The sequence below is a fragment of the Aythya fuligula genome, chromosome 8, assembly GCF_009819795.1.
Source record: "Aythya fuligula isolate bAytFul2 chromosome 8, bAytFul2.pri, whole genome shotgun sequence".
Classification (NCBI taxonomy): domain Eukaryota; kingdom Metazoa; phylum Chordata; class Aves; order Anseriformes; family Anatidae; genus Aythya; species Aythya fuligula.
Window position 1 is genome coordinate 16,441,312 of NC_045566.1, and position 233,141 is coordinate 16,674,452.

A 233,141-nucleotide genomic window follows, 5' to 3' on the forward strand; every position below is an offset into this window, starting at 1 on the left:
TGGATGGGCAATGCATCTGGTGGTTTATTCCAGTCCTCACAGTGTTGATGACAACCTCATTAACTCCCTTATTGTATCTGATGCTTTCTGATATTCTTGCTGGCAGTGTTGCTAAAGAATTGCCATGAAGTTTGAACAGTCATCTCTAGCAAGGCAGTTTCAGGTAAGAGGTTATCTTTGGATGAAAGACTGTATGTTTAAATTCATACTTCAAGGATCCTGCAAAATGCCTGTAATGTGGAAAGCAGCTGTGGCTATAGCAAGACTGGCAAATTGCTTATGCAGTGCATATATCGCTCCCATTGTGGACAGCTATGCAGTAGCTATGCAGCCTTTGCAGAACAAGTTCCCCTAAATTCCAAGTCAGTGTTCATCTTATAACCCAAAGGGAAAGGATGTTGCATTTCATTGGCCTTTTTTGTTGTTTTCAGTGTTTTCTAATATAACTGCCTCATCTTTAGTTGTCTGTTCTAGGTTTTTATTTTCCAGTTGAGTTCATCTTCCTGAGCACAGTAACATATTGCACAATTAATTTGCCATTTGTAATACTCCCTTGAAAAGAGTACCTTCCATCCTGTTTACTGGTGTGTTTCCAGCTGATCTCTGGAGAACAGAACAGTTGGTTTGAACTTTTGTGTTACAGTCTTCAACCTCAGCCAAGTTTGAAGTTTTTCTTCTTTTTTTTTTATTTTTCTCCACAGGGAGAAAAAAAGAAAAGGGTGTTTGACTTCAACTGCGTCTTTGTCTATCTGAAAACTTCATACCTCATTTGTAATGTCATCCCAATACAACGGCTAGGGTTTGAGTTTGCTAAATAATGCTCCGCTGCCAATAAGCTGGGTGATTGTTTAGAACAGCACAAAACTTCCTGCAGTCTGGCTTGCTTGTTGGTTGACCTTCTTACCTTTTCTCTAATACAGCTGGCTTTTATGTTCATGTACTAATGATAGTAGTAGGCACATATAAACTGAAGTACCTTTCACATCTGACCCTGTGGTGGTCTCAGAAATGGGTTCGATCTGAGGCTTCATATACCTAAAACTTTTTTACTCTAAAAACACCAATGCTAAATATCCTGTTAATATATCCATCACAAAACACAGAATAGTTTTGTTTGTTTTTCGATTTATAATTTTACTTGGAGGCAGGCAGTGGGATTTCTCCTAGCGGAACATAGAGTCATTACGTGTCTTTTTACTGTTGTGATGCTGTTCAATTCCTCTATTTATATAGATATCTTTTTTCTAACATAATATTCTAGACCTGGATTCTCTCTAAATTTTTCCACTCTGCTGATATCTGAATGTAAGAGGATTTCCCCTTCACAGGGTTTTGTTTATATTTTTATTTTGCTTTTTGGACTTAGCAAAGATCATCTGTAACAGAAATGGGGGAACTTTCAAAACACAGGCTGTTTCCTCTCATTGTCTGGAGTCTTAAGCATTTTGGACTTCCATCTCCTTCCTGTCTTTTGTCTCTGGGTTGATAATGTTGTCTTTAAATAAGTTCAAATAAAAATAGATGTAATAGAGCTGCAAATAGAAACTAGTATCCCTAAATGCATGTCTTTGCTGTCTGAGCACAATGCTCCAATAATAACAAAACAGCGTAGTCCCAGAGAGTACTAAAGTGTTTACAGACTGTGGTTCTAGTCCTGTCACCTTTCCCTTGCAAGTAAATTCACCAACATCCCTATTAGCATTCATTCAAGGAAGTGTTGTAGATAGTACAGCAGCAGCCAACCAGCCAGAACGCAAGTAGGGGGGATTTCTCTTTAGCTGAGGAAGCTTCTCCCAAAAGTCTGAAGAACTTTTTGGTAGGCATTGGTAGGTATCCAAACTTGTTTCAGTGCATTGTGCTGTAATCTACACCAGAGTGGTATCAGACTGTTGAATATTGGTCTCTCTGGATCCAAGGTATATGTGGTATACATGGTATATATGGTTTTTGTGACCCAAAAGTCACAGCTAGCTGTATCACCTTTTCCTGGACCCTTTGCAAGTAGGTGAAAGTCTGTCTCGAAGAACATAATGAAAATGAAAAGGCAGCACAGGGGCAGAGCAAGCAATAGGAAAGATGTAGGGCAAAGTACAAAGGTACTTGCTGGCAAGAGCAAGTATTTGTAGATCACTAGTGATACGCATCAATTACAGGTTGCAGATCTTCTAATATTTGTTAATAAAAGGAAATATTGTTCCTGTCCCACTTTACATAAATTTTGTACTTTATGTAAAATCCCATGTACTTTGTCATTGTTTTGAAATGCAGATGCATATTTTGGCGTCAAAACAAAGGTGTGTCTTGTCTCAGAGGTGGTTTTATCGGTTTGAAATGGTTGCCAAGTGTATATTAGTAACATGCGAAAGATAATTGAAGTTTAAAAAAGCTTAGCAGTGAAATTGACCATTGGGAGCTTGTGGTAGGCATTGAACTGTGAGAAGCTTCTAAAAGGCAAAAATGAGGAGAGTCAGTTATCAAATTCTGAGGGATCTCAAAAGTGACTATCAAATAACTGAATGGGAAAGCTCCTTACACTGCATTTTGACTGATCTAGGGGGTAGGAATGTGAGCTGTGGAAAGCTGAGTTTGCAGTAGGTGGAAGAGAAATAACATCATAAAGTGAAAAAGGTTGAAGCTGAGATTTGCTGGTAAAACAGATCACTTTGAGAAGCATGTTTAGTACCTATTTTCTTAGTCTAGAGGTGTCCTGATCAAGGAAGTCTTAGCATATAGCATGTGCTAAGCACGGTAATCAAGAGGGAGAAGTAGAAGTGCTATGTAAGAGAGCCAGGAACGGGTGTTGGGTGTACATGACCATGCTAGCAGCTGTGGGAGGCTGGCGCTGTGTCTAATGAACAGGACTGAGCATCCTCTTTTATAGATAATGATCTAATTCAATTGTTGTGTTTCACAAGACAGAAACATAATGGACTTTGAAAGTAAATGCAGTTAAAAACTGCCTTTCCATTGTTTTCAAACAGGCACAGAGCTCTTCCTTCAAGTACCTGGTTCTTCACAGCTTAAGTAGAAGATAGTGCAAGAGCAACCCACTCGAGCAATGTCTGGGGCAGAAGTGTCTACTGACTGCAGAAGGCAAGTCACTGGCATATGGACTGTTGCATTTGACTATGAGATTTTAGACATGAAGGAGGTAAAAACATACAACAACAAAAAAGCAAAAGCCCCAAACTGGATTTTACTACACTGCATTATAAAGATACCCTTTCTGATTTAGGGATTTCTGTGGTAGCTAGTAAATCCATCACATCTGAGTTCTTGGGAAGTGGTATGTATGATGAAACAATGCTATGTGTTTGCCAAGGGATCAGTACATATATTTCTAACCTTAATCGTTCCGTATTTATTTACAGTTCTCTTGTTCCTTGCTTCTGCCTGCAAATCTACACAGTGCTTAAAAGAAAGCTGTGGAGTAGGAGTCAGATTTAATGGTGCCCACTTGTCTATGTTGTAGGGTTATAAGAGGGTAATAAAATCCTCACAGGGTTTGGTGAAATCTGATAGGATGAATGAAGCATTAAGGAAAACAAGGGACCCATAGATAAGCTGAATTCTTGCTTCACTTCAATTATTTCCTTTTTAATCTAATGAAGAGAAGAAAAAAGATGACAACTCTGTTTTTTGAGCATTAGGAAAAAGGTAGGGTCAGTAGCCTAAGCCAACTGGAAAATTAGATTGTTTCTCACGTCTTCACTACAAGCTGAATGGGAGCCTATATTCTGTTTTCTGTTATGCTAGAGGGAATCCTTTGTTGGATTGGATTACCAGCATTGTGATCTGAGAACAGAGAATTGCACAGAGTGCCTGTCTTACATGAAAGCTTGCAAGAATGTTTTAGATCTGGCTGAGAAACCTTTCCGTGATGTTCAGCAGCCTTCACCATCCAGAAAAGCTCTCTTAAATGGCAGGTATTCAGCAGGCTTCTTAAAATGGGGTCTGAGAAGTTCTGAGTATTTTGAAATATGTCCCACAATACAGGGGACCATAGTTTTTAAGTTTTATATGGGTCACTTAGATTGAAATGTAAAGTAAGATAAACTACGATAATACAAACACTATGATTATTGTTTTCTTGTTATTTTAATGACCTCTTAGAGGTTAGCAGTGTTGTGTTTATGCATAACTTTCGGAAACACCAAGCTTTGTTTTGGGGTTCACTACTCACAAGACAGTTTTGGTGATTTTTCTTCATGTTTTAATTCTAAACTATGGAGTTACTTTTCTGGGTTTCAGTTGTGATGTCTAGCATATATAATGCCTTTGGAAACCTGTAATTACTGGGATTTGCTGTAGGAACAGTATTTAAATTGAAATTCTTCATTTATTGTTTCTGGAAACTGTGTATGCATGAAATGAATGAGTCAAACTTAAGACATGCCATCTGATTATAACTCAATGGGTGGGAGGGACAAAGTCCTTGTGCTTTGAACTAGTTAGATATAAATACAGAGCTAGCTGGCAAAGGTCTGTTCAGAGGAATGGGAGGCCCCAGATAGAGTGGGAAGTACTCCCAGTATCCTAAATAATAGACACTCTAATACAATTATTAAGCCTAGTGTCCTCTGGGGAGTACTTGGATTAAAGGATACCAGAGTGATACAGACTCCTAGGGGAGGAAATATTTCTTTTTAAGAGGTAAAATGAGGGGGGAAAAAAAAAAGACTATAGAGTGAAAATTAAGGAGACAAATCCCAATAGTCAAAAGAGGTTTATACTGTTTAAACATACCGTTACAGGGCCATAAATGGCATATGTGCAGTATATCTATAATCAAAGCAAAAAGAAACAGCAGAAGGCAAAAAAGTTAGGTTTGTAAATGGGAAGTTCTGAGAGCTCATGTAATCAAATCGTTAGATTTCTTATTCTGGGAACTGAAGCTTCCTAGAAAAGAAGTACATGAAGTACAGCAAATAATTTGGGCATGAGGGGGAGGATTTATAACAACTAGCTAATAGTATAAATAATGAATTTGTAAATGTATCGAAAGTAAGAAGCTTCTTATGGAGAATCAGGCCATAGATGGAGATGAGTGCAGTTAGAAAAATAAGAATTTTGCTAAATCAACCCAATATGAGTTTGTACTATGACTAGCCAAATTAATTACTAAACCTTAGGTGAAAAAAAAAATAAATATGAAAGGCAGAGAAGGCAATCCTTTGAGTGATGCTTTGTATGAGCAGAGAAAGAGAAAAGTGTGTATGCAAATGTAAAAAAGATGTGAGAAACCATCTTTTCCCAAAAAAAAAAAAAAAAAAAAAAAGGATGAAATCAGTGAGCTCCCCCTTACTGTCTTCTCCTTTGCATGCACACTTACCTATTTCCCTTTGAAGCAATAAAGGAACAAGGTCCCATTATTTACAAACAGCGCAATCTCAACAGCATAAGCAACTTTTGCTTCTTAACGTGCCCTGGCAGCCAGGAGGGCCAACGATATCCTGGGATGTGTCAAGCACGGCATCGCTGGTCTGTCGAGGGAAGTGATTGTCCCGCTCTACTCTGCATTGGTGTGGCCTTACCTCAAGTACTGTCTGCAGTTCTTGGCACCACAGTACAAAAAGGATGTGAAACTGTTGGAGAGCCTCCAGAGGAGGACCGCGAAGATGGTGAAGGGCCTAGAGGGGAAGATGTATAAGGAGCAGCTGAGGTCACTTGCTCTGTTCAGCATGGAAAAGAGGAGGCTGAGGGGAGACCTCATCACAGTCTACAACTTCCTCATGAGGGGGAATGGAGGGGCAGGGGCTGCTGCATAATCCAGATCTCTGGCTGAAGTCACCAGCTTGTCCTGAAGCCCAGCTGCATGTCAAGGTCAGCCCTGTTTGACTGTGGCTTGGGAGGACTAGTGGGGAGCCATCGTCCTCTTGAACCTCAAATGCTTCTGGAATGTTCCCTTTCCACCATTTTTCATATACTTAGTGCCATGAAGATTTTGTTATGAAGCTTACAGGGTTAAACATTTTGGTCTGCTGTTTTATGGTGCAGTATATTTTGTCACTGTACGTACCCATATCTGATGTTTCCTGGATATATAGGCCTTCTTTCCTCAATCTTCCATAACTTTTTGTTGGACAAGGGAGTAATAATTTTTATTAGTTCTCTGTAGGCACTGGCATTGATTCTGGTCACAAGACAATGTAAATTGGGAGAAATGGAATTGACGTCAGGAGAATTATCCACAGTCAATTTTGTACTTGTGCAATGTCTTTTTATATGATTAAAATATTTATTCTTTACAGAAAGTTTTAAAATTGTTCAAATGTAGCCCTTGGACTCCACTCAAAGGTGAATTTTTTGGAAAGTTTGAGTGAAAACATTTCATCCATGTGTAAGTATGAGGAAAGTGGAAAACTATTTTTCCCTTTCATAAAGACTTTTTGCTGCTTTCTTTTGAACAGCTCTGCAGTAAGTGTGGCTAAGGCCCATATGCCAAAATTTGGCATTGAAATAGCCATAGCTGTGAAGTGTCTTAGTTTTGGCTTTTGATTTGACTGAGTTACGGGCTTTAGAAAATCATGTACTCAGCATGAAAATGAGGGTTTTGTTTCTTCCTGCAAAGGTTGTGAAGGGTGCAGTCAAGAAGATTGGCTGTGAACAAGCACCTGAGTGGCTGCACAGCACAAAGGCAGAGAAAGATAGTGCTTTGGAGCAGGAGGAACGTGCTGGACCTAAGAGAGGAGCAGAAGGACTCGTAAAGCGTTTACAGCCAAAAGTAAAGTTTTGGTGCGCTTTGTGATGTGTGTTACTGAGATTTGAGTGTTCCTGCTCCTACATGTCATTTCCAAAGAACCAGATAGGTTTCTGCACACTAAGTAGGGGGCAGGTTTGAGATCAGACTCAGAGATGTTGCAGCACTACTTACGCTCCTCTTGAATCAAAAGGTTCAGGATATGTGAAATATAATATGCCAGTGTTTCTCCATATGGTGTTGTAAGTGGTGTTTACTGGTGATGTGACGGTTTTGCAAGCACCATTGCTTTGCGTCTTAACAAGTGGAACTCTATGCACTCCTGCGTGGAACAGATATGCTACCAAGATCTAAGATTATACAAAAACATCCCATACCCTATTGGGCAGCATAGTTTGTGAAACAGTGCATGCTTATCTAATTGCAATCACGTGAAATGAGAGGTCAATGGAAGGCCGCATGTGCTTCCTTAACTACATAATTTTTTGACTTAGCATTGGTAATGAGGCAGCCTTATGAAACATTAATGTAGTTTTATATGGGAGCTGTGCTGTATTTCCTCTGGCATTTTACAATGAAGCTGGTTAATATTTCCAATTACTTGAAGGCCTCCATTCTAGTGTCAATGAAGACTGAGCACGATGAACTTGTATATCTGGTTCTTTACTGAGCTGCTACTACATTGTCACATCTTTTAACACTGTGCAGGGCGAGCATGGAACATTGTTTTTCCCTTTTTGCAGAGGAGTACGGATCACAAAGGTTGCAGCCAGTGAAAGATCAGGCATTTGGTGTGTAATATAACGTTTCTTTGATTAGTCAGTGGTTTGAAATTCAAATTTAATTTTTGATCCCAATAATTTTTCTTCCTGGTTGACACATAGTAACAGTGCATCTCATTCATTTAAATAATATAAGTATGCAAGTTAATTTATTTTCAAATGAGGAAGACAGAGGACCTGACTTACCTCTATTACCCTTTACATCAGCACACAGTATGCGCGAAGTACTACTGCTGTACTGATGGAAATGACTGCATGAGATGTGTGCCAGAGAGCTGCTTTGTGATGTAAAGGACCTTTAGTGTAGGTAGGATTGTAGCACGTGGGATGTTACGTGGATCCAAAGGATTCCCTGGCAAACTGTAATTGACAGGAAAGCAGGAACTCAGGTGTGCCCAGTGTAAAGGAATATTACCAGGTGATTTTCATATGGTAGCTGTAGTGAAGAGCTCTCTGCAGCCAAGCTACAGGTCAGAGACCACAGTCATTAAAACACAATATGAGACTGGTTTGTGTTCACATTTCTGTAGTCTCTGCATTGTGTAGCTTTTGTGGATCACCTGCATGTGAATTTTCTTACCTTTTAAAATAGCTTCAATCTTAAGAACTGTAGTCTGCAGCACCTGGTAGTTATCAAATTGAGGGTATGTGCCATAAACAGAAAGCATGGACTAAATGTGGTTATAAAGAAACCAGACCAATAATAATTAATGAAATAGCATTAATAGTATTAATAGAAGCAGTATTTCCTTTTGTAGGCATGCACTTCTAATGCACAATTCATCACAGGGGTGTCTCTTTGTACATGCTTTATTCTCTAGACTGCAATACTTTCTATAGGATGAGCACAAAGATTGTCTTGTGAAATCCTCTCCTCCGATTAACAGTTGCACATGTTTAGGTAGTGCCCTTGAAGTGGTAGCCATTGCTGCCTTTTTTTTTTTTTTTTAAGGTAATATCCGAACAGTGTTTAAGGGAAATTTCTGGCATATCCAACATGCAAACAGTTATGGCTCTGGCACAACTAAGCACCGGGGAGTGCAAACTGCTTGAGCTGGCAGTGCCACTAACAGGAACACAGTGAAACTTATGGTTTTGTAATGCAAGGGGTGTTTGCCCTTTTTTGGAGAAATACTAAGGAAACAGCTATGTGTTTTAACTTCCCCTCTCCCACTGATGATAATTTTCCAGTGACACTAATTTGCATGCAGGGCTCTGGTACCTGGCTTCTTTCCTTTTAGGCTACACGATGCATAGCTTTTCACGCAAAAGCTGCCTGGTGCGATTCTTACAGCACCTGATTACTTTGTCCTTTTCCTTTGCTCTCCTGAATGTTTTCCTTTTTTGGGTATCTCTGACTTGTGTTTCCTCTTCTCCTTCTGCTAGGCCCCTAGTAAAAGCAGTAAGACTAGCTGTTCTTTATTTCCAGCTGGTTTATAGGTCTTTTGTTTTGTCTTCTCATGAAAGCGCCTGCGTGCCAGCTGTAGGAACAGCTGAAAACAAGGAAAAATCATCACTGTGTGACTAACTTATTTCTCTGTGGACAGTCAGCAAGTTCTGGACTGTAAGTGGTCAATGATCTGCAGTTTGAGAGTTTTCCAAGCCCCAAAATATTTCCTTATATAACATTTCCCTGTGAGAAGCGTAAGGTTGCGTTTACAAGTGGATTTGTATTTCTTGTTGCAACGGGGAAGGAATATACGCTCAGATCTTTGAGAGGAACAACTCTGATTCAGTAGAAAGGGCAGACACAGGGCTTGATTATGACAGGAATGTAGCTATTGCATGCAAACATGATTTGGAAAGAACCAAATATTTAACACAATGTTGGCCATGAGTGTTTTTCATGAGTGTAGATCAGTTTCATGATTAAAGCCTGCTGAAAGAACAAAGCAGCAGTTCTAGTAACCTAAACTGCAGGCTGTTCTTCAACTTCTTCATGCGTCCTTCTGTCCTTGAAACCTTTACAGAACATCTTTTAGATTAATCAGATCCTGCTTTGTCTTCATGTTTTCCTGTGCATTCTGATCCCATCTCCTGGTCTAAAATAAGCTGTTGAACACTGCATAATGGCCTTAGAATGCAACTAATGAAAGTCAAGTACAATGTACACCTTTCTAGCAACGAATAATCAGTGTTTGGATGTAAGGTACATTTTTAGGAGTCTAGACTGAGCATACTCATTACTCTCTACAAAACCAAAATAAATACATATATATGCATACACAGACATGCATGTTTTGGTAAAAGCTAATGACAAAAGCTTCGTAGAGTATGGAGTCAAAATGGGCCCTTCCAAATTTATAGTCTGCCAGCACAGTATGCTTCATTTACTTTGAAAGACTACCAGTCTGAGAGAACTTTCTTATACTTCACATAAAAACATAGTTGGATCTGTGAGAGCTGATGATATAAATACAGACAAGATCTGTAAGAAGATGAAGTATATATACATATAATTAAAACATTGTATATAATATGTAGAATATATATTAACTTGACCTCCTTGTTTAGCTGGAAGGTAAGTAAATGCTGTGGCATAAGAAAGGTACACCACATTGGAAAACATTGTTCCATACCCTGGCAGTTGCTTTAAAGAAGATGCCACCCAAACCTACAAATATCCTTTTACTGAATGAGACAGTTATTAATAAAATGCAGACTTCCAAGAAACTAGAAAACTGCAAATATTACACTTGGCAGATGATTTGTATAACCAGTTTTTCACTGAAAATCTGCTGAAAAATTGATTTATGGGCTTTCTGCAGTGAAATGTTTGATGTAATTCTTGTGGGGAGAAAACTCAGTCCCATGGTGGATTGAACCTACAGCTCTTTTTGAGTTCAGGCTCTAGGCTCCAGTCCATCAAAGAATCTTAAAACTTTAGTTCCTTTGATGCAAACGTTTCAGGTTATGCTAAGGTAAAGCCAGCACTGACATGCTTTTCCGAGCTGATACATGCAATAGGGACTAAAGTAAGATGAAATGAATTTGTCAGGCTAAGTTGTGCTCTGTGATGTCCTGGTCCTTTGCTTGCAGTTTTACACTCTGAAATAAAGTAGTTAATGCAGTTTCCAGAAGCTTCATCATGCAGACTGACTTAGGGGGATAAGTAAACAAATAAAAAAAACTAGATTCCAATTTCAATCAAGCAAATACTGACAGCAGTTTCCACAAAAGACACACAATTTTAATACTATTGTTTTTTTTTCTTTGCCTCTTCCTCAAAGAGCAGTAACTCTTAATGTAGACAATGATTTTTTTTTTTTCCTCTAAGTCAATTCCGATATTTCTCTCCCTGATCAGCTGTCTGAGGACACGACAGAACCAAATATCCCACTGTATATGTATTATCTTAAAGGCTCACTCTGAAATTTGTTGAGCTGGGAAACAGCTGCTTCTAAGATGTTTCTACTTTTATGCCTGAGTTCACTGTCCGTGACAGCAAAGGGTGGATGATGCTGGAAAGACCCAGATAACAACACTCTGCCTTCTTTATGCATTTATTAGAAAGGTGTATCTGTGCTTAATGTTACAGAGTCTGGGTTGCTAAAACTTACTTGTTGCTAAAAATTATTTAGAAAATAGTCAACTCTAAGCATGACTAATGACAATCTAGTTAATAAAAAGGGTAGCTTTTTAGCTACTTGCTAGACTAGGTGAGTTAATCTGGTGCTCCATGCTAAAAGAGCCTCTGTCACTTGACAGTGACCAAGAGGATTTGGAAACATCATCCGTGAGAAGGCTTATGCCCTACCTCAAATTAAAAGTGCTGAGCTTGTCTCTCCATAAGACGGTGTTCCATAAGGACCCAGTCTGAGATTTTTAGTTCAGCAAAAGCTAAATTGGGTCAAATATGTGAGCTTATTCCAAGTGTATGAACTTGCTGCCATTTTCTTGCTTTTAGAGAAATAGTTAGAAATAGTAGCTGTTTTTTTTGTTTGTTTGTTTCTTTGTTTTTTATTGCCATCCAAAGTTATGGTTTTGCACTAGTGCACTTACTGTGGCACCTGAACATCATACCGTGAAAGAACTTTCATTTCAGTACTGGGTAATTATTTGGCTTTGCTGTTATATTCCTTGTAGCTGGATATCCACTTTCATATGCTAACATATGCTTGTCCTATTCAGCTGCAATTTGTTCTGAAATGGCTTGCATGCCTGCTGGGCTAGCTACATGAATTCAATGCAGACTCCCTTTTTTGCACCTAAAAATTATTATGTGGAAAACCATTTGCAAAGTCTAAAGCATTCTAAAGGCTGTGTGCAGTTTTACAAAAGCCAAGGGACTTTGGAAAATCTAGACTTCAATTTGTGTGCTACAGTGAATTTTAGATTACTAAGTTTGTATCTGCCTCAGCACATTCTGGATCACTTTAGTATTAGGCAAATAAACTAAATGCACAGCCTGTAGAATAATCAGATCCTTTCACCCGTAACAACGCAGCTCAAGCTTAGTTTCATAGCTTAAAATACTGTTTCTCACTTTCATATGCTTCCTCATGTTAGCAGCTGTAAGTGTCTCTGAACCAGCATAGTTCCTGAGATAACTGGTAGTAACACTTGTGTGTAAATGTTAATCTGCTGCTTGTTGTAGCTAATGTTGAGGAAATCTGAACTCTCTGGTTCAATTCTTACCTCTTTCACTGACTTGTACAATTTGTAAGTCTAAAAAAACAAAAAAAAAAAACAAAACAAACAAACAAACACCACCACCAACAACAACAAAACAAAGATGCCAGCTCAAGAGGCATTTTAAATTAGTGTTCTTAAGGTGTTCTGAGATCCTTCTGTTACCATGCTGATGTCTACAGCTATTGCTTGTACAGGGAAGACAGTCATGGTATATGCAGGCTGGTTTGTGAACAAGGGATGCCCTATTAGAAAAATAAGGATGTTTTGGTTTTAACCTTTATCAAGATGGGAAATAAATAGACAGTAGTCTGTAATTACAGAATCAAGATCAAAAGTTTTTCTTGTTGAGTAGCTGCCAGGTACGTCAGAGGGAGGCTGAATTGAAAGAACTGTTTTAGGTGGCTGTCTCTTCCTTGCACTAGTAGGTGATAGAAGCACCAAGGCCTGGGTCTCACGGGGCAGCACCCCAGTCAGTGCCTTTGTGCATATTCCTGCTGGTGTCCAGCGGACCTGGAGAATGTCCAGCCAGCAGCCTCTCAGAGGGCCATGGCTTGCTGTGATGGCAGGCCTCATGGCTGAGCAACGAGGAGAGGCTGCTACTGTGTGTTATTACTTTGCAGGAGTAGGAAAAGGTTTTTGTTTGTTTTTGGTTTGTTTTTATTTTTTTTTAAGGTGAGACAGGTGGAAAGAGTCAGGATTTGCTTCCTGATGTACAGGTCCAATGGGTAGGAATTCTTTCCCCCTTCTCATTTCCCATCACCCTCAACCTCATCTCCCCAGACAGGAGCTCAGCCCTACTCCCCTACATCGCTGACCACGATGCCCTCATCTGCTCCGTGTTCCTCACGACCCCGCAGTTTATTGCGCTCGTTACATCCCTCCTGCATGGCCCCCGGCCTCCCTGTCGCGGGGAGCGGCTGCAGGCTGGAGGGCTGCGGAGGGCAACACTCGAGCAGCTCCAACATCCCCCCGGGGGACTGAGGCATGGGCAGGGCCCGACCTCAGCCCTCGTGGTCCCCCGGTTGCCGCCCCGTGCCCCCCGCCCGCAGTCCCCTGTATCCTCCCCCCGCCCCGGGCCGTTCCTGTCAGGCGGCGACGGGCGGGCAGCGGCCGCCCCGCTCGCTTCGGACGCGGCTCCCAGCCCGGGAACGCGAAGCGGCCTCAACTTTCGGGCCGGGGCTGCCCGCCATAAACAGGAAGCCCCTCGGCGGGGCCGGGGCTGGGCTGAGGCGGGGCCTGGCGCTGCCACCTCCCTGCCTCCCTCCCTCCCGCGCCGCGGAGCCGAGGGGCCGCACGGCTCGGCCCGGCCCGCGGCGGCGGCGGCCGCTGACAGGGCGGAGCGGGGTTGGCGCCCGGCGGCAGCGGCAGCAGCAGCAGCAGCAGCAGCAGCAGCATGCCCCGTCGAGGCGCCCGGCGAGAAACTGAGAATGAGATTTCTGTGGAGAGCTAAAATGGTAACCGGGAGTCCTTCACCCCCCGCGGGGCGCCGCTGTCAGTCGGGGGAGCGGGGCCGGGAGGGAGCGGCCGCTGCGGGGCCCCTTTGTACGGCTGGTAGCCCGGGAGGCGAGCCGTCACCCCAGCGCATGGTAAACTTTGGAAGACGTTGGGCTTTTTTTTTTTTTTAATATTTATTTATTTATTTATTGCGAGTTTTAAAGCCTCGACTCCGTAAAGTTTTTGTAGCTTGAAATAATAGGTTTTGGGAAAGGAAACCGCGGGTGCTTTGGATCTCTCCTGTCAGAAGGAATAAAGGGTTGCTGTATTTTAGGTGCTTGTTAGCTTCAAAGTTTAAAGGCTGTCTGCGTAAGTAATTCAACAGTTTTAAAAAGCGCAATTTCTGCCGTAAATGAGAGGCCAAAGAGATTAATTGCTTTAGAAAAGAGGGGGTGGGAGGGAGAGGGAAGAGCGACTGCTAATCAAAACCAAACTATTTCCTTAGAAAAGACTTTGTACAACTATTTAAAATATGTGCTAGTCTAGGAAAAATAGCTAAATGGAAAGTCAGGGTATCTTGATACCACAGGAAAGGACAGCCTGCCAAGAATATCTCCAGCGTTCCCTCAGTCTAAAAGTATCCTGTGCTGCTTCGATTGTTGTACGTACTTTGTGCAGCCTGTCTGCTGCTCTGAGCTCTGTGTGAAGCAACGGAGCACCTGGTATAGATCGTGGTTAGCAGAAGAGGAGAAAACCTTCCTTTCTCTCTCTCACTCCATTTTTTCTTTTTCTTTTTCTGGCAGAGCTCAATTCAGGACTGGGGTGAAGAAGTAGAAGAGGGAGCTGTTTACCATGTCACCCTGAAAAGAGTGCAGATTCAGCAGGCTGCCAACAAAGGAGCAAGATGGCTAGGGGTAAGTAATGCTGGCGCAGTGGCATTTTGGCGTCGTGGACTTTGGAGCCTGCTCCAGGGAGCTGAATTCCACATGAATTGCTATGATTTTAAGTTTTTGCACTGACTGTTCTCAGCATGTAAAATGAAAAACAACACTGATGAAGTTGTCCATCGGGGTTATCTGAAGGAGCTCTCTCGTGTTGGCTTTTCCTTTTTTACTAACGTGTATAAAAACGATTTGACCAGTTGTGACCATGAATCAGATGATACTTAATGCAGAAATAAGGATTTTAGCTTATGGCTTGGTCTTAACAGTTCTTTCATAGTGGGCTGTGGCTTATTTCTGCTGCTAGAAATCCGGTGTGAATGCCCTGAACAGTCATGGTGTTTTAAATAATGAGAGTCTCTCAAAAATTAGCAGAAACTTCTTCAAAATTTAAGTGAATGTGTGTTTTGGTCTTATTTCAGTGTTGCGTCTTCAGGCAGATGAGATGTTTGTATTTCCTTTTACTGGTCAGCATTTCTGCAAGAAGTACAGATATGTGCTGGTTTTCAAAGGTATATTTTAAAGCACAAAGGTTTTGTGGAGAGTGAAATAAACTTACATGCAATTAACATGGCATGCTGCTGAGTGCCTTCCCCTTGTCAGGCCAAGTTCCTGGCCTCACTTCATTGGAATCAGTGCGGCTGTGGCAGTTTGAGCCAGATCATCAAGAGGTGGCTGTAACTTTGGTGCTATTTTATGTTAATAGATTTTCATCAGGGTCAAAGGCAGTAATGTAAAAGCTTGGTTTGTGCTAGCATCCAGGTTGGTATTGTAAAGACTTTTAAAACTACCCAGAGATTTATATCAAATAGTTTGCTCATGAAGTTCCATGACATAAAGTGATACGGAGATGCTGAAACCATGGTCAAGAAAGATAAGCAGATTTTGTCCCGCATACAGATAGAGCTTAGAATTTCCCTTTTCCATATTTGCAAGAAGTACACAGAGTTCTAATCAGAACAGATAATTTCAAATCTGCTTCCTTTGAGTGGCAGATTCCCCATCTCTGCCTTCTGTTTTTACCAGGAGGTGGGGGAAAATATTAGAAAGTATTTTTGAAGTCCTGTAAATTTTCCAGCAAGTGGTTTTGAAAGAATCGGAGATCATTGTGAGTAAACTTGTGTCTCATAAGCATACTTTAGAAAAGTAGTATTTTTTCCTGTTTCAGAGATGGTGTTCCTTCTGTGTGGCAGGAGGTTGTGAAGTCTTGGTCATAGTCACAAAGTGAGAGTGTGTATGTGTTCCTCAGACCAACACAGCTGATGATACTTATCTTACTAAGAGGACAAGGGACTGCAAGGTCACGGAGATGACTTTTGACTTCCTGTGTGTAGTGCTAGGTTCTTCAGGTCAGAATTGAGCCCCCTTTGTGGGGAATGGGCAGTGTGCCAGAAGTCTGCACCTGTTCTGGGCATAAATGGGTGACTTCAGCTTCTAAGCTGGCGTCTTTCATGAGCAATAATCTCATGCTCATTATTTAAAAATATTTTTAAACATATGGGCTTTTTGTTTCTCCTAAGCTCTTCAGAACATAAAATATTTTAAGCTATTTTTGTGATCTTGTTTTATTAATGGCTTTACTGTGATCCTGAGGTCAATAAATAGCCTATAACCCAGAACGTTATTTATGAATAGGCTTTCCTGCCTCCAGCAGTTTTCCCTTGAAAAGCATAATTGTCTCGTTTATAATTGTCATCAGGTGATTTTTTTATTTATTTTTTTAATCTGGAGTTTACAGGGTTTTATGATGTTAATTTTTTTCAATGGTTTGGAATTCATAGCACTTAATTAAAAAGCTGTTGGATGTATCAATGCTGGTCCTTTTTGATGTTGCTGTAAGTCAAGCTAAGGTTGAAGATTCAAGGTCAGCTGAAGAATATGGGAATAGTGTATTTGCAGATCGTCAAGTATGGAGCCTTAATGGTAGTGAATATAGTAACTCTGTTACTGATTATGTGTATGCATGGATTAACTTTAAAAAACAGTGACTTAGTGTCAGTTTGTATCCTGCAAAGGCCTACTTACTTTGACCTTCTTGAGTCGCTGAGGTTCTGGTGGTTTACCGTAGCAGGTCAAGTGCCCTGTGACTTGAAAAGCTGAAGTTCTTCAGAAATGTCAGTGTTGCATGCAGATATTAAATATTGTGTGGTATCAGAGCAGGGGTTTGATCCAGTGATTCCAGAGTGGATTGATCGTAGTGGTGCTGCATTTGTAAAGTGCTTGGGAGAGTTTTCAGCTGAAAAGCGTTAGATGGTAAATTACCTTACATGTCTGAAAATTTCATACAACAAGTGTTAAAGGGAATATAAAAGGCTTAATTTTTTCCAAGCGTGTTGGTGCTTATTTCCAATCTTTAATTGCATAAAGTCTTGAAATCTTCCATAAATACATTCTTGTAGAGGTTCCGGTAAGTGAGTGACCCTAAATTTCTTATGTTTCAAGAAGTCTAATAAATTTCTAAAATTTTCCATCCTAACAAACCATCCAGGGTTCTTGAAAGACAGGCCATATTTCGAGGGAACAGTCCGCTTAAAAGCCAAGCGTAAGGTTACAGTTTAAGTGCTGTGAACACTTGCCTATTTAAAGGCAAAAATGTCTATTCAAACTTCTATAATTAATAAAAAGAGGAAATGAACAGCTTGCGATTTACACAGTCATCAGCAGTTCCATAACTTTTGAAACTGTGAAGCTTTTGTATAAACACCAAATTTCTTAGCTTTAAATTTAATATTAGACATCAAAGGATGCCAATAACTACTATTTGTCACTAAATACCGAGTCACTAAACAGTTAGTGAAGGTTAGGATTTTAGGCACTACAGTATTAAAAGAGATTGGAAGCCCTAGTAATAGCTCAGGGCTGTGATAGATGCTGCCCAAAAGTACTAACCTGACCCAAAAGAACTTACTTAGTAAGTATCAAATGAGGCTTGTCTGTACACATATGTTATGTCATCTGATGGTTGGTATCCAAGGCAGAGCTATGAATTTCCCAGCAGTCTGATGATGTTTTTCAAGTTATTTGTAAACATCAAGGCAACACAGAGCCATAAGAAAATTTCCAAAGCCAAATGTGGAGATGTTTAAAGAGAATCCCTCCCAAGCATGAAAAGTTCAACAAGAGAAAGGACAAGGACATTTTTTTGAAAATGAAGTGGGTGTAGGTGTCTCCAGAATAGACCTGTGGTAGGAGGCAGGGTCTTCAGCAAGATGGCGTGGAGACTGGGAGCAGTGCATGAAGGCTGTGCAATCAGATTGATTTTTTTTAAATTTTTTTTGTGTGTGTGTGTGTGTGCAAGAGAAGGAAGTAGAAGAGGAAAGGGAAGAGAAGGGGAAGTAGAGAGTTACATAGGTGGACAGCATGGTCAGGGCAGGATGCGAATGCTTTCTGCAGCAGCCTTTTGAGTTGGTGTTTAGCATTGTTTTGAATGGGATTACATCAGACTAGAGAATAAGGCGTATCAGTAACTGGATTAGAAGGTTTGAGAGTGCAGTAAAGAATCTTAATGATATGGCTAGAAAGAGAAGGTTGTATTTTAAAACCATGACACAGAAAGAACCCAAAGCATGAGATCCGGCTGATGTCTGAGGTTGTAAAGACAGCTCACAGGGAGGCTAGCACTGTGCATGTCAAACAGAATGGTGCTCTTGTCCGTGAAGAAAAGGCAAGAAAGCAGAAAAGACAGGTGAAAAGTTTCAAATTGTGTAGGGCTTTTTGATCTTGAACTGGCAGCGATGTGCCTGTGAAACAAGTCTCAGAGACCAGCTGAGTCATACTGTAGCCAGTAGCAGATAAGAGGAGTAGAGCAGTGGCTCTACTGATCAGAGCCCTGGCTCTGTAGCGGTCTAAAAGTAGATCGGCTGCTGAACACCTGAATTTCTGTTGCCAAGTGCAGTATGCTGAGTATGAATGGTGTTGGAAGAGGTGAACTCCAGTCAACGAGTTCCTGTAAATCACAAACAGAAATGTAAACAGGGAGTTGAAAAGAAAGGAAAAAGCAGCAGGGAAAGAAGTAAGTGAAGAGTGTGAGGGAATTTTTAAGAGGTGAGAGTCTGTAAGAGATTTGGACTGGAAGAGGAGGGGGAGGGAATACAGGAGGCAAAAGGTATGAGAGAGAGAGAGGTACAAGGGAGTAGGATGGGATCTGTCAGAAAAGTGACAGGATCAGAGGAGGAGCAGAGGCAAGAAACTTCCATGCTTTTCACACAGCAGACATGGGAGTTGTTCAAGTGGTCCTTTGCAAAGAGGAACAAGGGCTGGAGAATTTGAGGGCCCAGGACTGCAGGCACTGCAGATGAGATTGAAATATTGAAGTTGCTTGACTATGGATTGGACAAAATTGAAGAAAAGGGAGAGGAAAAAAGGCTTTTCTAGTGAAGATAATAGGCCTGGTGGTTTTGTTTGTGCCAGAGGCCAGGGGATGCACACACTGAAGATGCACGAGGGCTAAACGAGAGCAGAATGGACCTACAGTGATGGAAAGAGAAAGGAATGAATGATGTAGGACAGTAAGGCAGGAAGAAAATGAATGACTATGTAAATAACAAAGACAGGGTGATTTAAGGCTACCTCAGTGGATGAACATTCTTGGCACCTGACAAGAATTGAAACAAAGCAGTACATATTATTACTACCTGATTCCTTCATGAAATATGAGTGATCCAGTAAGAGATGATGCTGTGTCAAAGGGCTTACCTTGCATCAGTTTTCAGGTAATTCTTAGATTCAATAGGAAGGTAAGTAGAGGAGGTAGGTCTATGAGATGCTTGGTTTTGCAGTGGCATGCTTAGAAAGTAGGGGAAGTATTCAGAGAAATCAGGTAGGAAGTTCAGGGAACTGAATGTGTGAGCTTGGAAGTTTGACAGGCAAAATTGCAAATGCTATGCTGACTTCGAGTTTCAATGGCAGGGGGAAGCCTTTCAGAGAAATATGTAAAAATAATCATCCAAAAGTTTTTTTTTGTTTTTTTTTTTTTTTTTTTTTTTTTTTTTTAATTAAGGAATTAGGTTTGGACAAACAGAGAAAAACTCATAAGCTGAGAAAGTGTTATCTAAGGGTTAAAATCAGAGTTGCCAAAGTCAAGCCTTGCAAGGCAAATGAAAACAAACAGGCATATAAAACCAGCAGCAATAACAAAAGTTATCTTCACAGAGAGAATGAGATGGGAATTACAATTAATCTACATATAACTCAAAAAACTAAATGTGTTTTTTGTTTGTTTGTTTGTTTTGTTTTTGCATATTTTCTGCAAGTATGCCAAAGGTGAACCCAAAGGTTGATGGTAATGATGGCACACGAGCCTTTCACATGTCTTTAAGTTTTCTTTTTGCCTAAGAGCTTGATATGCCTGCACTGGGCAGCTTCTGGTTTCCAGCCCAGAACTAGAAAGGAACTGACACACAAAATAATAGCTGAGCAGTAAGGAGTTTGAATTCATTTGTCAAGTCATAAATAACATTGTATGACTGGAGAATAGGAAATGTGGTAGCTGTATTTGGGGTGGGATGGGGGAGATGTGATGGGTAGGCAGAAGATATTTGTCTCACAAAATGATCTTCTGGATTCAGAAAAGGTTCTGGGTTTAATCTGTTTTTTGTTTGAAAATCTAGTATTGAAATGGCTCAAAAAAAAAGTCTCAGGAGAGACTAAGGAATTATAAGGTCAGTAAAGGAGCTGTTGAAGAGGAGGTGTTGCAGCTCAAGCTGAAAGAGGAACTGTTGGTCTGGAGACAGGTGCCTACGGGAGTTCTGCGAGTCAGTCCTGTGACCGAGCTGGTGTGTGTTCATTAAGGTCAGTGACATGAAAGCAGAAGCATGCTGATGAAATCTGGTGGTCTGGCAGAGGAAGAAAACACCTGGAGGATGGAAATATCCTACAAGGCTGACATTTGGGATTAGTGCAACAGAAGTGGGTTGAGATTAAGCAGCACAGAATGCAAAGGCATATTTGTGAAAGAATTCAAAGAACTTCTGTTATAGGCTGATTCTTTTCTCGTTTTTTATCCCTTCCAACTTGGGGTGTTTTAATCAAAGGACATAAGACCCGCCAGCATAACGTAAAACAGAAAAGGCAAATGAGATGCTTAAATGTTTTAGATTATTGCCAGTAGAGATGGGAAATGTAAGACCCTTTGTATGGTGTTATGGGTCACTGTATAATTCAGGTTGTTTTCAAGAAAAGTTGATTTAAACTGGGAGACAGTAGAGAACTTTTGAGATCATCAAGAAAATGATAAATGTGTCTGATTATTATCTGAGCAGTACAGCATTGTTAGATTAACAAAGTGAAGACAGTGATTAATACCTATAAAAATCATGAAATAAGCACAAGGGAGGGAAAAGAACCATTCACACCAGGTATAAATTTACACTGGCATAGACCTTGCTAGAAATTAGAAGAAAGTTTCAATTCATCATAGCAATGAGATAGTGGAGTGGCACTCCAGGAAGAGTGAAGGAAGTAAAGAACCCAGCAGCATCAACATTGGATTTGGATTAGTTGATGAAAAGGATTATAAGGTAATTTCCTTTGGTAGCAGAAGAACACGACATCCTCCAATTGTATGTTTCCAAGGGGAAATGTAAGAACAAGAAGGTGTGCAGCTAAGGGGAAGATTAGGGTAGATCATTGCTATGGAAATTTTGGGGGCAAAAGTGTGGGAGTTCATGAAAAGGGAAGAAAGGAGATCCAGGTTATGTGTAGAAGATGAAGGCTAGAGGAGAGTCCAGAGAAGAGAGACTGCAGAGGAGAAAAACTGGTACATCTGCCTTGTGGTAGAAGTCCCCGTTGTCTTATTCAGACTGGTGAAGAAAAGCCAGGGTTGTAAAGCCTTTCTTAATTCACGGCAGGCAGTGGTGCTAGGCTGTCCTGGTGCTGGAGAGACTGAGATGAGAAGAGGAGGTTTTACATTTACAAAACACCAACACAATTTTACTTTTGAGGTTGTTCTGGAAGCAGTGTGAGAGGAGTACTGGTGGGGAAGGCAGGAGGGGACAGCAGTGGAATGGATGGAGGGTGCCTTGTTGGTGCAGATGTCTGAATGTACTTTGGCAAGCAGAATATGGAGAAGCAGAGGCAGAAAAGTATCAGAGGGATGATAGAAAATGTTGGAAAATACTGGTGTGGAACTGCAGGAGTGGGATTGGTGGCATAAGAAGGATAGAGTGGATGCACTGCTGCAGAAAATGAGCGGTGAAAGGCGTGGGTGCGGCATGGGCAGATGGACAAGATTACAAAATGAAAACAACCAGTTTTTGAAGTCCTGGGAGCTCACTTTTGTAGACCTCCCTGTCAGGCAGCTGGAGTGCTTTATCTCACCCTTCCAGAGGTTAGGGAGGGGTGGGCGAACTGTGTCCAGCACTCAAGGAATCTGAGGGGAGCAGAGAGGAATGAGTTTGGGACAGGAGGGGCTCCCCAATGCTTGCAAGTGTTTTTCCTGCCGGAGTGTGTTACCGGGAAAGGAGAGAGGAGGAGACCTGCACTCTGCCTCTGGAGTTTTTACTGGGGCAGGTCACAGGAAATGCAGCCAGGAACTGGAGTTCCCCTGAGCCTCCTGTGCTGGAGGAGCCATACAGAGCCTGTATCTCCACATCTTAAATGGCTGCCAAGCTTTGTGAGCCAGTCCTCAAGTCTTAAGTTACTTGCTGTGCTAATGGATGCTGCAGACTGCTCTTCTTTTGTGTCTTAAATATCCGGATAAAGGTGAAATAATAAGCTCCCTCGTACCAGTGCCACCTGATTTAGGTAGCCCTTCATTATATTTCTAGAGCAGACTTTAGACATGCATTTATTTATTTATTTATTTATTTATTTTTCTGCTTATTTTTTTTGGCCACAGCTGGAGTTCTGGCTCTGGGGCTTATTCAGTCAGAGATTGATTCAAAAGATTACGTCTCAAGGTGTCTTTAATGCTATAGCATTGGGTGTACAGCTGAACATGTTCTTCAAAAACTACAAATGAACTTCTGTGAAAGGATGCTTTAAATGCTTTCACAATTCTGAGACGGGGAGAGGTGAGAAGTACCGATTCTGTCACTAAGTATTTTAATGTTTTCTTTGCACTGACAGTATTGGATAATAACCTTTTCTGAGAACTGCATGTTGTTTCAAAACTGACTTTTGCATAATTGTCTCATGTAGCACAATGCATATGACCACATGTTTGGCTTCTAAACACCTCTGCAGTCACATACATTCGCAGGAAGCTGCTTTTGGAGAGTTCAGTCAAAAAGTTAGTTCAAGAACTTCTAACTAATATGTTTCCCAGTTAGGACCTAGGGCATATTTTTCAAGTCAAAGAGAAGGCTATGTCAGAACTTCTAGCTTGGATTTCTTTTCTTTCCAACACTGACCTCCTAAATACAGGTTGCGATTTAAATGGTGCCTTGAACCATCAACGTTTTAGGAACATGCAAAACCTAACATTTTCTCTAAGCCTGCTCCTGCCCTCCTGTATGCCCTTCTGAGCCAGCTCAGTGATTTCTTTTTATCTTTTTTTTTTCCCCTCTTTTTATTCTTTTTATCTGGACCCTTAGGTCCCAGATGTTCTTGTCATGTGTAGTTTCCTGCGCAGCCAGTAGGCAAGGACTTACCGATCTTTGTCCTTGCTGCAGCTTGGTGTTTTGTCTCTTGATTTATAGCATATGTTGGTCCCTTTTGGCTAAATCGGACTCTTTGGAACCAGGTTCCTGCAGCCTGTCCTGACTACCCAGACCAAGGCCAAGGTTCACTTCTGGCCACGTGCTTGGTGGAGGTAGAAGAGCAGTTCCCAAGGAGCTGACAGGCACCCTGCAGAAACCAGATTGCTCTATTGTCCCACTCCAAATGCTGTATTCTGAGGAACTATCTTGGAGATGGTGAATGAAGAAAAATGGGCACTACTCATGGTGATTTTGTGGTGTAAGATACCTGCCAACTGCTGGAGACCCACAGGGAAGATGTATAGGAGACTTCAGAATCAAGTGATTTTACCTGTAGACAGCTACATAGTTTTCAAAAGAAAACCCTGGAATCTTCTTCAGCTTGCTTTTTGGTTCTGAGTAGGCTCTTTCCTCCTGCCCTTTCCTTCAGTTGTGGGCATAATCGTACCATAGCATCATGGCCCTTATTAATGACTGCTTACAGATTTTTCATTCTTTAATTCCTGGTTTGGGCACACTTCTGTGCTGTAGGGATATTCCAGGTAGAATTCTTAGATGCAGTCATCAGCTGGGTAATAGGTGCTGTCTTTGGAACAGACAATTGAAAATGAAACTTGAGCTGTTTATGAGTTTTAAAATTGAAGTCTGAAAAATTACCATCTTTTACTTTCCCAGTCCCAAATACAAGATGCATGAATTAGAAGGGTAACTAGCTTTACAGCATGATGTCATGCTCTCAGTTGAGTTTAAAACCTCACATTCCAAACTGTCAAAGGGTGACAGGCTTTCAGTGCTTTAATCTTGCATGTTATTAACACTGAGTGAGGCTACGGGACACTTGCTTGGCCACAGAGAACTAGGGAGAGACACACAAGAAGCCTCTCTTCCTACAGGGCTGTGCAGAGTGCATCTCCTGCTAATGATTGTTCTATTAAGTGGAATAATGAGAGGTAAGGGAGGTCTCAGAAGAGCAGATGTTGCTGTAGACTGCACTGTTCTGGCTCTTTTGCACTGATTGTATGTGACTGCATTTCGGAAATCTTTCAGCCAGTCTGCTTATGTATGAAAATTTGCTTTTGGCATGTTTCAGTTTACTGTGACATGTAGAATGTAACAATGCCCTATACTATTATTTCCCTTCACTGGGAATTCCTTTGATGGCCAGGATCCATGTCTTTTTAAACTGTGCTTCTTGGATGGTAAAGATTCTCCCTTAAATATAGGATCTTAACTGTCCTGCTGTTGATTTCGTTGAATTTTACTTTCCTTGCATTTCCAAGAAGAAATAAGTGAAAGGAATAACAAAAAATCAGCTTGCTCTGAAAAGAAACTGGCATTTTCTTTCTGAATGTTGGAAGATCTAGGTCACTTGTTGAGTTAAAGAAGTGTTGGCAACGAATGTGGCTATGTGTCATCGGAAAGCCTGGGAGAAATAGCATATGAGCTGGACTGAGATGCTGTAAAGAGAATAGCCCTGGAGAAACCATTAGTTTTACAGTTTGCGTTTTGATGTTTTCGTTTAAGAAACAGGCTGAAGCATTGCAAGCATGTTAGTCACGCTTGGATTTAAATTTAGCCTTGGTAAAGCTAATTAAAAATATGTTAAATGACAGTGTGTATATGCATGCTTTGAACTTGCATCTTTTACTACTGCTGTAGGAATCTGTTTTCTGAATATATTGCTTCCTGTAGCCAGTGTTGTAAGGGGGTGCAGCTGTGTACAGAAATGATCACAAAGCAATCAGCTCATGGCCTAGCTCCTAAAAGAAAAATGGGCTCACCTGGGGGAAAATGGGTAACTGAATGCTGATGCAGTGGGATTTGTATTCTTGCTGGGCTTTGTGCAACTGGTGTATGCTATCTTGCAGACCAGAGGCAAAATAAGTGTGATGTCTTAGTGTTGTTTATTACCCCAACAAGATAGTATCAGAGCTTGTAAAACATCTTTATGCATAAATTTTGGTGTTGTGGTTTGTTTACACCAGAAAAACAGAATATACCATTCAGTGCAAGACGTACATCCTTTGTGAGCTGCTCAGCCAGCAGTAAAGCTGCTCTTGCCCAGTGGATGTTGGCCAGGCTGACAGGCTGTTCTTTGTATGATGGAACGGTACTTCCATATGTGCCACTTACAAGTTTTTCTGTACACTTATCATGGATGCATCTAGACCTCATCCGTAAAGGATCCAGCGGTTGAACGGCAGTTATCTCCAGGGAGCTGTCAGTATTCTCACCTGTGTTCTACCAGAACTTCTGCCTTGATTCTCACCAAAATTCATTTTCTTTCACGCTCAAGTGGCCATATGAGCTCTTGAGATGTGACCTGTAGTTTTCCATAAGTGCTGCACCAACAGGTAGCACTACATTTAGGGCTGAAATATAAAGTCTGTTATCTTTTTTCCAGGTTTTTACACCTGGAATAAGAATTTTCTTGAAGTGTGAGTGGATTTTTTTTTATGGAAATCATTCTGTTTTGGACCAAAATGAATTCATGCTAGTACCTGAACACAGCTGCTTTGAAGTTCAGTACCATGTCACTGATAATTCACCAGAAGGAAAGTAAAAACGTATCCTCATGAAATGATAATGCCACATTCTTACAGCATCTTTCACCCAAATGACTTTCAAAGTGCAGCCACAGATTTTCACCAGACAGGCAATGTGAAGTATGTTGCAGTGTAACACAGTACAGAACTATGTGTCTGGGTGGGGCATACAACTCAGCAGCAGTGCTGTTGTTTGGATGTGGTATGGTTCTCCTTTATTTTGGGAGGTGGGGAAGAGAGGAGAAAAGAAGCATTACTGGGATGATCTGACTTAAAACTTTTTAAAGTGTTTTTTTTTTTTTTTTTTTTTTTTTTTGTAAGGTTGAAGAGTTTGAAGCATTAACTGTCAAAGTTGCATGGCAATATTTATTTAGTGGCTTCATAGCTTTATCAGTTGGATATCTTCTCCACATGTGGCATATATGCAGCAAGGAGCAGCTGGCTAACGATGCACAGCAGCACACTGAAACAATTCATGCCCAGAAGGGAATTAATTAGAACCACTTGGGGAGAAGACCTGGCCCTTTGAGAGTCCAGAGATCTGTGGAAGCATTCGCCCACCACCAGCTGTGAAAGCAACCTCAGATCTTTGGCTGTAGCAGGCAAGGAGGGAATGGAGTGGAGCTTAGAAATTACTGCTGGAGAGATTACAGTAGTATCTCTGCTGTCCTTTATTCTTGTTCCCTTATCTCTAAGCTGTGGGAAATAGAAAAGGGATCCACAGATGGGACACGACTGGAGGCATTTGGAGACACTGGGAAGGTGAGGGCTGTTAAATTTGGGTCTTGGTGCAACTCAGGCTGACATGCAGGTTTAACAGTAAGTGTGTTTGTTAAATGTTTACAGGCTTGGGACTTGATACTGGAAATGAATAGGAGGATATAGCAAAGACATTTCAAATAGTGAGTGGAGTAGGAACACTTTGTCTCCAAGGAGTTGAAAATGAGGGGGAAAAAGAAACTTCCTTTTAATTGTATGTAATTAACCTGAAGGACACTGCTGGTAGTAACCGAGTCCAGTGGCCTGGAAAGGCCCTTCAGAAAGGATTTGACATTTATGTAAACAATGAGAACAAATGCATGAAATTTAAAATAGAAGACAAGTAACTTGTTGCGATTTAGGTTTAAAACAAACACTTCCAGCAGTCGAGCAGAGTGTTTCCTTTTGGATTGGTTGTTCTTTATGCTGTGGGTGTTATTTCTTTACCTTTCTCTGTAGCATTGGTCGTTGTCAGAAGGAATATACTCTAGTTTAGTTTAAAATGACAATTATTATGTGTTGCTGTTTATAAAGTTCTGCTTTCAATTTGTTTGCAGCAAATATTTAACGAGGCAGAATAAAATTGAACACAGGCACTCATAAAAAGAATCATGAGAACTTTAATGTCCAGAAGAGAAGATGTCAGGGCCATATTGCAACATAATCTGTGCCTGTTTTCCAGCACTCCTACAGTTTCGTTCTGGTCAACAAGAACTTTGGGTGCTCAGATTCTGCCTTTTTTTGTGTGCATAAAACAAATGTCCACATCCTCAGTGTTTTAAACTCTGTGAAGGTAGGAATCATGTGGGTTGCCCTTTGCTTTACCCCATTCAACTTCATAATAGCTGCCTTAAAAATAAGGTATTAAGCTATTAAAAATAAGGCAGCCAGAACAGAGCATAGTACTCTACATGTGGTCTCATCAGACCTTTTATGCAGTGGAAGAATAATGTCCCTCGACTTAGTTCATTATCCTTTATTTATACTTTGCAGAATTGTTTGCTTTTTGTTGCTGCTTCCAAGTGTTGTGCTGAAAGATTTAATGTTCTGCCTACTCCAGCCCTTCAGATCTTTTCTCTGATCTGGGTGTCACAGTGTGACCTTTGAGGGTAGTACTTTCAACAGACTTTTTTTGCTGGGTTCTTACATTTCTCTCTGTTTAGTTGCACAAGCCATCTGTTGCCCATCGGAGTGTAGCTGCCCTTAGACAGCTCTGGCAACCAAAACGAAATCTGGCAGCCTCCACCTTAGGTGTGAAGCTTTCTGCCCCTTTGTATGGTAGCAGTTTCCAGCCTTTTCCTCTGTCACACTACTGGGTTGCAGCCTGATGGAGTTTTGACTTGTTCCTGTTTGCCACCAGCTTATGTCCAAATACCAGCTTGCGTCTGGATTTTTGCAACCACCTTTGTGTAGCTGAGCCCTGCATTAGTGCAGAAATTGTTATGTTCTTCAAACACCAGTGAAATTCGTGGTGTTCCCGGAGCTGCTGTTGCTTCACTTGGCTCCCATTACTTAAGAGTAACAAGAAATCGTTACAGAATGAACTTACTGCTGCCTATTATATTGAGCACATTAATGATTAGTAAGTTATCTGCACCATACATGATTAAGGACAAGTGTGATAGTGGATTTAAAAAGATACCACGGGTCCAGAGTCCGTAGCCCTGCATGGTCCTCCTGATGTGCGCTCTGGAGCCACATTTCAAGGAAAAGCGCCCTGCCGTGCTGCTTTTCCCTTGAAATTTGGAGAGCTGTACGTGTACTCTGCTGCCTACAGATCGGAGGCCTGACTCCTTGGACCTTCCTGTGCAGACAAGGGGCGGTGGCTGAGCCCCCTGTGCTTCTCCTCCTCCCTGAAGCCTTCCCACAGGACCCCAGCAGTGCAGCACGTGGAGGGGTGGGCAGCTTGTTGCTGTCTGCAGAAGCTTTCCGTGCTGCACGGGTCCCCAGCTTGTGCCCATGGGCTGCAGCTGGCAGCGCTGCCACGGGCAGCAATAATGCTAATAAGGTGTAGGCACTTAAACTGCTTTGTCTGAGTGATCCTGTTATTATATTCTGTTCTTTCATTTGTTTTCCTCTTATGTTCTTCCCCCCTTTTTTGTTCTGAAAGCAATTTAAAGGATTATTTTCCTTTCCCCTCCCACCCCTTCAGCTGCTTTTTATAGTTGCCTTGTTCCTTGCAGAGGTTCGAGCTTTATCCCAGTCAATAGCTGTTTCCTTCTTTCTTGGGGAGTCCACAGGGTCTTTGTGCAGGTAGAACAACATAATTTTTATTATAAAGTGGCATTTTCTATTCAAAGGCCTTGGAATGGTTAAACAATAGGAAGGGCTGAATGTGTTGTGACATGGTCAAATTGTCATAGCTTCAAACTGGAGACCTGTTGTATATGTTATGTATTAGCTTAGGCTCATAGTGTATCCTTTGTGGATACACTATGTTGTTCCTGACCTCAGTAGCTTCTTCTGACGCTGAAGAAGTCAGTGGGTTAAACTTCCAAGTATCTATATATCCAAAAGTAGAAATAGACCATCCCATATTAAAGAGTGGTGGAAGGGGTTATTTACCCCTAGACACAGGGGAAAACAGTTTATGCCCCACATCTTGGCTTGTGTGCGTTGAATCACACTGAGTTACTGTTTTGACTCAAATCTTTAAGTGCAGAATGTCCTTCAGCTGTTTACAGTACTCATGTGGATTGAATTCACTAGATGAGGTTGGTAACATTTCAAAGTTTCAGTGGTGTTGGATGCAAGTAGCAAGGCACTGCACCCTTCGGGATTAACCGTAGTCTTCAGTGCAAAAGAGATTACTTAACCAAATGCTCCTGAGGTGTGCTTGGAAGCCAGCTCATACATTACAAGCAAACAGAACAAGAAAATGGTTAGGAAGATATATCTACACATCCTTATTTTTTTTGGTTTGGTTGGTTTGCAGTGCACTTTGTATTTTTTAGAGTTGAGTCCCTTTAGGGCAGGAATGGTGACTTACATTTTGACATGGCAGCCGCTGTGGTGCTGCTGGAAATGTTTCATAAGTAACATCAATGTATTTCATTTGGAGGTCAGCTCTAACACTTCTGCATTCCTCCTGTTGAGTGCCACAGATTGATTCTGGCTGCGCGATCAGCCTGCTGGCTGCTCCCTGTAGCAGATGAAACATACTTGAACTCTTGCACACTTACTTGAACCACGAAGCTTGCATTCTTCTTCATGGAAAAATAGTCTTGTTCAGAAAACTTGAGGTGGTCGTAGAGTTAGAATAGGACAGAGAAGAAGAGAGAGGTGCTATTAACTCCTGATGCGTAATTGAACAACACACACAAAAGACAGACAATAACGTGGGGGACTTCTGTTTTATCTTACAGCCTGCTGTTTTTTGCTTGCTCTTTCTCCTTTACTTGTAAGCTATGCTTATTTGGTTCTGACTCAATACTTCCACATAATCTTGTGCGTGTGTTGGTTTGTGTCCGTTGCAGCAGCATTCTACAAACAAAGTACAAGCGGCTGCAGCAGGTTCCGCGCCAGCTCACGCAACCAGTGCTGCCTCCTGCTATGTCAGAAGAGGTGGGTTAAGAGGCAGATGTTGTAGCTACAAGAATGCAGTCATTTATGCATAATATGCTTCTTTACCGTAAGCTTATGCTGTTTACCTACAAAGTGCACAATTTGTCATAGAGAATAGAGCTATGGAAGTGGCACAAGGATGTTGCTGTCACAGGTGTGGTACAAATACATATGAGTACTCATAAATGTGTGCGTGCAAAAGAAGAAGCTTAACAGACTCCATAATCACATCCCCTGGGATATCTAGATAATGTAGCAAAAATGCAGTTTGGCCTGAACTACTGATTGAACTAATATTTTTGGGCTCTGTTAGTACTTCAATAAAAGTTGAAGCTAGTAACTTTCAGTATTAGGTAATGTTATCTTACTATTACTGCTTTTTCTGCTCAGGCCCCACCCTGAAGAGATCCCTTAGTTTCAAAACAAAGGGTAGTAAAAAGCACAGCCATTGAAATGAAATTTATCATACAGTTTAGGTATGTATTCATGCTGTGACCATAAAAATGGTTTACTGCTAACCTATTCCTGTTTTAAAATATTAAAAAAGCTTGGCAATCAAGATTGCACATAGTAATTATTACGAAACATGTAACAACATTTCCTTGATTTTTTTTTTCTTCCACAAAAATACTGTATGTTTCCAGTTCAATTTATTTTAAAATCTGAATCACTCTTTTGCTAAATGCTTTCTCCTCTGCCAGGATGCACTTAATCTTCCCACACCTAGAGTTTATTTTCCATCATACTGTTAAAATCTATCACTCTTGCCTTATTTTTTACAGAGTGCAGTAGCAGTTCACATTTATTTCCTGAGTCAGTATAATTTTAATTTCTGCACACTGTTTGAGCAAGCTTTATAGTGTAAAAGGAAAGCCAATGATACAATCAAGATGAATAAAACCATTTGGGGTTATGTAATGTTTATTCATGTTATTATTATGCAACAGAATTATTACTTCTGGCATCCTTAAATCCATTTTGAGTTCATCAGTGTTGCCTGCTGTCTCATACAAGACTTTCTTTGTTTCTACTGAGTCAGCAGAAAGCAAAGATGAGCTCCACAATTAAATTAAATTACATTCCTGGATGAGAAAAAAATGGTGCAGCTTTTCACAGGAAAAGCATCACAGTCTGACTACCAACAATGTAGGCACTGATGAAAAATGAGCTTTACATTTCTGAGTAGTCAAAATTCAGTTTGACTGAATTTTCATGTTGACCTGTAGTTTTCATCAAATGACATGACTTTTGCCATATTAAATGTCTGACTGTGTAAGCAGCAATGTGAAACATTCCTTCCCTTTGCTATATTTGGTGTTTATTAAAAAAAATCACAGCATGAAAGAATTGCGGCAAATTGCTTCACCGACAAGTATTTCACAAACAGAATTTGTATAATAGATTTTCTTAGGGTAAATTTAAAGTTGTTGTCATCTTTAACATCCAGGCAGTGTATAAATAAGGGGATAATTGAGAATTTTCAGTTGATGTTGGTGGTGATGTACTTGGGCTGACTCTGTAGCAACATCAAGTGGCGTCAAAATGCAGTTGTACTGGAAATAATACTGTGCTGCCTAGCCTTGTGCCAAAGTAGTCAGGGGTCATAAAACACTAAAATAGGGAAGCGGGGACCTGGGAGGGGACACGGCTTTGACAGTGCACTTATGCGGTAGAGCACAGGCACTGAGCTGGACAAGACCAGGAGCCAAGTTTGTGGAGACAGAGTTACGTGCACAGACTGGAAGGGCACACGAAGCTCTCAATCTCGAGGCAGGCTATCAGCTATTTACGGGCTTGGAAGATGATGTTAGCAGCAGTACCTTTTATATATATATATATATATATATATATATATATAAAAAGGAAGTGTGTTGGTATGGGTGGTATGGGGAAAAAGATCCAATGGTGTAGGCCTTTTAAATCTAGATTAGTTTAAACTAGCAGAAAGTATTTTGTGTAGAGGCCATGTTGTTGTGGCATGTCACTGAATAATGCAACCTGACTTCTAGTTTATGCAGCCTGCCACATACAAAATTCTTAATATTTGCTTTCGAAAGAAGTCCTGGAAGAACCAAAAGGGACTTTAGCTTTTAACTCGGAAATTCAGCATAAGCTGCTAGACTTGTTAAATTAAAGGTGGGTTATTATCTGTGCATGGTTGTTAAAAATGCTCTTAGAGTTGGGAAGTCGACATAGTGGTTCGTAACCATTTATGCAACACTTTTGCAGTTGGACTAGATGAGCTTTGAAATGACATTTCAGAGTTTATTTAGCTCCTCTGTAGGAGATTTACCCACTAAGAAATGACTGTCCTTGCCACATGCTGCAACTGTATCTGACCTGACAGCTTATAATGTGTATCGGTGTGTCATGTAGTTTGATAGAAGCATGGCAATTTTTTTTTACAGTGTTCTTTTTTCAAAGTGTTTGTCCATACCTGGGTTTGTACTGGTCTGCTTGCTGTGCCCTTAGTTGCCGGCTTGGGACGGTGTTCTGCAATCGCTCTGTAACAGTGCAAGGGTTACGGCCTTACAAAGGTCTCTTTGATTGAGCACTTGGGTGTCTCAGCCCTACATTAAGATCCAGACCGACTGGCATTGCATGGCACTGACAGGAGATTCCTCCAAAGCCAGGAAAATGGCCGAGGAGCTACTGGGGAGTAGTTTTCCTTACAGTAGGAGTCAGTTTGCTCTCAAGGAAACCTTACGAAGAAGTGAGCTGGAATTGAGTTGAGCTGAGCTGAGCGTATGGGTCTGTCACATTTTCAGTTGTTCCTAGCTTCTGCCATCCACTCACTGCAACAGCGTGAGGTGGGATTGGTGGTCTGCTACACCGGTTGTGTGGCCTCTGCATAGAAATGATACTGCTTAGCTCCACAGAGTGTGCCACCCACGGGCTTCAAAATACGTCCCAGAGCAGGTCAGTGTTGATGTGCCCGTCTGTGGCTGGAAGCACTGCAGCGTCTGGCAGGTACCAGCACCCTTGAAGTGGAAGGCACGGTGTCCCTGGCACTGCAGTCTGTAGTCAGGATTATTGGAAGCCATTTCCGAGTCAGAGCCAGGTGAAGTATCTGAGTTGGCTGCCACCTATTGTACTTTTTTTTTCCCTGCTCAACATCCCTTCCTTTCTCTTTTATGCACACTGGTAAGCAACTCAGCCTGGCATCTGTAAGCAGGCTTTGGCACCTACAGACTTCCAGGACAGGTTGGGAGCAGTGCGCGTGGAGAGGGAAGGGGAGGAAGAGGAGTGAAGACAGGGGATGTTAGCAGAAAAAATACTTACTGCTCCTGGGGCGCAGGTGAACTGCCCCAGCTGCCTGTTTCCCTCTCTCATGGACTCCCTATAACCCATGCCTGTGAAAACTTTTATTAGTTCTGACAGTTTTACACAAGTCCAAAGACTGTGCAGAGTTTTTCCTTTGTGGATACACTATGTAGCATTTCCTTCATCTACAGAAGTAAAAATATTTTACAGAATGGCCCAAGTTTACTGCCAAAATGAGGAATAAATCCTATTTCCTCACCTTCGTTCTGGTGCCCTATTCACTTAGCCATCCGTTATTTCTAGTATTTATTGCTCAGTTCGGTGACTGGATGTTTTGGTGTTCCTATGCACTGAGGAGAGGAGGATGACAGATTTTATAGAAGTAATGCTCCTCATAATATGGGACAGATTTGTTTGTTGGGTTAGAAAAATATTTCTAGCAAATGTCACTTGATGACAGCTACATCTCAAACAGTGTGAAACGCACGTGACTAAGAGTGCTTACCTGACTTACTGGTTTCTTTTTCTTGGTTTCCTATTGTAAAGTAGGAACTTATCAACTTCTATGTCCAATCAAAACCATCACAAGGAATACTTGTGCATTCTAACATATTTTGAGAGAACCTGACTGTGGCGAACTGCAGGTCTGTGAAATGTGTCAAAAGAAGGAAAAATAAATAAAAATAAAGAGTTGAACTAGTCTGATATGTCAGGTTCATTTAACTGAATGAAGACAGATATGAGGGTGGGAGGGCTTGTCTTGATTTTGTTAAAAGGCTTGGCAAGGTGGCTGAGAGCCAGAATGAGAAGGAGTTTTGTGAGTGTAGGAAGCAGTGAGAAGGTGAGTGTGTAAAGCATACAAGATAGCTGGAGATGAGGATTGGGATTCTACGCTATTGGGCCAATTTTTAAACTCTTTAAAAAGCATGTGTACTATGTAGTGAACCTGTCAGAGGACTTGATTCTCACTGAATAATGAAGCCACATTCCTTTGTGTAAGCACCTCTAAGAAGTGGACCAAATCGAGAGGAGGAATTATATCTTCCCTTGGCAGAGATTTTTTTTATGCTGTTGTTGGACAATACCATTTTAATATAGATCTCTTTGAAGATTCAACTGCTTTATGGGCTCGCTTAAGTTCCTTTATATGCATGCAGCAAGAGGTGATACGTAAATTAGGTTTCTGTACTTTTGCTTTGATTTATTTAGAGCTAGTTCTGCATCATTCTTGATAACCAAATGAGTCTAAATTTGCATAACTTCAGAAGGTGTGAGAAGCACTGCTCACTGCCTTGGTATGCACGTCGTTTATTATTTTCCCCTGAGTGGCTTTAAGTAGCCGCAAGGTGCTTGAGTGAAAGGGTTCTAACTGAGCAACAGCATTTGTGTAAGGCTTTTTTTTTTTTTTTTTTAACCTCTGAATATGACCCACAGCTTTTGTTACTGTTTGCCAGATCTTCAGACAGATACGTGCCAGACTCTGAGCTTTAAGGATATGAGAAAATGAGAATGCCTTTTGAACAATGATCATGGAATTAATTGGTCCTGGAAACTTGGGTTTGCTGCCAAGAAAGGTTATTTATGTGGTAAGAAAGGAAGGGAAAAGGGTGGAGCTTTGGAAATCCAGGAATACCCCTAGCTGTCAGATCATCGGAAAGAGCTCGAAGTTATTTTGGCTTCTGAGTTTGGTGCAGTCAACACACACAATTCTGATTTTCAGCAGCATCTAGAATGAGGAAATGGGAGTTAGCAAAGGGAGGGAGCTCTGCATTCATTTTATTTCCAACTGTGCAGCTTGGTAAAAGCAGCCACTCTTGCAAAGGAAAGCACCGTGCTGCCTGGAGCCTGCAGGCTGCAGGAGATCCTACCTCTGGCCTCCCCACTCCTGCATAACCAGCCGTGGTTTCCTAGAGTGGAAATTCAGCTTCAGATTCAGAGTCTTATCTCATGTGAGCTATTTTCCAGGCTGATGGTTCTGCAGTGCAGAGGCCAAGGGCAAAGAGGACAGTGGTGGGATGCAAGGCTCCTACATGCTGCCCGACCCACAGAATTGGTCGCAGGAGGAAGCACAGATGTTACACCCAGGGGCCTATCCTGACAGTGTGTGAAGCCTCGGGCCTCATTTGATAACCTTAGTCCAGTCACTGATCTTTGTAATGCACACTGCTACGTGGTATTGTTAGTGCAAAAATACCATTTTTCATAGTTTTTTTTAATGATCATGTGGTCTGGACAGGGGCAGTAAGCATAATGTGTGCAGGTTTGAGTCAGTTCAGCATGATTGTCAGCTGCTGTGGATTTTACCTCAATGCACACGTGGGAGAGTCTGGCTTCCTTCCTTTTCAGGGGAGCAGCTTCCATTAAAGTTCATTAGCACCAAATAAGTTCAAATAAGTTGTTAATATCTTTGAAGTTGTCTTTTATGAAAATACTTGGCCAAAGTGAACAGAAGTTCTACATAGCATCTTGAAGCCTTATTGCTGCTTAATTTCTATGGGACTTTTTGGCCAAGGAATATGGTTGTTCTTCAAACAACTCTGTTTTAGCTGAGTAATGTGTGATTGCCTGTTAAACGAAGGATGCCTCAGTATTTTCTGCTGTCAGACTGGTGCTATGGATGATTGTAGTTCTGGAACTTCTGAAGCTTAATCATTCCATGATTTAAAAAAGAAATAAGGATGAGTATGGATATTATAGGCTTAGGCTGTGTGTAAGAAGCATTATCAAAAAAATTAAGGTTCAAATTACAAAAAGCATTTTATTCCTCCTTTCAGAAGGTTTCAGAAGATTTATATTTAGGCAAACACTGAAATGAAAGAGTCATTCTTTAGATTAGAGACTTATTTTTGCCTAACATACAAATAACTGCAGTTATTTGTCCAGTGTAGGGTGTCTGTCCAGTAAGTTAATAATACTAACTAGGATGGAAAACTACCCATCTGGAAAAGCTGTACGCTTCATACAAAGTCGAAGGCATTTAAAAATCTAACTGTCAAAATCAATAAAAATGGAATTTAGGAGGCAGTAGTTAGTTATGTGCTCTTGAAAATCATTTTTGCAGAATTTTTAAATAAAACAAGTCTTTAGTAAAGTGGTAATGTTTTAAATGACTAAACCTCTAGTATTTGGTATCTGATGTATTTACTGTTCATGTCATTTGTTTTCTTTGGTATTTTTTTAGTCTGCTTAATGAAAAGGGATTACATTGATTTCATTCCATGATTCTCACTTTCAGAATCGTAGCAGACAACACTTGAGTTGAAAAAACCTGCAGATTGTGAGTTTTGGATAAAACAGATTTGTTTCCAATGACACTTCTGAGACCATGACTAGCAGTCTCTATGTCTATTTGGGCCACAGCTTATTTTTGCACTGTTCAGATTTTTAACTGTTCTTTACCTTGTTGTTCCTATTGACAGGAAATTTTATTAATTGAGGAGTTGGAGGAATTTAATTTATAATTCCATTGGAGATTAACAGCATCTGTACCTCTGACACATGAGGCTGCGGCACCAAGAGCTGCATTTTGTCTGTTAAGCTGAATGAAATACCTGGTGACTTTGGAGTGTGGGGAGGTGTTGCTTTATTTTTCTGCCCCCGGTAGACAAAATGGCAAGGAATTGGTGTATCACAGTCAGTCCTTGCAAAGGAGGCCTGACGGGAAAGACAGGCAGTTGGAAAGGCTGCTCCCAGTGTGTCACTGCGTTCAGGAAGGGCCCTTGTTTGTACACACCTGGTTGTGAGCCGTGTTGATTACAGGATGTCACAACCTCCGACCTGCTTACTCAAGCCCTGTATTGGGGCCTGCAACAGAGAGACCACATCTGTTGGCTGTTAAGATGCTGTGCATCTCTTCCTCATCCTGCAACTCTGTGTGCAGCTGCCCTGCACCTTCACAAAGCCTTGGTGAGTAGGACTGAGGGCAGGTTCAGGAGCCAGCCTGAAGGGGCAAGGGCAGGGCTGGAACTGTGGCCAGCTTGGAACCAAGAGGCAGCTCCTTCAGCACCAGGCCTCTGCAGCTGCCTTTGGAGGACCTTTTTAGCCTAAAGTGGCTTTCAGTTTGTGCAGAGCTCTCCTGTTTGAGCAGGAACTGTAAGCACGCGTTATGTTTCCTGCCCTACAGCTGTAGGACAGTGCCCTTAGCAGAGAGCTTCAAAGCCCTCTGAAGGCACAGTGCTGCAGAGGGTCAGTGGAAGTCTTGCAGTGATGCTAGGTCAGTACCCACACAGTCTGAAGAATGAGGAGGTGAAAGGACATACCTTAGTTCAACCTCTCTGTGCTTGCTCTTGAAAGATGTCCTCTATGTGGTGGGAAGTTATCTGCTCATCAGCTACTCTTGCAGATTATTGAGGCTGTAATTCTTTGCCTGAAAAGTCAAAGTGAGACAATTTAAATATATATGTGGCATTTTATATTTGTTTGTTGATTTTCAGCCAAGAAAACTTGCTGAATCTGTGAGATGTTGGGGTCTAGGACCTGTGTTAGGCTGCTGGATGTGTTGTTGATGGAGACAAAAGGAAGGAGAGGGAAACAGAGCAAACCTTCTGGTGGCTTCAAGTGGTACCACATCACAGTGATCACTGTTTGCCACTGTCAAAACTTGCAAAGGGCTTTAGGAAAATCTTTTAATAGCAATAGTTACAGTATGCCTCTGAGCAGGCAGTCAGTGCAAAAGCAAACACAAAAACTCTTGCCTTCGGGTAGCCTGCTTATGTCAGTGAAGAGATGGCCTCTTGATTAAATCCAGACTGAGCAGTTTCCTGTTAGCATGCTAGCTCAGCCCACAATGTCTTATTCTGAAAGTCTGCCAAGTCCTTTTTCCTTTTAAACTTACAGGCAAGCTTACTAAAGTAATACGAATACAAGCAATCCCTAAAAGCATCTTAAAATGATTTCTAGCAGTTTTGTGTCTTGCTGACAAACTTAGTTTTAGATTTTTAGGATTTGGAGGGTGTTTTGTTGTTTTGTGTGTGTGTGTATATATATATGTAAAAGAAATAACAAGCTTCTCCTAACATGATGTCTTGGGAAAGTTGCAGTGTTGCAATTAAAGGAGAATTTAAAGGAGCATGTATCAATCTTGGAAGCAGATCCTGTCCTTGCTTGAAACACATTCGCATCAGTGAACGAGAGGGGAGGAGGAGACTGCCTTCGTTCAGCCTGTCATGGAGTGGGGAAATCTGCTGGGTGAAAGACTAATGCCTAAGTGCTGTGGTGCAGGCTTTCTTCTGTGCTTTCAGCTGTGCTTCTTCTGTGCTTCTCTGCTTTCTTCAGCAGAGCTTTAGCCTCATTAAGGATGTCTATTGCCAAAGAGAAGAAGGGTTATCTATGATAATCAGTTGAAAAGCAATGGAAGTTAGTGCTATTAATGTGAAATAGACAGGCTATCCATACCTAATTACTCCTTTTTGTTTTGCCAGTATACCAATCCAGAGTCTTTAGCACCTGTATGTCATTAATGTGGTATCCTCAAGTCTTTAGTCTAGTACCAAGGTGTTGTTCTAACAGTTAGCCTCATTTCTAACTCTTCCCTTATTAGATAATTTCTGAAGCACAATCTCTGGTCAAAATGGCCTTGTGCCTGGACCTCATATTTAGTCTGGGAGGCAATTCTTCAGGGTGAATTTGAGACGTGTTGTCAAGGAGTCACATAGAAACACAAAATATGGCTTAAATTGTTACTTGTGGGAATATACGGCATTGATCAGTCTGCTCCCATTTGAACACGGACTCAATATTCAGAACCCAGAAGAGCTGTTAAATTGTAAAATGTTACTGTGAAGCTTCTCTGGGAAATCTGGCATGGTGATATGCCACGTCAGGATGCAGAAGGAGCTGTTACCTAGGTAAGGAAGGCTGTGATTCAGAAAAGTATCATCACAGCAGTCCTGGCTGAAAGCATGCACTCACAGCAAGTATGAGAAGGAAATCTGCAGAGCAATCATGCTATGCTGAAAGTGGGTTGAACTCTTTGGTTTTTGTTCTGAGACTGAAGGAGAACTGATGACACAAAGACTAAGCTTGGCTCTTGTCTGTTCTTGCCAAGTAAAAGGTTGTGTTGTAGTATTTTTCAACTGACATAATAAATCTAACCTAAACAGATTTAAGAATAGGTTTTCACAATCTTAAAATATTTCATGATTATATGATTTTTCCTTTTTTATACTCCTGTTAATCCTAGATACGTATGTATTTGCTTTGAACACAACGTTTTCTGAGCTCAGAAATGTGAACGAGTTCATGTACAAAAATCATGGTGATGTCTGGGGATCTTTTACAGGGTTTTTCTTTTTGTTTGTGATTGCAAACCCTCAGGTAGGATGAGGCCATCTTTCTCTAAAGAGAAACAGCTTTTTTTGTTCCAGTGTTGGTGCTGTGTGATTACAGTGATTAAGCAGTCATTATGCATGTAATTGCGATCAAGGTAGCAGAGCAGGTGCGTCACAGCATGCTCTCAAGCTGGGGACAGTTTGGTTCCTGTTAAATAACAGAAGTAGAAGGGAGGCTGTACTGTTCCTGATGCTGCCTCTGTAAGGCTCAGGGCTTACAGATCAGTGGTCTTGTTGCACATTCCTTCCCACAGGTAGCTTATTCAACCAGTAAAGAGAAATTTCACATTAGATTGCTCTTGGTTTTTTGTTTGTTTGTTTTGTTTGGTTGTATAATTTATAATCCTGCTTTTAAGACTTTTCGTCACAGATAAGTATTTAAACTAGTCACAAACATAATTTTTTGAATTGTTCTCTAAGTACGAATTTTAAGGGTGTGTTTCTTGTTCTTTCAGACGTGAAGCAGGCTGTAAGCAGTAAAAGTAAATGCTGACTTAAAATAAATAAATAAATAAAAAATCCACCCACCCCCTGCAACAAGCAACCAAACCAAAAAGCCCAAACATGTGATTAGTTGACAAGTACTGTGACAAACAAGAACTGTAGGAGATAACTGAAGTGTTATAATGGCATGTTTGCAAGATGTCTTTGATACTTTCTTTGCTGTCGTGAAAGGCTTTGTGTCTGAATGTGCTCATGACCTTAGGTTTTGTATAAGCCCCAAACTGGTATTTGCAGCAAAGGAATCACAAGTTCTGACGCTGGTTTAACTGTGGTCAGTTTTAGTGCTTATTCAGAAGTTAAGTGAGACTGTGAATCACCACTATTGTTTCCTCTAGCAATATTAATTTCTTTGTGGGATAATGAACTTTCTTTTACATAATATATATGGTGGGATCACAAGATAACTTGATAGCTGTCAAAATATTAAATATGCTGTAAATATTTCTCTGTCAATCAACTTACTAAATAACCTCTGTTATTTGATACAGTGTTTGGTGAGCCCAAATCTACAAAATACAGTAACTAAATCTACAAAAAATAGTAACTAAGATGGGTTACCAAATAACTGTTCCTGTGAAAAGATGAAACAATCTGTTTTAGTGTGATGACTATGTGAGGGATTTGGCTTCTGTCTGATTTTTGTGTTTTGTCTTCGCTTTAACTTTGTAGGTTGAAGGGGACCAGTTACCTCCAGGACATACTGTCAGCCAGTACGAAACATGTAAGATCAGGACAATAAAAGCTGGAACTTTGGAGAAACTTGTGGAGAACCTTCTGACAGCTTTTGGGGATAATGATTTTACCTACATCAGTATCTTTCTCTCAACATACAGGGGCTTTGCTTCTACTAAGGAAGTACTAGAGCTTCTCCTTGACAGGTAAGAGCCAGTGGATGGTGGAATCTGAGCTGTCATTTATGTGACAGGGAGACATTGTCAGAAATTTCTTCCATTATTTTCATTGGACATGAACTGAATAACCCAATGCACAGATGTCAAGAATACTGCAAGATTCAGAATTCCACTGTAGATATAAAATGTGTAAATGTATGCTGCTTATATTCTAATTCTCATCAAAGCCTAGTAGGAAAATATTCCCATGTCAGGAAAATGTGCCATGTCTGGCTGCTAGGGAACCAAACTGGGACCAGCACCAGAAAGTTAACCTAGATTTACCACCCCCCACCCCCACCCCCCAAAAAAAAAAAAAAAAGTGGGCTGCAAAGTCATACCTAGCATAGATTGCTATGTTTTGTTGAGCACTAGTGTTTTCATAAATAACTCTAATTTTTTTGAGGGCTACTGATTTGAAACAGGGATTGTACAAATGTAGACAAAAATGCACCATTCACTTCTGCTACTTTAGATGAACATGCAGTCATAATGTTTTGGAACTCCTTGTTCCAAAAAGGAACTCCTTGATGCCTCGATAGCTTTTATGACAAGGCTGTTAAATCGCGTCTGCTACATGTGTATAAAAGCTTAGAACATTTAGTGTTATTCTTCTCACCTGAAATTGTAATTGAGATGTGGCTAGGTCAGGGGTGATTTTTTTTTATTTTTATTTTTTGAAAGTATCATATTTAGTTCATTTTCAAAACTGAATGATGCACAGAAACAGTTATTTTGACATATAGCAGTTGGAGAACTGGCATTAGAGCTCCTAGGTTTTAATTCTCTCTCTCCCACTAGGCAGATAAGGAACAAAGCATGGATAAGTTGTGCTTTTCCTTTATGTCTGAAAAGGAGCATAATACCACTTGTTTCGTAGGAATGTTATATAGCTCAATTAATAATGTTATTGAAGTGCCTAACTGCCAGGCCTGCTGCGATTGTAATAATAACTGTGTTTGCTCAAATGCAGCAACTTCACAGCCAGGTGAGAAGTCAGATGAGGAAAGAGAAGCCATCCGTGGAAGGCTAACTGTACAGTTAGATTCACTACAGTCAGCTTTACTTCTCAGTCCATACAAATCGTGTTGTAGAACATAAAAGGCAACAAAAATTGATTATGCATATATGCAGAAATAAAGAGATGCTGAGGGATTCCTTCTTTTGAATGTGTAATTCTTTCTATGCCCTCAGTTTTGGATTTTATGTTTTGGACATACACATCTTTTGAAGAATAGCGTGTGAAAGGCACTGAGGTTGTGCAATTCCAGTAACATTAAAGCAGAGCTGGACAGCTGAATGACAATGTGTCATGAGAATCTCTTACTCCATAAGAATGTTAATTACCAAGGAGTCTCAGATTTGTCAGAGAAACCAATAGCTGTATGCATCTACATTGTCACTTTCAACCAGTAATGTTTCCTATATAATTTAAGTGAATTATTTTTTAAAGATATGTTTTTGACAGAAGATACTTTTTAAAATTTTGAATAAATAAAATAATAGCCTTTGCAATTATGCACTGCCCAAAATGGCTATTTTAAATACCATTCCCCTAACGATGCTTTTTTTTTCTCTGTGTTGGTGGATTGTCATACAGCTCTTTTGGGGTTCTTACGTATTGATTGATACGCATCTGGGGAAATTTTCTTTCTGTAATCAGTGAGAATTTGCAAGCAGTTTATATACTGTGAATTAGTCAGCAAAGGTGGCTTTAAACCCGAAGATGAACACTTATCTTTTCAATTAAAGTCTCTTGTGTAAAACTCAATTAACTTATTTTGTTTTAGAAGTGTGTTCATATATCATGTTCAAGTGCTCAGAAAGCATCTTTGTATGTGCTTTTTGCCATCCAGTTCAACAGAGGTGTGTTTTTTTTGTTTTTTTTTTTAGTGATTTTCTTACTTCTCTGTGAGGTATTTTGGTAAGGCAAATAAATATCCCACCTGAGACTGTGACTTCATTTTCCAAATCACTCTACAAACACGCCTAAAAGTGTTTGCAACAGCCCTGCCCTGAAGTCCCTCTGCTGTCAAAAGATTATAGAGACAAAGAGGGAGAGGAGTAGACTGTCAGGCAGATGTTTAGGAGCATACTGAGGCAAAAAGGGAAGAAGGGTTGTACCCCACATGACAGTTTTGGAGTTTGAGCTTGGTTATTCTGGATATTTTTCACTCTGTTCTGGAGGCAGCAGCCTGTTACACAAAGAGCAGTACAAGTATGGTTCTTACTTACTTGGCATAAATTATAAAAGGCCCCAAGTATCAGACAAGCAAATTCGGAATCTTTCATCAAGTCAGTTAAGCTGGATGACCACCGAAGTGATGGATTCAGGGAAACGTTCTTGGTCTGCGGAGCCCTTGCACACGACTAGGAAAGGGGTCTCACAGGTGCTGGCCCTGCTCAGTGTGCTGCTTGGCAGAGGACTTGGTGTGGGTAGCTCTCTTACGGGACAGGTGGTTGTTTCGTGCACAAGTGTTGTTTCTCTGCTGGAGGCCTGACCCTGCTGGGGTCGGTGGGCATTCTGGGTGGCTCTGCCAAAGGCCGAGCTGCTGGAGAGCTGGGCTAAGGGGTCGGTGTTGGGTCCATCCTCTGTAATATCCTTATTAATGACTTGGATGAGGGAATTGAGTGCACCCTCAGTAAGTTTGCAGACAACACCAAGTTGTGGGGAAGTATCAATCTGGCAGAGGGTAGGAAGGCCCTGCAGAGGGACCTGGCTTGTATTGGGAATAGTGCGGCCAGCAGGAGCAGGGAGGTGATCGTCCCCTTCTGCTCAGCTCTGGTGAGGCTGCACCTCGAGTGCTGTGTTCAGCTTTGGACCCCTCACTACAAGAAGGACATCGAGGCCCTGGAATGTGTCCAGAGAAGGACCTGGAGCACAAGTCCTGTGAGGAGCAGCTGAGGGAACTGGGGTTGTTTAGTCTGGGGAAGTGGAGGCTCAGGGGAGACCTCATTGCTCTCAACAAGTACCTGAAAGGAAGGTGTGGGGAGCTGGGGGTCGGCCTCTTCTCGCAGTTATCTAGTGATAGGACTAGAGGGAATGGCCTCAAGTTGTGCCAGGGGAGGTTCAGGTTGGAGATGAGGAGACATTTCTTCTCAGAAAGAGCAGTCAGGCATTGGGACGGGTTGCCCAGGGAGGTGGTGGAGTCATCGTCCCTGGGGGTGTTTAAGGAAGGGTGGGTGATAGTGGCAGGAGGATGACTGGACCAAATGATCTTGGAGGTCTTTTACAACCTTAACGATTTTGTGATTCCAAGGCACGGGAAGTGGCTATCAGCCGTGGTGCCTCTCCTCGAGCTTCTCTGCCTTTGATGTTTAATAGCATCACTCTCCAGAACTGTTGATTCAGCCCTTCAAAGAATACTGAAATAATTAAATAATCTCTCTGTAATTGAGGATTAAAAAAATTTTAAATTTGGGATTGGGGACAAAAGGGGGGCACTGAAACAACAGTCCATCCTACAGTCAGTTAGTCTTGTTATGCTTTTGGTTGTTTTGTGGTATTTCATCACTAGCCATTGAAATGTTCAAAATCTGCTAGGCTGCACTGCTGTAAGGATGATGAAAAAGTCTTTTGGGAATCCTGCTTTTGTACTGACATTAGTAAGTCCTCTAGATAAATGGCTCTGTTTTCTTTCTATTTTTTCCCCTAGAGAAAAGGATCATAGCAAACTAAAAATAGGAATGTACTAAATTAGTAAAACACCGAAGCCATAAAATCAGATACTCAAATATCAGGAATTTGAGCAAGAAAAGAAGTCAAGATCGTTATGAAGTTCATGCATCATGTGCTTTAGTTTCTACTTCTATGTAGTTTTTTTGGTTTTGTTCTTAAATGTAGGCATTAATGATAGGGTTTTAAAAGCAGCCTGAAGAAAGTACTTACTCATTCTCTGAGAATCACTGGTCATGAGACACCTAAACTCTTTGGGCTCCTGTGAAATGTAGTGAAGGCAGCTGTAAATTGTGTAGTTGGTGCAATTTAGCTCAGTTAACTCTGCAATTAAGTTCTTAATATTTTCATATCTGGGCATTACATCTGTAACGTTACAGTTAGATTGCAGCACAAAAGAAGTGGCATGTGTAACTTAAGAGCCTTTCTTTCATGTTCTCAGGCAGGCATCAGAGGAGCAAGAAAACCAGCACTGGTTAGGAAAGAAGTTGAGCAGACAGGACTAACTTCTTCAACAGAATTCTTAGCTTTGAAATCTGTGCATGGCTATTCTGTATTGGATGTAATTTGGGTGTTCAAGCAGAGAAACAGGAAAATAGGAGACTGCTTCTAAATACGAGGCTTCACTATTCATAGCCTTCTTGGCTGTTGATTGAAAGGAAAGATCCTGACACGATGCTGTGCACTTCTGTGTCCTCACGGTCTTCTGGATTTGAAGAGATTGAGCTCCTGTCCCTTTAGAGTTTTTGGTAACGCACTGCTGTGGCAGCAGCTCTGCTTTAAGAGAAGAACAACTCTGTGGGGTTGGCTTTGAGGGTATGAAGGGAGAATAGGGTAAGTTCAGGTTGTTTGGGCAGTCAGGTTGTTTAGAGCAGCAGCAAGTCAGGAGGATAGGTGTCTGCCCTCCTCTTCCAATGTGGATTTAAAGAGATGAAAATGTCATAAGAGGGAAAGAAAACAGGGAAAAAAATATCCACAGAACTTACTTTTCTGAGCCCTATTCTGATCTCTCTCTGGCTTATATACCTCTCAGAGCAAATCATAATGTAGCCATCAGAGGAAGGGCACGTAGCCTGCTTGACCTTGTCAATGTTATCCCCAGCTTTTTGTAATAAATGAAAGAATCCTCAGGAAATCCTAGGAGGTCACCACTTCCTTCCCCTCTCACAAATCTCAGGAGTATAGTGTTTAAGAGTCCATGGATGTTTCCCTTGGTTTTTCAAATATCATGGATAATCCAGACTTTTATGGGCTGGGACAAAAGATAGATTCAATTTAAACTATGAAAGTTAGAATGATTTACATGCAGCTGTGGAATATGAACCTGCGAAGAAAAACAGATGTTAAAAGGAAAAATAAAAAGAGAAATGGATAGTCACTGAATTTAACCAGCTCAGTTTTCATCTTTATATTAGCGTAGAATAAATATCAAAGAGTTTACATTTTTGCAACTTTCTTGTTAGTAATACTCTTAACAACAGTACAGAGACAAAGTTGGGTGTCAGTGCATAATCTTTGTTCTATAAATATTTGTATTTTCTTTTCCAGTGAAGTCAAAAGAGATAACAAAGGCTCTCAGCAAAAGCAAGTAATATTTTTGGCATTAGCTGTCAATTTGAGCTTCACGTGGAGAGTTTGAGCCTCATTTCTTATTCCTGGTGATAGAGCAGGCTTGTGGTGTAAGGGAACAACTGTGGATGGCAGTGCTGAGCCCTTGTTGTTTGTTGGCATTAGGAAGAACAGCAATGTGGCCAACTCCAAAAAGACCCAGCCACCTTTCTACAGGGGAGCAGCTCTGTGACATAGCGTGGGAGGGAGCAGCACCCGCATCTCCCAGCTGAGGGTGTACCGTCCATGGGAATATTTGCATTGACAGACTTGCCCAGAAATCGCTGTGGAAGCTGGGTAGCTCTCAGTGCAGTCAGCTCCCTTTGGATGTGCTACAGATGAACCCCTTGCTGCGAGTGCCGCAGGGGTGTCTGCACAAATTCTGATTAAACAGAGTCCTGGGGCTCTTGGACAGGTGTCCTGGGAAGGCTGGATGTTTTATACCCTAAGTGTGGGGAAAAATACTTGTTAACCTTTTGACGCAGTCTGTAGAGTGTCCTGTCCAAGCAGTGCAAGCGTTAACTGAATTTGGGGCATGAAACATTATTCTGTCCCATAAAGCTGAAATTCTCTTGTCTGAGTGATAGAGGTGAATAAGAAACCATGCTATATTTTAGAGAAACTTAAGTATTAGGACAGGAAAAAAAAAAAAAAGTTCCTTATAGGAGTGAATAATTCAGAATGATGTGCTTTCATTAAATAGGTTTGCGAAATCTGTTTTGTGAAATCTGGGCAAAACCTTTTATCCAGCTTGGGCCTTTCTGTGCTAAAGTAAGCAGTGGTCAGCTTGTAAGTATGTGAGGCTCCGCAGCCATTCATGCTTAGGAACCTTTCTGGGCTGCACACTGCTGGCTTCATTGCTGGCCTGGCTGTGAAGGACCTGGCGATTATCTCCCTCCCAGTACAGCAGGGTGAGGTAGAGGGACACGCATGTTGCTTCCACTTCTTAAGTCCTCTTCACATGACACAGGGGGCCAGCAGGAAGCCCTCCCAAAGCCAAAAACACATGGGTTCAGTTAGTGTGTGGCAGGGGTCACACAGTTGCATGGTGCTCCTGCTTGCAGTGTCTTGGGCTCTCACATCCTGTGCTGCTCATGTCATCACAGAAACGCACAAACCACCTGGGCAGAGAGAAACATTTCTAAAGGCAATGCATCCAGTGCAGTGAGTGGAGTCACAGAAAATGTCAAGCAAGGCATATGGAAAGGTTTAAAATCATTAAGAGAAAGTTCGCAGTGTTTTTAAGACAGATACAGTTCCCTCTGTATCGCTCAGAAGGGACTTACTGGATTCTCAGAGCTTGTGGTAGTGGCCTTTAGGTTGTGCTCTTCGGTAATTTCTGTTCTTTAATATAACCAGAGATGTGCAATTTGAATAAATCTGTTTGTTTTTTTTTTGTTGTTTGTTTTTTCTTTCCCCCTCCAGATGGCTTCAAATTAAGTTTTTGCTTTTTATTAGAAACTGGAGCTCTCTTCATTATTTTGGCTGTATTCAGTCTATAAAGGTGTGTTTTTTTAACATAGAATAGAGGTCAAACTACACAAAATCTTGGTCATTGGCTGGAATGTTGAAAAGTGTTGAATGTATTTTCAGACCTATTTAGGAGTAATTGGACATCCCCATCCCTTTAGTATGCATGGAGGTTTGGCATCTAAACACACTAGACAGCTTTGAAAACCTGCCAAGTGTTTAACACTATGCATTCTGATATGGTCTCTTTGGTAGGAGTTGGCAGTAAAGTTTAAAAAAAAATAAATACATCTTGTCAGCATTTGGATGTGGAAATGCAGGATGGAAGTTCCTGGAAAGAGACAAAGGGACTGGGGAGGCTGAACGAGGAGAAGATGAGCTCCTCCAGGTACCGGGTGTAGGAATATGGCCGGGTGCCCTTGCCCCAGCCTTCAGTCTCCCCCCTGCTACTGGCTGGACTGTGGAATCCAGTGCTCACAAGTGTGGTGAATGCCAAAGGGATTTTGCTGTCCAGATGAGAGCAGATGCAAGCCAAGTTCCTCCCTTGCGTATTTAATTTTGTCATGGTAATCGTGTTCCTTTGCAGCAGTGCTTAGAAGCAGGGCTGCACTGTGCTTGCGCAGTAGCATATCAAGTAGCCATCGGTCCCTGTCTCGAGGGGTTGGCAGAGAAGGGAATCGAGTTTGTTCGGTGGGGAGCTGGAGCTGGGTAAGCCCAGCAGTGCAATGCCAATAAGAAGTTAGTTTTACGTTTTCAGTTCAGTTCTTTTGCTAGAGGATGGCTTAATGAGAGGGTAAATAAAGAAGGTGAAGGTGGAGAGTGGGCATGGAGGAGATGGACTTGAGGAGGACCTGGTTGGCTAGGACGGAATAAGGAGGCAAGTGTAAACTGAGGGAACTGCACAGGCTGGGGAGAGTCCTTAGGCCACTCTGCACAAGGAGGGCGGAAATGGTCAGTCAAGAAAGTATGAAAAAGAGAACTCTCCCAAAGCACCTGCTTTTGCTGTTTGTTTTTCCAGGCTCTGACGTCTCTGGGTGGTTACTTTCCAGTTTGTACCCCCCAGCCCCTGGTCACAGGTAGGTTGAACTGATCCACTGTGCCCAGCTTTCCCTGAGGTGTCTGTGCCATGTCTCCTGCACGACTCTCCCAAGGAGGAACGGTCTGAGCAGCTCGCCTTTCCATTCCTTCCTCCAGCACAGTGGTCTCTGGCTACGTCCAGAGCTGCTTCCCTCCTCACAGTCACCTCACATCCACCATGGGTGAGGAGGCACGCGGGAACAGGTCCTTCAGTAGCAGATCCAGATATTTTAGGACAGTAGTTTCATATGGCATTAGACTCACTGCTGTTGTTGTAGCTTTTATTCTTTCCCCTATTGTTTTCCTGTATACCAGGTGGTTTGTACCAGCTAAAGAAGTGACCTCATTTCCACGATTCTGCATGTATAATTCAAAACACTTTACAACTCTTGCTGAGTATCTATGCTTCTGGTTATTTGCTGCTTGCTTTGATGCTTACAAGCATTATTTAGGGCTTTGTTGGGCACTTCTGCAGAGAATCACCTTTTCTTCTTATTTCCTAGTCGCTCAAAGAGCATTTTCCTCCCTCTTGTTCCCTTTCCTTCTTAGCAGAGATACAGGGGTGTGTTTTCTACTTTATTTTCCAGTACTTAAATATTCAGTACTGCCCATTACATTCTGGTCTCATTTGTTTAGTCAGTTCTTTTGAGTGGAGACTATAACTTCCCGAACACCAAGCAAGGCTGAAAAGTTCTGTAGGCTACAGGATCCTTTTGTTTCTCATGTCTCTTTTTGTATGCAAAGCATTCATACAAGACTGGGTAGTGAATAGCTCTTTGTCCAGGAACTGGTGAGAACGCGGCAGTGGAAGTCTGCAGAAATACTGTTCTTTGCATCAGATGTATCATTAACTCCTCCTAAGCCATATTTAATGGCCTGTTGTTCATGCAAAGCCCTTTTGCCCATAGATAAGCAGAGGTTTGCATTTGGCAAAGTGACAAGGTGTTATATACTTCTCAGATTTTGCACAGAAAATTGCATGCTTTCTCTTGCAGTGTTATAAATTTATGTTGCAAAAATCAGCATGGGTATCTCTAGTGGGATTTAAATGCAAATGCCTAATGTTCTGCAGATACATACTTAATATTTGACACAATGTTAGGACGGTGATACTCTGAGTCATCTCAATAAAGTTTGCTCAAAGAACTAATGACAAGTTTTGAAAAGAGAATATAAAAATGTAATTGCTATTCAAGAACTGGAGCTTTCCTTGCTCAGTAGGGGGGAAAAATGTCTTTTGTATTGGATAAGATCTATTTTGGTCATTTTACCTAGCAGACGGTAGTGGGGAGAGAAATCCTCTCCACTGAGCTATAGGAAAGAGCAGCTGCCGCAGCGTGTGATGCACGTGGTATCAGCAGCAAGTCTTGGTTCTGTCTAGGCAGTCATCACTGAGAAGGTGTCAGCAGAGTTCTCTAAATGTCCCCTGCCCCTTAGCCCCCATCTTTTTGTACCTTTTTGTTAAGATAGGTCACCCGGTATTAAAATATTTGGAAATGCAGGGCAGTCTACAGGCCTACAAGTGCAAATATTGAAGTCAATAGTTAAATCAAATAAAAATAGGCTGAACTTTACACTTCAGCATAGTGAATTAATGGACTTCATGGAGGTGTTTAGCAATATTGTTCTAAGGCTTCTCTGATTTATTTTGTCCTTGCAGTAAAGCAGTAGTACTTCAAGCAGTGAATTGCATTCACTTTGAATTGGAAAAAGGTGTGACTGGGACCTGGGAGAGGCCAGGTATGGTTTAGTGGTGAATTTGGGCACAGTAGAGTCAGAAAGAAGTGGTCTGTTCAATTTCACCTCTTCAAAAGTGCTGATCTCAATAGAAAGAGCATGGATAGGGTATGATAATGCTTGGGAAACACGGAAGAAAACAGAGAGGACATTGATGCACCAAAAAAAATCAGAACAAAATTGACATTTGTTCTTCCACCAAGTAGTGATTCCTCTGTGAATGCTCCTGCTAGGATTCGCTGTGATCCTGAGGAGATCAAGGGGTTAGTCAACATGTTTAGAAGTGGATTCTTACTCCATTGTCAGTTTGGCTAAGCCTATTTTTCTTCAGATGTTTGGATTAGATATGTGAAATCACAATGGTGAAATGGCTTGTCCTGTGTGTACCTCCATGGCCAAGGACCCTTTCAATTTTTGAAGTTCTTAAAGCCTTTTCTCATGCTGCTGCAGTCCTGTAGGATCAGCAGGATTGTTTCTTTATACTGGGAAGAATTTATGCCCTTCAGAACCTAAGATTTGCAAGTTTTTATGTGTGTAGTATGCTTTTTTACCTGGGCAGAAAAATGCTGTGATAACTGAAGTCTTCACCTCTGGTGTAGGATCTTGCACTGCGTGAGGGACGGTGTAGTGGTCAGAGGAAGCTACTGGGGACAAGCAGCCATGGTCTTGTTCTCAACTTCGCATGGTAACATGCATAGTTAACAACTTGAGCATATCCTTTTCTGTTATGGTGCGATATGTTATAATGACGCGAGTTGCCTTACTGCAATACCCTCAAGGTGAAGTAAGCCCAGGTTGACCTTCTTACAACTGCGGCCATGCTGCTGCTATCTGGGGGGTTACTTGTTTACGTTCATTAGTTTGGGTTTACTTTGTGACACGCTGGAGTGAGCACTGTATTCAGACCAGTGATCTCTGCCTCAGCTTTCCAGCCATAGTGGAATACTCCAGCCTTAAACCTTTGTCAGAAGATTGTTGAAACTTTACTAATTATTTTAAAGTATTGTGAAGTTTTGAGATTGAGAGCCATGACAGGGCAGAATATCAGTGAGGGTGAGAGATGGGGATGCAAAAACATGTTCTTCACAATCTTCCTGTACTGAGCTGCAGCTCTTACATGGGAAGCCTTAGACTGATACTTCAGAGAGCATAAAACTACCATCTCTTATTTCTGTCCTTCAAGACAAAACACCTTGGATGAATTCATTGCAGTTCTGCCATGAACCTTCCCTATACAAACTAACAGTCCCCTATATTTTCTTTGTCTGATGCTCCTAGAACGTTGTAGCACAAACAGTTAAAGATGCACTTGTTCTCCTAACTACTCAGATTAATTGTAGGTGCCTGACTAACAGTTATTCAAGCACAGGATGTTTAAAATCAGCTTGTCTTATTCTGAACTGGGAGTAATTGTGCCTCCGCTAAAGCTGGCTGTAAGGAGTCATTAAATTCTTTATGGTGCTGTATATCTGAAGCAGTCGGTACTCCCATTGAAAATGGAGTGCATAATCCTGCCCACAAGGCACACACATTACGTATGTACAGAAGAGGAGATTTTGCTTTATGCTGTTGGAGCTGCACCTCTGTTTTTTTCTTTTCCAGTGGCATTTGCACAGAGCTCTGGACCATTCCCCCTCATGGCAACTGTGTCAAGATTTTTGGCACAAGTAGGCAATTGCCACCTAGAAAAACTTGCGGGAAATCTCACGTAGAGTTGGAAGGAATGGCAAATACTAGAGAAACAGAAATTGAGTCAGAAAAAGTGGTTTGTACAGCCTTATTGCACACTGGCATATCACTATGGGAAAGGATGGTATGAAAACTGACAGAGAGGGTCTTGGAGCTTTGAGCAAATTGTTTCGTTTGCTTCCTCCCATGTACAGGCTACTTCATACAAATTAATAAGTTAGGTTTGAAGATATTGGTCGTCTCTTTAGGAAATTTCTGCTCCTTAATGAAACAAGCTCCATGAGTTTGCCAACTGTTATATCGCATGTTTGTAGTTCAAGCTAGAAACACTTTCTAGTTGTTTGTGATAATTGTGTAAGAACTATATTACTTGGGCTTTGTTTTTATTCAGTAGAAGTTCCTCTAAACACCTATCTCATTTTTTCAGGTATGGAAACCTGGAGACCTTAAGCTGTGAAGAAGTTGGGAGCCAGAATTCCTCCGGATCCAAAACAGTAGTCAGGAAGTAAGTGTGGTTTTGCACTGTACAGCAAGCCTCAGTCAGAAGTCAGTATTGGAGGAGGATGTGGGCAGCATAGCTGTTGTCTCATTTGAAAATTCACAGCACTGTTTGTTTGCTTAAACAAGCTTGTTTAAAAGCCAAATATCCAGAGTCATATTGAGACATATCCAGTGGTATAACCCAGAGATTTGTCAGTCAGGGAAATTGTCTTGTATTTGAACAAGAGAGGAACGCATCTAGGCCAACGTTTTGTTGATTAAACAAACAAGGAGTATTTGTTTTCCCTGCCTTATCTATAGCAGTAAATGGCTATCGCTTATGACTGATTTTATTGTGCATTACATCGCAGTAGTCTGCATCTGCAGACCAAAGCTGAGGTTGTTTCAGGCAACATGTGTATGCATGCGTCTTCTTCATTAGCTCCCCTATGATTTACAGGGTTGCTTTTTGAGTGAAATTTAAATTCTGATGTCACCCTATGTTGCAAGAAAAATACCAAAGCTCTTTTGAAATGTAGTTTAAATGGAAAAAGGTGGTTTGGTTATTATCCTCCTAGCATCATATAAAACTGCGTTTTATCTTAAGACATTGGGTGTTAAATTTTTACTTTGACGTCTGTATGATGTGTGGTTTGCATGCGCTATGGCAATAAAAAGTATCTAAGTGGTTATGTTTGATTACAGTATGTGGAGAAGCTTGATTCTTGTCAGCATTGCTCATGACTGTTTTTCTATAATTCTGTCTCATCTTCTATCGGTTTAAAAAAACTTAGTCTTTTCTCAGTGTACTGACTTGGCAAGGAGTAATTGAAGAGGCCTCAAGTTTATTTTCTGTTTGTTCTGAACTTGAAGAAAATGTTGATTTTTTTTTTTTTTTTTTTAATCATGTGAAATACACAGTCCTGTCAAGACTGAGAAATACAGTGTAGTATTTTCATTTCTACGATTCAGGCAGATTGTTGATTGAAATCACATCCTTTCCTAAAATACTGAGCCTGCCCTTCACACTGCTTACCTCTCTGCATTTCTGATGGCATATGTGTTTTGGACAGGGAGTTTTGAGTCTGGTGTAAAATGGTTCCAATGTCCCCAGTCCAGAAATTTTCCTTTAACATACCCAACACCTTCCTGTCCTTCACTGTCTGAATGCAGTGGTCAGATAGTAGGGTTGCTTTGCCTTCTGTCACCCATGTAGAAATTGTTTTGTTTAACCACCATGAATAAATTGGTGAAAGCCCCCTTGTCTGTGAGTGTTTCAATAACTTTCTCTGAAAACACAAGTAATTATGCTTGCTTGACTGCAGAAGAAATATAGAGCTTAATTAATGTTTATAAACAATAAAGGAATCTCAAAAAAGGCTTTAGTTAGTTTAATGCAAAGTATTAGTGCCTGTTACTTTATTTATATTTATTTATTTAGTATTTTTAACACTGCAGACACAAAGCTACAAGCTCTAATGGTTTGGGCTGCTCCTCTTGCCCCATGAGACTCAACACCAGAGCCCAATTCCCTGATTGTTTCCTGGTTGGCATAAGAGAGAGCTGTTAACACTTTCCTCACATTTTGCCATGAAGAACCCATCAAAGAACAGCTGATAGTTGAATCTTGGTCACAAGCACCAAGAAGGCAGAATAGTGCTGTAGGTGAAGGAAATAATAGCCAGCCAGCAAGTTCCTACACTGTCATCCAAAATAAACTCTTAAGAACTCTTCCTACTTTGGGCAGGCCATTTGACTTCCCCATATTTCAGCCAGTCCAACCATTAAATGAGCTAAAGCAGTACCTTTCTTGCAAAATAGATGAAGGATTTATACTGAAGATGTGGAAGATGCTTTCGCCAATATAAACCATGTCAGGATTAATCCCCCCACCTTTCCACAGACTTGAAGGAGCTTGATTATGAGATGGAGAGAAAATAGATGGGAGTAGTCTTGATGCTAGTGTCGCTCAGCCTGTGGGCAAAACACGTCAATTCAATGTTGTGTCTGAAGGTGAGGGTGCAACTGAAATACCATTTAGTAAGAACATATTGTCTGTGTTTTTTTTTTTTTTTTTTTTTTTTTTTTTGTGCTTTTATATTTTTCAAGCAAAATTGTTTTTCTACTGACATGCACATAGTCTGTTGTTCACCCTGGGCCTAGCTGCTTCCTGCTGCATCCCTGGTGCCTTCCCTTTGTCATGCACCATCTTCATGCAGTCAGCAAATGACAAAAGCATGGGGTATGTCTTCCAGTTCTCACAGTAGCACAACTTCTGATGAGTTTATCTGACCCAATTTTCATTAATATATTCAGCACGGCTGATGAATCCTTTGGTCCTCATGAAAAATCTGTATCTTTTATGTCTAATTTTGATACCCGTTACCCAACTACTTGTTTATAGAAAGCTCAATGAAGTTATTGACAAAGTAATTTACATGTCATGTGCACATTTTAACAGATCCTGAATAAATGTGAATTCACTTTCCTGACCTAAAAGTTTCCACACACACACACACACACACACACACACACACACAAAAGCTACAGAAATGAAAAAACAATGCTGGGAAGAGAATTCATGACTAAATATCTCATGGAGCTTTAAAAAACTATAGAGGTTTCTGCAAAATCTTAGGTATGTATGAGAGGATTTTTGTCATATTTGGTATACTGCAAGTCCACTGTTTACTACTTTCTGTGTTGAAACTCCCTGTTCGTTTTGTACTTGTGGCACAGAGTTATGACATATTTTGAGAAGGAAAGTGTCTGATGTACGTGAATTCGTTTTACCATTTTATTATTCCATCCAGTGCTAATATAGCTAAAAACCTGCAAGCCCTACACTATGGCTTGAGCACACTTGTGGCACAGTACCATTTGAGAGGCTTGTGGGAGCTATAAACCTACCCTTGCATTTCCAAATTCTGGGTCTGAGCCAGCAGTTACTTCTCACACTTGTTTCAGTGACACAGAGTTGTTACTGACCTGAGATGACTTCCGCTAGGCTTGAAACCTGCCTTCTAAGGATCCTTTCTGCCACGCAGATTTTCTCCTGCACACATAAGCATCATTCCTATCATTTTTGGGCCACAGGAGTGCTCAAAGATTTATTTTTTTGTTCAATGGAGATCTGACTTAATTATGTTTAACACAAAATGTCTTTTGGGATTTTTATTATTATTGCCATTTTCTTTAAAACTGTATTCAGTAGTATGCAGTTAAAACAAAGGTACAGTAATTCTGTAACTTTAAAAAGATCTAAACAATGTTAGGATGATGATCAAGCTTTGACCAGTGAAATATTTTGTGACCTTAATAAAACTGCCTTGCATGTATTTTTTTTTAGGATCGAGTCCCAGTGTAGATTTCATGTTCCGGAGCTTGCTTTCCGCAGTTCTCACTGCTCTTAGTCAGCCTGAAAGTTTATGATCTCAGTATGAAAGAATACAGTTCAGAAAGGTCACATACTCCAGTGCAGTGTATGAGTTAGATGGACTTCAGCCCGTGTTCCCAGAAATCTGATGCTATGCCTCTCTTAATTGTCTGATAAGGTAGTCGGGAGGAGTAACTTACTTGACCCTCTGTCTCCTGTTATTAGCAATCCTTGTTGTTACTCTTCCTTGCATCACGTAAACAAAACCTCCTGGGGCTGATTCTCAGATCAGGGTACCTTTGTGTCAAGGTAGGACGGAGTGGCTTCCTCGTCTTTGTTGGGTGGTCCCTCTCTTCGGAGTTCTCTGTCTTCATTGCTTGCTTTTTAGCTGAGGACTCCTGCCAACTTTCAAAAAATAAATAGGTTTAACAAATCACAACACAGATCTAATACCTAGATATAACACATTCAGAATAAAATCATACGTGTGCTAAGTATAAATGAAAATTTATCAGTATCATACTGATGGGAAATTTAAATGAGATAATCTAATCTGAAAGATTTCAAGCTCCTTGACGTACTCTGGGAAGGGAATCAGCTAGGCAAGCAATTAAGGCTGTTTGAGGACCTCAGTCTTCATGAAATTGTTGTGTGTGTTGCATGTGAGATAGTCAGAAACAATGCTTTTGGTGATATGGCCTGATCACTGTAATCTCTATTCCCCGTAGTAGGGGAGCTCCTCAGTTAACTTTTAACTCACTGCCAAAAGGTTGAGTTTTCTATGCAAAGTGTTCTATGAAAAAGTTGTGCCTTGTTTCCATCCCCATACTAAAAGATGGTGTTAAATTTGATTTCTGGGCAATCAGCGCTGGCAGACAATAACAATTCAAAGAGCTGATGTACTACAGGAGCAGAACACTTCTTTCCCATAAGATAGGTACTAAGACCTGGCTGGAGCTGGAGGAGGGCAGAGAAAGAACCCTAAAGCCTTTGAAGTATAATATACTGTAGCAGCCTGTACCTCTGGGGGCTTGCCTGTGCAACATTATACAATTTAAAGGGGAGGATTCTTAAAGAACTCAGAACAGCTGACTGGGAAGCAGGAACAGTAAAAGAGATTTAAGCCCTCAACCTCTCTTTCTTCTACAGTCCCAGTCCTGAGGTGGCTGGGTCCTGAGGCTTTTAAATCCTGAATGAGCTCAAGTAACAGTAAAAGGCCTTTCAAGCCTCCTCTTGAAGCATAAGGTTGTGGTTTCCGTTTGCTACTGGCTTCACTTGGCTTATCTGGAGTGCACTGGTTGTGAATGACAGGCCACAGAAATGAATCAGAATACTTGGGGCTTTTTTGTCTTGAATGTCATCTCCTAGTTGCATCTGCTTTATTATCAAAATGTGGGATTTATTTGTTATTAAAACTTGGAATGTGGCATGTGATTGGAAACTACAGACAAAGCAACTTGAAGCTGAACTGAAATCTCCTTGTTTTATTCCACAGCAATTGGACAAAACAGTTCAAATAAAAAAAAAATTAAGGAACTACTCAGTTACCACATGGCATGTCTTGCATGTTTACCCTTCTGCTTCTTCATTAACATAGCGAATACCAAAACTTATAATGTCATACTGCAATATTTGGAGTTTGTCAGAGGGAGAAACAAATACTGTCCCAGGGCTTCTTGTGCACTTAGTCTGTTCTGACAGAAAGCTCGTCTGTTGCTACCTACTGAGGTTAGCAGCCCTGTTGGAAGGCAGAACGCACAGTTAAAATCCTGCAGGAATAAAAATGGGCCTGAAACTTTGTGCTCCAGGAGAACAGACACCAAAGGAATGTGAGACAAATGGAACAAAAATTGCTGGAAGTTTCTGATGCCTTGGGAAATCCAGGGTGGGAAGCAGTTAAGACTCATTTGTGAGAGCACCAATCAGCATTCATTCCAGTAAAGCCAATTAAGCTAAAACAACAGCAGAAACCAATGCGGTCACATGAGAAGCAGTCAAACACAGGGCAGTATAAGCAGTGGAAGAGGGGGAGAGTTATGAAAACAACCAGAACCAAGCAAAAAGAATAATTAAAAGAGCAAAGAAAAATACTGATTGGCATCTCAGTTAAAACAGAGTAACTACAGAGCTGTTCCCTTAGTGACTTCATGCGTCCCACAGACAGACCCCGGCACGCTGTGCAGCCAGACATTCTCAAGTCAAGAGAAGAGCAGAGCATTTGCTACAAGCCACTAGCAAGTTATTTGTAAACAGGCTGGGGGTGAGAAGCTACCATTACAGCAGCCTTTGCACAGAGCTTACGTACATTTGACCCCTTATTCAGAGCTGAAACTTAATTCCTTGTGTCATTGTTTAACAAGCAAAACTGAGAAAATACAGGTGGCTTAATTTAATTTCTATGAGCAAGCCTGAAAGCCATTGTGCGGCAAGGGGAGGAAATCACCCTCTGTGAGGATGATTCCACTGCTGGGCTTCGCTGTGCATTTGGCAGATCAGGGGAAGCGTTGTCTGTGTTCCTGTCTGACTAACTTCATAAGGCACTCATTTAATCTCTTCTGCAGCTGAGGTTCTCTGTGTTCTCCTTAGTCATTGAGATTCCCTTGTACTCATTCTCTAGAAATAATTGTGGTGGAACAGAAAGCACTGGTGTTCCCTTCTTGCCAAAAAGTGTTCTGTTTAATTCTGATGCAGACCTCTTCAGCCCAGGGATACAGCTGTCTTCCCATCCGAGAAAGGGCTATGCCCACTTTCCGTGTAACCTATTGCATCCCTTGTGGCTGTGTGATAAGAAGGGCTCATTCTCCACCTCCTCCATGCCCTCCTGGCTCAGCTTAAGAGATGTTAGACCTGGAGCTGCTACAATCTCATCCCATTTCATGGCAGCTTGTGGGCAAATGTCAGTGGGTGAGTAGTTCTGTGTTTCCAGTTCATAAAGCGACAGAATCACATACGCATCTCCCAACCTCAGTAGATAGGTTTTAAAGGCTGAAATGTTCAGAGATGGATTCTAAGCAAAACTGATACGGAAACTGGAAGACTTTCTGACAGGTGCAAAATTTGAAGGTATCACTGAACAGAGCCCAGAGCCCATGGTTGGCAGGAGAGGAGTTAAACTTTTTTTTTTTTCTTTTTTTTTTGTGCTGCAAATATCAGAAAGGAAAAACGTGTATCTCATAATCGAACCATGAAAAATGTAGTCCGTGATGTTTCTTTTCTGTCTGAGATCTTGGAAGGCTCCCATTGTTATCTGTCTCTGGGGCTATTGAGTACAGGGCGTTTCTTCTCAAGGGCAGCAAATGTAAAGCTACTGCAAGATAGGGGCCATTTTCCAGCCTGTTTTCAGAAAGCTTCCTCCCCCTGACACACCAAGTAGGAAGTCAGGCGATAGGAGGTCAGTAGGCCATAGTGTACCTTTTTATTCTTTCCTATTTCCCCTCTTGCCTGAAATTATTTTGCTGCCAAAAATCAGCATCTGTAATGGCTGTGAACTCTTCACCCTGCTCTGGGAGACTGGATCTGTGTTAAACTCTGTTTATTCTTTGGCTTATGAAAGTGGCCAGCAACCAAGCCTCTGGAAATTGAGCTTAGTATGTGAACGATATCAGTACAAGAAAGTGTCCTGTGGAGAGGCTCCTCCTATGAAATTGTTGCTGAACTGGTAAATGCTCATAAGAAAAGAATTCCCAACGTATTTTTGGCAGTGGAGCCAGTAGGGGTGAGAGTGAGTTTGTGACGTGGGGAAAAGCGGTATGCAGCAGGAGAAAGCACACAGATAGGGCCTGCAATGAGGTAGAGTGTTTCCCTGCCTGCGGCAGAAAATAAATGAAGTTACTGCAGGCATAGGGCAGTGGTGTTTGTCATGGGCTTGTGCAGGGCGGGAAAGGACAATGGAAAAGCGTGGGCAGGCAGGAGAGTAGAGCAAGTGCTTGCGGATGTCTCTGTTGTGGCTGTGCTCCCACCTTGGGAACTGGAGCGTGACACCTGTCCCAGCTGAGAGGAGCGGACCTGGAGCCCCAGGCAGAAAGTTTTGCACCCACTGGCCTGAATAGCAAAGCCCTGACTAGTTGCATGCGCAGTGGAAGCTTGGCTGAGTGGAGTCATGAAAACCCAGTCCGAAATGGCTTTAAAATGTGAAGAGTCTTCAGAGCTGCACCATCTGTTCCATGTTTGCAGTGAAACCTGAAACCCAGGCTGTTTGAATGTTAATTTTTGGTTGTAAGTACTCTTTGTAGCTCTAAAATTGTAATTGCAGTTTCTCCTGTCAGCTAGCCTAACCAAACAGTATTACTGACAGCTTTCCAAATACTCTCAATAATTAGAAATTTGAAGTTGCCACAATACCAGAGAAGGAAATAGAAAAAAAACAACAGACTAAACTGGATGGGACTTGGAAAATGACATCTCTACGGGATTAAAAGTTAAACTGAGTTTTGAGGAAGGAACGATATGCTTGAGATGAGACCGGGAGAGGTGATCTTTACTCTTCCTTAACTATTAGCTTATTCTGAGTGTCACTGAGCAGCTGACTTAACCAGATGTTGTTGTAGTTCTCTGTCTGCAGAACAAATGTACCAGCATCTGTCTGTGGCTCTGCTGCGACAGCTTTCTTGGCTGGCTTTTGGGTTCTTCGTTGCACAGGAGTCTGAATGTGTAATCCATTTTCCTACTGAGCTCTTCTTACAGGCTCATAAATTGAGGAGAGATTGGTCCTCCTGGCAGGCTTGTCCCTGGGTATTTTGCAGCTGTTAACATGATAGACCCCAAGCCACTGCTTTGGTGTTCTGTGTTTGAGAATTTGAACTTCAGAAGCCAAGTGCCTGACTCATGAGCCCAGAGCCCAGGTGCTCGTTGGGCTGACACAGTGCTGGCTCAGACTGGATACCCTGAGACAGGGGGGTTTTGCTGAAAGCATAGCCCAGTGGAGCTCGTGAGGGCTGCTTCCCTAAAAAATGGCATTTATTCTCTCCTAAGCATCTTCACCTAATTTCCATGAAAGCAGGAACTGCTCACCTCTCTTCCCTGCTGCAGCCGTTACGGCTGCTGGCTAGAAGAGGTTTGAAATACAGGGATAGTTTCAGTGTCCTTGAGAAAATCTTCAGGGCTTCCTTTTCTCTGGAAGCTTGATGTTAATTGCACGTTTTCTTCTGGACCATGGTATTCTTCTCTTGTGTTATGTCCTGTTCTCAGTACTGCAGTAGGCGATCATAAAACAGTGGCCTTGGCTGGTGCGTCGCATTATGTGACTGCACCCAGCGGTTATGGTCCCTTAATCCCTGTCAGTTCAGCTAAACTAAATTCTCTTTAAGAAGTATTTTCATATGCCATCTGTGACTCCCCAGCTTGTGATTTGTGCTCTGGTCAGTCTAATTGGTGCAGCAAAATATCCTGATAGCTGATCTATTGACACAGTGCTATGAAGAATCCAAGATCTCAGACTCTTGTCTCTCTTAAAACACTCCTATCACTTTCAAGTATTCTTTCCTTGCGCAAGAGAGATATACAGTTTTGTGTGCTGTAATCTGACAGCACCTCCTTCTCTTTGGGCTAAGGGTAAAATCCAAATTCTGTTGATGTGTTTTTGCTTTGCAGTTCAGACAGTTCATACAAAAACAATCCATCTTCTGGGTTCAGCTCTCTCTGCTCTTCAAGCCTGGCACGGAGCACTGGCAACGTAGCGCTGCCCAGGCTACACATGCCACGACTAGGGTTTTATCTTCACAGACATGGTAACCTCATTAACAGTCTGTGCTCTTGGGGCTTAGGATCAGGCTTAGGCTGCTTTTTTGCATGCATAAACCCCAAGACTCGATCAGTGGGCAGTCTCTCTACTAAGAGAGCAGACACGTCTGAGTAATACGGGCTGTGGGACTACACAGCTTAGGATCGAGTCCCCAGGCTGGGCGGTGGTGATAGATGAGAGGAAGGGCACTGGAGGAAGTGTTTGATTTAGCACTTCCACTGGGAAGCTGCTGCCCTGAAGGAACCACAAATACCTTGCTTCCTCCCTTATATTTTTCCACAGCATCTCAGGGAGCAGTAACTGAGCACACATTGCAGCCGCACCAGGCCACAGCTTTTCCCACTGGCACAACAGTGAATTAAGAAATTATGTTCTGCTTTTGATTGTGTGCATAATGTCTAGTACTAGTCAAACATGGACATAGTACAGCTAAGCGAAGATACTTCAGCTATTTAAAAAAAAAGCATAACTCCAAGATAATTTGCAAGTCTTGCTTGCTTGACAAAGGCAAATAATGAATGCCAGTGATGGAAAATGATTTTGTTTTATTCGAGGTACTGACTTTATATGCTTGGTAGAGAGTTATTTCTATTAGTTATCTTAATTGCTTTATCTATCATTACTTGATATCCTGAATTTAATAGAAGGGACTCCATATAGCTTAAGTGGATTTGATTCTTCATTGCTATGCATTTTGAGGCTGTAATTGGATCCACTTGTAGTAGCGTGAATCAGCAGCAACTTCACTGAGGTCACTGGCAAAATCTGAGTGGTATCTTAATAAGATTGCATGCATAAAAAAAAGAACAAATGCAATTCCATGCTCATAAGCTTCTTCATACTGCCTTGATGAGGAGTGCGAAGGTCTCAGTGTTTTTATTTTAAGGATATGTGCAGTTGTATTGATACAAACGGTATGCAACCAGCGTGTTCTCTGTGTATTTGTTTTCAGTGCGATAGCATCAATCTTACGAGCGTGGCTCGACCAGTGCTCTGAGGATTTCAGAGAGCCACCCAACTACCTGTGCTTGCTGAAGTTGCTGGATTACCTGAAGAGGAGCATGCCTGGCTCTGACCCGGAGAGAAGGGCGCAGAACCTTTTGGAGCAGTTCCAGAAGCAAGAAGTGGAAAACGATAGTAAGCTTCCTTTCCTTCTTTCTTTCTGTTTTCCCAGGCTGTGTGGTACCACAGGGATTTATGTGGAGTGCATTTCATATCAGTGCACTCATCCTAATTGTAAGCAATATTATGAGGCTCACCAATTATTATTTATTTAATCTCTGAATGAGACTGCAGGTTCTGTGTGAACAGTGCAGTATAGGTGCCTTTTCCTGCTCATTCAAAGGAGGACTGGGAGTTCCAGTGCTTCTAATATTCAGCCAAAGTCTCAAGATTGTTACAGCAGTCAAGTAGTTAACTGTCAACATACTCCCTGTGTCATTGACTTAAAACACACAGCTGCTCCTCAGGTTTTCTCACTTAAAACCCATCCCCAAAATAAACAAACAAATAAATTAAAAAAAAAAAAAAAGGTCATCTTACTGGGCTGCAACAAAATAAATCTTGAGTCACAAGCTGTGTTGCTATGAAGCTTTTCTTCCTAGTTACCATCATGTCAAAGGAAGTGTCTGTGGCTGTTTTTTCCTATTTGAGTGGCTGGCTGCTGGTATCCAAGGACAGAGGAAAAGCTTACGTTATAGGGGGTCACAATCTACTGAAACAATAGTGAACTGTAGTAACACAAATACACTGTGTGCAGTGTCAAGCCTGACACATACCCTTATCCTGGTCAGAAAGTTTCCTGTGGCATAAGCTGAAAAGTCCTAGGAACTCATACAGTGTATGAATGAGAACTAAAAACAACTTCAAGGTTTGGCAGAGGGGCAAGAGGGAGTAATTCATGAAATAAAGGATAAAGGAAATGACAGAAAAGAAACATTTCATCCCCGGCATAAAATCTCATCTGCCGGATGTTCCAGAAATACCGTGTCAATGCATAATTATGGTGAATTGCCAAATTAACACTGCCATCAAAAAGAACATAAAAAGGAGTACTGCACAGAGCTCAAGTGGTCTCCTTACTGAACACAGGTAAGTGGACAGGGTTGATGATGTGTGTCTACTGATGTTATTTCCTGGGTTTGGTTCCCACAGGTCAAACAAAGAGAGCCTAAAAGAGCTATATTTAGATTCATCTGTTGTTCAAAGTGAGCACAAGTTCCCAGCAGCCCTGCTTCTGCACTTGTTTCCAGAAGTAAGAGTTGAAAAGGCTCTTTTCTGAGTTATGGACAGGTCAATTTGAATGATAACATTTTCCAATTTGTGGCAGAACAGAGTCTGTTATTTAGAATAAAAGAAGAGGAGGGGAATGCAATTAACCTGAAGGTTCTACAGAGAAGAGTTTTAGAGTAGTCACTGATTTTATTGATGCTCCATCTTTGTTCATTTCAGAGATTTCTTGCAAAACTCTTTATGTGTTGCCTGCAATCAGATTTGAAGATTAGCTGATGATTATTGTTCTAAAGCACTCCTATTGTACTGTAAACTTACAGATGTGGTCCTAATCCTACAGTTTGGTTTGTATAATCAAATAATCAAACCCCCATTCATTGCTGCCATTGTCCATCCCAGTAGATTAGATTGCAGTCCCAGATGCATCGATAAAAGCTATTTCCAGCCTCGGTGCTTCCAGCCTGAGCAATACAAAGCAAGGTGAGCCAGAGTCTGCAGTTCTGACAGGGTGCATCGTCCCTTTCTGTGAAGTCAAGAGTGCAGTGGGCCTTTGAGAGGACTGACTGGATCAAAGACATCTGAAGAAGTGGAGATACTCTGGTACAAGAGGGGTCCCAGCTTTCTAGGAAGTAGGGAGAAGACTGGTTACATATTTATGAACATGAAGGTGAAAGGAGAAACAGGCATGGAAAAAAAAAAAGGAAAATCTTGGGTTGCACTCAAGGACCTAATTTAAAGACAGCAGTGAGTTTCTGAATAGGCTTGCAACTCAGTGGTGAGGATTTTCAGATGAATTACATGAGCTGAAAGGAGAATGAGGAGTTACATGGCCAAAATGTGTAACTCTTGTAACAGCTGTGGAGAAGTCCATTTAGCTATTCATATTGTTATGAAACACCCACAGAAAAATCAGAGTGAAACAGAGGTCTCTGTTTATCACATTTACCTCTGTCAATAAATTGTACAGTTGGAATGGAAATCTGGACACAGCCAGTAGTTATAACTTGCTATATCAGAACTGTAACAGGTTTTGATGCTCAGGTTTTGCAAATGAATGAAGAAAGGAAAAACAAGTATTTTGGAAAACAATGATGAAGTACCACTATCTACTTTTATTGCTTTCATGTTTGTTCTGCTTTAATTGGATAGAAAGTATTGCATAGCATACTCTGACATGCACTGCTTGTTTTCCTTAATGAAATTTCACTGGTAGTAAACTCAGTACTTTTGTTGTTCATCTTCAACAAGAGGGAAAGTCCCATTTTTTTACGTCTGTGGTGCTTACTGTTGCTCTCCAGCAAAAGGGATTAAGAAGAGGATTTGTTTTAAGGATTTTCTGTTTGACTTCCTCCTGTACCATGGGAAATAAGAGCTTATTTATTTATTTTTTAATGTAGCTTTGTTCCATGTGGGAGTCAAAAGGTAACATGGGAACATCTGTGAAATCCCTTCCCTTTGACACAGGATCTGGTCCCTTAGTGAGGAGAGCTGTCCTCTTGCACTTTTTGCTGCTGCTCAGTGAAAACTGAAAGAAACTCAGCTAAATGCTGTAGATGCTCGGTGTATTCCCTTTGGTGGGAAAAATTCCCAGAGAGGGACGATATGCAAAGCTGGAACAGCCTCTCTTTAATATTGTCTGTGTAGTCCTGTGAAAGTGTAAATGGTGCCAGTAAAATCTGGTGTCTCCCTTTCCTTCTGTGAATGGGAGAAGTAATCCAGATATAAGAACATTCCTAATGTAATATTTTGAGTATATAATCAAGTTCTAGTCCCTTTGCCAATTGATTTTTTTCATATTATTAAAAATCTGCATAAATACTGAAAAAGAATAACAAAATAACTTTGAAATAAGTTAACAATTGCTTTGATTTACTGTTTGCTTTGTAAATTTACTAAACCATATTTTCCATCCTGAACAGATGGGATCCATAGCACTTCCCCCTGTAACCTCTATGATGAAGAGGAAATGGAGATTAGCAGTCCAGAAGAATTCTCTTTTTTCCGAGAAGACCTTGTGGCAGAGCAGCTGACATACATGGATGCAGTATGTAGAGTATATGTACTACTTGAAATGCTAGGGGAAATAGTGCTGGGCTTCTAATTTTTTTCTAAATGATCTCAATATAAGTATAGTGGTCCAGAACAGGTCTGTTTTTGGGCCAGAGAACACAGCTCTGCTTGGTTATCCAAATTTGCTTTATTCACAGGGCTTTTTCCTTCAGTCATTCTGCAGGTTAAAAAAAAAAAAAAAAAAAAGAAAAGAAAGGAAAAAAAAAAGTTTCGAATGTATACTATGTAGTTTTTTTTTCAAAGTTCAACATTTGACACTGAAAAATACCACCTTTTGCCTATATTGCTGCCTGGCCTAAAGATGTAGAGGTACTCTAATTGTAGTACTCTGATTTGGTTTGTCTGTATCATTTTGCTTCAAAATATCACTATATAATTTTTTTGCCCCTTTGTCATGCAACTTGTATAAAGATGTCTCTTATTTTCCTAGGACTACTTAGCTGGCAATTCTTCTAGGGCATCAAGCTTATGAAGAGCATTCTACAGTGTATATTTTAATCTTAGAGAAAGCAAATATTTACATTGTAATACAGCATTAGATCTAATTTGTATTGTGAACATGTGTTTCTCGTGGACAATAGAGATCTAGGAGAATCCTGCTGACTTAGACACCTCTATTTCACTCTAGAAGCTCTTCAAGAAAGTTGTGCCCCACCACTGTTTGGGATGCATCTGGTCTCGAAGGGATAAGAAAGAAAACAAGCACCTGGCACCTACCATCAGAGCCACCATTGCTCAGTTCAATGCAGTTACCAAATGCGTTGTCAGCACTATCCTGAAGAGCAAGGAACTCAAAACACAGCAGAGAGCCAAGATCATTGAGAAGTGGATTCATATTGCACACGTAAAGCATTTATTCTAGATTGTTGATGTTCCTTGTGCAAGTGCTTTGGAGTGAGGGAATTTGTTGGGAGGGGAGGAAGGGGTTGTATGCATTGGTACCAGGCCAGTGAACATTTAGCTCCAATTCTTTCTGGTTTGGACCAGCTTTCTTGGTAATAGGAGATGAAACATTGCCACCCCTTTCCCTAGTTCCTCCCCCTCTGTGGAAATGGCATTGATGCTGGTCTCTGCAGGGTTGTGAGTGCTAATTAACTGATGAGACAGATACTGTGCCCTGGAGATGGAGAGTGCCATATACTTGATAATATAACATTGATGGTGAGGTGGGTATAAATTCAATCAGTTCAATTCCCTAGGAAGAAAATACTGTGTGTATTAGTGAATGAAGTGACGTGGTGTTTGATCCCTGTTACACTCACTTTATCAGACAGTGTAGTGACAGGACAAGAGGTAATGGTTTTAAACCATTGTTTAAACAGGATTGTTCAGCCTGGAGAAGAGATGGCTCCAGGGAGACCTTTAGTAGCCTTCCAGTGCCTAAAGGGAGCTACAGGAGAGCTGAGGAGGGACCCTTTGTCAGGGAGTGAAGTGATAGGATGAGCAGTGATGGCTTTAAATTGAAAGAGAGTAGATTTAGATATTAGGAAGACATTCTTTACTGTGAGGGAAATGAGGCACTGGCACGGGTTGCCTAGAGAAGCTGTGCATGCCCCATCCCTGGAAGTGCATAAGGCCAGGCTGGATGGGGCTTTGGGCAGCCTGGGCTGGTGGGAGGTGTCATTGCCCATGGCAGGGGGTTGGAACCAGATGGTCTTTAAAGTCCCTTCTAACCCAAACCAGTCTGTGATTTTATGATATTACCCAGATGTTGGAGGAAGGTTGGACAAGAATGAAGAACTGGCAGTGGTGCAGGCACTAGGCAGTCAGAATGAGCTTTGCATTTTTTTCAGCCTTTGGCCATTAATATTTAGTGAGTGAGCGTCATGCTCCCTCCCCTGCATCTGTGAGCCCTGTTGGAGCTGAATCAGAATGGTGGGAGATAGCACAACTGTTTGTGTTTTCATACACACACCTTTATACATGTGTGTATGTTCATGTGAAAGTAAAATAAATACTAGATTTGAAGTAAGTGCAGACAAAACTAACTTCAAAGAAATAGTAACCTTTTTAACAGGGGAAAAATGAAATATTGTTTGGCCTGAAGAAGTTTCCAGAACAAAAAAGTTCAAAAAGTCATTTGCTTACTGACTTACTCACTGTTTACATTGTATATACAAATGAATGGGGGGAGGGGGAAGGGAGGGCACAGAAAGAGGTGGAAACAGTGACCAGAAGGAACAAGTAGAGGTATACTATGGCATCAGTCTCATCTTCTTGCTTTTCTGCTTTGTCATTGTCTTGTATTTCTCTTTAACAAGTTATTACTTTTTGCTTCAATTCCTTTGTTTTATAAGAGATTCTGTGTTTCGTAATCTTTGCACAAAAGAGTTTAGCACACCTTTACATAACTCCAGTTTGCTAATTTCTTAGATTTTCTCTCTTATATTTCCCTGTAACCTTTTTAACTCCCCTTCAAATCACTGGACAGCTGGCACTAAACTAGGTCTCCTTTATGAAAAGAACATCAAAGCACTTTAATATGGGTATGTGTTGACTTCGTTTTAAGAATCACATGGATTCTTTCAAAGCTATACAAAATAAGCAGTCATAAAAAGCTCAAGCCAGACAGAGGCCTTCCAACCTTGACAATGTGCTTCTATCCTTCCAGAGGCAGCATTGTTAGTACTGGCACCTAAGCTCTGGCAACTGCATGGTTCAGGAAACTGGTATGGGGAAGTAGTCTTTCACCTCTGTTTTGACACTCAAGTTGGCTCGTTTTTGTTATCATCTGATGCCTGCTTTATAGCCCACGTGAATGGATTAGGGAGTTTGGTTCCTACTTTCTGTGTGCAGATCTCTGACTTGCAGAGGTACCAGCTACAGCGGGCTTTTGGGGGCACACTGGGCTGCAGTCTGGGTGAGCAAGCATGGAGCAGCTTCTTGCTCATCATGGGACGTTAGGAAGGCCCAGGGAAGCCAGGCCAGGCATCATGCTCATGATCTTTGTTCTGTGAATGGAGAACCTTGTTCTCCACCTCTGTTAAGACAACACTTCTCCCTTTACTTAGTTCACACACATAATTAAATTCTCCATCTTAGCTAAGCACGTGAAAAATGCATGTGCATGCTATACAAAATAATTACATATGTAGAATAGCTACTTGCAAATAGACTTAGCCGCCCACTTCTGAATAAAGTTGCTTGCTTTGTGCATGCAAATGAGTGTTTTGGTTAGATGCCCAAATTAGAAAATTATCCCCTCATTAAAGTGCAGTTATTCACTGACAACTGACTGTAACTTAGCAGCATGGAGTTCTATATTACTTATCTGTGACTTCTGGATTGAGTTTCTTAGATTACAAGGAAAACTGAGTAAACTGCTAGCTCTCCCTGTTCCACCTACCTCTAAGGTTCCTGAGCAGAAGCAGCCAATTTTATGCACGCAATATTTTCTTTAAAAATAAAAAGTAAAAATCATTAATATCCTGTTATACTTAACTTTTAAAATCAAAGTTCTTTTTGAGCACTGTGTAGGATTCTTTCTGGTTTTCCCCTTGTGAAAGACGCAGCATGAAACAAAGTTGTTCAAGGCAGTTTAAAAAAAACATATATGAGTGGAAATGAGGTGAAGTTTAGCAGTCAGTTAAAACATTGAGAACATGAAGTCCAATATTGAATTCCTAATGAGGTTTTAATTTTACATGCATTTTAAGTCAGTGGATCCAACTTGGAGCTTTTAGTCCAAACTCCTGTCATACTTAAAAAAAAAAAAAAAAAAAAAAAAAAAAAAAAAAAAAAAGAATTTGTCTCAGAATCCATTATTCTCCCCAGCCTGAATTACAAGTTGAACATGAAGAAAGAAGGGTCTCCTTCTCAAATGTGTCTGTCACCCAGCAAGAACTGTTATGTGGCTTTTTTGGCTCCGGACCATGCAAGAGCAGCTTTCAGGTCTTGGGTGTCCTGCCACATGCTCTTTAAGCTGGTCTTTATCTAGCCTAACTACCAACCTGCTTCAGGTCAAGTCTGCCTAGTCAGTCATCTTCTAAGCATTATTTTGTTAAATGTAACCTCCTAAGTTGCTGAGTCTTAAATATACATATGTATTAAGTAAATATATGAGAGTAAAAATACTTCCCTTAGTTCTGTCAATTTTAGTGCAACTCATGAGCAGAGTTACTGTACATTAAGGTCTGACTTCAGTTTATATAAAGTTTGCTCTACATTTTTTCAGTCCTGTGCAGAAATTGCTCTAAAGGGAATAAATTATGTCTATTTTCACTGTAAGGACACTTGACATAATTAGTCTTATTAGTGCAAATAATCAGGCCCATAAAAATTTGCTAAATCAGAACTGTAGTTTGAATACAGTCATTTACGTGCAGCAGGCAAGTTGGCATGTGTTTTGTCTGCTTAATTTGCATGTACAGACACCTGTTTGTGAGAGCTTATATTTGCAAGAGTTGTCTTACATCTGTGGCACCCATGCTGTGGTTTGTGAACCACCGATGGATTTACAGGAGTCCCTTGAAGAGTCACAGGCCAGACTTCCCCTATCCTTGCTTCCATCTGTTTTAATGTGCTCTTCTTTTGGAGGACGAGGTTTTTCTGTGTCTTTTTCCACAGGAACTTTTGCCATAGAGAAGCTCTATAAGAAATGTCTATGAACCAATCTCTGTCAGGATTTGAAACTCTGGAAAAACTTGGAAGGTTTTCTCTTTAACAAGGTGCACATACTTGAATAACAGGTTATTCCTTTGCATGTCTTTTTTTTTAAATTGACATTTAGATGATTGAAGGTTTAGATTTTAAATGCAACAAACAAAGAGGCAAAGCTTGTTTTTTCCCCCTAAAGGGTAAAAGGGATTGGTAATTATAAAGGGCTTTTTGAGAAGTATAACATTTGTGCTCTTTAGCCTGGCTTCATGGGCTCATTTCAACTTTTATTTTTTTATAGAACTGGAACCCGTAACACTGCAACATCACCACAAATACATGAAAGTGAGAAAAACAAGAAATAAGTGTCAAGGCCCATAAAGTGTTCAGTGAATGGAAGGGGGGTGATATTTTTGATGCTCAGTATTTGTGCAGCTGCCTGCTTTGGAGTAAGAATATGTAGCAAGCATGACACCAGTCAAGCAGAAGAGCACTAACCTAGACATAATGCTGATATTTAACGCTCCTGTACTTCTAACCACTCCTTTCACAGGAATGTAGGATCCTGAAGAATTTTTCCTCCTTGAGGGCCATCGTTTCAGCACTGCAGTCCAACTCCATCTATCGGCTAAAGAAGACCTGGGCGTCTGTTCCAAAGTAAGCCTCCCCCTCTCCCCTTACTGTCTGCTCCTGTGGCTAACCCCAGACAAAGACAAAAAGTTCAGGGCTCTTTCTTTTCATCATGTTCTTCTCAGTCTTCCCATTCTCCTTCATGAACATCTGTTCTCTTTCAGAAGAACCTGTGAGGTGCAGAACCCTTTTTTGTGTCTGAATGCTGTGAGCTCCTCTTTGGTATTGAGAGAGCACCCTGCCTTCAGGGACAGTGGCATATAGCCACTATATAGCAAACTGGATCTTCCACAGCCTATTTTGAAAAATATGGGACTAGCTGCTTTCCCAGCTCATGCACACTGCTCTCAGGTCAGCAGAACGGCACCACGATAGCTGCCTGTTGTTTTCTCTCCCATGAAGTTGGAGGAGGTCCAGGTTCCTACAAACTCTCTCCTTATCCTGAGATTTCCTTAAAATATATCCCCAAACTACAAAATTCAGATCTGTATTTAAAATACTATTTCTTACAGTGGAATACCTTTTGGTGCAATTAGAGTATTTACTGCATGCTACCAGAAATCCCTGTGTAGGAAAGATGTTGTTCTGCTTGTTCTGTTGGGAAGAATAGATTTCTCTCCTTTTTCTTCAATAAACAAAGAAAACTGTCACCCTGCCATGAAGTGTGCTTCTGCATTTCCCCAAAAAAGAGCTGTTTTTTCCTTCCACTGGATGTTCAAAATGTTCCACTGAAATGTTCAAAATAGTGCTGTTTGTGAGTTTGCAGTGTTGGGCAATGGAAAGGAACTTATATATTAATTTCTTATAGCTTTACTGCGGGCATGAAACAAGGCAAAAATGAAGTACTTGGAATACAGATCTCAGCTAGCATTCTGTTCCTTTATGTATCCATTTATCCACTTTCTTGCAAGAATTTTGTATCCTAGCGTGATTGAAAACCCTGCTCAGAGTTTGAGTACCTATAGGTTTTATGACACTGTCAAATAGAGTTCAGGCTTTACTGAGAGCACCAGGTCTCAGAAGGGTTCCTAGGAGATGTGCAGCATCTCCTTGAATGCATCATGGTGTTGGTATTTTTACATGCTTTGCTATTACCAGTTCATGAAGAAAAAGAGCTGCACAGTAATGTGATCTGATTTAAAATACTAATAATCTGAACGATTCAACTCTTTTCCCGTACAGGGACAGAATGCTGATGTTCGAAGAGCTGTCTGATATCTTCTCAGATCATGACAATTATTTGACAAGTAGGGAGCTGCTAATGAAGGTGAGAATTAGCTTGAGTTGCTAATCGCAAAGGTTTGTAATCTCAAAGCTGAAGTTAGCCACTGTTCCAGCCAGCTGCCAAAGCTCATCTCTTCCTGAGCTACTGTATGCAGTACTTCAGGGAAGATTGGTCGGTAGCTTGTAAGTTTGGGGTTTTCTGCTCGGGTGAGAAGTGATTTCATTGTCTCTGAAATAACGCTATACCGGCATTAGCCTGTTGAACTTGGATACCCACAAACAGCAGGCTGCAGCTGCGCAGATCCTGTATTGATTTGTTCACAATAAAGTGGGTCAGGGCTGTCATCACTCTCGGAGCCCCCCAGACTGAATGTCAGGCTGCTGTGGTTCAGTGGTGGGTTATGCTCCCTTGGGCACAGCAATGTCTAGCTCAAGGACACCTGTGTGTGCCACATCGTACCTCTGGATAGCACTGGAGCCAGAACCAGAGGTAACAGGTGCTGCACAGTGTAATTTTATTGAGATGAGCTACAAATTAGCATGTTGGCTTTGTAGTGCTCTGTACAGAGAGACAAACTGCTAGCTTATGCACCCTCTGAGCAGTTCTGGAAAGGCTCAAATTTGCACTGATGAGTAGAAAACAGCTCCAAACAACTCAACTGGGTTGCACCACTGTAGTGCCTTTTACTTCACTGGAACAATGCCACTGAGTAGTTATACTAAGATGTTTATCCAACTATCCCATACCTTTCTTGGAACTAGAAAAGAGGGCTGGGAATCTCGAAGGAACAGGCTTCCTGCTCTGTGTGTGGCCAGATGGCCAACAAAGCAGGCTCTGTCTGAAACAGTGTGACTTGTATGCTATCCTGGGCAAACCCCAACAAGCTCAGGAGCTTGAAAGGAGTGAGAAATAATAGCAAGGAAAGGTTACATTGTCTGGAAACTAGGGAATGCATCAGTGGCAAAGTTTTATTTTTACATAAAAAATTTCTATAAACCAGTTAACTAGTTTACTTTTTGGCAGTTCTATCCAGTCTATTTGGCATTTGTGTCTTACCCCGTTGCCTTGATATCTGAAACACTGTATTTTGCTCAGGAATGGTGGGCGAGCGCATTCAAACCTGTCAGTCTGTTGTTTATCATCCACTTATGATCGACCTATAGCTCAATTTAAAAAATGTGCATTTGGAACAGCTTATAGAACTAAATGTTAAAAAGAGAGAATAACAGCCCAATCCAAGCCCAGACCTTCTGACTCCCACCAAGTCACTCTCTTCAGCTGCTGTAAGTAGATTTGCCAAACATTTTCAAAGCAGAGGAGGAAAATTCCAAGGAATCAGCTCGCACCCCTCTCCTAGTTCTCATCTTGGATCAATTTATAATGATTGGAGGATTAATGTCCACTGTATCCTTAAAGTCTTTGTTTTGTTTCATTATAAATAGTCTCTGCAGGGAAGCTGTATTTGATCTTGCCTATCCAACCTGCAAATTAAAGTGCAGAGCAGACAAAGCACCATATGAAATGGGTTGTCCGACACAGAGGGAGAGCTCTGTTCTCTTCTCCCCAAACAACGTCTCTGCTGCGAGCTGCAGCTGCCTCTGGGCCTGCCTGCCATTTGCTGCTGCTAGAGAATCTCATCTACCTGTCAGTATCTTCAGGACATTGATATTCCTTCTTCATTTGCTTCTGTTTTTCAGCCGAGGAAGGAAAGGCAGAGTTTAATTGATCTGTTCATTAACTGTGACTGAGAGAAGTAAGCATAATGAGAGGCTCTTTACAAGTGCAGGCTGTTGTTTTTTGCAAGCTTAAAAAGACATTGATGATTCATGCGACATCTATCTGGCCACTGGAAAAAAATAACAGTAACTTGCAGCATCCCATATGGATCCAGGGAAATAAAGGGTGCAGATCTATTGTGAAATAGCTCATCCATTCATAGGAATTGTGGAGATCAAAACCTATTACTTCCATTTCCGGCATGTTTTTGGATTAGTCAATAAGCAACAGAGGTTAGTTGCTGGATCTCTGTGTTGCGGCATAAGAAAAACAACAAAGCATTACATAAGACAGAGATGTTTACTTGTAGCAGTCCTGATTAGGAAATTAAACAGAAATCTTGAGCTTGAGTGTCAGGATGGAGTTCAGAGAAGCATCTGGACAACTGAAGTATACCTAAGCTTCTCTGATTTAAACTCTTAGGAGGTTTGCAATAGCATTTAGATTTGGTCAGAGTAGAAGTATTTTGCAGAAAAGTTCCCCTATGGTCATCCTGTGGGATTTTTCCAAGATTCCCAAGCAGTGCTTGAGACCCAGAAAATCATCACATGCACATATACACACATTTACTTGCATAGCAAATAGTTTTGCTAATCTAGCTTGCCTGGTTAAATGTATTTCCAATTATTTTGCATGAATGTAGTTGCCAGCTTACCACTTTGCTCCTCCATTAATCGTCTTTTACTTCCCTTACAGGAAGGAACATCCAAATTTGCAAATCTGGACAGCAGTGTGAAAGAAAATCAGAAAAGAACTCAGAGGCGACTTCAACTTCAAAAAGATATGGTGCGTCTGGTGTCCCTTTCCTCCCGTTTCTGAACTGGTAATGTGATTATTAGGTGATATGAGAGAAGCAAAATCTAGATAGATATGAGAGAAGCAAAAATCTAAATATATGAAAAGCAAAATCGAGAAAGAAAATCTAGAAAATTTAAGAAAACAAGTGGGCACTAGGTAATGTTTTTGAATATGCCTTCTGTTGTGCAAAACAATTGCTAAAACATCAGTACTATTGACTAACTGAGACTAAGCAAGTGAACTGAAAAGTTTAGACTGAAAACGCAGTCAAAATGTTTGTCCCTGTAGATATATGCCCAAAGCTGTATTTCCCTTATGCCATGGATCATAGTAAGCAAGTAATACATACTATGTTGTGTGTGTGAGGTGTGAGCAGGTGGACAACCTGCTCAGCCTGGTGGCAGAACTCAAGGAGGAGGTGGAGAGGTTGAGGGCCATCAGGGAGTGAGAGTGGGAGATAGACTGTCGGAGCAACTCCCTGCAAGGCTTGAAGGAAAGGCACCAGAGTGAGACACCTCAAATGGGGGTGGACCCCCTGACCTGTCGGGCAGAGGCAGGGGACCTAGGAGAGGAGGAGGAATGGAAACAGGTCCCTGCTCGACATCGCAGGCAACCCCCATCCCTACTGGCCCCACCTTCCCAGGTGCCCTTAAGCAACAGGTTTGAGGCCCTGGAGCTTGAGAGATGGGTGGGTGAGGATGAGGTGAAAAGTCCACCCAGGAGGATGCCTAGGGTGAGGAAGTCAACTCCACACCTCAGGAGTGCCTCCACCAGGACAGGAAGAAGGGTGATTGTTGTGGGTGACTCCCTTCTCAGGGGAACAGAGGGACCTATTTGTTGGCCTGACCCTACCCGTAGGGAAGTCTGCTGCCTCGGTGGGGCCAGGGTCAGGGACGCTGCCAGAAAGCTTCTGAGTCTGGTTAGCCTCTCTGACTATTGTCCTCTTTTGATAGTCCAGGCTGGCAGAGATGATATTGAAGAGAGAAGCCTGAAGGCTATCAAATGGGACTTCAGGGGACTGGAACAATTAGTAGATGGAGTGGGAGTACAGGTCATGCTTTCTTCCATCCCTACAGTGGCAGGGAGGGGTACAGAGAGGACATGGAATGCTCACCTGATAAACACATGGCTCAGAGGCTGCTGCCAACACAGAAATTTTGTTTTTTTTTGACCACGGTGCACTTTACTCTGCACCTGGCCTGCTAACTGCAGATGGGTCCCACCTGTCTCTAAGGGGAAAACAGACAGTAGTGCAGGAGCTGGCAGGGCTCATTGAAAGGGCTTTAAACTAGGTAAAAAGGGGGATGGGGCTGAAACAAGGTTTGTTAGAGCTGTGCCAGGGGTAACAATGTCAGGGTTTGGGGAGCAGACAATGGCCCAGCTGAAGTGCATCTACACTAATGCACGCAGCATGGGTAACAAACAGGAGGAGCTGGAAGCCATTGTGCGGCAGGCAGGCTATGACTTGGTTGCCATCACTGAAACATGGTGGGACCACTGCAGTGCTGCAATGTCTGACTCCAGGCTCTTCAGAACGGACAGGCAGCACAGAAGGGGTGCTCTCTCTATATCAGAGAGAGTTTTGATGTTGTGGAACTCGAGACTGAGTCTGGGAATGATAAGGTTGAGTCCCTATGGGTTAGGATCAGCGGGAAGGCCAACAAGGCAAGCATCCTGGTGAGGGTCTGTTACACACCGCCAAACCAGGATGAGGAGACGGATGAGGAATTCTACAGGCAGCTGGCAAAAATTGTAAAATCATCAGCTCTTGTCCTGGTGGGGGACTTCAACTTCCTAAACTCCAAAATTTCAGGATTTGTTGGATATATGTGGGTGCCACAGTATGTTCCCTGGCACTAAGCTTCTCCTGTTCCCTGACAGGGGATAAATGGGTGCTACTCCTGTCCCGCTTGCATTTGTTTCACATCCAAACCAGCTTTTCAGGACAGATGCTGAGCCAAGGGTTGGCTTAGTTTCAGGTCTCCCTGAGATTTACTAACCTTGTCATAAAAAAGAGTAACAAATGATTGATGAATATAAACATGTACTCATCACTTTCAACTGTCTTGTTTCTCTCCTACAAGCCTTTCAACTACTCCTGTTATCCTTTAGAGAGTAACAAGGGGGAAAGCTACAGATTTCATTTAGTAAAAGATGTACTGTAAATAATGGAATCCTTGCGATAAAGAGAATCAGCTCTGGCTAGAGCAGAAATCTCGTTTACTTTTAAACAGACTCAGGAAGCTTCTGATATGATAGCTTGAAAATTATATGGACTTTGTATTACAGAGATTGCTTTGTAAAATCTGGTTTCCAGTCTGCTGGTGAAAATGGCTTTTGTCTCAAAGTTGGCAAAGATTTTAAAGGACAGGGAAGAGAAATCTGGGATAGGGAGGCAAAACTGCTGAATATGATTTTTTATTTGTCTTTTAGTTTGACTGGAAAAAATACAGATTCTTTTGGATGGTAGGAACAAGCATTCCCTTCACAACTGTAGAAACAGCCTGAACGCTACAATTGGTAGTAGACTAGAAAGTTAAAATGTGAATGCTAAGTAAATAAAATGCAGGGAATGGCAGGGAAAGAAGTTAGTTTTTCTTGGACAAAAAGAATCTGTCACTCCATGTGACTGGACTGTCATATGCTAAAGCAACATCATTAAAAACCCAAACCCATTGGATGAAGCAAAAAGAGAAACCCTACATACAAGCTAGCCAGGACCATTCCCTGTCCCTCTCTCATGTAGCAGGTAACTGAGGAATGCTTCCACCAGTGCTCAGTACTCCTTCCGCAAGTTGGGTTTCCTCGTGATCATTAAAAATCAATGTATGGTGACAATATTGCAATAGAAAGGCACTAATGAGAGCATCCTGCTTCTCATAAGGATTTCATTTAAATTCTAAGTTTGATACCAAGGGAATTACAATGAAAGAAAACTTCATTTATATAAGACCACTGTTTTGTTAAGCAAACTACCTTTCTTTCTTTTTTTTTTTTTTTTAATACAGTAATATTCTAGCATTCTAATTGTTAACATTTCTCAGTCAATCCAACATTGCTCTGATCATTTCCAGGGAGTAATGCAAGGCACAGTGCCTTACCTGGGTACCTTTCTCACTGATCTCACCATGCTGGACACAGCCCTTCAGGACTATATTGAGGTATTTTGGGGCAATTTTTACTGCATGTATTTGTGTATCTTCTACAGTGCTGTCTGCATGTGTTCCTGTATCTTTTACTGTGTTCTTGTGTGTTTCTCAAAACTGGAAGAATCTGGTTCCAAAAAGAGGAGGGAATATGCATTTTTATTAGCACTGTGAACCGTGCGTGAATTTAAGAATGCCATTTATTTCAACAGACAAGCTCAGCATTGCATTTTGTCTTATCAACTTAGAAAGAAAATTTGAAGAAAGAAGGAAGGTGGCATTCCATTATTCTATTTTATTTTTCTAAAACAAGGTTTTAGGTATAAAAATGTCTGTGAAGAATTGGTAAAGCATACAGAATCACAACTTCGGTACTTTGGAGGGATTGCTGAAGTGTTTCAGTATTTACTCAGAGGTATTTGAGCCCTAAAGTGGTTAAAGACTTCTCATTTCTCTTTAGCTGAACAAGCAGGGGGACACCAACTGAGCACAGGAAGGAAAAAAGGATTGCAAGGGAGTCTGGTCATTTAACTGAGGATGGGCCCAATTTTCAAGTGTTTGTTTCAAAGGTTTTTAGACACCTTTGAAAACTGGGCCCCAATTAACACAGATACTTGAGGAGCCATGTTGCAGGCACTCAGCCTTCATTTTGCTGGTGCTGATAGTTATGATAGGAATGAGCAAATACACTTCAGTCTGAGCTGATAACTGTTGATGATTTGTTTGTAGTTTGTTTTGCAAACTGCAGTAAGGCAGGCCTGAGTAGAGCTGCTATATATCCATTTTCTTTCTGGCACTTTCCCATTTCTCTATGCTTTGTGTTGAGCTGGTGTTCCTCAAGCCTGCTGGAACACTGCTAAACTTACAGTATAGGCAAAAGCCCAGTTTGTTTTTTGCATGCATTTTAGGCCATGAGAACAGATATTGTTTGGAGACTCATATATATATGAGTGCTGTGGTTTTTACCTGATTGGAAAACAGGTATTTTTAGAAGGTCCTTCCTCAGGGCAGGTCTGTGCTTTATGTTAGTGTAGCTACTTCATCCTGTTTGTGATTAAATTCAGCTGAGCACGTGCTCTTCTACTCTGATCCTTTCTCTTTGCTTCCAACAGAGTGGCCTGATTAATTTTGAGAAGAGACGAAGGGTAAGTTGAATGTTCTGTGATTTTTAGTTTACTGATGCCCTCATCTAGAGAATTCTTCTGGTGAGGCCTGTTGTCTTTGCTCAGGTATATACAACAGCTACCAATTTCAATGTAAGTTATTGTATGTGAGGAAAGAATAGATCCCTGAAATGCTGTGAGCCCACACCAGGCTGTGACAGGTGGTGCAGAAAGAGAACCTTGTTTTCAGATGTGCACAGTAAAAGGAAGAGCTGCAGGCCACTTCCATGGTTTTACATCTGGGGCATACACATTCCCTCAGTTTGATGTTTATGGGATTATGTTCTATGTGTATGCCTACGCCCTATGTGTCTCGTAGCATGAGACCTTTGCTTTTCAGACAATACAGTTTGTAAAAATCTTCTGTTTACTGCAATAAACTGTTTTGTAGGTAAAAGGCTGCAGAGAGTGAACTAGGTGCATGGGACTGGGAAATGCATGGTATTAGTCTTTTCTTTCAGCCTGATCCCTGTTGGTCAGATACAAGTAATGCTATGTAGGAGCAGAGGTACTAGGGTCACATCTGTCTGAATAAAGTTGTGCCAAATCTCCGTTCTGGGGCCTGAAAGCAGACTTGGATTTGGCTATGATGGAGTTATTTCCTTCCTTAAAGGATTCCCAGATCTATAGACCACTTCTTGGACTTGTCTTTTATGTATGACTGCACAGCTCAGGATATCAATGATGAGATACATGAGCTTCTCTTTGGTCATCAGTTCAGCTTCGTACAAACCAGCAGCAAAGCTGCCCTCTGAACCATGCTGAGTGCTCAGCTCCATTGCTGTATCCCAATCCTATAATCCACTCTGACATGAAAAGTTTTTAAGAATTATTTTGGCAAAGTGTGTGTACAAATGGAGTTACATGAGTGACGTTCCATTCGCACACATCAAGGGTAGCATTTTGTCTTTACCTGGTGCAAGTGTGTGTTCTCAAGTTCAAAGCCAAGGAGAGTCGGACTTGACTTTCATCACAGGCACCCTAACTCTTATCCCTGCTCCCTGGCTGAGAACTACCCAAGTACAGAGCTCTTCTCTCAGCCCTGGTCCAGCCAGTGCAGGCCTGATACGAGCAGGTGGGGTAATTTGAAGAACTTGTGACCTGTGCTACCCTTGCTCCTGGAGGACAAACTGCAGTGCTGCTGTTTGGCCTGTTTGCACTGATGCTGCACTTGGGTTAGTACTTGGGAAAAGCTCAGTGGTGAAGTATGATTCCTTGTGTTTGTCTTCTAATTTGTGTGTCTTTGATAAAATGTTCATATTTCAATGCATGTTAAGGATGCTGGGGGGAAAAAAAAAGGCAGATTTCATTGTTTGTAAACTGATTGTTGAAATAGTTACTTAGCTGAAACTGAACCTGAGCTCATACTAAGTTTCTCCTGGATCTGTTGTTGCATGTGTTTAGTATATGAATGAGTCTGTTTTTATCTTGTTTTCTAAATAGCATTCTCATTTGTTTATTTTGTAGGAATTTGAAGTAATTGCCCAAATTAAGCTCTTGCAATCTGCATGTAACAGTTATTGCATGACACCAGACCAAAAATTCATACAGTGGTTCAGGAGACAGCAGCTTTTAACCGAGGAGGAGAGGTAAGGTTTCCAATCCAGCTGGTGAAGCAGGCTTTTCTTACCCCATGTCCACCCGGATGAGTTACGTCAGTTTTTAGATATCCTCTTACAGGAACTTAAATATACTACTGCTCCCAAATAGTGGAAATACGGAAAATACATCTGCTGGCTGCTAAACAGTTGTAGAAAACCTGTCCAACACTTAGCAGGGTTTAGTTTTGAGACTGGAAATGTGGTTTCTGACTTTGAAATATGAGAGTCTGTTGTGTCTGGCCTGTCTGTACACCCAGATGCACACTCAGAAGATGATCCCAAGGGATGTTGAGATGCAGTCCCCAGGCGCTGGGCTGGTGGATGCAGATAGATAGCAGGTAGCCACAGCAACACAGACCTCACTGGGCACTCACCAGAGACATGGATAATGGATCCTGGGCATTTGGGCTTGCTTTTGCAGTCCTGCCAGTTCTGTGCTATTGCACACACTGCTAGATGAACGTAATACAACTTATTTACAGCATTTTAATATCTCCATTAGATATTTGAATACCACGCTGCTGCACTGTCTTAGAGAATAAGCACAGTCTTACGCATACTGTATTGTACTAAGAGTTATGGTCAAAAAACAGGTCAGCTTGTCCTAGATTCATGTTAAATATTTGTTTGTTTGTTTGGAAGTTTTGTTTTTGTGTTTTGTGTTGTGTGTTTTTTTTTTTAATAAAGTGGTGAAAGTCACTCAAAAAAGTAGTTTTTTAGTCTTTAAAACTATTTTTAAAGGATTGAAATAACCCCTTTACTGTGGTAAAATGTGGACAGAGCTATGTTCTTCTTTGTGGTGTTGCAACCTTCTGTGAAGTGGAAATAACTGAAGACTTCTCAAATTTCTTGAATATTGCTACTTTGACATACATAACTAATGGTATTAGCTGTAAAAATTAACCCAGTGGCCTCTGTTCTGCAGTTACAGCCTTTCATGTGAGATTGAAGCAGCTGTTGACACCAGCACCACGTCACCAAAACCTCGGAAAAGCATGGTGAAGAGGCTCAGCCTGTGAGTATGACTGGGCTAGTGGCTTTGGTGTGTTAATACAAACCAGAATAAATTAAACAAGCAGTACTCATTTCACCAGCTGAAATACCTGGTCACTGCATCACTTTGAGGAGACACCATCAGCTATAAACTTATAGTTCTGTCTGAAGTTGTGCTTTTCTATTGTTATAACTAATCATAAGGCTTATTAATGATGAAAGAGATTAGAAACAAGACTTTTTTTTAAAGTGTCAAAAGAAGGAACAGTTTTAGTGGTGGATTATAAATTCAGTATCTATTGTGTAATAAATTCCCTGAATGCAGAAGCAAAACAGAGTAAATGAGGATAAAGTTTGGCCTATCATTAGTCTGATTTACTACACACATGCAAAAACTTCTTGCAGGATTTTAATGTGATAATTAAAGTTGGCAAAAAGGCATTGATAATAGAAACAATCAGCCTAACTGCCTTCAGGTTACAGAAGGAAATAATCATAGGGCCATGGTCCAATTTAGTCTAATACCTTAAAGATTCAGACAGGAGGTGGGTAAAGAACAGGGGCAGGCAGCTAAGCAGACACAGGAAACAACAGACTAGCAGGAATTCAGGGAAAGCTACAGGCAACGAAAGCAGAGATCAAGAGCCAAAGGAAAAATACCTTAAAAGAGAGAATTTTGAACCTGATGTGAGAGGAGATATGAAGAGACTCCCATGTATCAGTGGCATCATCAAAATGAGGGAGAAAATGAATTTAAGAGCACTTGGTTCTTGTACCTGGCTTCCTCATTAGAATGAGCAGCCATTCATTTCAGAGTAGCACTACTGCAGGTTAGGCTCTGAAAGAAAAAAGATTTTTCAATCAAGAGTTTTGTGTTCTGATCTGCAAAACAATAAAAATGAAACATGGCAGCTGTTTGGAAAGTGTTTTGTTTAGTCCATGCAAGTAGGTTGTGATAAGACCATGAGTTTTGAAAGCAGTGCCTCAACTCTCAGTGGCCTTGCACAAGTCTCTCTTTTGGTGCATGCCTAAATTGTGCGTAACAATCATCACTGTTGAGTAGGCTCTCATTTCTGACTGTGTGTCAGGGCTCTAATATTTTAATTTACCGTACTATCAACTTTGCACTGTGCAGTCTTTGTCTAAAGAACTGTTTCATCTGCAGTCTGAATGTATTTTGCAAATAAATACTGCAGAAAAGACTGCCATAATTTATCCTGGAACGACCAAGTGACACTACTCTAAATTGTTTTAAATAATTAACTGCTTGCTGACATAATATCCAAGTCACCTTGTTTCTCTGCCTTATATATTATACAAACTTGTTTCCTTTGACACTCCTTTAAAATTACTTGACCCGCATTTAGAAATGAGTTTCGGAGAGGGAGAGCCTGTAATTTACACTTTCCTGTGATCTCCTCATTGTGTACATGTCTGTTTAGACTCTTAGAGAGAAACTGGTATCTGTGGCACCTTAATTGAGGGAAAAAAATTTGCAGCAGAGATGAACCTGTCTTTTGAAGACCTTTCCCCACTGTATGGCCTACATTACCTGTCACACGCATTTTCACTTACTTGCAGCGACTGAGCATGTCTGGAGCTGACCTGTGTCAGAGGAACAGGGCTGTGACGGCAGCATGCACAAGTCAGTAAGGCAGAGCAAGCTGCCAAGCCTCTTAACTAGGTTTGTAAATATACGATTTACAATCAATCATTTTCTGGCAAGTGAGTCCAAAATATAAAAAGACTGAAAAGAAGCCTCACTTACGATATTACGGCATTAGCTCTGCTTTTGGTCCTGCAGCTGGAACTTATGGCCAAGAAAGTATTGTGTTAAACAAACTCTCTTGACAAATCATATAAACAATGTAGAGGAAATGAAAACAATAGGCCACTCAAGACAGAAAAACAAAATGGTACAAAAGATTGTGAACCAAAGGACAGCTGTGCTCAACCCAGCTCTGTTCCACTTCTACTCACTGACTGTTATGCTTTGTCTTCTATACTAGACTGTTCTTAGGATCCGAGGTGATCACCAATAGTACACCCACCAAAGAGCAACCCAAGTCTACTCCAAGTGGGAGCTCTGGTGAAAGCATGGACTCGGTCAGTGTTTCATCGTGTGAGTCCAATCACTCCGAGTCTGAGGAAGCTTGCATCACACCCATAGACACTCCTGATGAGCCTCAGAAAAAGGTACAGTCCGGGACTCATTGCTGGCATAAATTACACCAAGACAGACTGTCCATACTGCGGGGAGGAACTAGATGTTTTCCCAGGCCTGTTAGTCCTGACTAGCGTGTTGCTTTCAGTGAGAAGAGAGAGTCTAAAAATAAATGTGTAAAAATGGAAGCAGTCCAGTCAGTTTTTGTATAATCCCTTTTGTGTTGCCAGGATACAAGGCAGATTACAGTTTTCCTTCCCTAAAACCATATTTTTTTATGGTGCCTGACGATGTTTTTTTTGTTTTAGATGAGGCCCTGGAAGAGCATGAGGTTAATTTTTCTCTTAGTCCCCCACCACACTGTTTGAGAGGGATGGGGGCAGACTAGCAGCATTTCTAACTTGGAGCAAATTATAAAGGCAGAAAAACAGCAGACAGGATCTGATGGAGGTGATCCACAACAAGGTCTTTCCTACCAGCAGACACTTCCTTTTTTGTACAAAAATGCTTTGAAGACCTTTTTAGGGATATTTTGGTAAGGATGTTGTATATTGGTATATTGGGTTTTAGCTGATGGATATTTTAAATTAAATTGCACTTAATGTTCTTAAACCAAATGGAAGTTGAGGTTCCAGACATTGGCATACACCTAAACTATTCAAACAGTTTAGCTGATTAGTTGTTACAGTGGATTTGATGAGCAAGTTGGAGAGGCAGCAGGTCCTGTCAGCAGGTTTTGAGCAAGGCAGATGAAGGGAAAGGTGAAACCCTGAGCAGTAAGGGAAAAAGGAGTCAGAAAGAATATTCAAAAAACAGTGGTGGTGGGAAGAGGGGACAGGGAGGTGGGACAGTGTTTCATACCAATTTTGAGTCCAGTTCCCCATGTAAAGGCTGGGACCTGCTGCAAAGTAGTGGTGGCACGGCACTCTGCTCTTCCCACATCTGTCCCCAGCTGTGAGCCCAAAACTTCATTTCATTCGTTGTTTCTGCTGCCACCTCCTGGCCTGCTCTTCCTGAGAGCGGTGGGAAAGCAAGCAGCACACAGTGTCCAGTACATAAACCTGGAAGCAGGTTTGCATTAAAACAGTAAAATTAATCAAGTTAATTTTTTGGAGGTGTTGAATACCCCTGCCAGCCTGGAAAAAGTGCAGATCACTGAGGTTCTGTACGCACCTCCTGCTTTCTCAGCTTCTTCCTCTAGAATGACGCCCTGCACACATGCAAAATGTAAAGTTTCAGTGTTTTTTCTTTCTTTCTGTTGTACAGCTCTCAGAATCCTCCTCTTCCTGTTCTTCCATCCACTCCATGGACACGTCTTCCTCAGGGGTGTCATCTTTAACCAACGTAATTTCATCCCCTCCCTTCTTGTCCTCCAACCCCAAGATCCACAAGCGCTCTATCTCTGTGACATCCATTACCTCAACAGTACTGCCTCCTGTTTACAACCAGCAGAACGAAGATACGTGCATCATCCGAATCAGTGTGGAAGACAACAATGGCAATATGTACAAGAGCATCATGGTGAGCAGTGTGGAACAGCAAACTACTCTTATCATTAGTGAAGTTTTTCATTCTGGGTGATTGCTAAAACACAAAGTGTTTTTTTTTTGTTTGTTTGTTTTGAAAACACCTGTTTGCTGAGCCAGCTAATCAGAACTGTCTTGAAAGTAAAAATGACAAATGTTAAAAATCAAAGTATGTCGAGCATGGTATAAGCAAGAGGTTTGAATATATAGTATTGTGGTACTTTCTAATCTTTAAATTAGGGCTCTTTCTGGCCCAGGATGCCCCTCTGCCCCTATTGACTGACACCTTCACTACTCCCTGCTGTGAGAGGGAGGCAATGCTGCATGCAGCTGTAAGGAGTGGCTGAAAGGCTGCAGCTGTGGGCACAAAATGCACCAGTTCCCACCTTTCCCTTGATGCGGTTCCACAGATGGACACCGGCAGGGCCAGGCCAAGAGCAGAGAGACTGCAGGGCCTGGGGTGATGTGACTTGCCCACTACTGATCTCTCCAGGCTGCCAAGCAAAAAAAAAAACAAAACAAAACAAAACTTTTTTTTTCCACATTCAGCTATTTCACAATTTTAGTGGCTTGACCTCTCCAAATGGCAAAGAGCAGTTCCCTGGGGGCCTGACACATTCTGCCACCAAGAGACAAATCTTACCTTTCTGGAGCAAGCCAGAAAGTCTGCTCTGCACACAATGCACCTCCACAGCAGACAGTACACTAAGTTACAAGGCCAAAATTCTCTGCAGAATGTCAGAGAAGGTATTTAGCACATGACACTCCAGATTAATTGATGTCTGCAAACAACAGATGGGACAGTTATTCATGTGGAAGTTTATGGCTGGTAAGAAAAAAAAACATCTCAGAGCGGTTGCTCAGAGGAGCAGCCACTGATTTAGTGCTGTGTCTGCCAGTACATTATCTGTCTCCTTGAATTAGAAAAAAACACCACCACCAAACGTCACACATATCATGTCTTAGTATCTACTCCTTCACTACTGATCCAGTGTAATTTATCAGTTCCCTAAAATCTTTTGCAAGACCAAGTGGGCTACAAAAGGACAGGCCTTTAGTAATCATTAAATCATTCTATAATAAGCAAGTAAGCAGAATTTCTCATTACAAATCTATTTTTCCAGCTAACTAGCCAAGACAAAACTCCTGCTGTCATCCAGAGAGCTATGTTGAAGCACAACCTGGAATCTGATGCAGCTGAGGAGTATGAGCTCGTACAGGTCATCTCCGAGGATAAAGGTAGGGAAGCAGAACTCTGGTGCTGCTTGAAAAATTATGCTTCATTTTGAAGGAAGGGGTGAAATGTGAAGCAACTGTGGAAATGCCACAGACGTGTTATTATAGCTGCCAGTGAGAATAAACCCCAGATAACTGATGTGTGGGGGTGGTTTAGCACAGCCCGTGTCAGCACACCACTTGCTACAGGCAGCCCTCTGTGTGTGTGCCGCGATGGCAGTGCGCCCTATGGAAGCGCAGCTGCTCGCACTGCAGGCAGCCCAGGGCCCTGTGGCACTGGCTGGCCCTGCAAGCAGGTAGTTTTTGGCACAGCCTCCTCTGGGAGTGGCTGCCAGGGCCTCTGTCCAGCTGGACTTGGTCTGGGCCTGGCCTCCGTCTCTTGTCCTCCATAACTCTTCACCTGCCTTTCTTGTGGGACAGCTGAAGAGGGGCAGCAATATAAGGAGAGGGGGCAGCACTGCCCCAGATGTCAGTGTGCGCATCTACTCACCGGCTTCCCTTTCGTTCCTGCCTTTTCTCCTGCAGTTTGCACACCACACCTTCACACGCGCTCTTGTCCCTTTTTTGCAGAGCTGGTGATACCAGACAGCGCCAACGTGTTCTACGCCATGAACAGCCAGGTGAACTTCGATTTCATCCTGCGGAAAAAAGCTTCAGTCGATGAGCAGGTGAAAATGAGGAGTCGGTCAAGCCTGACCCTCCCCAGAACTGCCAAACGGGGGTGCTGGAGTAACAGGAACAGCAAAATTACGCTCTGAGGGGGAGCAAGGCCACACCAAGGCGAACTGAATGAGGACTGTACCTTTGCTACCATCCAGTATTACAGAATTGCAGCAGATGAATGTGTCAGTATTCAACTTTGAAAATGTTTGAGACAAATGCAAAGTGAGCGTTTGGTAGACCTACAGCCAGAAATGTGCCTCCCCTGGAGCTGGACAGACTTGGATTTACGAGACAGTCCAGACTAAGAATTTTGTTTTGTTTTGCACATTAGTCTAGGAAGGTGAGAGCCCCATTTAGAGGGGAAAACAGGACTGCAACATTTGTCTTCAGAACACCACATATGCCTAACTTTTCTTGTGAAAAAACGTTTTTGTTTTGCCAGTATTACAAAGAACAAGAATGCCTAAATTTATTTTTATAAAACTGGAGAAGAAAAGCCACAATGCAGTTCTGCCAGGAGATCCCGGCCAGCCTCCAGCTGCCTGAGGGGAGCCCTGGTTTGTGGAATGTGTGGGGGAACTGGGTGCCACCAGCCACTGCTGCCTCTGGAGGCATTTGCATTCATGAAAAAGTAACGTGGGTATGTCCCCAAAACACTCATCTCTGGAGAAGGAAGAAGTAACTGCAAGTGTGCATATTGCTGTCACACTGCTGGCACCCTTCTTTTTTGCACTTGTTCAAAGCCAGAAAATTACCCCCTTTTTATTTTTTTTTCCCCAAAGAACATTAAGAGAATGGACCGCACTTGCTTGCAGATGAATGTCATGATTTGTTAATGACCAAGGCAACAAACACTACATGTATGGATCTGGGGCTTGTCATAATGCCACTACAGTGCGGTTTTCCTTTTGCTTTGCTAACCCCTCCAACAGAACCTGATGCCTTTTGCATGTACTTTGAACTGACTGATGTACCTCTTTGTAATGTGCAATCACTTCGGGAGCAAAATTTTGCCTGCATTAATCCAAGTGTCATTCCACGAGAGGCAACTACAAGCCTTTTATTTTAAAAGTGGATATTGAGAGGAAATAGCCAGGTTTTTAGCATTACCCCAACCAAACAGAGATTTTATATAGTTGTAGCATTATTATGCATAATCTCCAGCCACCTCTCTTGCTCTTTATATACATCTATTAAATGGATTTCCTGACATGGTACATTCTTTCAGCTGGAATAAAGAATTTAAGCATCTACTCTCTGTGAAACTTTAAGTAACATCTTTCTAGACTCTCTTCCCAGAACACAGGCTTCCTTGAAAGGACAGAGGTTTGATTTTAAAAAGCCATAATTGAGACATTGGATTGTAAACAGCCCTCACAGAACAGACTGTCTTTGAGATACATTAGCATTAGTTAAAATAAACTCAAATACTGAATTTTACACATGCCTAAGGCTTTTTTTCCACCAGTTCTGTAGCTGCCATTTTCAAAACTGGGCTCAGATTACTTTAACAATCAGTGATAAACTCACGATACAAGCAGCAGTGGGTTGTGCTATGTTCTCCACTACACAAAGATGTGACTACGTGATTGTGACCTCTAGGCACAAGTAGCACCGTACAGGCATAGCCTGAGTAGTTCAAAAACTCAAACTATTTCTGGTGAGAGAGTGAATTTATAACTGAGCCTTAACATTTGCTCAGTTAGCACAATTTTACAACAGAAATTGTTTTTCTTCACATTATTGTGTAAGCGTGCATTGATGTCTGTACTGTATCCTTTGTAAATTACAGCGTTGCTAACTCTGAGGGTGCATGCCCATATTATGCTGAAAATGATTTTTAAATGACAGCCCCCTGCCCAAAAAAAAGGTTATATATTTTTTAAAAAATTAACTGCTTATCTATAATCTTTATACAGTAAGTATATAAACATTTTTTCACTAATAGTTGTCTGAAGTTAATCTACTTTCTTCTATTTTGACTCCTGCATTTAAAACTTTTTTTTTTAATGTTTCACACCACCTTCCATCACTGTCCCATCTTTAACATAATCACATTTATTGTTTTAACTGTTCTCAGCTTCCTCCAGCTCCCACAACCCATCTGCCATTCACGACCTAGAAAGAGAGGGTTTCAGCTTGTTCTTACCTTTAGATGTAACTTTTTAGCTACAATCTTCCTGCAGCGTTGTTCCACTTTTTGACAACCCCCTAAGCAGCAGTTCTGTATTGTTTGAGACCGCCACCAGGATCACAGTAGTGCTTTAAAAAAAAATAATCTTACAATGACAGCTTCTGAGTCACCTCTCTCTCACCCGCATTGCCCACTGAGTGGCAGCAGCTGCACATGAGCCCTCCATGGTCACACTGCAGGAATGCAAGGAACTTGCTGAGGGCCAGAGGTAAATGTTAGCAAAGCAAAAGCCTTCCCAGCACATCCACCACAAACACACCAATCTGTTGCTTTCTATGGAATATTTTATACTGTTTCCTGAGCTTTCTGTTTAATGTTTCTGTTGCAACTAACTGGGGAACATTGACTACACACAAATTTTACTTTTTCATGACCACATTCTCTTTTGGGTCACTGAATGATTTCTGCAGCAAGCTACTAAAAAAAAAAGAAAAAAAAATGTTTTGACTGGTCCATCTTGGCCCCTTTTTCACCACCATGCCATGTTTTCTCCTGGCCTCACAACCCTTTGCTGTTGCCGCCTGCACAACAGTACAAAAAGGGGGTGTTTGTATCACAGCTGCTTTGCCTCTTACCCTCCTGGCTCTCCTGCAGCTGACCTGCCATTCTCATCGGGCAGGATGTGTAAAACTACCGGCAGCCATCTGCCACAGGCTATGAGGTGCGGAAGTCCTTTGTCACTGAAGAGCCACCCACATGTTGCAAAGCAAAGGCAAAAGAAGGAATACTCCCAATTTATGCTGTACTTCTTTCTTTTTCTCTTTAAACTACCTAGGGGTGGGGGGAAAGGGGAGATGGATGCAGGGTTAGGAACCAACAGCAAAGCCTGTTTGGCTTCCTTCAGGATAAACACAATATATTTGTGAACTACGAATTTCGTATCACCCTATTTTTCACTATAAACAGCACTTCTTAAACAAAAGCAAAGACAGAGTTGTTAGGTTATAAGCTGTCTTACTGCAGATAATCATTTTTAGGGCCTGTCATTGTAACCTTTTTTTGCAAACAAGCTGCTTTTTTCAGCTGTCATGCTACTTGTTCTTTGTCAAACTTGTTTCTAGCTTCCTCTGCTCTGTCACCAGCCTCAGCACAGTAGGTACTTGCTGGGTGGTTTTCATCCGCTGGCGCCTCCTGGGGCTTAGCACAGATGTTCCACAGCAGAGCAAAAACCTGATGTGAGGAAGGGAGAGAAGGAAAAAAAAAAAATCCTTCCTTGCTTCCCCAAGCTGCCTGGCAAATTCCTGCCACTTAAGTTCTGCTAACAGAAACCCAGTTGCAAGCTGCATAATGGGCATACAGACAACAGGGGCTGTGCTCTCCTCACCCTGCAACTTCATGTGCTGAATCCCAAGCCTGACCACATCTGCCTGCCTGCGCTGAGCCAGGCCTCCCAAGCGCAGGGCTGCAGCACAAGGTACCCCCTTGCCCATGCAAGACACAGCAGGGACACCCCTTTCACGCTTGCACTGCGCCCCAGTGTCCTGCACTGCCCACAGCAAACTAGGGTCTCAGCCAGACAGGAGGCTGCTTCAAGCTGGCTCCTGCTTCCACTCGTTTTGAAGCTCATGACATTAGGCAAAAAACTAAGTACGTGAAAAGTGGAAAAACAGCAGAAGCGTTTCAAGTGGCTCCTGTGTCTCCAAAACACAGCTCATTCTGAGTAGGGCAAAGCCTGAGCACCACCTGCCAAGGAACTGAGGCAAGGAAAAACAGCACTTGTCATAGCAGGCAGAACCACTGCCATCTACCACATCTGGCATGTACATGTAGAAATAAAAAATTGTGCATGTACACACGCACGCAGGGGTCTATATGTGAAATAATAATGAGCGAGACTGAGGCCAGGTCTGCTCTAAACTGTATGCATTCACTTCATTCATTCATTATAATTTTCATTCTTAATTTGTTTCACTCCCCCTCAAAAACACCAAACTCCTGTACACACACTTACAGAGTCAACTAAAAGAAAATACACACAAGAAATACAAAAACAAACCCAACCCAGCTGTCGTTTTTCAATAAACTGCTACCGCTCGGCTCCAGGAAATCAAAACTAAATAAAACTAAGCTTACCTGAGCTTCCAAAGCACCTCCGCTAGCAGCACTGCTTCCAGACAGCACACGCCATGCTTCCAGCTTGGTCGCCGAGAGGCAGCCATGCCCTGGCGGCCATGCAGCACCCACCGCTGAGCAGAGGCAGCCTCACCCAGTCGCACGGCCTCAACCTCTGCACATCAGCGGGGCTCGCTGTGGAGCACCCGGTGCTCCAACACAAAAGGCTGTATTGGTGATGCAGAGAGATTGATTTATTATTATTATTATTATTATTATTATTATTATTATTATTATTATTTATCATTTGAATGAGCTACAGTAAGGTTAAAGAAAGCAGCGGGACCCAACCTCCATCTTTTAGTCCATGATACATTTCCTGCCTGGCCAGTGCAGCAGTGGCTTCACTAGCTGCCTGCTTGTGCAGGCCTCCCTCAGACAAAACTCCCCCTCACTATGGGCTACAGGATCAAGCCCCCACGGAGGCAAGAAACCATCCTCTCCCCCAACACACAGTGATGCTCCTGCTGCAAGGCCCTGAGCCTGGCACCCAGGGAAGGGGCAGAAGGAAAGCGCGCTGCCAGGCCCTGCTGTCCACCCACCCTCGGGCCCAGCAGGACCTCAGCCCAGCAAGCGGGTCTGGGAGCTGGGATGCTGCACATGCCCCCATATTCAGCCCTCTCCAGCCCCCACCACGAAGCAGAGAGTACCGTGAGCAGCACAAGGTGTGTTTTCAGCCAAGATGTTTGTGGAGGAACTGCTTCAATATAATCATGAAAGGGCAGGAGAAGAAGGGCTGGCCAAAGCAGTGCTCACACGGGTACGTCATTCCCATGGCTAGGGGAAGTCAGGCCTTGCTCAGACACAGATGGGTCCAACACTGACCAGAAAAGCACACGAGGCTGGAGGAGACACGCAGCATAACTCTAACAAACCTCTGAGGCAGCCACACTGTTAGATTAGGGAAACGCCTTGGTCTTGATGCCACTCACCCATCCCACACTGGCTCACCCCCACTGTTCTGCCAGTCTCAGGTATGCACGCACGTTGGTTAGCAAGGCTGCAGGCCCACAGGGAGTGACACCAAGCTGGGGCCCTGCTTCTCTCGTGCATCCTTCCCAACACAGCTCCAGCAGCTACCCAGCTCTCAAACAGCACCACCAAAGCCTGAAGGAATCAGTCCCAGTCCACAGGGAAGCACAACATAACTGAAAAGCTTCACAACACCGTACTCTTACACATCGCGGCACGTGACAATACGCTGGATGCTCACCAGCGCAGGTATCTACTTCTGAAGGCCACATTAAGCTTCTTACCAAAGTCTCTGGGATCGCCATGGTCAACAACGCTTGAAATGGGTCAGCACTGCTGCTGGTAAAGCAAGGAAGAGGCAGGAGGGCTTGTCAAAGAGGAATAGTCCAGGCTGTGCACAGTGGCACATGGCAGATCTACCCTCCGTACTCACCATGTCACAGGGCCACCTGCTCCATCCTGAACAGCAGCAGGAACATGGCTTCAAGGCAATAGCTGCAGTACAAACAAATGGCCAACAACTCCGTGGTACAGTAACATAGCTGAAAACACTCTTGACTCCACTAGCTTGGGCTTCAATGTCTTCCCAGAGCCAGAGTAGGCTTGTTGGAAAATACTTCACTTCAACACAGCTGCGCGTGAGCCAGCCCAGAGGCGGAGAACTGGCCTCCCCAGCTGGGGCCGGCTCCCACCCAATGAAGAGTACACACAGCTGCTTGTCTTGCACCAGGTTCTATGTATTATCAGACCCGCTGACAGGTAATAATAACATATCTTCTTTAGCCGAAAGCACAATTTTGATCAGTAATTATTAAAACAAACAACAATAAAAAACACACAACCACACATACTCAACTGTACGGATTAGCCAGCAGGCGAGTCTCCAGGTTGTTAGTGCAGGAGAACATTACCCCCTGCAACAAGAGCCTGCAGGTTGAGACCTGTGCCAGCTAAACCTAAGCAGTGTAGTCCACAATCACCTGGCCTCTAAGAAACCTTTAATAAAAACAAAAACAAAAAAACAACAACATCACACTCTGCTGACATGCTAGCCAATGACAAGTCAGTTTGCTCCTCACTTGAAAAAATATCAAGACAAGTTGCCTCTCCGTCCTGTAACACAATTCTATCAAGGCTGTTGAGAACGGTACAGTTGACAGCACTGACATTTTGGTCAGTCGTTCTATTAGGATAGCATAAGAAGTTTGTAACCAGAACTGTAAAAATCAAATTTCCTAGAAGTCCTATGCTTGGTTTTGTGGCCTACTTAAACAGGCCTGCAAAAAGGTTGTCAGGCTTTCTTTTCCTGAAGGAATAAATTGAGGCAGGGAGAAAGCAAGGCATGTTCCCTTCAGATAGTGCAGAGAAAAACAGATGGGGCAACCACCACTTTATCTGCTAGTTTCCAAGATTCTAGACATGCCAAGATATTAGTTCCAGACTGGCAGACCTACTGGGATGGGATCTAGGAAGTCTTTAAATTTAGATGGGAGCCAGAAATGTTATTCTGCAGAAGCACGATGAAGGAGAAGACACCACACTGGAGCACCGCTCCAGTGCATCAAAAATTTTTGGAAACCCTTTGACAGGGATCCCTTTGAAAAACAAAACCAAATAACCTGAACACTTGCCTGCAGTTTCTCTCAGCAAACAGGGTTACAAAAGCCTACAAACCTACAAGAAGTAACAGTTACACAGCAGCCCAGTTACAGCTATCCAGAAAGGTATTAACACTTGTACACCTCTATATATTAATCTTCATAAATACAGTATTCTACACAATGTACTGTAGAAAGACGTCATTCAAGGTTTTTGTTTTGTTTGTTTGTTTACAAAAGCTTGCAAAGGCTTTTGTTCAGATCTCTGCCTTTTTTCAGCCAGTTTGGAACACTTTTTCCTCCTTCCTCTCCCCGCAGTCCTGGAAAAGCAGCCTGGTAAGCTGTAACACAACCAGGTCCAACCACCCTGCTTTGCCATTCCAGGTAGCAGGAAGGAGACCACATGAACAGCTGCTCTACAACTTTCAAGGGTGCAAAGCAGGTGTGAGGCAGGTTCAGCTGTCAACAGAGCCCAGGGGAAGCAGGCAGTCATAGCTCATCCCTGGAGGATGGCGTGTTGAGAGATGACTGAGGAGGCAGGGCATCCTTGTTCTGGGCATCGCTATGGATCTTGCCCTGCTGCCGGGACTTCCAGGAGTGTGTTCGGTCCCAGTCAGTTGACACGGTCTCATTGTCCCAGATCGTAGAGGTCTCTGTGTCGCTGAGGTAGCCTGGCTGCCCTGTGTAGTGAGTGGGGTAAACAAGCAGTGGTTCTGCTGAAAAGGCTTTCAAGTCTCTGGACTCATAGTATTCCATGTACTTTGCTCTAAATGGGGAAGAAAAATCATCAGAAACAGAGTGAATGTTCATCAGTGCCACTGGTTATAACTTTGAGATGCAAGTCAATCCACTGAGCAAACAGGTCCCAGGGCAGGGAGGTAGTTGCTGGGGTGGGTCTAAAGCAGGTCTGACACTCTACAGCCTTACAACCACAAACAACCTACACAAAGCCTCTCTTGCAGTCAAAGTCTCTCTCAGTCATATGTCTCAGAACCAGCCTGCAAGCCCTGCACTGGGTGGGCAAAATAACCCCTCTGCAGCAGGTCTGTTATCTCTTTTGACCTGCGTCAGCTCTGCTGCAAACAACCAAAAAGTACAAGGCTTAGCCCTGTTCCCGACCACCCAGGCTACAGAAGCGAGACACACAACACCAACTGGTTTGAGATTACCCAGCAAGACCCAGCTCGTGTCAAACTGAGCAACAAAGGCATCCTACTTACACAGGGTGCTTGTTGTACATGACCGGCAGAAACTCATCTACTGGCAGCATCTTGCTGAAAGGCTCAGCTCCAATTAGTTTCTGAGCACCTTGGAAAGAGATTGCATACCCCAGGGTCCAATAAGAGTAATCAGCTTCCACGAGGTTCATGACATTGGGAACTGCTTTCTCAGGCTGCTGCACCTGCATCCTTTTCCGTCCAATGTATCTGAAAGGGTGAAAAGAAAACAGAATTTTGAGCTGAAGTGAATCTGAAACAAATACGACCACACAACTGTTTATTTTGACCAGGACAGGGCAAAGAATCAATCCAAGAAGTAATCCCTGCTCACAGATTTCTGTCCTGCATCACTGTCAGACTGGGTTGCTGTGGTTGTGCTAGTTGGTAGCTTGTGGTGCAACATCAGATGGAGGGTTCCTCCAGGGGCACCGCATTACTGGTGCTCAGCCTGAAGGATATTTTCAGGCCTGTTCTCACTGACTCTTGCAGTCTCTCCCAGCTGAGCTGTGAATTTGAGAGTGAATTTGAAAGACTCTCTGAGTCTTTCATAGCTGTGCCTTAACCCAGTCGGCAGCACAGCTGTGAAAGACTCAGAGTTAGGGTGCCACTGCCCAAACCCCAGGACAGGGCTGTGGCAGCTCCTCTGTCCCAGCAGCATCTCCAGACTGCCCACAGAGGGCAGTGACAGTACCCATTACAGTTTGGTCACTCCAGCCTGCCCCAGGAGGCAAATCTCTCCTAATGGGAAGAGCCCACTGAGAAGCAACTCTGGCTGGCACTAACCCGCATCTCTACCACGACACAGTATGTGCGCCCAGGAGTTCCCAGGTGGCTGAGGGCCAGTTACTTACATAAGCTCCCAATCTAGCTGTGCTTCTTCAATGTCATCCATCAACTTCATGAGCTTCCTTTTAAACTGATGCTCAAAGCGCACATCATCCTCGATAACAAGCGTCTTCTCCAGTTCTCTGTTCACCACCTGAAACAAGAGGGTACTGAAGTGATCACAGCAACCCATTTGGGCCACTCCTTGCACCCTGAAATTGCTGGGGCCATCTTGACCTGGCAGTACCTTCTAGACCATGCCGGCAGGGAGGCACGAGAACTACTCGCAAATTCATAGCTCAGCCAGGAGAGACTGCAAGAGCCAGTGAAAACAGGCCTGAAAATATCCTTCAGGCTGAGCACCAGTAACATGGTGCCCCTAGAGAAACCCTCCATCTGATGTTGCACCACAAGCTACCAACTAGCACAACCAGAGCCACCACCTCCTGCTGCCCGGGAAGGGGGACAATCCAGCATACCCTAAGTCTGACCCTGACCACTTAGAGAATATAGATGCAATGCATCCTGTGTACAAGCTCCCGTTATTATCTGACTGTTGGTGATTTGAAAGTCTCAAGCCCAAAAGCTCAGCCTGCTCGACTGAGGTCAAGGCAGGATGACTCCTGCTGGCCCTAGGCTTTTCAGATCAATACCCTGCCCTGTGGAGATGTGCTATATCTAAAACAGAGATGTGCGTGCAGAGGGTTGTCTCCTTATACATCCATATAGGACCCTGCACCAGTAGGTGCAATCCGCACTGTCAAATCTGGACAACCACTGCCACTCCCAATTCTTCTTTTATTATCAAGCCTTTCTTCCTGCCTCCACTACATCTCATTGACACAGCGCCCCCTGTTGATGTCAGGGCACGTAATTGCAGCATCTCTGACCAGTGCAGCCCAGTTTTCTCGCACATCACTCCCCAGATGACCAGGGACAGCCAAAAGACACACCTTTTACTACCCAAAGAAGATTCTCCTAGCTCAAGTAACAGAGGTCCCTGCTGGTAAGAATAATTGTAACACATCAACTTGAAAAAGCCAATCAGCAGTCATTGGAACTTGCTTCAGCACAAATATAGAAGCAAAGACAACAACAACAACGACAACAACAAAAAAGAGAGGAGTTTTTTAGTATCATTTGTTCTTCAAAACCTTCCAGCCTTTCTCCTAAACAAATTTGCTTCAAGCATGCTATTGGATGGTCTGCAATTTGCATTTTGGTCTGTATTTTGATAAAATTCTTCAAAGCTGTTGGCAAATAGAATACAGAGAAGGGAAAGCTGAGCACTGTATTCAAGAAAAACTTTGTATATGATCCTCTATAAACTGAGGAAAACATTTCCATGCTATGCTTCCAGAAACCTATACCATATTTGATGCTCTGCCTTACGACTAGCTGTGTACTTTCCTATTATGTCTGCCCACAGTGCTGTCCTGCAGCAACCCTGAGCACCCAAAAACTTCTTACCTCCTTCCAGATGTAATAGTGACTAAGGAAGCAGCCGATCTCTCCCCTGGTTAGTGGCCTGGAGGAATATGGGTCACGGTAACCCGGAAGCATATCAATGCTGAGAGCTTTGAGCTGACTCGTGTTCAGTGCTCTGGGAAAGAGAGTATCTATCACCATTAAAAAAAAAAAAAAAGTCAATTACAAGTCAGACACAGAAGCAGCACAGGAAATGCTGCTGATGTTCAGGGAAAAGCCATTTGTCGAGGAATTATTGTATTTGTTTTGCTCAAAAACCTGAAGAAAAAAAAAATCTTAATTTACATTTCTAAATCTAACTGAACACTGGAAATGTCTGAAGACAAATGTCTACAGAAAGCTGCAGCCTTCCAGCAGCATTCCCCTTCAAGCATGCCTACCGCCATGAATACCTTCACCCCAGCCACCCTTACTTTCTGTGACCTGACTGCTTTGAGACTACCAGTGCTGAAGCTGAAATCAGACAAGTCACAACCACTTTTGCTTACAGACTGTTTCCCTAATACACTGTGTTAGAGAAATCCACAAGGCAGAGCACGTCCTGAGGACAGACAAGTCATACCCTTAATGTTGCCAGTAACTTCTTGTGGTACCATTTACTTGTTAGTTGCTTGGCTTAGAATATTTTTCTAAGAGGTCTAGATGGGTACCCAAGACTCAAGGCCAGTAGATGGTATGTCGGTTCCTAACTGCACCTGAACCACACTGTTCTGGTTCTCTCATGTAAAATGACTGAGGTCAAGAGAAGGAAGAAATAGCAGAACTGCCCCACTTAGACCAGTAGACCCGTGAATAAAAAGTGACATTCACCTCCCCCCTCAGCCCACCCTTCCTCACCAGAAGGAAGGTCAGGGTATCTGAGGAGATGGTGCAAAGCACTTAAGCACAATCCACGTTTTGCAAACTTCAGCAACCCCAGCTGAAACTCACTTTCCATCCACAGCCTCCACTATCTTGACTGCAATCTCCTGTTCATAGAGAGTCCGCAGCATCCGATCCCGCCTGTCTTTCCGACGCTTCAGATTGATCATGAAAATCTAGGTTGAAGAGAAAGGCATCAGCATCCGGGTATGGGAGGGAGTAAGAACAGGAAGTCCTGATCCACTCTTTTCTAGCAGCCCCATAAGAAAAGCAGACGTTATTAAAATACAGGTGTGTTTTCATTTGAGATTGTTTAGAATTTGTCAAAAAATAGGTTTGGTTTTGAGCTGAAAGGTTAGAGGCTTGTTCTTTGTCCAACAACTTCCATTTATGAAACAAGTGAAAGTTGGTCTTCAATGATGAATAAAGATGAGAGAAGGACAGCTAGAGCCAAGCCTTTATTTTCCACAGATAAAGGATGTTTTGATTTTTATTAAATACAAAAAAAAATTTTGTTTGCCAGCTCCAGTTCAAGAAGAATGTTGACCCACATGTCTCTCCACGAAGATGCAATTGCCCATATTTAGGATTATCAGTGGGGTCACTATAGAAGTACAAAGACACAGTAAAGAGAACATTTTTGTAATTACTTCAGGCATTGAAAATGCTGTTATCCTTGCCAGAGTAGAAAGCCTAGCAAAAAGCCAAGACCTGGAACAGAGATGTCTGGGTAGAGCTCAGTCCAAGCCTGGAAGAAACAGACTCCTTGATGAAGGGCTGAAGACTGAAGCCTCACTTGCAGGTAAACTGCAGAGGGTCAGGGATATTTTTCAGTCACAGACAGACAAGTACAATTGAAGCCTTGTAGGTTGTGGAGCAAAACCTCATCCCAGTAAGAAACAGATCAAATTCCAGCCCAGTACAAATGCAAAAATAATAAATTGGATAAATAAAGTGCAGCCACAAAGGACAACATGGAAAAAACCTATGCCAGCTGTGTTCTAAACACAGCACTCAAACACACATAGCCAAATCAAGTTCAGACTTTACTATACAAGTCATATAAACAGATGTAGCAAAACAAGCATGAAAACAAAGGCTCCCCTGATCACCACAGCTCCCTCAGTCACGGTGCCACTGCAACCCTGGCAGCTGTATACACAAGGGGGTTATGGCTCTGTGAAAAACATGGACACTAGCTAATCACTAGCACAGCAGATCCCTCTCCAGCCCTCTCCCCTCAATGCCTACTCTCTCCACATTGAGAGAAAGAGATGTGAGAGGAATTTCTGCAAGGTCTTGGGGTGCTACCAGCATCAGCAATGATCTTTCTAGATATTTTTTACTTAAGCAGAAAAATGTGGCAATCAAACAGGACAGGGGGACAGCTGCCACAGTAAGGTGGCCACATGAGTGATCTTCATCTCTCAAGGACATACCCAGCTTGGGCTAGAGCCTTGCTCAAGGCCTGTCTCCCTCAGCTGCTCTGGGCTCTATAATGTGTTTCTCAGGTTACAGAAATCATTCTCCTCCGTCACTTCAGAGCAGGAGAGCTTTCCTAAAGGACCATTTTTTATCACAGAATGAAGGGACTGCCAAGCTGCTCTGTAGAGTCAGATTTAGAAGAAAAGGGAAAAGAAATGAATAATTGGGAAAGAACTAATTGTGTGAAGAGATAATATATTCCAAGAGAAACATCTGGAAGCTCAGCTACCTGGAGAACCCAAGCCCTCTGAGTAATGAATGGGAAGACAAGGACAGCAAATTAAGATTCTTACTTCATCAAATCCCATCTTGTCAGGGTGCTTTGGAGGAACAGAGACATACTGAGAAGGTTCAATGGGAGGACGATCAACTGTAAGAGAGGAGAAATCCCAACCATCACCTTGATGCACGCGCTTAGTTGATATAATGTATCTGCATATGTCTTCATCACTGGGCCTAAAGCCCCGGGAGCTGGGATGTGCAGTCAGGGCAGCAGTGGGTGCAGCAAAAAGCATCCACACTGCACAGCAGAAGGGAGCACCTATGTGCCAAACAGACCTCATGATAAAGATGAGGTTCTGCAGCATCCTTTCCCCATTAAAGATGCAATTTTGCAATTGATGGGGAAGTTGAGGGGTTTTGTGAACAGAGTTGACTCAGCCATGATTACACCTCTATGTAGAAAAGCTGTGGAAATTGGAAAACGTGTATATCAAAACTGTGTGAGAACAGTAAGGATGCAAATTCTCCCAGACTCGCAAGGGGAAGACCTGGGAACTGGCAGCAGAGCTCTACCATCATTAACTGGGGAGCTCCATCACAGCAGAGCACAGCAACTTACTCATAGATTCAATTAACGTGTGCACAAAGTTCTCAGCTTCTTCTTGCAGCATCTGATGTGATTTCAGGGGCATGGGAAGGAAACCATAGTGCTCACGGTTGCAGATGTACATCTGAATTCCTGAGGGTCACAGAAAAACAGAAAATAAAGTCAGGTCTTTTGTCAGCAGATTTCACTGCTCTGTTGATATATAGCCATAATCAAACTTATACCTGGACTTCAATCTCAAGAGGTTCTTCTTCATCAGCAAACAATTCAAAAACATTCTGCACCTGGGATGGGGCAACCCCAGCTGTACGTACAGATAGGGGATGCGAGGCAGGAGAGCAGCCCTACAGAAAGGGATCTGGGGTTTCTGGTCGGTGTCGAGCTGATCATGAGCCAGCAGTGGGCCCTGGCAGCCAAAGGGCCGACTGTGCCCTGGAGTGCCTCAGGCACGGCCCTGCCATCTGGCTGAGGGAGGGGTGCTCTGCTCTGCTCTGCCTGGGGCAGCCTCACCTCAAGCACTGGGTGCAGCTTTGGGCGCCACAACATAACAAGCACATGGAGCTATTAGTGTCCAAAGGAGGGCTATGAAGATGGTGAAGGGTCTAGAGGGGAAGACGTGTGAGGGGCGGCTGAGGCCCCTTGGTTTGTTCAGCCCAAAGTAGAGCAGGTTGAGGGGAGGCCTCATGGCGGCCTGCAGCTCCCTCACGAGGGGAGCGGAGGGGCAGGCGCTGAGCTCTGCTCTCTGGGGACAGCGACAAGACCCGAGGGAACAGCATGGAGCTGGGACAGGGGAGGGTCAGGCTGGGGGTTAGGGAAAGGGTCTGCACCCAGAGGGCGGTCAGGCACTGGGACAGGCTCCCCAGGGCAGTGGTCATGGCACTGAGCCTGCTGGAGTTCAAAGAGTGTTTGGACAATGCTCTCAGACACAGGGTCTGTTTTTTGGGTGGTCCTGCATGGAGCCAGGAGTTGGACTCAACAACCCTTATGTGTCCCTTCCAACTCGGGATATTTCATGAGTCAATAAAAATCACTGTGCCATTTTCTGTTGTACCGGATAACAGCAACTGGCCTCTCCTATGTAAACAATTTCTACTTGCTCCCTAACAGCAAGGGCTTTTAACTGCAATCAGTTTTCTCCTAGGAGAGACTGGGAACCCACATCTTAGACCAGAGAAAGGGTCTCCTCTGGCTGTCGCCTTCACAGTATAAAAGCAGTTCTACAGCAGAGGGCAGAACTGGCCTTTAGCAACAGCAGTGACTGATAAACTCTGTAGGGCTACTGTAGAAAATTGGAGAGTACCACAGAAACCCCCATTCCCAAAACTACAACTGCACTGCTCACACCTGGTACCTCACCTAACTCAATTGCCTCACAGACCCAGAGCCAGAAGCAGAGTACTGGAACAGGCTTTCAACCTCTGAGCAAGCCAGCCTCAAGTGATAAAATGGCTGGCACAGAAGTCAAATGGGCTTCCGACTACAGATGTGCTAACGGAGAAGCAGCAGCGAACACATGGCATGGAGCCTCTCTCCCTGTACAGATCCAGGGCTCAGCAACAGCCTCCAAACAAGGAGTGCAAAAATAGGTCTCAAAGACAGGGAAAACATGCAGGCCTCAAAGCTCAGGATGGAGGCATTTCCACTCATGAGTGGGCAAGACTCCCCGTTGAAACACAGGAGGGCTGCATTTGTTAGAAACCTGCACAGGGTGAAGGGGCTCAGGTGAAAGGGAAGTAGTCCTATTGGACACCCCATCCCTCTGTGGTGAGAGGAGGCCCTGCCTGGAGTCATACAGGATGAAGTTGCAAAGCCCAAGCCCAAGGTATCAGTATAGCTACAGGGTTTGTTACTAGGTTAGCAAGGATTTCAGTCTGAGCTTTGCATTCAAATATCTTCCTGCTTCTGCTTGCTTTGGCTAGAATATAAAACCAAGATACTTTCACCTGTGTTGGCAAAGAACTTTGAGGAATGTGTTTGATAACCATCTTGGAAATGTCAAGTCTGCCACAATAGTACTCTCCTCTCCAGGAATACTTTTTAAAGTGGCCTGAAGATGAGAGGAAAATCCTACAGAGAGGCTACAAGTGAGGAGGAAAGATACTTTCAAAAAAGTGATAATGTCACTTCCTTCTACTTGAAAGCTTTCACAAATGCTTGCTCAAGGAGCTGAATCTGAAGATATCCAACAAAGAGAGTGAAATCCAGATGATGACTGGTCACCAGTGGTGTTCCCCAGCTGTCAGTGTTGGGGCCCATCCTCTTTAATATCCTTATTGATGACTTGGATGAGGGAATTGAGTGCACCCTCAGTTAGTTTGCAGATGACGCCAGGTTGAGGGTTAAATGGTGATCTGCCAGAGGGTAGGAAGGCCCTGCAGAGGGACCTGGACAGGTTGGCTCAGTGGGCAGAGGTCAAGGGGATGAAGTTCAACATGGCTAAGTGCCAAGTCCTGCACTTTGGCCACAATAACCCTGTGCAGTGCTACAGGCTTGGAGCAGAGTGGCTGGAAAGCTGTGCACAGGAAAAGGATCTGGGGGTGCTGGTTCATGCTTGCCTGAACATGAGCCAGCAGTGTGCCCAGGTGGCCAAGAAGGCCAACAGCATCCTGTCTTGGATCAGGAATAGTGCAGCCAGGAGGACTATTGAGGCAATGGTCCCCCTGTACTCATCTCTGGTTGGGCCACACCTTGAGTGCTGTGTTCAGGTTTGGGCCCTTCACTACAAGAAGGACATCGAGGCCCTGGAATGTGTCCAGAGAAGGGCCTGGAACACAAGTCCTGTGAGGAGCAGCTGAGGGAACTGGGGTTGTTTAGTCTGGGGAAGTGGAGGCTCAGGGGAGACCTCATTGCTCTCTACAAGTACCTGAAAGGAAGGTGTAGGGAGCTGGGGGTCGGCCTCTTCTCACAGTTATCTAGTGATTGGACTAGAGGGAATGGCCTCAAGTTGTGCCAGGGGAGGTTCAGCTTGGCAATGAGGAGACATTTCTTCTCAGAAAGAGCAGTCAGGCATTGGGACGGGTTGCCCAGGGAGGTGGTGGAGTCACCGTCCCTGGGGGTGTTTAAGGAAAGGTTGGACATGGTGCTGATGATCTTGGAGGTCTTTTCTAACCTTAGCGATTCTATGATTCTTAGAACAGAGCCCTTTGCAAGGGAGAGACACACTCACTGCTGAGCTTCTTCATCGGGAATGCCGCAGCAATGCATGATCAGAATTGAGCTCTGGCAAGGTCCTTTATTAATTAACCACCATCTTAAAGCTGCTAAAGTCCATTCAACTGGACAAACAGATTTAAAATAAATAAATAAATTCAAACCTGGAAGCTTTTCTGCATTTTTTTCCCTATTTAATGAAGCAAGCACAAAAACTCCCTTCTCTCTAGAAAATAAATGAAAAGCAGACACTACCTGGTGTGTTGATGCTTTCATGTATTGGTCCCCTTAATCCCTGGTATTTTTAGCAGAGCAGAACTGTCTGCATTACAACTCCAATGTTTACACCATTTTAAGTTCTGCAAGTAAATCGTTGGCTGCACTACTTGCCAAAACACATTCAGCTGTCAGCTGTAGTTTAGGTAAATGGCAGAATAAAAAAGTATGACCTGCTGACATTAATGGATTTGGCACTGATCTAATCAACTAATCTTATCTGGCTCACTGATCTCTGTTCTTATCTTCCGCTGGCTTAAACACAGTTAATCTGTGTAGACTCATACCAATATTTCTGTTCCTTCTGGGATAAAGGCTACTTCAAAATAGTAAAACTGCCTTAAAACAGGGAGCAGGACTCACTCTCCAGCTCTGTTTTTCTAATAAAAATAACTACTGCTACAAGGGACAGAAAAGCTACAGATACTTGTATTATCCTTTGTGAGGCAGTGACCAAACCCACAGCCATAGTCAGGCAACCTAAATTTCCCCCCCCACCCCTGTAACTGGACCTTCCTGCTGGCTGGCTTTAGGTCTTCAGAGCCTGAGGCTGAAAGGAAGCTCAGGAGATATGGCTGACAAAATGCTATCTTGCAAGTGCAAGCAGCTCTACAGTGTCAACTCCCTCTGTTCTCGGCTGTGCCCCTCACACCTTTGCAGGAAGAAGAGAAAGATCTCTTATTCTCTCTTATTCTCAGTATGCAGGCCCATCACTCAACAAAACACCTTCACTGAGCTTTGTTGCAAGTCAGTAGTCCCATTAGGAGCCACGTCCTCTCAGCAAAAGTGAGACAGTCTCTCTGGAGCATCACGGAACAGCTGTGTCAAGCAATAGACTCACTGCTGAAAACTGCTGTTTTGATATGTGGTGTTAAGTGTAGTAGTTGGGCTGGACAAAACCCAACATCCCTGTGACTTTAGTCAAGTAAGTGAAATTCCTCCAAAGAGAAATTTGCCTCACAGTCCATACATTTTGCACATTTCTGAACTTGGATGTTATCCTTTTATCCAGGGTGCAAAACTCAGCCCAGGACAAAAGCCAACAGACTGACGGGCCAGAATGCCAAAGCACTGGCTTTCATGTCATGGGTCAGTACTGGAAAAAATTAAGATGTTCTAGAATCAAAGGAAAAAATGATGGGTTTGAATCCCTGAAATATTTCTTAAACAGCTGGAGCTACTGCAATGCAGTTACCACTCTCATTGGATGGTGCATCTCTGGGAAACCTGTCAGAGGGAACAAGTAGGGCAGGTAGATCTGAAGGAGCCCACTTTGCTATTCAGACTTCTCTGAAGCCAAGGTACTGAAGTCCTGACTCTCAAACAACTTTTCTCTTCTTTAAAGCCCCATGCTGTGATGAGGGAGAGGGCTGACAATACTATTTCACCTCAGCAAGCCAGCAAAACTAGTCATGAAGCTCCGGATCAAAGTGCATTTCACTGGTGCTGCTGAAGTTTCTTCATCCCCTTTTATCTTATAAAGTCTTAAACTTTTTCCGTCCAACACAACAGGGCAAAGAAAAATACAAATAGCTTTTAAAGACATAGGCTTTCCAGAAGCAACCCTCAGCTCTGGCACTGCTTCATATAGGCCTGCTGCTACCCAGGACATTGCTGGAGGCAGAATACTCATCAGATCCATTCTCCGAGAATAAATGGGACTTAACATTCTCACCACAAGTACAAGCAGCAGTAGCATCTTGTATTTTAGAGAGACATTTCCTCTGAGACACCTGGAGCTCTTTGCTAACACCAACAGCCATTCCTGAACAGGGATGAGGACACCAAGGTTGTGGCTTAGCCTAAAAGGACTTCTGTATTTCAGGTCCAGCTGACATCCTCCCACCATCAAAGACCCCAGTATCAGCCAGAGTGGTGCACATTCTCTCTCCACTGTGCTTCAAGGGTTTCAAGACAGCTCAGCACTTGACTGGTTCTCCTCATATACCGATGGAACAGTGCCAACTATGCGAAGATTTTACTACTCACAAATCAGCTCTAACCCACCCTTGCCTGGCTATGATTTCCTCTCAACACAGCCTGAAAGTTGCACTGGCTTTGCTTGTTTTGTCTTTGAAGACAAAAAATACAACAACTCATGTACAACTGCTGAGCTGCCATGAACCAAGGCCTCATGAGCACTTGGTAAGCAACTACGTTTTTTTGTTAATTTGTTTTCCACAATGACTGCTACATCTAAAGAGAGTCCAGGAGTCTCCTGAAGTGGTGACTTTAGATACCTTACGAACAGACTTCCACTTTCACAGCATTCACCTGTGTTCACTACTGCCTTGCTGCAACACAAATCAAGGACAGATGCCACATATTTAGACTCTGAAACGTTGTCGCCATCCCAAGAGTTACTCCCATGGCCTCTGAAACTAGCTGTGGCTTGACACTGCATCGCCAGTCACTTGTTGGTTATCCTTGAGTAGATTCAAAAGAGCAAAGGAACAGGGTACAAACTCACCACTGAAGTCAACACATGGCTTTTAGCCTCTGAACTCCAAGCAGAGATCTGCATGTCTACTAGTGAACCCTCCCCAGCAAAGGTTCCAGACGTACCTGCTTGGCGACTGGAGAAGGCAAAGACCATGATATCATCAAAGCTCCAGGTGTAGTCCTGGTGGGGCGGATAGAACATCAACTTGGTAGAGGCCTCTTTCCTCAAGTCAATGAGGAATGTGGAATGAATCATTGGGACAGCAAAACAGCCTGTCCTCTTCCATTCCCGAATCAGGGGATAATCCAGGGTCCTTTTATAATAGCCCTGCAAACACAACGAGCAAGCTGCTTGTTACAAGAGATTTGTTTCATAGATGCTCCCTAGGAAAAGCTCTCACCCTACGCCCTCCCAGCAGGGATGAATCAGTGCCCAATTCTCAGATTTTGAAGTATACCCCATTTGAAAAGGGCTTAGTCAAGTATTTATAAACAATTCCCATCTCAGAAGGTAAAGCTTGACCCTGTCTTTTAGAAGTTAATGGAAATCCAAGCCTTTCCACTGCAAAATCATCTTGCAATAGAGCTTCAAACCCGTGACTATTCTACCCCAGCTCTCCAAAAACCTTTTTTTGCACTCAGACTCTCAGGTCTGAGCCTGGAGGCTGCTGAGCATGTGTGGCATCCCCCATGTTCAACACACACAAAGGGCATTCACAGTCTCTCAAAATACGACCTACAAATTATTTCTGACCATGACTTCAAAAAATATTTACTTGACTTCTGGGAAGACAACACCTGTGTCTCCATCAGCTGTGCAACAATCCCTGCTTGCTCCATCCCAAGGCAAACAGGTTTAATACCAATTCCTGAGCTCTCCCCACAGAGTCATTCTGGGGGAGGCACTTCAGTCAGCTCCTTTCTCTGTACCCACAAGCTCTGCTAGCCTTCCAGCCCGATGGGTGCATCACCCATAGTGTGCAGCTCACAGCTGGCTTTGCAGGTGCAATACCTCTAAAGCTATCAGTTTCGGAAATAAATACACAGAACTCCTTCAGAAAGAAAGTCCTAAGGCACCAATTAGACATCTGAACACAACTGACTGTTGAATCCAGAGTAGACACTGGTCTTTACAGAAATGATGAGTCACTAAAGTAAGTTGATGTTATTTCTACGTTACATTTTCCATGAGGATTCTAGAACCAGCAGCCAAGCAGATCACTGCAAAACCACTTTACCCTAGTATTGTGTAGGAGAGTGGTGCATCTGTTTGTTTATGCATCTGTGGTCCCCTGTATCCCCTTCAAAAGCCTTCTGACCACATTGTGAGGACCAGATGTCTCAAACACAACCAGTCTGATTTGAAAATTGAGCAGGTACAGAGCTTACTAGCATTCTCACCGAAGGAAGGGTTAAGACACTTAACCTTTAACAGACATTGGAGACTGTCCACTGGTAAAAGATTCTGGAAACTGACCTTTCTTCCTCCAATCACTCTCTACAGGGTTTTAGGGCTTTTTACTGATTGTAAATCATGTGTAATCAAGAAAGACTCCAACTTGTCAGCACTGTTGCTGTGCTTTCTTAAGGCTAGCTTCATGACAACTAAACATCAAGCTGTCCGGAGCTGGGTTTGGCTTGTTGTTGCTCAGTGCTGCAGGCCATGTTGCAGGGCGTGTTCCAGCTGTTATTCCCTCCCCAGCTCCCCAGGGAGAGCAAGGCTGAGAGAGAAGAGCAAAGATGTGGGACTACAAGCACAGAAACAAGCCAGCAGCAACTAAAAGAATAAGAATAAGAATGAAAGTGGGAACTTCCCTTTTCATTTGAGCAGCTTTTTTCTCCTCAAATTCTGGAAGATGCTTTTGCTGCTACTTTTTTCTTCTCTTTGCAGCTAATTCAATTAGCTAATGCTAATTGATGGAAAATTACTACTGAACAGGTAACACTGGGGGCCAGGGCTGAGGCTGGTGTACACAGGCAGGGATCCACTTCAGTCTGTGAAGCAAAGCTGATTTACGTATTGTACAAGCAATACAAGCAACCCATTTTCTGATTTACAGAACAGTTGCTCTGTTTTCACTTTGCTTGTAACACCAGAAACAATTATGTTTTACATCAGGTAACTGCAAGAGGGGAGTGTGCTTCATTCCATCAATAATGACAATTAGTATCCAGTTAGCTCTCCAGAATAAAGCAAGAGGGAAGGGAAGGTTAGGACTGTGGAGCCCCTCTGAAGTACTCATATTCACATGCCCCAGGGATGTTGAAAGACATATCTGCAGCTCAGGCTTAAGCACATTTGTCTATTGTATTTACAATGAAAGAAAGACAAAATCTGGGGATGGAAGGAAAATGCAAATCCTGAAACCTTCCAGGGCAAACATGAGCAGAAAAAATTCTCGCTAGGTTAGGAGGTACACAGATCCCATCTCCCCAAAACATAACAAAATATATGATGGCAGCTGACTGGAGAACAGATCAAAGAAATCATCTCGTTATTGAGGTTTACCTGTGGGCTGAGAGAAAAAAAAGCACTAACTACATTCCTTATCTTAGCTTCAATGTCTTGGAAGGCCCATCTAGAGCTTAGTCAAAAACATTGGAAATGAAAACAGTAGGGAAAAAAAAAGTTCAAATGACTGTGGTGATAGATCTGCCCCTTTGTATAACTGATTCTCTTACTAAAATCCTTTTATAAACAAGGTGACTGTACAGGGTTTGACTGAGATGCAGATTATTTTCTCCACAGAAGCCCATATGCTGCTATGTTTTAGACTGGTGACCAAACCAACATTGACAGTGCATCAATGCTGACAGTGCACCGACGTGTGCTTTGGAAAAAATCTCCCAGGGAGATTTTCCAAAGTTTATCCAGAATTGCTCAGGGACTGGCTGGGCACTGTTTTGCTGGTGGTGAGTTAATGTTTGTGCATCATTTGTTTTATTTCCTTTGCCACTTATAAAACTGTCTGTATCTCAACCCATGTTTTATTCCCCTCACTTTTGCCCTTCCAGTTCTCTCCTCCATCCTGCCTTGAGGGGGAGTGACTGGAGGGGGACTTTCCTGCCAGCTGGAGTCAGCCCACCACAACGCTGCACAAACAAGTTACAGGTGACAGCTTCACCTCATTCTGTCTTTAAAGAAAGAATGCTATTTCTACTAACACATTTTTTATCTTATACTTCATGTAATGTAGTACATGTGACTTGAAAAGGTAACACAAAACTCTAAGCAATGCACTTCTGTCCTTTACATATGCACTTCAGCACATACACACTTCATTCAAGGCAAAGGGTGTTTGTCTACCACATAAATCTTGTTCACATGTGAGAAAAATAGCCTATATAAAACAGAGATCTGTAGTGAGAAAAGCATATTCCTCTCAAATTAGCATGAATATACAGGAAAGCTGGTCTAAAATTATGTACCAAGAATTTTAAGACCACGAATTTTAAGGCTATTATACAAACATATGGAACCACCTCAAATAAATATTGGTGTGATTGTGGGTATTGTGGCTTTTTTTTTTTTTTTTAACATCATTAGTGTGATTGTATCACATCCCCAGACTTTTGGTTAGGAATAACATCACTCAAATCAAGCTCAGCTTCCTCCAGATACAGCTTTTTAAAAGTGAGGAATCTCAGACGAGGAGGCAAACTTGTCTGCACACCCAATGCAGAACATGCATTGCTTTGCTCATACGTATATGTTAGAAAACAAAGCGTGAAAAACTGTTATAGACTGCAGCGTCCCCTCTACCTGTATTCCCAGACTCCCCATAAACGTACGGTCCTTTCCCAAAGATACGCACACCCAGGGTTTAGATCCCACCAGTGAGAGAGGTGCAAGCTTAGATGACTGTGTGACGCCACTATCCTCATGACATGCCTCATAGCAACAGCAGCTATTTTTCAGAAGAGGGAGCAGTCTGTATTACAAACACAGGTGGTAAAGTCTACAAAAGAGAAACTACGCCCACTGCTTCACAGACACAGCACAGGAGTCTCTGAAAGCACAGCTTACACTGTCACCATTCATGAGGTCACTTGCCTGGGGGGTGATGCCACACCAGAAGTTAGAATAGAGAGAGCGAGACTCGAGCATTGGTGCCACCAATGTCTTGTTCTCTGCTATCATCAGGTTCAGGGTTTGTGGGTTGGTCAGTAAGTTATCCGTATCAACAAACTAAAGAAGAGGGGAAGAGAAAAAGAAATTTGTTATTAGATGAAACAATATGCTTCCCATGACATTATCTCGGGAATTAGGTGACCAGAGACATGAGGTATCAGCAAGAACCACTGAGCTGGTGGTTTTGATACCACAGTACATGTCTGTTATAGGTGAACACAGGAGTAGCTGCCCCTGTGACAGAAATATGGGCTGGGGAAAGATGTGGAGCTTTCAGAGGACTCCACAGAACTACTCCACCAGAGAGCAAGGGAGATGCAAGGCCAAATAACAATGCTGAAAAGTCAGGTTGGTCTATTCTGTGAAGACGATCAGGAAGAACTCTTGAAAAAACAGGCCCCACACTCTCATCTTCTTCAGAGGCTGCAGAAACACCACTATTAACTGCTGCTGCAGTGACCAAAAGGCACACATCTTTCCACAGCTGTCCTGCTCATCTATTCCCCTTACATTTCACCAGAAGCAGGCAATGTTTCAGTCTGTGGGACTCTTTGCAGGTACTTACCCACCTCCCAGACTATATTCAATCCTGATAAAAACAGCTTAGCCAGAACCTCTAACCCTGTGGATAAAGCCTTTGGCTTACCCAGGGACTAGTCCCCCTAACTGCAAAGTCTTGCTCATCAGAACATGAAATGATACAATGCATCTCACTGCATAGAGCTTTTACTTTATGTGGAGAGGAAACCTTCAGACAGCCCCAAGTATCAGAGTGACTGACTACCTGAAAAGCTTTTGCCTGAGGACAGTTAATAAATCAAGCACTGTATTTACCAGGATGTAGTCTGACCACTTCTCTCGCGCCGCACGCAGGGCAGCCTGTCGGAGTTTCATCACATGGGTGAACCGGGAACTTGGCCAATGCTTTGGCCCAATTTCTTCTGGGTAAGACCTAGCAAGGAAAGCAATCAAAAAAGTCTAGTTCCCCTGCTGCCTTCTGTGAAAAAGGAAAGCAGTATCAGAGTCACCTCAGGTAACTCAGGAGAGGTAAAAACAAAAACAAACAAACAAAAAAGTGGTTCTGAGGGAAAAGGATTCCACGTTTCACACTGGCATGTGTACACAAGACAGCAGAAAACAGGTAGCATTACAGCATTTCCTGCTGACCAAGTGGCCACAAGCAAAATTGCACTGTCAAAACCAACAGTTTCTTCTGCAGCAGGCAGGCCCTCACCTGAGGAAAGCAGAGGTTACCCTCCTAAAATGAACTGAAGCTAATTTACCTCATCTGACCCTCTGGTAGAAAGTCCTCTGCTAGGCTTTAAGTCTATAAAGACAGCAGAATCAACACAGCTGAGGATGTGAATATGAAGAGCATTTTAGATTCCCCCAGGCTCTGTGTATTATTAGTAACTGTTAACACATTCTGGTAACACCTCTTAAACCAACAAACACCCAACACCCAAGCCCAGGGGTCCAGTCATGGGAACAAAGTTATGTGCATGTCTCTGTTTTCAGGATCAGATCTTTGCAACAGGGATGGTAGGAAACTTTGGGACAGATCCTTATGTGAGATATAATTCATGGCTGTGAAACAGTGCCAGCATAAGCCACTGAAGGAGCTAAGAATTTCAGAAATTTTTTTTACAGAACTTAAAAAGAAAAAAAAAAAAAGTTTGACAAGATTAGGAAACATCAATTGCAATGCAAGGATTAAAAATAAATAAATAAATCAATAAAACAACCAGTCCTGGTAGGTTTGCACAACGAATGTCACACCAACACACTAAAGACCTCAAAAGCATAAGCAAGCTTAAACCAAAGGGAAAGTATAATAAATAATATTATAAATAGAAGAAATAGAAAATAGAACAAGATGAAGGAACAGCTGATCTTAATAATAAAAACCTAAACATGTTTCTTCTACTTCAAAATCATGTATTTCAGTAGGTGTAGTCCTTAATTCCCTGAAAGAGGATTGTCTTTAAACCTAACAGTATATTTCAAAGGAATAATCCTGCAAATCATATGCAAAGGCATAATATGCTGAATTAAACATAGTTCCCTGGCTCAGAATTTATTGAGTATTTGATGCCAGGGACAGAACTTTCACAGAAACTATGGGAACAGGCTATGATTTCTCTGCTCCCTTGCAGATAAAGAATAGCAGTTTTTAATCCCTGTAGCTTTTGATCTGATTTTTTTACCATGCAAAGAGAGCAACTGCAGATGCTGTATAACTGAATGGAAAATGCTTTTTTCTCCAAAGTTCTGCATGAATTGCTTCACTGAAATCAAAGACCTTTTTATGTGTTCCACCAGAACACAGTTTCAATAGAACAGACCCCACCAAAAAGAAAAAAGGAAAAAAATAAAAATATATTAAAAAAAATACAAAATTTGATATATAGTTTGAACAGCTTCAGCCAGCCCCTCCCTGCAGTACTCACTGCGGGTCTTCCATTGGCCTCCACTCCACATCATGGTAGAGGTTCTGCACGTTCTTCAGCCACTCTCTAAGGATTGCTGTGGTGTTATCAGCATTGTGATCAGTGGCTGCCCTAGAAAAATAAAAAACACAAATACCACTGTTCATACAAGATTTAGGCATGAAGAGTAGTTAAATCCCTGAGTCTGCCTATTTGCAGTGGGCTAGGATGGTATGAGGAAGGTTATGCTCAAAACCTTTTCCCAGGTGGTAAATGAGTTGAACCAATGAGTAAATGAGCAAGAACCAATTTCTTACAAGCACATCCAGCTCCTGGTAAAACTCACTGCAGCTCCACAGATGTTAAGGCACACAGCAGAGCCCCACTCCCGCGAAAACACTCCCTTGATGAAGGCAACCTTGCACACCACTTCGCTTTCACTGGTCCCCTGCCTCCCTGGAACCCAGAAGCTTTGTCATTAAGCTGGCACAGGTCTGAACTCTGCTGTTAACGCCCACGTGCTGAACTCCCCTTGCTGACTGTCAGGATCACATCCCTTCAACTGCATTCAGTTCATCCTCTGGAATAGACAGGATGGCATCACATGATGAATGAATGGCCCATGGTGAGTCCCAACTTTGGAAGCCCCAGGATTTTACTCCGCATGCTGTACTGCCCCGCAAGTACACCACTTAAGCTGCACGGCATGCTCTGCTGCCTCCCACTCCAGGGATCACTCTCGTCAATGTGGAGGCTCTGCTGAAACACCAGGAGGAGCCCCTGCTAAGACACACAGCTAGTGAGGAGAAGGAACGCCTTACCTGCTGCTCAGCAGCACAGGGAATGATGGCCTAGAAATCCATTTGCCTCCAGTCTGCAACCTGCCCAGCCCCTCACAGCTGTCCCCCGGATGGTCAAGCTGACACAGAGGTGGTGGGGAAAGGCAGGAATGCCTGATCTGATGTACAGCAGGATCAGGACCTTCACCCCCAGCTATAGCCAGCAAGCAGCAACACTGAGGCACAGAGAGATATCTCGCTTTCTTACTGAGACACAGAGGTCATGAGTTTGTACAAAACACCCGGAGGAGCTTTGTGCAGACACCATGTTAAAAGCCAGTAACAGCACTCCACCTCAAACTACGGGACAGGAGAAACCTGCCTGCTTACCCTCCAGCCTCTGCATCCTCCCAGAAATCAGCATCCAAAGGATGTTTTTCCTGAGGGGTTGGGTAGCACAGCTGCACAAACCAAACAGGATGCTCAGAGACACATCCCTAAGGGCCATTGCATGGAAAGGAGCCCTGGAAGCCACAGGCTCATCTCTGCCTGCGAGCCTCAGGTTTACAGGGGGGGCACGCCTAGTCACTTCCCAGCTGCCCCCTCCCAGTATGCGCTTCCCAGGGACTGGGACCTCTGCCACAGGACATCCAGCTACTCCCACGGGCACAGCCACTCCCACAGCAAACTCCCTTTAGCTGAAGGGCTGCTCGTTTTTCCTGGCCGGGAGGCAGGAAAGCACAGCTCCATGGCAGGATACAGCCAGTGCAGCCACAGCTCTGCAAACTCCATGGGGAATTTACAGTCCCATTATATTCCTTTGGGAGTACAAATACTGGTTTAAATTCAAAAACACAACCAAGAACTCAGATTTAAAGCTTATTTATAATCAGAAGAACACAATAACTTAAGGACAGGAAGCTTATTTACTGAACATTGATTCCTGTTTATTAAAACAATAAATAAGGAAAGTTCAGCAACTGAATGGATGTTGGTTTCTTGCTCCTATCAACTGTTCTCACCTGAGGCTGGGTTCAGTTATAACTGTGGGATTTGCTTTTGACCAAAATCTTTAGACCCCACTGCAAATCTAGTTTTCATGGATGTTTAACCAGGTGAAAACTGCCAGTCACTGCTGACTGGGTAGAACAGACTACCCAAACTTGTCCCATGTATTGTATGGATTTCAGATCACTGACTCAGACCCCTGGCTGAGGACACTTGCTTGGGTGTCCCAGCCACTTCATTCATCTTATTCTGCTTTCCTTCCACACTCCAGCTGCACAGGCACTGAACAACAGCTCCAAAATTCCTCAGATGCCACAAAACTGAGAAAAGGGCTTTTTGTTCATGGCTATCATGGGAGCTGCAGTACATCAAGAAGCTCCTGCTGTACAGTGGGACCACACAGCAACCGGGCATCATGCAAATCAAGTGAAGATGACAGGGGCCGTCCTGAAGAATAATGGAGCCCAGCTCACTCCAGGCTTTTTGCCATGTCCAGGCTAGTCCCTTAAAATAATCACACAGCTCAGCATGTGCACATTTCCCTCAGCAAGCCTCATCCCAGTCTCTCTAGCTCACAGAAGATGAGGTAGGAGATGTGGAGGGGTTTGCTAAAGCCTGGAGAGGAAAAGTAGAAGGTGGGTGGATGGGTGAGTCATGTTAGTCCTGGCATTGTGCTGGCTGCTTCTCTATCTTGACCTGGAGATTTGTCTCTGTTCAGTGCTGTATATGCAGCTGGGACTCTCCATCCTGCCCCCAGTGGGGCAGTGTGCATAGCCTCCAGCACGAAGTGAGACATGTAAATGGCAACCCAGAGGAATCTCTAGAGCTGCCCACGAGGGAACTGCTAGAAGGAATATGGCATTTCACTGCCCAGGCCATAATGGTGGTGTTAACTAGAAGGTAAATTCCCAGCCCAGCAGACCTTTACAAAGAAACAGACGAGAAAAAAGCTCTGACACAAATAAAGGACTGTTGCTTTCAGGGCTATCCACCCAGTAGCATTTCTAAGCGCAGAGTTCTCAAAAGCAATAAAGTCTGTCACACCCTAGATAAAACATGCCCTATGACTAGCAATTTGGCAAATGTTTGTTTTTCCAGCTTTAAGGAAGAAAAGAAAACCCACCCACATTCAAAAAGGCAATTATTACTATTAGTTTCAAGACTATTCACATTTAACTTAAAGAAATCAGCACTTGCTGCTATTGGAATACCTGAGCCACTATAGTTCACCTACTCCCCCAGAAAAAGTAGCTACTATGGTGCTTGCAATACCACTGCATGGGGAAAAACAAGCATATATATTATATATATTTTTTATTTATTTTTTAATGACAACCTCCACATGAGGAAAACAGGCAAATAAAAATATGAGCAGGACTTCCCACTGGCAGCAACAGCTTCTCAATCTGACAGGATATTCTGTCAATAAACACTTCTGTAATGGATGATCCGTAGGACTTGAAGTGGCTGAGTATCGCAGTTAAAGCTTCAGCGCTCTGGCTTAGTTGGACGGACCAGTTGGATTCTGCTCATTCTTAAACTCTTTTGAAGACACTAAGGCCATCTCTGGTGTAGGTATCACTAGCACCAGTGGCCTATTGTCCATGGTGCATACCTCCCCAGTTCTGGAAAACTGGCTGCCCTTTCCATGGGTGATGACAGTCAGGAAGGACTGAGATATAGAGAAAGCAGCCAACACTTTGCTGTGTCTAGTACAGCAAGACAGGGCCACATGATGGGTCTGTTCTTGTGAAAAATCAATGGTAAGAAAGCATCGCACAGCTGTGCTCAAGTGTTTGAAACATATGTGCAGTTGAGACCACGCAGGAGCTACAAGAATTAGAAGAAGAGAAGACACAGAGCTGTCTGGCAATGAAGGAGGAGTATGATCTTTACCAATCATCCTCCAATCCCTCACCATCTTCATGGCTCTCTGCTGGACTTGTTCACACCCGTCAACACCTTTTTTGCATCAAGGGGGGCTTGAAGCCAGACACAGTGTCATGTGGTCAAACAATCACATCTAGCAAAAGGGGAGCAATCCTTCCCCTTGACCTCCTGGCTGTGCTTCTGTTCAGCCCACCCAAGCTGCAGCTGGTCTTTGCCTCCAGGGCACACAACTGGAACATGTTCAGGGATACACCATAGCCCACAGAGCCCAAGGCCTCCCAGCAGAGCTAGTCCCCAGCTCATATCGTTGCAAATGGTTCTTTCATCCCAGGAACTAGACTTGATGACTTTCAAGATTCCCTGAAGGCTACTCAATTGAAAGCCAATGCACTCTGCCTGCAACTATTAAAGATTTAAAAAGTGAATTTCAGTAAAGATGGACAGGTTACATCAGTGACCTTTGCACTAACAGAGAGGCAACTTCATGTTCAAGAACTGATTAAAAATAAGTCAAATTTGATTTAAAAAAGGCCTCCTGTAGGATTTACAACCTAAAGCCTGTGTGATGTAAACAGGAAAATCTGGCAGAATAACAAGAAGAAAAATTAAAATCTCCTGCCACACTTTTCAGAACAAGAAAAGAGTAGTAAAAGTAGAGTAGACCTCCTGATGAACACTTCTATTCAAGTAACATGGCAGGTTTTCCACTCAGATTTAAACCCATTTCCAATAAAAAGTTAAATTAAAAAAAAAAAGTTTGAGGAAGAATTTTCATATAGGGGGATATGTCGGCATAACTATAACCACTTCAATATTTATTTTGGCTTTTAAAAGTAGTCTTACCATGGACACAAGCCCTCATTGTCCACATGCAGCAAAGTAGCCCCTCTCAAAAAAACTCAAGTACCATAAAGAGTGGAAAAGTAAGCGCAGCATTAAGCACCTACTGTTTTAATTACGTAAAATGTGAGTAGCAGCATATGAGGAAAAATGTGCCTTTTACAGATCACTAGTATTTTTAGCCTGATATGTCTCCTCAAACTGTATGTTTGCAAGAGGGAGTTAATTTAGGCTCTGATGGTTCTCCTCCTTTCATCCCCAAAAGAAAAAAAAAGAATCATTTTTTCACTTCTTCACATCCCAGTGTGCCCTCCCAAGCTATTTACAGTTTATTTACACCACAGGCAATGGGTCAGAAATTTTTAACTTTCACCATCACTAGAGGAAAAGTACTACAGGACAAAAACAACTCTGTGCCCCTGGCTCAAGAGTACGGGTCACATTGTGACACAAGTTTTGGGAAACTCCATAGCCAGAGGCTTGCAGTAATTTTCCTACTGAGTTTAACATTAACAACTCTGCCTTTTGGCAAACAGCTAGAGGAGAAGCACTTTGAACATTGGTAAGTATTTCATGTTCAAAATCTGCACACCAGAAAGTTGAGTTAAGACTGGAGGCAGCTGGTTTGCAAACATCGAAGCTATGAGGATCCCCCTCCTTCCCCTCAGTGCTTTGAGAACTGCAGGACTTGAGGGTATGGGGTTCTCCACCCATCCCAGTGTGAAGTAATACAGAAGAGAGAAGCAATCAAGAATTCAGAGAGAGGTTACACAGCAGAACAAACAGCGATGGAAGTTCCCTTCTGTCAGCTGCAAAGCCACTCCCCTCTCACACCTGAAGCAGTGAAACATGATGGGAAGCAGGTTCACTGTGGTCATAGAATCATAGGGGTTGGAAGACCTCCAAGATCATCTGGTGCAACCATCACCCTACTACCAGTGTCACCCACTAAATCATGTCCCTAAGCACTACATCCAACCTTTCCTTAAACACCCCCAAGGATGGTGACTCCACTACTTCCCCAGGCAACCCATCCCAATGCCTGACTGCTCTTTCTGAGAAGAAATGTCTCCTCATTTCCTCCCCTGGCACAAATTGAAGCCATTCCATCTAGTCCTATCACTAGATAACTGTGAGAAGAAGCTGACCCCCAGCTCACCACACCTTCCTTTCAGGTACTTGTAGAGAGCAATGAGGTCTCCCCCAAGCCTCCTCTTCTCCTGACTGAACAACCTCAGTTCCCTCAGCCGGTCCTCACAGGACTTGTGCTCCAGGCCCTTCTCTGGACACATTCCAGGGCCTCAATGTCCTTCTTGTAGTGAAGGGCCCAAACCTGAACACAGCACTCGAGGTGCAGCCCAACCAGAGATGAGTACAGGGGCACCATTGCCTCAATGGTCCTCCTGGCTGCACTATTCCTGATACAGGTCTCCAGCTGGATATCACTCCATTCACTACCACTCTCTAGGCCTGGCCGTCCAGCCAGTTTTTAACTCAGCAAAGAGTGTACTTGTCCAAGCCATGGGATGCCAGCTTCTCCAGGATGATAATGTCGGGGAAACCTGTCAAAGACCTTGCTGAAGTCTAGGTAAACTACATCAACAGGCTTTCCCTCATTTACCAGACGGGTCACCCAGTCATAGAAGGAGATGAGGTTGGTCAGGCAGGACTTGCCTTTCATGAACCCATGCCGACTGGGCCTGATCCCCCAGTAGTCCCACATGCATTGCATAATTACATTCAAGATGACCCGTTCCATCACCTTTCCTGGCACTGAGGTCAGGCTGACAGGTCTGTAGTTCCCCAGGTCCGCCTTACAACCCGTCTTATAGATGGACTTCACATTAGCTGGTCTCCAGTCATCTGAGACCTCTCCGGATGATAAAGACTACTGATAGATGATGTAAAGTGGCCCAGCAATCACATCCACCAATTCCCTCTGTACCCTCGGCTGGATCCCATCTGCCCCTATGCACTTGTGACAGTCCAGGTGGAGCAGCAGGTCTCTGACTGTTTCCACCTGAACTGTGGGGGGGGTTCTCCTGCTCCTCATCCCAGACTTCCAGGTTGGGAGGCTTAGTACCCCAAGGGTAAATGGTCTGGCTAGTAAAGACAGATGCAAAGAACGCATTAAGAACCTCAGCCTTTTCCTTATCATTAGTGGTCATGGTCCCCTCTGCATCCAGTAAAGAATAGAGATTCTCTCTGGCCCTCCTCTTGCCATTATTATATTCATAAAAACATTTTTTGTTATCCTTGATCATAGTGGCCAGGTTGAGCTTGTGCTGGGCTTTGGCCTTCCTGAGTTTTTCTCTGCATATGCGGGCAACTTCCCTGTATCCTCCTTGAGTTGCATGCCCCTTCTTCCACCTATCATAAACTCTAGTTTTCTCCCAAATACACAGCAAAAGTGCCACGTTCAGCCAACAAGGTCAGAAAGTTTCCTGGTAACATCCCTGACCCGGGCCCCAGGTAGGCAGCAGACTTCCATACGGGGCCCTCTGTTCCCTTCAGAAGTGAGTCACCTATGACCATTACTCTTCTTTCCTTCTTGTTGGAGGAAGTCTTGAGGCATGGTCCCCTACTTCTTTTTCATCGCAGGCAATTACACACCCGCGAGGAATGTGGAAACTCAGGCATGACTCTCTTTCTGCTTAGATTAAAGACTGGCATGGCCACTTAGCCTGCCACCTTCCAGCATATTAAGAAATGTGGAATTCTATGGTCACCCATAATGAAGCCACCTCCCACCACCACAAACCCTCATCAGGAATCTGGCTAGTCTCTGAAGAAGCCTGAGAGACCGAAGTGCCATTGGTGAATGGCTTGCTCCAAGCCAGCAGAGCCACGTGCCAACAGGCCCGAAGGCTGTGGCCAAAGCTGCCTAGGAGATGCTCTGAGAGGGCCTTAATGCACAGCCCTTGCAGCAGGGTTCTGCGTGCTCATGACAGTTTCTGCCCAGGGAAATAACCCTGTAATTCAAACCCTGCAGAATTAGAAAGGCAACTTCACCCAGCCCTAGCCATTGCTAATGAGGTGCTACAATGGTTCACACAAGAAGAACGGAGCAGGGGGCATGAATTTAACAGCTTAAGCTGAACTAAAAGCAAAGCAGAGCTAGGGAAGACAGCAAGGTCCTTGAGTTTGTAAGACTTGTTAAGTCTCTGACTTGTTTGGATCTTGCAGCAAAAGCCCACTGCAGCTTCCAGTCACCTTTGGCAGCTCAGAAAGAGCTCCCTGGTCTGAGCAGAGAATGGAGCTCAGAGTCAAAGAGGCTACCCTGACTGACAACAGAGCTTATTTTGGGTGGGAATTCAGCCCTGCCAAAAGTAACTGAAGAAATAAAATCCAGCAGTAGAGTCCTAATGTGAGTCAAATACGAACACAGATTTCCCAAAACAAATGGTAAATAAAGTTACAGAAGAGTCATTTCTCCCTGTCTTTTTGAACACTGCCAGACTTAGAAAATTAGTTCAAAAACACAAAAACCACTGAACTGGCAATTTCCACTGTGAACCAGAATTACCTTGACTAGGAGGCAGTGCAGCTGAGAGAGACCAGAAGAGAAGGTATGGATCCTAAGGGGGAGGAAAAAAACGTTCAAAACAAGACTGAGGCAAAACACTTTGGAAACCCAGTGAAAAAGCAGTCTCCCTCCCACCCCAGTGCAGGTGACTTCCACTGCCTCTTGTAAAACTTCATGTGTAGGGAAAGAGCTGTTCAACATCCAGTTAGGCAACTCTAATGCTTCATTTCAGCTGTGAAAACATCTTTATCTACCAAAGAGAAGAAAGTGGAGTTGTTATTATCAACTACTTCGATGGCCTCCTGTGCAGGATCTTCCCAACAGCACAGCAAGCCAAACAGGACTCACTACACCTTTCAGATACTGCCCCATTAACAGAAAAGTGTGGCTCTCATTCACTCAGCATCGAGGGGACTCGGCTAATTTTTGTTTCATTAGAAATGTTCCATTGCTTTGTAGACATTGGCGCTGCTCGGTGGACTGCCAGCTCTACCTTGTAGCCATTAATCTGCAACAGATACCTCAAGTCCCTCTGACACCAATGGGATCAGATAATAACACAGCCTGGGACCCAGCCAAGCCAGCTCACAACAATGCAGTTCAGAGACTGAACAGATGTAAACTTTTCTTGCCACTGCTTAATTTTGAACAATTATGCTCACAACACTTCATTAATAAGGACTCAGCATTCAGGCTCACATTCAAAGAACTGTTTAAGCATTTAATCAGGTTGCTAAAAATTCAACTGTGACCATAAGACTTTTTGGCTCTACAGGGAATCACCATATGTTCTAGGGTTTTCCTTAATTAAAGGCAGGCTTTTTGGCATACCTTGTTTTTTGATCTTGGATTTTTTGTTGTTTTGTTTATGGTTTATATTCTTCTTGTTTGCCTTGTGGGTTTTTTTTTGTGTGTTTTTTTTTTTTTCCTTTTTTTTTTTTTTCCTCTCATTCAAACTGGGTCCTCAGATGCGAGTTCCCAGTGGAGAGGCAGCTGGGGCCTGGAGCAGTGGCAGGGAACGGTGGGAGCATAAAGCCACAAGAGCAGTGAGGCTCTCCAGGCTGGGCAGCTGTACAAGAACAGGACCTCACAGTGCAAGAATGCAACAAATGTGTCTCCCCTCTAACTCATTCTCCTTGCCCCTCAGCAGCTTGTGGATAACAGATTTTGCTGGCAGCAGCAGTGATTCCTTCAGTGATGTTCCAAGCCTAAGTGAGAGAATGATTCGCAGATGTGTATAAATGTATGCATATGAAAACGCACCAGGGTCTTTGCTCTTTTTACACTACCTCAATAAATCTCCCAGACATTCTCGGCTCTCAACCCAGAGCAATACAACCGCGGAGAGGCACGACACAGCTCTATGGCTGGATTTAGCATATAAAGAAGAGATTAAGTACGTGGAGACTGACCTCTGAAGTGCAGTTTCCCAGTCACACTAATGTAGTCACACTGTAGGAGATAGAAGTAGTGTCTCACTCCCCCAGATTCTGGGGTTGCTGCTAATAGCACAGTGCCATGACAGATACATGCTTAAGCCCAGAGGACACAGACAAGAGCCCCTAGAAAGCACATGAGGGGAATCAACATCTCCATAGAAAAGACATCAGACTAGGGCTGCTCACAGCTGCCTCAAACATAGTCAGAAATCCACGTGTGATGGCTTCTCTGAAATCCATACACCAAGGATTCTTCTGCAGTGCAACAGAAGTTCCTGCCACTTCATTCCCAAGTCCCTTCTTTGTCTTGCTTTACTTCTCCCCATGATAGCTCCAGCATGGACAGATCTTTCAAGCATACAAAAAAGAATATCTGCATCTGGCCTTGCAAGCATTTAAACCAAGGAGACCTGGCTTCAAAGGAACAATTCCCATGAAGAAAGCCCAGGAAATCCCATATGCACAGGATCAGGGCTGTAACTGGCCTCTGAAATCAATTTGCTCAAATAAGGAACTAATTGCAACAGTTCTGTAACTTCTGAAGGGATAGCTTGTTCCCACCAATGCTAGTTGAGGCCCCAGGTAACCCAAGATTAATGAAAGTGTGTGAACACCTGGGAAGGAACACTGATATTTAGAAATATTTTGGTTCTGGTAACAACAACAAGATAGATTTTGAAGGCCAGAATCTGCTCAAATTTAGATGCCCAGTACTGATTTTTCAATAAGCATGTTGAGCCCATACCCCCTTATCAAGGGTTCCCCAAAACAGGAACATCTGAAAAGTCCTCAGTCCCTGTACCAAGCTTGCTTAAGAATGACTGCTAGGCTCCCACTGCCTGCCCTGACTCCAGCAAAAAGCCTCAGATCAGGCACCACCAGGTGCTTAGAACAGGAGGGAGAGGCAGACCCAAGTCATTGCACTCAGCAATTTACTTTTATATTTTTCCCCCTTACCATCCACAAGTTATAAGCTGGTCCTACGTATAGGACAAATTATGCAGTGCCTGCCCCCAGCTCCTGTACAACCCCATTAGAGCTTTCATCTGGAGGTACATCTTACACTCTTTATAATCCTACATATACAATATTCAGACTTAAAAAACGTAAAAGTGGGTTTTGCAGTGTGCCAGGAAAGAAAACCAAGCATCCCTCTCCACCAAGGTGTGTGGTGTGGTCAATGCTGGAGGGAATGAATGCCATCCAGAGGGACGTGGGCAGGCTTGAGAGGTGGGCCTGTGCGAACCTCAAGGTTGTAGTTGGTCTTTAAGGTCCTTTCCAACCCAAACCATTCTATGATTCCTTGATTCTATGATCTTCCTTTACCTTTCTGCCTTTCTCTGAACCTCACCTCCCATGCAAGAGAGCTTTACATTAAAGATCACAAGCGTGCTGTTACTACTGCAAACCAGTATCTTTTCTTTTGCTCATTTGAGGATGAAGCCATTGTCCATGCTGTAATGGCATGCCTCGACTGACTTACCTTCCTTTGAAACAGGCAAAGGATAATACAACATTTATTGTATAGGCAGTCTGAAGAGAACAGGGTTAGCTGAACAAAACTGTTATGTGGTTGAGACAGGTGTGCTCCATTCTTCCATTGAAGTGTTTTCAAGAATATACCTTTTTAGACAAGACATTAAGGAACTCTTGACTTAAAACATTTGGTATGCATTTCTTTCCATTATGAATTGATTTTCATTCTATTTATATCCTACAAGACTTAATCATCCAGTAGGGTCATTTTAACACACACAGATATAGTTTTTCTCACAATCCAAATACTGGAAAATTATGTGGCTGCAAATAAAAATTATTTTAGTCATTCGGTCCTGTCAGCCTGCACTGAACAATGTAAAACAATGGGAAACAAACTAAATATTCTGTATCAGGCTACTAATTAGGAGGAATTATAACAGTAAAAAGAAACACACCAAGCTAATTCTGGAGCAGAGGCAAATCCAGTTTTTACTGATTGAGAATCTGCTCTGTGATCTGGAAACTGGCAGGATGTTTTGGGACACTAGAAGTGTCTTATGCAATAATTGACCCTTTCATGTGACAACTTTTTAGATACACATCAATAAAGACATGGCTCTCAAAGGTTTTCAGCGAAATTTTCTTCTAGGCCGTGGAAAACATAAAATAGGAGTACAATGATTTGCATCTCAAGCCAGAACAAGACAGTGAAAGAATTTGATGAATGCTAGTAAGAGTGTTCTCCAAGATGAAACACAGATTTAGCATTTGGAGGGGTGATCTGCTTCGAAGTATGAAAGAACTGTAAGAGAAATGTAAGAACAGGCCATAAGCTGTTCTTTCTACAAGCAAAGTAGCAAAGAAGGCTTGACTATCAAGAAAGATTTTGCCCTGGAAAGAGGAAAAAAAAAAGCAGAGGAGATGCTCAGAGTTACTAAGTCATTGAAGATCAATGGCATTTCGTATTTTCACATCAGTAGGAGACTCCCTGCAACTTCCAACCTCTACGCACAGCCTGATGCAAGCATTGCTGAAATACACAGGAGATTTCTTTCACCTCCACTGAGCTTCAGATTACAGCTTGCTTGGCCTTCTGATGCTTCAAGGAGGTCATTCAATAGTTTATGTTTTTCATTTGTCTTTCCAAAGTTGTCATCTTTCCCTCCAAGCGTGGTGCAAAAGTAATAAAGGCAAGTCACTTCTACATGTCAGAAAGTCTGCCTACATTCATTTCCATATCAGACTTCTTCCTATTGAAAGCACAAGCATAAACACAGTGCAACCCAGCTGCTGGGACAAAGCTGATCTGTGCTGCACATAACATGTTCTTGGCATGCTCAGCACCCTGCAGACTCTGTGAGCAATATGCAGGCTTCCTTCCACACAGGCTACAGTCAGTTGGAGGGCAAGGAACATATCCCAGCAGTAACAACTGAAAGAGACACCAGGCAAACAGGATGATGAGAATCCCTGATGCTCCTGAACTGGAGGGACATGCCACTTGGTCACCTTCTAGCCTTGTTTAAATAAACAAGGCCTGCTTTGCAGCAAAGCAGCTACTTGGTCTTAGCTGTCTTTCAACAATCCTAATGCAGATGAAGCAACAGTAACCATCACCCCAACATACGTGCCTGAAGCTAGAACACCAGCCAGACCCTGCACCTCTCTGGCAGACCCAGGAAATCCTTCGCTGTTGCTGCAGACAGAATAGTACTGTCAATAGGAAAACAGCACCAAGCCCTCCGGGCCTTATCTCCAGCAAGCTGCTACCTGCCTACATACTCAGGTGCAGAGACATGACAAAGAAGATCTCAACAGTAAGCCTTTTGCGTCTGCACAGTGATTTCTGGAAAACGTGGCACAAGTACAAAGAGAAATCTTCCCGTGCAGCAGGTTTGGAGAACTTCGTGGATTCACGTACACATTTGCTGTGCTACAGCCTGCAAAATATCACCTCTTTAGTCTTTTGGACAGCAGTCATGTTGCTCTGTACTAAACCTGCACAGCTGACTGGAGGACCTGTTCTGCAAGCAGCCCCACATGCTGAGAAGGCTTCCTTGGTCGGCAGCCACACAGAGCTGGAAGAAGCTGAGAGACACATGCCCCATGGGGGCACATACATTCCGCCAGGCACAGCCATCCAGCTTTGCCTACAGAGGCTTGGAATAGGGCAGAGACAGGCAGGCAGGAAGTCTGGACTTGGTCACCACACCAAGTTCAGGACTGGCCAAGAGCAGCACCCTGAGCAAGCAGTCGCCCAGCAGCAATGAATACACCAGAGAAGTATCCCTTCTAGCTCCTGAGGAGTGGGATGTTCCTTAAGGAACATCCTGCTCCTGGGGCATGCAGGCTGATGAAGAAAAGTATTTGAATTCAGTTGCACCGTACTGTGTAGCATCTGATCAAGACAGATGCTGAGACAAAGCAGAAGACAGCGTTTGGCTGAAGAAGGACAGGCTCCAGGAGGTGAGGAGCAGCCCTGGGCTGCTCTGCCCACCAGCCACGCACACACAGCTGCTCACCGGCTCTCCCCCTTCCAGCTCCACACAGCTCTCTCACTCTGTAGCTGTTGAAAGGAAGGAGCTTGGCAGAGCCTGCACTACAAATACACCCCCTGGCCAATTTACGCTCAGAAATATGACTCTGCATTTCTCCTTCGTGAAAGGACGCACTGTTTGGGGAGGGAGCCGCTTGTGGTAGGAGCATGCACCAGTTGAACCGATCGCTAGAGTCACAGAGAAATCTTAGCCCTGCTGTCAGAGTGCAAAGTATTGTTGTCAAAGGCAAAGCTCTCTTTTTGCCGTGCTCTCCCACGGATAATTTTGCCAAGTTTACAAGTTTAGACCTTGATGTAGAGCTCCAGATTGCTTTGCACAGGCAAAAGCACACCCAACAATTAAATTAACATAAATTTCCTCTCATTATTTATGCACAGGAGTCTCTTTCCACTCCGATGATCTGCAATGGACCAGGAGTGGAATAAAAATACAAACTTGAACCCAGTCAGGAAGGGTAATTCCTTCCTGATTCTTGGAGCAGATCAGTAAGAGGTACCTGGCTGTACTATACCAGGCATTAGACTTACAGAAACAGCCAAAGTCAGGAAGATTTTTTTCAAAGGAATACATCTTCACTATTGCTCCAGAGCAGCAGTTTTCAGACTGTGATCAGCAGACACCTGGAAATTATTTCTTATGTGTTTGTGAAAGGTAACATAAGAGAAAAGCATGTCTAGTGTACATAAGTCAAAGCTTGCTCTGCTGGGGTCTGCAATCCCACAGGAAAAATGCATTGGGTTTGCACTCAGCCCACAAACTACCATTCCTCTTTCACTTGCTCTAGAAGAATCAGGATCAAGACCCCCATCAGAATCAATGCCTTTATTTAATCTTCATTTTGTGATCCACAGTGTAACCTAAACAGGCAGCAAAATGAATCAGTGTACCTAGAAACTCATATAACTTCTGTCACTACCAGAAATGCAAGTTTATTCTTACAGTGCCAGATAACTGGATTAATGCTGGCATGGGCATGTAGTAAACACTCCTGCTTTCCTGGGAGGTCAGGGAATTACTGTCTGCCTACAGGCAATCTAGGCAAGCAGAAGGAAGATAAAACCTCAGGTGCTTATAACATTTAGTACACAGGAATAAAGACAGAAATAAATTTCTTGGCTGTTTCCCCTGTACTAACAAGTCAGCATTCTGTGGGATGGTAAGTGTTGTCAGAGAATATGCTTTTAAAATGGAGGTACAGCAAGTAAAAGTCAAGCAGAGGGCTCTAACAAACTCCTGGCAGGAAGGAAAATTGCCACAGCTTTGTCTTCCCTTCACATGAGGCCCAGACACAGCCATCAAAGGCTCTCACCTGCACAGTGCCCCATCCACAGAGAACCAGAAGCAGAACCATCAGCAGCTGGCCTTATCGCCCTCCCACAGAGCAGAACTGCCAGGGAACTTGCCACAGGGGTCTAGAAGCTCCTGGTGCCAGCTTAACACTGGACACAGCACTGCTTCACAGCTCAGCCAAGAGCTTTGTAGGCCCCATGCATCAGAGCTGATATAGGATTCGTGTTGTTTATCCATCACGTGGGAACATCGGGCATTGCTGAGTGCTGAGGTGCATTCTTAGCCATTCAGGTACCTGGCTAGTGGGAAACACCACAGCCAGCTGTAAAATCACAGAGCTAACACCTCCCTTCACCAAAGGAAAAAGAGTTTCTGCTTTTTACAACAGGTCTGAATCTGACTTACAACATCAAAAATGAGCTTCAAAACAAAATAGAAAACTATTAGCGGCATACTGGATGCCCCTTCACAGTAGGAAGGGAAGACTGAAGCATGAAATCCACCCACCACCATCTCCAGCTACTTCCAAAGACATCCAAGGTGTCCATGACAGCTGCTGCTGCTGGAGAAGGCAGAAAACACAACCAGGAGGTCAGCCATAGCACGAGGCTGCTCCTAGGCTGCTACTCCTAAGATGTCGCTGCCAGCCACGTGGTGAGGAAATGAAAAGGGCCCAACATGTGCAGGCCAAGGCAATCTGTCTTTAAAGCAAGGCACGTGCACTGCCTTTACTGCTTGCATGAACATTATAAAGGGCCATACAGTGAAGGTAGTACAAGAAAATTAAAAATAATGCAAGCATTCAGCAGAACTCCAACTCATTAGTTACTGTCTCCAAAGGGTAAGACAGAGAATGGCTACAGAGCTGCCCTCTCTGCAACAGGGAAGAGGTTTTCCCGGTCAGCAGAGCAGCCCCAGAAGGGCAGGTTTGCTCTTTAGCTATTGCTCAGTACCCACCCGTGGATAAGCCTGCACCTTATGTTATATTGCACTCCCCATTCACACTCCCCTTCATGGGCTTTACTCTGCTTTGAGGCACTCCACTGGCTCCAGGAAGCTCAGTCTCTGCCGTACAACAGCTTCGTGTGCTATCAACACAGTAAGACCGCCAATCTGGGCCTGACTCGGTCCCTGGGGGACACCACTTGTAACGGCACACCAGCTGGACTTAACTCCATTAACCAATACCCACTGGGCACGGCCCTCCAGCCAGTTCTTTACCCAGAGAAGAGTGTACCTGTCCAGTTTCCCCAGGAGAATACTGTGGGAGACCGTGACAAAGGCTTTGCTGAAGTCTAAGTAGACTACATCAACAGCCCTTCCCTCATCTACCATTCTGATCATAGAAGGAGATGAGGCTGGACAAGCATGACCTGCCTTTCGTGAACCCATGCTGGTTACGCCTGATCCCCTGGATGCCACGCAAGTGCCGTGTGATCTCACCCAAGATGATTTGCTCCATAACTTTCCCTGGAACCAAGGTCAGGCTGGCAGGCCTGTAGTTCCCCTGGTCCTCCTTACGGCCTTTCTTGTAGATGGGAATCACATCAGCAAGCCTCTAATCCTCTGGGACCTCTCCAGGCAATCATGAATGCTGATAGTTGGTGGAAAGTGGCCTGGTAATTACCTCTGCCAGCTCCCTCAGCAGTCTAGGGTGGAGCTTGTCTGGTCCAATGGACTTGTGACATTCCAGATGGAGGAGCAGGTCTCTGTCTCTTCCTGGATCATAGTGGGCTTTGTTATCCTCTCACTGGCACAGGTTTCATTTGGTAAAAAGTACTTTACTACAAATTTTGGTTTCACCAACATTAAGCAGTCATGACTAAATTATTTTAGAGTTGCACTTTGCAGAAGCCAGCATGGAACTTGGGACTTCTTAATTTTGGCCTAACCTTTAAGTAGCCAGTTAGACTGGAAAACAGAACTTTTCTGAACTACATGGAATGGTACAGGGCTACAAAATGAATGAATTATGTCATATTTGCTGGCAAGTGGCTGAAAATTATTTATATATATAATTAAGAGATTAGAAAAATAACCACTTCTGCCAAGCTGGAAAAAAATATTCAACGCTTGTATATGAAATAGTTTTGGTGGATGTCATCTGTAATTTTGTCCATCACATTTTAGATGAAGAAACAGCTGGAAAGGTGGCACCTTCTATACTGAGAGGGTTATGAATATAAAAAAAGGCACAGCACACTGTGAGCAAGAAATAGCCAATGTATTAATTCAAAATTTTCTGAATTTCTACCAGAGACAGATTTTTACAGTTTCTCACTTTGACAGTTGGGTGTACTCATCTTCTAGGTGCCTCTGGGAATTAGGCAACATGAATCAGGTGGGTTAGAGGGCATGCCCAGAGGCCCCTGAAACCTCCAGCAAAGGTCACAGCCTCCATGCGCACTGCACTGAGGCAGCATTAGAGCTCCATTTTGCAGAGAGGGAAACAAAAGCAAAGAGATTAATGGATTTTTATAAGTCACAAAAGATGAGTGGGTATCAGGGCTGGGAATGGTAAACCGAGCCTACCCTCCATTCTGGTATATACACAAATAAATTACAAACATTCAGCTTTTGTAGGGCTGTTTACTTAACACATTCACAGAGTATTTGTCATTCTAGTGGTAAATTTGCAGCCATGGCAATCTCAAGAGCAAATTTTCCTCCATGTAGCTTTCAAGAATCTCACAAAAGCTCTAAGGCAAAGCCTCCCTTCCTGCTCAAGTATTTTGCCTTCATCACTGAAAAGAGCTCTAGGTTTTTGAAGATGTACTTCTAGATTTATTTTTTAAAGCAGTGAAGCACTTGCACTTAGAGTCCAGCCTCCACAGTGGCATTACTCCACGACTTACCGCTCCTTTAGCATCTCAGCAGGACACCCATATCTGCTGAGTTCCTTGGTCACAAGACCGCTCCCTTTGCCGACCTTGTGATCTGGCCCTGATTCCATCCCCACAGGCTGAAAAGGTGCAGTGTGCTGCAGCTGTGAGGTGGTTCATTAAGTGCCTCACATCTTTTTGTACTTTGAAGGTCTCGTCTCTAAGCAAGCTGTCCAAGTGGGCAGCGAAACCTGTTTTTAGTTTTGCCATTTGAGTGCCCAGCTGGGCAGGAATGTTCGTCACCTTAGACATACACCGCAGCATAGAGAATGCTCCAAGAGCAGGTCCTCCGAACTACAGCTATATAATCCACAACCTCATCATGAAACAGAACAGTGTGCAAGAAAAGCATTTCTACTTTTAAATACCAAATACTTCAGGGTAGCTAAAACTGAGTCTGAATCTCTTTTATTTGTCATCTCATATGAAAGGTCCAATTCTGCACTCAAACTGATGGGAAGTGATGCTACACTGATGGCTAACTTAACTCTAAAGAGTGAAAGAAACACAAACAAGTTCATGGCATTTCTCTAGTCTCATACATAAAAAGGAATGCAGACTAATATGAGAAAAGCTGTGTATTTCTCATTCCCAATAAGGAAATGGGATTGTTTAAATTAAGTGGCATTTAAACAAAACATGGGATTGTTCCCATTATACTACAGGACCTTACGCCATGCGGCCATTCTCACTCTGCTGGTCTGCCCTCTCTGTGCGGGTTTGAGAGTAGAAGAATATGCATGCCCCATTTAGTTTGACGTACGGCTTAATCTGGACCACAAAGACACAGTCTGAGAATAATTTTTTTTCCCTTCATTGTGGGGTTGTAAATAAAGAAAGGAAATGAGCACTTAATCTCAGCAGCCACTTATTACTGGATTTATTGGATAATTGGAAGCTCCATAAAATACAAATTTACCTTTATTTTGCCGAGTGTGCTTTCCATCTGTGCTGCCACCAGTGTGAGACATTCACAGCATTAAAATAGCTGTAGACAGGGAATGAACTGTACAAGATAAGGTCAAAGACAGAGCTTTCTACCATCAGTGGAGAGATTCCCACGCACATCTGCAGGCATTAGATCCAACAGGGACATCCACTGACCCAAATAGCCCTTGCTTGTATCACAGTACTTGTTCAGCGGCGTCCTTATGCCTGGACATTTGAGTTCCCTAGGGCTCTGAGGCAATTTCAAAGGCTAGAAATCTAACTTTTTGGAACATCTGACAAGCTGATCACAAGGCACTGCTACGGTTGGGATGAAAACAAGGAGAAGCATCAGCTGAGTGTGTAGGAAGCCAATCCCAAGCTTGCCCTTTTAGTGAAAAGTACCATCCACACCATGATTCCAGTAGTACAATCAGAATGGCAGATAGCATAAAACAATAGAACAGTAAAAACAAATAAATCAAGTATCCACTTAAAATAACACAGGGTGCTTTTGAAGGCTTTGGATTTAAAATAGCAATGTGATATATAAGGAGACTCACAAACTGAAATCTAATTCCTTATTTAGCTTTTCTTTACCAAGTTTCTTAAAAATTCTTAAGTGTTCTGTTCCCACAGAACATTTAACCTGCTATATACCACTGGCAAAGCATCACTTAGTGTCACCTAAGTAATTCAAAAATTTTAGCACCACCTGCTTGCCACTCAAAAAAAAAAAAAAAAAAAAAAAAAAAAAAAAAAAAAAGGTTTGCATCTGAAACCGGTTCAGGCTCTTTTTCTGAAGGCTTTCATATAAGCCATCAAGAGTTTCACTTGAAATCCATGCAAGAGCAGCAACTGATACATGTATATCCCATGATCTGCAAACGGCCTATGTCATGTAAGTAAGTGGCCACTAGAGGGATTTCTTCAATAAATGAAATAGAAGTAATCAGTTAATTTCTTCATGGAAAAACTGAGACAAGTTCTGTCTCAGTTGAAAAATCATTTGGTCTCTCCTAAACATCTGCCAAGTTTCTCACTCAGTCTCTGTCTGGGGGAACCCAAAGAACAGATAACAGGTTTCCGAGCTATCAGTCTGCTGAGGATGTCTCCAGTCTGTAGCCTTTTTTTCCTCATGCTTCAAACCTTGCAAGACCATTTCAGCATAAACTGTTTCTGCCCTGTCACGATTAAGTAGACCGTTTGTGCTAAAGTGTTTCATTAGCCCATTCAGATTGAGTAACTTGATGTAAGATCTAACAAGCTGAAAACTCAGTTTCTTTGGCTCCTTAGTTGGTTTCTTCCAAGTGTATTCATAACTTCCATGCCAGAGTTAGCGCTGCTTTATTGCTCCATCTGTGCTGTCCCTTCAGAAGATCTGCAGGAAACATATCTTTGTTGGTCGAGTAGATCTGGAAGGAATACGCCTACAAGAGCAGAAAATGCTGGAGTTTTGGTCCCTGTGCTATGTGGTTGAACAGCTATGTGCCCAAGCCGTTATAACCAGATGTTTTTCTTTATGTGCAGGCTGTCCCAAAGCATATGTGTAGTAACCAACTTGGCCACGCACTCCGCAGCAGCAACAGGAGCTGGTCAGATTTGTCAGGCGGGCGATAACTGCTGTAATATGTAATTGCTTTCCCTCAGAGTTCTCAGTCAACTGGAGACATAAAAAAAATAACTGAGAAAGACTTGAACCAGGTTTCCCCTCTGCAATTCTCCTCCAAGGTACATTGAATTTATGCTTGCTAGCATTTGAGATTTAGATCCGCCTGCTCTGCAGGGGCTGGGCAGTCTGCATTCAAGCAAAGATGCAGTCTGCAGCCCGAGTGAGTGCAGCAACAGATGACAGTCCGCGCAGCACCCACCTTGCAACAGACAATACAGCAAACCCGAAGGTGAGTGAAGCTATCCGCACATTGAGTATGTGATCTTTGCTACCAGTGTGGTTGCACCAGGTTTGCAACTGGCTGAGTGTAGAAAAGAAGTGGCTGCTTTACTTAGCTCTGAGCACACCTTCTTTATCATTTAAACCTGTATCTATATTTATGAAGACTGTCTGGTCCAAAAAGACAGGTGTGATGTTTGTAGTCACAACATGAGGAAATCCCACCAATAGCAGTTTGATTCTTGTTCTGTAAAACAGAGCGTCCTTCAAGGCCCAGGTATTCAACAAAAAATCCTGGCAACAGCTGTAGCTTGTATGAAGAAGTCAGAGCAGCATTCTGCCAGCAGACAGCTATGAGCTCACTAGTCTGAAATAACTCATTGACAAGACTTTTTGTGGACACAACTCACTTGTTTGTGAGAGAAATAAGGATGGAGGGAGGCGAAGGGGTGAGTGCATCGGTGCTAGGAGGGATTAAATGTGTAACATAAGCCCACTCCATGGTTTGACGATAATTTGTATTTAAATCCTGCTTTACATTCAGAAAATAATAAAATAAGATATTTACCAGCAGTGACATTTTCAAATTCCATTTACACACACTGAACTCATTTCAGATTAGTGTTTTGAAAAATAGTGCAACCAATGCCTCCAACAGCCAGAGCTGGAGGAAAAAAATATTTGAAGAGGCAAAAGACCCAAAAGCAATTATTATTCTCTGCTAACCTATTTAGAAGAGTCTGGGTAGGCTCCTCCAGAGCCCTGAGGCCAGTCATAGATGACAACTAAGTGGAAACTTCATCCAGAACTTCCTACTGACGACTCATGCATCATTCAGAGCACACCAGCAGTATCCAGAAACTGATTTATGTTAGTGAGTCAAGTAAATCTAATGGCACATTACTGGGAAAAAGAAGCATGGTTCTGGTCTACCACCCTGCTGTTCCTTGCTTAGTTACAAGAACTGGCTATGCTGGTGCCTCTTCTCAGCAGTCACTAGAACTGCCTGTTTTATTTCAGGTCCAAAGAAATTTTTCTTGTTTTGTCAAGAGAACATCAGCCCTCAGCCCACACCAGCCTCTACCTAATTTTGTCAGCTCTACAACGTTCTGTGGCCTGGAAGCTCTGGGCTCCCCAGCCTTGCTCTGAAAGCAGATCACAAACAGGGTACGTACACATCAGGAGCTGAGTGCATCATGCTTGTCTGTGCTATGAGCAACAGGCCTCTTTCTGAACCTTTGGGATGTGAATATCTGCAGGTACCTCAGCCTGCAGCAGCCTGGAACTCCCAGAACCCAATCCTGACCCAAGCTGTTCCATGTAGCAAATGAAAATAGAAGGAACTCACCTCTTTCAACATCCCACCTGACAGCACCAAGTAACGCAACCAAGACAAATCATAGAAGCTAAAGAGTTCCAGGCACGTACACAGCCAATGCCAACCTTCTCCCTAACTCTACTGGCCACACAAAAATCTAGCAGTAAATTACAATTTCCAAGTCTTACCCCTAACCATACTGCCCCCCCCCAAATCTCAGTTCACTCAGGAACATAAGATCATAATGCAAGTACTCCACCAATACAAGCTCCTTCTCTACATCTGTAGGTTCTGCACAGGTCAGAAGTAACTGGAGTTCAAAGTCCCAAGACAAACTCAGCTCTAACCCTAACCAAGTAAGGGATGATATCCACAACAACAACAAAAAAGATTATCTATCAGACTTTGGCCCCTCACTGACAACTCCTTGACTTTTTAAGCCTGTGCAACCCATCAATAAAGCAGGCCCTTGAATATTCAGATTTCAAAACCTGAAAGCTAACCTCCAGTCTATTCCAGCTGTGGCACACAGAGGTCCCTTGTATATATCAAACCATAAAACACTGCTGCCCGCTGACACCAACTCTCTTCCCATCTCCTCCTGCCGGGTTTTGCAGGATCTGTGCTCATATCAAACACTAGCCTCAATTATAATTAGTAGATCCATTCGAAACAAAAAGAACACATGGGACTGACAAAGAAGGAGCTAAAATAAGTAGAAATCCAGCAGCAAGACAAGGCTTTTCAACTAGGATATGTTTGGAGCTTGTAATAGAAATATTCTAGAAATAGAAAACCCCACCAAACTATAAAAGAACAGCATACAGCTTTGGTTTTCCCAGACAACAAAGCTCTCAATTTTGCAGAAGCAGGAGAATCCAGCAGTGACCTGAGTGTCTGAACTTCCAAATTTCTCAGCCATACTATGAACTACATCACAAAAGAGAATAAGGTACCCTCTTGCTGACCATAGACAAGGCCTGGAACAACCTTAAAACTCTACACTCCTCAGTCATAAATCTAATCCCCAGACCTACTCCCAATCCGACTCGTACAGAGGAGACCAATCTCTCAAGTAAAATAGAGAGTAAGGTACCATGCCCACAAGGCAACTGCCTCCTCCTGAAAACTGTGGGCCTGGCACAATTAGCAATAAACATGCTTCTGAAGTAAAAAAAAAAAAAAAAGTCTAAACACAGGTCCCATTCCATCTCGCAGTAAGAGAATTCAAGCTCCTCACCCCACTGCTCATTAGCAGCAGAGATTTCTGCATAAAATCTCAACTTTACCCCCCTCTGTTTTTGTGACTTTTCCAGTTCTGCATAGGGAATCAATACTATATTAACATAAGGCAAATACTTTGGTCCTTAACAGCAGCAGTTTTCTAAAACAGTGAGTGCTTGGAACTTTTTCTCCCAAGTGCTAACTGCAGCCTCAGCTCTAACCCCTTCTGATCACTGTGGTTGATCTAAAATGATGGAACAACCACAGCCTTTCATGTCATCTTTCCAGACAATCCTAGACAAGAATTAACGGAAAATAAAACATGGGCCATCAGTTCCTGAAGACACCAGTACTCTTTTTAACCTCACAGTGTGCAGAAAAGAGCAATAGTACGACTTCTGTTGTTTTCCAAACCACAAACGTAAGCCTTTGCCCTAGACACATAGTTCCTACCCTGACTCTTCATCCTTCACTATTCCCCTTTTTTTTAGGATCCCTGCAGTGACTTGTACACATAACTGCTGTGCTTCTCACTTCTCTTCAGATCATTTTTTGTCACTGCCTTTACGGATTATGGCATCAGTTACAAATTCTTGTTAGACTACAGGAATGGACACTAATAATTTCAGACGAATTTTTGAGAGCAAACACACATTCCTCATTAAACCTCTTGGGGAGTTAAAAGCATTAATATGCATCCCAATGATGAAACTCCCCTGAGTAGCTAATCTGCAGCTAAATGACAGGATGGTGGGATTTCACACCTGAAACAGCTCTGAAAGCAGGCACCCCAGTGTATTACTGTATCAGTACACCTGCCTGTGCCTCCACCATGCCTCTCCAGGGGCTGTGTTGTTGCTGAAGAATTTATTTATCTTCTCACACAGAGCTGCAGCTGGGAGGCATAACTCCCCCAAACAGTCACTTCCCTGCTGGCAGGACGCGAGATGAGGCAGCCAAGGACCACACTCCAGCACTCATCAGGGAAAACAGCTAACTAGCTACAGCAGCCCAACTCAGTGCAGCTGAGGTCAACACTCTGCACCTGTGCTCTTCTTTGCAGCAAACATTAAAAAAAAAAAAGAAAAAGAACCAAAAAACCCACATTGGCTCCTCTCCAAAGAGTTTTTAATCTCACTTAAACACGTTGATTTATTTTAGATGCAAGGCTGACTTAATATCCCTACATCCTTCCATAAACTGGTTAAGTGCCGATAATTAAAGGAGAGAGAAGAGCCCTGCTGCTATCGTTAACCTTAGCAAGACTTCCTATTTCATGTTTCTCAGAGCAACTAGAGGAACAAAAAATTTCTCACTACCCCTTCTGGTTGCCTAAAACTCAAGCTTCCGAGTTAATCTCTTTCTAGGACTGCTACAAGGTGGCTTTTGACTAACAACACAATTTTGTTTTTGTTTTGACTAACAACACTTACTTGTCTGACTACAGGAACTTAAGTTTGTTTGGCTGAAGTCTGGTGGGGAATAATTCATGGCTTCAAACTAATAAACGGGAAAAAAAAAATCAGTGCTTGCATTTGGCAGAGTTTAACATCCATGTCATTATTAGCAGTTCAAAGTATAAGTGCTGGAAACCAGCCTTTTCCTCCAATTTTGTTAAGTACCTTTTAAGGACAGGAACGATTGAAAACACTGAGGAAATAACACAAACGACAGCTCTAAATTCCTAGGCTACTCCCAAAGGCTCAGTGCAGTTCTCTCTCTCAGGAGCAGCTGTTGAGCCAGCGGCCACAAGAAGATTCTGATCTGCTAACAAAAGAGAGCCACCTGCTATCAGCTTCAAGGCAAACCAACACATCACAGTTAATGCAACCTAGTTTGCCAGTGGGAAAAATTCAAACCGTTCTGCAGCCATGCATAACTCTCTCCCTGCAGAGGGATCAAAGAGCAAAAATAAGTAAACAATCCTTTAAGAAAGAAGGGAGATTGGAAAATCAATTTCTTTTGGAACTAAAGTCTTTCAACGTGAAAGAGTTCTTGTGAGCCCTGCCAGGGCATTTCGGTTTCCATGGACTCCCTGTCTTCTGCTTAAGCATGAGTTTAGATCCTTGTAAGTCCTAGCGACCATGTAGGACAGTTCCAAGTTTAATGTATTTTCTGGTCCAGTTCAGGATCTGCTTATGCTTATGACGAGATATATTATTCCTACCAGCACATATAGGCAAAACAAAAAATGAAGTTAGAAACCTGTTCGATTTCATGTACCACATCCACATGGGCAATAGGAACAACACTGAAGCAGACACCTTCAGCACTTCCAGCATTTGAAAAGTCCCTGCAAAAGAGCATGGACAGATTTTGGCAAAAACATATTCCAATCCCAAAATAACATTCTCATTTTTTATGCCATTTTACCTGATGGCAGAGTAACGTATTAGTTAAGTGGGGAAGACATACTGATCATGTAAATAACTGGTGACATACCAGCTTTCATTCCTGAATCCCCTCTCAAAGAAAGTGCCTGAGCACAACTCAGGCCCTCTGCAGTGAAACTCCTACTGCAGTCTCATTAAGCCATTTACTTAGCAGTGCCACATCTGCCTAGATGGAGATCAACATGTTACATTACATTATCAAACATTATCACAACCAAAGTGGTACTCAGAAAACAGGGGCAACTAAACTCCATATGAAAGCATGTATCAATTCTAGTCAGCCAGCAGAAGTTCAAATTGCCACTTACTTGCTAGGGCCCCTGCTAACTTCCCAAGAAGAAAACTAGAGTCATTCTACAGTAACAGTGGTACTCTGGTCCCATTACTTCAAGCTTGGGAACTTTTATTTTATTTATATACATAAACGAACACACAAACTCCAAAAGCAATTATTTCAGCGTTTAGAAACTGGATTATTGTGCTATATGAAGCAAACAGTGCATTTCCATTTTAAAAAATGTCCTTTTTCTTTACTGATGGGCCTGTTAGCAGTGCCACATGATTGTCTGGAGAAGCTGGGCATTTTGGCAGATGTGGAAAATACTAACAATTTTTTTCTCTTTTCTTCAGCCTGAAATTTTGATGCATGTGGGCCCCATTAGCCCTAATCCACCTTTGAAGATGAAGCTAAAAACATAAGCAGCATGAGCTATGCATCATTAAAATAAAGGAAATGAAATGCACGCAAATAGGTTGAAATAACACTAAGTCTGAGCCATCGTCCCACAGGAAGGAAATACCAGGTTCTGACAGACACAGTACCCTGCACTCACCCATCTTGGTCCTGCCTTGCTCCCATAGCCCAGATGGCCTTTCTGGGTGTCCCAAGCAACTGAGGAATGACAGCGAGTGCAGCTCCCAGTGCTCTGCACACCATGTGTATCTCTGATCTATCTTTAGAAAATCCTGACCCAGTACATGAAGGCTTTCAGTCTCAGGGGATTCAGATAAATAACTGCAGGTGCTGTGGTACTTTACATAAAAGTTAAAAAATGCCTTAGATATGCCTCAGGGATTCATCCTGATGAGGAACAGGGTAGCTGCCCTGCTGCCCTCTTTCAGACTTCTGAAGAAGAGATCTGGCACCATTCTGAAAAGTAGCCATGCTTAATGGAGCAGAAAGAACAAGCAAAAGGGGGAAAAAAAAATCTACTGGAGCAACAGTCTACATGCAAGTTTGTCTTTCCTCCCAAGGTCTGCTACCCTCCTAGACCCACTCTCACCTGATAAAAATTTCCAAGACGCTTCTTGCTAGTGCTTAGCTCCCTGGAACAGGTTGCCCAGAGATTGTGGAGTCTCCATCCCTGGAGATGCTCAGCACTTGAAATGAAATGCTACTAGGCAGCCTGCTCCAGGTGAGCCTGCTTTGAGCAGGAGTTGGGACTAGATGACCTCCACAGGCACCTTCCAACCTTAACTGCACATCAGCCTAGGGACCAGGCTCCAGCTGGTGGAGCAATGCAGAAGGGAAGAGGTGTTTGTCCTCATAGTTGGAGGGGGACAGCAGGAACTGGGCAGACTTCATCCAGATCGTTCCTAACTGATCCATACTTTCAGATTCACCAGAAGTTAAGGAGGTGAAATAGCTTGTATGCCAGAAGTGCACAAATGAAATTTTTCTTTTTTTCTAAAGAAAGAATTAACTCCAGCACTTCACAGCCAACATTGGTTGCAGCTGGTCCACCGACACTCCCACAGCTGCCTCCCACTTCTCCCACACTGCACAGACTTCAGAAGACATGACGGTACAAAACCCTGACAGTCTGCAGCCTTCCTAGACAAAAAATCCCCATTACAGGGAACTTCAGAGCCAGCTTGACAGACAAGGCATGATGTGAGATCCTGCCCTGGGCAGCAATCAACTAGATGACTCTTTGAGGTCTTTTCATTCCTACTTTGTACATTTAAAATAAATAAATAAATAAATCCCTGACCTTTGAAAGCACGGAAAAGCTTGTGATAAAAAGCAACAGCTGATAACATACTCTCATTTTCAAAGACACAAAGTATGCAGAATTTAGACCAAAACCAAAAATAAACACAAACACACTGTATTAACTAGTTTCACAGAATGTTTATGCATTTCAAGATGTCATTTTTGTGTTACAATTCCCTCCCTCTTTCCCAAGAGGGCTCATTATTAATTTTATGTAAGATCCCAGTATTCAAATTCATGTCTAGTAGACCCCAATAAAAGATGTGGTTCACAATGTTCTTTAACACGATCAGAGGCATCATGATCTGGCAATTTAAGAGCACAGTGGGAAAAAAAAAATACAGAAACTGCTGCTATCCAGCAAATGTTTGCCATCACACAGCTGATGCTTATTGTAACATTTCTCTGCAGCACTGCAAAGTATTTTGCTGAAGAGGAGCAAAGTCTTGCTGTGCAGACCTCGGTTAGGCACAGCAGTCACTTTCAGCTTCCCTTCACATGCTTCCATTGAAGGATTTTATGATGTCATTTGTGTAAGCTTGCCAAGACCTATACGAGGGAGGCAGACCCAAAGGACAAAAAAAGTTTCTGTGGATATTGGGATAGGATCATTTCTTCAGTCTTCCCTGATTTTCCATTTCTTACATAAATTTACAGGACTGAAGTATAAAAATGACCTCACTAAGAAAGAAGTTTCAAGAAATGTCAACTTTGAATACTGTCTCTGGTCCTCACAGATCCAAGAATCTTGTACAGGTTACCTAACCTTTCTTCCCTCATTTCCCCAGCTAGGAATTAAAAGCATTTTACTCCCAGTTTTTATTTTGATGTTGCAACTTAAGTGCAAGCTTTTTGGGGGAAAAACTCGACATGACATCCTGCACAACACAATAATCACCCCCTATGACTATGCTATTAAAGCTATCTATTTTTTTTTAAAAATCTACAAACATGAATGGGAAACTAAATCCAGTAGGTTTAAATTGCAAACCAAGTGAAAAGTCAATTTGATTTCTAAAACTTCAGTTTTAATATTGTGATGTGCAAGTCACAGCACAGGTGAGCTATTTGTAACCAGGTACCAGACACGGGTGGACAGGAGAAATGCACACAGAGCCAGGGACCAAAACTTCAGCATTCCTGAGGGATTGATACTGGCCGTAAAGGTAAGTGTGGCCTTGTTGCACAAACAGACACAAGCACAGAAAACACAGCACATTTGAAAGCCAATGCTTTCCAGTGAGTAATAACACCATTAAGGTCTCCAATGATCTCTGCCTCTCACCAGAAAGTGGCTTCACATAGAACTCCTCACAGTTAAAAGTAACTTGTTGAAGAACAAGAAAATACTTAGCTATAGTATCATGAGCTAGTTGTAGACTAATGATGTATAATTATGAAAGTTATCATTACTGTAGTGATCTCATCAGTTTCTATATTTGGCTACAACTAGCTCCTTTAAGTCTAAACCATTCGCTCACTGGGAACAGTTACAGAACATCCATCACTCTATCATCCAGGCTCTCTCCCAGCTCCCACCATCTGAACTATGGCTCTTGTTTTCATTTCTGAAGTGTAAGCATGTTCTAATCAGCAAGGCAGGCACAGATTTTCAAGCACAAAAGAACCTAATTATTGCTTCTAAGAACTAACTCATTTAGGTAGGTACTTAATCCCCAGGTTAGTGAAAGATGAGACGGCAGAAGGCCCAAAATGAACAAGTATTTAAAGATGGAATTACAGACAACTTTCTTTGCTACATTGTCACCTAATCTGGGGGTAAGGAAAAGTATAAACTGACGTGATAAACTGCTGAATACACACACTTTTAATTTGCTTACTACAGCCAGGGTGCTCCTTAACTGAGTGGAGCTCAATAATTAAACAAATCTCTGCACTGCTACTGTTCAAAACAGGAAAAACACCCCAAACCACCTAAAAGAGGGGTTGTGGCATGCCCACTGTGTAGCTTCTTGGTCATTCTTGTCCAAGACAGAGAAACACTCTTCCCTCCCTCTGCAGCTCTCCTCTGACCCCAGTGCAAGATTGCAGCAAGTCTCCAGAACGTGCCCCAGTCTCCTACGCAGCTAGGCTGGATTGAGCACAACGTCGCTGACTTGGCCCACCCCAGTAAACATGCCAACTGCACACACACCGGGAGCATATTAGAACACCCCCCAGCCAAAAAAACAGACTGATTTGGATCCAAGAGCCTTGTTTTCCTGAGCACTCTCCAGTGCCACAGGTCTCTGGCCTGCTTCTTGTGGTGCCACGCACTGGGGAGCCCAGCACTGCCTGGGCTTTTGGCAGGCACCTGACGGGAGGGCTGCAGGAGGCCCCCGCTGCCACCCCCAGGGTGAGCCTGAGGCAGCCTCCGGGATTTGGCCTGTCTGGGGAGCGGGCTGCTGCTGCCAAGGCGGTGACTGGGCAGGTCCCAGCCCGGGTGGTCAGCACCAGGACTCCAGACAGGCTGTGGGCAGTGCAGACTAAGCGAGGCCTGATCAAAGACCTGAGCACTTCACAGAGGTCCCCACCACTGAGGCACTAAGACAGCCCTGGCTGGTGTCAACCAGGCTCCACAAGACAGGGTCTGCTGGGGTTAAGGCAGACTAGGGACCATTCCCAACAGACCTTCCGACTCTGAGAGGGGGAAGGAAGGAAGCATTTAACTGAGCGGACCAGTGACACAACATGCCAGTTGGCCCCAGACCAAACGGCCTGCTCAATGCATTAGGATGCATGTGGCCAGCAAGTTCTTCCTCACAACTGCAGACACTGAACAAGTCAGAATTAAGACCGAAGGGAAGAAGAGAGTACAGGACTGTTCAGCATGCGCCCCTCATTTGGTATCAAGCTAACAAGGACTGAGACTTACTGACACAGGATGCTTACAGAAAATTCAGTGTCTGCTTCAAACTCATTCACTGTCTCTTGACCCATCTTTGCTGTCAGTAATAAAACTTCCTCCAAGAGATCTGTCTGAGAAATCCACTGTAGAATTTAAGCCCTCAAGCAATACAGAGACCATATGGAATTTAAAGAGATTATATATGTTTTTAATTTTCATTCTCAAGACCTGCATTTGGGCATTTTTAAATGCCGACTTACTCAAGAAACTGTGAAGTGGAATACAAGTGGTGGTGAAGGAATGCAGCTCTTTGACAGCCACCACTTCACTGCCACTCCAACTTAAGTAGCCGCACAAGCTGTGGCATGTGGACACAGGTAAATCTGGAATTCAGCTATTGAAAGCACTGTCAGGTACGGAGGCTGAAACACAATATGCTTCCAGAAGTTGATTTCATTGTTTCCTTTGTTCTCAAGAGATTTGACAGATATTATCTGTAAGCCTTATCTCTTGGTGGGTCCCAAATGTCAGCAGGTCTGAAAAAGCCTGTCACTGGGGAGCTGAAGTGACCATGACTAAAGTTCACCCAGGAACTGGTGCTGCCTGGCATGTACTGCTCCCTCTCCCTCTGATGCAACTCACAGGGCCTACAGAAGTCCCTTTTCAGGTGCCATGACATTTTAGCCATTCCGATTTTCAAAAGCCTGCCATGTTCAACAGCAGTTTTTCTAGTTTATCCACTCCTTGTGTTTACACACAGTCCTCCTAGGCATACGACTCCCTTTTAAAAGTTGTAGAGGCAGCTAATGTTTTTCCAGACGTCAATAAGAAATCAAAGAAAACAAGAAAACAAACACTTCTGCACTTCTACAGTGAGAAGCATTCCAGGATCTGCCTTGCTTTAGTGAACAGGTCTACGCTTACAGACATCAGGCAAGCATACTTTGCTCAATCACAGGCTATATATGTAGGGTCTGAAAATACCTACTCATATATATTTTACAGAAGCACAGAAATCATTTAGGTTGGAAAAGACTTCCAAGATCATCCAGTCCAACCTTTAGTTCAAGATTTTCATGTTCACCACTAGACCATATCCCTAAGCACCACATCTACACATTTTTTGAAGACCTCCAGGAATGGTGACTCAACCACTTCCCTGGGCAGCCTGCATCAATGCCTCACAACCCTTTCAGTGAAGAAATTTTTCCTAATATTCAACCTAAACCTCCCCTGGCGCAACTTAAGGCCATCTCCTCTTTTCTTAGCACTTAGTGCTTGGAAGAAGAAACCGACCCACATCTCACCATCACCTCCTTTAAGGTAGTTTTGAAGCGTGATGAGACCTCCCCAAGCCTCCTTTTCTCTGGGATAAACAACCCAAGTTCCCCATAAGACTTGTCCTCTAAACCCTTCACCAGCTCCATTGCCCCTCATCTGATATGATGAAATCCAAACCAGCAAAACTCCTACTGATAGAAATGAAAGCAGGTCACATACCTACACACAGGTGAGTCTTGCATTCACCCACTACTAATCATCCACTCATATCTCACTCATCTTGTCTGTGCAGCACACCATGTTTGTGCCACTATCATGACATTTTTTTGTGCACACTAAACTTAAAATAAATAAATAAAGCTGCCGCTAATTCTCTGTAAAGACCCATAGAGGACCTGAGGACAAGTAACAAGCATGTTCCTGGAATACAGGCAGAAACATCTAGTCCTGCAGACTTAATGGCGGACTTAATGTTACTTCAGAGTCAGTGAATGACCAGGGGGTGTATGGAGGGTATGTATGCTCCCTATATCTCTTTATGCAAAGGTACACTTTATGTACTCTAAGTTAACAGGAGTCTCCCCACTGACTTTGGTGATTTGTGATCAAGCCCTACATCAGCATTTCTTATTTTTACACAATTTCCACGCTTTCCATGCCTAAAATAATGAGACTATTTTGGACCCATCCAGGCAGGTCCTGTTGCTCCCCTCATTTATGCCAAGTCAAGAGGGAAGGATTTTTTTTTTAATCCCTACAGATAATGACTGACTGACCAATTTCTAAATTGGTCCAATTCCTCCATCTCAACACACGCTTCATTGCCACAGCTGCCCCCATGCTGTGATTTCTGAATACATCTTTGAATGCGTCTTTCAGAGGACAGCCTCGCAACAATGCTCCTTTTCAATGCCCCCCAGCACCTACTCCACACATCCACCCCGCAGCCCTGGCAGACCCCAGCAGCCTTCCCAGATAGCCTGGCATTTAGCAGCCAGCAAGCAGAACAGCAGCCCAGCTCTCCGTACTAAGCCGCGAGTACTTGGTGTCTGCAGGTTTGGACAAAAGCTAAGCACGGAAAGAAACACAGGATCATTACAGTTGGAAAAGACCTCCAAGATCATCCGGTCCAACCAGCACCCTACCACCAATGTCACCCACTAAACCGTGTCCCTAAGCGCCAGGTCAAACCTTTCCTTGAACACCCTCAGGGACAGTGACTCCACTACTTCCCCGGGCAACCCGTTCCACTCTTTCTGAGAAGAAACTTCTCCTCATTTCCAACCTAAACCTCCCCTGGCATAACTTGAGGCAACCTGAAAGCTCCCCGGCTTCAGGCCACCTTCGTCCCCAAGCCCCGGGGGCTCGGCAGGGCGGCCGGTGGGGGCTGAGCCGAGTCCCCTGCCCTTTCCCAGGCACGGCCTCGCCGCCAGCCCCCCGAGCCCCTCTCGCCCCGCATCCCAGCGGGGGGGCCGCTCGCAGCCCCTTACCAGAGGGCGATCCTGCTCTTGGGGTAGCGCAGCCTCTCGATGCAGCCGAGGAAGTGGGGCAGCGCGTGCGCCGCGTTGCGGGCGATGATGGCCAGCAGCACGGTGGGCTTCTGCGGAGCCGACTCGGGCAGGGGCTGGGGCTGCAGCTGCGGGCTCGGCGGCGGCGGCGGCTCCGGGGGCAGGCCGGCCCCGCAGCCGCCCGGCAGCAGCAGGAGGACGAGGAGGAGAGGACGGGGGGCGCACGGAGCCATGATGGGTGCCAGAGCAGAGCCGCGGGGAGGAGCGCTGCCGGCCCGGCGCCCCCAAAGCCGGCCTTTGTGGGCAGCACGGCTCGACACGGCTCCGAGCGGCTCGGCACGGCTCGGCACGCCCCCGGCCGGCCGCCGGGCGGAGCGGCGAAAGGCGCCGGTATCGGGCAGCGGGGGCTCGGCGGGGAGCCTGGGCTGGAGCTGAAAGAAACGCGAAAGCAGCGCCCGGCCGGGTCTCTCCCCGCCGTCCCTGAGGTGCCCGGGGCTCTGGCCGGCGCCCACCAGCTGCAGGAGGGGCAGGAGCGCGGCCGCCCGGGCTGCAGTGGGGAGGGTGAAGGTGCGCCCCGGAGCGCATGGACGCCCGCCACGCAGCCGCTCCCGCGCACGGGGAGAGCGTTGCTGCTAAGGGGCAGGTGACGCTTTAACATATATAAAACACGTTACGGTAATTAAAATCATTTCGCCGTCGTCTTAAAAGAGGCATAATAATCACAGCGCTCTTAGAAGTTAATAGGATTTGGGCATGTTAAACCCTTTTTGAGATGAAATCCTTCGCTAACTCTGAGGGCCCCAGCGCGGTGGCTCTGGGCCCTGCTGTGCGCAGCCAGTGCTCCTGAGCCGAACAGAGCCAACCCGGGCGGGCAGCGCTGCTGCTGGTGTGCCCGCAAGACTCAAACGGGAGGAAACATCCAGCAACCAAATAACTGTCCATTAATTATCCATTGCCTCGTTGTGAAAGGTCTGCTGCCCAGGTAGCATACGGCTAACTCATGTCTGCACTGCTCTTGGTTTATAGAACATTTTTCATCACCCACACGCAGAAAGGATCACTCTAGGAAAGCTGAACTTTAATCAAGAATCTCCAGAGGTCACAACAGCAGCCCTAAAATTCAGGAAGCTTCTGCAATTTGTAAGTGTCCTCCTGAACAATTAAGGAGAATCTATTCTACCTGCTTGCCCTTCACAACACCTTTATAATTGTCCTTCTAGAGCAATACATTAATGAGGCTTTCATGGCTCATTTGCCACATGTTACTTTTATGCTCAGATTCATTAATCAAATAGAAGGATCAGTGCTGTAGTCTGCACAAAGTGATTAGGGCTTTTCAGGAGCCAGGCGATTCCACACTGTATACATATGTATACACTTTAAAGTTATTAGTAGCCAAAGTTGTATCCTGTGTTTTTTTTATAAACCAAGACCCAGTCTTGCTGTGACAGAACAATTACCGCCCTGTGGTGAACTATTCTAGCTTCTGGGGAAGAAACAGCTTTTTCTAGAAGCCTCACATAAATACTTTTTAGGACATTTGTCTCAGTCTCCTCTAAATATCCAGACCAAACAAGAACAGTCCAGCAGTGGGAACTGTCTCCAGCAGCAGCATACTCCCTCAGCGAGGCAGGTAACAAATTCTCTGAGGCAACTTTCTTCTGATTCAGACTTTTTTTCCAACCCAGCACTAAAAAGATATTTCTAACAAAGCACAGCATGTATACACGCCTAGAAGAATCTACAGACAAGTTTATTTTCTTTCACTTGCGTTGTCACCTCAGAGGTCTCAAATCCATCCAATTCTTTTCCAAGCAGACAACTAAGGCCACCATTGCCAACTCTTCCATGAAAGCCTCAGAGTCTGGAATTTCTACTTTGAATTTTGTGCCCAGGGAACTGAATGTTGGGTAAACGTATGCTTTTTGGAGAGGCCAACCTCCTCCAAACTTCTTGAGTAAGATTGGTTCCAATATGTCTTTGTGTGGCTACAAGCCACAAACCAATTCATGTTCTTGATACATACTGATTTCTTTTCATTGATGCTTTGCTTCTAGGATTAATTATTAGAATGTACTAAGATAACTTGCCGAGGCGATCGGCTCCAGGGCAGACGCGTTCTGCAGCGGAGCAGGGGATCGGACAGGCACGGCTAATTTTCCCGGCACCGAGTCCAGTCGAGGGAGCCGCCAGGACCCGGCAGCCCTCGCGAGGGAGGTGAACGAGGCGAGAACGAGGCGAGGCGTAACCGGCAGCGCCCCCGCCCCGGCCGTTCAAAAGCTGCCCCTAGGGAGCGCGAGCGACCAGGACGGGCAAACAGGGCGTGGCGCGGCAGAAAGGAGGGCGTGGCAGTTCGTGCAGGCAGGGCGAGCAGGAAGGGCAGCAGCGTTCTCCCCCCCCGCCCATGCGAACACCTCCTCTAATGGCGGTCTACCGCTAGCTCAGCTGCAATGGTCTCCACCAGGCACGGTGCGCTCTCTTCACGAACACAGAAGGACTGGTGGGAGATGTGGTGGTTGGAAACTGTCTTGGGCAGAGTGAATATGAAATGGTAGAGTGCTCCGTTCTCGGAGAAGCCAGGAAGGGGACCAGTAAGGGGTCCAGGGGACCAGGAAGGGGACCAGTCAACTGTATTGGACTTCTGGAGGGCCGGCTTTGAACTGTTCAGGACACTGGTTGGTAGAGTCCCTTGGGAGGCGGTTCTGAAGGGCAGAGGAGTCCAGGAAGGCTGGGCGCTCTTCAAGAGGGAAATCTTAATGGCGAAGGAGCGGTCTGTCCCCACGTGCCCAAAGACAGGGAAGAAAACTGGCCTGGCTGAACAGAGAGTTGTGGCTTGAGCTTAGGAGGAAAAAGAGGGTTTACAATCTTTGGAAAAGAGGGCAGGCCACTCGGGAGGACTATAAGGATGTTGTGAGGCAGTGCTGGGACATAATTAGAAAGGCCAAAGCTCATCTGGAGCTCCATCTGGCTGCTGCCATCAAAGACACCAAAAATGTTTTTACAAATACATTAATACAAAATGGAGGACTAAGGAGAATCTCCAGCCTTTACTGGATGCAGAGGGGAACTTAGTTACAAAAGATGAGGAAAAGATGGAGGTGCTTAATGCCTTCTTCACCTCAGTCTTTAGCAGCAAGACCAGTTGCTCTCTGGATACCTAGCACCCTGAACTGGTGGAAGGGGATAGGGAGCAGAATATGGCCCTCACTATCCATGAAGAAATGGTTGGCAACCTGCTATGGCACTTGGATGTATGCAAGTCGATGGGGCCAGATGGGATCCACCTGAGGATACTGAGAGAACTGGCGGAGGAGCTGGCCAAGCTGCGTACCTTCATTTATCAACAGTCCTGGCTATCGGGGGAGGTTCCAGTCGACTGGTGGCTAGCAAACATGACACTCATCTACAAGAAGGGCTGGAGGGTAGATCTGGGAAACTATGGGCCTGTCAGTTTGACCTCAGTGCCAGAGAAACTCATGAAGCAGATTATTGTGAGTGTCATCACGCGGCACTTACAGGGCAACCAGGTGATCAGGCCCAGTCAGCATGGGTTTATGAAAGGCAGGTCCTGCTTGACGAACCTGATGTCCTTCTATGACAAAGTGACACGCTTGGTGGACAAGGGAAAGGCTGTGGATGTGGTCTACCTTGACTTCAGCAAGGCTTTTGACACCACTTCCCACAGCATTCTCCTCAAGAAACTGTCTGCTCATGGCTTGGACTGGCGTACACTTCATTGGGTTAGAAACTGGCTGGATAGCCAGGCCGAAAGAGTCGTGGTGACCGAAGTCAAATCCAGCTGGAGGCCGGTCACTAGTGGCGTCCCCCAGGGCTTGGTACTGGGGACAGTCCTCTTTAATATCTTTATCGATGATCTGGATGAGGGGATCAAGTGTACACTCAGTAAGTTCGCAGATGACACCAAGTTAGGTGCGTGTGTCGATCTGCTCGAGGGTAGGAAGGCTCTGCAGGAGGATCTGGATAGGCTGCACCGATGGGCTGAGGTCAACTGTATGAAGTTCAACAAGGCCAAGTGCTGGGTCCTGCACCTAGGGTGCAACAACCCCAAGCAGAGCTACAGGCTGGGAGATGAGTGGTTGGAAAGCTGCCAGGCAGAGAAGGACCTGGGAGTATTGGTGGATAGTCGGCTGAATATGAGCCAGCAGTGTGCTCAGGTGGCCAAGAAGGCCAATGGCATCCTGGCTTGCATAAGAAGCAGTGTGGCCAGCAGGTCTAGGGAAGTGATTGTCCCCCTGTACTCAGCTCTGGTGAGGCCACACCTCAAGTACTGTGTTCAGTTTTGGGCCCCTCACTACAAGAAGGACATCGAGGTGCTCAAAAGAGTCCAGAGAAGGGTGACAAAGCTGGTGAGGGGTCTGGAGAACAAGTCCTACGAGGAGCAGCTGAGGGAGCTGGGATTGTTCAGCCTGGAGAAAAGAAGGCTCAGTGACAACCTTATCGCTCTTTATAAATACATTAAAGGAGGCTGTAGAGAGGTGTGGGTTGGTCTATTCTCCCATGTGCCTGGTGACAGGATGAGGGGGAACAGGGTAAAGTTGCGCCAGGGGTGTTTTAGGTTGGATATTAGGAAGAACTTCTTTACTGAGAGGGTTGTGAGGCATTGGAATGGGCTGCCCAGGGAAGTGGTGGAGTCACCATCCCTGGAGGTCTTTAAAAGACGTTTAGATGTTGAACTTAACGATATAGTTTAGTGGAGGACTTGTTAGTGTTAGGTCAGGGTTGGACTCAATGATCTTGAGGTCTCTTCCAACCTAGACAATTCTGTGATTCTGTGAAGATGGGTTGAAGACTGTTGATTTTTTGCTAGGCCCTGTATCGATTTGATCATCTCAAGATTATACTCAAAGTTTCCTCTCATCAGTGTAGTTGTCAGCCTGTTTTCAATGTCAGCCAGATTTTCCTTGGTGTAGCCCGATTAAGAACAATCACAGTGCACTAGGAAGGGTTTTGCAGTCGCTCATCTGCTGTTACAACAATATGCTCTAGGTATCTGTTAAATAGTGCATAGCTTTTTTTGTGCATGGACACCAGCTCGAAGCTATTCACAATGCTGTAAGACACAGACCTGACTTCATTTAAACCAGTGTCTGAATTTATCAAAAGAGGCACCAAGACAGATAGAGCTGATAAGCCAGACCAGTAGCTGTATACATGCAGGTATACTTGCACCGGCAGTCTGAGACATTCCTTAATAAAGTGGTCTGAGATGCTTTCAATAACAATACCTTGAATCTAAGCGTCTCAACCAGTCCATAAAAACTTCGGACGCCATACATTAATAATAATATATTTGCTTTTGTTTCTGTCTTGCTCCCTGTCTCGCTCCCCTCACACCTCCCTGGGCACCACATCCCCGCGGCCTCCCCCGGCCCCGGCGGAACGCGGCGGCGGCGGAACTGCAGCGGCTGCCGGGGAGAGGGCGGAGCTGCGGCGCCGCCCGGAGCCGAGTGGCGTTGCACCGGGGGAAGCATGGAGCCGGAGCAGGAGCCCGAGCTGCAGCCCGAGCCCGAGCCCGAGCCCGGCCGGGCGGAGGGGGGCTGCGGCCCGCCAGGGGGCTCCTCTGCCGGCGGCCGGCGCTGGGCGGGAGGGGCCGGCGGCAACTGGATGGCGGCGCACCCCGTGGTAGGGCCCGCGGCCGGGGGGGCCCGGGGCGGGGTGGGGGTGGGCTCCAGCCCCTGCCCTGCGGCCGTGCAGGGCCGCTCCCAGCCCCATCCAGCCCGGCTGGAGCCCCCCCGGGATGGGGCAGCCACGGCTTCTCCGGGCAGCGGGTTCCTGCCCCTCACCTCCCGCTGAGTGAAGGATTTCCTCCTAACGCCTCATCTAAATCTCCCCTCGTATAGTTTAAAGCTACTACCCCTTGTCCTACTGTCATCTGCCCAAGCAAAAAGTCGCTCCATCTTTTTATAAGCCCCCTTTAAGTATTGAAAAGCTACAATGAGATCACCCTGGAGCCTTTTCTCCAGGCCAAACATCCCCAGCTCTCTCAACCTTTTTTCCCCCAAGAGAGCTGCTCCAGCTTCTGAGCATCCTTGTGGCCTCCTCTGTACCCACTCTAACAGCCCCACGTCCTTCTGGTGCTGGGGGCCCCAGACCTGGATGCAGGACTCCAGGTGGGGCCTCACAAGGGCAGAGCAGAGGGGCACAGTCACCTCCCTCGGCCTGCTGGTCACACCTCTGTTGGTGCAGCCCAGGATGCAGTTGCCCTTCTGGGCTGGAAGCGCACACTGCTGGCTCATGTCCAGCTCGTGTCTGGGATTGTCCCGACCCAGGTGCAGCACCTTGCACTTGGACTTGTTGAACCTCATTAGATTCACATGGGCCCACTTCTCAAGCTTGTCCAGGTTCCTCTTGATGGCATTTTCTGCTACCTTGGGCCACTGTTGCTCTGAGGAGCACCCTGGGTACATCTTCATGGCTCTGGGGCCAGTGAAGGTGCCAGGTCACCCTTCCCTCACCAAGAATTGGTGTTCAGGGAGGGGGTTTTAGTCTAACATGTTTTGTGGAGTTTGGGTCTGTAGGGGGAGCTTATCTCCTGGCCTGTGATGAAAGCCAGTGGGGTTGTGGGGGAATGCTGGCTTTAGCAGAGGGTGAAGTTTTAGATGCTGAAACTGTAGCTGGAAAATGCAAATGTAAACTTTTAAATCCATCTGAATTTTTAGTATGCTGAAAACACAGAGGTATTTAATTTGGCCGCCATCTTGTGTTGATGTACTGCAGCAAAAATAGGTAAAATTCATAGATGTCCACAAAGCCAGTTCTGTTCCAGATATAGTTGCATTTCCTCTGTTGCTTATTTATTTGGCTTGCTTTCTTAATGGCTGAAATAGGGGGGATGTGGAAAAAAACTCTGAAGATATTGTCAGAAAACTGTTCCTGTCTTTTAATTCCCTGTTAGTCCTTAAAACTGGTTTCAGACTCAACAGGTTAGACAGCTGTATAGATTCTGGGTCTGGTCTTTATGTTTTTAATGCAACTTCATCTTCCTTTGACCAATGTTGTCTTTTTGGTTTCAGTTCACAGAAATGATGTCCCTTGATATATCTGACAGTAGTCAAATCTATGCTGCGTTTCTGGTATACCTGGACCTCTTAGAAGGTAATTCAATTAAGTGACTGGACAGATGTACCAAAAATGTATTAACATGTTAGGCATTAACTAAGGTTTGTGCACTATCAGAGCCTTTCCTGCAGAAATCCTTGCCATTTGCTTTGAAACTTCATGCAGTGATGGTTACCTAAGAAACATGGTATTTTAGAACCAAAGATTTCTATCGTGTGCCTACCCAGAGCCTTTATAAAGATTAAGGCCCATTTTGGCCAGCAGTCACAGTTACAGGTGCAGACCTTCCAGAGCAAAGACACTTGGCATGGAAAAAAGAAGAAGAGGAGTAGGGGAAGAAAAGGGGATATGGAAGGGCAAAGTTACAAGTTCCATGGTTGTACTGGTAATAGAATCCTCTTTTGTAGGTTAATGTCAAAGCTACTAAATCATAGCATCTTCCTAAGATTACAGTTTAGAAAATGCCTGAAGTGTGCCAGTCTGATTAGGATGCTGGTTTCTGGAAGGGGCAAGGATTCCTGTAGGAAAGAAGACCGCTTAGAAATCTGGTGACAGTAATTACGCCAAACTTAGCATAGTCTTCTGATGCCTTACAAGATTGGAATAGTGTTATGTGATGATAAACCTCTGCTTGCAATTCTCCTAGATGGGCTCCATTGAGAAGGGACTGCACATAGGCAGGCAGCCAGCCCAGTAACAATAATGAGTTTCTCTTGGAGGCTGGTGATTCTCAATGTCAGGGTATGGAGGAATATTACAGGCCAGAAAGCACCACATCTGTTGTAATTATTGTTAAACCCCTTAAAGAAAATGTCTTAATAAGCTCTGAGAGATTGCTTCTATAGTTACGCAATGAAAATTTTTAGCCTCATCTCTTTAAGCAGAAGGGAAGAACTGTGTGTCATTAACAACCATGCCTGTAGCAACTGTTCCACACAGTTTCGGGTACTGAAACAAAGTCTCGTCAAACGGATCCCCAGACACCATCCATCAGCATAGCTCTGAACTCACCACAGTAGTAGTGCTCCCACAGGTTTCTTTAGCAGGTTCGTTTCTCAGAAAGAAATCTTGCCAGCTGTATGGGGTGGTCCTCTCCCCTGTAAGGAGAAGAAGGGATAAAAATGGAAGATGTTAAATTAAATTTGAAACTTGATACTTGAATGATCGGAACTTGTGTTTTGTGTTCTGGTCCATCTCATTGATGACAAACCTTTCTAGGGAGAAACTGGCATGAAGTGAAGCATGTCGGAGTAGCAGAACTGCAGCTCATATGTTTACATGCACGTGAGAAAGAGCTGGACAGTCTCCAAGTGATGGTGCCAGTACCTGTGGACATATCATTAAGCCACGAAAGGTGAGGCTATGGTCAGTGTTTGGATGCCACTGCTACTCAACAGGTTGCTGATAATTTGCGTAAGGGGGAAGTGGGAGAAAACAATATCACAAGAAAAGTAATATCTCAGCCTGTAAGCAGAGTTATTTTGGATACTGCAAACATATATTTAAAGTTGAGATATTTTTTTTTTCTAAGCTGCATCAGTCTCTGCTTCTTCCTCCATGGAAATAGTAAGCCTTTGATTTCAGCTTCCCACAGCAATCGACTCCTTCTGTTGATGAACACTTCAGATTGTTTAGAAGTTGCATTTCCTCTAGCAGGTAACAATGGATATCCAAGTATGTGTTTGAGAGACAAGGTTAGAACCCAGGACCTTTACAGCTTACATTTTGAACATTCTTGTGTTGCATATTTGTAGTCTGGGAAATCTAATGATGCTTCTTTATGTCAATGGGCTTTCAAGTACCAAACAGGAAAAGAAATCCCCCCAGACCTGTCTAAGAATGATTTTTTTTTTTTTAAATTGTTGAATCTCAGGGATAAGCCTGGTAGTGTTTAGCTTTTTGGTTTGAAAGTATGATTTGGCTGCTTTCAAACGGAAATGCCTCTTACTTCTCCAACATATAACTCTCCTTTGAACTGTGATTTTGACATAGCACGTTTTAGACATGCTATGGTTTTTTTTTTTTGCTTTTTCTTAAGTTTTAGAAGTGACAAGTCTCTTGCAAATAGACTTCCACCTTAATTCTGCTATGTGTTTTCCTAAGAGCTTACGTTCAGAAGCAATTCATTTGTGCAGGAGAAGAAGATGACTTACTAGATATTGATGGATTCACCTACTATCTAGTTGCTGAAAAATCTTCCATTTGCAAATACTGGCGGTCAGTCATTCCAGTGGTCTTAGTTTTATGTAGAAGTACAGTGTGATAGAGAAAATCTGCTGACAGGTCTTCCAGGATGAAATACCGAGCATCATTCAACATCTCTGTGAGCAGCTGATTTCTGTTTGTGTGTGACAGGGACACGCTGCTGCTCACAGTGTTAGAGTTCAAACTGGATTTTGGATGGGAAAAGAAAGCAGCAAATTAGGATATGGGACCTTTGAGAAATAACTCCTACATGCTGAATTGTGCTTGTTTAATGTAGTAGGTTTCCACTTAGGCTGGAAACTTTGACTCCTGGCATTGGGTCAGTGCCAGCAACTATGTTCTAATTGGTTTTTAATGACAGGGAGATACTGCGCTGCATGTATGTCCTATCTTTCACTGTTTCATTGGGGCTTTTCATTTGGAGCCTCTGATCTTGTTTGTACTGCGGTGATACTGTTTGCTCTGTTTCTGGCACCAGGTGTGGATGGAATCCATTACTGGAAGGATGTGTGTTAGAGAAGCACAGACTGAATGCATCACATTGATTAAAAGTACAGTCTGTGACTAGGTTTTGCTATAGAGCAAGTACATAGAGTATGTTGTCACTAAAATGAGCTGAATACAGTGCTGTGATGCCAGATGAGTCTGTTAAAGCCTGTATGTGCTTGATACAAGCGTATACTATCCTTCTGCCTCACAACAGCTTTGGGAATTTGTGTTGTTGGATGTGCACGTGCATATGCACGCTTGGAATTTCATTAGTAGGTCACTGCTGATCAGAGAGGCCTGGTCTATCTTTATCAAGAAAGGACAGAATCAGCTCGGCTTCTTTGCTGCAACACGAGGCAATAGAGGGGGTAGGGATGATAAACATGCCTCAGACATAGGCAGTGCAGAAGGGAGTTAATTAAAAGGCATCCTAAAGAAGGAATAGGAAACACAGTGTTACAGCGCTACTACTTCTTTGTTCTGACAGCTGTGAATATTTTGTTGTTGAGATTGTTGGTAGCAGGAGGCTTTGTTAGGTATCTGATGTCTTAAACAGTGTTTTCTCATTTGACTTACCAAGTTGTAGACAGACAGGAGAGCATTCATACTTGGTTACTTTACTGTTCTGTTCAAAAGCAGTGTGCTGGGTTTTTGTGTTACTTGCTCTCAGGTGGAAGTACAAAGAAACACAGCTCAATTAACATTGAAACGTAAGCCATTGGAGGTGGTCAGGAACCTGAAAATATTTTGTCCTCATTGCTGGAAATGTTGTGCAGCAGTTGGCAGCATTTATGGGCAGCATTTCCTTGCTTAAACAGTGAGGCCTGGGTAGGAGCTGCAGGGGTGGTTTTCCTCTTGAAGTCACTTCAGCAAAGACCTGCCAAGCTCTGCCTTCCCAGGTGTCTTGTGAAGATTCATGTTTGGCCAACTCTCACAGGAAAGTGTCCTTAAACAGCCATAATAAAATTGATATGGAAATTACCAGCAAGGTACCAGAGCAAAAGATAAATGAGAGTGCCATAAAAAAAAACAATCTGCTCTATGTTTTTTAGCTTGTTGTAAGATTTCATTGTGTCCAGCTTACACATTACAGTTAACTGCTTAAGGCAGAAGCTGTTGTACTTGCTAACTCAGTGCCTGCCATAAACTCAATGGAAGCTGATCATCCTGAGCTGCTGGCATGCATGGTAGTTCACTGAATCACAGAATTATGGGGTCTGGAGCAAAGTGACCACCAATGCAAACGATAGTCTTGTGCTTTGTGTACCTGCTCTTAAAATGAAGATTGGTGAATCTTCTGTGAGTAAAGACATGGAGAATAAGATGTAACTTCTTCCTCTCTTGGACCACTCTCCCAACAAATGAGGTTCAGAGAACCCTGTGCAGGTATTCCCTTGAATTCAGTGACACATACTAGCAGGAGGAATCCAGAGGTCCACGATGTGGGAGGTGTTTCCTGTTCACTACCAGAGACAACATCGTAGTGCACAGGGAGTATCTAATTGTTGGTACATTCCAGAATTGAGGCTCCCCAAAGGGGCTGAAGTAGTTAAATACAGGTAGCCCTGTTTCAAAGCCAGCAGAAATTACTTAGATAAACCAAACTCAGAGAGTGTATGAGAGTTTGTAGCATTGACAGCTAGATTTGCTAGATAGCGTTAAAAGCCTTGAGCCTTTCAGGATCAAGGAATTAGATGCTGGATCTAACAGAATTAGGTGCTGTCTATCCTAGACAAATAACATTGTCCAAGCAAAACGTCTGTTACTAATACACCATTAGATTAAATGATACGTCACTATCCTGTTTGTTCTTTGTGTGCGAGTGTTGGAACTGAAGAATGAAGTTGGTTACATCTGGTTATAAAGATTGTGAAGTTTGTTTTAGGCTAAGAGGGAAAGGATTATTTCATTAAAATGCCAACTTAATTTTGGGGAAAAAATGTTTCATTTTAAAGCTAATAAACATCCTTAGAAAGAAATCTGGCACTTGGAAGTGATTTGTCCTCTTCTAAGTCTGTAGTTTGTGAAAAATAGATGTTGCGCTAATCTGAAGTGATTTTGCTTACAAGCAGCACTGTTATTATAAATGCACTGGAAGTGTGACATGCTCTTCATCTTGCAGCCTTTTCACAGTTCTGTCAGTAGTTCTGCTGTTAGCATTATTTGAGTTTTAATGTGTGCTTTACTGTACAAATAAAATGGCTTTTAAGTACAAATTCTTTATCAATAGTTTAAAAGTGATTGATGTGGCTTACAGAACTGAGTTAGGCATGCAGTACTACCTTTGAACTTCCTATAGCTTATGTGCCGTGTAGAATTTTGCTGAACTCCAATTCCTCCGTTTTGCATAATTCATCATGTTTTCTTTTTCAACTTCCATGGAAAAAAAATGACTTTATATTCCTTGGGGTTTCAATTTCCTTTTCTGACCAGTGAGGCACGTGGTGTTTTCTTTGGTTCTATTTTATTTCCCATTACAAAAACACGATTTTTTTCTAGCATCTCATGTTCCTGTAGTTAGGAAGCAAATCACAAGAAACAGTGGTGTCCATTTACACACCGTCTCCCCTGCCCCACACCACATTGCTATAAACGAAGTCTCAACTCAATCTGAATTTAGTAATATTTATAAAACAAATATTTCTAAAAAGGTATAAAAGGTATAAAAGGCAAGTAAACAGCGCTGGGTGTGCGGGGAGTCTATGCTCCACCAACACGCACACACAAACATCAAACATTCTAAATATACAGAACATGGCTTTACATACTAAACCCGACTATGCCTATACAATCAGAAAAGGTAACAAACAATCCTTTAAGTTCCATGACTTAACAGTCTCCATTTACCTGATTACAATAAACAGTCTCCATTTTCCGTAATTGCAGGGCTAGTCGTGTGAACAATATGTCTCGCTTTAAGTTGTCAAGCAACTCGGTCTTCAGGCCTTATGTATCCCGTTCTTCCCGGATCGAAGAAAAGCATATCCATCTCCTTTTCAAGGCCAATAGGGCCTGGGTCAAAAGGCACGTCCAGGTCACCAGGGGGTGTAACAGCAAAAGCCTTCGACGGCTGTAGCAACAGAGGGCCCCGTGGCGTAGCAGTCGGATCAGTAAAGGAGCCCGCAGCTCCCTCACTGTCTGGCAAACCACACGTTTCTGACTGTGGTCCCACAGGGCTCTTCAAGGCCTCAGGGACTGCTCGCCAGGTGCCGAGCAATCCCACTGCAACCTGGTCGTTTTTAATTGCAGAGTCCCACACCTTGACCTCAATTTGGTCCCGTTATTTCAGGCTCATAAACCGTCTGATCGTTAATAAGGAGAATAAACTGTAAGGTTACCAGGACAGTCTTTGTTTCTAAGGACGTATGATTCCCCATAATGCCCGTCTGCTTACCAGCGAGGGGCAGTTGTGTGCACGGGTCTGCTTCTCTCAGCTTGAGCTTCTTCCCAGCTCCGGTGTGCCTGTTTCCATTGACTCTCAGTACGAGCTTCTCTGAGCGGTTTGCTGAGTTTGGCCGAACCTGTCTTCATGAGGCGATCAATGTGCCTGCTCCCGTCCTGGTCTCCGTTCTGCCAGCCTGTTCCTCTTCACTTCTTTTTCCTGCTTCTTTATTGATGACATAACTTCATCGTGTTGCCTTTTTTATCTTGAGGGCAGGCTCCCCTCTTATACCCTTCTCTCCACAGCAATTCTTTTCAAGAAAAAAAGAAAATTTTCTTTTTTTTTGTTACCTTTTCTGATTGTATAGGCATAGTCGGGTTTAGTATGTAAAGCCATGTTCTGTATATTTAGAATGTTTGATGTTTGTGTGTGCATGTTGGTGGAGCATAGACTCCCCGCACACCCAGCGCTGTTTACTTGCCTTTTATACCTTTTATACCTTTTAGAAATATTTGTTTTATAAATAGTACAAAATTCAGATTGAGTTGAGACCTCATTTATAACAATATCAACCATTTTCTCGACACAAATTACCACTCCATATATAATAATATATTTCTTCCCCTATATTTCAAGGTCCTAGCTTCATCTAACTTCAGGGCAGGCAGCAGCGTCTGGAGCAGTGTTTTCCTGATGGTGAGCAACAGACTGTAGTGCTCTGTTTGCATACTGCTGGCAAAATTCAGGGTATTGTGCTTTATAGGAGGCTTCCTCTGCTTTGATTCTCTTGTCGGGGGGCCCCTCTGCGCTTGTCTGGCACAATGGTGTGCACCCGATGCAGAGTACAGAGACCAACTTGTATCGACTCTTCAGCCCTGCCTTGCATGGAGGGGAGGGAGCTATTCAGGCCAGCCAAGCCTCCAATGAATTATTCATCCCGGTACAAAGGACAGATTGAAAGCCTTTGGCTTTTATGGTAAGGAAGGCAGCAGTTCCATTTCAGCTAAATGGAGCACTATGCAACCTCCATAAAACTACTCAGAGCTTCCAGTATTTCCTCTGCTTCTCAGCAGTAGTTGCATGGGATACATCACTGAAATACTTTTTTCAGCACAAAACTTCCTGCACATTTTCTTTCCTTTATGATTCTGTTCCCTTCTAGGTTTTGGTCAGTCAGCTAAAGATTCAAGCCACAGCTGCCTGAAGTTCACCAGTTGTATACCGGTTCCTTTCTCTGGAGCAAAAAGGGCAATATCACTTTGTTAGGAGCAAGTCACTAGGAAATACACTATGGATTTCTAATATGTGTCCAAAGGCCTGATACAAAAGCCTCCTGTTCAGAACAAGATGGGGGAAGAGTAGAAAAATCCCCTCTTCTTTTGTGTGTGTGTTTTTATGGGTGAGGGGTTGTTGTTTTTATTTTTTGTTATTTTTTTTTTAAGGTGTCAGTTACAACAGTAATAGAAGACCAGCTGAGTTCCCTGTTGCAATTTAGTTTGAAGGCAGCAATAAGGGCAGATGCAGGCTGACATTAGTAGTGATGTTACCTCAGCTGCAGTGGTCCTTGCATGATGTTAAGTAAGTTAAGTCTGCTCTTTCAATTAACTCTTTTGTAGAAAAATAGCAATTATTGCTAAATGCAGCTTGTAGGTATCTGGAAAGCCCCTTTAAAGTTTTCTGAAGCAAAAGACTTCAGCAATGCTAAAAACTTACTTTTGTATAATAGTGCCTCTTTCGTATGATTGAAATTAAATCCCTTTCATCTTCTGCAATGTGAGGTGAATATGAGCTTGCTTCCTCAGTGGAAACTGAGGACTTCATCCTACTTGGATTTGTCTTGGTGGGAGCAGATCTTGGCTTCCACTGGACATGCAGACACCGTCAGTGTTAGGGATGGGCTTCCAAGCTATTCTGAGAATTTTTTACTGTGTGATCTACAACTAAGAATTCATATTTTCAAAAAAATGTTTAACCTTACTCTATTTACGGGGCTTAGATAAAGCTTTCCAGTGCTTCTTGGGGTGCTTAGCTTTACATATGTTATGTTCCTTTAATAAGGCCTTTGTTCAAATCTACCTTTTTGTGGGGGAAATGTAAAGCTTCAGTATTGCCCCTTTTAACATTCAGTGGCTTTTCTTCCTGGGGAGAGGGAGAGGAGGGAAAGGAGTGTTTATAGAATATTTTAACTTCTAGACTTCCCACTGTGTATGCAGCAGCACACGTGCTTGATCTGTGAGCTCTCTTGGCACTCTAGATGCCTTTTAATTTTTACCAGATAGACACAGTATCAGTAAATCCCAAGAAGGTGGCAACATGTACAGAGTGTCTGTCCCTGATCTTCCTAACGAGGCTGAGCCTGTGGGTGAGCTAATCTGAGCTGATGAACAAACACATGCATTGCTTTTAATTTCACAAGGCCAAGAACACTTCTTGCCTTTTTTTTCCCCTCTCCATAAAGAGCATTAGACACATCAAAAATAATTTTAAAAATATTTTTTCCTGCAATATTTCATCTTTGTATTTGTGGGAGGTGGTAAGTGCAGTGATATCAGGGCAAACCCAGATGTTCTTCCCTGACTCCTCCTTTGAGAGGTCTGATGCTGGAAAGAGGCTTTGTGAGCACACTGGATGCAGAGGCTAACAACGATGCCTTCAGGGGAGGAGAGGAAATGCAGGCGTCTGATACAGACTTCCTGAATTCCAAAGCTTATTCTTTTAAAAGATACCTTCCACTAATCTGCAGATGTGCTGGTTGCATTATGGCTCACTGTGGTCTGTATGAATAGGAGCTCTTGTTTTGGTGCTGCTTGTATCTAGAAAAGGGGGTAGAGGAGAATCTTGCATTTGCAGTTCTAATTCTGTAAGTTGATAGAGGCTGATCCTCTGTTTGCAGTGGAGAGCACTGTGCTCCATGGCCAGCAGTGTTAGCAGATCATCTTGAAGCAACGGAATGTCCTTGTGCTCTCTACTTAAAGCCTGAAACTCAGTCCTCTGAAAAGTAGGCCAGGGACTTGAAGAAGTCTCATTGATCCGTTGTGAGGACCTGACTGCTTTTGTGATCATGGCGCATCTTCTAAGCATAAGTGCTAAATTGCAAGAGGAATAAAGGTTCATGTGGCTGTGCTTGGCATTGTAAGAGGAGTTCATAAGTGATGGGAAACAGATCTGAGGCCTCACTGTACCTCCATCCCCTGAACAGACTAGGGAGAGAAAAAGTGACAGTTAATGAAGGAAACTGTGAAGAAGCTTCTGTCCTGGCTGACAGGTAAGCGCAGGCCACGCTCAACACAGGTTTGGTTTCTTTGGGTCCCAGAATCTCTCCCAGGTAGCTGTACCCTTTGTTATTTCACTTTTTAATGATAGTTCTGTTTCTCATTCCTAGGCTGGGGGAGAGATTAACCTCCATCGCTACACAAAACCAATGACTAGCTCTTTCTTAATGTTGTCTCTGCCAGGAGACTGGCCCCACCACTGACTCTTATTCAGAAAGGCAGAAGATGCGAGGTGTGACGGGTGGGTTCTTGCTCCATACGTGTGTGGCGTGTCTGGAAGGACACCCACAGTCCTTTCCCAGGCCCTTGTCAACCCCAGGTGCATGCCCTTCTTACCAGGTAGTGCACCACTGGCAGGCCTTGGTGTATTTGAGGCACTGCTCATGTGGGGGTGCTTTTCCTTCCTCTTCCAGAGCACCTCAACCCACAGCTTGCATACAGCTTTGGAAGGCAGGCTTGCATCTACGCTCTCCTGGCTACCCGCAGCGCAGTTAGTGTGCCTACAGCACAGCTGCAGGCCGAGGCACCAGCCAAAGAAATGTGCCAGGAGGGAAGGTAGTGGTCACACTGCTTGAAGAAGGAATCTTTTGCAGATGCCTCTCTCCTGACAGTGACCAATGCAGTATCTTTCCTTATTCTCTTGTTACAAAATCTGACAGTAGGGGGACCAGAATATGGCTTTTAACAGCCTTAGTATCTCTGCTACATGGACTGACTGACTGCACTGGATGTCTTGCCTTGCATTATACATGGGCCAGCAGTGAGAGGAAAAGGAAAGGCACTACTGACTTCAGCAAATTGAATTATGACCAGTTAGAACACAGATGGGTACATAAGAGGGCCATGGGCTTAACAGCATAGGTTTTCCAAGCTGCTGCTGCTTCCCTGCCACTTCCCATTTGGCTTTTATTAAGGGATCAAAGCGGTTTGGAAGGGAAGGTGATGATTAAAGTTTGAAAGCTGATGCATTTAGAAAGAGCCTTATTTGCAACTGCAGCGCCCAGCTTGAGAAATGCATTTCTGGGGAAGAGAGCTCATGGGCACATGATGTGAGGGGTGATTTTTTTTTTACAGTGCAGAGCTGATCTCTCCCCAGTGCATACCCTCTCTGGCAATCCCAGGAAAACCCTGCAGCACCTGGACTCCCGGTGAAGGAGGATGCTCCCTGTGGTAATCTTTGCTGTGGGGAAGCACTCCCCATAGCTCCAGAAGGAGCCTTCTGCCCCTGGACATCATGCTCCTTCAATGCTCATGCCCTGATCAGAACAGTAATATGCCAGGAATTGGTGTTGTTCTCAGCTCTGAACTAAAAAGCAACTAGCATGTTATTCTTAAAATAAACTGCACAGGAAAAGTTGCATAACTTTGTTGTGAATTTTTAAGGAAGACATTATTTATGCAGACTTTCCTGAGGAAGATCGTTAGTCTTGTGTCTTGTGGCTTCTAGTCTAGACAGGGAGGTAGAGAAACCTGGCTTTGGTTCCTGAGTATTCCACAGACTCACAGAGAACTGCAGCACACGGACTGGAAGACTTATCTCTACAAATGGAAGATGTCTCTTTTTTTTTTTTTTTTTTTTCCCCTCACACATGGTATTCAATTAGATTATTTTATTCCAATGAAAACAATGGCCGTTAGAGATTACCATGCTCCGATTATGGTGGTGAAAGGATGGTCGAGGTATGTGCACAGTAGTACAGCTAGGGAAAAATCAGAAGTTCATGTTGAGCTATTTGCAGCAGAGATGTATGCATCCAAATGCATTTTTTAGGAAAAAATAAGCTTCACTGTTATTTAAGAGATTGCTGCTTGATTATAGGACTTTGGATTTTTATTAGAACAGATATTACACTTTCTTTATCCAATAAAAAGCCTGGTTTTGTCTTCACTAATCTCTTCTATTTAAAAAGCTGCAAGAAGAAGTTGTGTTAAAGCCCTCTTGAAAGGCTCAAATACAAGTTTCTAATTTTCCTCCATACTTCCAAGCTTTGTATGAATTTTCTTGTGCTTTCTGGGGGCAAGCACATTTTTTATAGGCATGGTATTAAAGATCAGAAAATTAAATAGTATGTAAAAACATTTCTCAAGTTAGAGAACCTGACTGTCCTCCATGACAGTACGAAAAACTGTTCCCTGCTTTGAATGTCATCAGTGTTAAAACCTACAAAACCCATCAATACTGAACTTGTTCCTTTGTGCCATCAGTAGGTTGTTATGGAGTCCTTGCTAACTGTCTTTCTCTTCTAGGTTAAGAGAAATCATGAAGAAAGCTTCTCTCCCATGTGACAATCCTGACACCCCACTGTCAGTTACCTTGGCCATAGTTGAGTCAGATTCTACAGTAGTCTACTATAAAATGACTGATGGCTTTGTAATACCAGAGCCTCCTGATAATACTGAAGATGTGGGCAATAAACATTGGAAGAAGAAAAGAAGGAAGCTTTCCAAATAATCAAGGCAAACAGACTTTCCTTGAACTACTGTCCTCAAACCAAAACAAATCCAGGAACTTACATATGTAAATAAGTAGTGTGTAAAACTGTGTTCTGCATATCAAGCGTATGTTCATGGGGAATTGAGTTTTGTGCAGCTGCACTTTAATAAAACACTGTTTGAAATATGAAATGGGTCATGCTTTTGAGACAGATTGCTTCTAACTAACAAATATCCTTGTGAGATGTTTGCAATGCTAGTCTCTGATTGATAGCTGTTTGGGTACATAACAGAATAAACACATCCTTACCCATATTGTAAATATTTATTAAAGGTAAATATCAATGCCTTCTGGCAGAAATACTGTTACTCATTTAAGAGCTTTGTAGTTTCCAGAGTTCCTACATCTTAACACTGTTGAAAATACTTGTGCTACCTCCTAGGTTATATTTTTGAACACTTAACCTTCTCTCCCCTGCTTTTTGGAGAAGAGATTTTTCTCCAGAAATACCTTATTTGAAATTTTTATCTGTAGAGGGAAAACCGACTAGTGCAGTACCAGAGGCTACTAAAATAAAGTGTAGACTAGTAAAGAGGAGGCCCCAGGACTGCCTCAAGAACCTGTGAGCAGAGAGGCTGGTCCTTCCTGTGGAGGTAAGTTGTGACTAGATCAACCATGCCTGAAAGTGTTGACCCATGTAGCTGAATGCACAGAAGGTGAAGGTCACGATCCTGAAGCACAGGCAGGCTCTTATGCCCCATATAATGTAGGACAGCTGTCCAAGAGCTGCAAGTGCCTTGTGTGCATCCCAGGGCAATGAAGCTGGCTAAATGATGCCCTGCCCTCTCCTTGGGATTCCTGACTGAAATAGCCTCAGTACCCTTTCAGTGCTTCACTTCAAGGTAGTGCTTAAAATCTCTGAAGAGGAGCATGACAATAGGGCACGTTTTTTGCCATCACTAAAGCATGTCACCACCTACATTATTATGAGTGGATGCTAGCTGTTATCTGCATAATGTAGCAAGCAGGTTTCAAAACTTTTTTTTTTTTTTAACATATCTTCTGGTAGTTAAATGGGCTGCTTGAGATGATACAGCTAGGAGTAAGCTAAGGGGAAAAAAACAGCTTTCAGTTTCTTCTGCAGGAATTTTCCATGTCTTCCACATAACAGTCTTCTTCAGCTTAAACTTAGCATTTCTTGGCAATCAAATGCCATCCCAGAAGCAGCTTCTTGAATACAGAAATGTCCATATGACGTTTATGTGGCCAAGGACCACACATTCAAAATTTGAAGCACAGAAGCTCTTTTTTTTTTTTTCCCCATGGGTTATAAGAATGGGAGAGAATCCAAAAAAAATCAGACTGGATGTGAAAGGTCATTAAAGCATTGGTATCCTTACAACAAGAGTGGATGTTTTTACAATTGTGGAGCTTGAATCTATTTAGGCCAGATATGCTGGGAGGCAGAACGGTTGAGCAAGGAGAGCTCAGGAAAGGAAGGCCCTCACACCACGTGTGGCATTATGTTATGTCCCAGTTATGTCCCAGTTATGTTACGTCCCAGTTATGTCCCAGTCTGGGTCAGGGACATAACTCTTCTGACTTGCTTCGCCTTCAGCCCTCTTGGGGTGTTCCCCTGCTTGCAACACATGTTGAGCCCTTCCGGCATTGCCAGCAAAAGTAGAGGAGGGGAGAAGGGTATGCTGGCATCCAGAACCCTGCATGGTGCCCTTGGACGGAGAGGAAAAACATTTTTCTCCGCTTTGCCACCAGCACTGACATCCAGGGTGACGATGCAGTGCTGACTTGGGGAATTTGCTTTTTTGATCTTTTATTGGTAATAATTCTTGCTGTTATAAGTTATGACCATACAATCTTAATGATTAGCTCCTAACATTTGGGCTATGGTGCATTGAGGTAAGAGCTTTGGCAGCGAATACCGGCTCAGAAGGGTTTGCTTCCCGCAGTTTTTGTTTTCAGCTATTAATCTGATCCTGCATAACTGAGTTTGAATGGGATACAACGGTGCAGATGTGTGCCCTGACCTGGTAACTGGACAAACCATACATGAGGCTGTTTATGTTCTAATGCAGTCAGAAACAAAATGGTGGTTGTTTTTTTGTTTTGTTTTGTTTTCCAGAGAGCAAGGGGAGACCATACCTCTGTGGGCTTTGGCCTTTGAGAAATGCAAAGAAAAAAATCTCTTTTTCTCAGTTTTTCTCCCCTCACGGAAGATAAATGTAATTTTATTTTGGTCCAATGCCACACTGCATAAAAGGGTACCTGTGTATGCTCTGTTTGACCTTACCATCTATATTTCATGTACTCTACTGCTTATTCCATAAAGCAAATCTTAACACTTTGCTAGGCTATATACCATCAGGTAAATCATCCTTGTTATAAGTTGTTATACTTCAACCCCAGCGTGAGTGTATGCAGGAAAAGAGTAGTTTTTTTTGCGAAGAAGACTGTAACATACTACACGTTGAAGAATTTTAAGCAACACATGCTTAACTCCAAAAGCAACGTGCTTTCATTTCTAGAAAATATTGACATTTTGTAGCTTGCTGTGTGACTGATGCTAGCTTTCCTCCCTTCATTTTATAATTTCTAGTCACAGAAAGAGGAGCATAATTTAAGCCTTCTTTTTTATATACTGAAAACTGCTTACCCAGTCTTCAGGAGCTATGTCAGAGAAACCGTCTGAAGACGTTGATTTCTGCCACGCGTCCCACAGAAGAATGATGATACAGGTCTTTTTCCAGCCTCCTTAGATGCAGTGGTTCTTTATTTCTGAGGGAAAAAAAAAAAAAAAGCCATAGTATAATTGCACTGTTTGTCCCACAGGTATTGCAACGTGAACATGGAGATTTTTACTAAATTCAGAGCTATCTGTGCTGTTCCTTTGCTGAAGTCTGCTATTATTTCTCTGTGTCAACTCAGAAACACACAAGGCAGAGCTTCTGTTGTCCCAGGCACTGAATGAAGATAGGAAGAGACTTCCCTTGGTAGTGTGTCAGTTCAGAGCAGTAGCACATTAAAATCCCGAAATCCAAAGGATCTTGGTGCTGTGCCTAAAGTATTCAAGTGTTACTCTGTGACCTGTGACATCCGGCCTCAAAACTTTCGCAAATTCAATCTCTCCTTTCAGTCCACAAGATTTTACAGGGTACATCTTGCCATCCTTTCGTTTTTTTTTTCATGTTTTATTTGCTAAGCACAGCTTGATTTGTTTTACTGATCCCCCTTGACCAACAGAAGGTATGTTTTAAAATCATACAGTGAGAGTATCACATTCTGGTAGATTATTGTTTCAAGTATTTTTTCTCTTCAAGGGAGATGTTTGCATTGAAACTTCCTCACCAAGTAAAGAAAGATAGAAAAGCACAGAGATGTTTTTGCATGCATTTGATGATGAGACTTGATGTCCGGTTATATAAGTAAGTGTCTGCTTTTGTTTATGCAAGCTTAGTTTCCTTGAGGCATTATTGGCATAATCACCCCAGCTGTCCCATATTCAGCCTAACCACATGCAATGCACACATAGCATTTTGTGCAAAAAAACACCGGTCAGGAAGCCTCATCAGATGCAGAAGGAGGGCCTGTGGCTGCAAGAAGCGGCCGGGAACACACTTTGCAGCAGAGGGCTGCTGGAAGTCAGTAGCTATCACAACTCTCCATGTCTGCGTGCTGAATAAGCAGAGGCAGGTGCGTGTGTTTGGGCGGTGGGCTCCTCCCTACGTACCCGTGGCTGCGTATGGTGTGTGCAGCCTCAGCATGGAGCAGCCAGGCGAGCAAAGGACGGCTCGTAATCCGACCCTGCTCGAAGTGCCCTTACACAGCAGCGGCACAGTGCCTGGCAGTGCTGCTCAGCACACAGTGAGCAGGTGAAGGCTTGTTGCTTCCAAACCAGTTGTCTCAGTAGTTTTCAGGAATCTAAACTCCTCCAGCTATCCTGTAAGTCCTGGTTGATATAAATGGGCTTACTATTAACCCCCTCTGGTCCCCAGGAATGTTCCCGTCCTCCATTACAGTCCAATAGTTTTAAACTTCCTTAAGTCATTATCCAAAACAAATAAACTGGGATTAATTCTTGTTTCTCTCATTCCTATTCTACTTCCATTTTAGTTATCCCATCAATAAATCCTACTTTGCAGGCCTGAAGCAATTACACCAAACTCTTCAGTCCTTCCGATCCCTTCTGTTAAGAGTTGTGTACTTTCTTTACCTCCCTCCTGTTTTGCTTTCTAAACAGCTTTCTTACCACCGTTCATATCACTGTTACAGCTCAGCACTCCCTGATTTCACAGGACACTGAGCACGTTGGTGCACCCCTGGTTTGTACCCTGCCTCAGCAGACCCAGCTACAGCAGGTACCAGCCTGCGAGGCACTGCCGAAGATCTCCAACCACTCCAACTCACAGCAAATTGCCACACCAACAGGTAATCCTCATCCAGAACTTCAATTATGAGCAATTAGGTTTGCCTAACTCCTCAATAATAGCTGCAACTGCACCTCATTTTTCAGATTATCCCAGGGAGGTGATCTCTTTTTCATTTTCCTTCCACATTTCTCAGAAGCTCCCACTTCCATTGAGCCTGAGGAGACCTGGACTGGGCCACTACCATTAGCAAACCTGACTGACAGCCCATCTGCTTGTGTGATCTAATGAATGTGCCAACTCCTTGTTATCTACGTGCTGTCTGTTGTCTTCTCTGCACCTAACTGACATCATTTATTGCCCTGATGCTTTATCATCTCACTAATCAGCCTTTGCATCCACACCCAGCTACCAGCTTCTCCCCACATTTCTTGTCTGGCCACCAAGCCTTCTTTGCCAAACCTGAGTGGCTCTTTGAGATTTTTTTGCAGCTTTTTCCCTTTTCTGACACATGTTTTATAAGTAACACTTCTGCCTTTTGTTACCCTCAAATTTATTTTTTCATGCCATTTGCCTATCCAGACACTCCCCTTTCTTTCCAACCTTCCTGCTTCCATTGTCTTCTGCTGGGGTGCCTGTACTTTTTCTAGAAAGCCATCTACACCACTTCCTTGTCCTAATCCAGGTACCAACCAGGCATCTTGATCCCACCACACCAAACTCAAAACCTCAGCACAACTGGAAGCCAGCTCTCACCAGCAGCGTGCCGATGTCCAGCCTGCAGTAAGAGGCTCGCTCTCTTGCAGAGTGTTGCCTCCACGGTCCAGGGTGGCTGTGACCCCCATCTGCTCTCCAGAACACCCAAACAGATGCCCTGCTTGGAGGCTTTCAGGCCAGCTGCCAGGTGAATCTGTGGGGTGGAGTGGGTTGAAGCCAGCCAGCTGTGTTTGCACCAGAGGGCGCTTACAGACTACTGAGCTGGAGCCCTCCTCTTCTGGGTGCTATGCAAAAGGCCTTGCGCTGCTGCTCAGTTCCTGCAAACAAAAGGAAGAAACAAAACCACCCTGTAAGCACACATCCTTGGCAGGGAATGGGTTCGCGTCCCTTCCCCACTGCAGTGCTTGTTCGCAAGGTGAAATTCTGCACCCTGAGCTATGCAGTCCACAATACCTCAGTTATTGTCATGGCTTTAGAGGCATTCCTGTAATATTTTTGTGTTCCCAGACAGATGCATTGAAAACTGTGGAAAACAAATGCTTCCCGAGGTACCTGCCTGTGCCACCCGTCAGCACAGGAAGCATGCGCCCAACCTGCTCATGGCCTGTGCCCCGCCCGGCCCTCCCCATGCCGGCTGGTATCACCTTCTCCTGGTACCACCAGGCAGCTGGTGGGTGCGGTTTTCTATCACGTCTGACTTTTACATAATGGAGTGAAAGAGAACATGATTTTGGTACTCTTTGGAGGCTCAGCTAAGCCTCCCTAGTTATTAATTGCATTACACAACTTAGTTATGTTGAATGGTACAGGGTTTAGGACACTGACTTTTGCCCAGTCCTCTCTTAGAAAAATTCAAGAACAAATCCCTGTGGTGTTCAGATCCTTCCCTAGTGTCTGGATCCTCTGCAGCTGATCCTCCCACCCTGGTGCCTCAGCAAGGGAGGCAGGGTGCGAAGCAAGGGCAGCTTTATCAAGCTTTACAGCAAAACACCACAAAAGGGTCTTTAAGCCAGGCAGCACACTTTGTCTCCACTGTTTGCATATGTTAGATACTGTAATATCCTCCAAGTAAAGTGAGCATGGTGAGCTTCTCAAAACCTGCCCCAGTCCTCACTCTTTCCCATCTCATCCCCCCTTCCAGCAAATATAAGCTACTTCTGTCCTTCTCTCTGGTTGTGGAGAGATTCAGGACCAAATTTTCAGAATGTAAGCACTACATTGATCATCATGATTAAAAGTTTCTCTCCACAAGTGAATATCCTCAAGAATGACACAACATAAAACGTTATCAGCTGTGACAGCAAGTTGATGCTAGCACGAGAGTAATCCCACCTGCCCAACTCCTGTGCAGACCTATAGGAACACTTCTAGGTTTGTACATGCATTTTTGAAAGCACAGAATAGATATCCAGACGGAAAATCCAGCTTGAATCCTGCCACAAACTATTATATTTAACGTAAAAGACTATAATGCAACATAAATAATATACTGCCTTATAAAATAAGTGGCTGAGAATAGAAACATGCTGTTCTTAGAATTATGGTATGTTTTGCAGAAAAACCACAGAGCAAAAGAAAAAGTCGTCATTCTCCCAATAAAATTTAATTTACTGAAAAACAAAACAAAACAACAACAACAAAATTGAAAATGGAAAGAAAGTAATAAATCAAAGATTAGGAACTCCAGCACTGAAAACATGTTGCTTATTTTCCTTAGAGCCAGCTTGCTCCTAGTTATAAACATCAGTGTCCTAAAAAGGGATGGGCTCAGCTGATACTCTGACTAGCCTATTGCAAAAGCAAAATTACAAAACAGAGAGCAATCATAATTACTATCTCAGTTTGGAGCTGAGATAGAAAGGTAGAAGAGAAACTGTTTAGGAAATAAATCATGATTTGCACGCACGTATCACGGTAGACGGAAGTTACTCAAGGATTTGTCCAAGGGCTGACCTTGGATCTGCTATTGTTCACTTCTCATTGATGGTCTTAGACTAAACCCAAGGACAATGCCAATTAAGTGACAAGGCAGCAAAAGATACAAAAGAGGAAGGAGAGCATCATGTGAGGAGGAGAAAATGACACTGAGAGACAGAAGAAAATCCCTCTGTTCAGCATGCAGCACTGCACGTCCAGGTACAAACCTATGCTGTATACTTTGGTTTACCGACAGGCTGATGGAAACCGGGATCTGAATGTGTTAGCCAGTCTCAGTGAAATGCCACCAAACAGCAGGGCTACAAAAAGAGAAATGCATTTTCTAGTAGCTCTCAGGCAAATTATTTCCAGCAGTGACATATAACCCAGTAGTTCCCAGCACCAAGGCCACTGAACAAGACACCTGCCCTATCTCTGGGAAGCTGCAGGCACTGTTGGGCATCCAGGCCCCATCAGCCAAGCTGGGTGCTGGTGGATCCCTCCTGGAAGAGACGTGTGAAGGAGCTGCGATGGGGATCAGCAAGTGCAAAATGGGTCCTTAGACAGGAGGCTGAATGTGCTCAAAGGCTTCTTTCCCATCTGATCAGAACCAGTTCTCATGGAAACACACAGAACTCTTCTCCACCAGGAATCCTTGATTCTGTGCTAAGTTCCACGCTTATGTTATTTTCTCCACCAAGCCTTTAACATTTCATCTGACCAGGTCTTCTGCTGCTGTGAGGACCCTTGCGGATGGAAAAAATCAAACTTGCAAATCACTTGCAGGTCATGGCATCTTCCAACACATTTACTGTCCAGAGAGACAGACCCATCCTTGCACAGGAGCCCAGGAAGGAGTACACCTGAAGCTGTAGCAAGGGCATCGCGTCAGCCAACATTCAGCTGGCTACTTCTGCTGCTGGAGAAGGAGAAGGTGCCTGGAGGATTACACACACACAGACCTTTGTCACGGTGGCAGAGGCCGGAGAAAACAGCTCCTGCATGCACACGATTTCACACAGTGTGTGTGTTATGTTGGGATTATGGGTTTGTTTTCACAGGAAAGGAAATGGCTGGTGTACATGAACGAGCAGGCGAGAGGTTTCTCCTCTTGGCTCCCACATCTCGGTTGGGCTGTATGGGCCTGGTGAGGGGGACTTGCTAGGGAAGAGGCTCCGGAGGGTGTCTGCACTGCAAGACCACCGGGAGAAACACAGGCTAGGATCAGAGCTGGCTGCAAACATTTTAGATTTTTTTTTTGTTTTAAACCAGCTGTTAAAATGTGTTGTCAAAGCAATGTAGTTGGTTAAAATACAGAGCTTACACTGAGCAAAGGAAATTTACACAGCAGCACAACCCCCCCCCCCAAAACCTCTGAGTGGTAATTTCCCTGTCAAACTAATTCCCATCTAGCTTGTTCCCCAGCATCATCTTTAATTGCTAGAGCCTCACAGAGAGGCCTGTGTAAGGGAAGGAAAATAATAATTAGCCTAGCTTTTCTCTCATCTTTGCTGTCAGTCTGCAGGGACTGGCCTTTTAAACATTTATTTGCTTAAATAATGTTGCTCTGGTGGATTGTTAGAAGGAAGAACCCAGAGGGAAGAAGGGTGTTTGCATTGCACAGTGCAGGAGCAGGGGGAGAATCACGCTTCTCTTGCTGCCTTCAGGGAGCTGAATTTTGTTGGCATGTGTCAGAGAAAGGCTTCTCTCCTGTTCCACGAAATCATGGGTTTTAGGAATATGAGCGGAGACAGAAAAAAACTGGTGTTACAATTGGGCACACTGGGAAAAGGGCTGGGGAGAAGACCTGGAACAGAACAAAACAATCAGAAAGGCAGAGGATGGAGTGCTCTTCAGTCACAGCCATTGTCCCTCTACACCATCCATCCAGTTCTCCAGGGGTGCTCATTAAACAAAACTGGGGAAAACCTCAGTAACTCAGGTATTTTTTGACTCGGTTGTGAGACAGAAAGCACTAAGGAGAGCTAGGACTGCAGCCTGCACAGGAAGGAAGTGCCAGAGGCTGTGGGGAAGCCTGCAGCTCTTTTGCAGGAGCCATCCCAGTGATCATGAGCAGTAAAAATCAAACTTTCTCTGAATCCTTTCAATGTGGGGGCATTAAATTATCTCCCTGACCTGTCAGATTGGCAAAGCAGTAGATCTGTAGCACAATACAGCCATTGAGTCTGGAGGGACCTCAGGGAGTCCCCGTCCTTTGGGACTTCAGGAGCGTCTGAGTGGGCTCAACGCACAGAAATCCAATGCATCTACATGTGCTAGGGGCAGTGGCAGAGGTGATTGCCGAACCGCTTTTATTATCTTTGAAAGGTCCTGGAGAACAGGAGAGGTGCCTGAAGACCGGAGGATAGCCAATGTCACTCCTGTCTTCAAGAAGAGCAAGAAAGAGGATCCAGGTAACTACAGGCCAGTCAGTCTCACCTCTGTCCCTGGAAAGGTGTTGGAGCAGCTTGTTCTGGATGCCATCTCCAAGCAATTGGAAGAGAAGAAGGTTATGAGGAGTAGTCAGCATGGATTCACCAAGGGGAAGTCATGCTTGATCAACCTCGTTGCCTTCTGTGGTGGCATCACCAGCTGGGTAGATGGGGGAGAGCAGTGGATGTCATCTACCTTGACTTTAGCAAGGCTTTTGATACTGTCTGCTATTATATCCTGCTAGCAAAGCTGAGAAAGCTGAAAGACCTGGCAGGAGCTGCTGCCCGTGAGGGACCCAGGTTGGAGCAGTTTTCTCCTGAGGGATGGACCCTGTGGTCCAGACCCATATCTGGAGCAGTTCTTGAAGAGCTGATGCCTGTGGGAAGCCTATGCCAGATCAGTTCAGCAAGGGCTGCATCCCTTGGGAGGGACTCCAGGGCACAGGGCACGAGAGTGACCAAGAAGGGGCAGCAGAGACAAAGTGCTATAGACTGACCGCAACCCCCATTCCCCCATTACCCTGTGCCGCTCAGGGAGAGGAGGTGGAAGAGGGTGGATGGGAGGGAAGGCGTTTTTGGTTTCTTTCCTTTGTTTCTTGCTTCTCTAGCTTGTTAGTAATAGGCAATAAATCTTACTATCTCCCTGCTCTGGGTCTGTTTTGCCCGTCATGATAATTGTTGAGTGATCTCCCACTCCTTATCTCAACCCTTGAGCCCTTTGCATTGCATTTTTCTCCCCCTTTCCCTTTGAGGAGGGGGAGTGCGAGAGTGGTTGTGGTGGAGCTCGGCCACCCACCTGAGTAAAACCACCACACCAATCTTGTCAGCATGGTGTGGTGGTTTGGACTGTTAACCATCAGCATTGAAAGCTGCAAGCAAAAACCAGCTCACTGCTTGTAGATGGCTAGTTTCTCCCCCAGTTAGCAGCATCAATAACAATAAAATTAAAATTAAAACAGGAACAATATAATCTGAAGGTCAGCTCACAAATTGAAAATTATGTAAGAGCAAGTGAGGCTAGTGCTTTGGTAACAGGAAGAACTGGTTATCAGACTGCTTCTGCAGAGGCAACCTTAAAGAAAATTTGGGGGATGACATGCCACAAAGGTATTTATTGTTGTATATTATTACTGCTATATCCCAAAGGAGGTGATGTAACTAAAGTATCACAAAAGCTTTTATGGGGCATGAAAAAAAAATAAAGAGAATGTAACAAAAAAAAAAAAAAAGAGGGGTTCTGATTTCTTGTCTCTTTTTAACAACTAAGAAGCATTACTTACTTTTCTTCAACAAGAAAAAGGAAGGTCCACTGCAAACCTGAAAGGCAGCTGATCCAAAAGGAAGTTTTGAGGAAAGCAACCAGGAAAAGTCTTTTTCTCAGCTGCACTTGGAGAAACTGCAGGCAGCTGGGATTAGGCCTGGGATTGAAACCCATTCCCCCATCCCAAAACCCATCCTGAATGCAGAGGTGGGATGCACTTAGTTCTAGAGACCTCAAATGAGACTCAGCAATTTGGGGTTATACTTTGAACAAAACAAAACAAACAAAAACCTTTCATTTTGTTTTTCAATAGCCAAGCCTGAAGGTGCCTGCAGCAGCGGGGACAGTGCGTGGGGCTGGGCCCTGCTCATGCTGCTGAAAATCCACGTGAAGACTGGGGCTGGATCCCGCATGTAGGTAAGCAAACAACTGAGATCACAACACAGGAAGAAACAGAAGGCAAAACTTCAAGTTTTTGAGAACAACAGAGAATTAGAAAATGAATGTTGACACCAACATGCATAATAAAACATGACAGTTCATCATAGATCTGTCTGGGAAGGAGGCTGTCAGAGAGGATAGAAACTGAACTAAAATCAAGACTTTTGGTAAATGGAAAGACTGAGGCATCCTGATGAGAGCCTTTAGAAGTTACCTATAAATAAACAAATAAATAAACCCCTAAAGATCTGAAGATTTCAGCACCATCTGGAGATGCTGGGAAAAGAGAAATAGCTTGCTGCTGTAGGAGGTATTAAAGAACGGGGTTTACATATATATGTGGAGATGCATATCAGAGTTCTACACACTGGCAGCAGAGACGAAGCCAAGGCTCAGAAGTCGAATCCAATGGGAGATGTCTGAAGCTACTGTTCATTTGGATCAGCTTGCTGCAACACACACCTGCGGCAAAACCGGGCTTTGCCTTCTGCCTCCCCTCCATCAGTGCTGGGCAGGTCTTATGGAAGGAAAGGGGAAACCAAGTGGCATTTATCTCACTGCGACACTATAGGGTGATTTGGGGTGCATGGGGAATTTTTCAGTGTAGAAGTAATAACAGACCTGTGCAAAACTGCATGCAGACCCCAGAGCAGCCACCATCTGAGCCAGGTACAGACAATCCAAGACAAAACCAGCAGAGCTAAAAAGGTCTTGAGAAGCCCAACAAGATTTGAATATACTGACAGAACAACTACCCTATGAAAAAACAGATGTTTATGCCAGGTTGGGTGCTGAGATAGGCAATGCCCCGCCGGAGCCCAACACCCCTGCCCACACACAGCGAGTGCCAAGCCCAGGCAGGAGACCATGACCTGTCGCTAACTTTACATTGCTTAATGCACACGGTATGTCTCAGAGATGAAAAAATAATAACAGGGGGCTTTACCAGTGTGCTGCACTTATTTCAAAGTGGCCATAATGATGTTGGAGTCTTTAGGAGAAGAACCACATTACATCCCAAAGCAGTGGGAGTGCATATGAGCCATGAACAGTTCCCCTGCCTCTGTATCTTGGTTCAGCTCCCTAAAATGAGGATTACTTCAAGGTACTGAGAGTTTTAGCTTAGCTATTGCTTCTATGGCAGGTTGAACAAGTGAGGTACAGTTTAATTGCTAGGCACGAGCAATTAAATTAAATTAAATTAATTAAAAAGTTAAGCTCTCATTATCTGAAACTGAACACTGGAAATTAATAGACACTTACAGACTTAATCTCTGTTCCTCAGATCTCAAGCTGCAGAAGGGAGCAGTATCACCCCTGTCTAATTTCCTCAGCTAATTATATAGGATTACAATGCTTGCAGCTCACTAATGCTTGTGCATTGTTTTGATATTCTGGTGAAACACCCCAAAGGCAAAAGTTCTGTATTCAGTGCTGCTGCGTCCCGACACTGTTTGATGGATAATCCATAAAGTGACACGCCGATGGGAAGGATATGAAGGAAGATTGAGTGACTCTCCATTCACCAAGTGGAAACCTATAATAAAAGACTGTTTTAACACTTATCCACAAGATCAAACTTAGGATGTGCACACGGCCTCAGCTCTGGGATTTCCTAGTGCTGGGCTTTGCAATCCTTAAACTTCCAATCACAGACTCAAATTCGCTCTTGTGGCGTGAGCACCTTGCGTGGACCTTGTGGAGGAGAGGGCAGAGCTCTTACGGCCCTCACAGCTGACTTACAGCTTGTGCCACAGGAAGCCAGAGAAACCCTGGGCACCTGCAGGCAGGGGCTGGTGCCAGCATCGCAGTCTGTCTGAGGCTGGGGGCACCCCTGGGTCCCTCAGGCCCAAGCCCTGCCCCAGCAGGGCCACCCAGAGCTGGTGCGAAGCCTCACGTTCAGGGGGCTTTTGAAGATCTCCAAAGACAAGAGCCCACGGCCTCTGTGTGCCAGCGTCCAGGCACCTCCGGTTTGGGAATAGCTGAGAGTAAGTACAAGAATAATTCACTCAGGTATCTGAGGTTTTCTCTTGTTGGACCAAGAGTTTTAGGACGTTTTTTACACATCTTAAATATCATCCACTTAAAGCAATTTCCCTTGGGAAGAAGACAACTGGTGACCATGGCCCTGGGACCATCAACATGAGATCAAGAGCAACCTGGACAATTTCACCTGGGGATGCATGGAGGCCTCCCCTCCAGGCACGTCCCTATCATGCATTAAAGGCACTTTTGCCTTTGGCGTGGCAATTTCTTCTCAGATACTAACTACAACAGAATTTTCCTGTGTTTTCTTCAGTGTGAAGAACTGTTTCATGTCCACGTTAACCTAATGCAGCCCTGAAATGCAAAGCATGGCAGCACACCTGGCTAGAATTTCTAGAATTTGCACACCTGCTGTAGCCACATAGCCACATTGGGGACCACTTCCCAGGGCATCATCAGGCTGTGCTGGCCTGGAGGAACCCCGTCCATAGCCTTATTTCCCCCACCCTTTTTTTTTTTTTTTTTTTTTTGTGCACAGGGGTCCATCAGCACGCTGGAGAACCAGCACAGAGGGCTGATGGCAGCAGACCATTATCATACAAGCGCAGAGCAGACATGAGTGTAGATAATTCAGCCTATGTTTGAGATAGAAAATTGAGGCCATACAGGCTTGATTCATTTTTTCAGATTTCCTGCCCCTACCATGAAGGCTGCTGAGCCACTTCTCCCACACCCAACAGAAAGAAACCTTGCTTTATTTGAGCTTGGTGAGCAAAACATGGAGAAGCCAGAAAACACCTCAAAATATAATACTGGAGAGTCCATTATACCTTCTCCTCCCAAATAAATGTCTTTCACCCCCTCTTACTTCTTTTCTTCAGAAAACATTTCTTCTGATGTTATTCCAGGACTGATACCAGGCTCCTTTGATGCACTGAAATTCCCCAAAGAACAACACTCAACTTTTGCAGGCAACCCTTATCTACATGTATATATTCCTCCTCTCTGCCTCCAAGGAATAGTTTCCTATGATCTTCCAATATTTATTTAGGTCATTTTTGTCTTCATCCAATTTTATCTTTGGAGAAGAAAGCTTGCGTATGTTTCTTCCTCCTGCGCAGTCACAGTAACTACACAGCTATGAAGTCTTCCCTCCATGTAAACAGATCTGGAGCAAGCACCCTAGTTATCTCCAAAATTTACCCTTGGGGTAGCAGCTCCCCTTGAAGTCTGTATTAGTTTTAGCATTTACTGCAATTAGCAGCATTAGGCCAACACTGAGACAACTTCCAAAGCCTCCACCCAAGCTTCTGGTATTGGCATTTCTTCTCCCAAAGCCTCTGAAGACAAATTCTGCACAAGAGCCACAAGCACAACGATTTACAGTACCCACTGGAATTTGAACGACGCTTTTTACAGATCTGATTTCTCCTCAGCTGAATTCAGCCCTCTGGATATGAAACCATTTGGGCGCGAGAGCTCCCTGCGTCCCCTCCAGCATCCCCTCGCTTAGACTGCACCAGCCACTACAAGACTGCAACGGAGGAAAACAAGGTCATGTTTTGCCTAATTACCAGACAGTGAAAGCTATTCTGAGGCTGCCAAGTCAGTGCTATAGAGCGCAATGAATTTTGTATGGTTTCTGCAATTTGTCACGGCACAGGTATCGCTCCCTCACACATACAGCTGGCTTGTTCTTCAGAGGAACAGCCTGCAGCAGCACCCGGCTCCGGGGAAGGCTTGCTTGCTGCCTTCCCAGCTCTGAAAGCCGCAGGACCTGCAGGGGAGTGGGCTCAGGCAGACTTTCCCCACATGGGATGAAGAGGACAAATAAATGTCTTTAGGATTCAGCTCACAGGCATGGGAGATGGGATGCTAAATTCCTGCCCAGTATTTGCTGCTCTTTTGTAGGCACTAATCTGCTGACATGGCAACTGGATCCACTTGGGTGGATCCTTAAATACGCACAAATTTCCATGGCAGGAGTCTGCGTGGGCAAAAAAGCCCCTTCATGCCAAAGGAGCCAGGTGCCAAATTTTTTTTTTGCTGTAATCTCCTATAAGCTCAGTGAAACCAGTTATCTGAAAAGGCAGGAGGAAGCTGGCTCTAGTTCCTTCCATAATTAAAGGGCTGGTGCTCTGGGCATGTACCCTTGTAGTAGGAATATTATTCTCCCACTTCTCGGCTCCCAAGGAACTATGACTTGGGTAGGGTAGCTTGGAGATGTGTAGATCCAAGAACTACTCATCCCTTGCTTGCCATCTGAGAGATCAAGTAGGAAGATGCACAAAACAGCAAGAGAAGTTGCTCAGCTAAATACATCCAGCTCTGCAGGAAAAGAAAACTGTGACCATTTACAAGAGATGAGTAAGTCTCTGGCTGTCCCCAGGGATGCCTACAGGCTCTGCTCATAACCCAGTTTGTGTCAGAATAGGTCCTGAGCATGGCATTACATCTCTAAAATGTAATTAACAAAAACAAAACAAAACCAATGAAGATGGTAAACCAGAAGGTAACAAGGTCGCATCTGAAACTTTTCCGTCTTCCTGCACAATTGCTCCCACAGCTCAGAAGACATATTTCTATTTGCTAATACCAGCACCAGGCTCTCACGAGCCCTTTTCCCCGCCAGCACCATTCCCTACAAGCAGGCTGGCTTTCAGGGTTGGACCAGTCTGCCCCCAGAGTATACAGGCAGCTCACCCTCTGTCAAAATTAGGCCAGACCAGGTGGTCCCATGTGCATGAAAGTACCTATGTAGTGGGACTATGCAACAGCCCCAGCGACATTACACATTTTGAAGTTCACAGCCATGCTAGTGGGAGCAGACCTGCTTTTCCAGCCATTGGTATGAGCCCATGAACGAGTACTTACTTATCATGTGTTTTTAAAACAGTTTTAAATTTTAGGAATAGACCTATATTCATGTATATATCTCTGTGTGGGTGTGCATAGAAACACGCAGGTAGAGATGAGAGAGAGGGGTTATTTATATCAAAAGCAGACTTTTAATACACAAAAGAAAAGTACATCTGAATATCTCATGTTTCGTTAAGGCTGCTCAGTGGCTTGCCAACAGATTTTGCTGTGTAAGTTGTTGTTTTCTTTTTCAGCTGGAGAAAAGCATTTGTCTAATCAAGTCCCTGGACCTACAAATCCTTTGGAGCTGCTGCAAGTTCAGAATGGAGGACTGGGTAGCTGAGAAGGATGAGCAGCCACTGACATGTGCCAAAATTCACAGTGCCCTTAGAGAGCCATGTTGTCTAGGCATTTTTTGGCTCCGTCTCACTGGAGCAGGTCCCCACACCCGCCGTAGATTCAGAGTGAGGACTTGACCAAGCCAGCATTGCCTGTGGAAAATGGGGCAAATGCTCAGGCCTATTCTCATCTCTCTGAGTTCAGCAAGAAGTTCCCTGTAAGATGGGTTTATACAGCTCTAAAAGGAGAGATTGTCTTGAGCTGCTCCAGAGTTCCTGGCCACTGCAAACATGAGTGCTCATGCTTCTGCCTACGGTGCTGATGAACAGCCCGCATAAACTCACTCAAGCAGGCAAGCTATTTTTTCATTACTCATGAAACCCTCAAACTCTTGACAGGATTGAAAGTCTGTCTCTGCATCCAAATTGGGTCATAATTTTACTCCTGTTTAGCTTACATTTGGACACAGCTGCTTAAGGATGTAGCTATAGGATAGATGTTCAGAAAGCAGCCAGTTAACCAACAATTCATTTATAATGTCAGTTCTGTCTAGAAAAATCCTATTATTGTCAGTGCTGGAACAAGTCTGATTGATCAAGTGTGTGGAAATGCATCTTCTGTGATGTTTGATCTGAGCTGAGGCACTATGGATAGCAGTACCAAGAAGCACTATCATACCAAGTGACTGACATCTCCTGGATGATTTTCTCTTCATAGCATGGTATCAGCATATCTGTGCCAGTGGTGGGGGACAAAGTGAGTCCTTGAGTCAAGAGTCAAATTCAGCTTTTTAATACACACAGCATTTCCATCCCCGCGGCTGCCAGCACACAGGGATATGCTGGCATCACATATACAGGACTCGGAATCAGAATCGGACATGGCAGCCTGCAGCAAATTACTTGTGTCATAGCTCACATACCTGCAAATAGACTTCAGGTCGCAGCAGAAACACAAGACTTGGCGACGGTTGGTGGAGAGATCACATTAACAAATGCAAACGTGTTTGAGACCTCGTGCTTCCACTCTCTATTCATAGACCTGCAGGTGCTGGCCTTTCACTGACCTACACCGAATTACTCAGGGCAAGGTTTGAAACCTCATCTGCTTGGGCCACTTTGTGGAGAATGGAGAGCATGTCGCTGGTGTTAGCGCAGATGTAGGTGGTTGCAAATGAGCTGAATCAGTCCAGTTATCAGCAGGGAATGGCCAGCAAACAGAGACATCAACTTAACTGACAGTCAATCTTGCTTTACACAACCTTGTCTTCTTGAATGGTGGCTCACTTTTGGACTCAAAAAAACTAGTCAGCTTGGGGTCTTCACCTGCATTTACCATTGTGTTTATTAACAGATGCTGATTGGCAATGAACTAATTCAAGCTCCAACACTACTCATCTAGGTGATACACCAGCCTGGAGTGGGAAAGTATCTGTTTTATGAACTACCAGCAGATCTAGGTCGTGCTGTCCTTTCCCTCACTCACTCACTGCCATTTCTTGGTCCTGTTGATGCAATCCTTTGGGAGAGCATGCTCTCTGGCAGCATGGGGCTTCCTTGTTTAGGTCTGGATCACTTCAAAAACACCAACTGCACAGAGGGATCAGGACAAGGATCCTGGTTCTTTGTCTGCAACGCCTTAACTATAAATCCTGGGGAAGACTGGTTGGCAAAACAAGGCCATGTCTCACTGAGAGCAAAGGGCTCCGTGTCAGGTGTGCCACCACCCACTTTGCCCGCCAAGACACTACAGACCAAGCATGAACTTCCAAACTGTGTTTTGCAGGTACTTGTATGAATGCTTGCATAGTTATACTTTCTATTGACACACACCTATTGGGGTGCTCAAACATGGTCTTACCTGTCTGAGCAGATGAATGATAGTCCCAGCTGAAAAGCACTTACAAACACAAAAGACCAGAAGAACATGACAGTACTGGCCAGCAAAAGAGGCTACTGAGCACTGACAACGTTGCAGGCAGCACTGTGAAAGGGGCAATGCCTAGAAAGACCTCTATGTATTACAACATCCCCTCAAAGCCCCACAAAGGTGAGAAGGAAATATATGTTCAGCATGGAGATAAGGTCATGGCAAAACAGGCCAGGGTGGCCCGGCAGGCTTGCACAACTGCATGAGGTGGGAATCCCTCCATATTAATAGTGAATATGCAGTTTCCAATACCTCTCGATACTCTCCTAATTAAACCTGGCTGCCTCTGTGGTGGCTTGCAAGGTTTCACCTCATGTATCCTTTTCCTTGTAAAAGGTTTCCTATAAAACCAGCAGGTCTGGGAGGTACCACCGGCACATACAGCAGGGCAGTGCAGATCCTGTTGTAAATCCGCAGTGCTGCCTGTTTACCAAGACTAAGTATTCATATGTCAAAATCAACACTCTGTGCATAGATATTTTATATACATATATATATACATATATACATATACACACACACATATATATATATATATACACACACTTAAGGTTAATCTGAGACAAATATAAGTAAAATCTTATGGTATAACAGGTCAGCTCATATTGACTTCAGAGGGAGCATGAATGCAATAGGCACTTAGCAGGGAACTCAAAATCATCCCAACAGTATTTCAAGCCTATAAAGCATATTCAATAGCCTTTACAACCTTTGCTGGTTAATGCAATATGGTGTATTACGAATTATTTCTGTCTTCATGTTTGGTAATAAAGGAGCCCTAAAGCACTTTGAGCTGCTTATCTCCAGCTGTATAGCTTGTGAGCTGCAAGGTGCTGAGAAGAAGCCCAGGAGAGACGACAATCTCAGCACAAGAGCTCAAACTGGCAAGTAACTTTCTCAACTCTGGGATGCCGTTACTGGATTGCAGCCATCAGCATGGGAATGGCTCCAAAAGGGGATACTTAGCTGATAAAATATGTTTGGTTTCATTGTTGTCTAACTTGGACATGCTAATCCAGTTTGTCATCCCTCAGACTTAGACGTGACCACGTAATAAGGTCTGACAGGGAAACTGTTAGAAAAACAGGGTAGCAGACCTCTGCTGTCAAGCAGATGGCTTCCAAGTCCCCTTAGGTCTCCATTAATTCATTATTATGCACTTTTGCAATCAGTCCTTTGATCCAAAGAGTGAGCTTACACCATGTGAACAGGTTTGTTTCAGTCTAGTGCAACCATCCTCTGTCAGCTCAAAAATCACACACTGCATACTTGCATACCTTCATGGAGAAATCTAAAAGGGTGGCCATGTGTAGGCAGCAGACACACAGCAGTGTGCATTACAGCACAGACTCCCTGGAGGCAGTGGAACAAACAGCAGTTTTACTCCAAGAAAATAGAAAGAAGCCCTGGCAGCTTTTCAGGTCAGATATACTCCCTTTTCTTGTACTGAATTACAGGGAAGTCCCCAGATGAAACACAATCAATGACAGAAGTTTTGTCTACCTGCATTCCAGTTAATTCTACCCACAAACAACATGAGTTTGGCCTGATGAGTTACCATGGTTTTCCCATGGTTCCCATTTCGCCACTACTTGACCTGTCAGTCTAGAAAGATCTGTCTCAAGCTGACATATTCCTCTGCTTCTTTTGGTCTTCATAACGGCCTACTTCTTGGTTATTTACTGTGCTAGGACCAGAAAAAGAGATGCATTCCCAAAGTTGTCCACAAAAGGTAGAGCAACACCCCTTGGATCTGCCCCTCAGATCTCCATTTTCAATGTGTCACCCATCCGCAAGTGACGTCAGCTTGGACCAAATTTAGTCAGCTCTCCTACCCTGAGAAGTTCATGGATGGAGCTAGAAGTTGACATAAAATGTCAATACTGTTATTTAAAAATAAAATTTTAAGAAAAAAAAGAATGCAAATTTAAGATTTTCATTAGTCCGCTTCCCTGCTACATTATGGCAGTAGGGTACAACTGCCACTTGTCCATTTTTTTTCCTCTAGTAGACATTCCAGTGGGAACTCTGAGCAAGCTACAGTGAAGAAACTAAATGATATTTATGTTATGTTAGAGATTGATGCACAAACATGTTTTAGAGAAAGCAGTCACCTTTGATTCACCCTTACTTCAGGGTGACTTTGCCTCTATAGCAAAGATGAAGCTGGAACAGGCCAAAACTATGTTTCAGAAGTGGGAAGACATCCCTACCACACTGTTGTTAGCATGAGTTTGAAGGTGCTTCTATCCACAAGTTGAAAGCACAACAGAGAAGTAGGTCAAGTCTAATGAGCCCTGTAAAAGCTTTGTAGCACCACTCGGGGCTTTCACATATGCTACACCAGCTGTGGAGAAACACCTCCATAAGAAGTGTGCATTTTTACTTTGAATTTGTTTTGTTTTGTTTTACATAGCATTTGAGTACTTAGTTTGCATGCTGTAAAGTCTGAGCCAAGTATTCACAAGGGTTCAGTAAAACCACCTGCAAAGAAAGAAATGTCCCAAACAGCTTCTGAATAGGACTTCAGAGATTCCCAATTCGTTGAGAATCAAGGAAAAGTAAAATAAACTTACCAAAACCCACTTCTGATATTGAAGTGTAATGTTTCTGTGATTTAATATATCTTTTTCTGGTGCCAGATAAGAAAGCTCCCCAATGGCATTGAGCATTATCTCATTAACTGCAATGACTGGGGATGTACATGACACCTTACAGGTGATTTTGTTTTCAGCTCTTTCAAATGCAGACATTGGCAACACTAGGATTTGAGGCCAGGCTGGCTTTGAAGGAAATTTGTGTTCTTCAGCACAGTACTTCACAAATACAGATTATACATTTTGAGAGCCTAGAAAATTTGTAAAGTCAGATTGTGCCCCACTAAGGATATGCAAGAGATGAAAATCAATTTTGTGAAAATCAAAGGTGGTGATATGTGTATTATTCATCATATGGATTGATATGTCCCAGTGCACACAGCATACAGATGCAAGTGTGCATCTACATTTCATTACAACCTCCTTTCAGCTCAAAAAAAAACAACTCACCAAAGCCCATGAGATCACGGCTGGAACCTAAACACTAAAAAGCTTTCAGAAATGATAACACTTAAAGAATGAACTTTCAAAGAGCAAGTCAGGAGAATGGAAATTAGACAAGGTTTCCTTCTCACCACTGCTTTGATGGGCAGCATTAGCTTGGAACACGCCTCATTTCCGTATCTTTCAAAGCAGAGCTTGTGGAAAAAGCAGGGTTTGTGATCTGAATTCTCGGCAGCTGTTCTGTTCAGCCATGCTCAAATCTCTTGCTTATTCTTTGCAAGTCATCTGTAAACAGTCAGGAAAAGGGCTTTTTGTTCTCACAAAACGTTTGGGAAGTGCCTCCAGAATTGCGCATGTACAGAAATGTATTTATTCTTAAGTGTGCAGAACCTTCCAAACATTATCAATAAATAGCAACCAGGGTGACTCCATGCTCTGAAAACTGTCACTACTGAAAATGGCTTTTAGTAGTTACTACCTGCATCCTTACAGGAAGGTACATTTCAAGAAACTAAAAGGAGTTCTGTAAACTAAGTTGGTTTATTTTGGTCATTTGCATAACTGCTTGATATTACTTCTATAAAAAGTGTAATTTAAGGTTCCCTGAGAGTGTAACACGGAGTTCCTCTGCTTGCAGGAGCATTTCAACAAATTCCTCAACTAATGTTCAGGTCAATCAGGTGCTCTTATCACTGTACCCATGCCTGCTAACATTACTGCTGCATCTGATTAGCGGTGTGTCACATTATAACACATTGGTCATCATCATCACTGGAAGTGATGCTGTGTCCATTTAGAAATCCATGCCTATTCTTAAAATCCAGTCATTTAGGACATCCTTCTCTACAGATGTTTTACTAATTGTGGTGTATGTCACCAAAGCAATTGTTCGGTGAAATCTGGCTGGCTGAAGTTGCCAGTGGTGTTACTGACCCACTACTTCCGCACCTCATCTGTGCAGAGCAGTTTGCATGTTGCAAATGGGATGTGAAAACTCGGAGTAGATGCAGGAGAAAAACGCAGCTCATCTACATTTGTGCCTCCTTAATTCTTCTTTGTGAGCATAGGTACCCTTCTGCCCCGCCTTTAGGGAGTGCTGCTGCACAGCCTGATCTATTCTCATGTAAATAAGAGTGCTCCATGGATGAATAAGCAGAGATGTTTGGGTTTTCCTCCCTTTTTAAAGAATTCAACCCATCTGGAAGCAGAAATGATGTTACTTAGGTGATCACACAGGGCAGGAAGAAGGAACAGCAATAGAGATGTGTGTGAAAACTGAAGGAATGCGTCCAAACTATTCCACATGTACTTAAAATACTAATTAGCAAGTCAAGATGTAACAAGGACAGCAGTTAAAATTAAACAAATAATCTGGCTGCTAATGCTGCTGGGCTTGCTGTAGTACAAGCTGAGTCTTTGTATTGCACCAGACGAGAAATCTACATTCACATCCATGCTCTCTCCCCATCCCAGTTCTTATATTTTTCTGCAACGTGATCCTGTTGGCTAATTGTTAGAACAAGGGGAAATATATCCTCTCCCAAAAAGCACAGCTCTATTTAAATAATACATAGCCCTTCTTTTTCCTTTACCAGGGCACAGCAGGCACAGAAGCAGCAAGAAACTTGCACTATGAAATCCTGGAGCTTTGAGCTGCCTTACCTGTGCCTCATCATTGCCTTTCTGATGTGTTTCCTGGAATTTCAGAAGAAAAAATAAAAATTTCTGCTAATAACATTTTGTTTGTATTGTCTTTTTCTCTATTTGAGGGAGAAAAGAAGGGTAGAAACAAAACAATAGGAAGTGACTTTTTTCCCCAATCCTTCAAATGCAACATTGGAATAGTCTTTGCTCACTCACAGCATGATGAATCCCATCATGCAAACAGCACAGCCTGAACAACAACTTTGCCACAAGTTCACCAAAAAACCCCAGGTTGGATCAGCCACTTGAACCACCTCAGCCTGCGGTCTCACAAAAGGCTGTCATTCCTCTCTCCTATGGGCTGGCCACATTGTCCTACAAAACTGTACCTAAATGGCAAAAAGTCCTATAAAGATATTCAGAAATTCACTTATCCCCTATTTGAGCTTGGGGTTGGTGGGAACTCCTGTGCGCCTCTAATCTGGAGATACCTCATCTCAGTCACTGCAGCCAAAAGGATTTTAGAGCAGGGGGAGTGCTGGTCTGATTCAATGGGGAGAAGTTTCCAGTTTCGTGTAAGGGTTTGTTTTTCTTGTCGTTGTTCTTTTAACATCTTCAAAAAGAGCTGTCACACCCAACGCAGCTTCTCTAATGAGGTCAGGGTAGAGGAAAAAGTGAGCATTGTCAGTGGATTAGTCGAACCATTTTCTGCACCTAAAATCACCAGTGAGCAGCATATGATGGGTGAAGCCATACCATGTAAAGAATAAACAAAGGCTTGAACTTGCGTCAGGCACTGACTAGCCATGCTGGGAAACAGATGCTTGCCATGTCAACAGATGTTGCAAAAGAACAGACACACCATGCAAAGGGAAAAATCCTTCTTCCTAAGCCAGAGCCCACCTCAAAGTGCCCCACCATTCTCAGCCAGTGCCCTCCCTGCAGTATGTGGGTCTCATACAGCAAACCTGGACTTCCAGTTTCCTCTCTGCTATGTGAGCAACATTTCCCTTGCAGTATTTTCCACATTTTTCTGTAAGGAAAAGGGAGGAAACCTGCATGTGGGCTTAGGCTGCAATCCATCTCAGCTCTGCTCCAAGATAGTGTATGCACCTAGGTGGTGTCCCATGGAGCGCAGCCACTGGAATCAGTGAAGATGTAGTTACAAGACCAGTCCCACCCAACCTTGCTGCTGCTGCTCTCTTATGAGAGGCCTTGAAGGAGACAATTGTTCCCCTTTTGCATGTCTCTTTCTCCAGTTCTACCTGATCTTACAAATGAGGTCAACAAGGACAGGAGTTAGCTTTACTTCTGAGCAGAGAACCTCTTGTAGGAGTTTTTTTTGTTCAGATTTTAAAGGATACTGATGGTCCTGGTAGCTTTCCTTCACAGGAGACCAGGTTCTTGGCAGTAAAATTCAGACATTTGGCAGCTCCTGTACTTGTTTCTGGGGTGAATCCCTCCTACCTCCTTCATTATGGCATCAACAGTCCTGTTCTCCAGTTCTCTCTCCTCAGTTTCCCTCTAAATAATGAGCACCGGTATAACATGGTGACCTGCATCACTAGATGCGATAAAATTTCTGAGTGACATCTGAATAACGAACAGTTTGTGATAGCTGGTTCCCTCCTCATCCTCACTAAGGTGAGGAGATGTGCTGGACACGCTACCCTGTGCCACATGCCATCCCTGGTGCCTGCACAATGGGAGCAAATCTGGAGTCTCTGGAACTGAGTGATTATCTCTGCTCAGTGTTTAAGGACGGCACTTTGACAACTGAACTTGCAATAGCCACCCGGTTCCAGGAGATGTTGCTGTGCTTTCAGCTAAAGGCCTGGGAGATGCAGAGCATGGGAATTGTGAATAATTAGTGGAAAATTCTGAGTGATCTTGGAGCAAGTAGCATCAGGGAGTGTGTGAGTATGGGAACCCGAGCAACACCCTCCTCACAGCTCTCAGCTGCACGGCAAGGAAGCAGGATTTGACCAACTTCACAACACTGAAGTCTTTCAAAGAAGGACTCCACCGCAAACCAATTGCTCCCCACAGGGCAGCATTATCTGGAGCTCAGCCCTTTCAGCATTCAGTCTGAAATTTAACCCTAAGTGCTAAAATAGGTACATTTTCCCTGTCGGTTTTTGAAAGTGGGAGAGAAACCAAATTCTTCCTCCTCTCTCACTTCAACAGGAAATCTTCCAACCTCCTAACTCACTCTGACTCAAGTACGTAAATTCCAGTTACCTTGATCATCTCTCAAAAGAGCAAGGACTGCATGGCCTGGTTCCCAGTTCACAAAGAGCTGTGGGACACAGCTAACTATTGCTTAAAAAAGGCAAACATACAGGAAAAAATCCCCAAAAATATTTACTGCTGTCTTCATCATCATTAAAGTACCCTCCATCTGTAGATGGGGTATTTCTGCATTTTACTGTGAAGCAGATACCCAGGAGGCCTCTACCGAAATGCAAATGGGCAGCAGTGCCAAGAATTGGACCCTCCTTTCCAGACATCTGACATTCCTCAGACTGTGCTGTCTCTTCACGCTTGCTGATCTGATGCCATGCAGAAGGCAGGGCACTGCTCTGAATAAAAATTCAGTTCCTCTCAATTGTTTCCTGACCTATGTTAAGAAAAGCCTCCCAAGCCCATCTCATGGCCAATTAAAGCATAAACCTCTAGAGGAGGAAATAACAGGAGATATATACACTTCTTCTAAGAAGGATAATAAATCCCCAAAGGCTAGGAGTGAAGTCCCCGGGAGCTCACAGCAAAGGACAAGGCTCAAGTGCAGTGTGACGGGAGGAATCACTGACTTGCCCAGATTTCCTGGTTTAACTGGGTCCATCCCAACACGTTAGTAAGCTTAGTCAGAGCGCTGCCTTAGGGCTTACTCAGGGCACAGGGCTTGTACTGTCTTCCATCACCCCCACCCAGACTGCAGCCCTGGGAACTAGCTGGTTCCCAGCTCCCCAGCAGGATTGCAGGGTCATCACCCATGCATGGGGTCACACGGCATGACCCAGCCTGGGGGGCCTTCCTCCTACATTTGTTTTTAAACACTGACCACCCCACAGGCAGAAACGAGGACAATCAGAAGGGAAACAGGAGCATGTCAGGATACTTCGTTCCCATGTCTACTCTGCATATACCGAGAAGCTCCAGCATTGCATTGTCAGTACCCACAAAGATTTGCAGCTGCAGGCCAGCGAGCATTGGCAGTTCACACTGGCTCTGTTGGCAGACAGGAGCATGGCAGTGAGCAGTTTGATGCTTGTTTGTCCTTTCTGTCCACCATAGCATTTCTTATGCTCTTTTTTCCTTCCAGGAGCATGCAGGAAGGTACCTGTGGTCCTCCTGATGGTGAGGAGCAGCAGCGGAGCTCTGTACTACTGCAGGTGCTTACTTCAGCCCAGACACACGATCTGTTGGTAGAACTGTTCTCCTGAGCCACAGCTTCATCCGCCATGAGCTGTGGAAGCCAAAAATCCTCCAAGAGCAATGAAGAGGGTGTTCAGGGTAATTAAACTCTTCTGGGTGACTTACTTATTTTATCCACTTATGTTACAGCTATGCCAGCAAAACAATTCGGATTGTTTGATCCAGGGCACTCCAAACAAAGCGTGCTCCCTGCCCCAAGGAGATTGCCATATCACCGATGGACAAGCAGAAGAAGTTAAGATGACATGATGATAACAGACAGACACATGGGCTGCTCTGAGGGTTGAGTCAGCACTCATTTGCCCACAGCACAGGGGATGGGTACACTGAAATAGCTCTTTGAGAAGCCAACTGCACTCCAAAGCCTAATCCCTTTTAAACTCTACATAATTTTTTGCTTGCTTTCCTCCTCTCTCAGAGCAATGAGTTGTGCAACTTGGAGCTAAGGAAAATTCACGCAGGATTTTCCCAGCTAAAGAAGGATCCAGGCTGTCTGCTTCCTCTCCCACACAACCCTCTTCCACACAACCACTTGTGTGTGAAGTTATTTATACACATGGCCAGGGTCATTGCTATACAGCCAAGTACCTGAAGCACACATTGAACATTATTGTTAGAAAGCATCTGAGTGCACATCTAATAATGCCAAAAAAAAAAAAAAAATGTCTAGACATAAGTCTGACAACAGCAATTCAAGACTGCCACAGAGACGAAGCAACATGTCAGGAGCACAAGATCCTGATCTGTGCCCAGTATAATTGCTTACTGCAATTAAGAAGTCTGGGCACCTTCATGCTTTGCACTGAACTTTGATCCCTGAAAGGTAAGCACTCCTCAAGACAAAGCTTTACTGCTGCTGCTGCTTTTCTAGCCAGCCATCAAACCTCTGGTTTGTACTATGAACATGTCAAAAAAAAAGACCAGAAATATAACTTAAATGTGTCAAAAATAATGGAGAGCAGGGAGGAAATGAACTCCGTTTTCAAAGCACTCCAGTTTTGTGACTGCAGCTGATTGTGGGCACAAGGAATTAGATGTCTGCCAACCTAGTTTATGATTGCAAAGGCTTGAAATGTTTCTTTGCTGTTATTTCTGCCCATTCCAAATGGCCACATCTCAGGACTCAGACTGGTGCTTAAGTAGAGGCTGGCTCCAAAAGTGTGGCATTGGAAGTATTGATGGAAATAAATGTTGTGGTGACCTCTGCATTTGTGTGCTCTGAAACATCAGCTAGACAAGCATGACACAGAGGCGGTGGATAAACACGAGGGCAACCTCTACTGCCCTATTGTTGAAAACTGGAGTACAACTGAAGTAAACCTGACTGGGGAGGCCATTTAAAAAGTGTCTGTATGCACCAAAGTGCCTTAAAATACAAAACAGCTTTCAGGACATTTCAGAACTGGAGCTGCAGCTCCAGAAGCTCCGAGTACCAAGCCACATAGTTCTAATGAAATATGGTCACAGCAGGGGCTGTTTAGTCTTAGTGAGCTCCTTGGTAAGGTTTCATCAGGCACCAGCTAACACTCTTCCAAGCAACGCTTGGTTGCTGGGAGCACACAAGCCCTGGACTAACCCCAGAAAGAAGGCAGTATCAATAAAGTCTCCATGTTTGGGGCAAAAAAGGCTGGAAACAGAACAAGGAAGGAAAGTTTGATGTGGCAGACATGGCCTGCACAAAACCACTTGTCTTCAGGATTGTCCAACAAGCCGCAGCCTGTCTCATTGAGCAGCATACATGTGGCCAGAGAAACTGAAGATCCCCCCCAAAGTCTAGAGAATGAGTTTTTGCAGACACACGACTGCATATATCAAGCTTGGCCAAGACACAGCCTAATACCCGGTTTTTAACAGAACAGCTCCAGTCAATACAAATCTTGTGGATAAAGCGAGAAAAATCACCACTTTCCAGGGCTTGGCTCCACTTTCTAAAAGAACCATCACAGCTATATAAAGCAGTGCTCATTTTTACACTTTTGTGTAAACTTTTCCAGTTTTCCCAGCTTCATGTTATGGCACTAGGAAAAAGGCTACCTCAGATTCCTGGAAGGGTGTCTATGCAAGCACCACGTGCCTCTGAACAAGCCTGACAGCCCCATACTGACACACAGATGGGCAGAGCAGAGTTTAGTGTTTAAGATGTAGTCCCCATGAACGTCTTCGATTTGCTCTTCAGAGAGCTGTGCTGGGTGCAGTTCCAGTGCCTCCTACAGAGAGGTTTCTCTGCGACAAGGTTCTCTACAAGCCTCAATCATGTGGCCTCTGTACACGGGTCTCTTCCATCACTTTGTTCTTTTCCCTCCAGCCTTTATCTTCTAACACTGCAGCAAGACCACAGCATAAATCTGCTTACTTGCACTGAGTCACAACAGAGATATATTTGGGCAGTCAGACTGTCATACCCTCCACCACTTCCTAGAATACTAAAATGCCTAACTTGAATGGGCAGCTTGAAAGCACCTTCCTAATCTGCTGATGTCTTTGCATGCACGTGGGCACCTATACACGTAAGAGACATTTTTCTCCTTCATTTGTGAATAAGTGAGACAATTCATACAAAAGCATTTACTGCTGTATACATATGGAGGTTTACAGATATGGATTGCACCATCAACACACAGTAAAGGTCTGAAACAGATCTGAGGCTAGAGACTACTTACGTTTCTGATAATCATTAAAAACTGGGCAGTTTACACCAGAGTCTGGCCCATGACATTTAACGTATGTGACAGAAATGGAAGTGAAGCATCAACTATTGAGAATAGATCCTGATGTCATAGAGTTTCAAATTAGAAACACAGACAAAAGGGATGAGGGTTTTCTCTGAAATCAGCTCTACCTCACAGTGCACTCCTATTTTGTTTCTTCAGACTCTCTAATAGCTGCTATTTTTAATTGCATATTTATACCGCAAACTATTTTTCTCTTTTTAAGCAGACAGAAGTGAAATCAGCTTGTAATATCTCCACATCCTTTTGTGAAGGTGTTGGAAGTAGATGCCTGCTTATTTTTTTACTGTTTTTAAAAAATGTATTTTAGGGCTGCCAGGAAAAAAAAAAAAAAAAAAAAAAAAGACTTGATAAATACCAGAGACCTGATAAGCCTGTGTCTGTTCCCAGCTGGGAGATCTCAGTGTGGATAAGAGAAGGAGCCCAGCTTGCAAGGAAGGAATGGAGTTCAAGGTCCTGACCCATATGAGCCCATGATCACTCTTGCTTTCAATCCTTCATAAATTTGTTTTAAAACCCTGCTTTGGCCCAAGTTCTAGGGACTCTTCCAAGTCATGCTGGACTGCTACTTGGATTTATTAAGCTTATATACAAGAATATGTATTTGTAAAATTTATAGAATCAAGGAGAATAAATACTACTTCAGCAACCTCATCCTTCACTGTTGGCCATGGGGCTCAGCAGTCACCTGTTTCACTGCAGGTCTCCCTCAGCAGTGATACCAGTGCCCATGTGGAGAAGCAACAAAGGCAAACGATTCAAGAAGTTGATAAGCCTCAGCCTCGAGGATGAACCCTCCAGCACCAGCTGGGCAGGGACTGATTCATGTGGCTTTGTCACCACTCTTGCTGCACTGTACTGTGTGGCGCAAGCAGTTTCTGGTCTCTTTCACACCCTAGCCCTGCTGAGAAGGGAAGTCGGTGGTGACCACATTCCCCAGCTGAGATCAGCACACATCCGCACAGAAGCCCCACACTCCCTGACCGGGGGGCAGACTAGGACCAAAGGCCAAGACTTTTTTAGGTTGTATGTCTGACAAGAAAGAACTACAAAAAATAGCAGCCACAGAAGTCGCTTGGAAGCTACCAAGAACAACCTGACATTAAGAATAACAAAAACTGAATAAAAACAAAAGTACTCTCAGATATAGCAAACCCTACAAAGAAACACACTATAAATAAGTAAATAAATCTCACTCCCACAAAAGCCTGCCTGTTCAAATAATTCACAAGTGGTCAAAAAAACAAACCAAACCAAAAAAAAAAACAACAACAGAGAACCACCCACTTGCCCAGACTGCCAAAAATGGAGGGGAACAACGACAACAAAATCAACAACCATCCAAACAAACTGCCCAAACCCAGACACAGTAACCCCCTCCCGCAAACCTGCTGAAAAGGACAACAACACTACTGTTCCCTGCTGAAGTAACTCTCTCTCAAGAAAATGTAAAAAAAAAAAAAAAGCACCAAACAATTGTTTGCTGGTTTCTTGGAAATATTTATGAACAATATTCATAGGAAATGTTCTCAAGGGGAAGTCACGTAAATGAGTACAGACATGGGACGTAGATGGATAGATCAATCTGGCTCTCTGTGTGACTGTGTCCCTGGGGAGCCTGTTCCAGTGTGCTACCACCCTCTCGGTGAAAAGTCTTTTCCTGATATCCAGCCTGAACCTTCCCCGTCACAGCTTGACACCTCAGGTCCTATCGCTGGTCACTAAAGAAAAGAGATCGGTGCCTGCCCCTCCACTCTCCCTCGTGAGGAAGCTGTAGGCCACAGGTCTCCCCTCAGCCTCCTCTTTTCCAGGCTGAACAGGCCAAGTGACCTTAGCCGCTTCTCCCCTAGGCCCTTCGCCATCTTTGTAGCTTTCACCATCCAAGTCTTTGTAAGCTAAGGTTCATTTGAAGAAAATGTAATCAGGCACTAGGGTCATCAAGATTTTAGTACTGTGTTACTCTAATGTTTTATTTCTTATGGGTGAGAAATATTTATTTGCCTCATAAGAGGATACTACAAGTAGAGCATCTCCTTCATGCATACACCAAATACACCTTCTGTTGAGTTACTAAACAATACTGACACTATAAAACTCACTGGGAACTTCTGAACAAGCTCAGCCCTTACCCATAATGTGCACAAGGGACACAGAATGTGATCAAGAATAAAACATTTACCTCAAGTGGTTCTTCAGAGTCTGTATTGACATCCATAAGGTTTTCTGCAACAGGCCACTGTGAGTAATTAGCGGTGCAGCTCAGCATCTCCATTACATTTTTTTTTTTTTTTTGGAGGGCTAATCAGTGTCTTTAGCACTTGTAACCAATTCTTCAGTCTGAATTTTGGAGGCTGAGATAGCAAGTGGTACGTGTTTGGCAGTCCCTCCAGGATGGCACAGTTGCTGGGGCCGTGCATCTGGAACATCCAGCATGGTTTTCACACCAAACAAGGGCAGCAAGGTGTTTCATTACACAAACAAGCTCTTTCTGAAATAACTTGTGCCCAGCTGGTAGAAATAAAGCTGAGACTGTCTTTAGGCATCTCTAATTTCTGTGCCAGCAAAGTGAAGCTCTAATAATGTGAATACTCAGCATCTGTCGGCATCTTCCTAGCTCTGCTCAGAGCAAATGCAGGTAACATCTATTTTTGCAACTGGATCCAAAAGCTCTTGCTAATTTTTCTGAAAAGTTAATTGGCAGCCAGCATCAAGACTAGCTGCCTTTGCCCCCAGGACAGCTCAGCATCCTCCTGCAAGCAGAGGTCAGGTACTGTGGTTCACAAGACACTGTCACACATGGAATATAACATTTTCCAGTATGAAAGAGCTGCTTAAGGGATATACACGCTTGCATCACATGAATTTGTAGACTTGTTTACAACTAGTAAACCCAGCAGACCTGTTATATACATTTATAATACATGTCACTGTACTGTGCTATGCCAGTCCAGTCCAAGAGCAGGGACGCAGCAAGTCCTGCTCAGCAGAACATGCTGTCCTCTGCCCTTCTCAGTGCGCTACCAAAGCCCTTAATTGGAACGTGATATCATTGCTTTGCCCTACTCTGCATTTATCTTTAGCAGAAGAATAGCACTATTACATGGGTCATGAATGCATCTAGACAAATGTGCTGTTTATCACTGGAAATATTTGATTCAGGACTTCATGCCTCACATATGATAACCTCCAAGGAAATTAAAAAAAAAAAAAAAAAAAACAAACACAGGCAAATCTCCATGGCCCCTCCATACGCAGCCAGCCAGTATTTATTAATCGTAGGAGCCGTTTAAAGTTTCTTCAGGAATAAAAAAAAAAAGGTTCGTATACGATTCAAGTACTCTGTATGTTTGATAGCCTAGATAAAGTTTGCAGGTGACATTTGCACTATGCTAATAATCTATTATCACTAAGTAATTCCCATTTTTCATTCACAATTTATAGTACTATTTAGTCTCCCACAGCATTTTTTTTAAAAGTTCACCAAGTGTTTAAGCCAAGTGAGAAAGGAAGGTCAAAATAAGCAAGTTGCTGAAGATCCCTACAAAAGGCAGTAAAACCCAGGTGTCTTTGCATCGGCCCAGAACTCTTATAAATGTAGACTCATTTTCCAGTCATTCAAAGGTCAAAGACACAAAGAGTTTGCAAAGAGAAAATAAAAATATATGTAAACAGAACACTTCACACACCAAACCCAGAGATATATGTATCTTTAAAAGGTCGAATAAAAGCAGTATCACTTGCTGACTACCAGAACCTGAGAAATGAACCGTTACTCCACTGAGAAAAGTAGCACCAAACCCCTTGTCTCTGAATCCCACGTTAACTATTGACCAAGCCTGATGAGAAGAGGAGCAGACCATGACCCCAGCAAGATGTCCACCCCCCCAACAGAATGCTCCTCTAACTGTGATCTCTACTAGTGTGGCACCTCTGCCATCTGCCTTGCAACTTGAGAGCTAGGAACTTTAGAGCTTTATTGGGATTGCACCCTGCATTACACAAAACTATTAGCTATTTTTCTCACTAGTTGAGATGAGATAGGAAATGTTTTGCTACATCAGCCCAATAAAAAGAGATGTCACAATTTATTATTCTAAGCTGAAAGAATTTAAGGCCTTTCAGCACTGAAATGAGGTGGTCTTTGAAATAAAATCTTTACCAGAGGGTAAGAATACAAATCTCATTTTCTTAACGTCAGAAGGGTAATATCACAAGGGAACAAATAACTTTGTTTCTCACTGATATGCACATATGGAAAATGACTGCCTTCTCACTGGATAATCAACCATTTTTCATTTAGAGAAACAGAAGTTACCACTGCAATGTGATTTTGGATTCCAACTTGCTCTTAACCTGATGTTCATTATGTGTACTAACACTGACAGATTTGTCCAAGATATCTCAAGAGTTGTCTGCACAGATGTTTCCTAGTATTTATGTATTTAACCCCCAGTATTGAGGTATTCAGTGCTGAAATATTTAACAAATCATCAAAACCTGGGTAAAAAATGTGTTAAAATGTACTAGCAAACATCTTTGTGAACACAAACACTTACTGCTTCTCAGTCTTCAATTCTTCCAGTACCATCGCACCTGGTTATGTCTCTGGCAGATTCTCTCCACTGGCTCTTCATTTTCTTTCCAAATGTGAAACCACGGAACTTCAGTGTTCATTCCTGTAAGAGTTAACAGATACACACGCTTTGTTTCTCCCCAGGTGAGATCAGAGAGATCTTGTCTTGAGAAACACATACACAGATCTTTGCCATTTCAGATAGCTCTGGAGCATCTGGAACTTTACAAGTGTTACACCGCAGGTCAAACATTGATTGGATGATCCACTACAGGTGAATGAGGAAACTCAGCACTTAATGCCTTCTTAAGTACTTAAAAGCCATCTTAATGATTACTACTGTGTTTGAGAAGTTGCCTTAAAAAAAAAAAAAAAAAAAAAAAAAAAAAAAGAGAGAGAGAGAGAGAGAAGTGTGGCTCCTTTGCTGGTGAAAAGGAAAAACAACTACAAATGAAAGAAGTCAAAAAACACACCTTACCTTTGAGTCACAAACCAACTGTAACTACACTCTGAAGAGAACCCAAGCAGCACAAATGTCCCTGCTCATCTTGAGGGGCAATACCTGACAACACCTGTGAAGCAGCCAGGCACAGGAACAGAGGTGAGAAAGGAAAGGCAGAGTGCTTTTAGGACTTAACAGTCAATGGCTCAACCTGCTGTCAGACAGCAGCAGCGTAAAAGCTCTGGATATCCAGGAGTCCAACAGATGAGGGCCAGGACAGCTTTCACCCAGATGATGTCTATCTTGGCCCAAATCTCCTGAATCCTCATGAATTTCAACCAATTTTAATTTTAAATTTTTTAGCACTTCAGGAAAGACTAACAGAGCATTGTTGTTTGTTTGTTTTTTCCCCATCTCTTCTCCCATTCACCCTTAGCTGTAAGAGAACATCTCCCAGCTGAGGCAGCATCCCCAGCTATGGCAAACACCCACAGTCAGCAACAAGAGGAGGTCAGTGCACAAAGTCATTGCAGCTGCTTGAGTCAGCTCTTGGTTTTCCAAATGAAAGCTTTCTCCAGACATTAATAATGCTTCTCTCGGCCCAGCTACTCACAACCACACAGTCTAACGATGCTGCTGTTGTCACACATCACATTCACTTAATCCTTCCTAAAAGCTGCACAAATGTTAGAGAGCAGGGAACCTGCTACCCTGATGAGTTCTCACGAGCCCTGAGTTGTAGTACCAAGACCAGCTCTGAAAATGGTGGCTGTCCTGATCCTCTCACCCTTTACTCTCCAAAAGCTATCTCCTCACTGAGGAACATTAAAGCTGAACGTTGAGGGGCGGTAATTCTGGATGACAGTAAATGCAGCTCCTAGTATTTGACAGCACCTCAGTACTGAACACCAAACCCTGGTGAGAACAGGAAGAAGCACAGCTCATGCCAGTTTAGAGACGCACAGTTTCCTCAACATAAAGTTCCAAGACATCAGCTTTGAAGCAGCGTTTGATGGCTAAATGCAACTGTGACAGCTGATGAACATGGTCCAATGTCTAGATGAGTGCAATATACCTTCTCCAGAAGGCTCTTTGCAACACAAAATTTTCCAGAATTAAGGACATTTAAGGGTAGCATCTCACAGAAACAGATGAATTCTGAAACACTTCTTTTCTTGAGGTTGCCTTGCAGAGTGAAGGGAAGAACAGAAGCCTGGATGGTTTCTGTTAAGCAACTTTCACTGCATTTGAAGTCTTGAAACCTGTGTGTGTGCTAGCACCTGCTTTCCCCTGCTACAGCTAATCCAAGGCCTCACTCGACACACTAGTAAAGCACGGTCCCTGTGTTCCTGCATTCAATGTGCTTGCAGATGCTGTTCCCCACCACACTTGTGACAGAGCATAGGGAAAAGTCACAAGTATCAGGTTTGGGGAATGGAGGAGTGAATTGTAAACGGAAACACATGGAGCATTACTAACATGGCTAAAATGTACCCGGAAGTTTCCCATGACTCACATGCTTGCCTTCCTTTATATATATTTTTAAATAAAGCTTGGCAGCAGTTCAGCCCTAGGATTAAAATAACCACTTAGTGTCATCCCATGGAAAAAGCAGAGGAGAACTCTGTGCAGGGGCAGCTGTTCTGCCCCTATTGAAGGCACAGCTTTGTGCAAGATCTGGAAAGAAATAACATTTTTCAGAGGTTATTTCTTTTCTATTATATTATTCAGAGACATCCATGCAGCTTCTCCCTTGGACGTGCTTGCCTTGGTTTGGAAGGCTCAGTTTGGGAAGATTTTAAAAACTGCTATCAGTGCCTAATATCAGTGCTGATAACCTGTATTATGTACAAGTCCAAATAAAGAAGCAACATTTTAGGTGGTAGCATTAGGCTGCAGAAACGTTCAGTTCACAAAAAAAAAAAAAAAAAAGTTATAAACTTGCAGTTAAAATTGGCTTCTATTATGCTGCTATTGCAAGAGAATCTGGCTTTTCATTTAGAAATAGATTTCTTTCCACAACTATGAGGGCCTGACTGTTTGAGAACAAGAACTCAATGTTCAAAAGCCAGTAAGCAAATAAAAACCCTGAGGTTTCTCTGTATTTAAAAAAAAAAAATAAAAAATGTTATGACTGAGGCCTGACTCATGATTTTTGAATTCTTGGGGGTAGCAAAGTTAGTAATTCTGTAGTCTCTTGTGGGTTGGGACTTTCATGAGTTTCTTTGCACATAGCTAACATAAGCTTCATACAAGCTTTTCAACCCCTTAGCCATACTACACTTAAATCTGTTTCATTTAATGTGGTCCAGGAAAAGCTGGTCTGTGACTTTTACAGGAGATATTAATGAATAATACATCTAGCTGTTTTCAGCAAATTCAGTTCTCTAATGAAAACCAAAGGCATACTTCCAGTCTGAGCCCCACTGAGCACCAGTCAGAGCTAAGTGATGTAAATCCATGTCCAGAAGCACTGTAGGCCTTCAACCTGGCTTAGCCTGAAGCACATAAAAAGATGAAAGCTTTGCATAAAATGTGATACCTCACCTTTTTAAAAAGTGATTTCAGTGGATTGCCTTACACTATTGGATATTATCTTTCAGTTCAATCACAGCACCTCTGTAAACTTTGTGCTCTATAACTAGTATTTGTGTACCACTTCAAATATCCAAGGTCAATGCACAAGCAGCAAGAGTTTGAAAGAGTTTCAGACCTACCCCACGTGCTCAAACACACTAGGCTGGGAGTGGCTGAGCCTCCAGGACTCACACGAACCATTAACCACATATAATGGTCATAGCTTTCTGTGCCACACCACCAGTCTGTTTGCCCTAACACAAGAGCCTCACAACGTGATCCCAAAAGCATGGCCTTGTGTCACACGGTACTGACAGTAACATCATGGAGTAGGCCGAGCTGAAAGGCCTCTCTCATGAGAGAAAGCAAGAAGCAGGGCTGATAGATTTGCTCTACAGTAAATGCCAAAGCTCCTTGCCTACGCTTAGTTATTACCATTTGTGCTGTGGGCCATCTCCATTTCCCACAGTCCAGCGCTCTCTGGAGCACGGCATGCTGCGCCTGCGAGTTGATAAGACTGCTTTATGATCTACGGCAGTTGGTTTTAATTAAAGCTACCTCCTCTGCATTGCTTTTAGTCTTGTGCAGACAGGAACACAAATGATTTCATCTTTGCCAATCCACCAGCTGCCAAGCTCACAATTATGAGCTGTAATTAATAAGGAAGCTTCTTCCACTGCTCCTGTTGGCTCAAGTAAAGTCACAGGAGGAAAACTAAGGTGAAGATACAGAAGCAACGACAAACAAACACTCCATGTTACTACACAGACTGAGCAGAAAACTGATTAAGCACATTACCTTCAAACCTCCCCGCTTTGAGAGCTCCTAGAAGGCTGCAGCAGAGCACAACGAGAAGCCAGCCCGATGAAGCCACTTGCTTGCAGTCACCTTCAGGGCAGCAGATGTTACATAGTCCTTTGAACCAATAAGGCAGCTCCTTAACAGGGAAACACACTTTTTCTTACTTGTGGGACTCCATCCTTACTTTCTACCAACAATTTGGTGTGTGCGAGTGGGTGTGTGTGTAGCTTAGGAGTCCAGTTACACCTGGGAGTTGTCCTCCGCTCCTCCACAGGTGGGAGGGAGCAATTAGCAGGGCACAGAGGGCATTAACGAACCTCGATTGCCCTGATGAGCCTCACTTGGGTCATGTACCACCTTCTGAGAGCCCTGGTTTGGCTCAGGCTTGAGCTCCCAAGCCATGGTTGAGCTATGCCATGGTTGTGTCTGGTTCCTGCCACTCCTGACACACTGTCCCTCTTGCATTGATCTCAGCCTGCACCTGCAGGCTGATGGTGGGGCTGTCAGGCACCTGCTGCTGTGGCCACCCAGCCCTGTCACCTTGCCTAGGTGCAATGGGTCAGCATAGGTGCCCTCACCTCCTGCCCTGGGCCCCTTCACGCTGCCCTCTGACGAGCAGCTGAGGCCATCTCAGGCACTGTGAAGCCTGGGCCCCCCATGACTGGTCTGAGCTTGAGGAGCCCCTAGGCCTGCAGGCAGGGGGAGCATGGAGTCCAGCTGAAGCTGGCCTAGAGCTGCCCTGCAGCACCTTGAGTCTGCTTTGCCTTGGGAACCCCTGCAGGATTTCCTGGTCCAGGCAGCCTGGGAACCTCATCTCTGTACCTTCCATCTCAGCCAGCTCCATCTCCTACAAGGCACACGAGGTGGGAAAGCCCCAAGAGGGTTGGTGGATGTTGGGGGTCTGTGGCACGTGCTGTTGAGGGAAAAGTGACATACTGCCTCGTGTCAAGATCACCTGAAGAAGTTAGAAAAATACGGACAGTTTTTGCAAAAAGCCAGACTTAAACCATAACTTTTGGTGGGCACAGAACTCCTACATCACGTTCTCCTTACACTCTCTCACCCTTACACTATTTTTGAAGTATGCAAAGTTCAAGCAAGCTATTTATCTTCAAGGGTACCTTGTAGGGAAAAATAAAAAAGAAAAAGCATGAAATATCTGACTCTATATTCCAGGTGATAAAGTCAAGCAGTTGGAACTTAGTTGTAGGACCATATATTGGGCAGAGACAGTATTAAAACTGTTGCAGCAGACCACTGATAAGTAATATTCTCGTCAGAAGGGAAGATTGTCTTCCCCATGCAACTAGAACAGCAAGAGACAGGGCTGCCTCCAGCCCTCCTCAGCTGACAGGTCACTCCTCCCAGCCTCCCTATATTTGAGGGCTCTTAAAATGTAGATTGGAGGCACCACAGCTACAGTCACCTCCCTACGGAGGGTGACATTAGTCTGCCACAGAAGTTACAGCAAGCTCAATGTGCCAGTTCCTGAACAGTCTATGCTCTGCACCAAGAAACCTTAGTCATGCAAACACACAAACAAGGAACATTAAACCTTTAAGTCCCAGAGAATTTTTTATGGTCACTTCAGGATAGCAGGCACTTTCATCTCTTTAATGTGTGGGATGCATAGTGTGTTATTTCTTGTACATCTCCAATGTTGTCATAGAAGCAAGTAGCATATTTTTTTGATACAAACCTACTTTGGTACATCCCAAGCTGGTACATTTTGTGCTGAGTTACTGTCTCCAGAAGACAAGAATAGCAATCTCAAGCCCATTTAAACTTTTAGGGAATCACAGGAAGCTGTGTTTTTAAAAAGGACCTGTGGTATCCATCTAGAGTCAACAGACTTAAATTGCAGGGGGCGGGTGGTTGTACCAGACAAGGTCACTGCTCAATAGTTTTTGACTGTTAATGCAGAACTTGGCTATTTATTTGAAACTATCAGGTACTTTTAGAAATTTGTATATTCAGCCTTTAATGTAGGGTACCTTTCAAGAGTACCATTGACTCAGAATTTGACTCTAATGAAAAGACTGAGCAGGCCCAATTCCACGGCTGATTTTTTTTTCCATGTAAGGACCAAAAACTTCTTAAAACTGGGCTCAGCACCTAAATTTTTCCCTGCATGGAAATCAAACTGATGATCTGAGTCTATTTAATTCCCAGGCTCCATAATCAGTTTGCTCATACTCAAAGCACCTGATGACCCCAAGAAAACAGAATTCAAAGCATGGCACTTGAAAGCAAATACCTGAGTTCAAGTTCTGCATTAACTCACATCCATTTAGGGCCTACCCAGTCAGAGGAAATCATTCTTTCTCACCCAGGTTCCTTGTGTGAAAGCATCAAAGCAAAGTAAGCAGTACACAGCTGGTCCAACCTCCTTCACCAGGAACATCCCCTCATTTTGCATAGCCACCTCAAAAGGTGATAGATGGCGACACTGTCCCTCTCTGAAGGTAAAAGGACACTGTATGCATGCAGCATCTGCTCCAGGCTGTGCATGACCAGATATGTGTAGTCTAGCACCAGTCTTCCTTCTGGTACCCTCAAGAAGACTCCTGTTCCCCTCCCACGTCACTGCCCACACTTGATGGTATCTCAGCAGGCATTTAATAAGCTGCAAAGTCCCTTTGTGGGCTCAGCCTGGGAAAAATCAGTATTTCCTATTGCTTTCTCTGACAAGAGTCCCTGAATAGTTCTGGTTTCCACCGTCTGTTCTCATACATCTCTGCACCTTCCTGACCTGCTGAGGCTGTGCTGGCAGCTTCACACACTGCTGAGAGCACCAGCTCCCCCAAACCTCCTTATTCCTGCTGAAAAGCAAAACAGGATGCACCGGCCCTTGGAGGTAGACCAGGGGCCTCCTGTGTCCGGCTGCAGCCCAGGATCATGTACATCTGGGCCAAGTTCTTTGCTGCAGCTTTGGGGTGAATCCAAAGCCAGGTAAAACTGCTCTTGCTTTTTCCAGGGGAAACAGAAGCAGATTTAGCCTTGTGAGTAAAATTATTTCAGATGATCTGGCAAATACACTTTGTGCTTCCCTCTGTATAAAAGATTATGACCGGGGCTCTTGTGGAGTCATAAATTAAATCTAAAGCTCCAGGATATCACAGTGCTCTCTGACAACAGTGGCTTTGAGGTACTGCTACAGGCAAGGCAGCCTGACAAGTCTCCCACCATGTGATCAGCAGGAGTTACCCAGAGGGTCAGCAAGCAGCCGTTCAGTAGCGAAGCTGCCTTTTGCTTATATGAACTAGCAGTAATCGCGTGCTAAAAGCAAAAGCCATGCACTTCAGTGCAACTAAAGGTTACAGTTCCAATTTTATAAAACAAAAGTACTAAAACTATCGTAAGAGACAAATGTGATAAAAAGGAGACAAAGAGTACACCTGACATGATGTACAGTGGACATGGTTACTGTTCTCTCCTCCTCGACAAGACAGCCTAGCAGGAATGCAGGTTAATTTGGACTTGCCCCCATGGGAAAGACTGTCAGAGGCTATGAGTGGTTTTCAAGTGCCAAACCAAGAGTACACCATGGGTAAAACTCAATTGCATACTTCACCACATCAATCCTGTCCTACCAAAAAATACCTGATGGCAAGCAGAGGTTGTGGGGTCTCCATCCGTGGAGGTATTCAAGCACTGTCCAAACATGGTCTGGGCAACCTGCTCCAGCTGATCGTGATTTGAACAGCAGGGCTGGATCTCCAGAACCTCCTGGAGGTATCTCCAACCTCAACTACTCTGTGACCTGGTGATCTTTCTTGGTTTCATTTCATCCTTCTGCTCCTGAAAACATCATTGTAACTTTCTTGAAAGGAGTTACCAAACTTTTCAGTAGCACATGGACTGGCTTTCAGATCTTTTTTGACTGAGGTTAAGGAAAAAGCTTGACCCTCCAAGAAGCCACTGTAAGTGTGCTCCACCACTCTCTGACCCTTAAGCAAAGTCCTCCCTAAACAGCAGTCTAGTTTGCAGTTTATTTTTCCATTTTTGTGTGTGTGTGTGTTTTCATAAACTGATGTCCCAGTATATTTGTTTTATTCTTCCTTGTGTAAGGCTGATGGCACGGGTGGCAGAAGGCAGAAATTGGAGAGGACAAAAGCCAAGCATGGGAGAGCTGGGAAGCAGCTTCAGAGTCACTGAGTTACCTCGGGTTGCTGTCACATCCATTCTTACTCATTACAATAACCTCCTGCAGACTAACGAACACGTGTCCTATTAGTTCTGCAGTCACCCCAGGGAAAATAAAAAGCTTTGGACAGTGCTAGGAAGGGTTTCAGTTTCGAGCCAATTTTATATCATAGACTATTTTTGGTCAGTACCTCTCATTCAGGTCCTTCTCAGAGCTGCTGTTACTGGAAAAATAATTCTTAGAGATGACCATCTATTGTTGTTGCCCATGGCTCATATCTTGGGTTATAAATGCCTCATGCCTCTGTCTTCCTTCATTTGATTTGCTCTACAACAGCACCTGCACGGCCTGATCAAAGCCCTGTCAGGCTGGGTGCTGTACACATCAATAAGGAGCAGACATTTGTTTTTCACCTGCTAAAGAAAGTGTCTCTGAGAAACTGAACCCATATCTGTTGTGTAATTATTTAAAAATACAATCTAAACTCATTATGCTCATAAAGGAAAAATATTAAATATCGTACCAGGGACCTGCACAGTCTAGCTGTTTCCATCCCTCTACCAATGTCAAAGCTTACAAAGGAGCAGGTTCTGTGAAACCATCATTACAGCCTGACTGCCTGCATGGCCTGTCCACAAAATATATTTCATAGATTTCATGAAAGCACAAAAAACTGCTCCTTCCAGTCAGTTGAAATTGAAACAATAAGGCCACCTGGTTCACTTCAAAGCCGCTCTCTGACCACAGTTTGTCTCCTCTCTGACAAACACACAGCTGACAGCAGTCCTTGGTATGGATGCTCCCTTCACAAGGGTCGCTGTAGCACCATTGGAGGAACTGTATAAGATTAAGATCCTTTTGCTATCTTGTGGACTGTCCTTCCATAACCCCTTTCTGGATCTTCAGCCCTGGAGACCAGCTTTCCCTTTCCCCACCATCCCCAAGTTCAATTCTGTGGTCCCAGATTCCTCATGCTCCCTTTACTGGGCCAGCCTTCATAACCCTAAGCACTGTTTTGTTTCACAAACCACATTTTAGCAAGCATTTCTGTACATTTCAGGCCTGATTCTGACCCGCTGGGAGTTATATCAGTGTCACAGTAAAAGCTGACACTGAACTCCAGCAAGGTCAATAGGACCAGAATTAGTTAGTATCCATTTAAACAAAGATACATATTTGGGAAACCTTATTAAAGTCTATATTCAGTCATCTTTTAACATATTTTTTTTATTAATTTTTTTTAATAAGAACAGAGTGTTTTTAGGGAAATTAAGGTTTCTGTCATTGTTCTTCAAAGGTAGCTGACCTAGTGTTAATTAACTATGCTTGTGTCACACAACATCACCTCATGCTAAGCAATACAATGACCAGTCTATAAATAAAATAAGAGCTACTGCTAAAATTCACATTCTCGGCTTTAAACTCAAAGATTTCCATGGGACTAAGAGGTCACTTCACTGGCTATATTTATCTCCTTAAAATTAACAGAAAGGAAAAAATAGGCCCTTTCACCCTCAAACCAGAACATAAGGTCAGGATCTCAAGTGGTGTTGGCAGGGCTGGGGGGGGTCTGGCCGTGTCCGCAGCTCCTCAGAGCTCAAGTAATCTCCATCAAAATATTGGCACCACCCTTGGCTCCGATACGCTGCACTGAGTGGGACGGAAAACAGTACTCCTCTCATGTCCTGAGCCATCTCCCTGTTGTAGACAAAGTCTCGATGAGATTCAAAAAAAGTTATTAAAGTGTGCTCAGTCTTTCCTGTCACTTCCTGGCATGTGAAAATCAAAAACATCAGGAGAAAAATACTCACCATTTGTTTCCAGAAACCCTGAGGAGCCAGGACATGAAATCTGGGAATGACTCAGTGGCTCTCCTAGAGAATGGCACTTGTCACACTTCCAAATATTTCACTGGTCTTAGAAGCAGCTACCAGTAAACGGGTGAACTATCATTTAAGCCATTTACCTACCAAGGGATTTGGCCTGACCTCTCTTTGCAGGCATAACTACTATTAATAGCCATGATGGGAGCTGTGTTGTGCTGAAAGGAAAATAGATGCTTGTGCTAATTTGGTATGCATGCTCTCCTCTAGCAGGGCTGGTGCTAGCCCACTTCTCTAGGAAAACTGGTACAATGTCCACTGAAACAAAACCTCCCCTGTGCTCTGTCCTCCTGTGTGAGCCTCCCTTCAGGTGCTCTCCTGTGCGTGGCAGCAGCATCGTGCTGTAACAACAGTTGTGTTGGTGCTGGAGGGCCAGTGCTTGTGGAAAAGGCAACAATGAGCTCATTCACCGTTTTTCCGTGTAGCCAAAGACTCCAAAGGGTCTGGCAAACTAACCAGAAATCATCACGGGAGCCCACATCCACAAAGCAGCCTTCTGTTTTCGGTGAGCACTTTGAAATCTCTCAGAGGGCTGCGGGTGGTGCCTGCAGACAACTTTGGGGTTCGTCTTTTTGCTGCTCCCGTGGCCTGTTTTTCTGTGCTGGGATCATGCACCTGCTACACCATCAAAGTGGACTTAGCTGGAGAGAGAATAGTAACTCAGATGTGGCACCCCGAGCCAGCACTTGACAAAAGGCTACTTTTGTCTCCCTAACTGGAGTCTTTGTTTAGGCAGTTCAAGCATCCTCAATGCTAGAACAACTGACAATGAAATTATTAGAAAGCAAATTTTGCTTTTCTTGTAATCTGAATGTCCAGTTAAATTATTTCTGTAGCTCAAAGATATATGGAGTATGATTTTCTCATACGAACAGCTGAAACAGTTAATGAAGATGAGATTTATGTTCCACCAGCATAATATAATCCCAAAGGCACAGATAATCCCAAAGAGTAAAAGAAGTCAAAAGGCCTACTACACTTAAATGCCAAGGCAATAGAGCATACTTATTCTGAAGCAAGAACAGCATTTGGTATAGCTGCTTTTGGTGCTATAATCCTCCTCTACCTGTAAACCTTGACTGAATACAGTATCAGATGAAAGCACAAAGTGATTGGGAAACAGTCGAAGGAAACAGAAAAGATGTGGCCTGAGAAGTCTTTGACACCAGTTACAAATACAAGTGAAAGGAAATACGAAAACCAGATAAATCTCATCCTTAAAAAACAGGGACCCTGAATACAACCCTTTCACCCCTTTCTAGAAGCTGTGTGGTTGGATTTTCAGAATTCTGCTTAATTCATCCTCACTAATTCATCCTGGGAGCCCACCAGCGCCCTGCTCATGTCTGCAGCCATGCTGAGCAGGCTGCAAATTCCCCATCAAGCAAGCGCTCAGTTCTTGCCTGGCTGTGCTCAGCACCTGCAGTGCAAGGCGGGAGCTGAGGAGGCTGAAGCCACCCTGTGTACTTTCTCCTCCAGCAAGTCCAGCAAGTGCCCCTGCTAACCAGCACCTTTGCCTCCAGTCTTCAACCAGCAAAAAGGACCATATTTGTACCAACAAACAAGAACCATCAACTATAGTCTTTGATCATCCTCACACTAACTCCCACAGAATAATTTTAATTGCAAAAGTCAGTCATGCAGACGCACTGCTTGGATTTGTCCCAAGGCCTATGAAATTTGAGGACACTTTTTTTTTCCCCCTCTTTCTTCTTTCTCATGAAGAAAAACTTGCCATGCTGGTCAGATATACAACATAACTGCAATGACTTGTGCACTTGGGGCAAGCGGAAAAACGCAGGAAGCACGTACACATGGTGCTGAGCTTCATCAGCCGGTAAAGAGAAGCCATGGCTCTGAAGCTCCCAGAGGCATGGAGGAAATAAATACCCCTGAGTACCACTAGGCTAAAACAAAACTGGGCTGCCCACAAACCCTTTTGTTTCCAGAGCTGATGATCTCCCAGTGCTATGCCCATACAAAGCCAACATCCCCAGCTAATTGCACTCTCAACCAGGGTTCGCACCACATCAAATCCATGCAGTAACATGTGTCAGCAAACCAGTAAAAAAACAGCAAAACCAGTAGCCACAAGACTATTTCTAAAGCTTTTCCCACCCAAAGCAGAGAGAGCTGTGCTGCCCAGATGGGACACAGCCTCTGTGGCCAAGGCAGTGGCAGGAGCCAAAGCTACTGCTGTGGGGTGCGGTGCGGCCGTGGTTCCCCACGGGGCTGCAGAAGAGGTTGATGAGTTTGAGGCTGCTCAGTGGAATCTGGAAGGATTTTTTTTTTCTGCCTATGGAAAGTTCTGTGGCAAAAGGAGTTAGAGAGGGAAAAGCCAGTTAAACTTCAGCCATCCTCTATGGACGGTAAACTTAGAAACAGGAGTGAGACACATAATTTAGAAAACCAGGATAAAAAACAAGCCAGCTGCTTCCCCCAGAGTGCAGCCCTTCCCCGACAGCTCAGTGTAACTCTCCTATTTACTTTTCATCCTCTCCCAATATTTATTTTTATGATTATTGCTTACCAGGACAGCCGCATGGAGTAATTGCCATGTTTTGAGCACAGTCTTTTATGGCTAAGCCATGAAACTCACTGAGTGTAACTTCTGACCATGTGTCTTTCCAAAACCAAATTTGAAGGCTCAAAAACTAGCAAAGTGGGAAAGAATAGGATGTGAGTTGTCATGTATTCATGTGCAGACAGACTTTGGTGACTAGTAGTATCTACACTGTGGTGTGAAGAGACCTTTGACAAATATTTTACCAAGGTTTTTTGGACAAGAGGGCACCAGTACCTGGTGAAATTGAAGGTCTTGACGTACCAAAGGAGCTATGATTGCCTATGCAACATCGAAAATTAATATACCCTAATTTGGTCTCAGTCTAAACTAAACTGAAATGAATGCTGTGGTCTCATCTCACCCTAGACTGGCTGGCACCCTACACTGGCACCCTAACCTGGGCAGATGGACATTCAAAACCAACAGAGTATTGTGACTTTAATTTTAGGAGCTATAGTTCCTTATCCATAAGGCAATCACAATGCCAGTCCCCAGCTTCGTGGGGGGTAGTGAGGATTAATACTGGTGCAGCACAAGGCAGCAGACTGAGCAATGCCATTCACCAGAACATGAAGGAATGAATAGCTCTGTCTCAGATCAGCCTTTCAATCTTGGGCTGAAAACAGAGAATGGGATCAGTCACCAAATAGTTAGAAAGAAGCAGGCTGTCACGTTGACTTGGCATTAAGTGCTCATCTAAAGATTAAAGAAAAGGTTCTGTTTAAAAACTGGATGAACTTGCAAGGGAGCTGGAACGAAGTTGTGATGTGCCATCCTAATAGCCTTTTCTAACTTCTGAGTGGCTGACTTTTTCAGAGTGACTAATTAAAATAAGTCAAATGGCCTGTAGCTAAGTTTTGGTGACTCCTCTTCACTTAGGGACCAGTTAGTACCAGATCAGTGTAATAAGCAGTCTGTGTGTGTCATTCCTGTACACTTCATCCCCGCAGAGATCTTCTGCCACTGCTGCAAATATGTTGTTTGCAGGGAGATCAATGGCCTTAACAGTTCGCCTTTAGACTCCATGGGAAAGCAATTGCAAGTGGAAACACAGAGAGGTCTTCTTTTGTCAGACAGACTCTGGCAGCTTTTCAAACTGGCAGCATCCAATTACAGGCAAGGAGAAATCTTTTAACCTGTTTTCCTGGGGAAACAAGGCTGGTATGACCACACTGTGTGCCAGTCCCCCTGCAAGACCAGCACCCCTAATAGCTTTAACCAAAGCTAGCTAGCAAGCTGGCATAAAGATCTTCAAAAAATGAAGCTTCTCTAATTTTCATAAAAATAGAGCAGCACGTAGAGAAAATTAGCACTATGAATGCTCCTGCAGAAGAAAAGGCAGGAAGAACTTACCTCCCAGCTATTGTCTTCAGCAGATGCCACTGGCAATGGATGTACTCGCCAACTAATCCGCAGGTATGAAGCTCCAGGGAACAGTGCGTGCTGTCTTCTGCCTGGGTGACACTAAAAGAAAAGAGACGTGATTACAGTGGGGGCCACAGGTGACATGAAAGAGTAACTGCACAAGGAAAGGTTCAGCATATGACAAGAGGAGAGTTCGATCTATTTTGCACAGAACTTTGTATCTGGGAGCCCTGTGATTGTGTATCATGGAAGGTTTGCTTCCTAGTATAGTACATACTTTGAGAAACTTTATCTCAGGACAGGTGTGTAAGGACACAGCTTTGTATCAAACACTTCTGCATAGTAAGTACAGCTTCCCTATTCATTCAGAGGAGGTCTTGAAATCTCTGGATTATGATAGCAAATACAACTTTACCAAAGCTTTAGAGCCAGCACCGTTCTTCCCATACCTGTGTCACAAGTTCAGCTACAACTGATTATCTAGGTGCGTTGGCCTCAGTAATGATCCAGTACATCTATGGCATTGCCATGACCGCAGCATGAGGAAGGGCCATTTTCTGTCCCTGGCTGTCAGTGTTGGCAAGTGTGGATTCACTGCTGAAGGCTACCTTCTCAGTAAGCAGATGTGATTCACATGAAGTTATGGTTGTTTTCTGCCTGAAGAGAAGAGAGCAGACTTTCTCTTCTTTCTCTTGTTGTCCCAGCACATTTAGTACCAAGGGTTGGCTACTAACAGACCTCAAACTGGATTTTCTCCTACTCTGAACCTTCTCAATGGTACTGAAGCTAACGGGCTGGAGCAGGTAGAGTTGATCTTGCAGATGCAATCTCTGTAATGGAGAGGGTGACTGAGAAGCAGTAAGTTGACTTTGTAAGCTAGCGGCCAGAGAACAGCATCAAAGCTTTTTACTTTTAGCTGAGCATGTTTAGTACAGCATGGCAGACAGGCCAGAGAATGGAAGAGCCCATGTTCATTAATCAGAGAAGGACAGCACTTAAATAATGGCCCCTCACACAGAAAAAATAGTGTTTAACAGCTTCTGCAGTAATTTTTGTGCCACAGATTAGTGTGTTTTGCAGAGAAAAGGGACAGAGAGCTGAGCAAGCTGTTCATTGGTCTTCCTGTTTCAGCATAAATATGTTCTCACATTCAGCTGCACTTGGCAAACCAAGTCGTATTTAGCCTTTAGCTAGAAATGTTTACAATTTGCTCCTGAAAACAGCCCTGAGCATGTCATTGCACAGGAAAGAGTTCAGCCGGTGCCAGCTGAAGTATGGGAGGTGTGCAACTCTCTTGTAAGGAGTCTGCAGATTCAGGTACATTTTGTATTAAAATACCCGCCACTTGGTTCAGTCTGGCCCATGTGACAGGCTGAGCTGCTTTGTAATTTATTTTTACATATGGCTGGGGGCAAATCATCTCTGTAAAGGAAGATTTAATGACAAGTACTGACAGAGACCTGTCTTGCTCCTCCAGCTATTTTATGATGAACTAGCATCTCTACAGCAGACAAACTCACTGGTCAGGCCAATTTAGTATAATCAATATTTCTTTTAGGTTTACATTAAAGCCACTTGGGATTTCAAAAGAACTGGAGGATTTGGACTGGCACTTGAATACCCTGACGAGCAAGCATTGTCCCATAATGGCATCCCTAAGGCCACTGGTACAACCAAGACAGCAGTTAAGAGTTCTTTGCTTCAGGAATTGTGCCAGGTGAGGAGTGCAGAAGTAGTTTTCTGAATAAAAGAGGTCAAGCCCAAGAAGTTCACCAGAGAAACATTTACCTGTAGCTGGGCTTGCAGCAGAAACTAACCAGAAAACCTGCTTTGAAGACGTGACCATCTTAAAGCCTGGGAGGAGTCAGGAGCATGCAGGCATAGTCATCTGTCAGCACTAAGCCATGGCCGTGGGCTCTTTAGCTCTAGTTATGGCCAGTAATTTTGTAGGCATCACAGAAGAGAAGTCATCTAATATTAAAATATTAGACTGCAGCTTTTCTGTAACAGCAACAAAAAAATAAAAAATATTATATATATATATAGGGAGTATCAGAAGATAATGTCAAGGTGGCTGGGTGTTAGAGGCTTTTCCTGACAGGCAGAATTCATATTCCTAGCCAGGTCTTCATTTATATTAGGTAGAGAAATTGAAATTCTGTTTTATTTGAAGAACTTGTAGGCCTGAAAGCATGAAAGCTTCTTCTCCCTCTACCTACCCTAATAAAGACATTGCTTCTACCCAGAGCACTTGTCTTGCATTCTGTAGCCAAGTAGATAATTCTGAAAAGCCATCCAGACCATGACTGCTTTTACTGTTCATGACAGGAGTTTGTGGCCTGAAAGAAACACTCACCCAGGGTGATATATCTGAATGTTTCCATTTTCTTTGATACTATTCTTACCTCGTGAAATCATTTATTCTCACCCACTTTTCCATTTACAGTTTAATATGGCACAGGTTTACATTGTTTGAGTTATTATCAGCATGCAGGATTTTCACTCTGTTCTGGGCAGACATTTTAATTTCTATCAGCTGTCATACCCTGGGAAAGATAATTAAGCACTTTTCATTTTCCATTTAAAATGGTATACAAAAGCTGGACATTAAAACCAGAGAGATTTCCAAATCAGAACATACGAGTAGCTTCGAACTTTCCTTTGGCAGAGAGCCAACTGCAAGGTTCAGCAGAAGTTCACCATTTCCCATTGTGTAAGGCTATTTGTTTAACATTTCTTTTGTCTGAAGTGGCCTTGTCAAATGAAATCTCCACATAATTTTCATTTGGCCCTTCACTCACATCTGAGCTGTCACTTCTGTAGAAGCAGTTTGACTTTGGGCTTAACAAGAATGTAAACATAAGTAGATACAGTTTTTAAAAATTCACATAACTTTTCAGCTAAATTGTAAAGTCAACTTTCAAAAAACCAAGGACCAGCCAGCCTCAGAATCTTATGGCATAAAAACCCAAAGACATTTCCAAGGACCAGGATTCAACGGCTTGGCTCACTTCATGTTTTTAGGCAGGATAGCCCAAGTATCGCAGCCAAACTCAAATATCTGTAATTATATTTTGACTAGATAAAAAAAAAGAGCCTCACATTGTTTTGAGTGAGGAACATATCCTTCTTAACATCCTGTTCTGTGCTGTGTAGCAATGCAGCTTGTCACCTTCCCTTCCTTTAGCATGAAGCCATCCATGTGTTGTAGGTACACAACATCTGTGGTGCCCTACAGGGTCCCTCTGACACAGTGCTTTCTCATGAACATAGTTCACGTTTGCTCTACGTACATGATACAATGACATTCATTTAACAAATTAATGTCATCTCCTGGCAGGAGTATGTTTCAGAATTTAACTTGGGGCTGAAATCTGAGCTGCTGTTACTGTTTTAGTGCTGTGCCATGGTTGTACACACAACTACCAAGATCAAGGTTTTCAGCTAGGGCATGTACCTGTCTGTGTAACCACTTACCTAGCTAATATGGAGACAGTACAACAGTATTTTTCTCTCTCTCTCTTTTTTTTTTTTTTTATAAGACTATAATAACAATAATATGGAAAGAGATTTGCTGAAACCTTTTAAAGTGTTATCGGTGAATAAGGAATGGGCTCAACAGCCACATGCAGAGCGTGGTGGTCAATGGTTCTATGTACAGGTGGAGGCTGGTGACGAGTGGTGTCCTCAGGGGTCTGTCTTGGAACAAGTGCTTCTCAATATCTTTATCATAGAATCATAGAATCATAGAATATCCTGAGTTGGAAGGGACCCTTAAGGATCATCAAGTCCAACTCTCGACACCGCACAGGTCTACCCAAAAGTTCAGACCATGTGCCTAAGTTCACAGTCCAATCTCTTCTTAAATTCAGACAGGCTCGGTGCAGTGACCACTTCCCTGGGGAGCCTGTTCCAGTGTGCAACCAATGACACGGACAATGGGATTGAGTGCACCCTCAGCAAGTTTGCAGATGACACCAAGCTAAGTGGTCTGGTTGATACCAAAGAAAGAAGAGATGCCATTCAAAAGGACCTGGACAAGCTTGGGAAGTGGGCCCATGTGAACCTGATAAGGTTCAACAAGTCCAAGTGCGAGGTGCTGCGCCTGGGTCGAGGCAATCCCAGATATGAGCACAGGCTGGGGGAAGAACTCACTGAGAGCAGCCCTACACAGAAGGATGTGGGGGTTCTGGTGGATGAAAACCTCAACATGAGCCAGCAGTGCGTGCCTGCAGCCCAGAAGGGCAACTGCATCCTGGGCTGCACCAACAGAGGTGTGACCAGCAGGCCGAGGGAGGTGACTGTGCCCCTCTGCTCTGCCTGTGTAAGGCCCCACCTGGAGTCCTGTATCCAGGTCTGGGGCCCCCAGCACCAGAAGGACGTGGGGCTGTTAGAGTGGGTACAGAGGAGGCCACAAGGATGCTCAGAGGCTGGAGCAGCTCTCTTGGGAAGAAAGGCTGAGAGAGCTGGGGATGTTCAGCCTGGAGAAGAGAAGGCAGATAGAACAAGGGTGAATGGTCTTAAACTAAAAGAGGATAGGTTTAGACTAGACATTAGGAGGAAATTCTTCACTGTAAGGGTAGTGAAGCACTGGCACAGGTTGCCAAGAGAAGTTGTGGATGCCCCATCCCTGGAGGTGTTCACGGCCAGGCTGGATGGGGCCTTGGCCAACCTGGTGGGTGGGATCTATAATAGGGGGTTTGCAGTTGGATGATTTTTAAGGTCCTTTCCAACCTGAACCATTCTATGTTTCTATGATTACATTAATAGGTAACATCACTAAACATTGTACAGAACAACCTCTACTAGTATTTGATACAGAAATGAAAAAAACAAACCCCAAACATGATTGCTGGTACAGAATCACACAGGTTGGAAGGGAACTCCAGAGGTCCTCTACTCCAACCTCCTGCTGAAGGCCGGTCCATCTCTTTGGGCAATCTATGACAGTGTTTCTCCACCATCATGGCAGAAATTTATTTTCTTCTATTGAATTGCAATTATCAGAAAGTCTTACACAATCAAAAGGAAAAGAAGTTCAGCCCCAGCTGGTTCAAGAAGGCACACACATTTCCAGCATGGTTTTTTCAGCTCTCAAAATTTTTCCTTCCTCCTTAGCATTTTTGAGCTGCAAATAAAATTACATTTCTCACCAATCTACTCAATTGTCTATATACTGCATTTGTGTTCTAGAAGCTGCCAAGGCCACATCTCATTTTAATTCCCTGATGGCCTTGCTCAAAGGCCTGCTGTCACTGTATGGAAGTCCAGTATACTTAAAAAATTAATTACAGAAAATTACACAGTTACTGAAGACTTCCAGACAGCTTCTTTGGATTCATTACTAAAGATTTAAATGGCTGCAGCAATAGCAGCTGCAATCAACAGAGTTGTCTTTTTAAGGGTCTGGAACACAGCACACTGCAAAGATCACTGCCCTCCCAGAGATGCATTGCCCCCTGGCCCCAAGAAGTCACTGCTATTTCTCTTTTGCTGATCTCCTGTGAAAGCAGGGAGGAAATGAGTTCAGCTAATGCCCCTGCTAACTAGGAACAACAGAGCATACTCCCTATGTGATGGCATATTTCATATTTTGCATATCTTTAATTTGGAGATGCATGTCTCATTATTAATGGGACTGGGACTCTGGCTGCTGCAACATGCCAACAGCCAGCACTGTGCTGCAGAACCGCATGTGAAAGGGAGCCTCAGCTCAGCCTGATGCTCCTGGCAAAAATCTCTTTGATTTTTTCGGTTGCATTCACCAGACTATCCCTCACTGCTGACACGCAGCACTGCAGCAACATCTTTCTGATGCTTCATCTGATCTACTGCACCTTTCCTTCGCTGTCTGAGATACAGCAATGCTAATACATTACACATGAAATGTCAGCTGAGATATGGGCTGTCCCCAGGAGAGCCATTCAAACTGATAAAAGATGAACAACTTGATGTGATCATAAGAATTAACAATACTAAACATGTCTCTGTGAGGCTTTTGACAAGCTCCTGACTGTCACATACGTTTGACTAGCTGCTCTTTGCCACAATATTGTTTTTTTTATATCCTTGGATGATACAATATAATGCAAGGTACTTGTATGTTTGCCTTACACTGGGGATGCTTCAGCTTTTCCCTCTCTTCATCATTTACTGATACATACCTAACCACAGAGTATTAATCAGAAAATTGATATCCATAATTGGAAAGATTTTTCCACTAACAAAACGAAACACTTCTGAAATGTTGCTCTATGATGTCAAAGAGTTGCTGCTTATCATCTCATGAGAACCTGTAGCTCTGCAGCAGGAGACATCTAGAAGTTTGTAAATTAATACATATTAAAAAATTTAGAATTAAATCAGAAAAAAAAACACTATTATTTTATGAGATTAAAAAATATTTTTTTTCAATTACTCATGACATTGTGAGGGAGTTTTGATTAATCCCTTCCCCACACCAAACCCCACCAGCCATGCTCCAAAAAGCTATGGTGGGATGGCAATAAGGAGGATTCAGATTTCAGAAAGAATGTGGAAATGTTATTGAAAATGGTGGAGTTTAGTCTTCAGTTTTCTAATCAGGAAAACAAAAATTAGGAAAAATGCAAAGACCTACCTTTAACATAGCACATTTTTAATTTAACAGTGAAACTTAAGAAATCATTTTCAGCCCATTGGAAGGAAGTGCAGCTATTTGCACAGTGTATTCATTTAGGCTCCCTCTGTGTTAACATGCACCACAAACTGCAACTATTTTAATGGTTTTTAGCGACTGCATTCTTACATGTCATTGAAAACATCTGGCTTTCTACGAAACAAATTTGTGTTCTAACAAGGTATTTGTCTAGAGTATCTATTCCTTTACACATTGTCAGATAGGAAGTTTGAAAATGCAACAGTGGAATACACACAAGCCAGAATTCTTTTCTGGGTATCAAGAGAAGATTTATAAATGGCAAAACCTCATTTGCCCCAAAGCAGTTTACTCTTTTACAGCTTTAGAACTGAAAGAACTGAATATGTGCATTATGAATTTATTTAACATCCTTCTGCTTTGACCTTCACCACACTTTCTTCCCAGAACTGATTTTCTTGTTTATGGTTGGATCTATTTTCACTTGACTTCCTACTAGGTCATAACTTTATGTGTATTTTTGCTCTCAGAAAGCAAAAAATCCCACCTGTGTTTACCGGGAGGTGCAGACACCACTGCACACTTCTCAGCCAGCCAGCCAGCCAGCCTTACCTCCCCTGGGCACAGAGAGAGCCCAAAGCACAATCACTTCTCAGATTGTCTACAAAATGGTGGGAAATTTAGTCATCGTACTGCTCTCTCCATGATCAGAGTTTTCAGTTATCTATGAAACCTCATGCAAAATGTCCCTGTTATGTATTTGCTGCATGTCCCCAGAGCAGACTGCGACCCCTTCGTCCTTATTTGTACACTGCCTGAACTCACCCTCTCAGCTGCATTGGAGATACTTTCAGTGTTATCTCCTTTGATGTCTAGTGTGTTGTTTTGCTCTTCTAAAATATCACTTCCCGTATCACCTCTCCATTATATCCAATAAAGTTCAAGCTACTAGTTGCATTTTCTCTTCCACTCCCAGATGATTCTTCTATTTATAACATGCTTCAGAAAGTAAAATTACAGAAAAAGGGCATTTTTACTCACCTACTTACTCTTGCAAATTGCCGCAGCATTTGGTTAAAAAACTATAGCTGACAGGTATGTTTTCAACCCGCCTCGCCAAATTTGCAACGGTTACTCCAGGCTGTTGTGAGAGAAACTCTTGGTCTCACATAGAAGCACAGTGTACCAATAGTAAGGGCTGAGTATCAAATCCACAGGACTTTTTATTTTAAAACCTAGTTAATTCCCAGTTAGCAAGCTCCTTTTCAGCTGCCTTCAGCCCTTACCCCATTCCTGGATAACTGCTTTCTTCTAAAACCTCCTCCTCCTCCTCTGTGCTCACTGACTTCTCCATTCTCATGTCTCACTCCTGTGGGACTGTCCCAAGTCTGTACTCACCTGAAGAGCAGAACTCCAGTCCCATGTCCCTTTCAGGAGAGCCTGGTGTCATAGCTTTGTTCTTGATGCAAAGCACCTGTCTTCCTTGGGGAGGTTTGTCATGCTGTCTGGTTTCATGCATCCAAGTTTGGTGCCTAAGGAGACATTAAAAAGGGAGAGGGAGGAGTCTTCACTGGAGAGCACAACTCAGATGGCCTGAACGAGTCTCCAGTGACTGTAAGTAAAGCCAAGGTAAGTCAGCTTTCTAATGTGCACATTTAAATTGGGAAGTGACCGCTTGCACCGTCACTCTAATGAATTTCCATCACCTGTTCAGCACTCATTCCAAGTTTGCCATTTGGCTTTGATACAAACCTCAGTGTGATGACGTGGGAATTACAGCTCATCCACACGTAGGGAAGTACAGAACTTCATCAAGCTCAAGATGAACACAACTGCTGGGTTGTTGTAAACCAACATCACAGTACTGCTAACAACTTCTTAGGACAAAAATGACATTATGGACTTTTACTTTCTGTTGTCTGAGGATCTAAACTGTATTAAAACATTTAATTTTGGTGACAGACTTGTAATTAACCCAATATGTAGTTTAGTGAGGAATTGCAACAAATACACACTGACATTTACAATATCATTCAAGACCTTTTTGCATGCTGAAGCAATAAAGCTAATTCATCATGCATTTTTCTGAAGAGATTCTTTCTTCAGCTCTCAAAATATTTATGACTGCCAGTCCTTCCTTTTTTTTTTTTTTTTTTTTTTAAAAAAATCTATGCAGATCATCAGTTTCTCCCTGAAACTAGCTGAAGCTAGCTTGGGTATTTGCCAGCTTGAAAGGCATCAAGTTTGCTGTATATCAGACTGCTTTGAAGGATGCCTTTCATTTAAAATATTCTGTCCTTTAACACTACATTTAACCTACATTTTATTGGACTAGCTACATTAAGGGTCTTTATTTTTAAAAGTTTATTTCACCTCCCACTGGCATCAAGAGGAAATTTTGTGGCAGAGCTAAGGTAAATTAACTGACTCTTAAAGGGGAGGGTTATTTTTGTTAATAAAATCAGTAAACGTCTCTGTCAGAAAGTTATGAATACCAGAAAGGACAGTTGCTTCACGTCAAATAGAAATAGCATGTTACACGTATTTATTTAGATAGCACATTTCAATCCACATTCTGGGCAGTGGTCATCAGAGATGCCAGGGCACAAACAGGGCACTGTGAGTGCTCAGGAAATGGTCTGGCTTGCACAGAAGAGGTACAGCTTCATGAAGATGAGGGAAGCAAGCAATTCTCCTCTTCGCTTTTAGCAGAAGATAAGGAAGAACAGCAGCAATCTGCTGCACCAAGACCTGCACTATGGACTAAAACACATAGAAGCACAAGTTCCAAAACCACACATGCCTACCTTATGCACAAAAATAACCTGGTTTAGATTTAATGCAAGGTTGACAAGGAAGTTCTTTAAGTCAAGCAACCTTCCCTGCACAACACAACCTGAAAATGAGTAAGAAATACTTTCCAAACAGAATCACTGAGTTCCCTTTCCATATGATTATTACACTTCCCTTTGTCTTTGCTCTGGGATTCAGGCAAAGAGCAGAAAAGACGCTGTGTAACTATATCTCTTCTCACAATCTGGAGCCCACACAGAAATAGGAGCTATCCGAAACGTCCCAAGGAAAAACATACTGGTTCAAATTTCACTTGGCTTTACTCATTCCTATTGAGCCATTGTGCTTTTGGGTACTTATCTGCACCAATGTACTGTAGCTCAACCAGTGGCAGAAAGGAAGACATGGGTAACTTCCTTGGATACTGGAAGATAAATGCCTGGAGCTTTACTCATACGGTGCAATATTTCTTTAGCAAGTATACCATGAAACCCCAGTCCCAGTGAGATAAGAATTGCTCAGTTAAATTGCTGCTAACAGGGAATTTTCTTCCTTTCACTAAGACACATTATGTTCTTGGTTTACACATAGTTTTCCCACTAGCAACACCAACACGTGTATCCCCTGAAAAACTGAGAGTAAGCATCAACTGATGCAGAGGCACATGTGCGTTTTGGTGACTGAATACAAGGTTTGGCGTTAAATCATCATGTTGGGACTTACTTGCTACTCTCAACACATGAAAAACTATCTTAGATGAATTATGGACTTGATCCAGTACAGATTAACTTTACTAAATTCATAGGAATAGTCTAATTCCTTTGTAGTTCTGAGCACCTAAACCTCTGCTATAACATCACTATGCAGAACACTGAATAATAAGAACTCTTAGGAGCATGCTGGGAGGACTATTTTGCCATCACTTTTAAAGATAAAAAATATTAAATAATGTACAGTAATACATGAAATAGCTATAGTTTAAGCAGAGTAGTAACTTTGAGTACAGCAATGGTGGAAAACAGCAATGGTTACTAGCTAGAAATTGAGATTTTTCAGTAGCAAAGCATCTACTACTTTCCAGTGACCCTGTCTTGCAACCCCTGCTGTGAACAGAACTATTGATCCAGGAGAGGTTGTTTTGCTCTGAGGTTTGAATTCAGATTCCTGTAAGCATGCAGCTCTCCTCCAAGTGTGCTGCCCAGCAGTGCACTCAAGCCAAGTAGAGATGACCCTGTAACACACAGTCTGTTTTCTCACAGATATGTCCCAGCCCAGCTCAGGTACCGGTTAGCCTTCTGGCTGCATATGGGCTGATAACTTCCTGTGAGTCATTTCAGCAAATGCAGTTCCTCTCTCTCTTGCATTCATCCAGAGTTCTGGGAAGCTTTCACTTGCCTTCTGATTTTTTTTTATTTTATTTTTTTATCATCTGCAACTGAGTCATCCTCCATGTCTTCCGCAGTCTGGATTAATTCCTTCTTTGGCATATGGGATTTCCCCTCCCACTCTTCTTCCACAAACGCTTTGAGCAAGTCATCTTGCTTCCCTGCCTTAGTTTTTCCACCTCTAACACAGCAATCAGTACACTTCCCTTCCTCAAAGCTCTTTTAAGAAAAAATCCTCTTCTATCAGCAAGATAACTACCACAGAAACTATGTAAGCAGTATGACCCATGGTGTGCTTTCACAGGAGTATCAGTGAATGAATAAACGTGCTTCTTTTTTCAGCTAACCACATCTTTGGAACAGAAAATAGTAGTCACAGCAAGCAGATGCTGCCAAATAGGAGCTGTTCTACAGACAGGGCTGGTATGGAAGGTAAGGGGCAAAAACTGGGGTTTCCCACATGGAGCTGCGGATTTAAAGGTGGAGAAGAAGGAGGAAGAGAAGACACTTAATGGACAAAGGACAGGCAAGCTGGTTTCTGGGGCAGAGACAACCATGATGAAGCATAAAGCTTGGAGGCACTTCCAGCACCTAATTCAGGAATTAACCTGAGGTTTTAGCAGGCAGACCTACTGAGTGCTCTTCCTCTGCAGCCCTGGTCTCACTACAGTGACAGAAAACACACTCTCCCAAGAAAAACTGCAGCAGTATATACAGTGCTGAGGCTAATGAAAACATCAGCCAACTTTCCACTCGGCGCTGGAACTGTGCCAATACTGACCAAATTGCTAATGTTGTTAAATAGACTCCCTTTCATTTGAAATGCAAACAAGTAAATACTAGTGCAACCTCTAATGAGACTTTGAGAATGCACATACCAAAATAAAAACGTTCATTACCCCTCCATACTGCTTAAATTGTACAAAGCATTTGGGGATGATGTACTACTACAGCTCAGACAGATTAGACTCAATGATAAGAAAGCTAAAAGCAGAAACAGCTTGCAGTCTATGCTGGACACTGGCTTGTGAGTTGAAAATGATACCTAAATATTTTTTATTCATGCTTCATCTGTATTTTTTCAGCTCAGAGTTAAGGTCTAACAAGCTCCCCACACATCACAAGCGTGTGAGCATACTGCAGAGCTCTCAGGACAGCCTTTTCTGAGAAACCTCACAGGACCAAAAGACACCTGAACACTCAGCTTCCAGGGATGCTTTAATTTATTTTCACAGTCACACAAAACCAAGGAGGATCCAACCCTGCCCATTTTATGTTCATTCTTTGCAACAAGTGTGGACTCCTTCCTCGGATAGTAAATAAAATACTTGTCTATAAATCCTGGGAAATAGCTGTCTCTTTCAGCATCAGATCTACTTTCCTGGCTTGCTCCAGGGCAGATTGGGTAACAGTCTCCGACTCATCTCTTAGCCCAGAAGGTTTATACGTTTATAGAGCATCCTGGAAAAGATTTTGTAATTTACCTGCTGCTGGAGAGGATATACAGCACTTCTCCTACAACAGAAATAATATTCTGCATATATTGTTAAGAGAGTCCTTTGTAATACTGCTTTGTAGTACACAGTGGGTTTTTTTGTTTGGTTTGGTTTGATTTGCTTCACTTACATCTGGTATCTTTTATGGGCTTTGGACCACTCACATTTCTGAATCACTTGCATTATTCTTAATACCATCATGACTGAGATGAGAGTTTGGCTTTTATACTGCAATTTACTAGCAGGACATGCATGTTGAAACAAATTGTAATGCTAGGGATTTGTATCTTCAAGTACTGTTCCAACACAGCATAATAAAACTTTGCACTGCTCAGGTTAGGAACCAAGAAGTATTCTTTCTCTTTCAATGACAACTGAGAAACGGAGGCACTGAAGTTGATGCCACGCACAACCAATAGGTAACGCTTAATACAGTAAAATGGGTAAGATTAATGGAGGTAGCTGTTTTCTGGAAGGAACACAGGTGGTGGCTATGAAACTAAGATGAATATTCCTGTTCCCCAGATATTGTGATGTACATTGAGACATTTAGGAGCCTGACTTGGTCCTCACTGAAACAGAAAAAACACTCATTTTATATTACGATCCTCTCCTTGATAACTAGGATTTGCTCAGTTTCTTGTTTACTGTTTTTTGTTCACTTAATTGTTCCACCTCCAGATAGAGGTGTCCGCTGAAGAGAGTACAAATTGGTCAGTCTTTTCCCTCCACCTTCGTCACATTAAATGAGCTAATAAAATATCTAGTCCTGCTCATCCAGATACCTCAAAGCCTGCTGTGGAGCAGGTCAACGTAATTATGTATATTTGAAGACAGAGCAACAAAAAGAAGGAACTGGGATGACATCCACACAGATCACATGGCAACACAAATGAGAGGTGAACAAGGCCTGCTACTAAAGTATACCTTCAGACACACTGCTTTCAGTCAACGGTCAAGCTTCAGATTTAATCAGATTTTTCAGGCCTTTCAAAGATTATCTAGGGAATCGAGTTACGGAGATGTACAGGGACAAGATGAAAAGTACTGAACAAAACTGATGCCACAATTTTTGTTTATTTTTGAAATGTTTTGCTAGGCTGACAAAGAGTCACTTCTCTTCAAGACACAAATTCCTTTAAAACACCAGACCACTCACTTTCAAGTTTCAAGAAGTAGACAATTAGGAGGAAATCACATCTACAGCTAATCCACTTGAGTTCAGCAGGGTAAAACTTCCTGGCTGATCTGATAATGAAAACTACAGCCCCCTTTTTGGTCAATGGTAGAAGTCACAGGTAACACAGAGGTTTGGGTTTGCTCCATACCTTTTAGCTACCAATAGCAGCTCATGGGAAGGAGAACACATCCCACTGTAACTGAGGGAGGAAATAACACTTTCTATTTCTTTATGGTTGCAGTGCAAAGTGAAGAGAGGTCTACTTCTGAATACTAACAGACACTTGCTTATCTTTAAGTAGCTTTAAAGAGCTATCTATCTTTAAATCTGTCTAAATCAAACTTTCCTTTAGCTTTGCACCTGGAACTCTGAGTTGCATTGAACTTCAGAGACTGGCAGGTATTCCCTTCTACCTCTCCTCACCCTTCTCAGAAGAGCACATATACACACAGACACGTACACAAAACAAAAAGCAAACCAAGTAACAGATGTTTGCAACATGTCAGGCACAGTATGTCATAAAAAAAAATTACACTGCTATGATGCTTGGAGGTAGGTTAATATTTAGTTTCACTTATAGTTTCTTCAGGGAACAGAACCCACCTTAGGGCAGATTGCTAATTGTTTTTGGAAGCCTGGATCACCCCATCCTACAAACAGCAGGCTACAGATCTTATAGCTGATGTAGAAAGGCTGCAGCTTTCCCTTCTTTTCCTGTATCACGGGGGTAAGACCTTCATCTCTTGCCTCCAGCTCAGAAAAGGCTGCATTATCTCTACCTATAATTAGCTTGATCAACTGGGTGGGTATTAATACCACATATTTCACACAGTAATGTGCCTGTCTTCTGCCTCTGCTGTGGCTTCACAATCTACAAAAGCTGCTCGTGAACTTCAGCTAGTTTTGCAAAACTGTAACAACATCCAGCAACGTCTGTTTGTAGAAGAAATGTCTCTCTTTTTTTTTTTTACCCCTCAGGTCAGATTGCCTTCCAGCCCCAAGGCCATCAGTGACAGACATTCTTGTGGCCTTACATTGGGATGTACAATTTTTTTAGCTGAACATTGAATTCAAATTTCTATATCCAATGCAGTCCCCATTGTTTGGACATTAGCTCAAAATGATGGAGAGACCAGTTTATCGTTATGGTTAAACATGAGTAAATAACAGCCAAACTATGTGTCACATCTTAACACAGTTCAATGGAACCACTAATTCTGATTTGGCCTCAAACCAAACTCAACTTATCTAGAGTGAACTCTGTAGCAATTTTCTATTTTTAAGCACGACAATGTTCTATTATGACTTTGTTGCAGATTTTTTTGAAGTGTAGTCTCAGATACCTGCCTTTTAATTCCCCCTTTTCCTACCATAATCAATTAGAGCAGAACCAGGTACAGAACATGCTGATTAATGGGACTCCACGAATAAACCAAGTCCTTTATGTCACTTTTTACAACCCTTCAAACACGACATACACAAAGCATTATTTCTACTAAGCTATATGATTAATTGGTTCTGTTAGGAAGTACGCTAATACCTCTCTGTTCCACAACAGATACCGTGTAAAGTTGGCAATAACCCACTGCTCTAATTCCTCTCCCTGCCTCGAAGCTACAAAGATCACTAAGAAAAGACTGCTGGCAACACTCTCCCTGTCTTTTTTTGGAAAGAATATCCTTCTTACTACTGACTGTTTTTCTTCTTTCTCCAGGAGAGAAACTTTTGAGCAGCCTAGGGAGCAAACAAGTGTGTTTTGATAAGGAATTGAAAGCACTTTTTCTAGTAATTAATGCTGAGGGGGTAGCATTTCCATGTATTTCTGAGTTGAACATATTCTTCCTCTGGAGGAGGAAAAACAAACTCTAATAAAGCAGGCAAGCAAAAACGGCAAAACAGTTTACATGTTTATTTAGAGAAAGCTGCCTAAAATGACAATGGAATGATTGCCTTAATAAGAGTTACTCCCTGAGGATGGGATTCAGCTCATTCAGGTAAGACATCACAAGTTAGTTGCCCGTGCTCAAGCTAGGTACCTGAACACAATGCAAGCCTCCATGAGGTCATGCACTTCATCTTAGGATACTCACCCAAGAAGGTCAGACAAACAAGCCTTTGGAGGTCTTTATTTCTGTCCCTTACTATTTCTCTCCATTGGCTATTAAAGGAGCCATGGATGACTAGCTGTAACATGGACATTTAACTTTGAGATGCCTAAGATGAGGGAGACAAATACTACACTATAGCTCTGTATCGTAACTTATATGTAAAAATTATAATCAAAACACAACTGTGATTAATCATATATCCTTATAAGTTGTGAAATTCAAAGTAATAGTTCCCTTATTGATTATAATACATATATTCCATCAGCTTAATATTTTCTGTAAAGGTGCATAGTAACAGTAATTCCAAAACAGCTCAGTGTTTTGGACCAAGTTACTATTTCTAAGGGAATCATAACTTTGCCTTGATTTGAATTCAATTAAATTCTCTGCCATAATAGCAGCATAATGGCATAGAATATTTTTCTTTATTTCCTCAGCTTGGAAATTAAAAAAAGAATAACATGCAATGTTGCACAGTGAAATAGACCTTCTCTCCCATATGGACAGCACTATTCTAACATCAGTATGGTTTCCTTTTGGTACAAAAAATAAACAGATAAATCCATTTATTTATATATTGCTTTACAATACCCACCTTCAGTGCATAAAAAGGAGGAACTCATGCTAGCTCTTAAAACATGTTGTATTAGCCACAGCTGGTAGCTTTTCTTCTCTGAGTCTGTGTTCTGTAGGCTACTTATTGAATCACTGTTTGTCCCTGCTTTTCCATCTGTGTAAGAGATGTCGGAACCTGAGACCCTGATCTAATAAAAGTTGTGTACATGTTTATCTTTGTACATGGTGCACAGTTCCTTACTGAAATGCTGATAAATGTCTGGGGTAATACACAAATGATAACTTCACCCATCTTGGCTTTTACTGTTTGAAGCAATCCTTCATCTGGTTAAAAACATGGATTTTTTTTTTTTTGTCTGGCACATTAAAATACATGAAAAATCCTCTAATTCTACATTATTATTATAACCTCCAGTTTTTGTTTTATGTTCTTGCTAAGATTATCTTTATGGGCCCTGAAAGATTGATTTGCGTAAATCTTAACAATGCATATCTCCTAAAATAGCAGTCTCAATATTCAACATCAACAGCTAAGATCTTATCATAACAAGTAAACTGCTACTGTTGTATTACAGTTGTCCCACCAAGGAATCATTACATAGCAACTCTTATCTCCCATCATACCAACCCAACTATTTTCCAAATACTCAGACAGCAAACTCAAAATAAAGTACCCTGTATGAAGGATGGCTTCCAAATAACCCTTCTAATTTAAGCCACAGTTTTGGGAGCCTCCTCCATGACATTTGCCACAACAGCACATCTGAATGCAACCTACATGTATAGTCTGTATGAGCAGGCAGTGCAGATCCCAAAGCAATTCTGGATGGGGTCTCCTTGTGGGACAATTTCCCTTTTTCTAACGAATGGGGTCTGATTTCTAATGCAGACAAAACCATACATTTCTGATGGAAAGGGGAGGAGTGGGAGTGGATGTGTGCTTTGCAAAAACCTATGCCAGAAGGAGAACTCACTGGTGAGCAGAGTGTCCTTCAATGCTCCCAACAGGAGAGTGCCACCTTTCCAGATCAGGAGATGCAGCTGCTCACATAAGTGCTATTTAAGAATTTAGTGTCAAAATGAGCTATGTTAGCTTAGGAGGAATAAACAGAAGACATGCTAGCCTGTCAAAGCAGAAGTGAGAAGCAAGTGTAGACTAGAAGAAAATGTTCTCCACTTTTGGTGCTAACTCAGGAACTAGCATTACTCAGCATGAGCTTTGAATCCAGTTCTGCACAATAAAATCAAATGGCTTTTCTGTTGGTGTCTTAAGCAGGAGCACAGTATCCAGTGCTTGGTTGTCACTAAATTCCTGTATCTTCAGATCATGTACTACCTTGTTAGAGGACAGCTTTCCTAATACATTAATCTGGAATTAGGACCTCAGAATTGGATGCTCTGACACTGACCTTTATTTTCATTTATACAGCATCCAAAATATTCATGGCTTATCTGAGGACTTATCTACCTATTTTGTCTTATCTTGCCTAATTGCAAGGCCAGGTATAGACAGAATAATTTAATCTGAAGAGTAAAGAAACAAACATTGCATGTAAAACTGTGATCAGTAAAGCTTTTCTGAAAATTCCCTGAAGTACCTATAGGTATCTCCTACAGCTGGGCTTGCTTTCGGTCCCAAGTTTTTAATGTAGGCCCTATTCTGTGATGACAAAAACGTAAACAAGAATCTTCAGGAGTATTACTCAGCTATAAGTAATGCAGATTAATCTTTGACTTTTTTTTAAATATTTCCATCACCACCCTGCCATCTGAACAGGTGTACTGCCCAGTGAGGTGAATAAGAGCAATCCACATTTCCAAGGGCATTATTTACTCTAAAATAATTATTTCTTAAAATGCATTCTCTAATATGCTGAGAATTTGCAATCCATTTTTTTTTCTTTATAGCAGATTAACACTTTTTCCATTTTAATAACAACAGTGAATGCAATGAGCAGGGCCGGATTGTGCAAAACAAACATGCACTAATTTGTAATCATTTAAATATGTAAAGCTAGACTTTGATGTTAATGCACCATTAAAAAGAAGCCAGGGAGTTCACGCATCTGTTCCTGTATTGCTTGTCAAGCAGCAGAACAGCTCAAAGAGCAGCTCCTTGATTTACAGCATCAAACCCACTTCAGCAAGTACAAATTTTTGTAAGTGACATCTGTAAATTTTACAGGGCATGGAAAATCCATGAAAGGAGACTAAATCTAGATAGCCTGTGCATTTCTGTCCTCTCTTCATTATCAAGCAGCACCAGCAATCTCATCCAAGCGAGCCTGGCTCTGATTCTCCTCCTGTCCTTAGGGACAGAGGAATGGCTTAATCATCCTGGATGTCATAATCCTTTCACAGTAATTGTATTTTCCAACCCTAAAGATTATGTTTACAAAGACCTTTGAATATCAGCATGTTTAGGTAAGAGTTCCATGTTTTGGAACTATTATTCTTAAAGGGAAAATGAGCGTGCTGTTGTTGAGGTTTACATTAGCATCTCCCAGGCAGGTTCTAGACACCTATTGGTGTCTATTGGCCCAACAACAACTTACACACATTTTAGTTTTCCTCTCAACTAGCATTGACTGGGAAAAATGTGTAGCAATTTCACCTATTTATCTGTAAGCTGGGCCATGACTTCTCTAATTTTTCCTGTTTCTGAAATACAGAGCTTCATTAAAGTGTCAGGAAATACTGACACTTCGATGCCAAATACTTTTTTTTTTTCTATAAATGGCTTAAAGCAGTGTTTCTAAGCCACCGTTTTAATTACCCTCTTGCCTTTTCCAACACTCCCTTTTACATTTTACGTCTTTGAGGCTTGTTCAGCACATATACCAGCTGCAACACTTTTAAATCTCCCTACATACTTAGTGACAGTGTACTGAAAATGCTCTTTAGTGAATGTAAGCATGCTATAATGTGAGTATGAGCATAAGAAAACAGGCACACAATCCTGCCACAACTGGATCCACACTGGAGATAATACATAGCAGCCAGGGTAAAAACCATACTCTACTAAAGCAGATTTATCAGAATAGAAAAAACATGTCGATCAAGCCAATAAATAATCTATCATAGTGTAAATTTTCAATCTGAGACACCAATTCACCACCTTGTGCACAACTTTAAAGCCTGCTGACTTTGTTGGGAATTAAATTACACACGTCCCTGTCTGCTCCAGCTAGCTCATTGCTGTGTCAGGGTCAATATGAACAAACCTCCCACTTACGTCAGACGCAGCCTCACTTGGTAACAGCTTCCCGATTACAAACCTATTGATTTCAGTGGAACACAAGCTATTATCTTAGAGAAGAAAGGATTCTAAAATCTAGCATGGGAGAATTTAGCCTGGAGTTGGAGCTTCTTTCAAAAGAAGATGATCAGTTGTAGTCTGGAGCTACCGACTCTCTTGGTATTGATTTCTACCCTCGTTCTTCTCCTTTCAAAGATTTTTGAGTGTCTTGCAAGTTTTTTTTTTTTTTTTTTTTTTTTTTTTTTTTTTACTTTTTCTTACATTAATCCTCTGACCAGAAAAGGCTGGAAAGAGTTTTGTCTTTGCAAATTTTATCTCTGTCTACCCTTTAAGTCCCTGGATACTGCACTCGAAGTCATTTCATTCCCACAGCACCAGGAGCACCGAATTGAGAAAGCTGGTTTCTTTTTCTTTCAAGATGAAAGCTGTTGTCTTCTCGCAGAAACAACCCGCTGCCCTTGGTTTTGATATTAAAATCATAATTTGTTCTCAGGGCAATGCGCTAATACTCAGGTTCAGGCACCACTAGGCAGGGGCAGAGAATCAGGTTCAGCGGACACTTGGTACCAAATAGGTTCTGGAGATCAGAAATTGTTTACACTACTTATCATCTTCCAGCTTCCAAAA

General features: G+C 43.2%; 3 protein-coding genes across 6 annotated transcripts; 2 read left to right on the plus strand and 1 right to left on the minus strand.

The window, feature by feature from the left end:
* The first annotated feature begins 13,464 nt into the window (after nt 1-13,464).
* RGL1 (ral guanine nucleotide dissociation stimulator like 1) lies at nt 13,465-89,604 on the plus strand. The gene is made up of 18 exons (XM_032192032.1): nt 13,465-13,571; nt 14,355-14,465; nt 40,767-40,975; nt 52,672-52,749; nt 62,793-62,977; nt 65,992-66,116; nt 66,771-66,986; nt 71,292-71,395; nt 72,551-72,635; nt 75,066-75,155; nt 78,242-78,328; nt 79,426-79,458; nt 80,944-81,065; nt 82,003-82,092; nt 84,080-84,266; nt 85,501-85,755; nt 86,885-86,999; nt 87,567-89,604. The coding sequence occupies exons 1-18, from the start codon at nt 13,545-13,547 to the stop codon at nt 87,752-87,754; spliced, it is 2,307 nt and encodes a 768-aa protein (XP_032047923.1). The 5' UTR covers nt 13,465-13,544; the 3' UTR covers nt 87,755-89,604.
* A 4,049-nt stretch (nt 89,605-93,653) lies between these two features.
* Nucleotides 93,654-199,313, minus strand: COLGALT2 (collagen beta(1-O)galactosyltransferase 2). Of its 4 annotated transcripts, none has more exons than XM_032192398.1 (14): nt 199,283-199,313; nt 168,283-168,404; nt 154,841-154,926; nt 113,694-113,804; nt 112,078-112,195; nt 111,166-111,300; nt 107,235-107,439; nt 101,256-101,375; nt 100,708-100,784; nt 98,999-99,105; nt 98,051-98,183; nt 96,607-96,734; nt 95,756-95,962; nt 93,654-95,301 (listed from the first exon to the last, which is right to left on the minus strand). In XM_032192398.1, exons 4-14 carry the CDS (start codon nt 113,705-113,707, stop codon nt 95,025-95,027), a joined length of 1,521 nt encoding a protein of 506 aa, XP_032048289.1. In that variant the 5' UTR covers nt 113,708-113,804; nt 154,841-154,926; nt 168,283-168,404; nt 199,283-199,313; the 3' UTR covers nt 93,654-95,024. The 4 variants fall into 4 exon arrangements, with proteins under 4 accessions (XP_032048289.1, XP_032048287.1, XP_032048288.1 ...); XM_032192396.1 differs by lacking the exon at nt 199,283-199,313 and adding an exon at nt 170,750-170,807; XM_032192397.1 differs by lacking the exons at nt 168,283-168,404; nt 199,283-199,313 and adding an exon at nt 159,371-159,458.
* On the plus strand, nt 152,240-165,802 carry TSEN15 (tRNA splicing endonuclease subunit 15). Its single transcript, XM_032192257.1, has 4 exons — nt 152,240-152,392; nt 153,784-153,865; nt 155,048-155,183; nt 165,425-165,802. The coding sequence occupies exons 1-4, from the start codon at nt 152,240-152,242 to the stop codon at nt 165,627-165,629; spliced, it is 576 nt and encodes a 191-aa protein (XP_032048148.1). The 3' UTR covers nt 165,630-165,802.
* Nucleotides 199,314-233,141: the final 33,828 nt, after the last annotated feature.

What these genes read in the sequence shown, in the direction of transcription:
- RGL1 (XM_032192032.1), top strand. Translation starts at nt 13,545, where the DNA reads ATGAGATTTCTGTGGAGAGCTAAAATG. An exon ending in AGTGGATTCATATTGCACAC is followed by an intron (nt 66,987 to 71,291) that starts GTAAAGCATTTA and finishes CTCCTTTCACAG; the next exon opens with GAATGTAGGATCCTGAAGAA. An exon ending in GTAGGGAGCTGCTAATGAAG is followed by an intron (nt 72,636 to 75,065) that starts GTGAGAATTAGC and finishes CTTCCCTTACAG; the next exon opens with GAAGGAACATCCAAATTTGC.
- COLGALT2 (XM_032192398.1), bottom strand. An exon ending in AGTGGTCAGACTACATCCTG is followed by an intron (nt 111,301 to 112,077) that starts GTAAATACAGTG and finishes CCTCTTCTTTAG; the next exon opens with TTTGTTGATACGGATAACTT. An exon ending in CAGCTAGATTGGGAGCTTAT is followed by an intron (nt 95,963 to 96,606) that starts GTAAGTAACTGG and finishes TCACCCTTTCAG; the next exon opens with ATACATTGGACGGAAAAGGA.
- TSEN15 (XM_032192257.1), top strand. Translation starts at nt 152,240, where the DNA reads ATGGAGCCGGAGCAGGAGCCCGAGCTGCAGCCCGAGCCCGAGCCCGAG. An exon ending in GGATGGCGGCGCACCCCGTG is followed by an intron (nt 152,393 to 153,783) that starts GTAGGGCCCGCG and finishes TTTTGGTTTCAG; the next exon opens with TTCACAGAAATGATGTCCCT. An exon ending in ATACCTGGACCTCTTAGAAG is followed by an intron (nt 153,866 to 155,047) that starts GTAATTCAATTA and finishes AAACCTTTCTAG; the next exon opens with GGAGAAACTGGCATGAAGTG.